The 240,276-nt window shown below is 39.8% G+C and overlaps 1 protein-coding gene and 1 pseudogene across 24 annotated transcripts; one reads left to right on the top strand and one right to left on the bottom strand.

Annotated features, from left to right (window-relative positions):
* Positions 1 to 28,507: 28,507 nt before the first annotated feature.
* On the bottom strand, positions 28,508 to 194,179 carry HUWE1 (HECT, UBA and WWE domain containing E3 ubiquitin protein ligase 1). 24 transcript variants are annotated; one of them, XM_045472018.1, is made up of 86 exons: positions 191,415 to 191,611; positions 187,897 to 188,036; positions 182,514 to 182,579; positions 182,164 to 182,297; positions 161,827 to 161,895; positions 155,708 to 155,806; positions 154,786 to 154,992; positions 153,273 to 153,425; positions 132,244 to 132,306; positions 129,670 to 129,747; positions 128,564 to 128,611; positions 128,413 to 128,481; positions 127,708 to 127,807; positions 126,299 to 126,420; positions 125,854 to 126,004; positions 125,591 to 125,718; positions 124,855 to 124,995; positions 124,539 to 124,644; positions 122,895 to 123,029; positions 122,289 to 122,390; positions 121,720 to 121,800; positions 112,857 to 112,963; positions 112,506 to 112,683; positions 104,802 to 104,893; positions 103,989 to 104,200; positions 100,940 to 100,997; positions 99,720 to 99,896; positions 96,450 to 96,695; positions 95,295 to 95,428; positions 94,359 to 94,453; positions 84,305 to 84,496; positions 81,963 to 82,179; positions 81,432 to 81,554; positions 80,255 to 80,492; positions 79,636 to 79,866; positions 78,231 to 78,353; positions 77,639 to 77,734; positions 76,781 to 77,050; positions 74,764 to 74,916; positions 73,076 to 73,203; positions 72,768 to 72,849; positions 71,936 to 72,112; positions 71,316 to 71,475; positions 70,669 to 71,027; positions 67,638 to 67,833; positions 66,252 to 66,419; positions 65,023 to 65,168; positions 64,539 to 64,605; positions 63,353 to 63,567; positions 59,332 to 59,543; positions 58,705 to 58,887; positions 55,943 to 56,115; positions 55,441 to 55,589; positions 54,609 to 54,684; positions 53,673 to 53,771; positions 52,951 to 53,084; positions 52,595 to 52,763; positions 51,011 to 51,239; positions 50,199 to 50,377; positions 49,825 to 49,914; positions 49,511 to 49,665; positions 48,310 to 48,355; positions 46,070 to 46,354; positions 44,977 to 45,232; positions 44,646 to 44,776; positions 43,904 to 44,118; positions 43,540 to 43,828; positions 43,299 to 43,401; positions 42,003 to 42,549; positions 40,709 to 41,312; positions 39,898 to 40,019; positions 39,629 to 39,785; positions 38,253 to 38,385; positions 37,774 to 37,976; positions 37,044 to 37,171; positions 35,657 to 35,753; positions 34,949 to 35,104; positions 34,048 to 34,293; positions 33,614 to 33,731; positions 32,899 to 33,039; positions 31,674 to 31,961; positions 31,453 to 31,558; positions 30,679 to 30,796; positions 30,199 to 30,380; positions 29,720 to 29,910; positions 28,508 to 29,132 (listed from the first exon to the last, which is right to left on the bottom strand). In XM_045472018.1, exons 5-86 carry the CDS (start codon positions 161,869 to 161,871, stop codon positions 29,030 to 29,032), a joined length of 13,281 nt encoding a protein of 4,426 aa, XP_045327974.1. In that variant the 5' UTR covers positions 161,872 to 161,895; positions 182,164 to 182,297; positions 182,514 to 182,579; positions 187,897 to 188,036; positions 191,415 to 191,611; the 3' UTR covers positions 28,508 to 29,029. The 24 variants fall into 24 exon arrangements, with proteins under 24 accessions (XP_045327974.1, XP_045327984.1, XP_045327988.1 ...); XM_045472028.1 differs by lacking the exons at positions 182,164 to 182,297; positions 191,415 to 191,611 and adding an exon at positions 194,055 to 194,179 and having other exon boundaries at positions 126,299 to 126,399; XM_045472032.1 differs by lacking the exons at positions 182,164 to 182,297; positions 182,514 to 182,579; positions 191,415 to 191,611 and adding exons at positions 193,755 to 193,853; positions 194,055 to 194,174 and having other exon boundaries at positions 94,386 to 94,453; positions 126,299 to 126,399.
* A 10,772-nt stretch (positions 194,180 to 204,951) lies between these two features.
* Positions 204,952 to 205,836, top strand: LOC123594361 (annotated as a pseudogene).
* Positions 205,837 to 240,276: the final 34,440 nt, after the last annotated feature.

Here is a 240,276-nt window from a genome sequence, read left to right on the forward strand (position 1 = left end):
ATGAGTTGGGCCCCTAAGGCTTTGGGCATCTGGCCCCCAGGCAGTTCTCTGCTAGGGCCCCATGGTTCACCTGGCTGGGGTCCTCAGCTTGCAGCTCTGCCTGGAGGCCTGATCCTTTGAAATCTAGGTGGAGGCACCATGTCCCCATGGTGCAGCCCGTGCCATCTTGGGCTGCCAGAGCTGCACCTGAGGTAGCTGGCGAGCTTGGTATTGAGTGCAGGAACAGAACCCACCACCATGTGAGGCAGTGTTGGGCAATATGCCAACACCTCCTCCTTTGAAACCGTTCTGTCCACAGAGCCCTTGTACTCTGGGCCTATGACTGGACAGGCAGCCCTGATGATCTCTGGATTGCAATCAGGGTCATTCTTCCCTGAAGTCATACCTGGCATGCACGGAAGACAACCACAGAGCTTCCAAGGATGCAGGTGTTCCTCTCACTAATGGATTTTTTTTTTCTTTAGAGAGAGAGAGCATGAGCAAGGGAGGGGCAGAGAGAGAGGGAGGGAGTGAGGTAGGGGAGGGAGAGAGAGAGAGAGAGAGAGAATGAATGAATCTCAAGCAGGCTCCATGCCCAGTGCAGAGCCCAAGGCAGGGCTCAATTTCATGACCCCAAGATCATGATCTGAGCTGAAATCAAGAACCTGACATTCAACTGACTAAGCCACCTACAGGCCCCATTAATGGATTGCTTAATGTCTTAGTGAATGAGGTGTCTTCTGAGCCTCTTCATGGAACATAGGGGTTGTATGCAGGCCATCCATGATAAATTCTGTCCAATATTCCTATCACCCTAAGCTTGTGGGTTCCCTCCTGTATATCATGCCAGGGCACCTCTGGCATCTCAACCTCATTAATGTGGGCCACAAAGAATCCCAGTTTCAGTTAATCAACGAAGTAAGCTCTTAGAGCCACCTTCAGCTGCATGTGCTGACACATTAAATCCAGAATCTCTAGTAAGTGTACCAATATCAATGAATTATGCCCTCATTCATCTAACATCCTTTAGAATCTGCTTCTGCACTGATATCCCAGGCTTTGGCCAATATACACCATCAAAGTCTTACAATTCTTTTGGTGTATAAGCTGTTTTCTCCTTGGTCATAGCATGCACTTGTTCCCCTGGAACGTGCTGACCTTAGTTATGGTTCTATCAGCAATAGGGGGTGGTTGTTATTGGTCTTGAGGAGAATCATCATCCCCTTTCAAGGCATTTGGACCAAGTTTTTTACAGTATTTTCAAGGAGAGAAAGGCTAGGCTCAGACACTGAAGGGCAAGCTACTTCCATTAGTAAGGGAGGCTCAGAGTAACTTGGTAGTTCAAGATTGTCAGTTTCATCTGGAACCAAACTGATGTTACCATTCCAATTTCAGGATCCCATTTTTTGCCAGTCAGTGCCCTAACTTTCACATGAGAAGCTTGCCGAGACTGTGAATTCAATTGTCATTGCAATTCAACAACCCCTACAGTTAAATATTGTATTTTATTTTCAGCAATATTAGCCCTGTAGCTACAATAACTAAGAGCATCTTTTTAGGCATCATGAAAGCTCTCTGGTTCTTAGACTGTGGCTTGAGCTGAGAAATTAATGGGCCTAAGCTTGTCATTTCTCTTTTTAAGTGCTCAGTGCACTCAGAATAATCCATCCCACATCTGAGTCTTTATTGCCAGCCATTATTATTGCCATAATGGTCAAATGCAGCAGCCATTTAGGCTTCCAAGGATGTGCTTCAGTTGACATTTCATCATAATTAACCATAGATTGATTAATCATGATGCTACTGTATGCCATGGATTACTAGCATCCATTTCTCATTGGTAGGCACTGTGCTCAAGCCCAGAGGTGTGAAAAAACCAAACCCAAAGTCTCATCTCTGCAGGTCTGTTTCCTGGGACCACTCCTGGTGACAGACAGACACTATTGGTATCAGCCTGAGTCCTATCTGTAAAGAGGAATGACACAGTAATTTGAACAGGGTAAGTTAATAAAAGGAATTACTTATAACAGGGATAAGAATAATGAGAGGTTGGCTAGGAGGATGTAAAGAGAACTCTAAGGAATACAGGAATAGCAGATATAAGAAGTAGTCACTAGGGCGCCTGGGTGGCTCAGTCTGTTGAGTGTCCAACTCTTGATTTCAATTCATGTCATGATCCCAGAGTCATGGGATTAAGCCCCACATTGGGCTCCACGCTCAGTGTGAGCCTGCTAAAGATTCTCTCTCTCTCTCCCTCTGCCCCTCTCCCCAGCTTGCCTTCTCCCCCCTCAAAAAAACAAGTAATCACTACCTCTAGGGTGAAGTACAATGCCCTGGGACTGAGATCCAGATTTTGTTGGAGAGGCATGACTATAGCTCATTGAATGGCAGAGAAGTCACTGTGGTGCTGCACTGGTGGAACTTGCTGGAAATCTATCCTCTGGAACTTGCCATAAATCTGCCTGCCATGGGATTCACGGAGTGCTGCTGGCCTCTGTGCACCTAAGGAGCCAGGCCCTGGGGAAGCTGCAGAATCCAGAAGCACTCAGCTTGCTACCAAAATGCCTGAGAGTTAAGTGCTAGGGGGAGCAAAAAGCTGCTGATCACTGGGTGCTACTGGCAATCATGTACTGTGAGGACCAAGCACTAGAAAAGTTGTGAGCATTGCAGGAGTCTGATGCTAGAAAAAGTGATGTAGAAGGAGCCTGCCAAGCAAGCACACAGGAATCAGGAAGGAAACCTCTTTTTCTCTTGCAATATCTCTCTAGCACCCTGTACTGAGAAACCTTCAGTGCTAGCTGGCAGGAAAAATAGGTAAAATATGCTCCATTATCACAGAGCAGGAAGAAAGGGTGAATTTGAAGTTGAGAGGCAATAAATTGACAAATAACACACCAGGGGTCAAAGAAGAAATCATAAGGAAAATTAGAAAGTATTCTGAATGGAATTAAAATGAAAATATAATTTATCAAAATTTATGGAATCCAGCAAAATCAGTGCTTAGAAAGAAATTTGTAGCATTAAACGCTTATATTAAAAAAGAATAGTCTCAAACCAATGACCTCAGCTCAAGAAATTATGATAAAAAGAGGAAATTAAACCCAAAATAAGCAGAAAAAGGAAATAACAAAGATAAGAGCAGGAATCACAAGTAGAAAACAGAAAAACAATAGAGAAAATCAAAGAAACCAATAGCTGGCTTTTTGGGAAGATTAATAAAATTTACAAACCTCTAGCCAGAATGAGGAGGGAAAAGAGAGAGAAGACCCAAATAACTAATATCAGGAGCAAGATATGGGACAACACTATAAATCCTACAGAAATTGAGATAATAATAACGGGATGTTATAAAGAGTTTTATACTCACAAATTTGACAATTTAGATAAAATAGACACATTCCTTAAAAGACACAAGCTACCAAGCTCACTCCAGAAAAAATACAGCCTGAATAGCCATATGTCTTTAAAGAAATTTATTTCATAGTTAAAGACGTTTCCATAAAGAAAATCCCATGCCAGATAGCCTCACTGGGCATTCTATTTGACCAAACAGTTAAGGAAGAAATAATAGTAGTTGTATACAAACTGTTCAAGATATAGAAAAGAAATATATTAATTTTCTATTGCTGCATAACAGACTACTATAAACTTAATGGCTTCAATCAATATTCATTTATTATCTCGGTTTCTGTAGGTCAGAAGTCCAGCACAACATGACGGGGCTCTCTGCTCAGGGTATAACTAGGCTGCAATCAAGATGCTGGCCACACTAAGTTCTTGTCTGGAGGCTCTGGGGAAAAATGCTTCCAAGCTCATTCTTGTTGGCAAAATTGAGTTCCTTGCAGTTGTAGGATGCAGGATCCCACTTTCTTGTGGGCAATCAGCTGAGGCTACTCTTTTCTCCCAGAGGCCACTGTATTCTTTGCCATGTGACCCCCACCCCCAGGTCTTCGAGCCAGCAACAGTGTCAAATGTTTCTAGTGCTTTTGATTTTGGACAGTTACATCTTCAAACTCCCTTAACAGCAGTAACTAGATTCATGTTTAACTAAATAACTAAGAGAAGGTATGTGTATACCAGAGACTGGGAATCTTGGGGGCCATCATAGCAATTTGCCTAACACAGGGTGGGAACACTTCCCAACATATTCTATGAGTTCAGCATTACTCTAATCGTGATACCTAATCAGACAAAGAAATCCCAGCAAGTTATTTCATGGATATCAACACACTGATTGTAAAATGTATAATAGAGAGACAAAAGACCACAGTGGCCAACATTCAATATTGATTGAAGGAGAACAGAGTAGGAGGACTGATACTACCCAACTTTAAGACTTACTATAAAGCTACAGTATATAAGCCAGCATGGTATTACCAAAAGAATAGACCTAGATCAATGGAATAGAAGAGAGAGCTCAGAAATAGATCCACATAAACATAATCAACTGATCTTTGACAAAGGAGCAAATGTAATACAAGGGGGCAAAAATAATCTTTCAACAGGTGCTGGCACCTGTCAGGATAGCTATTATTTAAAAAGGGGGAGGGCACCTGGCGGGCTCAGTTGGAGCATGTGACTCTTGATCTCAGGGCCATGAGTTCAAGCCCCATATTGAGTGTGGAGATTACTTTAAAAACAAAGGAACTAGAGAGTGTGATGCTAAGTGAAATAAGCCATACAGAGAAAGACAGATACCATATGGTTTCACTCTTATGTGGATCCTGAGAAACTTAACAGAAACCCATGGGGGAGGGGAAGGAAAAAAAAAAAAGAGGTTAGAGTGGGAGAGAGCCAAAGCATAAAAACTGAGAACAAACTGAGGGTTGATGGGGGGTGGGAGGAAGGGGAGGGTGGGTGATGGGTATTGAGGAGGGCACCTTTTGGGATGAGCACTGGGTGTTGTATGGAAACCAATTTGACAATAAATTTCATATATTAAAAAAAAAAAAAAAGAAAAAAAACCCTGAGAACAAACTGAGGGTTGATGGGGGGTGGGAGGGAGGGGAGGGTGGGTGATGGGTATTGAGGAGGGCACCTTTTGGGATGAGCACTGGGTGTTGTATGGAAACCAATTTGACAATAAATTTCATATATTAAAAAAAATAAAAGAATAAAAACAAACAAACAAACAAACAAAGTATTGGCAAAGATATGGAGAAATTAGAACCCTTACACACTGATGGTGGGAATACAAAATGGTGCAGCCACTATGGAACAGTATTGGGGTTCCTCAAAAAATGAAAAATAGTTGGGGCGCCTGGGTGGCGCAGTCGGTTAAGCGTCCGACTTCAGCCAGGTCACGATCTCGCGGTCCGTGAGTTCGAGCCCCGCGTCGGGCTCTGGGCTGATGGCTCAGAGCCTGGAGCCTGTTTCCGATTCTGTGTCTCCCTCTCTCTCTGCCCCTCCCCCGTTCATGCTCTGTCTCTCTCTGTCCCAAAAATAAATAAACGTTGAAAAAAAAAAATTAAAAAAAAAAAAAATGAAAAATAGAATTATCATATGATCCAGCAATTCCACTTCTGGTTATATCTCCAAAAAAATTGAAATCAGGATCTCAAAGGGATATAAGCACCCCTGGGTTAATTGCAGCAGTATTCACAATAGCCAAGATACAGAAACAACATAAGCATCCATTAATTAATGAATAGGTAAAGAAAATGTAAATATATACAATGGAATACTATTTATTCAGCCTTAAAAAAGAAGGAAAATATGCAATATGCAACAACATGGATGAAACTTGATGACAATATGCTAAGTGAAATAAGTCAGTCACAGAAAGACAAATACTACATGATTCTACTCATATGAGGTATCCAAAATAGTCAAATTCATAGAATCACAGAATGGAATGGTAGTTGTCAAGGGTTGGAGTAAGAGGGAAATGGGGAGTTACTGATCAATTGGCATAAAGATTCAGTCAAATAAGATGGATAAGCTCTAGAGAGCTGCTGTACAATGCTGTACCTATATAGTCAACAATAATGCATTGTACTTTTAAAAATTTGTTAACAGGGTAGATCTCATACTAAGTGTTCTTACTACCAAAAAAATGGTGCTGGAACAACTTGACACCCACATGCCAAAAAAGGAATCCAGATACCAACCTTATACCCTTCACAAATATTAATTCAAAATGGATCACAATCCCAAACATAAAATGCAAAACTATAAATCTCCTAAAAGATACCACAGGAGAAAATCAAGATAATCTTGGGATTGGCAATAACTCTTTAGATATAATGCCAAAGACATGATCCATGAAAGGAAGAATTGATAAGCTGGACTTTGTTAAAATTTAAAAATTTCTGTTCTGTAGAAGACAGGAGAATGAAAAGATCAGCCACAAACTGAGAGAAAATATTTGAAACGACCTATCTGATAGAGGACTGTTATCCAAAATATATAAAGAATTCTTAAAACTCAGGGTACCTGGGTGGCTCAGTTGAGTGTCCGACTTCAGCTCAGGTCATGATCTCAAGGTTCACGAGTTTGGACCCCACATCAGGCTCACTGCTATCAGGGCAAAGCCTGCTTCAGATCCTCTGTCCCCCTTTCTCTGTGCCCCCACCCCTGCTCGCGTTCTCTCTCTCTCTCTCTCAAAAATAAATAAAAACATTAAAAAATTTACTTAAAAAAAGAATTCTTAAAACTCCATAGTAAGAAAAGTAACAACTCAATATAAAAATGGGCCAAAAACCTCAACAGGCACCTCACCAAAAAAGATATCAGGTGGCAAATGAGCATATGAAAAGATGCTCCATATCCTATGTCATTAGAGAAATACAAATGTAAACAACAAGGAGATACTACTACATACCTATCAGAGTGGCCAAAATTCTGAATGCTGACACCACCAAATGCTGGTTAGGATACAAAGCAAAAGGAATTTTCGTGCAATGCAAAATGGTACAGCCACTTTGAAAGTTTGGCAGTTTCTTACAAAACTAAACATACTCTCACCATATCATCTAGCAGTCATGTTCCTTGGTATGTTTACCTAAAGGAATTTGAAAACTGTGTCCACACAAAAATCTGCACATGGAGGGGCGCCTGGGTGGCTCAGTTGGTTAAGCATCCGACTTTGACTTAGGTCATGATCTCACGGTTCGTGAGTTCGAGCCCCACGTCGGGCCCTCTGCTGCAGGCTTGAAGCCTGGAGCCTGCTTCACATTCTGTGTCTCCCTCTTTCTGTGCCCCTCCCTCACTCACACTCTGCCTTTGTCTCTCTCAAAAATAAAATAAAACATAAAAAATTTTTTTTTTAAATCTGCACATGGATATTTGTAGCAGCTTTATTTATAATTGCCCAAACTTGAAAGCAACGAAGAAGTCCTTCAGTAGGTGAATGGATAAACAAACTGTGGTACATCCAGACAATGGAATAGAATTCAATGCTAAGTAGAAAAGAGCTATCAAGCCATGAAAAGACATGGAAGAACCTTAAATACATATGACTAAGTAAAAGCAGCTGATTTGAAAAGGCTGTATATTATATGGTTCCAACTATATGACATTCTGGAAAAGACAAAACTGGACACAGACAAAACTGGAGATCAGTGGTTGCCAGGGGTTAGGGAAAGGGAGGGAGGAAAGAATAGGCAGAGCACAGAGGATTTTTAGGGTAGTGAAACTATCCATTATAATGGATATATGTCATTACATATTTTTCAAACCTATAGAATATACAACACCACAAGTAGACTCTAATGTAAACTATGGACTTTGGGTGATTAGGATGTGTTAATGTAGGTTCATCAGTTATAACAAATGTACCACCTAGTACAAGATTTTGATAATGAGGGAATCTATTCATGTGTAGGGGTGGAAGGTTATATGGGAAATATCCATACTTTCTGCTCAATTTTGCTATGAGTCTAAAACTGGTAAGGGAGCCTGGTGGCTCAGTTGGTTGAGCGTCTGACTCTTGATTTTGGCTCAGGTCATGATCTTGCAGTTGTGGGATCGAGCCCCACATTAGGCTCCATGCTGAGTGTGGAGCCTGCTTAGGATTCTCTCTCTTTCTTCCTCTGCCCCTCTCCCCTGCTTGGGTACTCTTTCTCTCTAAAATAAAAACATAAATAAATAAAACTGCTGTAAAAGTAAAATCTTTGTTACAGAAAGGATATTATGAGAAAAGAAAGACTACAGATCAAATATCCCTCGTAAACATAGATATGCAAGTTTTAAACAAAATTTGAGTAAATCAAATCCAACATAATATATAAAAAGGATTGCATATCATGACCAAGTAGGGTTTAATCCTAAGAATACAAGGTTGGTTTAACACTTGAAATCCAATCAGTGTAACTCATCATATTAATGGACTAATAAAGCAAAAATATATGATCATCTCAACTGACACAAGTAAAAACATTGACAAAACCTAACATCCATCTGTGACTTAAAAAAAGAAGAAACAAAAAACAATCTCTTACAAAATTAGGAATTTGGGGGTTTCTTCAACCTGATACAGAGTATCTACATACAACCTACGTCTAATTTCATTCTTCTTTTAAATCTAATTTCATTCGTAAAGGTAAAACGTAGAGTGTTTTCACCCTAAGATCAGAAAAAGTCAAGGAATGGGGCGCCTGGGTGGCTCAGTCGATTGAGCGTCCGACTTTGACTTAGGTCATGATCTCACCGTTTGTGAGTTCGAGCCCCGCATCAAGCTCTGTGCTGACAGCTCAGAGCCTGGAACCTGCTTCAGATTCTGTGTCTCCCTCTCTCTCTGCCCCTCTCCCACTCATGCTCTGTCTCTGTCTCAGAAATAAATAAACATTAAAAGAAAAAAGAAAAAGTCAAGGAAGGATGCCTACTCCCACCATTTCTGTTTAACATTGTGCTGGAGGGTCTAGCCAGGGCAATAAGGCAAGAAAAATAAATAAAAGTCAGACTGACTGGAAAAGAAGTAAAACTGTTTTTACTTGCACACAACATGATTACCTATGCAGAAAATCCTGTAGAATCTACAAAAAAACCTACTGGAACTAATAAGTGAGTTTAGCTAGATTGCAGGATACATGTTTAATAGAAAAAAAATTGTATTTCTATATACTATCAATGAATGGTCAGAAATTGAAGTACAAAATACAATACCATAAAAAGGTGAAATACTTGGGGGAAAATTTAGCAAAAGACTTGCAAATGCTTTACACTGGGAAGCACTGGAAATTACAGAAGAGCAACATAGATGGAGAGATATACCATGTTCATGGACTGAAATACTCAATATTGCTGCAATGTCAGTTCTCCACAAATTAATCTATAGATACAATGACATCCTAATCAAAATACCAGGAGATGTTTTTTGGAGGGGTGGGTAAAAATTGACAAGCTTTTTATAAAATTCCTATGCAAAGTATCTAGAATAGCCAAAACAACATTATAAGAGAGGAACAAAATTGGAGGGCCTAACACTACCTGATTTCAAGGATTCTTACAAAGTTACAGCAGTCAGGGGTGCCTGGGTAGCTCAGTCAGTAGAGCGGACTCTTAGTCCGAAGTCTTTTACATGTCTAGATATGGTTCTGCACTTCCCTAGCCGCTCTTTCTCTTCCCTTTGTCTCTCCGCAGAAGGGGGTCCCTCCCCTCTGTGCCCATGTGGCCTTTTTTTTTTTTATCTCCCCCAGTTCGCAGTTACCTACCTATCTTTTTTCCAGCTTTCTCATTTTCTTCCTAGTAGATTCAGTCTCTTTTCCTCCCAGGCTCTTGTGTTCAAAGCTCTTTGGCTTCTACACTTCTTTGTTTGAGAGACGTGGGACGTAAGGATCCCCCTATTTCTCTGCCATGTTGGAACTCCTCATTACCAGAGCATACGACTCTTGATCTTAGGGTCATGAGTTCAAGCCCCACACTGGGTGTGGAGCCTACTTAAAAAAAATAAAATAAAGTTACAGTAATCAAAACAGCATGGTATTGGAATCAAGAGAGACAAATAGATCAATGGAACAGAATAGAGTCAAGAAATAGAAGAGGCCTAAATAGCATCATGAGGATGGACTACAATAGGTGTAACTAGTCACCACTGATTTGGATAATCTTTCCTGCAATATATTTGTGCCCACACAATTTTGTACATCAATAAGTAAGTGTATCTGTAGTGTTAAAAGTGGTCAGTGTGCTCAGATCCCGAAGGTGGTAGTTGACTGAAGGCAGGGGCTTATGACTGTTTTTTTTTTTTTCATAACTGCATATGCAGTGTCTAGTGCCTGGTGTCTAGGAGGTGCCAAATTAATATTTCTTAAACTGATGAAACCCATAAGAGTCATGCATAAATGCATGATCTCTGAAATGCCGGCAGAATCACAAGTGCACACTCCTGCAGGTACAGTCACATGTTAATATGAGCAAATGTTTACCCAATGCTTCTTATGGGCCAGGCACTGTGTTGAGCACCAGATAAGTATTGTTTCGTCTTATGCTCCACCAAATAGAAATGATTAGGATTCGTGTTTTGCAGATGAGGAAACTGAGGAACAGGGAGGTTCAATATTTTGTTCAAGGTTACTTAGCCAGTGTCAGAGCCAGGATCTGTACCCAGGCTAGTTTGTCTAATTCCAGAACCTATGGCCTGACTACTATGCAAGTACACACAAGCCCAGAGAGACCCAGGGATACACAGAGAAAATTTTTGGCTATAAGAAAGCTAGTTCCAAACTCAGAGGCAATTCCATGCAGACATGTGCTCACACAGTCTCTCTCTCTCTCTCTCTCTCTCACACACACACACACACACACACACACACAGAAACACAAACACACTCACTGATGGCCACTCTTTCATGTCAAATACTGACTGACACACTGTTAAAAAGGAAATCACAGGCGCAAAATGGAGTCACTTACTCTAGGCCAAGTCACCAAACTGGGGCTTAATACCTAACCTGGTTGTAGTTTCAACCTCTCCCAGACATGTAGTCTTAACCAGTTAGCCAGGAATTTTCTGGTCAGCCCCGATAAGGTAACCTGTCACATGGGCCTTCTCTATCCCCAAAAGGAAAATGAGGTAATCTACCTAATACGACCCCTTTTCCCCCAAAGGAGGTCACCGCACCCCAAACAATCCCCTTTTCTGTTTCTGACTTCCTTGTCTTGCCTTTAAAAACCTTTCCCTTTCTGTGGCCCTTTGGAGCTCCCCTCTACTTGCTAGATGAGATGCTATATGATTCATGAATGGATTAATATGGCCAATTAGATCTTTAAAATTTACTTGATTGAGTTTTTGTTATTGAACAGATTTGGTGGCAGCATCAGGATCCAAAGTGAACTTCTGACAGCATTTGGGGACAATGAGAAACATAGGTGTGGTGCCTGTGAGCTCTTGAGTTCTGTTTCTCCCTGTTTCCAAGGGCCTTTGGTAAGTTTCTTTCAGTTCTGAGCTCCATTTTCTTTATGTTGAGCTCCCAATATTAATTTGCTTTCCACAGTTCCCTATTTTGACTGAAAAACCTCAATCCTGTCCCCAGTCCCCAGATTCTACATTCGGAACTGTTGTAGGTTACTGGACTGAGTTGGACTGGGTCTGGCTTAAAAACTAGATGGGGTCCAGGATCAGACTGGGTCTGATTTAAGCTGGGCTGGGTACAGTACAAGGCCTCAGGTCAGTAAAATTGTATTTTAAATAAAGTCTAGTTGCTAACGGGAATCTTGGAATTAAAAAAAAAAAAGTCTCAAACATTGGTGGGCATGGGTCAAACATTTAAAGGTTGTTTAAGCACTTGGCACCTCAAGTAAACTGCCCTGATAGGATAAGTTAGTCACAGAATGGGTTAGAGTGATACTCGCCAACCTTAAGAAAACTTCTTTGCAACAAGGTACACTGTAAAACATCCCACAATTCCAAACCTCATGTCATGTCCTTCTTAGGCATTGGTTTGGCTCTGAGAAACCCAAAGGTCTAGCTAATTGAAGTGAGATCCTTTAAATTTTGAGAGTTGAGTGTGCTACCTTCAGGCACACCTGCTTATGTCTAAAAACTATAGTCCCTGAAGCGGCAGATATCTAGTAAAATGGCAAAATCTTTCTAAAAGCAACCTAGAATTACAATGGGCATTACAGGGAATGTTCCAATTAGACAAGATTGTTCATATACAAAGTGCACTTGAAGGCAAGAGATCCCAAATTAAACAAACAGAATGAGATACCTGTTTTAACTGGTATGCAGAAGTCTCCAAAAGACTTCAATATTCCAAAATAGCTTCATTAAGAGATTCATCACAGAAGGCTAATGAAAAATTAAAGACACAAGGGGTTATGTAAAACAAAACACAGGCTGCCAGCTCTTCATCAGCTTGTACACATGCTGGTAGGACCTGGTAAAGCCCAGAAATGGATGCAGGAAGCAAGATGGTAAAACCCCGAGGATGATATTCAATATCCTGGACCTTCAACATCTCAGAGACTGGAAAAATCTCGCAAAATGGCACCTGAACCCTTACAAGCCATTCCTAGGGTCTTCCTTGCCCACACTGATTGGTTATTATACAAACTTGCAAACAAAAAGAAGGTGAATCAGTGGCAGATTAAAAGCCTGTTTAGAAGCCTTCTTTCTACAGCATTTGGGGTTCCATACAATAAATAAGGTCACCCAGCCTGCTCTATTTGTAAGTGGATTAATTGTAAGACTGGAAAAATCTCGCAAAATGGCACCTGAACCCTTACAAGCCATTCCTAGGGTCTTCCTTGCCCACACTGATTGGTTATTATACAAACTTGCAAACAAAAAGAAGGTGAATCAGTGGCAGATTTAAAGCCTGTTTAGAAGCCTTCTTTCTACAGCATTTGGGGTTCCATACAATAAATAAGGTCACCCAGCCTGCTCTATTTGTAAGTGGATTATCTCCTGAAATTAGTGGATTGGTAAAAAGACAGAAAACAGGATGGGAGGCCACTGGCCTGACTGAACTCATGACCATAGCTGAGCATTTTAGAAGAGCCCTGGAGCAAGACCACAAACAATAATCTGCCAAGCTATTAGCCTTATAGTTACAGCGGCCCCAAGGCCAGAGACATAAAATAACATGTGGGCCTCTCAAATTGCACCCTCCTAGGGGTACAGTATCAAGACACTGGCTCAAGGATCCATGTCTCAGCTGTAATCACCTGGGACACTGGAAAAGAGATTGTCATCAAAGGTCCTATGCAAATTTTTCCTGAAGGCCCTTATATGTACCTCCAAAGGAGGGCCCCCACATGGTGTCCGCCCACAGCTGATGGGACTTCGAGGGGTTCTCTGGTAAAGTATTAACAATAATTCCCTTAAACAGCCAAGAGGAAACTAAAATTAAAATTAATGGGAAACTGTGCCAAATTCTAGTTGATAGCAGAGTTATGCTTTTCTACCTTAAACTCCACAATCACAGGACAAATCCCTTGGAGTAATAAGGAGGTTTCCATAGTGAGGGTATCTAATAAAATTCAGAGAGAGTTTATATCTCAACCAATACAAATAACTCTGGGACACTTCACTGAGAAACATTCTTTTTTGCTGAGATGCAGCCTTAGTCAACCTATTAGGTAGAGATCTCTGTAAATTAAAAGGGCTAATATGTTTTGCCTCCAATGGAGACCTCCTCTTGGAATTTACTCACCAACTTAAGCCGATCTTTTTAAAAAAATGTTTATTTATTTTGAAGGAGAGAGAGAGAGTGTGTGTGTGTGAGCAGGGGAGGGGAGGGACAGAGAGAGAGAGGGAGAGAGAGAATCCCAAGCAGGCTCCACACCATCAGTGCAGAGCCCGACGTGGGACTCGATCTCACGAACTGTGAGATCATGACCTGAGCTGAAATAAAGAATTGGATGCTTAACCAGTTCAGCCATCCAGTTACCTGCAAGCCCGATCCTTTATATTTCTTACAATTTGTCCTTGACATAGAAGAGGAAGACTTCTAACAAAAGTACCCTGATTTTAATCGAAGTGCCCCCAAATCTGTGGGCTACTTCTAATACAGACACTGAAAGAATAAAAAGTGCAGAGCCTATAAAAATTCAAATAGACATAACTAAACCTCTTTCTAAATCACCTCAACATCCATTAAAGTCCGAGGCCAAACTTCACACCCATAGTGTAAGACCTGATCCCCCAGGGGCTAATCATTCTCTGTACTAGCCTCTGTAACACACCCATAGGTCCTAAACCTAATGGGTGGGGATGGTGATTTGTCCAGGATTTGAGAGCTATTAACAAGATAGTTATTCCCCATTTCCCAGTTGTCCCAAACCTGAACACCTTTCTGTTACAAGTCCCACTAGACTCAAATGGTTCATTGCTGTAGACCTTTGTTCAGCATCTGTTAGCTTCCCTGTAGACCCCAACAGCCAATATCTGTTTGCCTTTACTTGGGACGATTGACAATATACCTGGACAGTTATGCCTCAAGAGCTCACTGAGGCCCCTTCTTATTTCTCCCAAGTGCTACACCAGGATTTAAGTACCCTCCAATTCCCCAGGAAATTGAGCCTTTTACAATATGTAGATGATTTCTTGCTGTGCTCAATTACCAAAGAAGCATCCATAAAGGATTCCATTTACTTGCTACAACAGTTAGCTGAAAAGGGACATAAAATCTCTAAGGAAAAATTGCAAATTGTCTTTAAGTTCTGTTCATTACCTAGGTCATAATCTAAGCGCTGAAGGAAGTCAGCTATTTCCAAAAAGAATTAAACTAATGCAGGGATTTCCTAGGCCTACAAGCAACAACTTCATGGGTTTCTGGGCTTGACTGGCAATTGCAGATTATGGCTCCTAATTTTTCTCTGTTAGCTTCTCCACTGTATGAACTTACTCAAATTTCAGTCCTTGAGCCCCTTCCTTGGGAAGATAAACATGAGCAGGCCTTCAAGAGCCTAAAACAAGTGCTACAAGAACTGTTTGCCTTAGGGCTACCTGACCTTCTCAAAACCTTTCACCTTATTTGTGCAAGAAAGGGATAGTGAAGCCCTTGGAAATGCTCACGCAAGAACTGGGTAATGAACATATGCCTATTGCCTATTATAGCACACAACTCACTTCACTTGTTTGCACCTGTTCCAGCAGTCTTAAGGCTATAGACACAGATGTGAAGTTAATAGAAGCCTCAGAGGATCTAACTCTAAAAAATCATGTCTATTTACAAACTCCTCATTCTGTACAAAGTTTTCTTAATTCTGAATTGACTAAACCATTTTCTCTACAAGCAGATTAACCTCCTATGGGATCTTCCTGCTTCTATCACCTCATCTACATCTTAAACATTGCAACACCCTTAATCCTGCTACACTACTACGCCTGCCCAATGAAGACAAGCCCCGTGACTGCGAGGTGATAACATCCCATTTCATTGCATTGCATCCTGATTTATGAGACACCCTTTTAACTCATCCTGATTTAATCTTGTTTGTGGACAGGTCATACTGTAGACATGAAAAAGGGAATTTCCAGGCTGGTTATACTATTACTATTCGATATGAGCTACTCAAAAGGGGAAACTTCCCCAAGCTAAATCAGCCCAACGAGCAGAGCTCTGTGCCCTTACCAGAGCATGTCAGTTATCAGGACAAACTGTTAATATTTATACTGATAACCAGCATGTCTTTGGGGTTATCCATGATTTGGGGATGTTATGGAAACAAAGGAGTTTTCTTACATCCTCTGGGAGCCCAGTGAAAAGTGGGCAAGTAAATGGCCTTCTCACTGCTATTCTCTACCTTCTGTAATTGCTGTCGTTAAACTTGAGGCTCAGGGCACCTGGGTGGCTGAGTCGGTTAAACATATGACTCTTGGTTTTGGCTCAGGTTGTGATCTCATGGTTCGTGGGATCAAACCCCACATTGCGTTCTGCACTGACAGCGCGGAGCCTGCTTGGGATTCTCTCTCTCTCTCTCTCTCTCTCTCTCTCAAAATAAATAAATAAATAAACTTAAAAAAAATAAAATTGAGGCTCACACTGAAAGGACTGAACCTGAGTATCAGGGAAATGCCCTGGCTGACTCTCATGCAAAGTCAGCCACAACAGAATCTGTAAAGGTTGTGGCACAAGTGGATGAAGTCCATTCTGCTTCTGCTAGACTTTTACTGGGATGCCCTCAATGCCAGAATTTTGCCATCCTGATGTCCTTACAACATGGCCACAGTCAGAATCAGAGAAATTAAGATGGGCAAACAATGTGAATTAAATGGTCAGGGCTATGGGAAACCCCAGATGGCTACTTAGTTCCTCCCAGCTCCCTGGCAAACCCCGTTTTTCGGTTTTTACATTCCTTCACCTACTCTGGTGCATTTAAAATGACTTAAATTGGAAATAGACATTGGTGGGGAGACTTCTATAAAATTGCAAAAACAGTTTACCACCAATGTCTGACTTGTTAGGTCTATCGTCTTGGAAAAAGAGTTTTTGTTCCCTGAGGCCTCAGACCTTCCTCTGGACCCTTTGAACACCTGCAGTTGTACTTCATTCAGCAGCCACTTAATATGAAGGTATAAATATGTTCTTGTTACTGTATGTGTGTTTTACTGGATGGATTGAAGCATTCCCCTGCCACAGGGCTGATCCCCTCACAGTGGCAAAGACACTGTTAAATGAGTTTTCCACTTGGGTTATACCTTCCATGATCTCCGGGGATGGAGGAACCCACTTCATTGGGCAAATCATACAAGCTTTAACAAAAAACCTTGCAAACTTCTTGGAATTATCACTGTCCTATCACCCTCAGTCATCAGGCAAGGTCAAGCGAACTAAAGAGATCCTCAAACTTAAAATATCTAAATTTGTGGAAACTACCAGACTCCCTTGGCCTAAGGTACCGTCTTTGGTCTTGCTGACTATTTGTAGCACCCCCTTTGGAAATCATAATCTCACTCCATACAAGATAGTCACTAGCAGACCAGTGTTTATTGCCATAAACCTTCTGCTGATCCCTTATCTCAAGCTAGTATGGCCAGCTACTGTAAGTCCTTAATGTCTTATGCTCAAGCCTATCAACAGGTTAAAGAAGTTTTCCCATATCCCAATTCAAAGGTCCCAGCCTAGAGCCTGGTGATTGGGTATTCTGGAAATGTCATCAGAGGAAGACAGCCCTCCAGCCCCATTGGGAGGGGCCTTACCAAGTGCTCCTGACCACTGATATTACTGCAGAACTAGAAGGCATTGAGCCTGGGGTACATACACACCTCACACTAAAGAAGGTTTCACCTGAAAGCTGATCCTGTGCAGTCTGGAGGCCTCCAAAGCAAATTGTCAAGGAAGAAAAAACAAAAAACAAACCCCCCCCCACAAACTGACAAGGAAGAGAAGTAGCTGACATTGGGGTAGATTGCTTCTGCTCAAGACATCAGACCAAAAAGTAAGGAAAAACAAGCAAACAAACAAGCAAAAAAAAAAAAAAAAAAAAAAGAAAGAAAGAAAAAAAGACATCAAATCAAGACTTCCTACTTTAAACATGAAGCCCTTTCTCCTTTTTTCCCTTTCCTTTACTGGCATTGGCCAGGAAACATAATGCCCTCATCTGTATTTCCTAGGTCATTGCTAAGAGGAGCAGTAACCTTTCAGATTGCTGGATTTGTCATCCAAGATAGCAGTCTACCCATGATGCTAGAGACCCCCTGGTCCTCCCTGTGGCCAATTTCTATTCCTATGTCACTTCAAACTACAGTCAACCACACCCCACCCTTAGAAGTCTTTTACTGAGCTCAACTTCTAAAAAAAGTTTTTTAATGTTTATTTATTTATTTTATTATATTTTAAAATATAATTTATTGTCAAATTGGTTTCCATAAAACACCCAGTGCTCATCCCAACAAGTGCCCTCCTCCATGCCCATCACCCACTTTCCCCTCTCCCCCACCCCCCATCAACCCTTATTTATTTTTGAGAAAGAGGGAGACACAGAATTCGAAGCAGGCTCCAGGCTCCAAGCTGTCAGCGCAGAGCCTGATGCGGGGCTCGAACTTACAAACTGTGAGATCATGACTTGAGCCGAAGTTGAACACTTAACCAACTGAACCACCCAGGAGCCCCTTTTATGGCCAGAACATCCAGTGCCTTGTTTTAACCTTTCTCTAATTATAACTGTACACACCCAATTTGACACAACTACCTCCATAAATCTTAGTACACTTGCACCCCCACATTCCCATGATTATCTAGATCAGATCTACTCTACTCCCCACTCACTGAGATCTCCCCAGCAGCACCCATCTTTGCAAAGCATTTAGAACGACTATTTCAGGCTCAGGGATTCTCTTCCCCATAAGAACTGAAAACCTGACTGACCGCTGGCATGAGTGAGTAAATGCAGCAATCCCTGTGGGTGAGTCTGTTAACAGTATCACCCTAATGGGAATGCTCTGTGCAAAGACAGGGTTTGTCTTTGTCTTTCATTCTCTATGGGTTTATGAATGCCTAGATGGCTGGCATGTAACCTATCAATGCCTTTTAGGTTTTCTAACTGTGCCCCTAACTTTCCACAACTGAACTAAGACACATCATTGGTCAACTCTCCTGTATTTACATCATTGAGTTAGAAAGGACTTACCAGGAGGTTTTCAATGACTCAGAATTCACTGAATCAGGGCCCTACTTCTCTGGCTAGGAACAAATGTAAATGAGGCTATGATCAGGACCCCCTCCTTAACTCTTGAAGATATTGTAGATTCTGTTGCTAAGACAATAGTTGCCCTAAAAAGATCCTTAGACTCTCTAGCCAAAGTAGTTCCTGATAGTAAGGATAGCCCTTGACTATCTTTTAGCTGAGTAAGGAGGTGTCTGTGCTGTGGCCAACACCACCTGCCGAATTTGGATTAACGCTTCTTTTTTTTTTCAATGTTTACTTATTTATTTCAAGAGAAAGAGAGAGAGCAAGTGGGGGAGGGGCAGAGAGAGAGGAGGAGAGAGAGAGAATCCTGAGCAGGTTCCTCTCTGTCAGCACAGAGCCGGGGGTGGGGCTTACTCATGAACCATGAGATCAAGACCTGAGCCAAAGTCACCAGTGGGACACTTAACCAACTGAGCCACCCAGGTGTCCCTGGGGAAGTTGAAACAATTGCATAAGATCCTGGAGCAAGCCACTTGGCTTAAAAAGGAGATTCCTTCAGCAGGGTCTTTCTTTCACTTATTTAATTTTGAGTGGTTTGGGTCTTGGGGACCATCACTCCAAAGTGCATTCCAAACACTGGAAATTCTCCTGCTCGTTATAATCATAATAATCTCCCCAATGCATTGTATTCTCTCAAGAGCTTGAAATGCGTGTTTGTAGCTGCTCATGCCAAGCAAATTATCTTCCTGAGACTGGGGTGTCAGAAAAGGGACTAAGAGAATGACCAACTTAAAGACTGTGACCCCAAAACCATGACTTGTGAACATCACAAAGGTTAAGACCTGTGGATACCACACAAAAGGAGAAACAACTGCAAGAACTTCAGAGTGAAAGCTGGGAGTAGTTCTAATTCCTTAAATTTTGATCACATCTCTAAATTAAGCTGACAGTCTGATCAAAAGGGGGAAACTATTAAAAAGGAAACCACAGGCCCCAAATGGAGTCATTTATGCTAGGCCAAGTCACCAAATTGGGGCTTAATACCTAACCTAATTGTAGTTTCAACCTCCCCCAGACATGTAGTCTTTTAAAAATCTTTTTTAACATTTATTTATTTTTGAGACAGAGAGAGACAGAGCATGAACGGAGGAGGGTCAGAGAGAGAGGGAGACACAACGAAGCAGGCTCCAGGCTCTGAGCTGTCAGCACAGAGCCCGACTGGGGGCTGGAACTCACGGACCCTTGAGGTCATGACCTGAGCCTGAGGTCAGACGCTTAACCGACTGAGCCACCCAGGCGCCCCCGCCCCAGACATGTAGTCTTAACCAACCACTCAGGAATTTTCTGGTCAGCACCAAAAAAGTAATCTGCCACATGGGACTTCCTTCTCAGTCTCCAAAAGGAAAATGAGGTCATCCACCTAATAAGACCCCTTTTCCCCCAAAGGAAGTGACTTCATCCCAAATAATCCTTTTTTCTGTTTATGACTTCCTTGTCCTGCCTTTAAAAACCTTTCTCTTTCTGTAAGCCTTTGGAGCTTCCCTCTACTTGGTTAGATGGGATGCTGCCCGATTCATGAATGGATTAATAAAGCCAATTAGATCATTAAAATTTACTCGGTTAAATTTTTGTTATTTAACAACCCAAGCACCACAACTCAAGGCACCAAACCAGGGCCACGCGCGGTCACACCGTCACACATCCACTTTTGGAACGACAGTGCACAGTTAGCCCCCACGAGCCCATTCGGTTACAGCAGTGCACACGCAGTGTCACACGATCACTTGCAGTTAGACCACACGCAATCTCCCCAACACAGTAACAATGTCCCCTCCCGTAAGTCGTCCTGTCACACAAACCCAGAGTCACACCCACTAATTTTCCAGGAGGAGGGGCTAGGGGAAGGCGGTCTAGGCGTGGGGCCTCCGGCTGAGCTGCTTCTGGTAGGCGCTGGGGTTGCCGGGCAGAGAGCGCCTGGGCTCCACATCCCGCTCCGCCATTGGCTGGAAGTCGCGCTGGGGCGGGGCTTGACGCCCGGCTTCCGTCCTCAGTGGCCGAGGAGCAAGTTTGCTTGGAGAGGGTGATCAACTGTCCTGGATCGCCCGGGAGGTGGGATTTTCAGTGTTTAAACCAGGCAAGCCCCCGGCAAACTCAGAAGAGTTGGGCGAGACTTTCCTGCAGTGGCGCGCAAGGCTGGGTGGGGCGCTTCTAGATCCTAGAGATTTCGTCTGAGAGGGGAGTGGGCAGGGCGTGCCCACTGGAACTAGGCTATTTATTTTCAATTGTAGAAACACATGCTCACGGTGAAAAATAGACAAGGAAATCATCATCATCATCATCATCACCATCATCATTATTCAGAGGCGGCTCTGGCTTACCTTAGGCCCTCAGTCTCCTTTCCCGTTAACAATGCTTTGTTTCACCTAAGCCTGCGTAATTACGCCTATTAATGACTTTTTCAGAGTCCTCGCCGGTGACTTGTGTCCCGCCTGGAAGAGGGCAGCAGCAGCCTCCTCAGACTTCCCCGGCCTCCACGCTGGCCCCTCCCACCTACTCTTCACCTGCAGTAGAGGTCTGCGTCACATCTCTTCTATGCAATATATTCCCTTTGGTAGTTCCCACCTAACTCAGAGTTAAAGCCTGGGATTTGGCCCCTGTCTCTCTGACCTCAACTCTTAGGACACTTCCCATCACTCACCTCTCTAGAACCCCACTGGTCTTCCTTCTAGATGCCATGCAAATTCCCACTTCGGAGCATTTACACTGGCTGTTCCCTCTGCCTGGAACACTATTCCTTGAGATACTCCGATGGCTTATACTCTTGCTCCTTTCAGGCAGGTCTTCTGAGCTTAAATATCATCTCTTCAGAGACGCCTTCCTCTGAACACCTCAGCTAAAATAGCCTCCCCCCCCCAACTCTCTTTTTACATCTGTATTTGTCTTCAGAAAAGAAAATACGTCACTCACTCCCTGATATATGTGTTTATTGTCTGCCTTCCCCATTAGAATGGCAGCTTCATGTTAGCACGAATTTATGTCTCAAGTGTTCACTGCTTGCATCCCTAGCCTGACACACAGCACATGCTCAATAAATGTTTGTTCAATGAACAAAGCAGGAGGATAGAAGTGTAATGAGTGGTGGAGGCTGTGGGGCCTCAATGTTGTGGTCCACCCAAACCATTCACATTAACATCCCCCCCTCCACCCCCCCCCCACACACACACTCACCATGTTGTCAGCAAGCCAAAGAGTTTGGGCTGACAATTTCCATTTGAATTTATAAATATTAAAAAGCATTAACAGGAGTATAGGATACATATCATTTGGCACCTTATTGTGCATATTTTGAGGTTCTTCATTGTGTCAGTGCCCCTGTAGCTAAAGTTCAGGAGCATGAACCTGCCCTGAGTCAAGAAAGTTGGTAGTGAGGGAGAACACACAACATGGGGTCTGTGGGGTATCTCAGAGGAAAGATGTATCATAGGATTTGGGCAGGTGATTTGGGGACAATTCAAAAAAGTGAAAATTTGGTCTAGATTGAATAGTATCCAGAAGTGGGGGTAATTTTATGATTGGGTATGCTACTACATCTTCTCTATAGAGAGGACTAGAAAGAGGCTAAAACTGTAATTGGCTAAAAAAAAAAAAAAAAAGAAAAGAAAAGAAAGCAGCCACTCATTAATCAGGATAGGGGATTTTGGGTGATTTCTGTGGTTTAGACAATGTCTCTGACGTTTTGTCTGTGTTCAGACATGATTTTGAAGTGGTTTCAATTTTGTCTTTTTTTTAAAGTTTATTTTTATTTATTTTGAGAGAGAGAGAGCAAGCAGAAGAGGGACAGAGAGAGAGAGAGAGAGAGAGAGAGAATCCAAAGCAGGCTCTGCACTGTCAGTACACAGCTCAATGTGGGGCTCGAACTCATGAACAGTGAGGTCATGACCTGAGCTGAAATCAAGAGTTGGATGCTCAACCGACTGAACCACTCAGGCGCCCCTCAATTTTGTCTTAATCCAATGGTTACAGAATGGCCTTCTCTGATGTGATATTCTGTGAAACTGTTTATGTTCAATGGGAAAACATTAAAGCCTAACTGTGAATGTCAATCAGGCCAGACTGCTCCCAGAAGTCAGGGGCTGCTTTTCTCTTTCTCGGTAGACATTACAAAACTACACATCAGAAAGGTGGTGCCAGTTTCTCCGTACTATACAACAGTACCCGTTTCTTCACATTCTCTCCCACCTGTGTTAACTGGAATTAACGTAAAAACTTTATATGAGTGTGTGTGTGTATATGTGTGTTATATACAATGTTACATTAGTTTCAGGTGTACAATATAGTGATTCAACACTTCCATACAACATCTGGTGCTCATCATGAACTTGCACTCCTTAATTTCCATCACCTGCTTAACTCATTCCACGTGCGCACCCCACCCCCGCCCTGCCGCGCCCCACCCCAACCCCACATCCCTTCTGGTAACCATCTTATATTTTAATTTGGTAAGTGGTTTCCATTGCGCTTTTAATGCATCTTTGATTATTACAGAGGTGGTAATAATTATCACAGAGGTAAGCATTTTTATATGCTTATTGCTCATTTATATTTCTTCTTTTGTGAATCACCTTTCATGTACTTGTATGTGTTTCTGTTGGGAGTTTGTTTCTTAGTGATTTGTAAGTTTTATATATATATATTTTAACTTTTCTAATGTTTATTTTTGAGAGAGAGAGAGGAGAGAGAGACAGAATGAACAGAGGGAGGGGCAGAGAGAGAGGGAGACACAGAATCTGAAGTAGGCTCACAAACCACGAGATCATGACCCGAGCCAAAGTTGGATGTTCAACCAACTGAGCCACCCAGGTACCCCATAATATATATATTTTAATATATTTAAATATATAAACACATAATACACTATATATACACACACACACACTATATATATATATATATATATATATATATATATATATATATATGATTAACCCATTGTCTGTTAGAGACATATTTTTTCCTAGATTGTCATTGCTTTTTTTATTTTTTAATTTTTTTTTTAGTTTATTTTTTGAGAGAGAGAAAGAGAGGGCAGGGGAGGGGCAGAGAGAATCCCAAGCAGGCTCTGCAATGCCAGTGCAGAGCCCAATGTGGGGCTTGAACTCACAAACCATGAGATAGTGACCTAAGCTGAGATCAAGAGTCAGACACTCAACTGACTGAGCCACCCAGGCGCCCCATAAATTGTTATTGCTTTTTAATTCTGTTCACAGTGTTGCCAACATTTTAGTAGTCAAATATATCAGTCTTTTCCATTATGATGTCTCTTATAGATTTTAGCCTTAGATTTTCCATATCCTGTATCGGTTATTATTTGCTCATATTTTCATTGTGTGCTTTAAAGAATAAGTTCATATTTTTCATGCTTGACTCTTCCATTTGGAACTTATTTATGTGAAGTGTAGAGCAAAATTTGTATTTTTTTAAATTTAAATTTAAGTTAACATACTGTGAAATACTGGTTTCAGGAGTAGAATTCAATGATTCATCACTTACATACAACACCCAGTGCTCATCACAAGTGTTCTTTTTAATATCCATCGCCCATCTGGCTCATCCCCACCCACCTCCCTCCATCAACCCTCAGTTTGTTCTCTATCATCAAAAGTCTCTTGTGGTTTGTTTCCGTCTCTTCTCTTCACCCCCCTTCCCATGTGCTCATCTGTTTTGTTTCTTAAATTCCACATGAGTGAAATCATATGGTGTCTTTCTCTGATTGACTTATTTTGCTTAGCATAACACATTCTAGCTCCATCCATGTCGTTGCAAATGGCAAGATTTCATTCTTTTTGATGGCTAATATTCCATTATATGTATGTATATGTATATATATGTGCACACACACACACACACACCCCATCTTCTTTATCCATTCATCAGTCGATGGACATTTGGGCTCTCTCCATAGTTTTGGCTATTGTTGATAATGCTGCTATAAACTTCGGGGTGCATCTACCCCTTTGAATATGTATTTTTGTATCCTTTGGGTAAATACCTAATAGTATAATTGCTGGGTCATAGGGTAGTTCTATTTTTAGTTTCTTGAGGAACCTCCATACTCTTCTCCAGAGTGGGTGCACCAGTTTGCATTCCCACCAACAGTGCAAGAAGGTTCCTCTTTCTCTGCATCCTCGCCAACACCTGTTGTTTCTTGTTAATGTTAACCATTGAGGTGGTTTCTCACTGTGGGTTTGATTTGTATTTCCCTGATTATGAGTGATGTTGAGCATCTTTTCATGTGTCTGTTAGCCATCTGGATGTCTTCTTTGGAAGTGTCTATCATGTCTTTTTCCCATTTCTTACCTGAGTTTGGTCTTTGGATGTCAGAATCCCAGAGAACACAGGCAGCAACCTCTTTGACCTTGGCCAATGACAACTTCTTACTAGCCATGTCGCTGAAGGCAAGGGAAACAAAAGCAAACCTGAACTATTGGGACCTCATCAAGATAAAAAGCTTCTGCACAGTGAAGGAAACAAACAACAAAACTAAAAGGCAAAATTTTATCTTTTACCTTCCCAATACTTAGGCAAGTTTCCTAACTTTGACAAAGCTATTCCTCTGTAACTGGCTCTTGGCACTTTTTTTTTTTTTTTTTCAGCCCACAGCATGCTGAATATTCATGGCTGAAGCCATTCTGCCAGGTCTATTTCAACTCCCATCTTGCTTAGCATGTCAGTTTGTCCCCCAAAGTCTCAAAGCCAGCTATACTTGCATTTTTATGCAAATTGATAGTCTTCATTTGCCTTTTTATGCTTGTGAGTTTTGCCATTTTTTTTCATGAGTCCTAAACACTCCTTCTTAAGGTTATTCTTGGGTATTTTGTTATCATTGTGAAGATAATCTATTTCTTGTTATGTTCTCTGGTTATTGCTTGTACTTGAGAAAATGTTTAATCTTGCTACCCCTGCCTGTTAAGTCTCTGTGTGCCCACTGCCCCCTGTACTTTCCTAACACCTGCCTCCTTCCCTTCAGTAAGTTTTTGGAAAGCACGGCCTTCTCAGTATTGTCAGCACATGGTAAGTGCTCAATATTTTATGTTTATTATGGGTAATAATTCTCTCCCCAGCCAAGGCAGATACACATCCTAAACATAGAACCATATGTTCCAGTTTATCTGGTTTGCGCCTGTGGCCCAGCATAATTATTGATAGCATCCTTTTTATTCTTAAAATTGTCTAACTTTGGATGACAAAGTACATGGTCACCCTATAATTAAAAGAGGACTATTTTAATAAGGAAACAACCCATGGTAATCATAATGCACAGGCAGATCAGTGGGAATTACTAGGGGGCAAAAAGAGACCTGTTTAATTGTATCAAGAAAGCAGCTATTAATTAGCCTTCATGTAGAATTAGGCCTGTTACAGACTCCCCTGCTGCCTAACTCAAACTCATCGTGAAATATAATAAATTGTCTATCTCAAAAACTACGAAATATTTCAGATGTTATAAAGTATTATAACAGATAGCATTGTAAGGAACACCCACGTTGTCTAGCACCATCCAGCCTAAGAAATAAAACATCACCAACATAGTTGAGGCTGTGTAATTATCCGTCCCAAACTGCATCTCCTTGTCCCCTATAACTTATCCTGAACACTGTGCAGTACTTTGTCATACTTCTGCATGGATTTTCATACTCTTTACGTATACAGATGTAGTTTTTCACGCTCTTGGTATGTATGCCATGTAGTTTTGTGACTTTTAAACAGGTCTCATACTTGTCAAGATTGTGCATGTTGTTGGGGCGCCTGGGTGGCGCAGTCGGTTAAGCGTCCGACTTCAGCCAGGTCACGATCTCGCGGTCCGTGAGTTCGAGCCCCGCGTCGGGCTCTGGGCTGATGGCTCAGAGCCTGGAGCCTGTTTCCGATTCTGTGTCTCCCTCTCTCTCTGCCCCTCCCCCGTTCATGCTCTGTCTCTCTCTGTCCCAAAAATAAATAAACGTTGAAAAAAAAAATTAAAAAAAAAAAAAGATTGTGCATGTTGATAGATTCAATGGATATTTTTACTGCTACACAGAATTCCACTGTATGAATTTATTACCTACTCATGCGTGTTGGACAATAAATGTTTACACAGGTGAATGCTTTGTTCATTGTTAAGTAGTCCTCTTGTTGGGAATCAATTTTAAGTTCTAACAACTTGTGGTTCTCTTTGTTTAGTGAAGTTTCTCAAGTTATACCTCATTTTCTGCTTTATTGAACTGGTTAGAACTGGTGTTAAGTGTTGATAGTGGTGATTGGCCACATTATGCTTCCAGCGTGATGTTGGCTGTTGGTCTAAGGCAACCTCATCAAGGTACTGTCTTTAAGTTACCAGTAATAATTTTTAGCAAATGCCTTGCATCGATTGACAGGATTTTTTTATTTGACTGATATTGAGGTGATAAATATTACACCACACACATATCCCAAAGGCAAATCATACTTGGGGTCCCATTAGGTTTCTGTAGTATGCCACTGAATTAGATGTTTTTGTTTTTCAGGGTTATTCCATCTGTACTCCCAGCCTCCATACCCAACTCCCAAATCTTGTACCTCTCCAATTTAAATGTTAGAGGTTTATTCTTTGATTTTTTCCAAGAATCAGTTTTTAACAAAATTTTTTAATGTTTATTTTTGAGAGAGACAGAGTGAGAGTGGGGGTGTGGCAGAGAGAGAGAGGGAGACACAGAATCCGAAGCAGCTCCAGGCTCCAAGCTATCGGCACAGAGCCTGGCACAGGGCTCGAACTCAAGAACTGTGAGATCATGACCTGAGCTGAAGTCGGACACTTAAACTGACTGAGCCACCCAGGTGCTCCAAGAATCAGTTCTTAAGCTTGTTTATCAATTCTACCATATTTCTGCTTATTCTTTTCATTTCAAAGCCCTGCTGGACTCCCAGCCTCATCTTAGGCCACCACCATCCTTTGCTTAAGTTGTGTCAATTGGACTCCTACTGCCTTGACCTAGATTAATATCGCCTTCTTAATCTTGACTCCCAGCCTTGGGATTCAAGTCGAGTGGCTGACAATGGAAAGCCTTCCCTGATCTTCCAGGCTAGGTCAGGTACTTCTCTGGGAACCTGGGGACCCCTTCCTACATCTGTCACAGAACTACTCAGTCTCCTTCTCCTTGGACTAGAATCTCAGTAGCAGGGACAGGGCCAATTCATCTGTCTTCTCAGGTGTCAGCCAAATGAGGCAAAGGTTAAGTGTCAATTTAAAAAAGGGAGAAAATATCTAGCAGCCATTTGCATCAGGGCCAAGAGGGATCAGCTTAAGGGGAAAATCTTTATGAAATAGGACCTCCAGAGAATGAGAAAAACCACACAAAGCAAGCATTACTCGGGGTTGTTTTTCTAACTAAACCTTTATTATTTTCTTCTTTGAAGGCTGGAACCAAAGTCCTTCGATCAGCTGTAACTGCTGGATGAAGTAAAAACCACAAGAGACTATTGGGTGATCTGTGAACAGACTGGCAGATGACGAAACAAAACCAAAAAGGATGGGAAGACTGTTCTTCTGGAAAGCTAGTCAAATTACTTGCTTATTGAAATTTGTTAGAAATAAACTAAAATATTAAATGAAATCAAAATTTTAAACTGAGCTCTAGACTTGAGGCTGTTATAAAGGCTCACCAAACAGAACTGTCAGTTGGGTTGAGTTCTCAGAATGTTTCTTAAAACCTCGTTTGTTCCCCTCAAGCAAGGTGATGCTTTGTCCTTGGCTGCAATCTGTAACACCATCACCGCCCTCAAGTGCAGGTCCCATTCTAAAAAACATGCTTCCCTCAATTCCTGGTGGCTGCTGATCTCTCCTGACAACTGGGAAACCGCCTTTGAAGAAGGAAGATGCACCAGTAGTGGTGGCAGAGATGGTTTTCTGGAGTCCATTTGCATCTTTTCTCCAGATGTCTAGCATGTGCTCAAGAGTTGTTTCTTTTAAGTTTGAAAAAAACTCCATTGTGAAAAGTGAGTTATGAAGAGTGCTCTTTATTTGAAACCTCCACAACACAGACGCCAATCTTGTCTCGCATTGAATCATTAGCTGTGCACATCAACACATTCCAAGCACAAATTAAGAAATGCAAACAGAACAAAAAAATATATATATATATAATTTTTTCCCCTATCCAAAGGTTTCAAGTCTCAATGCAGCAAATCCTTCTGAACACAGAATCTGAGGAGCACACTGTTCAAACAGTTGGGACAAACAGGTCCCTGCAAAGGCTAATGCCTTTTTAACACATGGGCTGGGGATCATGGACGGCATGGAACAGGGAGGAGGAGGTGAGGAAAAGGGAGAGGGAGAGAAAATGAGCAGGAGAGGGGCAATGGGTATGTGCTGGGGAAGCTGGGACACACACATGGTGAGTTGATGGATTTCATTTATTGGTTTTTGACATTTTCTTTCAGGTTCTTTTTTGTTTTCATTTCCCCCCATTCCCAGGTCCAACAATGATAGAAAAACCCCACAGTGGTGGGCAGAGCCTTATTAGGCCAGCCCAAAGCCTTCAGAGCACTCCTGGATGGCCAATAGTAGCATGTGGCGGAGCTTCTCAAAGCTCTCATAGGCAGGCAGGTCCAGCTGATTAAAACTAGGGAAAGAAGAAAAATCAGTTTGTGACAAAAGATTATAACCAAATCCCTGTGTTCCCATGGTGCCCACTGACCTGTCCTCCCTAAGGGAACCTACTCCTCACTTCTTGAAGACTTGCAGTCTTATCCTAGCCTGCTCTGCCCTTTTCTAATCTGGCCCCAATACTGGCCATGAGGCACCTAAAATGTAAATCTGACCCTGTCATTCCTTAAACACCACAGCCTTGCCTATGGGCTAATGTGCAAGCTCCAAGGATGCCTTTGGGGTCACTGGTGATCCAACCTCTGCTGAGTTATTCAGCCTTCTGTTGCCTGCAACCTCTTGCTCCAACTGAGCCCTGGAGTACACTGTGCTCTCATGTGGCAGTGTTGACCTGCAATGTCTCCCCAACCTACTGTGAATCTGGGCCAGCTTCTCATCTCAAACATCACCTTTTCCACAAAACTACCAAACTGTGAGCTACCCCAAGGTCTAACATTGCTGGGGCCAGATTTGGGTTCCTGCCCTTGGGTAGGGGCCTAGAAGCAGCAAATATGCAAGCTCAATCATGAATGCTTAAAACAGGGAACAAATCCTTCCTCTTACCATGTGTGAGCTGAAGGCAGGCGATCTGTGGACCTGTCATCTCGATGGATCTGAAACTTCTGAATGCCATTCATACCTTCAAGGGCAGCAAAGCCTTGCAAGGGCACTTTGGAAGTACCCGTGACAAACTGGAGGAACTTGGCACGGTCAGCTTGGTCGAAAGAACGCAATGCTCTCCAGAACCACTGGATCTGTGGGAAAGGACACAAGAAGCCAGTGTTAGGTAGAGAGCTCTTGGAAAGAGGGGGGATAGGATTTGAAATCTTAGGCAAGTCCCTTCCGTGAAATGGGCTTCAGTCCCTCCATTCATAAGATGAGCAAAAACATCACCTGAAAACATGTTCTAGAAGGATGAAGAGTTAGGTGTAAGTAAGCTGTCACCTATACCCCCTTCATGCCCCCAAAGAGTACTGGTTTATGTGGTGTCATACAAACTAGCACTGCTTAGGGATAGGAGAAAGATGCCAGTAGCAGCTCACCTGAATAGAGTTGGACTGGTACTTGTGGTATTCAGTGTTGGATTTCAAATCATCAATGTCAATTGTGGGCAGTCCTGATATGAGTAGCTCTAACTCCTGCTCAGTGAAGATAGAAATGAGGCGCTTTGGAATGATCTCATAGAAGCCTTCTAAGAAAGCTGCCAGCTGTTTACGGATGGCTCCTGGGGAGAGAACCAACAAGCCATGCGGCATCTAAACTCACACAACTGTTAGAGGTCAGAGGTCCTCAATCTGGCTCCAGCTGCAACTAGGATTGTGAATGGTATACCTGCCTCACCTAACACTGTTTCTGGGCCCCTGTATAGGGTGAATTAAGGGAAATATTTTTTGGTCAGGTGTTTGGACTCTGGCTGGGATTTGTGGCTGGCACAGGGGAAGAGAAAAAACAGTATCTGTGAAATGAGTGAGGCCTGACCTCTTCCCATGAGCAACAAGGAGTATAAGGGACATTTCCCCTACCTGTCATTCTCATCTGGCACACCAGGTGTACATACTCCTTCTTATTCTCTTCTGTTACCAAGATGTTGGCCCCATTAGGTTTGAGGTCACGAACTTCACAGACTCCAAACTCTTGGACCTGGAACACCCAAAACACCAATCATTCATACCAGGCTTGATCCAGGATGGGATTTATATAGCTACCTGGGAATATGTAAAATCTTTGCCATATCCTGGGCAGAGAGATGAAGCAAGGTCATAAAAAAGTATCTTTTCTCAGGAGCTCATAACTTTGTAATAGAGAAAAGCCAAGGGTTTGGCCTCAAAACACATAGAGGCTGAAAATAAGGAAATTGTCAATGGTAAAATGGAAAAGGCATGATTAACATGTGTAATATGATACGGTACAATCTGTATGAAAAACAATTTGCGGGAAGACTAACTTTGATATTTATTTATACAATTTTTCTACAACGAACTACTTCTGGAAATGAAGCATATGGAATTGGAGGCTTCAAATACATATATACATATATACATATGTATATAAATAAAGAGGAAACTAGGAACTTGAATTGTTTTACAAATCCTGGTTTTTCTGTTTGTGATGTCTCATATAAATACCCACTGCTCACTGCACTGCTCACTGCTGGATGGGGAATGGAGCATGGGACTTAAAAGTTGAGATGCTTCCTTAGAAGCATAAGAGATTATCCAATCCCAGTTCAAGGGTGGCCCCATAATGGGTTTCCTGGACTAGCTAGAATGTGCTGTGGTGACAATTTCTTGACCTACCTCAGTGCTGAAGGTGAGGTCATAACCTAGTGTGGAGACATCATTTTCCAGCAGATAAACCAGGCCCTGGTAGAAGTGGTAATCTTCACTCTCCATATCCGTATATCTAGAAAAACATGATCAGGGTCACCATGGGTTAGGGTGCAGGAGAGAAGCATGGGGGTGGGACACAAGAAAAGAACCTGTCAAAAGAGAATGTGGATCCTTTGCCACATCCTCACCTGACAGACTTGCCCAAGATGTGTTTGTAGAAGGACCGAGTAAAATAGCACTCCAGGAGGCGGTTGTCATATACAGCTTTGGCCACAATGCGTCCAACAAACTTGAAGTAGCTGAGGTGGTTGGGGTTGCAGTGGGAAGATGGGTTGATGGTGTAGGTGACCCGGTCACCGGGTGAGGTACGGAACAAGGCATACATAGGATTAAACATCTCCCGAGAGATGATCATATACCACTCCCGTAGGAGCCCTCCAGCATCCTGCCCTTCTTCTCCTTCAAACACTATATACCTGTGTAAGAGACCAGAAACAGATGTGCAGAAAGCCCAGGACAAATCCATTCATTTATGTAGTATGACCCGAGTGAGTGAGTGAAGCAATGGCTGGGGAGTACGGGATCAGAGAACAGAAGTGAATACAGAGTGCCAGGAAAGCCCAAGGGTAGGGATCTGGGACAAAAAAAAAAAATGCATCGACAGAAAAGAAGTCCTGAATTATCAGTAAAGGTTCATCAACAGGAAAGGTATAGAGGCTGAATGAGGGCCTCACTTAGGGAAAGCAGGGAGAGGAGGAATCCAGCGGTGTCAGAGAGGGCTGATCAGGCTGATATCTGTTAAGGATTTGGTGGTGGAGGAGCAGGGCCCAGTCTGTCTCAGAAGTGTCTCTGACTTCCTATATGATTACATGGATGGGGAACCCATGCCACGAGGGAGAGGAGGAATCAAGTTCCTGAGCTCAGGAGCGTCAAACTACTCCCAACAGGTCTTTCATCTCGCTGGCATTAAACTGCTGATCTCTTCTAGGTGGCTTCAGAATCACCAGTGAACAATTACCAATTTGGTGAGGAGCCACTCATGCAAGTGTGGTCTCCCTGAAGCCAGGATACCATCTGCTCAGCAGTCTTCCCATTCCTAATGTAACAACAGAGAAAGCTCTCTGTGAAGCCATCAGGTTTATCCTTATAAATGCCAAAGACTCTTCGCTCTGGGATTTGTTGCGTAGCTCATCCCAAAGGCCAGCCTAGCCAGCATTAGACCAGTCTTCTGAGACCAGACCGAGAAGACAGCTCAGTGAGACTATCTACACCAGGTTCCTATTTGGAATTCCTGCTGGGGAGGGCAGCACTTCCCTCAGTTCCTGGGCACATCTGGTGCTTAAGTAAGCCTTCACTACCATGTAGGAAGTTGCTCCACCCTCCCATCCTCTTTTCTCTCTTATGGGCTCTTACAATCGATTCTTCATTTCTTCAGGGGATTTCCGGTGCAGTTCACGATAGGAATCTTCAAACACATGATCACGGCGGACGTGCACAGCCATGTCTTCTTTCCGAAGCCCCTCATCCAAACGTTCTAGCTCTTGGCGGAAATATCTTGGGAGGTAGAAAAGGAAAATAGGATTGGGGGTGGCAGAGCAAACTTCTGTTTGCTTGATCTTGATTAGGATGAAGACCCACAGTGATGGTCCTCCCATCCTCCCAACACTTCGATCCTTGCTCCCCACATGTTCCCCTGGGGAAGTGCCCAGTAGTTCGGAGAGGCAGGTTATTCATTACCAACTCTAAATTTTTCCCATCTCCACCGAATAAAGGCCCACAGAGTCTGTGGCAGAGAATTTCTGCTGAACCATGCTGTAAGTATACTATGGCTACCTGCACCTCCTGTATTACCCCAAAGGATGGAATGGAACTTTAGGAGTCATGTGATTAAATAAAGGTTTTGCACTTCTCTGAGGAAGGATGGAGAAGACCAGGGAGTATTTAGGTATAATGACTGTCAGAGACACAGATGAATCTCTTCCCTCCCACCCAGCACCATTTCCAAGGGCTGCCACCAATGGAAACTTCTTTCTCTGAAAACACTCCTTCGGGAGGAATTTTGGCTCCTTTCTCGGAGAGAAGATAGCATTTGAAATGTTCCCATCCCCACAGCCTCCAGGGCACATACTTGCGCTTGACATCAAAGTCGAGGACACGAATGTAGTCTACCAAGACAGCAAAAGGTCCATCAGCGAGGTGGGTGGTGGACTGCCGTAGGATCTGGTTTAACACAGTGCGGTGAGTCTCTGTGGGGAGAAAGGGACAGCAGGAATCAGCACGTGCTGGTTCCCAGAAGACTACATGATAGCCAACCAACCAGCAACTTTCTTATTTCAGAGAAAAAAGTGTGGCACAAAAGGGCTTTCAGATCCGGTCCCTACCCTCACTAGCTTCATTCTCTTTCTCCCCCTACCCACCCAGCCACCCCCCCCCCCCAACACTCTCTCTCTCTCACTCAGTCCCATCCCTCTCCCCCATGAAACAGCTAAGAATAAAATGTATGAAATGACCCTGTAAAAAAAATGAATCCTTCTATGCTGGAGGCCTAAGGGTTCCCTGTACCTGCAAAGCGAAGGAACTTCTGCGTGTCAGGGGGCAGGCTTGAGGAGATGTGCATAGACGAGGGCTCCCTGGAGAAGAATGGGTCAAGGGAGGAAGGAGTGGCTGGGGTTAAGGGGGCAGGGGAGAGTGGAGGAGGCTCGTCCTTGATGTGTGCCAGCTGGCTCTCACGGGTGTCTCGGACAGGAGGCTTGCTCTCTCGCTCTGTGGCATGGACCAGGAAGAAGGCCTCGACGGCTGGCTGTAGCACTGGGGATAGGAATGATAGGGAAGTTTTGAAACTTCAACATACAAACCTCTTTTCCTTCATGATCAAATTACAGAAGTACAGTATGGAAGAAATACTGAAAACCTGCAGGAGAAATACAATGGTAACAAAGAAAAATGAAGCCACGGAGGAAGTCTGAGCCTCCTTGAAACTAAAGAAAAATGGAGGGGCGCCTGGGTGGCTCAGTTGGTTACGTGTCCGACTTCGGCTCAGGTCATGATCTCGTGGTCCGTGAGTTCGAGCCCCGCGTCGGGCTCTGTGCTGACAGCTCAGAGCCTGGAGCCTGTTACAGATTCTGTGTCTCCCTCTCTCTCTGACCCTCCCCTGTTTGTCCTGTGTCTCTCTCTGTCTCAAAAATAAATAAATGTTAAAAAAAAAATAAAAAAAAAATAAATAAAATGGAATAGGCTACCAGTTATAAAGATTCCCCTGGTCTAAAAAGTGAAAGGTACCAGCTACTAAAAGAGAAGGCAAATCTTTTTTTTCTGATACTAAAGTGACAGAATTTGAATTCTCCTTTGAATTCTCATTTCAGAGACAGTGAGGGGGTGATCTGGAAGGAAGAAAGTTAAGCTGGCAGAAAGGGCCCAGAGCAGATCAGTGGGTTGGGACCTTGGCCCAAAGGCCACAACTCACCTAGCACCGCATGCTGGTCATGGGATTCCTCCAGTTCCTTTAGACACTCTCCCAGCATGTCCCATAGCTCGTCCAAGCTCAGCTGCTCACTGAGCAGGGGTAACTCAGGTGGCCTCTCCTCCTTCTCCTTCTCCCCTTGTGAGGTTCCATCTGAGCCTATAGGCCACACAGAAGAGAGACAGAAAGCCTTTGAGGTATTTCCTCCATTTAGCTTTTTCCCAGACCAGCTGTGCAGGCCATTAGATCAAGTAGACTGGCTCACTGGCTACTAAGTAATACTGAGTGACATCTGGAAGTAAGCTCTAATCCTACACTGGATGAAATTTAAATTTAAATAAAATTAATACAATAAAAAATTTGGTTTCTCACTTGCAAGAGCCACATTCAAGGAAACTGAAGCCAAGAGTGATTTGCTTCAGGTACCAGTCACTAAATGGGGAGCCACAACCGAAACACGTGCTGTCTCCATATCTAACATCACATCACAGTTTCTTAACTCCAGGAATTGTAGTGTATGCTACGAATCTCTAATAAGGGCGTGAGATGGTGATATTGATCTTCGTTGGTAAAAGCTTATTAACGTTTACAAAAACCAGCGTTCAGTGGAACTGGAAAACAGAGCTTATATATGTAGAGAGCAGGGGACCCAGCAGACACTTCATGAAGACTGGCTCCTTTGGTGCACTGGCAACAGGAAGTAGTACTGACCGATGGACGGAGTATCCTGAGCACCGGGAGATGGCTGGTCCACATCCATGGGTGACTCCTCCCTCCGGACAGAGGCCTCTGACTGGCTTGACTCCGACTGGATAAAAGGGAGACAAAGTCACATAAAGGGTGCAATGCAACTCTGCTTTCCTCAGGGAGAGGCTAGAGGCTGTTTCTGCCCATTCTCACACATACTAAGTTTGGAAAGAGGTTTCCTATATATTTGGTCAGAAAACCCTGTGGCTTTCCAGAACAAAAGAATGGCCTTCCCACCTCCTTTGCTGTCCTCCACCCTGAGCTAGCAAGCTTTTCCGAAAAGCTCCTTAGATTCCTGCATTGCCTCCACTCTACTCTTGACCTATATCTAGTCAGACACCAGCCTTCTGGATACAGACTTGGAAGACTTCTTATGGGGACAGATTACATATATGCGCATCTACATATAAAACTCAAGTAAACAGACTGTAGGTTTGGCTCTCTGTTTCTGTTTGCTCAGAAAAGGGGAAATAATAAGGGAAAGCCTTTGATGGGTGGCATTATTCACAAAGCCGACATCTACCCTATTGGGTGTGGGAAAGACGGGGCAGAAAAAAGTACTTCAGAATAATAGCTGTTTTCCCTTTCTCCCTTGTTGGGAGTCAGAGCCCGCAAATTCTAGGACGTTCCCAGCATGCTCAATGAAATCATACTGTAGAATAGTAATTATACGTAAAGAAAAACCAAGCCTCAGGATACCTTTATTTCCTGGATCTTGGGAAGGTGACTTGCATGTTTCAAGAACAGGAAAACAATGAGAGTGCCACAGCATACATACATGATGCCAGGCTTTTCCCGCAGCCACTCTGTGCTGGGATCCCAACAATGAGTTGGCTATCTAGAAACCTGAGGGTTTCTTCCTAAAAGTGACTGAGTGCCTAGGTGCCAAGGTACCAAGAGAGTATGGAAAACAGAAGCAGAGGCCAGGGTAGATGGACCAGCCATAGCCTAGAAGAGGCTGTGGGACGTAGACCAAGCTTGGGAGAATTTCAAGGGCTGGATTCCTGATGTATTTGCATTATTCCAGGAGACTGAAAAATCTTTATTCCACAGCCCCTCAGAACCCAGACACTTAGCATTATGCAGTATGCAAAAGCGCCACTATTGACTGGATAGCTGGGAGTGGGATATGATGGCCAAGCTTTAAATCATATCAATCCAAACCAAACCAACAAAACAATGAACAAACAGTAGAGAAAACACCAACAGAAAGTAACCCTGTTGTCCAGAAGCATTCATACAGCAAACTTAATGCAAAAGCATACAAGGTAAGGGTAGTGAAACCCCACTGACGATGTGGTGGGGAGGGGAGAGAGACAAATGAATGAGGGGCCACAGGCATCATGCTAACCGTTGCTGCTTGTTGCTGTCTCCGCGCCCTTTGACCCTCACGTACCATTTGTATAATGGCATCAGCCTCAGCCTCCAGCTGCCGAACAGCTGCCTGGATGCTGCTAGCTGAGCCTAAACCGGAGGAACCTGGGAGAAAGAAAAAGAAAGGCAAGATATAAAATGTAGAAAGAGAGAATGCCCAATATTCTCTCTCCCATCACCTGGGCTGCCACAGGGCATCCTGCTGAAGTCTCTGAGCTTTATTTAGCTCAGGCAGCTACACAGTGCTCATCACCAGGCACTAAGAGCTATCATTACAAGTAAGGGCAGGGGACATGGTGGTACACAGATGGACAGTAGCAGGTAGAGAAGGTTCTGTGGGACAGGAAGAAAGGTAGAATTTGGCAGGCCATGGCTGAGGCAACATGGCTGCAAAGTTTTAGTCAGGAGTGAGCCAAGAAGCAGAACGGAGACACGGTGACTTAAACCTTATTCAGCGAAAGATCTGCCCCCAATTTCTTTGCCAGATTTCCACTCCCCTTTAATTCTCACTTGCCCTAATGAATTTCCTATGCAGACAGCTTGAGTGAGATACAGAATGCAGCCATCAACATTCTAGCAAAGTATCATCGTTTCCTTTTTTGGAAAGTTCAAGCAGGATGGAGACATGACATTAGGTCCTGCCCTCCAGGGACTCTGAGTTCACCACCACCAACCCTGACCCTCAACTGGACACTCCAGTTCCATACCTAGCCTGCCTGTCTGCTTGGCTTTCTTGTTAGCTCGGCGTGTGTCGTCCCGGAGCTGGATGATGACCTGCAGTACCCTCAAGAAGAACTTCTGGGTAGATGTCTTGGATGTCAACATGGACATAGAAGGCAGCTGGAGCTCCCGGCCACCCAGAGGTCGCTTCTGAGATGCCACAATTACCACATTCTCAGCCATGTCAAACCTGGACAGTGTAGAGGTGGCTTGCGTATATTGACAGCATCAAAGCACAAACATCCAGAGTGAGCAGGGCTTTTTGGTGTTGACTAGAGGGCTAAAGAATCTCCAAAGGAAATCCCACAGTGGGGAAAAAATAGGGTCAGGTATGTATAGGACAGATAAAGAAATCTGTCCAGAGAGGGGGGAGAAAAAGACCAAACAAACCAGGAAACCAGCAAGAGCCACCTTTTAGAATATCCCAGATTTTGGCCCCATAGCCAAATGAGTGGCTACCACCCACCTGCTCTGCATTTTGCCTTTCAGCTTGGTGGTCTGTGGCTGCTCCTCAGGTAGGCCATCAGGAGAGAGGGTCTCACACTGGGCTCGCCGTTGCTGTTCTAGGTTATATTCCCGTAACTCAGCCAGAAGGGTACCTGGGTCAAGTAGAGGAGCCAGCAAGTGTTCAGACTTCCCTAGTGAAGCAGCTGAAAGCCAAACCTTTGCAAGAAACCTACCAGGCTATTGTCTTTGCTCAGCTGCAGAGAATCTGGAGTGAGCAGAATTTTGCTGTTCACCTATGTGTGTTCATGGATCAACCATCCAGAGACTACCGATTTACCCTGCCTCAAGAATCTGTACAATCTACATGAAATGCAGATCAGTACAGAGAACAAAAAGTATCGGTTTGGGAGCCTGTATACATTTTGAACTTCTGAGGTTTTTGTGGTGATCTCAGGCAAACTGCTTAGCTCCTTCTCCCAGTTTACTTATCCATCTTAATAATGAGACTAATCTCACAAGGCTATTTTGAGGATAAGGAAAGAACTGCAGGAGAGTGCCTAGGACACTACCTGGCCCATGGGTGTTGAATGGTAGCAGTCAAGAAAGGTCAGACTGTGGCCAAATTCCTCTCGAAAGAACCTTATAGTTCTCATGTAGCAAAGAACATAACGTCCTGGGTCATAACAGTTTAATTAACACCCATATCACCTAAGCCCCAGGCACATTTGTGAGGAGAGAACTAACCAGGTAACCAAAATCTAGGGAGAGCCATGATTGGGATGGGAGTGGGAGAGAGTAAACAGGCTCTCTATGCTGAAAGAAAACCTGGCTCTACTCGTCAATTCAATTGCTTCATCAACCTGGGTTTTAGTTTTCTCTTGGTAACAACAGGAAGGAAGATTGAAACGAGACAATTTCCAAGTGTTCTTAGAACTTTTGTACCCTCACAAGTACACAAAGGCAGAGGGTACCATTTGGACTCTCAATTCTTGAGCCTAACCTATGTGCAGGTGCATCTCTGAGGTGGTGAAGTTGCCTAGGCAGGTTCATCATAGGACTCCTACAAGTGCCCAGAATGTAGAAGTGGAAGAAAGAGCACTGCTGGTCCTATACATGATTGTTTTCCTTTACTAATAAGCATGGATTACATGCCACGTGCCGGGCACTGGCAATATAGAGAAAAGCCCAGCCTTGCTCTCCATGAACAACTGAGCAGAGGAAAACAGATGACAACCCAGTATTATCAGTGTTGCGATAGATGAAGAGTACAGGGGGCTATGCTACACAAGCGGAAGGAGTTTGATTCAACCTGGGGATTCGGGGAAGGCTTCCATAAAGAGGGGACACCTCAGTGGAAGGTTTCAGAAAGACAAGACGTTTTACTCCTGTTATTACCTATCTGTTTACAAAGAGTATAGCCCAGATGGCGAGCTCCATTCAGTAGCAGCTTGAGAACAGTGTCCCGGGTTGCAGGGTCCCCCCGAGAGAGCTGTAGTAACACATTTGCTGCATCTTCCAGACCTTCTTCAGAACAAGAGTGTGACGTCAACACCTGGGAAAAAGAAAAGAGAAGGGGTGAGCCTCAACTTAAGAATTAAAACTTTATCTACTCCCATTTACCTTTTCTCCCCCAGTCTTAGGAATTCAGAAGAGCCTGGACTCACCTCCACAGAGAGCTGTAGCTGGTTTTCCGTGAGGCCAGAGGATACCATCTTAAAGTCTGCACTGCTGCTGCCCCCATCACCCACCTTTGCTGGAGATTTGCTGGCCTTAGTAGTTGTAGAAGCTTTGAGGAAACAGATGAAATACTGTAAGCCTCTAAAACTCACAGTCCAGAACCAAGAAATCACTAAATCATCCAGGGCTTCAATTCGGGAAAGTAGTGAAAAAGAAAAGCCACCCACCAAAGCCAAATCCCAATGACTCAGTTTGTCAAGGAGTCTCAGGACTGTACCTTCTAAAGTGATAATCCCAAACATTTCTCAACTGTTTCCCTACCATTGAGCCCCTTCCTCAAAATCTTCTTCAAATAATTCTTACTAGTCTGCTGTAGGGCTCATTCCCTTTACTTCCTAGGACAGCTTGGCTAGTCTACCCTGATTCACATGGTGTCCTGCCTGTTCTTGAACTCTTTCCTGAGAACTGGCTCCTTCAACCAGGATGGAAAGGTTGGGAGTTCTTTGAAAATAGGGACTTTCTCTCTCTACCCTCCTTTTGGTGCTTAGCCTAGGGAAGCCACATTCAGTGAATGCCTGCTGGTCTTTATGAGTGTCTGTGTGGGTGGATGGATGGGTGTGGGGAGGAAAAGGATGGAGAGAGTGAATTGGGACTGATGAGGTCAAGAATGAACGCCTCTGGCTCTCACAAACACAAACCAAGCTGACTGCTATCATTTAGGGAGTAATACCTGGATGGGGGAGTGAGGGGTGAGGTGGGTGTACACACCCCAGGCTTCCAGCCTACATCCACACTTACTTGAAACAGTAGTGGTAGCAGTCGTGGGGGTAGTCACCGTGGTCGAAGCAGCTACGGCAATGGTGGATATAGCTGTGGCAATAACCAGAGCTGGAGCAGAAGTGACAGGGGTGGTTGCAGCAGGGGGAGTGGGCGTGCTGGAGGCGGCAGTGGTAGTGGTGGTAGATGTGGTTGAGGTGGCAACAGTGGTGGAGGAAGCACTGCTGCCAGAATTAGCCTGTGCTTCCGATACTTTGTTTTCTGGGAGAGCAATTGAGATGAGAGAAAGGAGTCTGAGGAGTTTCTCAGTTAAGAGAGAGCTCCGGCGGATGACTGGGTGTGACAACATGTTCATGAGCTGCCCCAGGGGAGAGGCCTCGAGGCTGTATGGGGAGGTTTCCCCCTCACCACCAGCGCTCACTGGCACTGACTTCACGGAGTTCTTGCCTTTCCGGCTGACATTCATGTTGTCCAGTTTTACCAATAAGTCCCAGAAGTCTGTGCAAATGCCACTGCTGGTGGACTGTGAAGAGCATGGGCTGCAGGCCTGCTTACTGCCCCTCTCCCGATCGCTCTCACAGTTTGTTTCTTTGGTCCGCTGCTGTGTAAAGTGGCTGGGAAATACCTGCCGGCAAGAGAAGGACATGCTTGATCTAGGGGGTGCACAGAGAAAATATGTCTTCTTGACAAGGAAAGACAACTGGTTCCTAGACTCTCTACTTCTTTGGATAGCTTTGGTGACATGGGAGAGATGTCATACAGGAGTTTTATCTAACTGATGGTGAAGTGGCCCAGAGAAACAAACAAGGGCTTTGAAGGGAGATGATTAGCTAACTTCTGAGCGTCAGTCTGTGTATTTATGAAATGGGGAGCACACCTATGCTGCATTGAAAAATTGTTGAGATAAAAGGAGATAATGCATTTCTGCACAGTGCCTGGCACAAGGCAGGCCTTCAACAAATGGCATCAATGATTATTAAAAAGAAAACTGAACTAAGTTCTAGGTCCAGCTCCATCACTTACTAGTCACGTGACAAAGCCACTAAAAATTTCTGTACCCCAGCTTTTTCATGTGTAAAATGGGAATCATACAGATTACCGAAAGTTGTTTTGATAACGAAATAATGCACAAAAATTGCAAAAAGTAAAAAGAACCCCACAAAATTATTCACTTGACAACTCTCAGAAACAATACAGGCCTCAGCACTAACGGTGAAGAAAGACCTACTTGCTCTCTCAGAGTTCAGATTTCATCTAGGCTGTGACTGCCATCCCTCTTCCATCCCCAAGAGTTGGTTGGGTTCAAGCTCCTCACCTTGGCCAACTGAATGAGCGTGTCCAGAACATGTCTGCAGACAACAGGAGCAGCCTGGGGGTGGATGTGGACAGTGGAGCCACTGCTTGCATGTTTCTCGGTATGTTTGCGACCCCCTGAACGTTGAATCTGGAATATATTAGTCCTGCAGCCTAGGGCTGCGTCCATAGATACTGAGAGCCAGGAAAGCTGGTTGGAGCTCTTAGACTCCATCTTGTGTAGGAGGTCCAGGGGCCGGTGTTCATGGCTGCTTGACCCACAGCTCTTGCTTGACTTTTTGCCCTTCTCCTCACTTGAGGAGAGCTTGGGTGTTTCAATGCACAGCTCACTCTCACTGCTACGCTGCAAAATGGACAGCAGGCTGCGGATGACCCAGTGGCGAGTCTGGGCATGGTAGCAGAGATTTCTCAGTACTCGGTGTAGACGGCTTGTATTAAGCTTTGGCTCATCCACGAAAAGTAGGACCAGGAGACAGGATAGGGCTTCATGGTCCAGGAGGAGTCGTCCTCGGAGGCGGAGGAGAGTGTCTACATTACTGCCAGAAGGCCTGGAACAGAGCATAGTTTCTGGGTAACATGTAGCTAGAATGCTGGGATTAGGTAAAAGGCCTGGGTAAGGGGGATGAGCTGCATACCTCCAAGGAGGCATAAGAAGGAGAAGTGCCTAAGTCTAAGGGCTCTTAATAATAAGAGCTGCCCTCTTGTGTGCCCACTGGGTACCAAGCACTCTACAATGTCCATACCAGCTGGTATGGGGCTGCTGAGAAGACTAAAGAATTGCCCATTTTTGAGGTGATGAACAAGAGGCTCAAATAGGTTAAGTGACTTGCCTTACATCACACGATGTCTGTATCATTAATTGGTAAAATTGGATTGCACTTGAAGTCTTAAAAATAACGTTTATTTCTGCCTTCTCTAGACTACTAGTGGGTTGCCTGCCTGCCTCATAGAGACTGATCACTCCCTTTACATTTTGGCATGTTGGGTACAGTCTGCTTCAGCCTGGGTAGTAATGAACTCCTCTTCTTCTGTGGCCTAGATATTATAATCTCTAGGCAAATGGCTTTCCTTATACCACAACCTGCTGCCAGCCTGCCTTACTTTGTGATTATGGTTTACAGTAGCTACACCAACCCCAAAGTGTGGCTTTCTGAAGGTGAGTCCAAAGATTTGGCTCCCCACTCATTCAAGGCAACAGCTAGAGAGGTCACCGAGTCTCTCTACCTGTAAATTAAGGACGTTGGACTGGCAGTATATGGGAGAGATGATATGGCAAGGTGAAAAAAGACAAAGGTACCTGTTATGGCTGCTGCTACCCCCCATTTGAAAGGTGCCGCCCCTCTGCACAGCAAGGCGAGTGTACTGAACTCCACGGTTGCCACTGAGGCGACTGGTGAAAGCTGGAAGAAAAGAAATAGGAAACTGAAACTAGGGAGACGGGTAGTATGCCGGGTCCGAGTAACACAAAGGGCAACAACAGAGCCTTGTGTATACGAATTCAAACATTTCAGAGCCCTCCCACTTGCCTCCCTCTGTACCCGGGCTTCGGAGAATGGCAGAGAGTGCAGAGGTGCTACTGTGGCCAAAGAGCCGCTCATGCATGAGTTGTCGCTGCCGGGCTTCTTGTTCTCGCCTCAGGGCTTGAGCCTCAGCTGCAATGTCAGGTGGCATCACAGCCAACACGCTATCCTCCATGTCCTCTAGGACACTACGGCGCAGGTCTGAGGGTAGGGTCTGGATGAAGGTCACAGGGTCCATGGGGGTGTCTGAGCTAGCATTCTGTGCCAGTTCCCGTCGCTGTTGCTCAGCTCTTTGCTGTGCCAGCACCTATAGAGCAGAAGATGTCAATGGGGCACACCCACAACCAGGCAGCCTGGTCCCACCAGCTCCCTGCTCACATACTTCCTCTTGAATAGCTGGAGGCAGGGCGGCCAAGAACTCAGGGCTCACTTCAGTCACACCAGGATTCCCCACCACTGCAGGAGCTGAGTTATTTGCTGAAGGGGCAGTCCGAGTTGGTGGACGAATGCCCAGCTGGTTCTGCAGGACTTCCCGGCGAATGTCATCAGGCAGAGCAGCCAGGAAAGAGGGGTCCACACCTTCGGGTAGACTGATACCTGAGGGGAGGTGCAAGATGTGAAGGAACTCGCACCTCTACCGATGCTTAAGATGCACTTGAGTAAAGAAACTCAGGGCCTTGCTTGTGGGAAATGAGCTTTGTTTGTCCTCACTGCACACAAAAGACAGAGGACACACAGAAGGCCCACTCACCTTCCCTAGGCTCAGAATAGCACTTGTTATATGCCAGATTCTGTGTGTACACTGTCACTTAATCTTTATAAAGACCCTACAATGTAACTATTATTACTGCCTCATTATCAATGAGAATCAGAGAAGTTAAGTGATGCCCCCAGGTTCTGAAGGCAGGTCGCTGCAGAGGGAGGAACCTGAGCTAAGATCTGTTTGACTCCAAAGCCTGGGCTCAGCCTATCATGCAGCATTAACACACCCTTACCGCTAAGTCCTCCTCCCATGTGTATGCCGCCTTCCAAATGGAACCGTTTGACTGGTGGGCCATTTCCATGCCAAAGGCTAAAAGAAGCCTAAACAACCCCTGGGTGGCCTGAGCACACATGGAGCTCACCTGCAAGGGGATCTTCTTCTTCACTGCTTGTTGAAGGCAGTGGCTCTTCTAGGATTCCCCGGGAATCTGCTCCAGAAATGGCCACAGCAGAATCTCTGGTGGAAGAACTCTCAGAGGATGCAGGGGGAGAGCTGAAAAAAATAAATTTCAGGTTGTTTTTTGTATTAATGCTTTCCTATTTAGAAAACACTCCTACAATATCCCTTTCTCATAGAAGCTATGTTGACCTCCCTAGTGCACCAAGTGTATGCAGTAGCTAACAAGTCTACATGTGGCTTGAAAGACCCGCCATCACATCCTGCCCTCTTCTTGCTCTGTACACAATACTTACCTGTCCTCAGGGGGTGGGGCAGGTTCCCCTGACCCATCACCCCTGCCTTGCACTTCTGTGACAACTGGTGGGGCATCCCCAGGAGTGGAGCTGCCTACTGTGGGCTGCTCAGAACTGCCAGCTGCTGAGGTGTCACCCACAGCTTCCTCTAGGGTACAGGAAGCCAGGCTACTGGTGTCCATGGGAGAGCCTTCCAGTTGACTGCTGACAGCTGTCAGTGCATCAGAATCTTCAGCTCTCTCTGGGGAAAGAGAGGCTAGGAGGAAGTCACATGGAGAGGTTAGATCTCTGCCTAGAAGAGGGGGCTGAATTAAGATGCAGCCAGATTAAGGGAGCCTGTCACTTTCAGATTCCCTGCAGGCAACATTTATACATGCGTGTTGGTACTGTTTATCTAAATAAACAATGTTCCTTGAAGGAAAAAACTCCTACACCTTAAGACTTTTCCAGAGCACATCATAGGCAGCATGGTATACAGCAGGAATAGTAATTAGGTTTCAATTCATCCTGTTGGAACACTGCTGAGAAGAATTTTGAGGCCCCATTTTAAACCAGTGGGAAACAGTGCCATGATATAAATGGTGTCTGCCAGGATGGGAGAGCTATATGTGTGTGGGGTCAGATGCTTGCCATCCCTGAAGGATACTGAAGCAGAGCAAGCTTTAAAATCACCCAGATCTGGATTTTAATCTCAGCTCAACCACTTACTGAGTGATCTTGGGCTAATATTTCATGTGAGTTTCAGTTTATTCATGGAGATAACACTGCCTACTTTAGAGGGTTGTTTCTGCATGCTCTTCTGACTGAGCCACCCAGGTATCCCAGGAGGGTTGTTTGATTACCTCAATAAACTGCTGGCATCATCACTTGTATCATTAGACACTCAGATATATTATCACTTAAAGACACAGAAAAGAAACCTCAACTTTAGGAAAGCTAATGTGCAAGGTGAGAACATACTCTTTGAGAATTTGAGCTTCTATTATTTCTCTAAGAAAAGTAAAGAGAAACTACAAAGATGTCCATTCTCCACCCCTATACCCTCCTGCCCCCCCCCCCCCCCCCCCCGGCAAAACCTTGAAATTCTACTCACTTATAGTGGGAGCTGGGGACAACTCCATCTGAGTCGTTTCTGCTTCTCCACTTGGCCTTGTGGGACCTAGTTCCTCTGGCTCTACGGGCATCAATAGCTGTGTAGAGCTTGCCCCTTCACCAGCTGGGGACTGCAGCTCCTGAGGAATGTCTCCCAAGGCTGGTGGGGGTGGGAGTGTTTGTTGTTGTGAGGGCTGCAGAGCGACAAGGGTCTCCTTGGACTCAGATGTTGCTGCATCGGTTGAAGATGGGGTTGTTGGGTAGCTGTCAGGCATAGGAGTCCCATCTTTCTCGGAAAGAATGACAATGGGGGTGTTAAGGGGCAATCAGCCAAGAACCCAGGGAACCACTTAATCAGCACAAGTGGCCTGACAAGTACCCCTGCCCACCCCCGGGCTATGACCGTTCCTAGGAACAGCTTGTGGCTGGTCTGGTATACCCAGGATGAGGGCTAAGGCACAGTGCTATCTTAGTCTCAAGAAATAGAGATCTGAATCTTTGTAGATCCTAAGAATTAAATCTTTCTGTGTCCTGGGTGGAAGGGGAAAGAGTTCAAGTCACTTTATAATGATATTTGCCTCACCCTAAATATCACCTATTCCCTTCCACCTCCCTTTTTTTCCCCCGATCCTGATTATCCAAGGAATATCTACAACTCTGATGGAGGCAACAGTGCCAAGACTAAGTATGAATATGCCACACACCAGGGAAAGTAGTAAGTTGTATAGTTATCTTCTAATTGGGGCCTAAAATCCCTACCCCACAACAATACAACTTACTACCTCACCCCGGCATGAGCAGAATCCTCTAGCAAGGGCAGCAGGCAAAAGGCCATTTTTCCTGATGACAGACCTTTTCAGAGACCTTTCTTTCATTAAAGGGACCAGGACACCTACCACACTTTCACTGCTTTAAAAAAAATACAATAGTCTTTAGTATAATCATTTTGCAACTCAAATGCCAAAGGAGACAGAAGGTATAGGAAAGCAGAGGAAAATTCTGAGGAGATGGGGTGGGGGAGAGACCTAATACCACACGGACCAGTTACTAAAATCATGAAATAGCTACTGACATTAAGATTAGAAGGAGGAATACGAAACATACAGCAGTAATACCATTTAACCCACAGAGCTACCTTCCCCAAAAGCAGATTGCTCAAGATAATATCTGTATTAGACTTTTAGATTCCAGACCCACAAAGTTTATACAAAAAGGAAAAAATAAGAAGAGACTAACATAGGATTACCAACTTTTAGTTTAGCCAAATAAAAAAGAATCCCGTCAATATCACTTAATAAAAATCTTTTGATACCAAAGACCTAGAAAGGACATAATTTCTTTAAATCGAATAAATTTAGCTTTCTGAAAAACTCATTAATTCCTCTTTAGTTTTTTTTTCAACAAAGCTTCCTTTTTAAATTTAAAAAATTTTTTAAAAATATTTATTTATTTTTGAGACAGAGAGAGACAGAAAGCGAGCAGGGAAGGGGCAGAGAGAGAGAGAGAGAGAGAGAGAGAGAGAGAGAGAAAGAATTGGAAGCTGACTCCAGGCTCTGAGCTGTCAGCACAGAGCCTGATGTATGGCTTGAACTCGTGAACTTCAAGATCATGACCTGAGCCAAAGTCAGACGCTTAACTGACTGAGCCACCTAGGCACCCCTAAATTTTTTTTAATGTTTATTTTTGAGAGAGAGAAAGAGAGAGCATGAGTTAAGGGAGGATCAAAGAGAGAGGGAGACACAGAATCCGAAGCACGCTCCAGGCTATCAGCACAGAGCCCGACATAGGGCTCGAACCCACAGACCATGAGATCACGACCTGAGCAGAAGTTGGACACTTAACCGACTGAGGCGCCCCGATCCCTCTTTACTTTGTTCATTTCCACTAAGGACTGGCATTTGGGAACTACCGCCATCAGGTATTCTCATGAAGCACCACACCATGGTGGTCACCAAAGGGGGCAGGACACATGGCCTTGCTATACATGCCAGAATGCAGCACAGCAAGATCAGAGCGAGAACCTGAACAGAGCACGTCGGAGGGGAAGTGTACCGCCGTGGGAAAGACAGTAGACTGTATAGTTATCTCCAAGATGGGGTATGACCCTAAAACTATACAATCTACTACCTCATCCCACAGAGCACCAGTGTTCATTCATCTTCAGCCCACCTGGGCCAGCTACTTGGGTCAGGAAAAAGAGCCAACCAATTAGCAAGAAGGTAAAAAGGCGGGTAGAGTTACCTGAGAGGTTCTGTTCGGTGGAGTCACTGGTCTTAGATGCAGTACACTGGAAAGAGAAGAGACAGACCCATGTGGGACTTTGCAAGCACATTAAGATAGGGGTCAACTATAATAGCCACCAGTTCCAACATAAGCCACCTAGGAGTTCAATGACCTGGATGAAGATGAGCACTTTAGTGAGCAAATGTATCTCCAATTTCTCTAATACATACTTGTGTTCAAGGATGGCTTGGGGACAGGGGGGACTTCCAGAGGGCTGACTGAAGAGTGAGCTGGGCTTGGCATAGGACATGACCTAAACACAATTGTGAGGCCAGCAAGAATTTCTTAAAGTTTCACCTCTCTTTATTTCCCTTCCTTGGGCTCATTTTGTCTACTCCAGCTTCTTAAATCATATACCAGGCTTACTGATTTTCTATCCCTTTTCACATGTTTGAAACAATTGTTATTGTTTATATCAAGCAAAACTTCCATACAAAGTTATTTGTTAGGTCAAGCTTGTTATCCTAACTGAACATTTTGATATCCTTAACCTAATACCTTAACTGCTGAATGGGACATAATAGTCTTTCAACTCAAGTCTTTTAATTTCTTTGTATTTCTGTTAGCTTTTACTTCATATATTTTAAAGCTAATATTGTTTAAAGTCCCCAAAACTTCTAAACCAGTAGCTTCTTTCTAAATCAAAATGAAAAATCAAGCCTTAGAAATGACATGTGGTTATGGGGTTCAGGGAAGGAACATTTCCTGATCTGAAGCCGAAACCTAAGCCTAACTTATTTAAATGATAGAACGGGGCCATCTTGGTAAGGTTGCCCCCACACTTGTTAAGTCAATCCTCAGAGAGTGAAGTGGAATTGAACCCCCAAGAGCATGGGCATAATCAAATTCATTCTTCTAATCTAGCTGCAGTCACTGAAGGTAGAGATTACACAGTGTGACTGGTAAGTCAGGAGCCACTCTGGTTCTTTCTCCAGTTTTCCCCAGTGAGAGACAATGGAGAAATAATTTTCCCTCTGGGTTTGAAATCTTTTTCCTAAAAAACATGTGAATGTATGGTGAATTTGGAATGAATCATTTCTCAAGTTCAATGTGAACATCCCAGGATTCTTCAATGACTGGTGCTATGTGTATGCCAAAACCACATGAAAGTAAAGGCAGACATAGCCAAAGATGAATCCTCCCAGCCCTTGCAAATCACCTGTGCACTCTGATCTCTGTTCTCCTTATCTTCTTTGCCTTTGTCAGTTATCTTTGTTTCTTCCTCAGCCAACTGTTTCCTCCGTTTCTCCCGCCTTTCTTCCAGCTCCTCATCCCTCAGGAATTCCAGGTGATTGACAATGGGCACTTTAACAACTGGATCACAGAAACAAAGATCAGAGGTTGCTCAGGGGAGGTGAGGAAGGAAGCCAAGAGGCAGAGCTTGTGGCCAGAGAATGAGGGCAACATTCTCCCATGCACTCATCCTAGCTGTGGAAGGCTCACTACTGCTCAGATAACCAAGCTACCACATACCTGAAACACAGTCATGCATGCTCTCAGCATCAAGAACTTTGCATTCCTCTGTCCAGCGGGTTAGGGCTGTGGGGATGCTGGACAGGGTCCCTGTGAGGGAACAAAAGAGAATGAGATTCCTGGCCTGGTCACATGTCATCTGATGCAAAAACTGCCATATTTTTCTAACAAGACCCAATGTCTTATCACAAGGTTTGGCATATCACAGGTATCCAGAGATAGTAAAAGTTTTGAACTTGGCTAAATTATCAAGTGGTTCTGCCCCTATAATATGTGGTTTCTCTAGGCAGGGCAGATAATGTTCTCCTTTCCCTCAGCAGGGAAAAAGTGGAAGGCGAAAAGCTCTATGTATCCTCCCTTTTCACCAAACTTGCCTGCTTGACTGGTAGCTGTGCTCTGGTCATGGAAAAAGTCATCCAGCAGCTCATCATCAGATCTGGCAATAATGTGGACATCATCGTTGCCCACGAGGAGGCGGGCTCGGCCTCGGCTTTGTAGGGGAAGGCTGCTGCTCAGCTGAAGGATGTCAGCAGCAGCAGAAGGACCAAGCAACCTGTAGGGTGATGGTGGAGTGCCATGGTCACTGTAATCCATAGGGGTCTTGCAACTGTTGTTGTGATCCTTTCTGTAACCTCTAGGAAATGCTTAATGCTATTATAGACTTGATCATACTTAAGCATAAATCTTTTTTTTTTTTAAAGTCTTATTTATTTAGGTAAATCTCCACACCCAATGCAGGGCTCTAACTCAAGACCCTGAGATCAAGAGTCGAATGCTCCTCCTCCTGAGCCAGGAGGTGCCCCACTAAGCATAAATCTTAGTTATCTTTCTAACCATTCCATCTGTCTGTGAACTTTATTTGGGTTGAGGTCACATATTATTCCATAGTTCCTTGTACAGTGAGTGTCACTGATAACTCCAGGAATTGTGTTAGGATATAATATCTCTCTTGTATACCCACTGTTGCCTGTACATGGATTATTATGTCCTTTCTTCTCACTACACTCTAAGCCTGAAGGCAGAAATCCCATCATGTCTATATTTAAAGTGTTAAGTGCTTGGCATATGAAATGATTCACTGACTGTTGAATGCATACATAGGACACTGAAGCAAAAAGATACAATCTGGTATTCTCCAGAAGGCTGCACATATAACCCAAAAAGAAATGGGACAAATGTAACTCACCTCTGGAGTATAAGAGGAGGGTTGGGCTGGCGATTCCCAGGGTAATGAACATGAATGGTGTGGCCTGTATTGGCTGTCAGCTGCCTTAGGGTTCTCTGACTGCGCCCGATGCCCTGGGTGAGACGTGTTGTGGAGGAGCCACTGCCCAGCGTCAGAGAACTGTGGTCTGCATGGCGTACCATCAGTGGGTGAGTGGTAGGGATATTTCCTGGGGATGGGGGGATGTCTGCTGCAAGGACAATATGTAAAGGGGTCAGTGTCAAAAAGAAATTTCTTCCAAGGTTGTTCAACCAGAGCCATGTCTCCTGGGCCTTACTTCCTCACACGGAAACCTGAGCTTTGTCCTTTCTCCCTCATTCCCATGCCTCATGTATAATCACTGACACTACCATAGCTTACGCCACCATCTCTTACCTAGATATTGCAACAGTCTCCTAACTAGTACCTTCTCCCAATCCATTTTCCACACTACAGCCACAGTGATGCTTTTAGACCCCTCAGAAACATGCTACTCCCTCCACCTTGAAGACTCCAATCCTCTCCCCCTTCTTTATACTTGCTCTTTTGTTTTTGGCCCAGATGTCACTTGCTCAGATTCTACAGATTGGCTTAATAACCCTTTACTCTGGGCTTTCTTACCATACTACAGTGTAATGCCTGCTTACTTATGATTCCTAATAGACCATAAGCTCCTTTGAGGGAAAGGGACCGTTTTCTTTTTCACTGCTGTATTCTTAGTACCTAGGAAATAGTAGGCATCCTCAAACATTTGTTCAATTTGATTTACTAAATGAAGGGAGGCTCAACGTAAGGAAGACTGACAGAAATCACAAAAATGTAAAAAAAAAAAAAAAATCACAGAATAGAAGGCACCTTGAAAATTATGTAATACAACCCATTTTCAAAAAAAAACTTTTCATTTACAGGTGACAAACTGAGGCTCAAAGAGGTAAGAGACTACTTGGCCAAGACAACAGACCAGCACAGTTCAGTATTTTCTGCTATACCATGCTTGTGATTTGGGGTCAAGACCTGCCTTCTCAAGACAGCTTGATTTTAAGAACTAGATGCTAAAAGTGAACTTTGACGTTGATAGAGGAGAAGGAAAGAGATTCACTCTCTCCTCCGAAAAGATGCGTCCTTGATGAACAGAGTGAATGTGCTCAAATCTACTCCCCAATGCCAAGCTCAAAGGTGTTCATTCAAACTCTCAAGATCCAGTGTTACAGACATAAGAATTGATTGCCCTGTCACTGTAGTGTGCACATGGGTGCGTGATGCAGTCAGCCTTGGTCTCACTTAAAAAAAAAAAATTCAAGCAAATCATCAAGTTGTCCAGGCTCTAAAATGGCTGCCTGTTTACTGAGGTGGAGAGAACAAAAAGCAGCCTCTCACAATTCTTTCTTCTAAGTATACATTTATTGAGAGAGATGGATTCAGATATCCCTTGCCCCAGGAAGTCAGCATAGGAAAAGAAGTGCTGTCTGTATCAGATTGATAGCTGCTCTGGTTCACTGCTTGGTTTACCCTAAAGAAGGGTATAAGAATCAAGAGATAAAACCCAGCTGAGCCCCTGTATCTTACTAGCACTGGAGAACATGTTGTCAAACTCAATGATGAGATCATCCTCCCGGTCAAAGCGCTCAAATCGGACCAAGGGAGAAGCGTTCATATCAGGGTAATCCTCATCCAATTCCATTTCAGAGCCATCGTCGTCATCGTCTTCATCTCCCTCTTCACCTTCATCATCCTCCTTAAGGGGAAAATAGGAGATGGAGAATTGCTGGAGGTAAGGGTTTTCTGAAGTCTGATGTCATGGCCACATTTGCACATGAGGGAGGGAGGCGCTGAGGCTAGCAACCCAGACTGTTGGTTTTCTCCAGCTCTGTGTTCCCATGGAAGAGGTTGTCTGAACCAACCCAAACACAGTCCCCCCTCACCTGATCATCTTCCTCATCTTCCTCCTCCTCCTCCTCTTCATCCTGACTATCATCCTCATCCTCGTTACTGCCACTGCTGTCCTCTTCCTGAGTGTGCTCCTCCTCATCCTCAGGGTCCAGGATATTCATGGAATCTAAAACAAAGGGAGCACATTGGAGGACTATACTGAGCAGCTAGCAAACAGGCTACTGTGGCAGGCCGGCAGATTGAGTGGGAAGGCGATGGGGTATCTGACTCTAGGAGAGGAAGAACCAGATCTGGGGTGATGTACAGACTTAGTGAGCCAGCCCTGATTTCCTGAGAGTGCCAATCAATGCATCAACACGCTGAGCAGAGTGGCTGAATGTGGAGGCTGGCTATAGGGTGGTGCTTCAGGAGCCATGGTCTAGGACTTGGCCAAGTCTGCTGGTGCCCCCTTGCCTTTCCAGCTCTACTTTGCTATTGACTGCATCCTGTTGGTAAGAGGGAATCTGGAGCGATGATAGCAGGTGGGTGAGAAGAAAGCGAACCAAGTAAGAAGTGACAAACTTTTGGGTAAGCAGTAGTAACATGTTATTTGAAAAACTGGCTGAGTATAAAGTGGATGATATATGTCAGCGCATGCAGACAGATGCTTCCTTATTCTGCACATGTGGGCAGCTGCCTCCAGGAAAACCCTAGTGTAGTGTCTGTCAGACGTGCAGGGCAAGAAGGGAGGCCTTTCTGGCCTCGGCACTCTCACCTTCTCGGTTGGCCTGCAAGGTGGAAGCTTGGCTGAGGTTGGAAGGAGCTTCATCCATCAGCACGTCCTCTTGTGATTCATCCTCTCCACTTCTGCTCACTGAAGGTTACAGAGCAGAGCCTTCACTGAACAACAGAGGACTTCCCTTTCCAGATTGGGTGCGTCTAAAGTAGCTATGTACACCCAGCAGATATCCACTTTTTTTTTTTTTTTTTGGATGAGGGAGAAGACCTAGGTTCTCTGCTGTCGACTAGCTAGGTGAGCTTGGCCAGTCACTTTACCTGTCTGAGTCTCAGTTTCCTCATCTGTAAAATGGGATGATCACATCTGCTCTGCCAATCCCACTAATTGTGAAACCACAGAGGATAATGGGTGTGAAAAGTCTTGTCAAATTTAAGAATACATGTCTACTTCCGTTTATCCTTTGATTTCCTTCATCAATAAAATAAAAACAAGTAACACATAGACCCTTGGAGCCAGGTGACACTAGGGTACCTTTGCCGTTTTCCGTTTGAGTTGTAAAAATGGGCCACCCTTAGGGAATGATCACACTTTTTACACTACTGAGACTCAGAGGCGGAAAGCCCCTGGATTTTGCTAAAGAACTGCAAGGAAAGCACTTTCTCACCCTACAGGCTCTACAGCCTCCTCTAGGATTCCATGAATAAAAAACACTCTTGATGTGCCTGATGTATCATTTATACTGATGGCCACCCCCTCCACCTCCCCCACATAGGCAACACTTCAGATCCGCCACAGGTCTGTAGATGGTTTGTGAATTTCTCATCTGTAAGATCGTCAACATCAAGACAAGCAGCAATCTAGGCTGGCTATGAGCCCTTAGGCAGAGCTGAGCAAGCAGATGATGAGAAAAAGGGTCCTCCCAAGAGAGACTGAGGCAAAGGTAAAGGCTATACTCAGTTCTGGGGCTCTCACCTATAATTGTACTGTTCCCAGATCCGCCATCCCTCTCAAGCAACTCATCTATCAGGTCCTCCAGCTCATTCTCAACCTGGAGAGAAATAGAACATATATATGGATGCACACAAGTCTATCATTGTGCTAGCACGGAAACCCTAAAAAAAGCCAGCAAGGGAGTACATATTTCCAGGATAACGTGTGACAGAGAATGTTGCATAAACACCACACATTTGGTGCTAAGAGCACAGAAACTACCATGTGCTGTCAATCCACACTCAGACTGTCCTTCAAATGGGTTCATCCCAGTTATCTCAGACCAGGCCAGTCTTTATACTATCCAGAAATACATGCAGATCTCCTCAGAGCTAGCAGCTTAGGACTGTACGCCCCATTTCTTACAACTGCTACCAGCTCCAGAAATTACAATGCTTTCTTTAGGGTCTTTAGAAAATAGTTGTTTGAATGCTCCAGTGAGACCTGGTGCTATAGGCACAACAGTGATATTAAGGAGTTTCCATTAATGACCAGCGCCAAATAAATCAAAGACCTTGGGCCCAAAGGGCTCAGGCCAGTTTTCTACATCCACATTTCACCTGTGCCTAAGTCTGGGATTCCTGCTGGGATCCATTCCATTTCATAGTACATGGATGGCATCCTGGCCTTATCCCCACCTCTCATTTAATACAATTCAAACACATTTACTGAACATCTACTAAGCATATCATCTGTGCTCCTGTGCAAAGCAGATAGCACTGAGGCAAGGATCTAAGGTACTCACCCACCCACACCACTTGGGGATTCTGTTTAGCGCCGCAAAAGGGGTATGCTGGGTGATCTGCCTCCCTACCTGCATCTCTTGTGAACTGAGCACCTCAGGCTGCCCAGCAATCACCACTGAGTCGGTTTCAGCCTCCCCATCCATGATATCCCCATCTGCCACCTCTGTCTGAGTGACATCATGATCCTCCTCCTGCACTTCTGCTTCCCCAGGCTCGCCTGAAACAATCAACCAACCAGCAAAATAATCAAAGGGTGCCTATATGCAGGGCACCACGAGGCAAGCATGGAAGACAATAAGGTCCCTTCCCTGGGCAAGTTTACAAGTTCTCAGAGAAAAAATGAATGGGTGACAAAGGAAAAGACAAGGCTACGTGTGAGGATAGCCAAATAAGGCTGCAATTTTAAGGAATTCTTTGTGGGGCAGATTCCCACGCCACTATGACAGATCTCTATAAGGCCAGCAATTTCCCAGGGAAACAATACCAAGCCAGAAGAGTTGTGATGCCATGCCCATAAAGTAACTATGCCCACCCAGCCTGCTCTCCAGTCCATTGGCTCTAATTCCCTACCTGGGTCCTGCTGGTTGCTATTAGAGTCCTGAGCAGCTCCTTGGGCATCCTGCTCAGACTTGCTCTTGCTAGAAGCACTCTTGCTGCCAAAAAGGCTACTAGGCTGGTTCACAATCCGGGAAAGTGTTTCCAAAGGCTTCAAAGCAGCATTGACTGTGTTGGCCATGTTTGGACTGAGGTAAAGATACAGAGACGGACTTAGCACAGAAACCTGCACTAAAGGGAACCAAGGCTCATCAGAGTAACAACTGATTCCAGGGGATGGGGCATGGAGGGTGCAAGGTGAGCCTGGAACATCTTGTTGTGCCAGAGGCTTTAAAAAATTGATGGGGTCATTACCACAGGCCAAATCTGAGAATAAAAAATAATGACGGTAGTGGATTATACCATATTAAATATAAAAAGAAACTGCAGCCACAGGGATACAAACATAAGCAGAAGGAAATCTTCATTATAAAAGAATGCCTGCTAATAAATAGGAATGAGAAAATCAGAAATCCTCACTTTTTGAACAGCAATGTAAGCGATCCAGGCAGGGATCACCAATAAATGCTAACCTACTGAGTTAAAAATCTTCAGGGCATAAGATATTCATGTAATCTTCATATGAACTCAAAGCATCACCCATAAAACATTTATTAAGTACAAAAGGGAAAGCTAATGTTTATGTGATCAAACTTAGCATCACCAATAATGGGACAAATTAGCATTATGTGTCTCCTGATGTGATGCACCAAGGGCAAATATCACCCATGTAGTATTCATGCCAGAAGTTTAACCTGAACCTAGCCATAAGGAAGCAATTAGACAAATCCACGTTATGGAATATTCTATGAGACATTTGGCGCCTTCCAGATTCTTCAAAATAGTCAACTGTCATAAAAAAACAAGATACAGATGACATCAGATGCAATTAGTGATGCTCACTGGATACTGGATTAAAACGCTCTCTCCCAAGCTATAAAGACATACTTGGAATAACTGGGGATATTGGAATATGAACTACATGTTGAATCCTATTATATCAATGGTAAAATTTCTTAGATGTGACGATATTCTAGCCACGTATAGGAATGTTTATTCTTAGGAGACACATGCTAAAGTATTCAGAGGTTAAGCATCATGTTGTCTGCAACGAACTTCAAATGACTCTGCTCCTAAAAGGGGGAAGGAGAGGAGGAACTAAAGCAAATAGGACAGAATGATAACCACTGGTTAATCTACATGAAACATATGGTGCTCATTACACTGTGAGTCTAAAATTTTTAAATGTTTTAAAAAAATTAATGAGCTTGTATCAAGAGGACAAAAATCAACTTGAAGAGGCCCCATGGGCCAGCCAAAGGTGTAATGGAAAAGAATAATGACTGCAGAGATCCAAAGAACTCAATCACTGGCTTAAAAAAAAAAAAAAATCAATAAAAATAGAAAAACCAGAGAAAAGTTGCATTTGAGGTGGTGATTAAATCTATTTTGACTTTACTCTAAAAATTAGTGACTTAAGAAAAAAAATTAAGTTTTTATCCTGCCTCTTAAGTAGGAACTGTATTTCAGGGTAACCAGACTCTCCCCCTTGAACTGGGGCTGTCACAGAAAAATGCCAGCTAATAATGTCGAAGGAATGACAGAAATTAGAAAAGTCATTGATAATCCCCAAAAAAACTGACACAGGAAAGGATTATCAGTTGGTGTTAAGATCATTAATTAGGTATACGGCTGATAGGAAACCAGACATTTATATAGCACCAAAACAGTAATATAGGCTACTTTCTAATAAGAAGGGGGAAATTTAACAGTACTCTACTCTAGAGTAAGTCAATTTTATCATGATTATTAATGACAGTTCAAAGAGATGTGTCTCCCCATGATGGAATATAAGATACACCTCATTTATGATATATCCTAACCAATAATTTCAAATTGCTCCATTAAGCCTCTAGCTCTAATTAGAAGTTAACAGAAAACAGGGAGTAAAGGAACAAGTTAAATGACACTGCAAGGAACAAATGGACCAAATCTAGAAGGCAAAACATTCAGCATGACAGCAGGCCTGGTCACCTTAACAAGTTAGTGTCATTAGCAGAAATAAAATGAAAATTAAAAAATTAATTAAGATTCTGTGTTAGAATAACAGATTCAGAGGATATAGCTAGATGTAATGCAAGGTCTGTAACTAGATTCTGGTTCAGACAAAAATTCCTGAATATGGATTTGGGTGTTATATATGATGAAAATTTACTTACAAAAGCAAGGTAGAGATTTATAACTGGAAAAACAAAAAACCCTAATCCAACCTAGGTTATACAACAGCATATATAATATCATTTTAGTAAAAAATACATTTTGTACGTATATGAAAAAACCATCGAAGAATGTAGTAAAGTAACAGTGATATCTGGTGGTAGAAACCCAGTATTTACTTTTGCTCATCTGCATTTTTCATGATATACATATAATCTTATAATAAAAGGTTACTTTTAATTAAGATGGGGGAATCTTGGGGAAAAAACTACTGATACAGTCCAACTCTTGAGTTTGAAGCAAATGAGAAAACTAAGGTCTAAAGAAAGGCAAGTGCCTTGCTTAAAAACCACAATACTAAGAACTCAGGTTCCCACCTATACCCAAACTTTTCCTATCACACCAGTGGCTCACTACTGATTCTGGTGAGGATACATGAAACACAAGCAAATGAAGAAATAAAAGCAGCATGATCAAAGAGAGGGCAAAAGCCTGCAGCTGGAGTTCAGGAATAATTTTACCTGGACAGGTCCAGGCTATGAGGCACTCTTGCCAGGTCATTAACCAGTCCTTTCTTCAGGAAGAGTCGAATAATGTTGTTCATGCCATTGTGCTGGGTCTTGGCTGTGGCACTGCTGTAGAAGCTGGACGTTGAGGGGCAGGACTCCATGATAGTACTGATGATACACATCACTGCTTGAAGCCTGGGAGAGAAGTTTGACACCTCTATCATATGAATACTGCCCATTCTTAGGAGTCTTAAACTAACCGGCCTCAGATAACCCTCCTGGTGCCCTGTGTTTCCTTCTGGAAGTAACATTTAAACAGGTGAGAGCTCACTCCCTGAGTGGTAGCATTCTTAATTTTCTTTACACATAATTTAAAAAATAAGACTGAATAATCTGCTCAATTTCTTGAAGATATCAGAACTATAATGACAACATCCCTTTGTTCTAAGCTGTTTACCCTCCTCCAAATGTAATCAGTTCTCTAGGTATTTTGAGGCACTAGAACTATTTGAGAGGACCAGAGAATATACAGTGCCAGTGTGACCAGAACTCTTGTTCAAGTGCCAGGAATCCCACAGGCCAAGAATGGAGTAAGGAGATGCTACTGATTATCAGCACTAGGTCAGGCATGGGTTTTACCTGGCATGTTTCTCTGTACTCTCAGCCATAGCCAGTGCCCGTCCCAGAGCTGCTTTTACTTCATTCACAAGGGCTACTTGGGCATCTGTGCCACTCCCTGCAGCAGCTAGGCTTGCGAGGAATAGGCGGGCCAGGGCAGGTGTGTCCTTGTCTTCTGCATTCTGGGTATGTGGGAGGAGGTGGTCCAGAACAAAGGCTAGCACACTGCAGTCCTGAAAAATCATTAATTATGACATTTACTCACAAGCATAATTATGCCATATTGTTTGCACATCAACAAGGTACACATACACAAAGTTGATCCTTCAAGTCACCCAGTCAGTGATTATCAGGTCCACTTTATAGATGAGAAAACCAAGGTTTGAAAGTACAAACTAAATGAGCAAATCCAGATTTTATGCTTTTAAACTCCACTCATTTCTCACTAGCTTACACATTTTCATTTACAGGTCACTTGATATTTCTCAAAACATTTTTATGTGTGGTATTTAAAAGAACTGTTCACAGTAAACCTATAGAACAGTTAAGGCAAGTTCAGTATTTTCCCATTCTGACAAATGGGTAATATGAGGCCCAAAGAAACAGGGCCTGTGCAAAGAACTTAACCAATGGCAAGGATTCAAATCTTGTTCATAATTAAGTGCTATAATGCCTTCACGTATTCAATTAAGTTGTAATGTTTACTGATACCTATAATGTGCTAAGGACCCTAGGCTAAAAATAGGCATTTAAAAGAGAAACAGCACAGCCACAGATATGCAAAAATATTTAATGCAAAGTAAATAGCAAAAAAAGGCCCAACAAGGGAAAGAAATTACGTGAGACTTGTTCCTTCTAACAAGGACTTCTGTCCTGATAATTCTTTATATTAGAAAGAAACTTAGTTCTATTGTCATTTAAGCAGATATTGGATCAAAATTTTGGAGTTAATTAGAAAGGATGGCTGTATAACCCTGAATGTACCAAATGCCACTCAACGGTACACTTTAAAATGCTTGATTTTATGTAAATTTTGCCTCAATAAAAACTGCATTGAAGAATTCTAGAGTCTGGAAAATTAGATACGGTGGCTAGGTTAAGATGGAACTATTAGAAATAAAAATTCCCCAGTACTGAATAAAATACAAAATTGTGTAAATATGTTATGTAACATTATTAGTAAAAACTGGAAAAAAAGCTTTGCAATTTGGGAAAGCAGGGTGATGTAGTAAAAGACTTGGATTTATAACCAGAGACCTGGATTCCAATTCTAATCCTGTTACTCTGCAGTTTGGCCTTGAACAAGTTACTAACCTTTCTGAGCCTTCTCTACTTCTCTATTAAGGGGAGCAATACCAACAACCTTCTAGTGCTGAGGTAAGGATTAATCAACAGTATTTGTAAATCACCTAGGAGTACCCAGTACCACAAGGTCTGGGTGGTACACATAATAGATACTTAATAAATTTGCAATTAAATGTCTTATTCCACAAGGAATGCTTATATTAACTACAACTGGCATAATGAGTAAAAACTTTGAAATAAAAGCCTAATGTATATTTAGTATACATAACTCCACAAAGGACTTGTATCTAGAATATGTAAAAAATTCAGTAGAGAACAAGAATATAAGACTTGGACACCTCACAGGAGAATATCCAAATAGCCAATACAGAAAAGGATATTTTTTTTTTTAATTTTTTTTTTTTTTCAACGTTTATTTATTTTTGGGACAGAGAGAGACAGAGCATGAACGGGGGAGGGGCAGAGAGAGAGGGAGACACAGAATCGGAAACAGGCTCCAGGCTCTGAGCCATCAGCCCAGAGCCCGACGCGGGGCTCGAACTCACGGACCGCGAGATCGTGACCTGGCTGAAGTCGGACGCTTAACCGACTGCGCCACCCAGGCGCCCCAGAAAAGGATATTTTAACCATAATGCAAAATCTAGTGGCTTTGTAGTAATCCACTAGAACAGCTAAAATGAAAAATAAGAAAATACCAAGTGTTGGCAAGGAGGTATGGCAAGCATACCATATGCTGTGCTTGGTAATAATATAAGTGGACACAACCACTCTGGAAAACTTTTGGTGCCATTTGCTAAAGCTGAAGAGACCAGCAATTCTACTCCTTAGGCATGTTAACACCTAATAGAAACACTTAATCCAGTTTATCCTTGAATAACACGGATTTGAACTGTGTGGGTCCACTTTTATGCAGATTTTTTTTCAATATATTGGTGCCATACTGTAAATACATTTTCTCTACCTTACAATTTTTTTTTACTGAAACCATTAGCAAGTCTTTATTTCCCTTATTGCCTTTTCATTTGAAATTAAATAGTTTTGATTAAATTGTTTTTTTCTATTTAATTAAAAAAAATTGTGAACAAGCAAATTTGTATTTAAGAGTTTCAGCTCAAAGTTGCAACAATCTAAGAATTAGTGATCCAAGCAGAAATTACAATTTTATTTTTTCTCAGGGGTAATAACATTTTTCTCCCTCTAATATATGTAACTATACAAAATATGTGTTAATGGAGTGTTTATGATATTGGTAAAGTTTCTGGTCAACAGGAGGATATTAGTAAAATATTTGGGGGAGTCAACAGTTTATGCAGATTTTCAACTACATACGTGAGGAGAGGGGAAGGAGGTGTCAGCACCCTTAATATCCCTGCGTTGTTCGAGAGTCAACTGTATACGTTCACCAAGACATATATAAGAATGGACTGTAGCAACACTACTTTCAATACCTGTAAAATGGAAAACTACCCAATTGTCTATTAGCACTAGAATGGACAAGACTGTGTTACATTCACACAATGGAATCCTATACAGCAAATAAACTACTACCACACACAAAAATGGATATTGCAAACAAAGGAATATAAACTGTATGATTCTATTTATATAAAGTGCAAAACCAATCTATGACAACAGAACTCAAGATAATGGTTGACATTATGGAAGTTTAAAAGGGAGGGGGAGCTGTAGAAAGGCATGAAGCGGTAAGCTTTTGTGGAGTTTTTAATGTTTTAATTTGAGTAATAGTCATCCAAGAAAAACTAACGACTCATTCAGGAATTGCATATTTTTGTATGTATTTTAAAAAACTCAGATTAAATCTAAGTAAAACTAGCTTAAAAATGGCAGCTGATTTCATATTCTTTGCCTGCAACATTAATGCCCCTACTCTACTCTCAGACCATTTACTGCTTACTAACCACGAAATTAAGATATAACCTCCCAAACAAGGTTCCCTTTTTGAAAAAAATCTCCTTGGGCACCCCTTTTATGTATATGGGAACATGATCTAGTTTCTTAAAGTGCCCTCTCATTTGAAATATCTAACCTGAAGATAATTCCATATCAAGACATTTCTTTCCCACAGCTCTGATAAACATTTAGGCTTTCCTTATGTTCTATGTTACCAATACTATTACCATATCAGGTGTCTTTGCACAGGTGTGAGTATATCTGGAAGATAAACAGCCATTTTGTCTATTTGGCTTATTCTACTGTCCCCTAGACACCCTTATGTAGACAAACCACAGATACCTTTCAAATTACACATTTTCTCTTCAAGCCATTTCTTCTAACATAAAAGGAATAGAAAAACATAAAACAAGAAACATCAGAATCCTTGATTTTGTTTTTATTTTCCAAAGATCCATTTCTACCTTTAAAACATCTCTTCAACTCACCCATTTTTTCCCCAACAACTTCACCAAGATCCTGTATTACCTAGATTGCTATCTACATCAGATTCCTAATTGGTCTGACTCCAAATCTTGCGTTTTGCAGTCTTTACACTGCAGAACAAGTGATTTTCTGCAAACAAATTAACAAATGGCACAAACTCACTCCCTGTAATGAGCCCGATAGCTCTGCATCATGGGGAAAAGCCTAGCTTCTTTAACGTGTCTAAGAGGCCTCTGCCTCTCAACATTGGGCTAACATGTGCAGGTTCCTAGCAAACTGTCTGACACATTTGTATCCAAATGATGACAGTATCAAATCTTAAACAGACTAGAAATATTACCTCTTTAATCAGCTCAGACTGGCCCACAGTGTAGCTGTAGTTGGCAATCAGGGTAGCGATACCAACATAGGACCTCACCAACTCTGCCAGAAGACGAAGAATAGTGGAGGTGGGCATTAAAGGTTTGCTGCCCTTGCCCTTCTGCTTGCCTTCCTCAGAGGCTCGGTCCCCTTCTTTATCTTTCTTCCCATCACGAGACTCTTCTGGAGTTGATGCTGTTGAGAAAGAGTCAAACACTGGTTCAATTTCACACTGAAATACTGGCAAACATCAAGCCTTATGTGGAAAGAGAATACTACTTCTATTCCACTTTAGGTCACTGATACAAATGGAATGTCCTCCTCATAATGCAGTGGAAGGACACATAGGATGACAGGTCTCAGATATAATCTGTGGATATGGTGCAGCAGGGAGGCTTTGCCCAACTGTTCACATATCTTCTGCCATTTCCCTCCTTTTATACATAATTTTGCACTCCAGAAATACTGTACTAAGAGTTCTCCAAAGACGCCTTATGTACCCCCTTTTACCTTTCCTTCCCACATGTCTCCCCGGCACACATTTACTTATCTAACTTAATTCAAATTCTGATCTCCATAAATACTTTCCTGTCTCATCCAGGAATACAGAGACATAGCGGGTACATGTGCCCACTGTACCTTATCCCAGCATGCCTCCATTCCAGCAGTTATATTAAGTATGGTATCTCCTTGGTTAGATCTCAAAGATCTTTCCTATTCAAGAAGCAGCAGCTCTTGGAAGGTATCCTTAGAATTGTTTCCATGTGACATTTCTCTAATTGTTGACTAAGTAGCCAATGGGCTCTGGTAACACTGCTAGAATCCACCATGCAAGGTTTATGGCTAGAATTGTGTCACTGGCACCAAAGCTCTATATGCCAGCATAAAACCCACCATAAGAAATATATGTGGTGGTTTAAAGAGTAGATCTAACAGATCTCACCACAGCAACCATTACTTTGTTAGGTAAGTCACAGTTCTACTAATTTTAGCATAGAGAAATCCTTTACTTACAGAACATGGAGCTCACCCTTGAGAAAAGTTCACTTAGACAAGTAAATGTGACAATTATGCCTGTATTCCCATATCCCCTGCCCAGGACACCCACAGTTTCTTTGTTCTCTCAAGAAAGTAACAACAAAAGAGGGAGAAAAGTAAACCATTACCTTCTCCTTGGGATGTCCCAGATGTGGAAGTCTCAGTGGAGGTACCATCTGCAGCAAAGACCTGACTCTATGGAGGAAGAATACCGCTGAGCCATTATTAATTTCAGAGACAGTTGTCTCTAAATGGTAGGAACCCTTCCCAGGGTACTCATTACGAATGCTACAGACTCTCTTTGGCTGATCTTTTAACCATCTTCACTCTGTACATACTATAATCTGTGGGAAGCTATCATTATAAACAGTGACTGGAAGATTGGGGGCACGTACAAGGGACAATGAGAATGAAAAATGAATTTAATATTTCCAATCCAAAGAGAGAAAAATCCCAGGGATACCCCAAATTTATCTTCATTCTTAGGCAACAGATAATTTACAGATACATCAAAATTAATACCTTTGAAATTTCCCTGGCATAACCTTAAATATAGAGAACACATAGGTATCAGAAAGCGAGAAGGAAGACAGGAGGTTGGAATTGACTTACATTAATGGAAAAACCTGACTGTGCATCAAAGTCACTGCCCTGACGAGTAAGTGACCGGTACTGCTGGTATACATCATCACCCATGTCTTGCAGGAGCTGGCCAACCTCTTGCGTCATACCCCCAGGTTTAGGATCAGATTTCTCTGCTAGAGAAACAAAAACAAAACAAAACTCATTAATAACTATGCAATGCTAATGCCTATTTGGCAACTTGGTCAATTTCACTTCACTTACTATGACTATTTACATAGTGATGTGGCTAGACTTTCACTTAAGAGGAGAAACGTAGTTATGACCAAGAGAGCATGGTTGAAAGCCTCATTCTTTTACTAACTAGTTTTGTGACCACAAGCAATTTACTTATTTTTCTCACTTTCCTGAGCTTCACAACTAAGCTTAAATGAATATACTTGGTATTATACCTAGTGCAACAGAGATCAATAAATGGTTACCCTAGCTATATAAGCTAAATTATTTTGGGGGGTGGGGCTGATATGTGAGGTAGAATAAAGGTTCTATGGTTGTAGAAGCAAGAAGCTCTATATGGATCAAAGTGCTCAATAGATGAAAAGCACCAAAGACTCATATTTTGACTTAATTAAAGATTATATTCACCAATTTTTGGCAATTCTGTGGGACCTATCAATTAAGTATGTCCTAAATAAAATCCTGAAGGATATGACTGCAATGCAATCTTAAGTTCCAATTAATTCACTCATGACTTTACCAGTACTTACAAGCAGCACCTTAACTAGGAATAAAGGTAGATTGGGATGGTGGTCTCAAAGGTCAGGAAGCCTAATCACACCTTCTAATACTGATCCCAGTTTTTTTGGAAACAAAGATGTTTTAGCAACAAAGAGAATGAAAACATTAGAGACTTTTTGGTATAAATTTTCCTGCCCACAAGATGCCATTATCTCCTCTTTAATCTTTGTTCATTCTTTCCTCTGTATGGGATAGACTCTCATATGTCAGCATTCTCATTCTTATCATTCAAGACTTATTTCAGAAACCACTTGTTCTAAGAAACCTTCCTATAGGTCACCCCCACAAGGTCAGATGCCTTGCTTTAAGACTCACCACTACCTTGCCATCTGTCATAATGTATGACCATTGGTTTTTTCAGAGAAGTGCACATGGGCACACAAGGAGTGCTCACTATGCCATAAGTTGGTTGAGAGATCCAGGCAAAGTGCCCGGCCTCCTGAGGTAGACTAGATACATACCTTCCTCTGGAGCATGGTATGCAGCCAGGGCATTCAGCATATCATAGATCACTTCCTTGATGGTATCAGGAATGACAGGCAGAGGTGAGGGCTTCAAAGGGGTCGTCTTCACTAGCTGTACAGCATTAGGACCTTTAATTCTAAGATTCTCAAATTCATCATCTGAAGCTAAGCCAAAGTCAGACAGAGAAAAATCAGTCAACAGTGAACCAGTACCTATACTTGATTACTGATAAAGACTCATAACCAGTACCTATACTTGATTACTAATAAAGACTCAGAAGGGGGTCTGTATAAACACACATGCTTGGGACAAAAGGCCATTTCCAAACAACGTTCAAGTAGCCTACTAGGAAATCTAGCTTTTACTTTCCCTAAATACCACAGAATTTATTACAGCAGTACCAAATAGTAAAAACAGTATAGGCTTTGCAGTTGGGGGAGACTTGGTTTTGAAATCCAGTTCTGTTACAGGATCACTGGCCAGATTACTTCAACAAACCTTAATTTTCTCACTCCTAAAATTATTCTTTTTTCATTCCTAAAATTTGAGGATTAAATGAGATCATACAGGAGACATGCCCAGCACAGGAGGTCAGGCACATATCTGGGGGCTTCCAAAAATAATTAGCTCCCTTCCCAACATTTTATTAAAAAACAAAACAAAACAAAACTCTCCCTCCACAACCCTACAGAAAAGTTGAAAGGTTAGTATAGCACCCATATGCTTTTCATCTAGATCCTAAGATCAAAGATATTTTTCTACATAACCATACCACCATCATTAACACCCAAGGCATTTAACACAGATATAATCATCTAATATACAGTATTCAAATTTCTCCAAATCTCTTTACCTGGGTCCAGAGTCCCATCATGGTTGGTAGTTCTTTCTAGTTTCATCATCTAGGAGAACCTTGCATTTTTTTCCCTTTATGACATTAATATTTTTGTAGAGTGCAGGTGAGCTATCTTATAGAATGTCTCAAAATTTGCATTTAATTGCTTCCTCATAATTAAATATGGGCCAAACATTTTGGGCAAGAACACACTGATGATACAGTGTACTTCCTACTGTACCATGTGAGTCACATGTCCACTTGTCCCTCAATTACCACTTTATCTGTAAACCATTCACACTCTGTTGTCACACTAAGACAAATTCTTTGAGGGCAAGGACTAGACCAAACGAGTCCTTGGTGTCTCTGGCAGGGATTACCACAGGGCAAGTAAGATAGACAGATAGACATAAGAAATATTGAAGTACCTCTGAACTGGCCCACATGTCCCAACACTTGCTTAAGGAAGCTTTCCAAGTTATCTCTGGGATTATACTAGGCCATAGACTTCAATGTCTCAAAGGCCAGGAGAAGGGGAGAAACTCACCAGTTCCTGAGCCTCGAGGGGCTGGAAGGGCAATGCGGATACAGCAGTTGGCTACTTCAGTGAAAATGTCTGGATTGCGGCATGCAGCTGGCCCCAGGACACGAAGGATATAATTGATCTCCCGAGAACCAAGGCTGCCAGATACAACACCAGAGGTAGTGCTACCAGCTCCACTTGTAGCTGCTGAGCGAACCACCTAGTAAAGAAAGGAAGAAGCAATGTGGATTAATGACCACTTTCTAAAACTCCAATTGCATTCAAGGAAGAGTTACCAAGGATTAAAATACTATCCAAACTCTGCCTCAAGACACTGGATGATAGTTTTAGGTTTTTGGGAAAAGATGCACTTGGGTCTTTTAAGTCCCATTCCTCCCTGATTCAAAATATGTGGCTTATAAAAAGTTACAGGATTCAGCACATCCCAAAACTATCAATTATTATAACAGATGGCATGTTATCTTTATAGAAATTGGGAAATGTATCTAGACCACTGATCATCTAAATTATAGCCCTCACATGTAAGTGCCAGCTCCTAGCCTTCCCAAATGCTGTCCCAATTTTAAACCAGAATGGTTCAAACTCTAAAAATATGCAATACCAATATCCACTCAGTGTTTAAGAACGAAATTAAATGTTTCTTTATGCCTCAAAGTCAATCATCAGTCTTAGACACAGGAAATACTGAACTATTTATAGATGGCTTGCTCTGAAACTATAGGGCTTACACATTATGCTTTTGGTCTTCACAAAAGGACTCATTAATCAACAGAAAATACAAGAAGGTATAAAGAAAATAACTACCGTATTTTCCATTATCATTCCTTTGTGAACTATGTTCACAAACATCTTTTGGAACCTTAATGCTTTCCTTACCAAATCAGTCAAAAGCTATAATCCTAAACTCTCATTTTTTAAATACTGAAAAGTCTAATTTCACTATAAAGAATGTGCTGTAATTTAGTTATCCAGTCCTCTGCTGGACATTAGATCTCCAGTTTCTTCTATAGTGAACATTCTTGTATATGTACCTTGGCATACTTGACTTTAAATTATCAAATAAATTCCTAGTCACAGAATTTCTAGGTCAAAGAATATCTCAAACTGACAGTACCAAATTGCCCTCCAATGTGGCTGCACCAATTTCCACTCCTACCAAAAAAGTAAGAGTATGCCTGGTTGTCCATACCCATACCTTCAATGGATATTATCAAGCATTTACATTTTGCCAACTTGATACATTAAAACTGCCACTGATCTTCCTTTGCTCCTCATAATCCTAAATACAATTAAGCTTAGAAAGCTCTTATCCAACAAGAACCTGTATTTTCCAGGCATTAAACTTTTTTTAAATGTTTATTAATTTATTGCGAGAGCAAGTGAGCAGGGGAGGGGCAGAGAGAGACAGACAGACAGACAGAATCCCAAGCAGGCTCCACAACTGCTAGCACAGAGCCTGACGTGGCGCCTAAACCCACAAACCATGAGATCATGACCTGCGCTGAAATCAAGAGTTAGACGCTTAACCGACTTAGTCACCTAGGCGCCCCCTTAGCATTTAAAAAAAATTGAAGTTTTATTTATTTTGAGAGAGAGAGACTGAGCAGGGGAGGGGCAAAGAGAGGGAGAAAGAGAGAACCCCAAGCAGGCTCCACACTGTCAGGACAGAGCCCAATGCAGGGCTTTAAATCACAAACCATAAGATCATGACCTGAGCGGAAATCAAGAGTCAGATGCGAGCCAACCCCAGTGCCCCTTCCTAGCATTTTTTAAGTTGTATAAACGTTAAACGTTTTCAGTATTTTGTTTTTAAGTCAGAATTCTATCTGTGTGTAGCTGTTTCTTCCCTGTTGGGCTGTCTCTTGCCCTGGATCAGTATATATGCTGTTTTTAATAGTGCTCCTTCTTTTGATTTTGCTCCTGTCAGACGAAATCAAATAGGCTGGGTGAATGAATGCGAGATGTATACTCATACACACAGAAGTATAAAGTGGTTCCACCTTTTTGGCAAGCAAGTTAAAAAATACTCATACGTTTTCATCCAATTTCTAGGAATCTCTGAGAAAAACAAATCTTAAATGTGACAAAACCATGCACAAAAATGCAAATTGCAACACTAATTATAAATGTAGGAAACAGTGTCCCAAGAGAGGAAAATGGAAGTCCAATAACATTCACATGATGACTGTTGACAAAGAATTAATAGGAGGAAATAAGACATTTGTCCTCCCTACTTCTCCCCTTTGAGGTCTTATGTTGATGTTACAAAATTTTTTTCATGTTTTTAAAAATTTATTTTTGAGAGAGAATGTGCGTGAGTGGGGAAGGGGAAGAGAGAAAAGGGGACAGAGGATGTGAAGCAGGCTCTGTGCTGACAGCAGGCAGCCTGATGCAGGGCTGGAACTTATGAACTGCGAGATCATGACCTGAGCAACCCATGTGCCCCATAAACATTTTTCTCTTTTCTAATTACTTTGTCATTTTTTTCCACTGCTTTGTGTTTCCTAAAATAAACATATAAACGTCTTAATTTTCCAATCTGCACAACGGGTATCTGCAAATGCTTATTAAAGTGTCTGGCCTATTATAATATTCCCAAAACTTTACTACTTTTACAACTCCAAAATACAATGTTTGGAAAATGTGCTCACAGGTGAATACATGAGAAATACTCCTATAAGGGAATCAACCTTAAGACATATACTTGGTGAAAGGTATCCCAGTTCCTCATTAACAGTTTTTGGTTCAAAAAACCTATACTGCCAAAGAGGACTTTATAGGTAAGATTTATTACTGTAGTAAATATTAAGGACAGAAAATGTTATTCTCTAGTTAAAAAAAAAATCATTCAATGGGACAATCTTTCATATGTAAGCAAGCACTTGAGCACACAGCTGGGAAAGTTTGCTGGACAAAACATATAGTCTATGTAGCTAGTTATATACCCTATGAAAAACCAGAAGTGTATCTGAGATCAAGGAGAACAAAGGTATGATATAAAGCTAAACCAGCTTCTGACATCAAAAAGACTCACCTTTTCCATGGTATGACGGAGGGTGCAGGGATCCTCAATGATATGTCTTAAAAGAAGGGTGACCAGGGGGGTAAACCCATTGAAGCCTGAACTCTGGGTCAAATTCAAGATCATGCGGGTACTCTTTAGCTCTGCAAACATCATGGCGTATTTGTGGTCTCGGGTGAGCCTCAGGCAGAGACGAAGGGTGGCATGCAAAGTGTCTGGGTCTACAGGGACTCCTAGCATGCTCACACAGGCCCGGATTAAAACAGTCACCATATCCTCTGTCAGGCCCTGGATCAGGATCTCCCCAATTTTTGTTTCTTCCAGGCTCGTCTCCTTTTCAGTATTTGTACTCTCTAGGGCCAAAGGAGTATCTACAAATGAGAAAGTAAGAGTTCAGAAGTTTAATTTGACATTTCCTTCCATATCTCTCCCGCATAGCTAGGTCAAGCACTTAGGTTTGTTTCTATTAAAAAATATACCAAACACCAATTCTAGGGCCAGATAAAAGGACATATAAAAGGGACTGTGTATCTTTAAGTCACCAAGCAATATGATGGGTAAGAAATCACTCATGATAAAATTGGCCAAAACTGAAGCCATAAAGGCACATGAAGCTTTATGTAACACTCCTTGAAAGATTCAAAACTGAAGGTCCATACCACTGAGTTTATTTTCTTTACGTTTGATATCCATTTCTTTGCTTTCTTCCAGCGTCTTCTCTAGTTCCTGTCCATTGCTATTTTTTGAGTTTTTATTCAGCCGTGGTACCCTCAGGAGAGTCAGCATCACAGGGCGCCGATTCCCTGTTTCCTCATTAACCTAGAAATTCAAGAAGACAAAGAACAGCTCTACAAAAGAAAAGGAAACTATAAGAGGGGCTGGAACTCCCAGGTAAAATGCTGCAATAGGAAGGAACCCTGGCAACTTTTCCCATCCTTATCACCTACAGAGAGAAAGCCTGAAGGTCCCCAAAAGTAAAGCAGCATACACAAGGCCCTATAACAAACTGGAAACTTTCAAATAGAGTATATACCATCCCTAACACTTAAAATCATTTCTGGTTGGAACAGTATCAAATTGCCATAAACAACAGACTCACAGTCTAACTAATGACTTTAGGAAGACTCCATTCTCTGTCAGCTATACCGAATTTAGTAGTGGTAATAGCGCTTCTTATAACACATGTCAGGACGTCTGGTTCAGGAAGAAGCAAACCACAAGGCATACTCAGCATCTTCCCTCTTTTCAAAGAAGTTTACAGCACCGAGTGAGCACGTACCTGCACCATTGTAGTGAACTGGACAGTGTATCTTCTTCGGCCTGCAGTGAAACGCACACTCGTCTCTCCAGATTTCCAGGCAGAATCAATAGTGCTGTTGTTGCTTGCACTGTAACTACACCAACGCCCAGAGCGGTCATCAAACCAGCGCCAGTTGTTGTTGTTGGACTGTAGATACTAAATACAAAAACAAAAAATTTCTTTGTATTTCCTACAAGTTTGGTTGTTAGAAGAAACAGTAACTGTTCACTACTAAAGCTAACCAGGAAAAAGAAAGAATACTGTGAACATTTAGTAGAATTTTGAGAACCAAGAGAAGTTTTTTGTATACATTAATTCTCACATTCCTGATCCCTTCCATAAGCATAAAGACCTCTACACCCTTGTCCTGCAATCCTCTGCTTTTCTTTTGTTTCCAACTGTTTTCCACAAATGGGAAACATTAGTTCAAATGTGCAGGAACCAAATTTCTGTTTCTGAGAAGGCACTGAGATAATGTGGCCTATATAATTTTTGTATAAAAAGCACTTGGCTTTTGTAGGAATTGCTGCACACTCAGTCCTTCATATAGAAGCCACTCTCTCCTCTGGAGATAGCACACTCCTTTAACATTTTCTTCCAGGTAAGTTCTAGGGTCCTTCACCCAGAAGCTCCATAAAAAAATAATTCTAACTCGCCATTCAGAAGAAAAATATAGCTACTGAGATCCCTCAAGAGATTTAGGTCTTGATCAGGCAGCTTTCCATTCATTCTTTACTACTCTACCATATTCTCTTCTGGTCTATTCTTACCTCAAGAGGCTAAGCAGTTTTGTCAACTATGTATTATATACCTTAGTCATTTGGGCTCTCCTTTTTGAAGAGATGGCTGTCTTCTCATAGAAATCTATCAGGAGCAACACGGGGGTGATCCACCTAAAAAAGAAAGAAATGATTTACTTTGGGCAAGCCAGAAAACCTGTACAATATGGGAAAACTTATCGTGATTTTATTAGGCACCTCATCTATTTTCAAACCACAAAAGGTACACAAGATTTGCCCCATACATGCTCTAGAAAAGTGCTTGATTTAGGGCCTGAGCTATAGGGCCCAAGTCTGAGAGGAACAGAAATGAAACCAGGTGAGATACAAGATCACTCACTTCGGGGTCTGGACCTCTTTTTGCTCCTTGGCGGCCTGTAGGCAGGGTTGAACCACTTCCAAGAGTTTGATTAGGACATTAAGGATGCCACTAGATTCAACGACCCAGGCACAAGGTAGCTTCAACTCCTAATTGGCCAAAGAAAAATAAATAAATACAACTTCTATTCACCATTAAGGATTGGCACAGTATAGGAAAACACAAAGCTGAATACTAAGAGAACTGCTGAATTAAACTTCCACCTCTACCACTTACTAGCTGTGTGATCTGAGTTACTTAAATTCTCTGGGCCTTCAGTGTTTAGACCCTCATGGGTCATAGGAAGTAATAATTTCTACTTTGAATGTTAATTGTGGGGATTAAATGAAGTGTGTGTGTGTGTGTGTGTGTGTATACTCGTTCACTCTAATGCCCAACGCATTGCCTGGCACATTAGTATGTACTTATACAGAAGCTGTTATTAGGATCATTAATATCATTATCATTAAGGATTACCATCTAGGAAATATAACCTTAATTATGTTGAAGTTGAAAAGCTTCTGATTTACAGAGAACCTTTATATTCTTTCCAGGAAGATGGAATAATTAAACATAGCAACAGTTAGTTAGTAGTTCCCCTACAGGTGCTACACTATAAAGTAGTTCCTTTATAGGGGCTGCACTGGAAGTAATTTAAATGTCCAATAGGCAATTACTTAAACTAGGGGACATCCAAAAGATGGAATGTATACATGACATGGAAAATATTCATAATACTGAGAGAACAAAATACAAAATTTTCTTTTTTAAAATGGTCTGATCCTAATTATTTTAAATGCATAAAAAAGGACTAGAAAAAAATTAAAGACTGTTACTTGTGATTTTTAAAAAAGGGGGGGAGATTCATGAGTGATTTACGTCTGTATTATAATGTTATTGGGGACCCTGCATTCAGTACTTTGCAATCCTTCCCAAAAGTTATTTATTCACAAGTGCTATAGTAAGAATTACCACTTCCATCAAAAAAGGAAAACCCCAAGACTGTAAACACACAATTTGACACATACACGGGACTTAATCTCCTGAGTTCTTGTAAAGGGTTTACTCCGTTAAGTTCAGGTTTTACTGTTAAGCCTGACCTACAAATGAAGAGTCACTTGTTCAAGGTCAGTTGCCTCCTAATTCCTATGTAGGATGAAACAAGAACATGTCCTGGCCATTCTCTTGCTTAAAATAATCTGTTGATTGACCAAGTATGAAGGAAGAATCAGATTCTATCTGATGCCCATCATCCAATTTCCACATCTGACCCCACCTTTTGTCTACCAGTTAGGTTTCCTCAGAGAGGCCAAATTATCCCACAACTGCACTGGGATAGTCATTCTAAAAACCTTATAACTACCACCCCCCAAATCCTCTAAGACATGATTCAATTAATTAACACTTGTTCTGAGAAGCTCTTCCCTCATTAGCCAGAAGTGATACATTTGCCCTCCTCCTGAACTCAGAGAAAATTCTTTATACTATTCATGTGGCACAGAACACTGCATACTGTACTTAATTATATGTCTTATAGCCTATCGGACACTGTGGGCTCATGAAATGAAGAGATCATGTCTTACAATTCTACCTTCTTGAAGGTCTCAAATGGTAGGTGTTTTATAGTTCTTTAATGATGAATTACAGGAACCAAAAGATCTAAATCTTACCTCAAAAAGCAGTGTTAAAAGCAAGATTCTAGTAGCTAAATTGGAGGCTTGGGGCAGGGTGGCCATCTGACTGATCCACTCTGACACAGTTTTTGTGTCACTCGTTGTCAGGGGAAGAGCAGCTTTGATCAACACATCAGCAGCTTCCCACACCTAGAAAAGCAGAGAAGTGCCAAGTCAGGTAACTGTAGATAGGGTATGATAAGGTTTGTCAAAACATCCTTAACCTTATAAAACACTCCCTCCACTCCCAACACATTTGCTGAAGAAGGATGAGTGAATAATAAAACGTTAACTAAAGGGATTTAGTGTATCAAAAGATGCATGCTACGAAAGGAATGCCTCTAAAAAGAGGAGTTTCTTAGGCTAGATTACAAGAAGCCTCAATTTTAACTTAAAGGAAATGAATATTTAAAAAATTTCTGGGTGCCTGGGTGGCTCACTAAGTTAAGTGTCCAACTTTGGCTCAAGTCATGATCTCATGGTCCCTGAGTTAGAGCCCTGCGTCAGGCTCTGTGTGAATATCTCAGAGCCTGGAGCCTGTTTCAGATTCTTTGTCTCCCTCTCTCTCTCTGCCCCTTCCCCGCTCGCACTCTGTCTCTCTCAAAAATAAACATTAAAAAAAAAATCTAGGGGTGCCTGGGTGACTCAGTTGGTTAAGCATCTGACTTCAGCTCAGGTCCTGATCTCATGGTTCACTGAGTTCGAGTCCCGTGTTGGGCTTTGCATTGACAGCATGGAGTCTGCAGCCTGGAGCCTGCTTTGGATTCTGTGTCTCCCTCCCTCTCTGTCCTTCCCCACTCAGGCATAGTCTCTTTCTCAAAAATAAACAAAAAAAATTAAAAACATTTTTAATTTCTAGTGCATGTAAGTCAACCCCAAAGGTTCTCCAACTTACATTTCCATCAACAATCTTTTACTACAATTGCCCCAGAATTACCATTAAAAACAAAAATAAACCAGAATGTTAGAAATGTTGGTCTTTAGTCTGCATGTTCAATTTCTTACAAATTTGACATAATTGCTGTTTTCTAGGTTTTAGTTTTCTTAAAACCATTTCTATAAGCTCTTAATATAAAAGATAACTAAACCTAGATCCTATCTTGGGAAAAAAGGTTTACCCAGTTCTCCTTTTACTTTTGTGCTATCTCCATACACTAAAATTATTATGTTTACATATATCACTTAAAAAAACTTTTTTTTAAGGTTTATTCATTTTTCAGAGACAGACAGAGACAGAACATGAGGCGGGGAGGGACAGAGAAAGAGGGAGACACAGAATCTGAAGCAGGCTACAGGCTCTGAGCTGTCAGCACAGAGCCCGACACGGGGCTTGAACTCACACACCATGAGATCATGACCTGAGCTGAAATCAGATGCCTAACTGACTGAACCACCCAGGCGCCCCACATAAATCACTTTTTGATTTCTTCCTCTGCTCTCTTAAAAAAAAAAAAAGGTAAATAGGACTAAAATATTAACTATCTTTTTGTGTGGGGATTCAGGGTTATTTCTTATTCTTTTCATGTAACTAGTACATGTTAATTTCATAATAAAGAAAAACACTTTAAAAGAAGACAAATATCAGGTCACAACTATTAATTAGGATGGGGACTTGTCAAAGTGGTTGCATAGGAGAGGGAAAATAAAACATTTATTCACAGTTAGTCCAAGGGGACTAACTTGGCTCAAGAGTGAGACACATTTGGGACGTTTTGGATGAATTTCAGAGGAGATGCCTAGAAAAAGAAAGCTTTGTTTTTTCCTTGAAAAGGTATTTTTTTTGCTAAGTAATTTATTCACTTTTTGCAGGGAACACTCAAGAAAGAGCAAGATTACCAGATCTAAAGAATTCAAAGAGAATATATCCGTATCAGGCAAAATGCAAAAACAAAACAAAACCCTCCAAGCCCCAAGCCAACAGTTTTATTTAAAAAAATAATAATAAATCAGATTTTGATGGATGGCAGAAAAACCACTTCACACACTCCTTTCTTCTGGCTCCTGGAGAGCTCACCTGATTGACTACTTGCTTCAGAATCATGTCTCGATAGTCAGCTCCATTACGTTTGATTGCGGTCATGATCAGATCACACACCCGGTATACTGTGTCCGGCAGCTCATCAAGAAGGTGAAAGCAGCCTGGCAACATGGTATCTGTGAAAGTGTGGAGCTCATCTTGTTCCAATGGATCAGCATCCTGGAACTTCTCTAGACATTTAGCTTCTTCCTCCTCCTGCTTTTCCCGAGCTTTCCGTTCCTCCTCCTCCTTCCGACAAGCAACTTCCTGGAGGCGGGGAAGGAAGAATGATAGCATATGGGAGAGGCGAAGACAGAGAATACTCTAAAAATGTACTGGCCCTACCATACTGAATACCTACTACCTTTCTCCTCAAGCAGGAGATATGTTCTTAGGCGTGGCAATTATTCATGAGGGCAGCCACAAAGGCTAAGGCAAGACAGGAAAAGCAGAGAAAGACACTTCTAACTCCCAAAGCATTGCAAATTTATTTGCAGCATCCTGTATCACACCCTCCCAAGAAAATCACCTGGAGAAATGGTCCTGCATTCTCTGCCAGTCTAAGTAAACTGAAGCAATTGTTATTTAAGAACAGACAAGCCAAGATTGGCCTAATTACCAGGTATATTTTGGGTCTCTTATTTGACAGTAAAGGTTAACATTTCATCTGCCTCACTTAGCTTCAGGTCAGTACAATGTAGATCAGTGATGGCAAGGTTGGGATGAATGAATACTCTCATGACTTTTCTTTAGACATTAATTCCACCAATTACATTGCAGTAGTAGCAGAATGTTCATAAAAACAATAAAGATTAATGTTGTCAGACCCTTTTGGATGTCCTATGTCCTAGTTACCTCAGGTGATTCTGCTCTTTGATCCATTGGGATATCTTGTCCTAGAGACATGGCAATTGCTCTCATCATCTGGTCCTCTTCCGACATACTCAGATCCTACAGAGAAGCAACAGAAAATCCAGCAACAAAACACATAACAACTCACAAGAAATCAGACATCCTGTGCTCAAGCTTTAGAGAAAAAGAGAAGGTGCCCTGAATGCTGCTCTCTAAATTCAAATCCTAGGCTTACCTGGTTGCTACAAAAACAAAGAGGGGAAATCACAATGAAATTAAGCATAGGAAGGGGACTTCAATGTGACTACCTAGTCTGCATTTCAGAAAAGCATTTCTTCTATTGCTTCCTGATTGTGGATACTAAGAGTTCTTCTGCAAAAAAAGTCCAGTAATTTGCATGGCTGGGAGATAGGAAGCTTCTGCTTATTACATTCTAGAACAGTGTTATCACAAAACAAAAATACTGGCATGCAGAAGTCTGAAAATGACAAGTAGTTTATAGAAGGGAAGACCAATGATGGAAACACAACAGAAGAAAAGCATAGCAGCAGCCAAACCAATGCCCTAGAAAATTACAACTGCTAAGCCAACTTACTCGAACAACTCCTCCCATGATTGGGGGAGGGTGGGTTAGAAGGTACTCTGTGGCCTGCTCCATGGTGCTGGTGTTCAAGAGGGCCTCCATGGCATGTTCCCTTGTGAAGCCCATGTCCATGAGCTACAAAAAGAATGCAGGATCTCAGAACCACAATAAAAGAGAAATTCAAATACATTTTTAAAAGGTAGAGACCCTTCCAAGATGAAAACAAGGTTTTCTAACTTCATATGAACTGAGAATAGTAATAAGCTAAGGCAGTTAAGTAAATAAACAATCCTTTCCATTTGGTGCTTCCACAGCATTCAAACATCAGAGCTACACATTGGGGCAGGGAGCCAAGGTGATTCTCAATTCTATCCTCTAAGAAAACGGGGCTAGATGTTTATCACCATGAACAGGATCATTCTGATTCACAGATTGAGATTCATATACAGAAGCAAAAATGGATCCCCACTCTTCTGGAAAACAAACTGGCAACAGAACAAGAGCCTGAGAAACTGACCCAGACATTTTATTACTAGGAAATAATCATGAGATGTACAGAAAGGTATGTACAAAAAGAAACTATACACCACTGATTTACAACATCAAATAAGAGGATTAACATCCAGTAATAAAAGAATGACAGGAAGCTAAAAAATCACCCATTTTCTTAATGACAGCAGTACAATTCTACATACTGTATGATGTTAATTAGACATAAAATCAAGTGATGAAAACCCATCTTTTCTGTTGACATTATGAATGCCTTTAAAAATATTTTGCTATATTTCCAAATTTTCTTAAAGTGAGCATTTAATAGTTATATATGTGTATTTAAAAGACATATTTGTATTTAAAAAGGCCTCTAGACATAAAGAGAGCACACATACACACATAAATTCCCAGAGGAATATGCTAAATGCTCTGTGATACTGAATTGTCAGGATTGTAGAGCCTCCTCAGTCTGCTTCTAGCCTCCAATTTTCAAAATGTGGTTTATATATTTACTTAAAGACAACAAACAAAAGTTTTGTAGATAAGGTTTCAGAGAGCTCTGTTGGAGAATAAATTTGGGTCACGATACCCCTACCCTTTCCCTCTACAGATTAATGAGAAAGTAGCTGAGAACAGTTTGTGTCCAAAGAACATGGCAGCCACAGCCTATTGAGAATACTGTAAATAAGTTTTAATACTTAACAACATGCTTGGGAGGACACAAATCTTTTACCTGTTAGGAGCATGAAAATTACACTCCAGCTTTCTCAGGAGAAAAAAGAAATGCTAAGAGGGAACAAATGTAAACGTATCTCCTAGCTAAGAGGACCAGGCACTCAGTGGCATGTAAACTTAGAAAACCCACAAGCAGTATACTCTATCAGGTGCAAAGCCTAGGCCCTGGAGTGGGAGGCTAGGACCCTACCTGTTGCAGTTGCTGCTGGTTGACTTGAGGTTCCCGGCGAGAGCCACCTTCTTCTTGCCCTGTGTCCTCTTCTCCTCGAGACCCCTCCTTCTCTTTGCTTAGTCTCTCTCGAATCACAGGTTCTCCTCGGAGAATGTGGCATAGGATGGCCAGCATGGACTCAGCCATTCGCCCACCATATACCTTCAGGGGTTTCCGGTTCCAAAGGTTCTTGATGCAAGTAAAGGCTGCCTAGAAATCATTTGAAAAGCTGCGTAATCATTCTATCTCAATTCAAAGCTACTGGAGGAGTAAGTCAAGGACTTACGGTAAAGTCTTTCCACAAAAGGTCAGTGCCAACAACAAAATCCTTGGTTAGTACTGAGGGGGCATGAAGAAGCACACAGAAGGAGCATTGAACCCAATCTAAAGAACCAATCTCAAGTTTACGGTTCAAATATTACACCACAGCATATTCTCCAATGGTCTCTATCCCCCTCTTCTGTAAGGCAGCCCTTATCTGGGAGTAGGATCCAATGGTTCTCCAACAATCAAGTTATTTCATTAAGGACCAAAAAGAAGGAGAGCTACCTAATCAGCATGAGAAATTTGTCTTGGTTTCAGAATGCTCAATACTCACTTTCTGAGTTACCACAAGGAAGCGGAGGGCACTGAATTGTGGAAAGTTCTGGACGCCTCCAGGCAATTTGGCAGGCAGTGAATGTGGAGATTCAAGCACCGTGGTGGGATTCACCATCTTCTCCACTAGCATTAGCCAGGCATCTAGGAATTCTCCTGTGCCATCAGGTAAATCTGAATGTTCTAATCCCTCAGCAACAGGAACTTTGCCTCCCATGGACAGAGCCCAGTTGAAAGTTCTAAATTCAAAAAAGAAAAAGTATATACAGAGAATATTAGTATTGTAAATGGCGGGGGGGGGGGGGCATTCAGAAGGTTCCCAGTATCTACACTGGCACTACACGTCCCTCCTCTTAGAGCTACAGCTGCTAATCTATCCAATATTTATTAGCTTTATCTTTTTGGGGAGAAGGGTTTACTCCAGATTTATTGGGGTATTACTGACATATAACATATGTAAGTTCAAGGTATACAATGTGATGATTTGATACACATACAGACTGCAAAATGATTACCACTTTTAGCTTTACTTTTCAAAGCCAAACTGAACAAACAAAAAAACAAAAGTGGTTACCAGAAGGGAAGGGAGTAGGGGAATGGGTAAGATAGGTGAAGGGGATTAAGAAGTACAAACTTAGTTATAAAACACAAGCACTTCACAGAAATGAAAACTGCGGCATAGGGAATGAAGCTAATAACATTATAATAACTTTGTATGGTGACAGATGGTAACTACACTTATTGGGATGAAAACTGCATAATGCACAAAACCGTCAAATCATAATGTTGTACACCTGAAACAAACAGAAAACTGTATGTCAACTATACTTCGATAAAAAAGTGAAATTCAGCTTAGAATCTTCAGACTAAGAGAAGGAGAAAAATTATCAGAGAAACAATAGAAAAAGACAAGTCTATTAGAAAAATATGTACCAAGCACTAAAAACCAAATGAGAAAAAGCAGAGACCCTTATGAACACCTCTAAGACAGGGTGAATCCCAACCTCCAAGAAGACAGACAAATATGTCTAGTTCCCAGAATGTAAAAGGGTGTAACTAATGGCTGTCTCTATGTATCTCATGGTCACAGGACAGGTGATGTAGAAAGTTGCGTGCTAAGGCACACAGAAAGACCAAACTCCAAAAAATGCTTCTCTGTGAAACAACTCGATTCTTACTCAAAAAGAGCATTGTGGCCTCCAGAGCAGAGAAATTTCTGCAGCATGAGGTGGTAAGGATATTTCCTCTCATCAAATAGCATTGGAGATGTAAAACCAACGGAACAGATGAAGAATGTCAGCCTGAAAGAGGGGAAAAAAATTTTAGACTTCTCTGAAGCATTCACAGAAGCAGTAGGAAAATTCATGTAGAAGCCTAGAGTAAAATTTAACATTGTACTGAAGTGACTGAGAGACTGACTGGAATTCAGGTGGGTGGCTAGTCTGGTTGTTAAAATTTCTAAAGCAAAAAAGGTGATGATTTTTACACCTAGGAAAAAATACAAGGCTACTGAAATATAGTTTGATTATAAATACTTGAAAAATCTCTATATTCTAGACTAAGAAAAACCAAGACAGTACATTAAACTGCATGTAGGCTACGCATCTATAGTTAACAGGGGACCTTTCAAGTCCTCTAGTTCAGTGGTTCACTCTCCATTTAAGTAGAAAAGCAATGAATTTGATTCTGTATCTCAAGCAGAATCTCACCTGAAGCGGGGAGTAGGTGTATATGGTGGAGGTTGCCAAGATAAGCCCTTTGTGAGGAGCTTAGTGAGGGCTGAAGCTGTGGATCGAGCAGCAGGTGTCGGTGCTGTGGTGGTGCTGGCAGCATGATGGCTCCTTCTCTGGCGGACAGGAGACCCCACGCAAAGTTTAACAAGGAGTCCAAATAGTTCAGCAAGTGCTCGGCCTAATCTGGAGGAAGCTGGAACCCAAAAGTCAAAATAAGGCATGAGAGTACTCTCAGAATGGTTTCATTATAACTGACATTACTGACGATATATTTTTATGATCGACCACTTCCTCCCACACAAACACCTGGATTTGTTTCTACATCTGACAATCCAAAAAGGAAGTTCCAGAGAATAAATGCCTCTTTTGAAGGCAACAGAGAAGTATGTTGGCACTCATTATATATGTGAAAGACAAGATAAACACATTGTTGAAGTAGGTATTAATGGAAACCGTCTTTGTAGAAAAAGCAACACAGCAATATGAACCAGTTAAGTAAATGAATACATCTACTGGGTTATGGAATCACTTAAAATGCCTACAGAACTTTAAACATAGCAAAACCGTTAACAATTTGGACAAGGAAAGAACATCAGATATACTATATACTGTCTGATCACAACATTAAATATATGATCCCCAAAGGAAAAAAGATTGCTATGAAAAGCTTAACAATTTTATAAATGCCTTTCTTAAGGTGTTAGGTAGATTGTAAGGATTTCAAATTTTCATCCTTGTAGGATGCTTTTTGGTATACGTTGTTGAACCAAAGAGTAGAATCCAAACTCATGTTTGAAAATAGAAAAAGGGAAAGGAAACATGGCCAAACATATTCTATTTGGGTGTTTCTTTGCTTTTCTTAAACCATTTCTCTGTATTTTTGTTCTACAATATTACTCAAAATCATAAATGAAAACACTGCTATAGAATTTCTAAAACAAACATTTCATCATGATCCAGAGTTAAGAAAGGTTAGATCTGAGTCAAAGTAAAATCTCTTGTGTACAACAATGCACTGTGAAAAATAGGCTCTACTAGAGCTGGCAGTACATATCATACCCAAAACTTAGTAAGCTGAGTTAAACAGCCTAAGAAAAAAGGAATATACCTTTCTTCTTCTTAATCCATCCAAATTAGGATTTCCTAATATTAAGCGGTACAGATACTTGCACTGCTTGGCTGGATGCTGGGTATGCCCAGACTCTGAAAAACCAATGCATTCAAACCTAAGACTGCACTTTGTTTCACCTTCAGGTGAACAAACAGCAAAGTGGCTCAAAGGTTGTTAGCAAGGATAAGAAAAGAAGATAAAAGGCCAGTAGCCACAGATAAATAGACATTAAAAGCATGGGCCGGGCCCACAAATAAACCCCAGATTTTTCTAAGGTCAGAGTTGTCCAAAAGGTCTAGCAAAGAAAGTAGAGGTAAACCATGAGCACCTTCTTGGTCAATTTACCTTCAATATAGGGTTTGTGGTGGTAGATTTTCAAATTAAAACGAGTAGAAGTAAACAAATTAGAACAGAATGTAAAATTCAAGGGAGTTAAAAATAATAAACAGAATAACCAAAGTCCATTTTCTGCTTGTTTTGGGGCACAGCTCCAGATTCCCAGGAGTTATGTCTTCACTTTCCTCTACATTAAGGTGTCAGAAAGAGGTAAATATTGAGGAACATACAAAATAGGTTCCTTAAACACTGACATTAAGAGGCAAAAGAAGACAAAGATCCGTGCACATCTTTAATGCAGTCTTGTATCATGTTGTGGTCTCCACAGAGCTGCCAAATTTACATTATTAAAACATGAATCAACCATGTCACTTGCCAGCTATGTTTAAGGGACAGAGAAAGGAAAAGGAGACTGGGTGGAGTAGCCACACAAGTAACAGGAAAACAGGACAGTTTCATAACACAGAAGCCAAGAAAAAGAGTATTTTGAGGTGGTGGGCCAACTATCATCCTGCAAAAAAGTGAGAAAGGAGCTGAAGAGTATCCAATGGACTTAGCAATAGGTTACTAATGAGACATTTCAGTGGAATGGTAGGAGTAGAAGCCATTTGCAATAGTTGATGAATAGGTAGGAAGGAATGAAAGACAAGGAGGGGTAGACATAGCTTTCAAGAAGCGAGTCTCTTATGCCTGTATCCCTAGCACTTAGTACAAAGCCTATCACATAGCAGATATTGTATTAAGTACACCTGAAAATAAGTCACCAAAGTTGAAAAGTTCCTTAAAGGAAACAACGCAGCCATATCAACTGAATTTGAGAACTGGTTAAAGCTCTGAAACCCAGAAAAGGGAGAAGAAAAAAATCACTCACCTGACAATAAAGGCTTGATTTGCTTGATTCTGGCAGCCATAGCAGGTGTGATTTTAGATTTGCCCTTAGAATCTGAAGCAGTAGGTTCATCTGTCTCCATGGGAGCCAATGTATCACCATCAAGCCCAATGCCTTCTAATAAGCCCTGGGTAGAAGCATCCATACTTGCAGCTGTTCCATCCTGTTCCCCATCTGTAGACACAGAGGAAAGCAGTAAGACCATGTTGAGTTGTCACTTACCTGGTTCCTTGTTCTGAAGTCACAAGAAATAGCTACCCATGGTGCTTGTTACACTTTAAGTTTCCATAACTTCCTAAATCTGAAATAGAAAAAGAAAAAACAAAACTGTACTATAACATGCTCCTCTCCTTGAAGCCCTTCTAAGTAGCTAATACTGACATTTTCCAGTGAGAGCATATGAACTGTCTTAAAACAGGGCTACCTTCTAAGACTAGGTACTGCATGACACAGGGGCACCATTCACACAGACTACAATATGAGTGGTGCACCCTCCCCGCCCCAACCAATGCTGTCAAGGTGAATACCCTGTTTGAATTTCATGGCTTGCTAATAAACTCAAATTAAATATCATAAATTACCACTGGAGAAATACATTTTCTAGCATATAAGATTTTTGCATATGAATGTGAGGTGTAATCTTTTTCTTTTTTGGTGGGGATATGTGTGCTCTTAGATCTAATAATCAGCTTTAGACAAACGTTAGTAAAACACATCACCAAGTTTTTTTTTGTAATGTTCTAAGAAACCCTGTGGAAATGGGAGTCATCTTTGTTAAATATGTAAAAGAAATTGTTAGAAAAAAAATATATCCAGATTGTTAGGTGAACCAATTCTTTGACAGAGTCTAATTTTGTTCATATAGCCTTCCTAGTAAATTATTTTATAGTTTCTTTGAGTCAAAATTTGGTGTATTTGACTAAATTCGAGGTTCTAATTTTTGGTTTGGTCCTCTTTCTCCGAATTTATTAATACTTTATTATTTTTTTATTTTAGAGAGTCAGCGAGTAGGGGAGAGGGGCAGAAAGAGAGGGAGATTATCCTAAGCATTTTCAACATGGAGCCCAAAGCGGGGCTCAATCTAACTGTGAGATCATGACCTGAGCCAAAATCAAGAGTTGGATGCTTCACCTACTGAGCCACCCAGGCGTCCCTCTCCAAATTTAAATGGGCCAAAGGTTTGTGTTTGTTTTATTAGTGCTCTCCCCTCCCCCATAATAACTAGCTATCATGTAACTCCTTATTTGGTTAAGTTATGCCTTTATTCCTTAAGCATTTTCCCTACGTTTAGTTAAACTCAGTACAATTTGTAAGCATATCTTATGGGTTTTTATATATGGAACTGTCTTCACTGTTTTCTTAATAGTCCACCAAATTAATTTCTTCCCTGTTGCAGAATATAGGGGAAAAAAGTTTCCAGGGGCACCTGAGTGGCTCAGTCGGTTAAGCGTCCGACTTCAGCTCAGGTCATAATCTCGCAGTCCATGAGTTCGAGTTCCACGAACTCACACTCTGTCTCTATCTCAAAAGTAAATAAACATTAAAAAAATTAAAAAAAAAAACTTTCTGGAAAGTTGCCTTTATTTTTTTTAATTAAAAAATTTTAAGGTTTCTTGATCTTTGAGAGACCGAGCACGAGTGGGGGAGGGGCAGAGAGAGGGAGAGACAGAATCTGAAGCAGGCTCCAGGCTCTGAGCTGTCAGTACGGAGCCCAACACGGGGCTGGAACCCACAAACTGAGAGATCACGACCCAAGCTGAAGCCGGATGCTTAACCAACTGAGCCATCCAGGTGCCCCAAAAGTTGCTTTTATTAATTTTAGGTTTGTTGCATTAGAATCTGAAAATTGTGTATAATTTATGCTTATTGCAATTTAGAACTTTTATTGTGATATAACATAAAAGCTATTCTCTAAAATACCATTGTACAGGGGTGCTTGGTTGGCTGGCTTGGTTGGAAGTGCATGCAACTCTTGATCTCGGGGTTGTGAGTTCAAGCCCCACACTGGATGTAGAGATTACTTAAATAAAAATACCACTGTACAAAGGAGCCTAAAAGATGGCAGAGTAGGATGGCCCTGAAATCATCTACTCCCACGTTTACAACTAGATATCATCCACATCCAAGTCAATAAACTGAAGAGCAATTCGAAGACCAGCAGAACAAACTCCACAACTAAATATAGAGAAGCAGCTGCATCTGAGAGGTTAGGAAGGTCAGAAAGGCCGAGGGAGGCTGCCCACAGAAGGGAGGGAGTAGGGTGCAGAGAGGGTAGGGAAACAGGCACTCGCACCAGGAAACTCACAAGAGGAGATTAATTCCCATAACGTTTGGCTTTAAAAACCAGAGGGGCTGTGGGCACCTAATGTGGCTCAGTCAGCTGAGTGTTCAACTCTTGATTTCAGCTCAGGTCATGATACCAGGCTCATAGGATCGAGCCCTGCATTGGGCTCCTCGCTGAGCAAGAGTCTGCTTAAGATTCTCTTTCCCTCTTCCCCTCTCCCAGCTAGCGCATGCGAGCTGGGAAATATGCACATGAAAATAGACCCATCGAACTCACTGAGTCCACAAAACATAGCATTCATTACTACAAGGAGACCCAGAAGAGAGAGAAAGGGGGGTAGAAAATTTATTTGAAGAAATAATAGCTGGAAACTTCCCTAATCTGGGGAAGGAAACAGATATGCAGATTCATGAGGCACAGAGAACCCCCAACAGAATCAACAAAAGCAGATGAACACAAAGACACTGTGATTAATTTTGCAAAATACAATGATAAAGAAAAAAACTGAAAAGCAGGAAGAAAAAAAGAAATGTGCAAAATATAGTGATAAAGAGAAGAATCAAAAAGCAGCAAGACAAAAAAAGTTGGTAACCTATGAGGGAAAACCCAGAAGGCAAGCAGATTTTTCAGCAGAAACTTGGTAAGCCAGAAGGGCATGGCATAAAATATTCAAAGTGTTGAATGGGAAAAAAATCTGTGGCCAGGAATAGTTTATTCAGCAAGGTTATAATTCAGAACAGAAGTAGAGATAAAGAGTTTCCCAGACAAAAACTAAAGGAGTTCACAAACACTAAAGCAGCCTTGTAAGAAATAGTAAAGAGGATTCTAAGTAGAAAGGAGAGATCAAAAGTGACAATATCGGGGTGCCTGGGTGGCTCAGTCAGTTAAGTGTCTGACTTTGGCTCAGGTCATGATCTTGTGGTTTGTGAGTTCAAGCCCTGCATTAGGCTTTGCAATGAGAGCTCAGAGCCTGGAGCCTGCATCAGATTCTGTGTCTCCCTCTCTCTCTCTCTCTCTGCCCCTCCCCTGCTCGCTCTGTCTCTCTCTCAAAAAACAAACATTAAAAAAATTTTAATTAAAAAAAGTGACAATATCAAGGAACTCACAAAAAAAGATATAAAATGTAACAACAAATACCTAAAACATGGGGAGAGAAGAATGGGTTCAAACTTAAACCACAACCAACTAATATAGACTGCTATATGCAAAAGAAGTTATATACGAACATCATGGTAACCATCTATCAAAAACCACTAAAAATATTCAAAGAATAAAGAGAAAGAAATCCAAATAGATCACTAAAGAAAATAGCAAACCATGAAAGATAAGAAAGGATCAGAAAATTTCAGAAACAACCACAAAACAAATAACAAAATGGCATTACATATCTATCAATAATTACTTTGAATGTAAATGGACTAAACACTGCAATCAAAAGACACACAGTGACAATATGGATAAAAAAGCAAGACCCATCCTGCCTAAAAGAGACTCATGTTAGACCTAAAGACACCTGCAAGTGGAATTCGAGGGGCTGGAGAATCATCTATCATGCAAATGGTTGTCAAAAGAAAGTCAGAATAGCAACACTTATACTGGACAAAATGGGCTTTAAAACAAAGACTGTGAGACAAAGGAGGACACTATATAATAATAAAAGGGACAATCCAACAAAAAACTGTAACAATTGTGAATATGCACTCACAAAGGAGCACCCAAATACACAATACAGTTGATAACAAACATAAAGGAACTAATTGATAGTAATACAATAATAGTAGGGGACTTTAACACACCCACTTACATTAATGGACTGATCATCTAAACAGGGAATCAACAAGGTAACAAGGACTTTGAATGACACACTGGACCACATGGATTTAACAGATATATTCAAAACATTCCATCCTGAAACAAAATAGCAAAATAACACATACACATTCTTTTCAATTATACATGGAACAGTCTACAGAACAGATCACACATTAGTCCAGAAAACTAGCTTCAACAAATTCAAGAAGATTGAAGTCATACCATGCATCTTTTCTGACCACAATGCTATGACAACATAAGTCAACCACAAGAAAAAATCTGAGGGGCGCCTGAGTGGGTCAGTTGGTTTAAGTGTCCAACTCTTGATTTCAGCTCAGGTCATGATCTCAGGGTTTGTGAGATGGAGCCCCCACATCTGTGCTGACAGCACGGAGCCTGCTTGGGATTCTGTCTATCCCTCCCTCGCTTGCATGTGCTGTCTCAAAATAAGTAAACATTTTTTAAAAATCTGAGGTTATATGTGGAGGTTAAACAACATGCTACTAAACAATGAATGGGTCAACCATGAAATCAAAGAAGAAATTTGAAAAGTACATGGAAACAAATGAAAAGCACAATGGTCCAAAATCTCTGGGATGCAGCAAAGACAGTTCTAAGAGGGAAATATTTAGCAATATAGGCCTAACTCAACAAGCAAGAAATCTCAAACAACCTACACCAAAAAGAGCTGGAAAAACAACCAAAACCTAAAGCCAGCAGAAGGAAGGAAATAATAAAGATTAGAGTAGAAATGATCTAGAACTAAAAAAAACACAACAGAACAGATGAATGATAACTGCAGCTGGTTCTTTAATCCTCAGTAAAGAGAAAGGACAAAAATAAAATCACCAATGAGAGAGGAGAAATAACAACCAACACCACAGAAATACAAAAAATCATGAGAATGTTATGAAAAACCATATGCTAACAAACTGGACAACCCAGAAGAAATGGACAAATACTTAGAAACATATAAACTACCAAAACTGAAACAGGAGGAAATAGAAAATTTGAACAGACTGATAACCAGCAAAGAAACGGAGTCAGTAATCAATAAACTCCCAGCAAACAGAAGTCCAGAACTGGATGGCTTCACAGGCGAATTCTACCAAACATTAAATCAAAGAAGACTTAATTCCTATTCATCTCAAACTATTCCAAAAAATATAAAGGGAAAGAAAACTTCTAAATTCTTTTTATGAGGCCAGCATTACCCTGATACCAATACCAGATAAAGACACCACTGAACGAGAGAACTACAGGTCACTATCCCTGATGAACACAGATGCAAAAGCCCTCAATAAACTCCTAGCAAACCAAATTCAACAGTATATTAAAAAAACATTCACCATGATCAAGTAGGATTTATTCCCGGGTTGTAAGGTGGTTCAATATTTGCAAATCGATCAGTGTGATGTATCAAATCAGTAAGAGAAAGGATAAGAATCATAAGATAATTTCAAGAAGATGCAGAAAAAGTACGACAAAGAACAGTATCTATTCATGATAAAAAAAAAAAAAACCCAACAAAGTAGGTTTAGAGGAAATATACCTAAACATAATAAAGGCCACATATGAAAAACAAAGCTCACATCATCCTGAATGGGGAAAACTGAGAGCTTTTCTTTTAAGATCAAGAATAAGACAAGGATGCCCACTCTTATCACTTTTATTCATCACATCACTCGAAGTCCTAGCCACAGGAATCAGACAAGAAAAAGAAATAAAAGACATCCAAAAGTAAGGAAGAAGTGAAATTTTCCCTATTTCTAGGTGACATAATACTATATATAGAAAACCCTAAAGACTCCACTAAAAAATGCTAGAACGGATATACATATTCAGTAAAGTCACAGGACACAAAATCAACATACAGAAATCTGGTGCATTTCTATACACCAATAATGAAGAGAAGGAGAAATTAAGAACAATCCCATTCACAAATGCACCAAAAATAACATACTCTAGGAATAAACTGAACCACAGCGGTACTCTAAAACACTGATGAAAGAAATTGAAGAGAACACAAAGAAATGGAAAGACATTCCGTGCTCATGGATTGGAAGAACAAATATTGTTAAAATGTCTATACTTCCCAAAGCAACCTACACACTTAATGCAATCCTATCAAAATACCAGCAGGAATTTTTACAGAACCACAACAAACAATCCTAAAATTTGTATGGAAACACAAAAGACCCCCAATAGCCAAAGAAACCTTGAAAAAAAAAAAAAAAAACAAAGCTGGAGGCATCACATTTTCAGACTTCAAGTTATAATATAAAGCTGCAGTTATCGAAAACTGTATGGTACTGGCAAAAAATACCCAGACACACAGATCAATGGAACAGAAAAGAAAACCCAGAAATAGACACAACTATATGGTCAACTCATTTTGTCAAAGCAGGAAAGAATATACAACAGGAATAAGATGGTCTCTTCAACAAATGCTGTAAGGAAAAATGGACAAGATGTAAAAGAATGAAACTGGACCACTTTCTTACACCATACACAAAAATAAATTCAAAATGGGTCAAAGACCTAAATGTGAGACCTGTATCTATAAAAGCCCTAGAAGAGAACACACGCTGTAACCTCTATGACATCAGCCATAGTAACATTTTCTAGATATGTCTCCTAAGGCAAGGGAAACAAAAGCAAAAATATACTATTGGGACTACATCAAAATAAAAATCTTCTGCACAGTAAAGGAAAACAACAAAATTAAAAAGTAGCCTACAGCACGTGAGAAAGTATTTGCAAATGACATATCTGATAAAGCGTTACTATCCAAAATACACAAACAACTTACTTCTACAACTCAACACCCAAAAAACATATAATCCAACCAAAAAAATGGGCAGAAGACATGAACAGATATTTTTCCAAAGAAAGTATAGAGATGGCAAAAAAACACAGGATGTTCATCATCACTCACCATCAGGGAAACGCAAATCAAAACTACATTGAGCTATCATCTCACACCTGTCAGAATGGCTAAAATCAAAGCCACAAGAAACAAAAGGTGCTGGTGAGGATGTAGAAAAAAGGAACCCATTTTCACTGCTGGTGGGAATGGAAATTGGTGCAGTCACTTTGGAAAATAGTATGGAGGTTCCTCAGAAAGTTAAAAATAGAACTACCCTACAATTCAGCAATTGCACTACTAGGTAGTTATCCAAAGAATGCAAAAACACTAATTCAAAGGGATACATGCACCCCTATGTTTATACTAGCATTATTTACAATAGCCAAGATATGGAAACAGACCAAGTGTTCACTGACTGATAAATGGATAAAGAAAAAGTGGCACATATGAAAATGGAATGTTCTTCAACCATAAAAAAGAATGAAATCTTGCCATTTGCAAGGATGTGGATGGACTTAGTATAATGCTAAGCAAAACAAGTCAAAGACAAACACTGTATGATTTCACTCCTATGTGGAATTTAAGGAACAGAACAAATGAGCAAAAGGGGAAAAAAGAGAGCGAGACAAACCAAGAAACAATTATACAGAACTGATCATTACCAGAGGGGAGGGGTTGGGGAAGGGGTTATATAGGCAATGGGGATTAAGGAGTGTACTTGTCCTGATGAGCTTGTCCAGGTGATGTATGGAATTGTTGAATCACTATACTATAGAACTGAAGCTAATACAACACTTCATGTTAACCTACTGGAATTAAAATAAAAACTTTTAACAAATATAAAAGAAAAATTTTAAATATATAACATGGAATCAGAAAAACAAAATAGCCCTGTCCATATATGTGTGAGCCACATATAATTTTAAATTTTCTAGTAGCCACATTAAAAATTAAAAACATAATTTTTAAAAAGTTTTTTAATGTTGGGGCGCCTGGGTGGCTCAGTCGGTTAAGCATCCATCTTCAGCTCAGGTCATGATCTCACGGTCCGTGGCTTCGAGCACTGCATCGGGCTCTGTGTTGACAGCTCAGAGCCTGGAGCCTGCTTCAAATTCCGTGTCTCCCTCTCTCTCTGCCCCTCCCCTGCTCATGCTCTGTCTCTCTCGGTCTCAAAAATAAATAAAAACATTAAAAAAAATTTAAAAATTTTTTAATATTCATTTTTGAGAGAGAGAGAGAGAAAGAGAGAGAAAAGCAGAGAGAGAGGGAGACACAGAATCTGAAGCAGGCTCCAGGTTCTGAGCTGTCAGCACAGAACCCAGTGCAAGGCTCAAACTCACGAATTGTAAGATCATGACCTGAGCCGAAGTCGGATGCTTACCTGACTGAGCCATCCAGGCGCCCCAAACAGATAATTTTAAATATACTGTTTAACCCAATTTATTCAATTTTTATTTTTCAACATATAATCATATATAAAAATTGTTAAGTTTTTATACTCAGTAATTTTTAAAAACCAGGTATCTATAAATACGTTTAGAGTACATCTCAATTTGGACATTATATTTTCATAGAAATAGCTGATCTACGTTTATTTCATACATTTTATGCATGTATGAATATATGTGTATGTGTATGTATATATATATACATACACACACACACACACACACACACACACACACACACACACACACACACAGGATGCATGCCCAGCGTGGAGCCCACCCTGGGGCTTAAAGTCATGACCCTGAGATCAAGAGCTGAGCTGAGCAAGAGTCGGACACTTAACTGACTGAACCACCCAGGTACAGCTTTCACAGAATTTAGTTGAAAAAAAAAAAATACATTCACATACCAAAGTTGTTCTAAACATACTTAGAAGCCTTCTAACAACTGAACACAGTAATAGTTGTTATATTGAAACTAACAAAAATTAAGAATTCAGTTTTCTCCATCCAATCTATATAATCTCAACCACATGTTTAGCAACCCTATTTCCAAATAAAGTCACATTTTGAGGTGCTAGGGGTTTAGTGCTTCAACATAAGTTTTTTTGTGTAGGTGGGGTGGGGAGACACAATTCAAAACATAATACCCTCCCCTTGTAAGAGGAAATAAAGAAAAAAAAAGAGCAAGAGGGAAGATAGAGAGAAAGGGGAAGAAGAAAGATTGGGGGGTGGGGGGACACCTGGGTGGCTCAGGTCAACATCTCATGGTTTGCTGAGCTTGAGCCCTGCATCAGGCTCCCTGTGGTCAATACGGAGCCTGCTTCAGATCCTCTGTCCTCCCCTCATGCTCTCTCTTTCAAAAATAAACATTTAAAAAAACAGGGAGGGAGAGCAAAAGAGGAAGAAAAAAATTCAATTTTTTAGCTGTACTGGCTACCTTATGAGTGTTCAACATTCCACACATGGCTAGTGGCTACCATATTGAGCAGTGTGGTTCTAAAGTGTTCCACAGTCACTTAAGACAATCATTTGCCATCTTTAAGCAGGGAAATTAAGCTTCTGATAAGTATGCATACACAAATTAGAGTCCCACCATACGCTTTGATACAGTAACTTCTAGGAATTAATCTTCCCTTTACAGAAAACTATATAAAAAGATACTCATTTTTAAAAATAGTCCATTAGAAACTTAACAGGGAATGGTTACTTCACAAACCCTTTCTTTACATGGCACTTAATGTCAAGTGAAAAAGAGATCTAAAATATTACCTCTAAGATAATCTCAACTATGTTAATAAAATGTATCCCCAAGGGGAAAGATCAGGTAGATACTTCCAAAATATTTGTGATACAAGTATGAGTAATTGTTCTTTCTACTACATCCCATAATTTTTACCATTATGTGTATATACATTTTATAGAGAAAATGAGTGAAAATAATTTCAAAATAAAAATGAAAGGAAAAAAAATTGAGGACTAAGGAAAACAGAGGTAACTAAATTTTCACACACACACACACACACACACACACACACACACACACACACACACAGTCACCTATAAAGACACAGAGACAGAATTCAGGAGAATTAATGGCTAAGATTTTGGTTTCTTGGTTACCTGATCTTTTTCCGCCCTGGGTCGTACCTGCCTTCTCATCCTTTGGAACCAGTTTCTGCATGTCCGCCTGGCCAAATTCACACCCAGATGGTAGGCTGCAGCAAGACAAACCATGAGCAAAAAGAACTGTCATAGCTCATTTTTAAAGTTATGCTTGGTTCCTAATCTGCTTGACTGACACTATCCTCCCTGTAACAGGTAAGTTAACCTAATAGGGTATCTGCAATGATCAAGTTCCTGAGGTAGCACTCAACAAGGTTTTGAAATCAACTCTTTGGATTTGGGTAACAAATTTAAAATACCTATCATGCTGACACTGCATAATAAGGACATAAGATCAAAGATGTAGAAGATAATACATTTATAAGCAAGCCCCCAGGCTGGTAAATGGGAAGGACAATACTATGGACTAAACATTTGTGTCCCCTCAAAATTGTATGTTAAAACCCTAATGCCCAATGTGATGGTATTAGTCCGTAAGGCCTTTGGGAAGTTCTTACATCTTGAGGGAGAACCCTCATGAATGGGACTAAGCATAAAATGAATAAATAAATAAATAAGCAAGCATAAAATTAATGGGACCAAGAATAAAAAACGCTCTAGAAAGATTCCTAGTCCCTTCCACCATGTGAAGATAAAAACAATTAAAAGTCTACAACCCAGAAAAGGACCCTCACTCAACCATGCCAGCACCACAGCCTCAGACTTCCAGTTTCCAGAACTATGAACAAACAATAAAATTCTGCTGTTTATAAGGATCCAGTCTGTGGCATTATGTTACAGCAGCCTGAATGCACTAAGACAGATAAGGAACCCTCTGAACTCTTTACTAATAAATAGCCTTCTATCCTTGACCAAAACAATCCTCCAGGATAACTGAACTTAGTTTCTCTGTTAGGAAAGACAAAAATAATAAAGAGATGACCATTCCCTTACCTGTTTGGGGTACACAGGGAGAGAAGAACAGTGCTTTCCCACACCAAGGAACAGTATAACTGGCTCAGCTTGCTCAGAACACTCAGACCCAACTGAGAACCCCACTGGTTTACGGAGATGGAACGAATTTCACTCTGCAATCAAAGTAAACAGAAGCTGATCTTTGGGATGCCCTCCTCAACATTTGTCTGTGTCTAACATCCCTTCTCATTTTCTTCTCATTGCTTTCTTGGAAAGTGAAAGACAACAGTCATGTGCAACTTTCTAAAGAAACAGTTCTGTAGATTCATTGACAGCCTTCTAATTTTTTTAGGTGGTAGGGAGCTTGTTATTTTCCTCTTATTTCTTAATTTCAATAAACGTTTGATTTAATTTCTTGAAGGGAACATTTCACATGAATTTTATTTAATTTAATAAAAAGTCATGAAAATAAATCCCTAAGCTTTGTAATGCAACTGAATTGTTTTCTAAATAGTTTATACCTGTGCTTTTCATTTGATTTGATCCAAAGAATATACTCCTGCTCAAAGGCATAGAACAGGGGTGCTGAAACATTACATCATTAATCTTTAGAACTGAATACTTGAGAACTAAAGGCTGTAAAACTGTGAGCACACAAAAACACCCTGTGTTTCTGGAACCACAAGAGGAACCTCACACAGATGGCAGGCATAGGGTTTGATATTTAAGTAATCTTTATTAATCTGTTAATGACCACTGACTTAAATGTTCTGTGGTCAAATTTCTTTCTTGCCATCCCATTATTAGGCCTACATGCATTTGTAGAAAGATTGGGAAACAATAAGGCCAGATAAGCACCCAATTGAGGCTTGCCTACTAAAAGAGGTGACTATATATTCCAGTTGGCCTATATAGCTGCCCATTATTTATAGCAACCTCTTTTCCTCTCAACAAAGTCCAATTCAGAAAACAAATTATATGGTAACCCAAATTCTAATGAAAAAAAAAAAAATACTAAGGCAAAGCGAAACTAGACAGCAACCTGAAACATAAACCTATATTACTCACTGAAAAAAAATCTGTTCTTTTAGCAGCTAGCCCAGGTAGAACTGCTTCTAAGCACAGTAAGATGCCCAGTATATGCCACAGGTATTTTACCAGCTTTAAACCAACTTGCTCACCCCTAGTTCTTACCTGTCCAACTCTGCAAGTATGAACAAACATCATGATGTAGGCGTGGGCAGCAGTAAGTGCATGCAGTAGAGGTGTGGCCTGAGCTGAGAGGGTAGCATCAGCAACATTGCCAGCACAAGCCAGTTCTCGCAATAACACTGAGCCCCCAGGGGATTCAATTGGGCGGTGTAACGGCTCCAAGGATGAAAGGATGGAGTCCAACTGAAGGAGACCCTCCTGAAGAACTTTGGGTTCATGTGACAGTGTCTGAAACAAGAATAATAATTAAATAATTAATGTACAATGAATTTCATATGCATCATGTCTTTAATAGTCACAATGGAAGAAGTGCAAGACAAGTCTCACAAATTTCAAACCTGGCCATGGTCTCCCATCTGGGTAAATGGCAGAGCCAAAATATGAATGCAGGTAGGACATACCTAAATGCCTCCTAAAGAAACATTTTACTTCTCTCAAATGAGAGGCTTTCAAATGTGGTAAGCCAATCATATTTAAAAGCTTGTGATGGCCAAACTGAAATACTGTTACAGGAAGGACTTCACACTATGTGATTAATTACAAATTTTTCTCAATAGGGAGCAATATTAGGCAAGGTTCCAAAGCATGGAAGTAAACCGGTATTACAACTGTTCTTTTCCTAAAATAAGAGGTGATTCTAGAATAGGTATCAGCTAGGCAATCTCCTTTTTTATGAGACGACTCAAGATTATATGGCCCTTGTAATTTGCTTTTTGAGTCCACAGAAAATTCTGTCATCCAAAGACAGGAGAACTTAAGTGTCTTTCCTGTGGCTTTAAACACATCTATCCATTCTCACACAGTATCTTAGAGGTAGGATAAAGATGGATCACAGCCCCTTTTCCTCTCTCTCTTATGAACAGCACTTAATTAAATATTGCAAAGAGTAAAGCAAAATAAAACATTAATTACAGCTATGTCACAATTATGGACCCTTCCAAGTCCATAAGCAACTGGATTACTGATTTTTAGCAGCAATTACTTGCCATTGCACAATCCAGATAATAAAGGAACTTCATAGATTTAATGCAGTCCCTATGAAAAGGTCAATGGCCTTTGGGTGGGGGTAAGAAATAGAAATCTCTCTCTTAAAATCCTTAAGAAGAATCTCAAGGGACCCCAAATAGATATAACTATCTTGAAAAAGAACAAAGTTGTAGATCTCAAACTGCCTGATTTCCAAACTTATCACAAAGCTACAGTAATAAAAATGTGGTTCTGGCATAAAGACAGACTTTAAGACCAACAGAATAGAATAACGCCCGAAAATAAACCCTTACATCTACAGTCAAATGATTTTTGATAAGGGTGTCAAGACAAAGGTGCAAGAGAAAGAACAGGCTTTTCAACAAATAGTGGTGGGAAAACTGGGTATCTACATGCAAAAGAATGAAGTTGGGCCTTACTTTACACCATATGAAAAAATTACTCAAAATAGATCAAAGACCTGAAGGTAGCAGCTAAAAATATAAAAACACCTAAAAGGAGCCATAGTGTAAAAGCTGTGTGACACTGGATTTGGCAATGGTTTTTTAGATTTGACATCAAAAGCACAGCAATGGCAGGAAAAAAAGATAAAATGGATTTCATCAGAATTGAAAGCTTTTGTGCATCAAAGTACACTATTAACAGAGGTAAAAGGCAACCCATAGAGTGGGAGAAAATATTGCGAATCATTTATCTGATAAGGAGTAACCAGAATATATAAAGAACTCCTACAACTCAACAACAAGAATCAAACCCCACTAAAAAATGGGCAAAGGACTTGAGTAGACATCTCTCCAAAGATACACAAATGGCCAATAAGCACATAAAAAGATACTCAACATCACTAATCATCAGAAAGATGCACACTGAAACCATGAGGTTGCACTTATACCTACTAGGTTGGCTACTATCAAGGAAAAACAAAGAAAAAGAAAATTAACAAGTGTTGGTGAGGATGCAGAGAAATTGGAACCCCTGTGCATTGTTGGTCAGAATGTGAAATGGTGGAGCTATGAAAAACAGTATGGTAGTTCCTTGAAAAATTAAAAATTGAACTACCATATAGTCCACCAATCCTACTTCTGAGTGTATAACCAAAAGAACTGAAAGGAGTCTTGAGTATGATCACACTTTTATGTGGGATCTAAACAAGTTAAATTCAAAGAACCAGAGAGCAGAATGATGGTTGCCAGGGGCTGGGGGGAAATGTGGAGATGTTGGTCAAAGGGCAAATTTTCAGTTATGAATAAGTTCTGGAGATTTAATATAAGCATGGTGTCTATAGTTAATACTATATTATATACTTGAAATTTGCTGAGAATAGATCTTAAGTGTTCTCACCACACACACACACACACACACACACACACAGTCTTGAAGAAATACAGGCACACCCGTGTTCATTTCAGCAGTATTCAAAATAGCCAAAAGGTGGAAGTAGCCCAAATGTTTATCAGTGAATGAATGGATAAACAAAATGTGGCTTACACATATAATAGAGCCATAAAAAGAAAGGAAATTCTGACATATGCTACAACATGGGTGAATCTTGAAGACATTATGCTATGCAAAATAAGCCAACCACAGAAAGACAAACAGCTTATGAATTCCATGAGGTACCTAGAACAGTCAAATTCAGAGTGACAGAAAGTAGAACAAATTTACCATGGGCTGGGAGGGCAAGGGGAATGCAGAGTTGTAATTTAATGAGTACAGAATTTCAGTTTTGCAAGATAAAAAACTTCTGGAGATTGGTTTGCAACAATGTGAATGTACTTAACACTACTGAACCATACAGTTAAAAATGGTTAAAGTGGTAAATATCATGTGCTGTGTATTTTACCACTATTTAAAAAAAATAAAGCACTTAATTTCTTGGCAAAACTTGAACAATCTTGAAAAAGGAAAAAAAACTACATTAACTAAACAATACCAGATTGTGTTAAAAGCATCTATGAGAAAGGATGACATAATAAAACCCAGCTCCAAAACATTCTTGAAGATATACTTTCTCTTCCAATAAACTCAAATGTTAGAACTATGTACCAAACCTAGGAACTATAATAAACAACTTCAACTTTTCAATGAGAAATGATGTGACACACTATTTATTAGGCACAAAATTCACCTGTAGCACATAACCACAAATTTCTTCATTATTTTTTGGTTGTAGGTAAAGGGAGACCACAATAAAAACATGTATACAGAAGTACTGCAAAACTGATTTCTAAAAAGAAATGAAAATATTTAGCCAGATGCTCTTACCAATATGGATTTGCAGACACCTGCAACAGCCTGACAGGCCGCAGATGTAGGAAAATCAATGGGCAGATTGGGAAGACCCAAAATGGTGACCAAAGGCAAGAGTCCTTTCTGATTCACAAATTCCTGGCAGTGGTCATCTGTTGTATTGTTGCTCAGAATAGATTCCACAAATTTCATCTAGGTAATGAAAATGAAAAAGAAAATGTTAGAGACTAACACCTGGAACTAAAAGGCCAGCTTGGAGTAAGAACAGGGGTAGCCTTGTATTCATGTAATCAGTATTTTCTAAGATACCAAAACCTCAGGTAAGTAAGTATAGAGATGATATGGACCCTAAACATCTGCCAAAAACACCCACAAAAAACAAAAAACAAACACCACAAATACGAATAATTACCTCTCCCCAATCTACCTTTTTGGCTACCTAAAGTTATATAATTTGAGAGCATAGAGAGGATAAATGACTTGCTCAGAGCCACACTCATGAATTAGTGGCAAAATCAGATCTAATTCTCTTAATTTGCTCCTAGTGTGACAGTGCATTACCTCTCCCCTGGAAGTAAAAATGGATACTTTCCCTCAATGTGCCCATAATACAAATGAAAACTAGAACTCTGGAAGAGTGGTTTGGACCAAACAAAGCATTTTTTAAGGGTAACAAAGTAAAATGTGGGCAACAAACACACAGGCACATCTCTTCCAAAGATACCATCTCTGGAAGTCTTGGAAGTGCTTAGTGGGCTAGAATAATTGCTAAGTGGGCTTCCCCTTATAGAGAAGTAATTCTGGGAAAATTCAAACTCTTTACTTTTTTCTTGAGACACACGGGAAGCTAAAACGAAACGTCACATTACTATTTTTTTATACAAAAGAGAAATTAATGGGAAATCTAGCAAATAATGGGAAAAAAATATATGTTGGATATATTCATAGAACATAATACTGGACTGGCCTAACAAATCCCACTCTTCTGCTTGGATTCCAATTGGGAATAGTAGCAATGAACAGAAAATTAGGAGTATCTAAAAAAGGGGAAGAATGTTGTCCATTTTTGGCAAACCAGTCTCACAGAACAAGGGTTTGCACATCTTTGCCCACTGTTCTGCACTGTAAAGGCTCCAGTGAAAATAAATGCAAAAATCACTGGACTATTTGGTAATCCCACACGTTTTCCAGAATAACACACACCTTTACTCAGTTTGCCCTACCATGAATCTTACCACATTAAGGATGTAATCCATGAGGGGAATAGGAATACGTTCTTCTGTACCAACAACCCTGTTAAGGGAGAAAAGAGTGAGTTACACAAATTCGCAATACTAGTGCAAGAAAACAAAGGAAAGGGAAACAGCACGAAATTCTAGGTTCTTTCTTTAAGTTAGTCTTTAGTACAGCACAAGGAAAAAGAAAAAACTGAAATCAAATCTGAAGCTAGCTTTTCAAGCCTGCCTAGGTTGAGAGCACAAAAGAAAAAACCAGGCCTTAACAAACTCAGCATTTGCACATATCTCAAAAGAAACTATCCTATCTTAGGCAAAATATCATAGGAGGAATTCATCGGTATGAAAACAGTAAGTTCGATTGAGACTACTGACACATTTGCTTAAAGATAGGAGCTAGGCAAAGAAACAAATACAACATCTTACCATGTTCTTGCATCAGGTTTAAAGTTACAATAGACGGCAGGAAATGGAATTTAATTTTGTTCAAAATTCCATGCTTAGATCAACAAACCATTCAAAACAGTTAATCAAAGATGAAGCCAACACCCAAGCCCTCCTTCCCTAACTATTTATACTTGTATCACAACAGTCCCTGAAATATCCAAAACCTGTGATCAGGTCTTTTGCTTCAAATACTTAAATGCTGCACCACAGACAAGGCGGCTGGCAGTAATGCCATAGCTGCAAGAAATGAAGCCTTTAAGCACAATCTTGGCTTTTGCAAGAAACAAAAGGGGGGAACCCACAATATCTATTAAAATGAAACACAATTTACCTCAAAGATGAACCCTAGGAAGGGTCAAAACTTCAGTCGAATAGGGAGCATTCTGGATATAGGCCCTTGAAGACATTTGGGTAAAGGGCAGAAATAAAAGAAGGGAGAGGTGGGGGGAGAGAGAGGGCAAGAAAACTGGCAAGAAGTTAATAGTCCTCAAGATGTAAATAAAGATTTACCAGGCATCAAAATGCAGACTAGACAGTGGCTTCAGTGATGACATACCTAGAGCTAGAGTTTGACAAGGATATTTGAAGAATACAGGGAAGAACTTACTACAAAGGGCGGGGGGGGAGGGGGTTGGGGGGAGGTGTCTATAAGCCAGGAGTGAAATGATTCCATGGGAAGACTGCAACTTTTCCTTGACTATAAAGTTCCTCCTTAACCACTACAGCAATCCCTACTTACAGTAATCATCCACCCCAGCCTGACTGTACCTCCTGGGAAAGAACCTAGAGATCCATCTCTACAGCTAAGGAGTGCAGGTGTGGTTCTAGCCCAGATGAAACACCTGTCCCTTTGTAAAAAAAACAACGGTAATGGCAAAGAGCCAAAGTAATATTATGAAATGGGACCCAGGTACTTCCCTTATTTGCTAGATGGAAGTTAGGGAGGAGAATGAGAGAGAAAACAAACCAATAATGGTTCTTAATCCACATCTAGGAGCAAACTGGTAACCACTTTTTTTCACTATCTTCATCTTTTGGCTTCCAGGCTGAAAACGTCATGCAAGAATAGTAAACATGATCAACTCCCCCTTTGGAGGTAAAAAAAGGAAAAGCTCCTTTAAGAATGAGACATCTGAGCTGGCTTTGCAGGAATTTGGTAGATAGAAAAGAAGGAGATAAGATAATCTGCGGATGGGGATAAATATGGCTGTAACACGGTGACACATACCCTAAGAAAAGCATGGAGTGAAAAAACATGAGGCCATGAGAAAATGTCAATTTACTATGAGAGCTTGAAATCTGGGCATGTTAGATCTAAGGTGTAAGATGTCCAGGCAGAGAAAACATTATATGCAGATGAACATGCCCAGCTTCACTCAAAACCACCCTCCCACCTCTCAAGTTTAAGAAATCCTTCTCTTGTTTTGTAGCCAGGAAAGGAAATCATATCCCAGCAGGGTGGCAGACAATCAAGGATGTGGCAAGGAAGCACTGATTCTGACTCCTTTGCATGTGAAGTCTTGCTTTCTTTCAGGTGTCCTCCTCTTCCAGAAAGAGAACATTTTAATCAAAATAGAAGATGCTGTTAGAATGAAGTAGAGTTGCCTTCTCAGACAAGGGTAAGACATCTGCTCAACAAAGCAATGTACAATACTTAGTGGTTAATGCCTCTCCTCAAAAAGAAAACAAAAACTCATACCAACAGGCTCATTACTTCCTAGAGTTGTAAAAAGGCACTGATTTTGGAGTCTAGGCCTTCACTCCTTCTATCTACTCGACCATAATTTTCTCTTAAGTTCCCAGCAATCCTTCAACACTAGCCTAAACCCATTCATATCCACACCTAAAACATTCCTGCTTTTCTCAGAACTAGTTATTTATAAACCAAAAGAGCACTTATTAAATGAATAAATGCAGGACAGTCCAGAGGGATCACACCCCTAAGAGTTATACCTACAATAGTTACATTTCATTTCTAGCATGTGAACAATATAAGCTTCAAAGAGCCACTTTCAGCCAGCAGTCTTTAAACCCACCCCCATCCCCATTTCACCATCTAGGTAGTCAATTTTAATATAAAACAAACCTTAAATAGAAATAAGAAGGAAAATCTACTGTGCCTGGTTACAACCATACAGTACATTCCAAAGACTTCTGATTTATCTGGAATGAACAGATAGTAATCAAACAAAAAACAAAGACCCACAACAAATCCCTGTAATTCTTAAGGACTTCTTAGGAGACAGGCTTCAAAAGTAGGATGTTTCATATGTGCTCACTTATGCAAACAATTAAGCAATGATACGAATACTATACCAACAATGGGAACATAAGTTCTCTGAGAGAAGCCCATCAACTTGATATAGTGAACTGATTCAATTTCATGAACTTTTTAAGAAGGACACCTTCCTAAGGCAACCAATACAATTAAATATGAAAGGATATGAAAGGATAAATGATACACAATGGTCAAAGAAAGAAAAACAAGACTCCTAGGGCTGGAAGAACCTTATAATGATCTAATCCAACTCCCTAGCTTTTATGGATGAAAATGACATGCCCAAGGTCACAAAGCTAGGGGACCTGTCTTGCAAACACTTACTGCTGATTAGGCTCAGTTTCATTCTGTTGGGCAGAATTAAAGCTCTGCATGGCCTGTACTTCTTCCTCCTCCTCATCCTCACTAGAGGCCTCTTCTGCAGCATGATTAGACCTTGGAGGAGGAGCAGTGGCAGTGCCATCTGCCTTCTGGATTGATGGCTTCTGACAGATGTATTTAGGGTCTCTTCCAAGGTTACAAATTTCTTCAAGTAACTGAAAGACACAGGAAATATTATTTATTAGTAAATAAGAAATGGGACAACTAACACATTTTTGGAGCATTTTCTACGTGTTGTACACAGAAGTGCTGACACAAAACACTTTATCTTGACATATGTATGTAACATACATCACTCCTGGAATATAGTCATCAATCCTATTTTACACACAAGGTAACTGAAGTTTCGTGAAGTTAAGTAACTTGTTCAGGATGACATAGCTGTTAAGTGACTAACCTGACTCCATGTCCTAATTCATAAGCACCAGGCATATACTATACTGTAACTGGCAGGGCTACTAAATGTGAAAAAGAATATCAAGAAACAAAGGTTAGAAAAACTAATATGCTTTTACAAATAGAAGCTAAATCCTGGCAACTTATTAATACCCTATAGAAGAAAATAATACTTAAGTGACTTTCTGGGGGCGGGGGGGGGCAAGGACCAACCCAAGGATAAGGAGAAAATAAGGTAGACATAATCATCTTCTAGGCATAGGCCAAGAATCCCAATGACCTCCAGTAGGCCAAGCTTTTTCTTAAAAACTCCCCCTTAACTGCTCTCTCATGCCCACGGTCAGCCTTATCACTTCATACCTTAATGATTGCAGTTGTTGCATCTGTTTTGAGGGTGGGCTGATGTCTCATGAGCTCATCAACAGCACTCCCCAGGTTAGATGCGGTATCCCCTTAAAGGAAAAAATGAACTGTTAGAAAGACTGAAGAAAATAGAGCTTGAGCTATTTTCTCTGCCAATACGAGGAGGAAAGAAGAAACTGAGAAGGTTGTTGTGATTTTCTAATGCCATGCTTTCTCAAATGAATTCACACCAACCTCTGAAAGCAAATCACTGGGGAGGAAAAAGGAACTTTATCAGTCTAGCGAAAACATTAAAAAAAATTTTTTTAACTTATTTTGCGAGACAGAGCGAGCACACAAGTGGGGGAGGGACAGAGAGAAGCAGAGACAGAATCCCAAGCAGGTTCCACACCATCAGTGTAGAGCCCATTGTGAGGCTTGAACCCACAAACCATGAGATCATGACCCGAGCTGAGATCAAGAGTGGGATATCCAACCGACTGTGCCACCCAGGTGGTCCTAGTGAAAACATTCTAAAATAACCACATATTCTACATTCTACTCTGGCAATCTCTAATGCCAAGGTCTGAACTAGGAGGGAGGGAGAGAGAGGAGCATAAAATCATTAACATACTGGCTGCCCCAATTAAGAATGATATTGGCTAGAATGCTACAGTGGTGGCTGAAAGCACAAAGCACATTTGTGAAAACTAGATTCTGGAGCCCTACTTTCTCATTATTCTGTAATAATCTGGCCTCAAATACACTGAGAAGAAAATCTATTAATTTCTTACTATCGTAGGGATTTGAACATTAGAATAGAAGATCACGGAGAGCAACATCTTGGGACTTTGTATCTCCTGTTGCAACAGATTAGATGGTGGGCCTGGAAATCTACTGCCCCTAATACCCATTTCTCACTAGCACCATAACCGTACATTTAATAACGAATGGTTGATAGTCTGAGGAACACCACTCCTTTGTTGCTGACATCTAAAAGATCACCGGAAAAGAGTCGTCAGCATCTTTCAAGCTCTGGTCACTGAGGTGTCTCAGTGGCACAGAGTGATGACAGGTGGAAATGTGGACTCCCAAGGAGACCCTCCTTCTCTCTGTTTTGCTGCCTCTGTCAGACCCCATGCCCTAAGTGACCTCGCCCCCAAGATCTTCACTGGATAATTCTTGTTCCCCCAGGTTCTCCCATTGTGGTAGAAGCACAGTATAGGCCTTGCTACCTGGGAGCCCATAGGGGAATCTGGGACTGCCTCTCCTGCCCTGACCCAAAAGGAGGGGGTGTAGTCTCTGCAAGTCACTCTACTACAGTTTAGCTTCTGACCAGCCCAAACCCTGCAGCCAATTGGAGCTTGAGGATATGGCCTGGAGGCACCACCCAGAGATCTGGAGCCACTCAGGGGCACCTGGGGACATGATCTGGTCCCCTTGGTGGCCTAGGAAGGAAAAAGTTTCTATGGCCAAAGTTTGGTTTTCCCAACACTTGTCCCAATTCAGATTAAAACCCTGAACTTACACACACACACACACTGAACTGTTGAGAAGCATGAAAATATGAGCAGAGGATAAGGATGAAGTCTTCTTTTCTACCTGCAATACAACGTAAATAGTGATACAACGATAATTACAGTGATAATTCCCATTAAGCTTAGCAAATCTAGCCAGAGAAACGACGTGAATTCAAGAAAGGACTTCCTTGCCAATTGGTGGCTTGATAACCATCTAACATCTAAAATCTTGGCACCAGGGGAAGATGGTGACATAGGAGGATGCTGGGCTCACCGCGTCCTGCGGATCATTTAGACTCCACCCACACCTGTCTAAATAACCCAGAAAATCGCCAGAAGATTAGCAGAACGGATTCTCCAGAGCCAAGCGTAGACAAGAGATCCATGGAAGAGGGTAGGAAGGGCGGAGAGGCGGTGCACGCTACACAGAATGGCGGGAGGGAGCCAGGGTGGCGGGCAGCCTGCCGGCAAAGCAGAGACCCCCAGTCTGGCTTGCAGAAGTGGAGGGGCAGGATGGAGTGTGCTCTGACGGCAAGGGGGACTTAAAATCTGGATGGTTATAAGTTAACAGATCTGCTCAGAGAATGGGAGGGCTGGAGGACAACGGGAGGGAGAGTTGTTGAGCACCGGACAACAGAGCGCAGCTTGGTGGGGAACAAAGGCGCTTGCCAGGGCCATCTCCCTCACCCTTCCCCAGCCAAAATCCCAAAGGGAACCAGTTCCTGTCAGGGAACTTCCTTGCACCACGCAAATACCCAACGCTGTGCTTCTGCGGATCCATCCCTCCGGTGGGTCTGACTCCCTCCTGGTGCCACAGGGCCCCTCCCGAAGCAAAGGAAGAGTGAGCTGAGCCTGCCCCTCCCGCCCCTGTGCACCTTGCCAATCCACCCTACCTAATACGCCAGATCCCCAGCACCACAAGCCTGTCAGTGTGCAAGTAGCCTGGGCTGGCCATACCACCCAACAGTGAATCCCGCCCCTAGGAGAAGGGGAAAGAAGGTACACACCAGTCTGACTGTGGCCCCAGCGGTGGGCTGGGGGCAGACATCAGGTCTGAATGCGGCCCTGCCCACCAACGCAAGTTATTCAAGACAGCACAGGGGAAGTGCCCTGCAGTTCCGCACCACTCCAGGGACTATCCAAAATGATGAAATGGAAGAATTCCCCTAAAAAAAACCTCCAGGAAATAACGACAACTAACGAACTGATAAAAAACGATTTAAACAATATAACAGAAAGTGAATTTAGAATAAGTCAAAATTAATCGCTGGGCTTGAAAACAATATAAAGGACGGCAGAGAATCTATTGCTACAGAGATCAAGGGACTAACGAACAGCCAGAGGGGGTAAAAAATGCTATTAATGTGCTGCAAAATAAAATGGAGATGAACACAGCTCAGAATGAAGAGGCAGAGGCGAGAATAGGTGAACTAGAAGATAAAATTATGGAAAAAGAAGAAGCTGAGAAAAAGAGATAAAAAAAATCCAGGAGTATGAGGGGAAAATGAGAGAACTAAGTGATGCACTAAAGAGAAATAATCTACGCATAATACGTATTTCAAAGGAGGAAGAGAGAGGGAAAGGTGCGAAGGGGTACTTGAAGAAATAATAGCTGAGAACTTCCCTGATCTGGGGAAGGAAAAAGGCACTGAAATCCAAGAGGCACAGAAAACTCCCTTCAGACATAACTTGAATCGATCTTCTGCACGACATATCATAGTGAAACTGGCAAAATACAAGGATAAAGAGAAAATTCTGAAAGCAGCAAGGGATAAATATGCTCTAACATATAAAGGGAGACCTATAAGAATCGTAACCGATCTCTCTACTGAAACTTGGTAGGCCAGAAAGGAATGGCAGGAGATCTTCAATGTGATGAACAGAAAATATGCGGCCGAGAATCCTTTATCCAGCAAGTCTGTCATTTAGAATAGAAGGAGAGTTAAAGGTCTTCCCAAAAAACAAAATCTGAAGGAATTCGTTACCACTAAACCAGCCCTACAAGAGATCCTAAGGGGAATCCTGTGAGACAAAGTACCAGAGACATGGCTACAAGCATAAAACATACAGACATCACAATGACTCTAAACCCGTATCTTTCTATAATAACACTGAATGTAAATGGATTAAATGCGCCAACCAAAAGACATAGGGTATCAGAATGGATAAAAAAACAAGACGCATCTATTTGCTGTCTACAAGAGACTCATTTTAGACCTGAGGACACCTTCAGATCAAAAGTGAGGGGATGGAGAACTATCTATCATGCTACTGGAACTCAAAAGAAAGCTGGAGTAGCCATACTTATATCAGACAAACTAGACTTCAAGTTAAAGGCTGTAACAAGAGATGAAGAAGGGCATTATATAATAATTACAGGGACTATCCATCAGGAAGAGCTAACAATTATAAATATCTATGCGCCGAATATGGGAGCCCCCAGATATATAAAAGATTTACTCACAAAAATAAGCAACCTTATTGATAAGAATGGGGTAATTGCAGGGGAATTTAACACTCCACTTACAAAATGAAAAGATCATCTAGACAACACGGTCAATAAAGAAACAAGGGCCCTGAATGATACATTGGATCAGATCGACTTGACAGATCTATTTAGAACTCTGCATCCCAAAGCAACAGAATATACTTTCTTCTCGAGTGCACATGGAACATTCTCCAAAATAAATCACATACTGGGTCACAAAACAGCCCTTCATAAGTATACAAGAATTGAGATCATACCATGCATACTTTCAGACCATAATGCTATGAAGCTTGAAATCAACCACAGGAAAAAGTCTGGAAAACCTCCAAAAGCATGGAGGTTAAAGAACACCCTACTAAAGAATGAGTGGGTCAACCAAGCAATTAGAGGAGAAATTAAAAAAATATATGGAAACAAACGAAAATGCAAATACAACAATCCAAACACTTTGGGATGCAGCGAAGGCAGTCCTGAGAGGAAAATACACTGCAATCCAGGCCTATCTCAAGAAACAAGGAAAATCCCAAATACAAAATCTAACAGCACACCTAAAGGAAATAGAAGCTGAGCAGCAAAGACACCCCTAACTCAGCAGAAGAAGAGAGATAATAAAGATCAGAGCAGAAACAAACAATAGAGAATCTAAAAAAACTGTAGAGCAGATTAACGAAACCAAGAGTTGGTTTTTTGAAAAAATAAACAAAATTGATAAACCTCTAGCCAGGCTTCTCAAAAAGAAATGGGAGATGACCCAACTAGATAAAATCATGAATGAAAATGGAATTATTACAACCAATCGCAGAGATACAAGCAATTATCAGGGAATACGATGAAAAATCATATGCCAACAAACTGGACAACCTGGAAGAAATGGACAAATTTCTAAACACCCACACACTTCCAAAACTCAAACAAGAGGAAATAGAAAGCTTGAACAGACCCATAACCAGCAAAGAAACTGAATCGGTTATCAAAAATCTCCCAACAAATAAGAGTCCAGGACCACATGGCTTCCCTGGGGAATTCTACCCAACATTTAAAGCAGAGATAATACCTATCCTACTCAACCTATTCCAAAAAATAGAAAGGGAAGGAAAACTTCCAGACTCATTCTATGAAGCCAGTATTACTCTGATTGCTAAACCAGACAGAGACCCAGTAAAAAAAGAGAACTACAGGCCAATTATCCCTGATGAATATGGATGCAAAAATTCTCAGTAAGATACTAGCAAATCGAATTCAACAGCTTATAACAAGAATTATTCACCATGATCAAGTGGGATTCATTCCTGGGATGCAGGGCTGGTTCAACATTCGCAAATCAATCAACGTGATACATCACATTAATAAAAGAAAAGAACCGTATGATCCTGTCAACTGATGCAGAAAAGCATTAGACAAAATTCAGCACCCTTTCTTAATAAAAACCCTCATGAACTTCGGGATAGAAGGAACATACTTAAACATCAAAAAAGCCATTTATGAAAAGCCCACAGCTAATATCATCCTCAATGGGGAAAAACTGAGAGCTTTCCCCCTGAGATCAGGAACACAACAGGGATGTCCACTCTCACCGCTGTTGTTTCACATAGTGTTGGAAGTGCTAGCATCAGCAATCAGACAACAAAAGGAAATCAAAGGCATCAAAGTTGGCCAAGATGAAATCAAGCTTTCACTTTTTGCAGATGACATGATATTATACGTGGAAAATCCGATCGACTCCACCAAAAGTCTGCTAGAACTGATCCATGAATTCAGCAAAGTTGCAGGATACAAAATCAACGTACAGAAATCAGTTGCATTCTTATACACTAATAATGAAGCAACAGAAAGACAAATAAAGAAACTGATCCCATTCACAATTGCACCAAGAAGCATAAAATACCTAGGAATAAATCTAACCAAAAATGTACAAGATCCGTATGCTGAAAACTATAGAAAGCTTATGAAGGAAATTGAAGAAGATATAAAGAAATGGAAAGACATTCCTGCTCATGGATTGGAAAAATAAATATTGTCAAAATGTCAATACTACCCAAAGCTATCTACACATTCAATGCAATCCCAATCAAAATTGCACCAGCATTCTTCTCGGAGCTAGAATAAGCAATCCTAAAATTCATATGGAACCACAAAAAGCCCCGAATAGCCAAAGTAATTTTGAAGAAGACCAAAGCAGGAGGCATCACAGTCCCAGAATTTAGCCTCTACCACAAAGCTGTAATCATCAAGACAGCATGGTATTGGCACAAAAACAGACACACAGACCAATGGAATAGAGTAGAGACTCCAGAATTAGACCCACAAAAGTATGGCCAGCTAATCTTTGACAAAGCAGGAAAGAATAGCCAATGGAAAAAAGACAGTCTCTTTAACACATGGTGTTGGGAGAACTGGACAGCAACATGCAGAAGAATGAAACTAGACCACTTTCTTACACCATTCACAAAAACAAACTCAAAATGGATAAAGGACCTGAATGTGAGACAGGAAACCACTAGAACCCTAGAGGAGCAAGCAGGGAAAAACCTCTCTGACCTCAGCTGCAGCAATTTCTTACTTGACACATCCCCAAAGGCAAGGGAATTAAAAGCAAAAATGAACTATTGGGACCTCATGAAGATAAAAAGCTTCTGCACAGTAAACAATCCACAAAACTAAAAGGCAACCAACAGAATGGGAAAAGATATTTGCAAATGACATATCGGACAAACGGCTGGTATCCAAAATCTATAAAGAGCTCACCAAACTCCACACCCGAAAAACAAATAATCCAGTGAAGAAATGGGCAGAACACATGAATAGACACTTCTCTAAAGAAGACATCCAGATGGCCAACAGGCACATGAAAAGATGCTCAATGTCGCTCCTCATCAGGGAAATACAAATCAAAACCACACTCAGATATCACCTCACGCCAGTCAGAGTGGCCAAAATGAACAAATCAGGAGACTACAGATGCTGGAGAGGATGTGGAGAAACGGGAACCCTCTTGCACTGTTGGTGGGAATGCAAACTGGTACAGCTGCTCTGGAAAACAGTGTGGAGGTTCCTGAAAAAATTAACAATAGACCTACCCTATGACCCAGCAGTAGCACTGCTAAGAATTTACCCAAGGGATACAGGAATACTGATGCATAGGGGCACTTATACCCCAATGTTTATAGCAGCACTCTCAACAATAGCCAAATTGTGGAAAAAGCCTAAATGTCCATCAACTGATGAATGGATAAAGAAATTGTGGTTTATATACACAATGGAATACTATGTGGCAATGAGAAAGAATGAAACATGGCCCTTTGTAGCAACGTGGATGGAACTGGAGAGTGTGATGCTAAGTGAAATAAGCCATACAGAGAAAGACAGATACCATATGTTTTCATTCTTATGTGGATCCTGAGAAACTTAACAGAAACCCATGGGGGAGGGGAAGGAAAAAAAAAAAAAGAGGTTAGAGTGGGAGAGAGCCCAAGCAGAAGAGACTCTTAAAAACTAAGAACAAACTGAGGGTTGATGGGGGGTGGGAGGGAGGGGAGGGTATGTGATGGGTATTGAAGAGGGCACCTTTTGGGATGAGCACTGGGTGTTGTATGGAAACCAATTTGACGATAAATTTCATATATTAAAAAAAATAACAATAAATAAATAAATAACTAAAAAAAAAAAAGAATTAAAATATTGGCACCAATTATGAGATAAATCCTGGTGACTTACCAAGAGGATCAGAGCTCCTCCTCCTTCGCATGGCTGGGAGGTAATCTGGAGACAGAAGAACTTTGAAAAGACGTTCAAAAGGCTGACACTGTACAAATGACTGAAGACCTCGGGCATTCAAGCAGAGTGCACTAAATACATTTGGGAGGGAGCCAAGGACTTCACGGGTAGCAGGAACCTAGAGAGAAGGTAAAGTGAGTTTGAAGACATCTAAAATAATTCAGATGTAGATGCCAGGAAACTTTGACCAGGGTACTGCACAGAGATAGTAGGGTGTATGTCTCTGTATCATCCTCTGTGGGGAGGGGTATGTACAGAGCAATCTTCACACAAAAGCAGAAAAGGACTCACATCTTTGATAAGTAGTGCATGAAGCATGACATCTGTTAATCCATTGTCCTGGAGTGAGGAGAGCAGTGATGGTTCTTGAAATACAAACACAGTCACCACTTCAGTAGCTAAAAAAGACAAGAAATATGAGAAAGTGGGAGATTCTTTACAGGTATTAACAAAACCCCAAAGGCTTAAAAAAACCAACTCAATATATACAACAAATGAAATGCCTCTGAAACGAAACTTCACTGCTCATCAAAAGATCACTATTAAGAATTTGGTGACCAACCTTCAAGATTTTTATGGGCAATGTACAGGCATAAAAATAATTATGAATACCATACTGAATACTGAAAAATATACCAAGAGAGATTTCAGGTACTCTCATAACATAAAAAAAAAAAAAAAAAAGGTTAACTATGTGGATGCCTTGTTAATTAGGTTGATTATAGAAATCACTTTGCTATGTATACCACCAGATCATGCTCTTCATCTTAAAAGTATGTAGTTTTATTAAATATATAAATGAAAAACAAAAACATTAAGATTTAATGAGCATATTTTTATAACGATGAGGTTATACTGCTATATAACCTTTTTCTTCTAAATTATAATACGTATCATACATACTCCTTTATTTTTCCCAGTCACTGTACTTCATTCAATTTGACTGGCTGCATACCATTCCCCTAAATACATGAACCTCTGTGGATATAAACTAGTCCACAGCTGTGAGAACTGATAAACCTAAAAGCATATCCTTTTCTGTTTGTTTAAGCAGAAAAAATGTCTAAAATTGGGGAGAGGGGTTTGCTGGGTTGAGGTAAATATAAACGTAACTGATGGAATAGACAAAATGTCTTCTAAAAAGCCTTTCACAAATTTTAAAATACCATTAGCATTATTAAGAGTTCTTAGGTATGATTCTGACCAATTTTTGACAATACATTTTAAATGTGCTGTCGGGGCACTTGGGTGGCTCAGTCAGTTAAGTGTCCGACTTCGGCTCAGGTCATGATCTCATGGTTCATGAGTTTGAGCCCTGCCTTGGGCTCTCTGCTGTCAGCCCAGGGCCCACTCTGGACCCTCTGTCCCTACTGTCTCTCTGTCCCTCCCTTGCTTGTGCTCAGTCTCTCTTAAAATAAATAAATGTTAAAAAAAGCGCTATAAAGACGAATATCAATGCTCAAGAAAAAATTAACATTAAAAGGTAATCAAAAGTGAAGCTAGAAATAATTGAAAAAACACAAAATTTAGTGAAACTGCAAGCAAATAACATGAATAATTAAAACCAATATCTAGCCCTTTGAAAAGACTGAAAAAGCTTACAGACTTATGGGTAATCTAAGAAAAGCAAACAATATGTCAGTAATGAAACAAAGGATCTAACCGGGTTCAGAACAATACAGTTCTTTTACAAACTGTATGTTAATAACGAGTGAAATGTAATGCTTTCTTTTGTAAGAAAATGTCATAAAAATTGATTCCCAAGAAATGATAGCAAAAGAGACTATACCAATAGCCACAAGAATTTTTAGAAGTAAAAATACCAAGTAACAGAAAGGCACTGAACCAAAAGTTTTAGATGGGAGTGTTATTAAACCTTCTAAGAGCCATTAAGACAAGGCTTGCCAGCTCATTTTACGAGATTTAAAATTTTTTATTTTAAAACCTGACAAAGAGGTGGACATGCATACAATATTAATAAACCATGTGTAAAACAAACTTGTAATGCTGATACCTGAGATCTAAATGATACCAAAGGATTGTTTAAGATGGTGAATAGAGCACCTCTCATCTATTCCAAATGTCATTGAAATGGCAACTACATGACAATTACTGGGGACCAACAGCTGTCAATGGTCTTTGGGATTTGTGATGGGCTATAAACTTATGGAAAAGTTAAGTCCTTTTGCGGGTTCCTACTGGTATATAATACACCCTTCCGTAGATCTTTTTTTTTTTTTTTTTTTACAAATGTCTTAATTCCAAGGGGTCACTAAAATTTAGTATTCATAAACTAAAACTAATGTTCTACTAGAGGTTACTAGGACATCAAATTTTTATTTTCCAGAGGTCTAACTAAAAGGCTATGTCATAATGATACTAATGCAATCTGACAGTTTAAACCCTCTTTTAAAATTAACAGATGACCAAATATTAGAATTTAAAAAAGGAAACACACAAAATCCAACTGGCTCCATATGGGACCTAGCAACTGACTCCTAAGAGTTAAATAATGAAAGACAACTCTCAAAAAATTAATGATTAAATTGAAACTAGAATCTACAAAACCCATAAAACAGCAATGGTGTGTTAAGACAAAGGGTCCCTTAAGAATAAGGAAACAGAGGGGCGCCTGGCTAGCTCAGTTGGTAAAGTGTCCAACTTTGGCTCAGGTCATGATCTTGCGGTTCGTGGGTTCGAGCCCCATGTCAGGCTCTGTGTTGACAGCTCAGATCCTGGAGCCTGCTTCAGATTCTGTGTCTCCCTCTCTTTCTGCCCCTTCCCCAATCCTGCTAGTTCTCTCGCTCAAAAATAAACATTATAAAAATTTAAAAGAATAAGGAAATAGAAATTTTAAAAGTTTGTAACAAATAAGAAGTTTGATAATTCAGTAGGCGTCTTGAAAAATTATAGAGAGAAATTCTCTCAGGAAGTGACATGAGATTAATGTGGTAGGCTTACTAGCTGTATAATAGGGCTTCCTGGAGAGAATAAGTAAGAGGAACCAAATTCAGGAATTTTCCTGAAGCAAAAAAAATATTCAGATATTATAAAGGGCCTAACCAAGTGCTATGAGAGAATACTGAAAAGAAACAGAATGAAATACATCCTGGTGAAATTTGTGAACTCTAAGAATAGAGAAAATGAAGTTACCTACAAAGGAACAAGAACCAGTTTAACATCATGGTTATCTACACTATGTAACATTAGAAGACAATGGAGAAAGGTCTAAAAAATTCTGAAAGTAAAAGAAGTATAACACTTTAAAAATTACCCAAAGATGCACTCCAACAAAATTAAAATGAATCAGAAAGGAAAAATCAAGAGTTACTAAAAAAAGAAGACAAAGAAAATGATGAGAAAGGGGTGAAGGCAGGTTGAAGGTCTTATTTTATTCAGCTTGGCAGAAGACAAACTGAGAAATTTTTAAAGTTTAGATGTCAATAAAATATAGGAATAACTATTACAAAAAAAGGAGCAAGAAAATTAAGACTCAGAATATGAAAAAAAAAATTAACAGAAGACACAAGACTTGAGAAAAAAGAAAAACACTGGCAGTCACAAAAAATTCGTCAACATATAAAATTCTTCAAGATAAAAAAGGCACAACAGTTGTATGAATAAATCATTCTGCCGAAAACAACTAAAGGGTGGACTGAATACTTGAAACATCTTTTAAAATGTGAAGAGCAGACAAAGTAAATTACAGTTAAAAGGTCCAAAATAAGTCAAAGTGTGAACTTACAGCCTCAGGCTTTTGTCTTAAACGCACAGGGACATAACCTTTATTGAGTAGGAAATCCAGTAGAAAGGGAGTCTATTTATGTTACAGATGGCAATAACACCAATTACGTGTGATGGAGCCTGCTGGAAAAGTTGTCGTTTTCTAACTCATGACCAGGTCACTTCTGATAAAGGATGGGGCTCAAGAGTCAGCCCAACTAGACAGCTGACTGCAGTCATTCTAGTACTGGAGGACACACCTCAATAAAGGTATGACCATTGTTCACATTTTTATAGACACCTGGATGATAGCTAATGGCCTTATTGGTTTTTTGGTCAATAGGCTCAAAAGTTACCACATTCAGGATGGTGCCCAAAGGGCTTTCTACACTGGGAATATATTGCTGCTCAAACTTTGCATATTAGAATTGAAGTCTGATGTCTCCACTCATGCCAAGACTGCCACAGAGGAAGCTCATACTTATGCCATAGCTGACTGACTTGTTCATACTTTTCAAGTAAGTTCAGATATTGTTCCTTGCCCATGGCTCAACAGGCCCTATGAGACCTCCAGCCATCGCAGTCCTGGAACGTTTAAAATTTGGGCTAAATGCCACAGCATCCAATGCTACTGGCCTTGGCCCAAGCTCCAGCCTCCCAATGTGATCTTTGCACAACGTCCTGCCATTGGTGTCATAGTCAACGGGAATACATACAAAGGGGTAAACACCCCTTCTCTGACTGGGAAATTCATTTTATCGAGCCACTGTCCCTATCTGCTGGTTCAAGTACTATGCCCTCACAAAGATTCAGTGTTATACAAGCCTGTTCTTGGTTTACCCTTCCTGCCATGCTACTACCAACACTTAATATAGGCCGCATTAAATGTTAGTTTCCTTTTAGCATCCAGATAACACTGACTCTGATGTGGGTACACATTTTATCCATTCAGTCTGAGCATGGGCAGTACAAACAAGGCACCACCTGGGACTTCCAACTTATCACCTGCAGACAGCAGACCTAATACAAAAACCTAATAATCTACTTACAGACATGCTCTTGAATTTATGAAATGGACAATGGTCTACTGAATTGGTCTCTATTTGCCCACTTTTTTCTTATCCTAAACTGTCAACATTTTAAGTCATAGGACATCCTAACAAAATCCTCAACAAGGACCTCTCTATTCCTTCTCTAGCCACAAAAGGGACAATTTCCACGTATGAATCTATAATACCTAAATAGAATCAATCCCTCCTCACTTAAAGACTTTTTTATCCTGGTGCAACCTATGCTAGATTGGTGCCTGTATTGAGAGTTAGGTAACAAAGGAATCCACTGAAAACTGAAGGCCTTCACTCTCTAAGACTACTCTGTATGCCACAAAAAGAAGGTCTTTGCTGAAGACCTTTCCCAATATAATAGTTTCAAAGGTTGGTTAACTGGAGGTCCCTCTTGGTAGGAAATGTAGGTCTTGGTGCCTGCCTGTTCCCACACCTATAATTTTATGGTTCTTCTAAAGAGGAAAGGAAGATCTTAGATTAGTTCCCAGTACTAACCTTCTCAAACAGGACTAGCTCTTGATCCACCCTATTAGAGAGATAACGAACAGCAAACCACTATAGAATCTGGGTTAACAATACCTGTGACTTCCATAATAAATGGGCACCGCCACCACACCAAGACCTATAGACCACAACAGATCTGAAAATATTATGGAACATTCTGGTTCTGGTTGGCCTGGCAATGCCTGATTTAGCTCATGGCCTGGGTCTAGGAATCTACCATTCCAACTCAATCAATGCCACATTCTTTGGTCTCCTCTATGCCCATGCTATGACCTCAATTATTTGGGGATATTCAATCAGTCCACAGTTCCCTGTAAGAAATTACTCTGTAACTCCTAGACACAATGTCATACTGACATTCAGTCACTTTTGTAATTATTTCTCAAATGTATAAAGCCTTCCGTTAAAGGTTTTGGGCTAGGCCAGGACTCCTATCAACCCAGCATCCTAGATGATGATTTCAGTACAACTGGTAGTCCCAGGCTCAGTGGTGACACCCCCAAATATTAACTGCACCTGTAATGGGTGGCCACATCACTTGTCACCATTCCAAGAGCCCCATTATCTGACAGTCCCACACTTCACTTTCCATTACTCCACCATAACTGTGCCAACATTTCCCATCTTCCTCAACCTGACAGACAATATTTACGTAATATTAACAGAGAACGTAACCTGAACACTAAAACTCTAGCAATGTTAACAGGTGCCCAAGCCCAGGCAATCAGTTATATAAGTAACTCTTGTCCCCTTGAAGGTCTTCAGTATTGATATTGACTACCTACCACCCTCTCCGGTTAAGCAGTCCATAATAACCATCATAGTGTTGGCATCAGCTAAGCTAGGAATAGAGCACAAGCAGACATGAACACGTTAAAATGTGGCAGCACTAAGACAGACGGTGAGAGAGAAGAAAAGGCAGTTAGAAAAGTTAAAAGGGATACAGTTGGGTATAAAAGTGGGGTAAAAGGGCCAGAGGCTGAATTTGGGAGGAGTCAGAATCCTTACTTGGTTGGTTTCAGCACACAGTTGTTAAACAAGACTTCACAACCTCACCAGATGCTTCCTCACTGACTTCCTTCATGCCCTTCCAGCTTCCCCCACCAATCCAGTCTACACAATGATACCCTCCACCACGTTGAGACTATTTTGCCCTTGCATGTCTTCCCTGATATAATTTGGCCACTAGAAACTCCACCCTCCAACCACCTTAGGCTACTGGATCTATGACACAACTCCTGTTCAGCAAAGTCATACATTCTACTCCATCAACTGCTCCCTTCTAACCCATACGATGACCTGTGTCCTATGAACATTTAGCACCCAGGTACCCTAGTTTCAACCAGAATGTCTAGCACTTTCATCGAGTTTTGCCACAAAAGGGAGCACTGGGCCATCTTTTTATTATATTGAGCTGCACCTTAGGTGTTTTTAATTCTGTAACACAGATACCTTTTATAGAGACTATCTCAACAATGGCACAACTGGCCGACCATATAAACCAAACACCTCAAGCCTTAGAAGCCCTTAATGAGGGAAAAAGGAGTCTAGCTGCTATGATAGTCGGTAAAAAGATTGGCATTTAACTATCTACTGTTATTTTAAGGTGGTGTTTGTGCCTTAAATGGGACTTCCTGCTGCATGTGGGCTAATATACAGGTTCAAGTATCCAGAATACTTCAACAAAATAAAAGAACTAAACATCCAACTATATTATAAAAATGTGCCAAGAGATTCTCAAAACCCGATTAATTTTGTTTCCTGGCTCTCTCCTTCTGCCTGGGGTGAAAGGCTGTAGTATCACTTATGGAGCTAAAACAGTAATTGTTGGACTAATTATTTTAAATTGGCTTTGCAAATCTGGTCCCTCTCAAGTACAAGTTTATTTATAGAAATCCAGGAAGGTTGCTATGTTAATTCAAACATCAGGGATGAATCAGGACTCTAGAGAAGGAATTCTGCCCTCCACTAATGTTTGCTTTAGTGTTCTAAGTCTCATTTCTGGCTTCCTGCGTCATTCTGAGAGGCCTCACTTGCTCCCCGCCCACACCCCACGTGTGTCCTCTTGCTGTCTCCTTTAAACTTCCTCTTTATAAGATGCCTGTGCACCTGGCTTTTCTCTGTTCTGGGGTTTCCTCCCAGAAAGAGCCATCCTTCTCTGCATCTTGACTTGGGACTTCTCTACCTGTGTAACAAATCTTCAATCATACCAAAAGGCTGCTGTCATGAATTCTGTCATATGAACCTAACCTTGGGAGGGAGTCTATGTCAAGATAGAGTTGCTATAATACAAAGAAACACTTCCTCAACCTGACAAAGAGGAACAAAACCTTCTGCTAACCTCAAACTTAATGGTGAAATACTGAATGCTTTTCCCTTGAGTTCATGAACAAAGCAAAAAGGCCCATTCTCACCACCTCTATTTAGCACTGTATTGGAATCTTTGCCAATGCACGAAGACATAAAAAGCAAAAAAAAAAAAAAAAAAAAAAATTAAAAAAAGAACTATTTGTAGATGACAAAACTGTATAGAATAGCTTAAGAAATTAACAAAGCAATTATGGGGGTGTGCCTGCGTGGCTCGGTTAAGTGTCCAACTCTTGATTTCAGCTCAAGTCATGATCCCAGGGTGTGGGCTCTGTGCTGAGCATGGAGCCTGCTTCGGATTCTCTCCCTCCCTCTCTCTGCCCCTCCCCCAATCACCCATGTGCTCTCTTCTCAAAATAAATAAACTTGAAAAAAATCTTTAAAAATAAAAACAAAGCAACTATAAACTACAAAGTGAATCTAGCAAGGTCATAGGACATAAACTTTAAATTTAAAAATCCTAATTTGCTTCAGCAGGGGAGTAAGTACCAAGTTGAAGTAGCCAAAACTACTCCCTCCAGACATCCCAAAGTATCAAAAAAACATGTTACTGGTACAAGGAGGTTTCCTCTATTTCTACACTTCCCATTACATTCCTTTAGTTTCTTTCATTTATATTTTAGAGAAAGACTGCGGATGAGCAGAGAGGGGCAGAAGGGGAGAGAAAGGAGGAGGAGGAAAAGGGGGAGAGAGGGAGGGAGGGAGGGAGGGAGGGAGACAGAGAGAGAGAGAGAAAGAGAGAGAGAGAGAGAGAGACGAGATGAGAGGGTGGGGGGGGGAGAGAGAATATGAGAATCCTAAGCGGGCTCCATACTTAGCACAGAGCCCGACATGGGGCTTGTTCCCAGGACCCTGGGGTCATGACCTGTATGGAAATCAAGAGTCGGATGCTTACATGACTGAGGCACCCAGGCGTCCCCATTCCTTTAGTTTTAAGGAGAATTCTAGAAGCTAAATATCTCAAACACTGTCCTAAATATGTGGCACTCAATAAATGCCAGTTAACAAAAATGAGGTTTTAACAACAGCAATAGTCAAAGTATTGCCAACATAAAATTGCAAAGATGTTTTTACAAATACAAAGTATCCACAGCTTCTGAAATTGCATTTTCTACAGTAAGAAATGATTTTCTATACTGTAGTTTGTGGGGTCTGACATTCAATTCTAAGAATGGAAACCATGCTGACTGAATTTTCTGGACCAAGATTAAGGACTAACCATTGAAAAAGTCACACTTGCAGCAGTAAGTATGGCACAAATGTACAATAGTACTTATCACACATGGTTTATAACGTATTGCTTATATACTGTATGTTTGGCATTCCAGAAATGGATATTTGAAACCGAATTCTGATCTTTATTTCATCACTAACTAGAAAGATACATAATCACACAGTGGACAAATGTGGACAATAAAACCCTGTAAGAATGTAAAATATACAGAGAACTGGCAGGTCATTCCAGCTTGGTATAACCAATTATTAACACCACTTACCTAGGAGGAAGAGTGATGGGCCATAGTATTCTGCATTGCTGATGATGTGCTTCAGGGAGGTAGGGAGAGAACCATCCATCACTAAGGGAAAAGAAAAGTGAACATCAAGGAGAATATGATTAGTCCAGGAGTAGTTTGATGGGTAGGGTTGATGGAGCAATATATTATGTGTACCACCACTGTGGTAAACAAACTCTTGTGCTGATTCCAGTCTAATGGTTTCTACTTGTCTCCTCCTCACATTCTATTATTTATTCCTTGTCCATGAAATAGCCTCTTAACAGTGGATCAAAGAATAAAAGAATACAGACACAGACAAAGTGAAGTAGCAGGCCAGAAGTGAGCACAGAGTCAAAAGCTGAAAAAGGAAAAACATAGATGAATCATTATGAAAATGGCTAGAATCCTTAGGTCTAGGAAAAGTGACACTAAATGACTAAAGGCTATTCAAAATGGCAGGCCTTTTCTTAAGCCTGTCTTACAAAAAAAGAGTAACATCAGAAAGTATCAAAATCACTAATCTCTGAGAAAGTCAAACATCCTTCAAGAAAGTATCTAAAATCAAATACCATGTCGTATGCCGTCTGAGAAAGCAGGGTCTTGAATGGCCTTCTTGAGGAAATTTAACATGGATTTGAGAAGTGCTGCTCTTTGTGGAATACACTGAACTCCTGGCAAGGGAGAAAGATGGAGGATTATGTTGAGTTCACCATGAGACCAGATTGAACAGGCACATAGAACAAATTTTTAAGAGATGCATATACACTATATGAACACTAGCATTCAAAGTGACATCTCTGAATGGTGGGAAGAATACTTACTAAGCTTTGAAATTGGGAAAGTAAATCACTGAGGCCTACACAAAACTAATGCTAAAATTAAAAGCCTGAAGTAAAACCACAAAGTAAAAAGATTAACTTTTTGATCCTCAGTTCCTGTTTTAGATATTATCTGTGTTCTGATATGGCTGCTTTGATAAAATAATCAATGTGTGAATAGTTGGAGAAGTATGAAATACATGTTAATATAAGAAAATGAACACCAGAATGGCACAGTAACATGCACAGTCCTAAGAAGCAATCCTCAAAATATACCACTAAAGCTATTCCCAAAGCACCTTCTTTACTAGTTTAGTAATTCAGTGTGAAAGACTATGTATCTACTTGTCTACACACCAGGACGGGGGCCAGGTCCAGAGCCAGAGGAGATGCTAGTGCTGCTGCTGGAACTTGATGCCCTTAAGTCAACATCTAGCCGGTGCTCCATAGAGATGGATAAGCCCGGACTACTTTCCATAGTCACATCTGCAACTAGAGTAAAAGTTATGATAAAGAAACTAGTTAGAATAAAGGCACCACCAAAAGAACGATTGTTTGAGAAATTTTTTCCCATTAAGGTGAGATGAATGATATAAAAATGGAGACTAGATTAGAATATTGAGACCCAAAATAAAAATGTAAACTTTTCACAAACAGAAAAGTATTTAACGTCATGGGTTAAGATATGCAAATTAAAAACAATCCTTCAAAAGAAATCCCTTTCAATATTTCTTACCCACCAAATGTGGTGGGAGGAAAAAGAGTGGTAAGTAAAACATGGAATTTCATATACTACTGGTGGGTAGCAGACAGCAGGCAGAGCTTTTTGGAATTTTAATGAAGTACATGATACAAAATTACTTCTTACAACTTGTACAATATAATAAAGCTCCACTAGCAATAAATCAGTTTACATTTTTAAATACTCTTCCAATCTTTTTATTTTTTTTTTTAATTTTTAACATTTAGTTTTGAGACAGAGAGAGACAGAGCATGAATGGGAGAGGGTCAGAGAGAGAGGGAGACACAGAATCTGAAGCAGGCTCCAGGCTCCGAGCTGTCAGCACAGAGCCCGACGCGGGGCTCGAACTCACGGACTGTGAGATCATGACCTGAGCCGAAGTCGGATGCTTAACCGACTGAGCCACCCAGGCGCCCCTCTTCCAATCTTTTTATACATAAACATTCCCATTTGTGCCTACTTATATACATGGAAGCACAACTAATGATTTTGTAACCCTTTTTTTGTTGAATAGGAAATTTTCTCTACAAACACATCAGAATCACCTGGATTGGTTGATAACAATTTAAATTCTAAGAAAGCTGTTTTGGAGAAGTTTTTTGTTTTTATTACTATTATCATTAACTATGCATGGAGAGGGTAGGGAGGTTTAAAAAAAAAAAGCACACACGATGATGAACCCAAAGATTAAGACTATTGGGCCACCTATCTTTTTTGACTTTATGATTTAAAACATGTTCCCTATTCAACAAATTTTTCACCTCTCCTCATCCTTCTCAAAATAGCCTGATAGTTTCAAAAGAGCCCATTTTAGAGTCTACGTTCTCCTTATTTTCCCCAAACACATATTTAAACACCTACGATGTATCAGGCACTGCTGAAGAATAGAGCAGTGAACAAAACAGTACCCTGATCTCATGGAACTTACATTTTAGCAGGAATAGGAAGATAATGAATCACTACTTAGAAGACACCTATTAAAGTCTTGAAATAAAACAGAGGGGATCTACTGCTGCTCTACCATCTGCTTCACCTTCCATCTCTATTCCCAACAACTTGTGCCTCCCCCATTTACAATTATCCTCATGAAAAACAACATACAAATCACTTATATAGACAAATACTGTTTTGTATTTATACAAATACATAATCAAATCAGTTGTGCACTTTAGAATTTATAAGAAGGAAGAATGAAAATTAGGGTTGGATGATAGGAAAATGCCAAGCACAAATATACTGACTTAATAAGTGTTCATTACCATCCATATCTGTTTCCATTTCTTCTCCTTCTTGTGTAGTACTAGGTCTCTGGATCTTTGGCTTGATCACAAATGGACATTCTTTTCGGCACAAATCTACTTCATGCTACAATCAAGGGAAAAGTAGTAAGAAAATCCTACATATATATCAGAGATTAAAAATAATTATAATGAAAGAATGCCAAAGGCAGATTACAAAATTGGTTTCTAAAAACAGAAAAGGGCTAAGATGGCTCTTTGGAGGTTATTAGGATACTTCCTAGGCTCAAATCTTACTGGGTAGGGTCTATGTTAAGTGCTCCTTATATAATAATACCTCAAGTCTATAAATGAAGATAGAAAGTCCACTATGGGATTGAAAAGCTGCCATGTCCAGGTTGGTGATGAGGTCAACCACTCTGACAGCTCTGGTGACAAACGTTATCTGATCCTGTTCATCGCCAAGAAACTTTATGACCTATCGAGGAGAAAAGGAGGCAAAGCTAATCAACTGAAAAAAAACACAAAACTGTGAATATACTTTTAGAAACATGCAGTCTAGGGTCTCGGGGAGGTGTGGGAGAAAAAACAGGTGTTCGTCAAGTCTATCACTTCTGGGACTCATCCTTCAGAGATAATGCGGACCTAAATTACCTTTCAGGATTAAATAAAATACTCAGGGAGAAAAAAAAACTGGTGTCTAGTGCCCAGCACACACTAAAGCCTATTACCTTAATAGCACAATTTACAAAGTACCTGTACATACATTTTCTTTAGGGTGACAGCCTAAGGTCATCAGAAGATGTAGCTAGTCTTGACTCGTACCTGGGGTCTTCTGACTATCACACCATGCTGGACTTTGATCAATTCTTAATAATGGAAATGGCTGCTCTTAGATGTTATTAATGAGACAGATAACTAGAATGCCAAACTAGAAAAATTAAGGATAACGTTTTCTGGGTAAGCTTTCTTATGCTGTTTGCTCTCACTGTGAACCATTCCAAACTTGTAATTCTATACTTGCTCTTAGTTCATTTCCCCACAAATGTTATTTTTTAAAAAAAGTAGAGCACCTTCAATAAGGCTTCCATCATTCCACAGGAGACCAAGGCTTCACCACCTGCATCATAGCTGGCCAGATGGTATAAAAAAGAGAAGAGAGCAGTGGCAAACTGGTGAGGGTATGGATCCATGGAAGGATCTATAAGGGAAGTTGGGAGAGACAGAAAAAGAGCAAGCTGAGAATGTGATGTTAAGCTGGCAAGATGTTAAACAAAGACTCACGAGCAAAAGGGTAAAGTTCTTGCTGCCTAAAATAACAATCATCAAAACTTACCAATCATGGCCTGGATGCAGTTCCGCACAAGTACAGGCAAAAATCCATGGTAAGAGGCAGTTCCAGTACAGTCAATAATACTGCTGAGTTTGGGAGTTCTCTCCAAATGGACAATTGATGTTAATGTTCGTAAAGACGCGGCTTTAATCTCCTAAGAAAGTAGAAGGCAAACATAGGATGTGTTAAACACTGGATGTGAGCCAAGTTGCTAATACACAATATTCCAAAACTTAACTCATTCTACTGTTGACTGTTTAGGGGAGATGGAGGTCTGTTGAGAACACTGAAAATCCAGCATTTGTTAACTCTGTAGGTAAATATCCAAAGAAGAAGAAGTAAAAGAGCCAAGCTTCCCTCTTGGGGTTCATTCTCAACCCCTGGGAAAAACCAAAAGGAAAATAAATACACACAAGCCTGACACACACAGGAGAATATTAATACTTACCATAAGCTGCTTATCTGTTATCTGAAGGACATCTACCAACTCCTCTATCAACCCATTATACAAGATACTGTTTGCAGACTCCTGCAAGGCATTGGAATACACTGCAAAAGGAGAAATAAACACTTTAGGCAAGAAGGCAGTGGTCAAGCCACTGCCCAATGACAAACCTTTTGGCACCTACTGGTTCTAAGAAAAGATTCCCTTCCAACCAGCACTGGAGGACAGAATCACTGAATTCTAGAGGACTGATCAAATATAGTGATAAGCCCTAAATACCCTCCAAAGTGACAGATTCTCCTATTATTAGCATCGGTTGTCATGAGCAAGGATTTTGGGGAAATGGAAGTATGAAAAGAATGTGAAGAGTTAATGTTTTTTAGAATATCACTACTTGATATAACAACTATTGTACACTGGAGATAGACTTCCATTTTAGTCTCTTCATGTGCTTCTGTTTTTCACTGGCAACACTTTATAGGCTGTAAAGAAAAGAATTTTGGACAACTACAGACTAAGTCAGAAACTTGTATGTCACTGTGGAATAAAAGCTGAGAATATCTATAATCCACTTTCAAAGAATCCCTCACAGAAGTAACAGTAGACATAGTCTCCTAAAGTGGAAACTAATGGGATTAGAACATAATTCATTTAGTTTACCAAAAACATACCCACCAATGTGCCAGAAGTTATGCTAGGTGTTGAATACAAAGTGAAAAGCATGAATTTCACTTCAAGGAACTCATAGTTTAAAAGAGCAGACAATAACATACTAAGGCTGGTAATATTAACAGCAGCTATCATTTTATACCTTCTATGTGTCTGGCATGCTAGGTGCTTTATAGGTTTTCATTTAATCCTTATATCAGCCTATAAGGGAAGTGTTGTCCCAGTATTAAATGAAGAAACTGAGGCCAAAAGCATAACCCATAAGCTAATCATTTGCAGAATCTGGATGAGAGCCCAGGACTGATTCCAAAACCAGTGTCCTTTCCACTCTACCACTCTACAGTAAAAGTAAAATGCACAGTATTGACTTCTTAACTTCTTAACCTTCTGACTTAAAATTATACCACTGAAGGGACAGAAGAGGAAGATGAAATGGCAAGAGGAAGACTAGGGGCCAGGGGAGAGGGCTACCTGAACACCCATCAAAACAAGAAAAGGGCAAAAATCAAGACTAAACCCATGTGATATGTCTGTAAGTATTATCTCCTTTTTCTAATACAACATTAAGGAGCTGAAGAATGATGAATATGGTGAACATTAGAAATGCTGGCAATTTTACAATTTAACTTGCCACTTAAAGTAACTACAATAAGCCTCACAGCATCAAGGACAGATGAAGCTCAAAGGAATTTATCTCTAAATTGCCAAATCAGGGCCTATTAATTACAGTGCTATTCTCTTACCTAATATAGATATAGCATGCAACCTGGCTTGAACAGCTTGTAATCGCTTCCTGTGATTAGAAAAACCATGGGCCAGCCGTATGTGTGTAAATAACAGCATCTGTAAAGATACAAGACCTAAATTAGCAATCAATGAAAAAGGGGACTATACTTTCTGAAGGTTAAATCTTACCTCTTGGGATATTTGTTAAATGGTTTATTGTTGCTGTTTGTTAAGGTGTCAAACAGAACAATTCCACTCTGAGGCTAGCTGACAAAATGAGTGCCACAAAACACAGGCTCAGAGACTCCTAATATCCTAACATAAGCCAAGAACTATCACTATACTGACAGGAAACAAACTGAAGACATTTGGCAAGAGTTCAGATTGTAATTAATCAAATCAAATATTTTATTACTATAACAATGAACAGAAAAAAATAACACAACTAAATGTTTTCTTCTTTGGCATGCAAAGTGTTAAGCTACTAACACTTATTAGATTCACATGGTGGGTAAGGCAGCTTATGTTTTACCCAAACTCTCTTCAGGACCTAGGAAGTTAGTAGGTGTCGGCCTCATAAAAGATGAGGAAAGTAAGGCTCACTGAAGCTAACTAATTTACCCATGATCCTTTCTGATATGCTGTCTCTCAGCCCAGCACACATCATTAACCTATATGGATAACAACCACACCCTTTAGATAATTATTAGGACCTACCATACCTGTTTATCCTTAGGAATGCTGTACATTTTGGTAAGAGATTCCATGATTTCAGAAGGGCTTTCTGAAATCTACATTAGAAAAAAAAATGGTTAGGAACAAAAAGTAAACTGAATGTTAGGAAACTAGCCAATAGTAAAAAATTCCTCTTACCTTGTCAAGTTGTTCTATGTGAATATAATGTAGTGTGTTACTAGTCGTCTGAAATTTAAGATAGGAGAGTTATTAGGAGTCACTGTAATACCTCAGCTTGCCCTGCCATAAGACTGCAAGAGAGTGGTCTGAAAACCAAGATGCCACCCTAGGCTGAAGCCTAACTGAATGCTCTTAAAGTCAAAGCAATTTTAGAATGCCCCAAAATATCCATTTTATATACAGAATATTTTCAAGAAAGCTTCTTTGAAGATAATAGTATCAAAATATAATGCACAGACACATTTCATATTCTTCCTCATTCCTTAAAAAAAAGTTTGTCACTTTTAAATTGAAGTATAATTTACATACAGTGTTTCAAGTGTACAGTATAAGGATTTAGCATTTCTACACATTACTTAGTGCTGATCACAGTACTCTTTATCTCCTTTATTTACTTCACCTACCCTTCCACCCACCTCCACTCTGGCAACCACCAGTGTTTTCTGTATTTGTATTTTTTTTTGTCTTTTTCTCTTCCTTATCCTACAGATCATGTATTCATAGCAAAGACAAAATCCATGAAAATGGCTTCACTCTCCAAATATGCATTACAACTGTTTTCAAGGAGTCATTAATCTATAAGGATTATTCATTATGCTATAGATCAAAAAGAAGATCTTATTCACTAAGCTACTTCTAAACAAAAATAATTTTAGTATTTCCTCAAAGAATATGGAATGATCACATAATTGAAGCAGTACCCTGTAAGCAATATATAGACTTCTTGCAAACTGGCTTAAGTAGAGAAAGTTGAGTGATAACTATCCAGACTTAAACTGCATGTTGGAATTCCCAACTGAAATGAAGAAAAATGCACGTCATGGCAACACACCATAGAGGAGTCCTATCTTTCGGCAGCTCCAACATAAGTAAGATCCAAACCTACCAGAGCAGGGCATACAATGAACACTTATTCCTGAGAAACTGGTAGATGTATTTAAATTGGGAGGGCAGCAATGTAGCTCAAAACCATTCCCTCATTTAACTGAGGAGTCCTAGAAAAAGTCAACCCCAGTTACAGTACATGATAGACTCTATCAGAACAAGTCTATCATGAGACTTACCCTTTTCTCGATTTTGACCTCGGCCCCAGGGTCTGCATAGAATTCAAAGTGTAGTGTAGTTGCACTGGGTGGGTATTTCTGTTTATAAAGCACATGAAAGAATTAGATACCATCTTCTCCCCCACTCTTCCAAGTCCTAACCACTTGTCCAAATCATCGTAGCAGCAGAATAAGCAGTATAGTCACAGCAGCTACACTGCCTTTACTCCTTTCTTAGCAGAGTTCAGATGTCTTATAAGACACAGAATCAGGGGCGCCTGGGTGGATCAACTGGTTAAGTGACTCTTGAGTTTGGCGCAAGTCATGATCTCAGTTTGTGAGATCGAGCCACACATTGGGCTCTATGCTAATAGCAAGAAGACTGCTTGGGATTCTCTCTCTCCTTCCCCCCACAGCTCATGTGCACACTCTCTCTCAAAATAAATAAACAAACATTAAACACACGCACACACACACACATACACACAATCAGAAGGATGAACCCCAAGGCTCCAAATGCCTTCATATTTCTTACTTATAAGTTATCAGTTGCCCTTTCTTTCAAGAGATCAATTCTGGCTGCAGCTATTCTTAAGAGGGAAAAGAGAGGCAAGTCCACCAACCAATAATGAATAAGAATCCAAGAAAGGATGGAGAACAAATATAAGAGTCTAGGTATCAGCTCGAGAAGGGAAAAGAACATTCTCTTGGAAATTTTAGTGTACATCATCACCTCTGGAAATATTTTATTCAAACTATGCCTCACTGGTGTACCTTCTTAATTCTTCAAATAGTCCCTTTCATATCATTCTACACCACTTCCTATGATATCAAAATGCTTTCTGCACAGGTAAATACCAAGTCACTATGAACCAGACCCTGGCAACAAATCCTCTTTAACTCTAAAAAAGCAAAAACAAAATTAAGACCACAACAGAATGTACATTAGAATGAATCCTTAAAAGAAACCAGTAGCAGTATGGGACACCTGGGTGGCTCAGTTGGTTAAGCGTCTGACTTTAGCTCAGGTCATGATCTTGCAGTTCATGAATTCAAACCCTGCATCAGGCTCTGTGCTGAAAGCTCAGAGCCTGGAGCCTGCTTTGGATTCTGTGTCTTGTTCTCTCTCTGCCCCTCCCCTGCTTGTGCTCTCTTAAAACATGAATAAATGTTAAAAAAAAAAAAAAAACAATCGCAGTGGTTGTCTCTGGAAATGGAGAATTATTGTATACAATAATTCTTAGAAGTTTTTAAAACATGTATATATATGTTAATTCCTTTGAAAGTATACATCATACTTTTCAAAGTCTCACTGATACACCAAATATCAATAAATAGAAGGATGTGTGTGATTTCTTAACAAAGGCTGGGCCCAAAACAGGCATCATACAAACCTAGTAGAGTATATCATACTGTTTTGCCCAAGGGGTAAAGAACAAGCTTGATACACAAATGGAGGCTCAGAATTAACCAACTTAAAGATAAAATGTTATTTTCTCAGAATTAGAATTCCAAACTGAATACTCTTTAAGATTTATGTAGCTTTGCTCATTAGGTAACACTTATTTCCCATACTACCCAATATTCATTCCTATAATGCACACTAAAGAAAATATACCAACTAAGATGGGAAAGTAATTTATTCTAATTTGTAGTTTTCTTTGATCAGAAAAAGAACCATTCCTCCAGGGGAAAAAGGCTTGCTAAAATAAAATCACTACATTTCATCACAGCTATTTGTCCTACACACGACAATCTGACAAAGGCAGCAACATCTGCTAAAAAATATAGTTGCTTCCTAACATAGAATTGTTTGCACACACCCAATTGTGATCCCAAATTGGGATCACAAAGCAACATATCAAAGCAGAAAGGAGGATGGCCTAAGCTTGTAATCTAAGCACAGATAAAAAGGTAGGACAGGGCATGAGTGGTAAACTTGGAAAGCACATGTAACATTGTAAAGGTCCCAATAACTCTCATGGCAGAACTGTTCCCAGTGTCCATTCTTTTTTTTTGTCTGTGTGTTTAAAAAATTTTAAAGTTTATTTTATTTTGAGAGAGAGTGAGAGAGCAAGAGAGCGTGTGAGCAACGGGAGGGGCAGAGAAAGAGGGACAGAGGATCCAAAGCAGGCTCTATGCTGAAAACAGATAGCCTGATGCAGGGCACGGACTCCAAACCATGATATCATGACCTGAGCTGAAGTCAGATGTTTAACTGACTGAGCCATCCAGGCGCCCCTCAAGCATCCATTCTTAAAAACTGCACCACACTGCCCAGAGTTCCAACAGTTACAGTGAAAGAATGCAAGCAAATGCACTTTCTAGGATTTCTCATCACTTTCAAACTGATTCACCAAATGCAGCGTTCTACTTAAGACCTGGGTATGAACATACACCGTGTTTCTGAAATTCTTCCAAATGCCAACACAATGAGGGCCCGAACACCTAGATAAGGTGTGTTCTGTCTTAACTGATGTCAGGTTCCTCAAAGATCTTGATCTGAAGTGGCAACTTAATATTCCATATATTCATTGTAAAGTAAGGCTCAAAATAATAGCTCTGCCAAGATACCCATATCCAAGAATTACTTACCATCATATGCAAGTCTCTGCAACATTCTGCAAGTCCAAAGCCATTCTCCTTTCCACCCCAGCTCTTAACAAAGGAAAAAGACAGTGTTAAAATAGTGTTTAAGTTAGCCTTGTATATAAAATACTTAAAAAGAGTATGTGGCTGCTTGAAACACAGCGTCAAGGAGACAGCCAATGTGAAAGTCCAACAAAGAGAAGGAAGAAATAGAAGCAAGGACTAAAGGACTCAAGGCAAGGGGCGCCTGGGTGGCTCAGTCAGGTTAAGGTCTGACTGACCTTAGCTCAGGTCTTAATCTCAGTTTCTGAGTTTGAGCCCTGCGTCGGGCTCTGTGCTGACAGCTCAGAGCCTGGAGCCTGCTTCGGATTCTGTGTCTCTCCTTTCTCTCTCTGCCCCTCCCCTGCTTGTGCTCTTTTTCTCAAAAATAAACAAACATTAAAAAAAAAGACTCAAGGCAAGATGATCTGCCTAAAGGTAATTTCTCCAATGAGATCAAATAGCGACTGGGAAGAACATAAGCAACTATTGCAAATAACCGAACTGTGCATGTTTGCAGTCATACTTGCTGACAGGTAAGTCTTATCTCATCAGGCCTTCAGTATTCTGCTTTCCAAATACATTTTCACCTCCCTCACTAGACTGAGGAATCACATGCTCTGTATCTCCTTTTTTTTTTAAAGTTTATTTATTTTGAGCTGGGGGTGCGGTGGTGCAGAAAGAGAATCCCAAGGAGGCTCCAGGATGGGACTCGATCTTGCAAACCATGAGATCATGACCTGAGCTGAAATCAAGAGTCGAACACTCAATCTACTGAGCCACCCAGGAGCCCCTCTATAGTTCCTTTTTGACATGGTTGCCAAGTTGCAAAGCAGAAGACTGTATGTTGCTTACTCCAAATATACTCTGCCTCCACAAAGTCTAAAAACTCATCAAGTACTAGCCCCTAAGGTACTGGGGGAGAATGACTAAATTGTACACTATTATTGGCTTTCAAATCCAAACCTCTGACCATATAGTCTTGCTTAATAAACTAGCTTGCATTTTCAATGTGTTTGATATCAAACATTTTTATTTTAGTCTGATTCGGATGCTATCAAGGGTGGGGTGAGCATTTATTGAAATCCTTCAAAGGCAAATGCATTAGTCCTCACTTCCTGGGACAAGGCATACAATACAATTGGATTAGACAACAGACAAAGTGAAAAGCTTGGGGAAAAGGGCTGGGGAATGAGATGCTTTGGAGAATAAGGACTTGGAAAAGTTCCACAGATTCCTGGGAATCTAGAAGGCCATGTGTGTGCCTGAGGCTAACTAAGCACATTCGTAGAAAATACCTGAGAAGGCCCTAAGTTCCACACCTCTGGATGAGCATCAGGCTCTGTGCAAGTCAGAAGTAAAGGCTAAGGCAGAGTTATAAACATCCTGGTTAAGTACTGAAGATATTGAGTATTGCCACTAAAGATACCAACGTACCCACAGAACCCACCTACAAAGACTGGGAAAAATATTATTTTTTTGTTCCAGGAGTCTAAGGCAAACCACTAGCTGACCACTAAACTAAGAGAACAGACTTCAATGACCACACAAAAACAGTTATGAAATCACTTCAGAAAAGTCTAACTAAACAACAACAAACCATAACAAGCCCTAGGAAAGAGTGAGAATTTGATTTCCAGAGCAGTCACATTATAATATTAAAAATATCTTTAAAATATTAAAACAATTTAAAAATATTAACATTAAAAATATTAATATATTAAAAATATTAAAATATTTTAAAAATTATATATAAAAAATATAAAAAATTATAAATATTAAAAAATAATATCCATTATTCAACAAAAAAACTATGAGGTGTGCAAAGAAATGAGACACTGTGAAACACATAAAGGGGAAAAAAAAGTTACAGCAACATGAACATGAGCAGTGATGTCAGCATCCAAATAAGGCCAAATAAGACCTCACTGCCACCATGCAACAACAATTTGGCATCCATCCATGGACATAAGTGCCTCTGTTGGAGTTGGGAAACCTAGCCCCATAAGCCAAGGGATGGGGGAAGAGTCTCACCCACCTGTTGGGTAATAGACCTACAGACCTTGGTCTCAGTTATAGACCCTGCAGTAGCCTGTGAACCAGCTGCAGCTGGTCTAAGGAGCCCCAGAAGAACACGGTCTTAAAGAATCATCCACAGATGATAAAAGTTAAAGGATAAAAGTATTAAAAATATTAAAAGCTAAAATAATTTCTTAAAGAATATACACTACAAAAAGAGGTAAACTGAACATTAAAAACATAAAATGAATTTGGAGGAAGTAAAAGGGTGGAATATTTGTATACAATCAAAGTTGTTATCAGCTTAAAATACACTTTTATATCTATAAGATGTTTACATAAGACTCATTGTAGCCAGAAACAAAAACCTAGTTAGATACAAAAAAGATCAACAGAAAGAATCAAAGGATATTATTATGGAAAACCAATTCACAAAGGAAGTTAGCAAGAGAGGAAGAAAGGACGAGGAAAATACAAAACAGCCTGAAAACATTAATATGGCATTGCCTTTGCCCATTAATAATTACTCTAAATGTAGGTGTACTGATTTTCCAATCAAAAGGCACAGATGGAATACTTAGATGGATAAAAAAAAAAAAAAAACAAGACCCAGCAGCTTCCAAAAGACTCACTTCACCTTTAAGGGTACATGCAGACTCAAAGTGAAGGGTTGGAAAAAGATATTCTATGCAATAGAAACCAAAGGAGAGCCAATGGGTAAGCTATACTTATTTCAGACAAAATAGACTTTTACTCAAAACCTGTAACAAGAGACAAAGAAGGTCATTATTTATAAAGTGGTCAATTCAAAGAGCATATAACAATTGTAAATTATATACACACAATACTCGAACACCTAAATATATTAAGCAAATACTAACATCTAAAGGGAGAAACAGATAACAATACATAATGGTAGACTGGTACTTTCAACAATGGTACACGCTACTTTCAATGAGGGATAGATTACCCTGACAGAATATAAGGAAATGTTAGACTTCAACTGTACATTTTTTTAAGTTTTTATTTAAATTCAAGTAAATATACAGTATGATATTAATTTCAGGTGTATGATATAGTGACTCAACACTTCCATACAACACCTGGTGGCTCATCACAACAAGTACACTCCTTAATCCATATCACCTATTTAACCCACCCCGAACTCACCTCCCCTCTGGGAGTTTTTCTCTATAGTTAGGAGTCTGTTTCTTGGTTTGCCTATTTTTCCCATTTGCTTGTTTGTTTGTTTCTTAAATTCTACATATAAGTGAAATCATATGGTATTTGTCTTTCTCTGACTTATTTCGCTTAGCATAATACTCTCTAGCTCTATCCATGTTGTTGCAAATGGCAAGACTTCCTCTTTTATATGGCTGGGTAATATTCCTGTGTGTGTGTGTGTGTGTGTGTGTGTGTGTGTGTGTGTGTGTGTGTGTACACACACGTACATCTTTATTCATTCATCAGTTGATGGACACTTGACTGTTGCCAATAATCTGGCTATTGTAAATAATGCTGCTATAAACATTGGGGAACATTGGGTGCATGTATCCCTTTGAGCTACTGAACTATACTTTTTAGATCAATGGACCTACCAGGACTATACAGAACATTTCACTGAACAGCAGCAGAATATACACTTTTCTCAAACACACATAGAACATTCTCCCAGATAGATTATATGACAGGTCACGAAACAAGTCTTAGCAAATTTAAGAAGACTGAAATTATACCAAGTATCTTTCCTAACCACAATGGTACGAAACTAGAAATCAATAGGAGGAAAACTGAAAAATTCACAGTATGTGGAAATTAAACAATACACTCCTGAAAAATCAAGGAGTCAAAAAAAGAAATCAAAAGGGAAATTAAAAAATATCTTGAGACAAAAATAAAATGCAAACACAACATATCAAAACTTATGGGATGAACCAAAAAAAGCTACAAGAGGAAATTTACAGGGATAAATGACTACAGTAAGAAACGAGAAAGATCTCAAATACAACCTAACTTTATAACTAGAAAAAGAACAAACTAAGCCTAAAGTTAGTAGAAGGAAGGAAATAACAATGATCACAGCAGATATAAATGAAATAGAGACAAAAAAAAGAGCCAACAATACAAAAGCTCAATAAAAATAAGAGGTGTGTTTTTTGGAGTGGGGGGAAGATAAACAAAATAGACAAAACTTTAGCTAGACTAAGAAAATAAGAGTGAAGATTTAAATAAAATCAGAAATGAAAGACACATTACAATGGATACCACAGAGATAGAAAGGATTATTAAGAGACTAACTATGATTTCTCTAATATATGGAATTTAAGAAACAAAACAAAAAAGAAAAGGAAAAATACAAAGAGAGAGAAAAACCAACAAACAGACTCTTCACTACAGGGAACAGATGGTTACCAGAGGGGAGGTGGGTGGGGAGATGGGTGAAATAGGTGGTGGGGGTTAAGAGTACACTGATAATGAGCACGGTGAATGTAAAGAATTGTTGAATCACTATACTGTACACATTAAACTAATAGAACATTGTATGTTAACTATACTGGAATATTTAAAAACATAATAAAAATAGAGACTACTTATGAACACATTGCCAAATTGGATAACCTCTAAGAACTGGGTAAATTCCTAGAAACAGAGAACTTACCAAGGGTAAATAATGAAGAAACAGAAAATCTAAGCAGACTAATAATGAGCAGGAATATTAAATCAGTAATCAAAACACAGAAAAGCCTACGATCAGATGGGTTTCCCTAATACATTCATCAAACATTTAAAAGAATTAATACCAATTCTTCTCAAATTCTTACCAAAAATTTGCAGAGGCCAGACTTCCAACTCATTTTAAGAGGCCAGAATTACCCTAACAGGACACTAGAAGAAAACTACAGGCCACCATCTCTGATGGACAAAGACACAAAACTGTCATCAAAATACTAGCAAACCAAATTGCACAGCACATCAAAACGATCATACACCATTTTCAAGTAGGATTTATCCTTGGGATGCAAGGGTAGTTCAACAAAAACAAGTCAACAAATATGATACACCATAATAACAGAATAAAAGACAAAAATCATATGATTATGTCAACAGATGCTGAAAAAAACATTTGACAAAAATTCAATGCCCTTTCATGATAAAAACTAAAAAAAAAGGGATATAAAAGGAACACAGCTCAACATAATAAAGGCCATATGTGACAAGCCCATAGCTACTATCAAAATCAAATGGTAAAAGGATGAAAGCTCTCCAAGATCCTGAACCCGATAAGGATCCCCACTCTTAACACTCCTATTCAATACAGTACTAAAAGTCCTAGCAGAGCAATTAGGCAATTAAAGAAATAAAAGGCAACCAATTTGGAAAGCAAGAAATAAAATGGTCTCCATTTGCAAATGATATGATCTTATGTATACAAAAAGCCAAAAAATCCCACCAAAAAACTGTTAGAATTCAGTAAAGCTGCAGAATATAAAATAAACATATAGAAATCAGTCACATTTCTAAACATTAATGAACTATATGAAAAAGAAGTAAAGAAAACAGGCAGCACCAGAAACAGTAAAATATTTAGAAATAGATTTAATGAGGGCGTCTGAGTGGCTCAGTTGGTTGGGTGTCCAACTTCGGCTCAGGTCATGATCTTGTGGTTAGTGAGTTCCAGCCCCATGTCGGGCTCTGTGGGGACAGCTAGCTTGGAGTCTGGAGCTGGCTTCAGATTCTGTGTCTCTGCCCCCCTCTCTCTGCCCCTCCCCCTCCACCGCTCACTCTCTCTCTCAAAAATAAACATTAAAAAAAATAAACTTAAGGAAGATGAAAGACCTGTACACTGAAAACTAAAACGCTAACGAAAGAAATTAAAGACACAAATAGAAAGATATCCTGTGTTCATGAATCCCAAGAACACTGTTAAAACATCCATACAATCCAGGGCGCCTGGGTGGCTCAGTTGGTTAAGCGTCTTGACTTTTTAGCTCAGGTCATGATCTCACGGTTCCTGAGTTTGAGCCCCATGTCAAGCTCTGTGCTGATAGCTTAGAGCCTGGAGCTTGCTTCAGAGTCTGTGTCTTCCTCTGTCTGCCCCTCCCCCACTTGCACTCTGTCTCTTGCTCTGTGTCTCAAAAATAAACACTAAAAAAATAATTGAAAAAAAAAAAACATCCATACAATCCAAAGCCACCTGTAGATTCAATGTAATTGCTATCAAAAGTCCAATGACATTTTTCAGAGAAATAGAAAAAAAAATCCTCAAATTTATATTATAGGAACCACAAAAGACCCCAAATAGCTAAGCAATCGTTAGAAAGAACTGTAAAGCTAGAGGTATCATACTTCCTGATTTCAAACATTATTACAAAGCTATAGCAATAAAGAAGACCCAGTATGATATTGACATAAACACAGACAAATACACCAACAAAACAGAATCAAGAGCCCAGAAATAAACCCTCACATATATGGTCAACTAATATTTGAAAGGGAGCCAAGAATAATCAATGGGGAAAAATAGACTCTTTGATAAGTGGTGCTGGGAAAACTGGGTAACAAAATGCAGAAAAAAGAAAATAGATTCCTTTCTTATACTACTCAAAAAAATGAACTTGAAATGGATTAAAGACTTCAACATGAGACCTGAAACCATGAAACTCCTAAAAGAAAACATACAGGAGGGGCGCCTGGGTGGCTCAGTCAGTTAGGCATCTGACGTCGGCTCTGGTCATGATCTCACCGTTTGTGAGTTTGAGCCCCACATTGGGCTCTGTGCGGACAGCTCAGAGCCTGGAGCCTGGTTCAGATTCTGTGTCTCCCTATCTCTCTCTGCCCCTCCCCTACTTGTGCTCTGTCTCTCTCTCTGTATATCAAAAATAAACAAAATGTAAAAAAAAAAAATTAGGAAAAAAAAAGAAAACATAGAGGAAAAGCTCCTTGACACTGGTCTTGGTAATAATTATTAGTTTTTTTGGATAGGATACCAAAAAGCAAAATGAAGTGACACAACACTAAAATAATTCATACAACTCAGTAACACACACAAAAAAGATTTTAAAATGGGCACAGGAGTTAAATAGACATTTTCTCAAAGAAGACATACAAATGGCCAACAGGTATTTGAAATGGTGCTCAATACTGCTAATCATCAGGGAAATGCAAATCACAACCATAACGAAATACTGCTTCATGCCTGTTAGAATCAAAATACAGTTAAGAAATAAGTATTGGCTAAGATTTGGAGAAAAGGAGACCCTCATGCACTGTTGGTACAGTTCCTAGTGAAATGCTATCCTCAAAAAATTAAAAATAGAACTACTATATGATCCAGCAATCCCAATTCTGGGCATATACCCAAAAGAGATGGTATTAGGACATCAAAGAGATATCTTCCCTCTCATATTAACTGCAACATTCACACCAGCCAACCTATGGTGACAAACTAAGTGTTCATCTATGGATGAATGGATAAAGATGTCACACACACACACAGACAAACACAGGACTAATATTCAGCCAGGAGAAAGAAGGAAATCCTGCCTTTTGTGACAACATGGATGGACCTTGAGGGTATTTTAGTAATTGAAATAAGACAGAGAAAGATAATTACTGTATCCTATCACTTATATGTGGAATCTAAAAAAGCTGAACTCCTAGAAACAGAATGGTAGTTGCCAGGGGCTGGGGCTTGGGGCAAATGGGAAGATGTTGGTCAAAGAGTATAAACTTCCAGTTATATATGATAAGAAGATCTGGGGATCTAATGTACAGCATGGTAACTATAGTTAACAATACCGAAAATATACTTGTCAATATAGTTGACAATATACTTGTCAGTTGCTGAGAGTAAATATTAAATGTTCTCACCACAAAAAATGGTAACTACAGCAGGTGACAGAGGCTGAGCACAGGAGGAGGTACCGGCCAAGCAGACATAGAAGGGCAGTTATGGAAAACTCAAGAGGACAAGGAGGGCAGTTTAGAAGACTAATGTCCAGTCAAATACTGAAATGAAATTAACTTTATTATTTTTTTAATCTTTAAGCCAACACATATTTTATTTATGCATTTTTATTTTACTTCTAGTATAGTTGACATACATAATTGCTAAATTACTTTCAAGTACACAATACAGATTCAATAATTCCATATATTACTCTGTGCTCATCAAGGAGTGTAATCTCCTTCAGCTATTTCACCCATCCCTTCGCCCCCACCCCAGCAACCATCTGTTCTTTGGTTTCCCCTTTGCTCATCTGTTTTGTTTCTTAAATTCCAAATGAGTGAAATCATATGGTTTCACTTAGCATTTATTTCACTTAGCATTATACGCTGTAGCTCCATCCATGTTGTTGCAAATGGCAAGATTTCATTTTTTTACGGCTGAGTATTATTCCATTATACACACACACACACACACCTTTATTTATTCATCTATTGATGGACACATGCTACTTTCATCATTAGGCTGTTGTAAATAATGCTGCAATAAGCATAAAGGTGTATATATATCCTTTCAAATTAAGTGTTTTCATATTCTTTCGATAAATACCCAATAGTGTGATTACTGGATCATATGGTAGTTCTATTTTAAAAATTACATTTTCAAAGAATATTTAATTCGTGTGGGAAAATACCATGGGTTATGTGGGGGAAAAGCAGCATATGAAACACAACGTTATCAGTTATTTTTTCTACATGATGGTGACTGAGGATTATTTGTTATTTTCTTCTTTACAATTTTGTGTTTTCTTAATTTTTAACACTAAACATGTATTACTTTTGTAAAAATTGAGACAAATAGATTTGAAAAATAAATTCTGGAAGGTGAAAAAAAATCAATAAATCTGAAGCTAGGTCAATTGCATTACCCAGTTGAAAGAGTGGAAAGAAAGAAAATTAAAAGTATAGTCTAAGAGTTATGTGGGAACTCCATCAAGTGTATCAACATATGCATAATGAGAGTCCCAGAATGAAAGGAGAAAGAGGAACAGAGAAATTAAAGAAATAATGGCCAAAATCATATCATATTTGACCAAAGACTTGACCTATAAATCCCAATTCAAGAGAATAAGGACTTGTCAAGTACCAGGCATCCTCAATAAGATCAATAGCTAATTTTTCATCAGAAACCACGGATGTCAGAGTACAGTGGGAAGACACAGTCAAAGTCCTAGAAGAGTAGAACTGCCAGTCAAGAATTCTGGACCTGGCACAATTATCCTTCAAAAATGTAGGAGAAATTAAGACATTCCCAGATAAAAGCTGAGGGAGCTTGTTGCTGGCACACGTGATTCAAGAAATGCTAACTGGAGTCCCTCAGGTTGAAATGAAAGGGTGTAAGACAGTAACTTGACTCCATATGAAGAAATAAAAGACACCAGTAAGGTAACTATATAGGTAAATTATAAAAGCACTGATGTATTTTTAGTTTTATAACTCCTCTTGTTTCATGTGCTTGAAAAGACAACTATATAAAAGAGTAATTATACATTTATGTTGATAGGCACACAACATATAGATGTAATTTGTGGCAACAACAATACAAAGTGGGGGAAACAGCTACACAGGAGCAAAGTTTTTGTGTGCTATTAAAACTAAGTATTTAAAAAAATGTTTATTTTGAGGGAAAGAGTGCAAGTGGGGAAGGGGCAGAGAGAGCGGGAGACAGAGGATCCCAAGCAGGTTCCAAGCTGTCAACACTGGGCTCGATCTCTCACACAGTGAGATCATAACCTGAGCCGAAACCAAGAGACACTTAACTGACTGAACCACCCAGGCTCCCCAAAACTAAGTTGGTATTAATTCAAACTAACTTCTCAAAAATCAAGATGTTAGTCTAACCCACAAGGCAAACATTTATAACTAGACAAAAGATAAACAAGAAAATAGAAGACGAACTAGACCTAACAGATATAATAATCCACCCAACAACAGAACACACATTTCTTCTGACGTACAAGTAAAACATTCTCCCGGATAGACCACAAAACAAGCTTCAAGAAATTTAGAAAGAATAAAATCATATAAAGGTATCTTCTCCAGAACAATGGAAAGAAATTAGAAAATTCCCCAAAATGAATGAAAATAAAAACATGACATACTAAAACTTATAGGATACACTGAAAGCAGTGCTTACAAGGAAATTCACAGCTATAATTGCCTACATTAAAAAAAAATATCTAAAATTACTAACCTTTCACCTTAAGGATCTAGGGAAAAAAAGAGTGAACTAGACCCACAGCCAACAGAAAGAATAGTAAAACTTAGAGCAGAGATAAATGAAACAGAAAATATAAGTAAACCAAATTTGGTTCTTTGAAAAAAAAATCAACAAAAATAGACATGCCTTTAGCTAGACTGACCCCCCCCCCACCCCCCCGGAAAATAGAAGTTCTTGCTTTCTCTTGCTTTCTTTTTCAAAGGTACATATAGATAGCAGGAACCAGTGAAAAGGGAAAGATTTAAGGCAGCTGGCTATTATGATGTTCATCTTCGACAGTCAGAACAAGTTACTAGATTTTTCTGATCTTTACCTCAATCTATGTATAAAATTGAGAAAATGATGCAGCACGCCTGGGTGGTTCAGTTGGTTGAGCATCTGACTTTGGCTGAGGTTGTGATCTTGCAGTTTGAGTTTGAGTCCTGCACCAGCCTCTCTGCTGTCAGCTCAGAGCCCACTTCAGATCATCTGTCTCCCTCTCTCTCTGCCCCTCCCCCCTCTCAAAAATAAACATTAAAATATACAGTAAAAAAAAATGAACCATTCCTGTTAAAAAGAATTGAGAAAATGATGCTTGTAGCATCTTTCTCAAGATTAAATGAGACAAGAATGTGTAAATTAGAAGGTCCAACATTAAGAACTTAATAAAAGCATCTGTTACCACATACTGATGCATTAAAGATATTCACTGTGGCATTATTTACAATAGAAAAATATTGAAAATAAGCCAAACAAATAAGAGCAATGTTACGTAAACAGAGAGAATCGTATGATGGCATAACTTCACAGTATTTAAAGTATTCACTTACAGAAGATATAAAACTGTACCTTAATATCAATTTTTTCTCTGATGGTATTAGTTTCATCCCCAAAAAGACCTTGCCCACCCAAACAACAAAAGAAGATGGAGTTATACTTTCTCTGAATGCTTTTACCTTCATACTTTCAACACTCAACTTTTTAATACATCTTCATTTGATGCCACATAGAAGAGACTGAGATTCAAGCCAAGGAATTATTGGCTTGAAGGAATTATTCTGCAAGGCAGAATAAGCTTGAAAAGCTGTACACCTTCACAATTATTTTCCTTTTGTTTCTTCTGTTGTCACAATTGTTTTAGTATTACTTCCACTATTCATGTCATCACAGAATCTTTCTTCCCATGTTTTGTAATTAATAAAAATCAAGCACCAATGACTTGCCCTAATAAGCTGGAATCCTTAAAAGACCATGTGCCAAGTCAAATCTGATTCATGAAAGTCTGTGATAATGTGACATTCATATTACCATTATATTAAACACAAAGAAACATTTCTTACAAAATTATGCAAAATTAACAAGGGAAAACACCAATGCTAGTATATTAAATGAAGTTATAAAATTATATATACCATGTGTTCAGCTATGTAAAGAAATATGTATAAAATAAAGTCCAAGAAAATCTACCAAAATACTAAGGATATATGATCATGATAAATTATCTTCTGTAGATTTCTGAATTTTTTAAAAATATCAAGCATATATATTTTATTATGAGGAAGTTTCTTGTGCAGCCAACAAGGTAAATCTATGGAATGTTTGAAATTCTAGGGTACTTATTAGTACTACTCAGAGCAACTAGTTCTTTGTCCTTTTTATTATACACATATACCTGCTTTTTCAACTACTACGTGACCTTTATAAAGAACAGAACATGTTTTATCCAGCACAGGGCTGGTTATATACTTCTTGAATGGTGTCAACTGGAAGGTTTGGGTGTGGATTCAAGAGCCAAGTCTCAGGCCAACACCCAGGTTTGGAATAAAAACCATGCTATAACAACCCCAAACACCTAAGACAGTAACAGCAAATAATGCATTTCACACTTTATCAGGGACTAAGAGCCTATAGGCTTTTCCCGAAAATAATATAACTTCCGAATGTCATTATCCTCATCTACCCTATAGTGTTATCATATGATCCTAGCAATTAAGCAGACACCCAATAAATAACTATTGTATCAACCATGCCATAAAGGCATATTTGACACCACGTCACTAGATGGGATTTGCTAAAGAATAAGTATTCAGGGGCGCCTGGGTGGCGCAGTCGGTTAAGCGTCCGACTTCAGCCAGGTCACGATCTCGCGGTCCGTGAGTTCGAGCCCCGCGTCAGGCGCTGGGCTGATGGCTCAGAGCCTGGAGCCTGTTTCCAATTCTGTGTCTCCCTCTCTCTCTGCCCCTCCCCCGTTCATGCTCTGTCTCTCTCTGTCCCAAAAATAAATAAACGTTGAAAAAAAATTAAAAAAAAAAAAACAAAAAAAACAACAAAAAAAAAAAAAGAATAAGTATTCAGACATCAGGAAAAAGCTTGATGTTCTTTGAGATGAAACTGTAAGAATTCAGTAAGATTTTGTAGCTTTACTCAATAGGACAGACTAGACCAGTGGTTTTCAAAGTGTGGTCCCTGGATCAGCAGCCTTAGTATCACCTAGAAATTTGTTAACAATGCACATTACCGGGCCCTGTCCTAGGTCTACTGAATCAAAAACTGGAGGGGGAAAGAGGTAAAGGAGTGTGAGCAGGGGACGGAGACCAATCTATGTTTTAACAAAGTGACTCTGCTACATGGTCAAGTTTGAGAACCAGTGTACTAGACCTTCACCAAACCAACTGGCTTTTAACAATTCAATAAGCCTTCTTGGAGAACTTCCCCTACATTTGCAGTTCACTAGCCACTGTTCATATTTACAACTGGCCCACATCATTGGATTAACTGAGTCACTAAAAACCTATCATGAGAAAAGATACCACATACACAGTCATTTTTCATACAGACCAAAACATGATATTCAACACTTTTCCTAAAAGCCATTCCACACTTTTTCTGAACCATTTCTGAAAACAAGTATGTACATAAACACAATAAACAAAACAACATGAAGATTTGGAAAAAAATTAACAGATGACAAAGGGCTATTATCTCCAACAGAGCTTTTATAGCAGAAAAACACTAAACTAAGAAAAAAATAGGCAAACGAACAGACAATTCACAAGAGCAAATCCTAATAGCCCAAAAAAGATGCTCAAATTCACTACTCATAAAGTAAGGGCCAATTAAAGTAACACGGATTATTACTGGGACTCTTTCACAGAATCATAACTGTCAGTAAGTAAGGGTAAAAGTACAAGATTGCTTAATGTACCAATCACTGTTAACAGGAAAAAAAAAAAAAGAGTATGCATTAATAGGGAAATAGTTGTATAAATTACAGAACATACAAACTATGGAATACTGTGTAACCTTTAAAAGAATGACATAGCTATACAGTGATTTAGCGAATTTTAACAAAATATTAAATAAGAAAATTTAGATGCAAAAGTGTCCTGCCTTTGTAATTCAATGACAAAAGTACCCTTAAAAATACCCTCTACGAGGTTAGAGAGGGAGAGAGCCAAAGCATAAGAGACTCTTAAAAACTGAGAACTGAGGGTTGATGGGGGGTGGGAGGGAGGGGAGGGTGGGTGATAGGTATTGAGGAGAGCACCTTTTGGGATGAGCACTGGGTGTTGTATAGAAACCAATTTGATAATAAATTTCATATTAAAAAAATACCCCCAATGTGTCAATATAATATGAAGATAAAATACATACAGGATTGTAGGAAGACTGTAGGAAGATGACCCAAGAGAAAGAAGAATGCACAAAAGAACTGTGTGACAATATATATATGTTTGTGCAAAATAATGTATATATGGTCTTAAAAGAAAGCAAATATAAAAGGGAATATCATGTAGTTATGTGCTGACAACCATCTTCAAAAATAGCTTCCATTACGTACTTGCAACATGATCAGCATTAAACCTAAATGTTTCATGACCTGTTAGTTTATACCTGAAATCTAGGAGGTAGATGATCATAATCCCCAATTTACAGATCCATAAACTGAGATTAATTTGATCTGTTAAGAGCTCTAGGTCCTCTAAATCCAGGTTCTTAACCACATGCAAGTGAATACATGTATTTGTTGCACAAGCGTGGATAACAAAAGAATTGATTCAAAAGCAGTCTAAAAACTGAAGAGACATGAACCAAAATGTCTATGAAGACCACTGTTATAAAAACTGTTACATTTCAAAAGGAAGATGTAGGAGAAAGCAAACCATGTCAACAAGTTACATTTTTAGAGAATTTTACATTTGAGAAAAATGAAGTTTTAAAATTTTAATAGGGAGTGTTAAATAATGATAGTTATTATTAACACCTAGCATATTATGTCTAACCCCTCAAAAACCTGCAAGATTCTCTTATTTGTAATAACAAAGCATCACACACTATGTATTAACAAAAGCTGCAATGTATTGCACCCATCAAGATTCTGAATTGTTTGGGACTTAAAAATCAGCCTTCAATCTACAGTCTCTATGTTATCCCAATTCAGAGGAAAAAGGAAGCATATCTGTCAAAGGTAAAAGGAGTCCAAAACACAAAAGGACATACAGCAGTCCCCTAGTATCTGCAGTTTCATTCTCCATGGTTTTTGGTACCCACAGACAAGAGCAATCTGAAAGATGATCCTTCTTCTGAGGTACTGTCAGATAGTCAACAGTAGCCTAAGGCTACATTATGATGACTATGTCACATTGCCTAGTCATTCACCTCACTTCATCTCATCACATAGGCATTTTATCATCTCATATCATGACAAGATGAAGACTGAATACAGTACAGTAAGTTATTTTCAGAGAAACCATATTCATGTAACTTTTATTACAGTATATTCTTATAATTATTCTATTTTATTATTAATTATTGTTAATCTCTTACTGTGCCTAATTTATAAACTAAGCTTTATCACAGGTATGTACAGGAAAAAAAAAAAACAGTATATATGGGGTCAATACTGTCTGCAGTTTCAGGCATCCAGTGCGAGTCTTGGAATATATCCCCCATGGATAAGGTGAGGGGGCAGGGAGAATACTGTAATAGCAATCATTTAAGCAATCCTTCCTGGTAATAGAATGGTCCAAGGGAAGAAATGAACCTGATAATCCTGAACTATCCAAAAACAACAGCAAAAAAAAAAAAAAAAAAGAAAAAAAGAAAATCCTACACTTCCACACTTTGCATATGCGTGCCATGTAAGAGTACAGTATACATCTTAATTTTTACTTTCTAAATTAATATCTGGCAAGATATTAACTCTGGTAGGTGTGTTATGGCTCTACACAAAATACCAAATTAACTAGAATGTTCTTCCATCTTTAAATGTAAAGCTTGTTTTGAAATTTGAAAACCATTCAACATAGTATAGCTCTTGGAAAGGGGATAGCACATATAAGCAAATAGATCAGGTTTCAAACCCCAGTTCCATCAATGCCTGGTTGTGGGAATTATAAGCAATCACTTCACCTTGCTTAACACCTCATACTCTTCATCTGTAAAATGAGGATAAGAATTCCTAGCTTCAGAGTATTAAGAGGATTACATATAATAGGTACTAAGTCAGGTTAACAACTGTAGCACAATGGAATATAATAGCCATTAAAAATATATCTACAAAGTCATTACAAATTCTCAATTATAAAAATAATACATAATACACAATGGCTATAAAACATTCAAAGTAGAGAATATAAAAAGTGAAACTCACCCACCATCGTTCCCCCCAATTCCCTTTCAGAGCTTACAATTAGATATGTAACTTTCTGGACTTTACTAATACAGTTTTACTTTTGGACTTTTAAAAAACCATAGACGGGATCTTGAACTAAGTTTTTTTTGCTAAGAGATCCTTTCATTGAGGAGCTTTTTTAGTGTCATACATCGGTTGATGCCATGTTAATTATGACATTTCAAAAATTTTTCTCAAACAATGGTGCAATAAGAATACTTCAATATAACTTTTGCACACATCTGAGTATGTTTCTAACATTTCTTTAAAATAGAACTATTGGATGAAATAAAATATATACATTTTTGTTTTCTTAGAGAGAGAGAGAGAGACAGAGAATCTTAAGCAAGCTCCACACTCAGAGTGGAGACCAATAGAGAGCTCAATCCTACAATCCTAGCATCATGACCTGAGCTGAAATCAAGAGTCGGACGCTCAACTAACTGGGACACCCAGGCACCCCTAAAACGTATACATTTTTAAATGAAAGATGTGGCCAAACCCTACAAAAGGACATTTTGACACCAACGGTTTATATGTACCTGTAAGTACTGTTTCCCTACAACCTAGTCAATACTATATACTATTGCCAATCTAGTGGTTAAAAATGACCTCACATAATATGCATTTCCCCATTATTCCTAGTGTAAACTTTTCATGTTTTCTTGACCAATTCTTTAAAAATATTTAATATTCCTCTGTGAACTGTCTGTTCATATACTTTTGCATGTTTTTCTACTGGATTACTTACTACATTTTTAATAATTTATAGATGTTATTTATATAACATTATTCTTTTGTTGTATACAGTACAAATATTTTTTCCCAGCTTAAGAAGTCATCTGCCTTTTAATTCTTACACACAAGTTTTAATATTTTCACATAAAATCTGTCAACTTTAAAAAAGGGCTTATAGGTTTCTTGACTTAGGAAATCCTTCCTCATGAAAGATGTTCAAGAGTTGCCTATATTTACTCCTAAATATGTTTCTAGGATTTATGTGGATAGGGTGAAGAAACGACCTACAACACATTTTTCCCTCAAACAGCCAACTGTACTTTTCTTTATAAATGAGGCTTACTATTTTATTCTGCAGATATGTCTATTTCTATGCCAATTAAAAAAATTAAAACTACTATGGCTTTATATTTTGTTATCTGTTACAGCAACTGACCCTGATTCTTTATCAGTATTTTCTTAGATATTTTTGTGCCTTCTGCTTTCCAGTAAATGCTATTAACAGGGCCTCTACTTAACCAATTTGACAGATTAACTGTATTCTCCATGCCTTCTGTAAAATATATTGACTAATGCAATCTTGCTGCAGTCACTCTTTTGCTCCCACCAGTTATCGGTAAGTGTACCAAGCCAGGTGTTGGTCTTCAAACTCATTTATGTCAGCTGTCTGTAGAGCAATTAATGGTGTCAAGATTTTAGTTTCGAAAGGAACCTGAATATAGAAGGATGTTAAAATACTAGGGGCGCCTGGGTGGCTCAGTCGGTTAAGCGTCCGACTTCGGCTCAGGTCATGATCTCACAGTCCGTGAGTTCGAGCCCCGCGTCGGGCTCTCTGCTGACACCTCAGAGCCTGGAGCCTGTTTCCGATTCTGTGTCTCCCTCTCTCTCTGACCCTCTCCCGTTCATGCTCTGTCTCAAAAATAAATAAACATTAAAAAAAAAATACTATACAAGGCCACCTGGGTGGCTCAGTCAGTTAAGCATGTGACTTGATTTTGGCTCAGGTCATGATCTCACAGTCATGAGATGGAACCCCATGTTGGGCTTTGCACTGAGCATGGAGCCTGCTTAAGATTCTCTCTCTTTTTGTGCCCCTCCCCCACTCATGCACATGTGCATGCTCTCTCTCAAAAAATATTTATATAAATAAAATACCATATAAAACAATGATTTAAACTGAAAAAGGAACTATCTTCTTAAAATAAAAACTAATCTGAATATTTGGCAAAGACTAAAAGGCAAGATGCTAAAAGTAGTGTCAGGGCGCCTGGGTGACTCAGTTGAGTGTCTGACTTCAGGTCATGATCTTGCAGTTTGTGGGTTTACGCCCTGCATTGGGCTCTGTGCTGACAGCTCGGAGCCTGGAGCCTACTTTGTACTGTGTCTACCTCTCTCTCTGCCCACCCCCTCTGCTTGTGCTGTCTCTCAAAAATAAATAAACATTAAAAAAAAAAATAAAAAAATATAAAAATAGTGTCAAGTTAGGGGAAAGAGATTCAGGGGTAAATTATAGAAATTTCTAATTCTGTATTCAAGTTCCTTTACAAACCATGCTACTGGTGCAGAGCTCACTTGGGATTCTCTCTTTTCCTGCCACTCCCCTGCTCGTGTGCATGCACGTTTTCTCTCAAAATAAATAAACTTAAAAAAAAGTTCTGCTTTAACAACATTGTAACAATAATTAACCTACCAACTATTAACCCTAATTTGATCTAAGAGGGCTTCTACTATATTGAGTCTTCTCATGCAAAAAATGGCATCATCTGTCTTTGCTAACAAATTTAGATCATTTTTTAAATCTGTAAGTAAGGGTTGTTTTGTTCTAACAGATCTTAAATACTGCTGGTTAGGTTTATTTTCTTTTACTTATTTATATACACCATCTGTCCATCCAATTACTGCCCATACACATTACTTTCTCCTTGCCAAAGACAACACTTTTCACCACTTCCTATATCCTTTAATTTCTGTTTTTTCAAAACTGTATGTTGCTTTGGGTGCACATCTTTAAGTTTCAGAAATGGTACTACCAATAAACATTTTTAACTCCCTCTCACTCAGCATTATTTTCAAAACCTACTGATGTTGCTACGTGCATTATTTGGTCCCCTGCTTCTAACTGCTACACAGTCCATAATATGCATAAACTCCATTTTGCTTATCCAATCTACTGCCACAATGATGCAATATTCTCCCACATGTTACCTGATGGAATAATGTGATATCTTTGGGATATATACCAGGAGTACCAGTCAAGGGTTCCTATAGCCTCACATGCCTATTAGCACTTACCATTACACAGTTTTCTAATTTTTGCTGATCTGACAGTTTAAAAGGCTGTATCTTGCTTTAGTTGTATTTCTCTAATAACTAATGAGTCTGGAGCATCATTAATGTACTGAGTTTTCTGTGAATTATCTATCCATACTTTTGTTTATCCACGTTAATTTGGAGGAGTTCCTTAAATATACTACAGGGACAGTCCCTTGACAGTTTTAAAACATGGCTAAACACTTCTCAATCTATCACTACTAAGTTTTATCTTTGGCAGTGCTGCTTAATATTGTCCACAGACCAGCTGTTATTCCACCAACTGTTTGAATGTGGTATTGATTGGTCCATGACAAAATGAATTGGCACCGGAATGTTGTTAGCCACATCAGTAGGTGCACTGTTTAGGTCAACTAGTGTTTTTCTCATTCAAGGAAGCAGTGTGCTGATTTACACTCCAGTTAAGTGCTAGCATAGCAGTGAATTATGATGTTTTCCATTGAAAAGGAAGTCTTAATTTTGTATTATAAAATTCAAATTTTTACAGTAAGATTTACGCTTTAAAGTTTTTAAGAGTTCCTTCCCTACCAGTATATCACAATATAACCTTCTACATTATCTTCTCTTAAATGTATGGTTTTGCCCAATACGGTTTAACTATACTTGTTGATCCTGTGAATGAGGTCTTTATTCTAATCATCTAGTTGTTTATTACTACTGTACAGAGGAGATATTTGTTTCTATACACTGATTGTTGACTTGGTTGTCTCACTGTACTTTTATTAGTTCTAGTAATTTTATGCTATCTCCCCAAAAAACCCAAAAGCCTCAAACCTATCATATAGTAACTTCATATAGTAACAAGTTTTCTCTTTTAGTATGTATCGTTCATTTCTTTCTTTTCTCTTGTATTTGTTAGGACCTCTACTACAAATTCCAGTGGCAAAAGTAGTAGGTAGCATCTTGTCTGACTTTAGAATTCAATGGAAATGCTTCAGCTTTCCCATTATGACTTCTGGTAGATGATTCATAAAGTTTGTTTTCCTATTTCTAAGAGTTTATATTAGTTTTTATTAATGTGCTGAATTTTATCAAATGCTTTTGAAGCATCATCTACTTGAGATATGGCTTCTTTTCCCTTTTACTGTTATTTGGGTAGCCAATGTTGAACTGTCTTACATTTTTTTAATAAAAGAAAATTACTTATGTTAAAGAAAACAGGTTGCATGTCTCTATATGCATATTTGCAAATGTAAGAAAATATGCTCAAATTTTGAAGGAAGCTGCATCTGGGTAAGTTATATACAGGTGATTAATATTCTCTTTACACTTTTCTATATGTCCTAGAATTTTCACAATACGTGTTGCATTCACTATCCTACAAAAATGATTTTTAAGGAATCATGTACCTAAAAATAGCCTGAAACTTGAGTTACATTATTTGAGTTAACCATTCAATTGGCTTTTAAAAAGTCAGACTTACCAATTTCTTCTAACAAAACGTTCTAGCAATGGCTACCTCTTTCAAACCTAAGTACGTATCATCCTTGTGTCTAGAAACATTGGACAACAGTTTGGTGGAGTTGAACTTTTACATGAGAGTTCTTTTTGCCTTCAATTACAATTACTACCATCACAAGCCAATTACTGAGCACAGTGCAAAATACCTTGTATTTTATTCTGAAACTACTCTGAAGGTAGATATACTAAATTCCCAAATGAAAAAACTGGTATCAGAGCTAATAAGCAGGGACAAGACAAGACTCCAATCCAGATCTTTCATTGCACTATACCTCCCTCGTGAGTAGAATCTGATTCTGAACTTTCCAGAACGAAGTTGTCATTTTTGAAAAAAGGGAGATTCTACTTTGTGAGTAGAGATTCATGAAATCTCTCACGATTACTTCATAACAATTGAGAATACTTCTTAGGTTTAGGGGGAACTTCGCTAATGGGGCCCCCATAATTCCATTTAATTAGGCCAGTAAACTTAGGGATTACTATCCATTTTGACAATGCAAAAAACACCTGTGGAAAGGAACTATATGGTCCAATTTTGTGCCCTTCCACTCTTTACCCATGACTCACCTCTGCCAAGTGTTGCAGCCGGGTTAGCAGTGGGGTTCTCTTGTCAGATCCAAGGCGTGTGATATAGTTTGATCTTTTGCTAAATACATACAGAAGATTAAGGACTGCCAGCACCACTTGCATATCAGAGGAAGCCAATAAAGTTGTCAAATGCTACGGGGAACAAAAAAGGGCAAGTTCATGGTATTAGGCACACTAGGCCTTGAAAACTTAAAATACCAATGTAGTAATAGATTTGTCAATATATACAAAGCTATTAAGAAGTTTAACAATACAAAAAAAATTATAAATATTTGAGCACCTACAACATGCAACCTTGTTCCCAAGCAATTTATAATCTGGCAGCAAGCCACAAAGTCCAATAAAAGTAAAACAAAAACAAAAACAAAAACACGTGAGCAGCAGCTCAAAACTGCACAGGTGTCCCCACAAGAAAAAGAAATTACAAAAGAGACAAATGTGATATTTTAATACATAGTGGAACTCAAGAACATTAAGTCTCCAGCTAGACTAAAAGAACTGTGAAAGAAAGATAATTTTATGCTCCTGTATTCTTTGAGATATAGAATGAATTAAAATGTAGGGTTCTCCATATGGAAGCTAAAGATATCAACAACAGCTGGTGATGGGGCACCTGGGTGGCTCAGTCGGTTGAGTGTCTAACTTCAGCTCAGGTCATGATCTTGCAGTTCGTGGGTTTGAGACCTGCATCGGGCTCTGTGCTGACAGCTCAGAGCCTGGAGCCTGCTTCGGATTCTGTGTCTCCCTCTCTCTCTGCCCCTCCCCCGCTCATGCTCTGTCTCTGTCTCTGTCTCTCTCTCTGTCAAAAGTAAACATTAAAAAAAATTAAACAAAAACAAAAAAACAACAGCTGGTGGCACTTATGACTGTTACAGTATAGTGTATGCAACATTAACCCAAGAGTGACTGCTTTGATTTTTTAATAAAATCGAAGTCTATCAATATATTTAAGCATCTAGTCAGTGTTAAAATCAGTATGTCATTTAGATGGCAATAAACCTAGGTATTTCTGGTTGCTGATAATCCTGAAGGCCATGGTCTTCCTTTTGCAACTAATGTATTTTATCTTTAACAGACTGCTTATCTGTTCCTCACTTAAAACTCTGGGTGCTATACTTTAGTTCAGTTATTCCACTTCTTTTGCCAAACCATTTCCTTTCAATTCTGTTTACCAAAGAATTAGAAAAATTAACACTAACAACAGGGCACTTAGGCAATGAGTAATGTGTCAAGGAAATCAAACTATTTCCAATAGTTTAAGTGGTTTGGGGCTGCTCTAATAATGAATGCGGAACAAAGATCAATTCCCACAAATTCCCAGGAATACTTCAATATATGTATTACATTCTCAATTTTATCATTGTCTTTGACACTGAAAACCCCAGAGCTCCAAAATGAAAAGGAAAGAATTATCAGAGAGAAATAGCAATTTATTTCTAGATATGAGCGATTCTAGTTAAGAACAGATCACATAGGCTTGAACCTCTCATACCTCTATGGAACTGTACAGATGCCGGGAAAAGCTGTACTCAATGAGCAAGGCAGTGAAGTTCAACACAGCCAAGAGAAGCATTTTTAGTTGTTCTCTCTCCGGCCTATCACACACGAGCATCCATGACATATTCTCCACTGTTTGTCCAGCATCTGCCAGAATTCCATCAAAGCGGTCCAACAGATCCACCCAGTGATATAACTCACACTGGAGAGAGGAAGAGAAAGAGGAACATGTAAGAATAAGGTCGAAGTACTATGTGGGTACTTTGCTACAATGGATTGCTGAGCAGGACACCTAGATAAGTTCACTTCCCACCTTTGCTTCTCTTCAATCCCCCTACCAGTACAGAAATCCATATGACAAAGATCATACTCTGAGCCACATAAACCTGTGATCATTGTTATATCCATCAAAGTACATTATGTACAAACACCAGTAGACACCCTAACTAGGTCTTTAAAGGGAGAATTCTGGCTACCTTCTGAGGTCTACAAAACAATGACTCTCCCTGCCAGAATCCATTTTATCAAAAATGTTCACTTTTAGAGTTATCTAAAGAAGATTCTTTTAACTATCTCAAACTCATACTGTCAGTCAAACTAAAGGAATTCTTTAGTTTGGTTGAGATTCTTTATCATCACCCGTATAAATGTTCCTCACCCTCAGCTAGCAAACTTTTCCTTTCACATTTTCTTTCAAAATTTCCTTGGTAACTATTCATAAGCTAAAAGCTACTGACCTAGAGCTATACTAGACATACAGCTTAGATAATACAGCTTATAACTGTAGACATACAGCTTATCAGATACTAATTGATGAATGATGCTACCTCATTGTGGTTTCTCTTTCCATATCAGAACATACAAAATGATGTACTAGTCCAGGGAGCCCTGCCTTTTGGGAGTGTGGGTTCACATACCTTTCCAATGTTCCATGTTTTGATTTGCTGCAGTTCCAAGAGTAGTTGCTCATCATTACAAACTTTGAGTTTGTCTATTAAGGCTCTGCAGTCTGCAGGCTGAGAAAAACAGGTATTCACAAAAGGTTTTTTGGAGTAAAGGAATCTTTAAGCCAACACACTCAGCAATTTAGAAAACTGGAAATTTGCCAGACAATCACTTGGGATTAAATGGAAATCTTATAATAAAACCATCCATCTGTTCATTTTCATTTTTTTAATGTTTATTTTTTTTGAGAGAGATACAGAGCATGAGTGGGGGACGGGCAGAGAGAAAGGAAGACAGAATCTGAAGCAGGCTCCAGGCTCTGAGCTGTCAGCACAGAGCATGACACGGGGCTCAAACTCACAGACCATGAGATCATGACCTGAACTGAAGTCAGACGCTTAACTGACTGAGCCACCTAGGTGCCCCCATCTGTGCATTTTTAACTTGGATAAACTTATACAACAGAAATAAAGGAAACAAGCTAGACATAAAAAAAATGAAGGAATCTGTACCACAGTCTGAAAGTTAACTAGAATACCTGATAAGAAATCTTGAAATCAGAGGAACACTGAAAAGCCCTAGTGAATTCACAGTTAAAGGTGAAGTTAAAGGTGGCTATATTTTCCTACAACTATTAAATCCTCTTAACTGTAGGAGGGCCAAGAGCTTCTGAACACCGGGACTTCATTCTTATGGGGTTCCCATTGCCATACATTCCTGCTCTCTTTAACTGATGAAAGGCCTGTTTGTCAGGTAAAAAGGTGTGGATTGACAGTTTATAGTAAAGTTTCTTAAAGCAGAGGAGGAAGGATAGGGAATGGGACACAGAAGTCTTCTATTATGGATGGCAGCTGGAAATGACTACACTTGCATGGCATCCTGAAAATGGGCCTAGATTTGCAACCAAACAAACCTGGGTTCAGTTCTTAGCTTGATGTTTACTAAGCTGTTTGATCATGAGCTACTCCAATCTCTCAGCCACAGTTTTCTTACCAGGAAAACACACTTAATAACTACCTTGGTAATATGAAGCTCAAATGTTTGCAACATACATAAAGCACTTATTTCACATAATAGGAGTTTAAATATTGAGACACAGCATAGTACTTCAAAGAGTATGAGCTTTGGAATTAGACAGTTGGTAAGCTACCTCTTTGAATCTCCGTATCCTCTTCTGCAAAATAAACTAACATCACCTATTTACCCAGCAATGTCGTCATTGGTACCTTCAGTACCCAAAACAAACATGGAGTAACAGGGGTTTCTCCCTCTGAAGTAAGCGTTATTAAGAGCTACCTCAAATTTTTGTGGTGATTAAATGCATGTAAAATTCTTGGCATAAAATCCTTCCATAAACCAGGCCTGCACTTTTCTCTCCTCTCCTTGAAGTCATATAGGTTGAGGGAGAGGTGATGAAGCAGGATAAACATAACATGGGAGTCTAAACCATCTACTCATGTAGTTCACTTGTGCTTTCTGAACCTACTGAAGTTTAGTATCAAATATACCACTTCAATTCTAATCTGCAGCTATGCAGAACCAATTTTATGATTTTGTGGGTTAGATTACACCCAATTCATGATGAACATCTGAATACTATAGTCACTTGGTATCTCATAATCAGGCATTCAGTTTTTATCAAGTTCCAGTAGCAAGCCTGAAACTGCTTTTCTGAATGTCAGAATACTTGTTGGCAGGTAATAGTATTGCCAAATTCTAGGAATCTTAGCTGCACTTCCCCTATCAGGGCTTGCCAGAGGCATCTTTGGCTGACACCTAAATCAGACATCTGGATCTACTAGGTCAAAATGTCCGCATAGTAGGGCAGCTTGCATCATAGCCTGAACCTTTTGCAGAATCTTTTCTAGATCCAGACCTCACTATCACTTTAGTGGTTATCCAGCAAATGAATCAAAACACCAAGCCCGGGGCGCCTGGGTGGCGCAGTCGGTTAAGCGTCCGACTTCAGCCAGGTCACGATCTCACGGTCCGTGAGTTTGAGCCCCGCGTCGGGCTCTGGGCTGATGGCTCAGAGCCTGGAGCCTGTTTCCGATTCTGTGTCTCCCTCTCTCTCTGCCCCTCCCCCGTTCATGCTCTGTCTCTCTCTGTCCTAAAAATAAATAAACGTTGAAAAAAAAAAAAAATTAAAAAAAAAAAAAAAAAAAAAAACACCAAGCCCATATTTGATACATGGTGTTTCCAAAATCCAAAGAGAACCTCATACGTTGTTCCTCTGTCTTCGTGGTGCATGGTACAAGGTGCAGCAATTTATCTCTACTTTAGAAGGGAAATCTTGACATTTCCCAGACCTCTGGACCCCTAGAAACTTTCCTGATGTGGGAGGCCCTCAAGCTTCAAAGGGCACTCTCTGGTACACAAATGCCTAAGGCATCTAAGGTACTTGTGTTTTCTGCTCACAAGATTCAGTCAGCCTAATGGCATCAATGTAATGTGCCAGCACAATGTTCTGTTTTATCAGCTGTATCAAGGCCCATAGTTTGCAGAATGCACCAGGGACAAAAGCGTATCTTTACCATCTTGTTCCTGCTGCATAAATGCAATAATACAAACTGATTATTATTTTCCTTCTGGCAATACAAAAGAAAGCATTTGCCAATTCAATGGCTGTGTACTAATTGCCAAGGTTCACTTTGATTTGCTCCAATAAAGATATCAAATCTAGGGGGAAAATCCTTTGCACAGCTGCTAATATACAGTGATTAATAAATGTCTTTCATGTGCAGACACTATGGAAAACAGTGTGGAGATTCCTCAAAAAAATTAAAAATAGAACTACCATAAGATCTAGCAGTTCCACTTCTGGGTATTTATCTCAAGAAAATAAAACAATAATTTGAAAGGATATATGCAGCCCCAGGTTGACTGCAACATTATTTACAATAGCCAAGATAAGAAACAATCTAAGTGTCCATCTTAAATGAATGAAGATGTAGTATACATATACAGTGGAATACTATTCATCCATAAAAAAGAACAGAATCTTGCCATTTGTGACAACATGGATGGACCCTGAGGGCATTAAGCTAAGTGAAATAAGTTAAAGACGATCTCACTTATACACAGAATTCAAAAAACAAAAAAACAAAATAAAAACCCAAGCTCAATAGACAGGTGGTTGCCAGAGGTGGCCAGGAGAGGAAAATGGGTAAAGGGATCAAAAGGCATGCATGCATGCACAAATAAATAAATATCCTTCTTAAAAATAATATCTAGTATTAACCACAGTACAGAGAATTGAGTATGTTGCTCAAGGAAACTAGGCATCTTTAAGCCTTAAAAATGTATGGTCTATGATCTAAACATTCCAATTCCAGGAGTTCGTCCTAAGTAATTAATTAGTAGCTATCAAATGTTGTGAGCCAGAAATTTGTATATAGGTGTCACCCCAAGAACAAATCCCTAACAATCCATTAGGTAATAAAAGAAAAAAAAATTTTTAATTTGCGTTTCTTTGATTATCTACAACGTTAAATTATTGTAGAAGTTTACTGAATCTGTTCTTTTCTGAAATGATCTATGCCCATTTTGTCATTGGGATATTCATCTCTCCTACTGATGTAGCTACTAAAGATATTAACTACAGTTCACTGAACAACATGGGAGTTAAGGGTGCTGACAAACCCCCATGCAGTAGAAAATCCACAGGTAACTTTTGACTCCCCAAAACCTTAACTACCAATAGCCTACTGTTGACTAGAAGCCTTACTGATAACATACACAATTAACACATATTTCTTTTGGTGTGTATATTATATACTATATTCCTACAATAAAGCTAGAAAAAATAAAGTGCTATAATTTTTAAGAAAATCATAAGAAATATACATTTACAGTACTGTATTTATAGGAAAAAGTCCACATATCAGTAGACCTATGCAGTTCAAAACCGGGTTGCTCAAGGGTCAACTGTATACTGGGTTACAAATATTTCCCCCAGCTTGTCATGTGCCTTTTTACTTTGGATATACTACTTTATGCTTCCATTATTTTTTCTCCTTTGCTTTAATGCTTGGAAAGGACATCTCCATCCAAGACTAGGTAAATATCCATCTATATTTTACACCTATAATCTAGGTGTGAATTTCTTTTAAAAATATTTGACTTTTATCTAGAATTTATTTCAGTATAATAGTCCCCACCCCTCAAAAGTCAAACAATTGTCCTGAAACCATTTCTTGACTGATATTGCCTTTCCCTAACAATCAATAATTCCTACAATTATCATATGTTACGTTCTTATGCACATGAATACTAGGATCCTTTTCTAGGTTATTTTCTTACACTGATGTTACTGTTTTAATTTGTGTCACTTCTTAAGACAAGGTTTCTATTTGCTCTTTAGTTTCCAAAATAATTGGAGTACATAAATGTCAAAAATTCAAGATGCCCATTAAAAAATATATTTAAAAGTGGGGGAGCCTGAGTGACTCAGTCAGTTGAGCATCTAACTCTTGATTTTGGCTCAGGTCATGGTCTTGCAGTTCATGGGTTCGAGTCCCACATCGGGCTCTCTGCTGACAGTGTGGACCCTGCTTGGGATTCTTTCTCCCTCTTTGTCCCTCTCCTCCTTGCACTCTCACTCAAAATAAACATTAAAAATATACTTAAAAATCCAAGATGCCAAAACACATCAAAACCAAAATCAAATGTATCTGCAACAGCTATGAAAGTGAATATACTCATTATGTATGGCATTCAAGAAGAAACAACCTGACATTTCAAGGGCAAACACAAAAATGTACAGCATGTGCAGACAACCAATATAAGGTCAATAAACTTGAAAATATATTTAATTAAGGCATGCAGATTATAACCATGTAATATTTTCCCCCCTTATTAACAAAAATTTAAAAGATAATCTGTAATGCTAGAGAGGGTATGGGAAGACAGCATTTCTCGCACTCATCAGTGTAATACTTAACAAAAAAGGGCAGAGAATGTCCATGCAATAATCTTTTAAAGACTAGAAGAAATATAGCAAACTGTTAATAGTGATATCCACAGTGATACTTGCCAGGTAGTTAGTTTTTAAAAACCAAGTGACCTGTATTTAGCAAATAAACTGATTATGTGTCAAATCCTTTGCTAAGCATCTGCCTCATACCAAGGAGGGAAGAATTATCAACCCTGTTTTACCACTGTGAAAACCAGGTGAGCAAATAAATACTTAGCCACAAAAACTAGTAAGATTCAAACTCATGTCTAATTCCAAAGCTTGTGCTCCTTGAACAACGGGGTCTACAGGAGAGTCGTAACAAGGCAATACTTTCTTAACCTCAAAACGCAGTTTAAGACAGCTGATAGAATACTGGACTGAAGCTAGGATTTCTGCTGCTAGGACATGGTCACCCAACACACAGATTAATACAGGTTAAACTAAACTGTATGATTAAGAATCCATGATTTAAAAAAGCTACACCACTGGCCCCACAAGAAATCTAGTTAAGAAACATGTTACTACTTTAATTTTCTCGAAAACAAAATTGAGAAAGACCACACAAGTACAGACAGAATTTGAATCCACACCTGCTCTTTCCATTATACCATACTGCCTTTCAGTGCATAAGAAAAGCAGCCAGAGAGCCTACTTCAGGTACATACAGCTACAACAGTTTAGTGCTTACTTTCCACTGGCGACTAGCTTATTCACTTTTTTCCAAAGTTTTATTTAAATTCTAGTTAGTTATCATACAATGTAATATAGGTTTCAGGAGTAGAATTTAGTGATTCACTACTTACATATAACACCCAGTGCTCAACATGCCAGTCGCCCTCCTTAAAGCCCATCACGCATTTATAGCCCACCCCCCACCCACCTCCCCTCCATAAATCCTCAGTTTATTCTCTATAGTTAAAGAGTCTTTTAATGGTTTATTTCCCTCTCTTTTGCTTATTTGCCTTTTTAAACAAGGGAAGTTCAAAAGCAAATTTGACTTTTTCAAGACAACTTGCTGTTTTATTGCACTTTGTATATATAAATGATGATGTATTTGGAAGGTCAGTATGGTGAACTGTCTACAAGAACTTTTTCTAAAATGAAAAAAATAAGACCATACTTTTGGATACTTACAGCCTCAGTAGGTGTCTTTTTCAGTTTAGTCCTGTCTACTTTCATGTTTTCGATTTTCTGTTTTATGATCTGAAAAGAAATTCCCCAAAAAAGTGAGAATTTAAAGTTGCAATCTTGAGCTCTACATGCTCGACATAAGATAGAATGAAGAGCATGCAAAATGCTTAAAGCAAAAACTCTGGAGTTATGATGCTACGCGAACTCACAGGCACAGCTATGAGGTAGGGAAGGATAAGGAATATCTCCAGATAAAACTGGCCCACATCCATATGTTGCATAAGACTAATCAATTTAAGCCAAAATTAAAGCGCTTTTTTTTTAAATTTTTTTTTTCAACGTTTATTTATTTTTTTTGGGACAGAGAGAGACAGAGCATGAACGGGGGAGGGGCAGAGAGAGAGGGAGACACAGAATCGGAAACAGGCTCCAGGCTCTGAGCCATCAGCCCAGAGCCTGACGCGGGGCTCGAACTCACGGACCGCGAGATCGTGACCTGGCTGAAGTCGGATAAAGCGCTTTTTAAAAACAAACTTCTCAAACTCATAATTGAAAATAAAAGATCACAATGTTTTTAACACACCTCAGGATGGAAAAATTCACCATATCCTTGCAGTTTTCTGGAAAACTTAGCAATTCTACTTCTGGGAATTTAGCCAAAGAAAATCATAAGGATGCACAAAATATTTAACCATAAAAACCTATACTCCATGACCATATGTAATAGTGAAAAATTGGAAAAGAACACACGCCCAAAAAGGATTGGTTTAAAATGAAATATTTCACAATTGTTATAAACACTGCACACAATTATATAACAGAAAGATGTTCATGGTAAAATAAAAATTACAAAACAAATAGTATAAACCTATCTAAACCACTTAGAAGGGGTATGCATCAAAATGTTAACTCACTGCTGACCAAAAGGATTATGTAGATGCATCTTTGTATCTTTTACTGTTTTAACCAATAAAAATGTATTAGTTGTGTTATAAGAACAAAGGCAGCATAATACTTTAATTTTTAATTAGAAAATGAGATAGAAGACTCCCACTAGAAATTTCCTGAGCACAGAACACAATCATTTTACTAAGATCTTTCAGTTTGGAAGGCACAAAAGTGGGTAACCCCTAGTATAAACCTAGGTGATCTTTCATGGTAGACAGGTCCCTCAAGATGCTCTGACCAAGGCACAAGAAGAAATAAAGGATTCTCCCATTAGCAACCAGGACACATGGACAGAGGTAGAGGTGAACTGAAAGCTCTTTATATACCAAAGATTCTCCTGATAATAATGTATTTGCTACATAGCAGTAACTGAAGGTGAGTGTCCCTTCCCCAAGAAGGCTGTCATAATATAAAGCTGACCAAGCACAGGTATAAAATTCAGGCAGCTTCTGGCCTAGATTTAGTCCAACATACTCAGTAGTGTGGAAATAAAGTGTTATTTGCCTACATGGTCGGTATCTCTTCAACCAATGGACATTCAGGAAGAACTGATCAAACATCCAGAGTATATTCTAAAATGCATTCCTGGAAGAAAAAAAATGTTTTCCCTCTAAGGTTCACATTTTAAGATATGGGATTCCAAGTTACTTTTTAAAAAATTACCTCAGCATCTAAAAAAAAAAATGAACCAAGTGCCAGCTGCCAACAACTTCCAAAATATCTAAAACGAGGCCAATAGGATTCTGGCAACAATCCGATCCATGTAGTAAAAACTGTAAGTGAGCTACTTATACTCAGTTTTGATTTTTCTCACAAAACTTCTCATACTCATTACCTAAAGCAAGTGGCTATCACATTATTGTGGCTGCAGTCATTTGCTGGGAGGCTATAAGACTAACTCTGCTGCAGGAAGTAGCAGCCAGCCCCAACACCATACAACCCAAATCACTGAATGCCTTCCCTTCAAAATTAGGAACAAAGTAAAGATGTCCATTCTCACCACTTTTATTCAACACAGTGTTGGAAGTTCTAGCCACTGCAATAAGAAAAGGAAATTAGAGGTACACAGATCAGAAAGGAGGAAACAAAACTCCCTATGTGCAGATAACAAAGGATTATTTAAGTATAAAATCCCCCAAACGTACAAAAACACCTCTCCCAGAATAAATGATCTCAGTAAAGTTGCAGTATATAAGATAAACATCCACAAATCAACCTATTTCTATATACTGGCAATAGACACATACACTCCAAACCTAAAAGTACACTACCACTCACAATTGCTCAAAACAAAACTTGAAATACTTAGGTGTAAATCTAACGAAGCATGTACAGGACTTGTATGTTGCAAACCATAAAATGTTGATTTAAAAAAAATCAAAGAAGGGGGCGCCTGGGTGGCTCAGTCGGTTGAGCATCTGACTTCAGCTCAGGCCATGATCTCGCCATTTGTGGGTTCGAGCCCCACGTCGGGCTCTGTGCTGACAGCTCAGAGCCTGGAGCCTGCTTCGGATTCTGTGTCTCCCTCTCTCTCTGCCCCTCCCATGCTCACACTCTGTCTCTTGATAATAAGTAAACGTTAAAAAAAATTTTTTTTAAATCAAAGAAGATCTATATATATGGAGAGATATACCATCCTCATAGATTAAGATGGGTCAACATAGTAAAGATGGCAATTCCCCTCAAATTGACATGCAGGTTTAACGCAGATCCTATCTAAATCCCAGCAAGATTCTTTTTTTTTTAAATAAACTGAGATTATTATAAAATATATATGGAAAGACAAAGGAACTACAATAGCTGAAAGGAACTACGATAGCTAAAATAATTTTGAAAAAGTAGGAATCCCTCTCTCTGATTTTATGACATTCATATGTATACCACCCTGTAATAATCAAGACAATATATGTAGTACTGGAGGTGGACAGACACATATACCAGTAAGAATAGAAATAGACTCATACAAATATGCCCAACTGATTTTTGACGCTTAAAAAGGCAATTCAATCAAAGGATAGTTTCATCACCAAATGGTACCAGAGCAAATAGCCATCTATAGGCAAAAAGATGAACTTTGACCTAAGTCACATACTTTACATAAAAATTAACTCAAAATGAAACATGTGATGATTGTGGAGAAAAGCAAACCCTTGTGTACTGTTGGTGGGAATGTAAACTGGTGCAGCCAATATGGGAAAACAGTATGGAGGGTCCTCAAAACATTAAAAATATCCATCAATCCACTTCTGAGTATTTAGCCAAAGGAAATGAAAACACTAACTTAAAAAGACATATGCATCCCCATGTTTACTGCATTATTCACAACAGCCAAGACATGGAAACAACCTAACTGTCCATTGATGGATGAGTGGATACACACGAATATTATTCAGCCATAAAAAAGAAGGAAATCTTGACATTTGTGACAAATGGCTAGACCTTGAAGGCATTATGCTAAGTGAAATAAGTCAGAGGAGACAAATATGGTATGGTCTCACTTACATGCAGGGTATCAAGAAACAAAAAACTCCCAAAACACTAAACTCACAGAGAACAGACTGTTAGATGCCAGAGGCAGGAGTGAGTGAAATGAGTGAAAGTGGTCAAAAGGTATGAACTTCTGGTTATAAAACAAATAGGTCATGAAAATGTAATGTATAGCATGGTGACTATAGTTAATACTGTATTATATATTTGAAAACTGATGAGAGCAGATCTTAAAACTTTTCAATGCAAGAAAAAATTATAACTAGACTTACTGTGATCATTACACTATATATACATATACAATCAAATCACTATGTTGTATACCTGAAACCATTATAATGTTGTATGTTGATTATCTCAATTTAAGACTGCAAAGTAAAAAAACGGATCAGACTTAAACTATAGAACTCACTGGGAGAAAATATTTTCAAAACTATATATAATATCTAGAATACACAAAGAACTCTCAAAATTCAACAAAAACCCAAACAACCCTCCAAAACAAAAGCAGGATTAGCTTGTAGCTGCCAACTATTTTTTTTTTTTAAGCTCCAAGTATTTTAATGGCTTAAGAAAATGTAGATGAGGTCATGGGCAAATCTTCACACACATATCTCACTTTAACTACAGCTGTTTTGACTTAGGATTCTGTACCAGTCAAGGGCCTGGGTTGAGAATAGACTCTGGCTAACTAAAGCAGAAAACTGATTTAATGGAAGGAAGGATAACAGACAGCTCAGGGAATCATCAGGAAGGCTTACTGATCCACATTCAGAAAATGGGGAGGAACCAAGGAAGCTATGCAGTCTACGACTACAGCCAAGGGACCTCCCACAGGCACAGCTTAGCTGGGGGTGCCTCTACTGTCAACACCAGACTCTGGATGCCTAGAAGCTACCCCTGGTGGCAGAATGATTTCTGAACAGTCTCAGGTTATTTGCATCAATGGCTCTAGACACCAAAAGTTCCAAGTGTGAGCATCTGATTGGTAAAGTACAGGGGTAAGTCCAGGCCATAATTGTCAAGGTTCAGGGAGAGCAAGTATTTTTTCAGTTTCCAGTGTTTGGGCTCCAAACTTTTCATAAACAGATTCAGATGATAGGCACCCAATTAAATAACCAGTCCAAAACGAATGAACACACATGTTCCCTCAAACAAGTGCAATGTTAACCTGTTTATATAATTTTGTTGCAAGAAACACCTATAGTTTGAAAAAGAAAAGTATCACGGTCCATGAGACATCAATTAAGAAAATTTCAAAAGTTTTTTCCCCCTAGTTATTCTAAGCTAGTTTCACAGTGGGAAGGGAAAGTATTTTTTGAGCACTCACTATAAGCCAGACAATACTCAGGTTGGTGTTTCCTAAAGCATTTTAGATGATTTTGCTCCATGAAGGAAGACAAGGTTTCAGTAACTTGCGAAATGTTACAAATGGAAGTACAAAAGGAATTTTCCTTTAGAATAGTTAGGTGGCTGACTTACGTTACTAATGGCTCCAAGAAACCTTGGGTAAAGGAAACTTATTAGGCCACAGAACAATTTTTTCAAGTGTTATCTACTCGAAGTCCATGAATGTAAGTATCCCAAAGAACAAACTTTGAGACATGCTGCTTAGAGTCTTCATATAATAATCCTCACCACTCAAACCAAGTTTTGTCCCATTTACAGATAGAAAAATGAAGGCTCAGAGAAATTAAGTGGTTTGTCTAGCTAGTTGGCACCAAGATTTAAATCTAGGCCTTTTTGGCTCCCAAGTCCATGCTTTAATAACATCCTGTTCGCTTTAGTTTTATTTATTTTTTTAATGTTTATTTATTTAATAAAGAGAGAGAGCAGGGGAGGGGCAGAGAGAAGGAGAGAGACAGAATCCGAAGCAGGCTCCAGGCTCTGAGCGCTCAGTGGAGAGCCCAATGCGGGGCTCGAACTCACAGACAGTGAGATCATGATCTGAACCAAAGTCGGATACTTAACCAACTGAGCCGCCCAGGCGCCCCACTTTACTAGTTTCATTACAATAAATTCCTGCAGATGAAAACATGCATTTGTGACAGATTCTTCTACACTGTTAGATCCTATTCAGAAAATTACTGCAAGACAGGAAGCTGGGGCACAATGTGAGAAGCTGAGATACCGTCAAATCATGCTAATGACCAGGGAATGAGTTCTACCTAATGCTTAGAAGTTAAACAAGTTAAAATCCTATTACATAAAAAAGCCTCTAACAAAAAGAAATTAGTACTAAACAAATCTCTGGAAATGGCCTATTGCCTTTGTTGGTTCAGACCAGAACTCTGAGCACCAAGCAATCTTTACAGGTAATAAAGATTTCTTCCTAAAATAAGGTTTAAAGATCAACTTTAAGGAAATTAATGAATTATGAACCACCATCCACAGCTATACATTACTTAACACTTCTATTTAATTAACCATTTCTTTTTTCCCTTCCTCCTTTCCCCCAAACTTCATTTACCTTTGAGGTTTCTAATCTTGGTTTTACAGGGTTTGTTTACATCAAGGCAAGGGTGTTCACTTAATATATACTGAGGAGAAGTCACTCTTTAAAGGGCAACTCACTCTGTGTAACCACCTCCAGGTGATAAAATTTAGAATGACTTTCAATACTGAATTAGCTTAAAGGCAGAGGAGTAATTTCCAAGCTGGCTCAATAGCAGCTGAGTATAGTGGCAGGTTAGCCTTACAATTCAAAGTATGGCTGAAGGATCAGCAGCACTGACATCATCTGAGAATTATTGAAAATGCAGAATCTCACCCAGAGCTGAAGAATCAACCTGTATTTTAATGAGATCTTCAGGTGATTAATATATTTAAAGTTTGAGAAGCACCAGATCAGAAAACAGGCTAAAAATCAGGAAACCCAGGTTAGAATCCCTGCTGTATCACTTACTCACTGTGGACAATCAGCCTCTGTGCACTTCTGTTTCCTCAACTGTGAAATAGAGATAACTGATCTCACTTCCATACTCACTTTCATCCAATCCATTCTCCAGAGAGCAGCAAAAATAATCTTAAAACATAAGTCAGCTCATGTTACTTCCTTGCTTAAAACCTTTCAACAGTTTCCCTAAAATTATATCCCAACTCTAACCATGAGTCTCAGGGCTCTGGCATGATTTAGTTCCTGCAACTCTCTCCAATCTCCTCTTTGCACTACCACTTTAGTCTTTCCATTTAGTTTCTTTTTTTTCAACGTTTTATTTTTATTTTTGGGACAGAGAGAGACAGAGCATGAACGGGGGAGGGGCAGAGAGAGAGGCAGACACAGAATCGGAAACAGGCTCCAGGCTCTGAGCCATCAGCCCAGAGCCCGACGCGGGGCTCGAACTCACAGACCGCGAGATCGTGACCTGGCTGAAGTCGGACGCTTAACCGACTGCGCCACCCAGGCGCCCCTTTCCATTTAGTTTCTAGAATGCTTTAAATTCCTTCTGGCCTCTAGACCTTTACAACTGCTATTCCACTGGAATGCTTCTGCCCCAACACACCTATTCTTCCCTCAGCTAGTTCCCTTTAAGGAGTGACTTTAAGACCCAAAGTGGCTTCCCATGGCAACCCACCTAAAGCTGGTCTGTTATTTTTCAATTACACTACCTTGCTTGTTTCTCTCATAGCAAGTATCAATATAACTAGTCTGACTTTCTACAGTATTAAGCTCTTGGCATGTAGCACATCATCTTCCACGTGATAGGTAGACAAATATTTACAGAATGAAGTTCATGAAAGAAGTACACACTGAGAATAAAAATCTGTGACTGTCAGCATATAGACAGTATTTGAAGTCATGGGTCTGGAGATGATGACTTAAAAAGAAGGAAGGAAAGAGGCCCAGAACTAAGTTCCTACTCGATACAACATTGTTTTTTTTTTAATGTTTATTTTGAGAGAGAGAGAGAGAGAGAGCTCACGTACAAGCAGGGAAGGGGGAAAGCAGAGAGGGAGAGAGAATCCCAAGCAGGCTCCACACTTTTAGTGTGGAGCCTGGCGCGAGGCTCGATCTCACGAATGGCAAGACCTGAGCCGAGATCAAGAGTCAGACGCTTAACTGACTGAGCTACCCAGGCACCCCAATCTACCAGAAAAGGCGAGGTTGGTGAGGTAGAAGCAAAACTAGTTCATTATGCTATCATGAAAGACAAAAGATGGCCAGACTGATCTATTGTGTCCAATGTCGAAATGAGGTATGTCCCGAAAAATGTATGTTGAAATTGGGGGTAGAGATAACTTGACCAACAATAGTTTCAGGGGGATGGTGGGAAGGGAAGCCAGACTGGAGTGAGTCAGGGAACCAATGGAAAGCGAGGCAATACAGATGGAACGTGTAGAAAACTCTTCTGAAAAGGTGGCTGTAAATGCAAGCAGAGAATTATGGGGTCACTGAAAGGTAGAGGGCAAGAGGAGGTAACAGAAAGAAAATCCCTAAGAAAGTTGAGGGTAGGGGACCCTTAAACCTCTATTTCACCTTAACATAATGAACACTTATCTGGATTTTGAAAGCACAAGTACTAACGAGAATTATGACAATCCTCTCCCCAATCTCTTAATACTTGACTATCTCTGTATGTGCTTACATTGTACCCTGTACCTATCACGTCCCTATTAATGACAAAATGTTTGCCACAAGGGTGAGGAAGTTTAAAACAAGCATACACACAAAACCCCACAAACCTGGGAGCAAAAAAAAAAAAAACATTATCAGTGGTTGCCTCTAGGTGGCATGATAACACGGTTTTTATTTATTTATGCTTCACGCTTTCCAGGTCCTTCCAACCTTTCTATAATCATGCATCCATTTATAGTAAGAATTTTCCTTTTGTACAATTTTTCTTAAGGTTGAAAAGAGTGGCCCCTATTCCAAATGGCATGAATCAAATTAAGAACAGTATCATCTAAACAAATGCCCTGGAGTGGCTGCTGCCTGCTCTTGGAGCTTCTTTCCTATACACTCTGCTGTTTAATCTTGGAGTTTAGCACACAGCAAGCACTCAATATTTATTGATTTAGTATTGGTAGGTTAAGAAATGCTTCAAACATGTATGGGAGTATGGTTGAATCTGAGTCAGCCTAAAATTCCCCTTGAAATCATGGAAAAGCATTATGGCCGTTTGTAAACAAAAAATGCTTTAGAGAACCCTAACCTCCAATGTACCACAAAGCAAAAGCCTTTGCCTCTAAGAGTCTCTGAAAGAAAATTCAGGTGAGAACTGCCTGGACCATCCATTATCTCAGGAAGCAGTGAAGTGAATCTTGAAATCCAGCCTGCTATACACTGTTTGATTAGGAAGGCACAGACAGCACATTAACTGATTTCTTAAAGGGGGCACATTTCCATCCAGTCTAGTTTCTGATTATTTATATTAATATCCATCCAACAAATAATCACAGAACCCATGTGTCATCATAATAACATCAGCTAATATTTACTGACCACCTAACTATGCGTTATCTCTAATCCTTATATGAAGCTGTAACAACTTGGAGACTATTCCCAGTTTACTAAGGCCAAGAGTAGCCACATACTCAGTAAGTGGTAGAGCTGGATTAAAACCAAATCTGCTCCACAACTCTATAGTACACAAAATGTCTATATACATAGTCCATCCTGCCAAACCCCTCCTATAGACTCCAATAACCCTATCCTTGGCCATATAAATAAAACATGACCCTGATTGCTGACCTAGATTTTATTGGACACTGATAGTAAAATGTAGTAATAAAGCAACCAAAAAATAGCTTTTATTCACTCAAGACAAATCTGGAAATTACCCTGGTTGATTCTCCTTCAAAATCTGTAAACACTATATACCTCAAGTAAGTGTATATCTTTGCTCTGCAGTATACTCAAAAAAATCTCTTGCAGGGATACCAAGGATGAGGAATCTGAAACCTCCAATACCGACTCTGGAGGTAAGAATGGTGTGTGAGAGGGTCACCTGGGTTGGCTCAGTCAGTGAAGGGTCCAACTTCAGCTCAGGTCATGATCTCATGGTTTGTGGGTTCAAGCCTCACATTGGGCTCTGTGCTGATAGCTCAGAGCCTAGAGCCTGCTTTGGATTCTGTGTCTCCCTCTCTCTCTGCCCCTTCCCCCATTCATGCTCTGTCTCTCTCAAAAATAAGTAAACATTTTAAAAAACTAAAAAGAAAAGAATGGTCTCTGAGAATGCATCCCCTACATTTGCTCTACCCTACAGCCCTGGGAAGCTGCAGATCTAAGAGTTATCCTTTTGGTCATTACTCCCAATTACTTAATAGAGACAAACTGGCATCAGAAAAATCAGGCAACAAAACAGGGCTCACCAAAGTCACAGATCAGTTTCGCCAGAAGAAAGGAAATGGCAGCATGCCAAGCAGCCCCTTCTTAGCATTCCCAACAATGACCAAAAAAAAAAACAAAAACAAAAAAACAAAAAAACAAAGAGTAATGCCAGCATGAAAATTATGTAAATTAAGGAAGACAGGAAGAGATTCCTTGTCTATGCATTTTCAACTAGTGCTCTGGAATAATCCTAGTACACTCTCTAAGACTGATCTGTCTCACATCCCCTTCCTTACTTGTGGCTGGATTTGGTGTAAGAGATCAATTGTAACAATAGTTATTTCCTTTTCATCATATCCAATTTCAAAGATGCAAATGCGTTTTCTTTCAGTCTTGCCCACATCTACCGAAAATTAAGACATCAGCCTTTAACTAATACTCTCTATTCAAACTAATATTAAGAACTTAACCGTAAAAAAAGCGTGCCACTTTCTAATAGGTGAACTTCACCCAGAAGGGCCACAGGCAACATTCAGTTGAGTTCAGAAAAAACATCTGCCAGAAATCAAGCTGCTTAAAAATTATCTTAAAAACAATTTACTTAAAAATTAAATCCAGAGTTCTCAACCCTGGCTGTACAAAATCATCTGAGACTCATTTTAAGAACTAAAAATGTCAGGCCACACAAGTATCTGACTCAGTAAATAGGAGGTGGGAACCTTTTTCTCAAGCTACATAGGTGATCTAGTTGCACAGCCAGATGTAAGAGCTGCTTTGTTAGATAGTATTAATTGTGCTTTGCCTATTTGTAACTCACTTAGGAATTTTCTTTAAAAGAATGGGGTATAAATAAAGCAAGAATAGCCATGTGTTGATAACTGCTGAAGCTGGGTAACAGGTACACCCAGGTTCATTCTGTTATTCTCTTTTGTACATGTTTGAAAATCTCATAAATTAAATTTAAATTAAGACTTTATCCTGCCAGGTCCCTCCATTCTATCTTCCACATCACTACGAGAGCAATCTCCTCAAACTCAAAATCTACCTACATCATCAAGTGCTAACTCCTTACCTAACCCAGCATCCAAGACCTGGTCCCTGCTCACCTCTTACCAGGGCCACAACATTACATATTACTACCCTTGGCTCCCCAGTGCTTTAACCATGCGAGGCTTTTTATAGTTCCCCTAACATTCAAGACTTTTAATACCTTGATTCAGATTGTGCTTTCTGCTAAAATGGCTGCTCTCTGCATATCCCCTAGAGCTCAGCTTAAATGATACTTCTATGAAGCCTTTTCAGATACCCTCTTCCCCAGAGTAAAATTGATCACTCCCTCCTTTGTGCCCCCACTGTGTACTGCATATATCCTCAATCAACACACCTCTTTATTTACATGTCAGTCTCCCCACTAGGGTAGGTTCTGCATGAGTGGGACTGTGTCTATTTATCTTTACTGTCACCAGAATAGGAACCGTCACTTATTAGAATAATACATGAAGGACTATCCAGTAAATGTTTAAGGAAGCTAAAAATCCAAGTCATACTCTTGGTGAAATTTTCAACGGAGGAAACCAATTTATGATTCATTTATTCTGCATATATTCTATTCAACATATAGGTATGAATGCACTACACACAGGGCATTGCAATAGGTGCTAGGAGATAGCCAGGTGTTCAGAAATGTAAATCAGAGAAAAAGGAAAACTAGAAGCAATGATCACATAAAAGCAACAAAAAGTACATGAAAATGCACAATGAAATTACAACTTCCTGGTGGCCAAAGCAAAGCCAGAAACACAATTACAAGAGAGCAACAGAATACATAAAATAAATCCTTATATAACACCAACCACAATTCTCTTGATTTTTTAAAAATTTGGATTTTTAGAGATTCACGTTGCATAAAGCAGAGTACAGCTTCGGCAAAAGTGAAACAATTAGCCCAGTATCACTTTGCAGGCATAGTGCTTTATATCTGGATCAACATATACATGAAAATATAAAAACAAACAACACAGCAATTTGGACATAAAACATTTTCTCTTGTCCTATACCAAGGGATCCCCACAATAATTCTGACGTTCTATGGAAAGTTTCTGCATATGTTGGTATTTTTCTGAGAACACAGTTTATAGCTTTCACTGGCTTCTTAAAGAGATCTATGACCTGAAACATTAGGAACCATCACCCCACAGAAAAGATCTCCAAGACATAGCCTGCTTAATGACTACATTGTTTTCACTTTCACTTAATGAAACACAGGCATATGTTTTTTGCCTCTAAAGCCACGATAGGCTACTGTCAAATACAAAAAGTACAGGAAACTGAAGAACAGAATTCCAACCCTTTTGCATTATTCAGCTCGAACTGTCTCATATCCCTGGATTTACAAAGAAATATACAGCATCTCTCAAGATTAAACCTCCTCTGTGTAAGAGGGAATTCTGTATTCCTGGATAAAATCCTCTAGTCCCATATCCTGAAGAAAGGTAGAAGAGGCACAAACCTCCTATTAAAAGGCTAGATTAGGGGCGCCTGGGTGGCTCAGTCAGTTGAGCATCCGACTTTGGCTCAGGTCACGATCTCGCAGTTCATGAGTTTGAGCCCCGCGTCGGGCTCTGTGCTGACAGCTCAGAGCCTGGAGCCTGCTTCAGATTCTGTGTCCCCCTCTCTCTCTGCCCCACCCCTGCTTGTGCTGTGTCTCTATCTTTCAAAAATAAATAAACATAAAAAATTTAAAAAATAAAAGGCTAGATTAAGTATATTTCTAAATAAAAGCTAAGTTTAATGCCTAAAAATAGTCTAACAAAAGATGTATCTGTATGGGGAGAGAAGAGACCTCAGTAACATATTTACTTGCTACCGTACATTGTGGATTATTTAAGTTTAAAGGTAGAAATTGAGGAATACTACTGGAAGAAAAGTCAAAATGAAGTAGAGGACAACAGCACAGTACAAAGGCCTGGGAGTTGAATGGGACTGGGCTTAAATTCCATTTACTAGCTGTATGATCTTACACAAGTTCCTATACCTCTATGAATGGGTAACCTCTGCAAAATAAACAACACAGTCCATCTCAAAGGACTGTATCTGGCAATGAATAAGCCATATTATTTTTTGCTCTGTTCTTTTATTTGTATTTAAAAAATTTTTAAATTTATTTTGAGAGAGAGACAGAGCAGGGGAGGGGCAGAGAGAGGAGAGAGAGAATCCCAGGCACGCTGCACACTGTCAGCACAGTGCCTGATGCAGGGCTCAAACTCATGAAACTGTGAGATCATGACCTGAGCTGAAACCAAGAGTCAGACGCTTAACCAACTGAGCCACCCAGGCGCCCCTGTTCTAGTTCTTGTAGTTCCAGATTAATCTCAGGGCAACAATCTTTTCTTTAATGTTTATTTTTGAGAGAGCGAGCGACAGAGATCAAGCGGGGGAGGGGCAGAGAGAGGGAGACACAAAATCTGAAACAAGCTCCAGGCTCTGAGCTGTCAGCACAGAGCCTGATGCAGGGCTTGAACCCACAAACTGCGAGATAATGACCTGAGCCAAAGCCAGGCGCTTAACCAACTAAGCCACCCAGGCGCCCCTAAGGGTAACAATCTTATGACAGATATTACAAACAGAAAGAATCAAAAGCAAGGAAGAGCTGGTCTTTTCAACCTTTCTACATGTTATCTGAATATGAAAGAGAATATTACGCATATATCAATCTCTAGAATATTAAAGTACTGACATGAACCAAAAAATTAAACTCAACTTTGATGAGACCGAGCAGCTCTGGATCTCGTTCTCAAGTTAGTTATAAGTTCTCCAAAGATTAAACAGTCTACTAACTACTGTCTGGGCCATACAACTTAAGAATCAGAGATCTTAAGTGTATCTCAACTATTTTGAGCTGGTTCAAATGAATTTAGAAGGAAGAGAGACCAAGATTCTTTTATATGATTTAAAAGAACAATAATTAGAGCAATTATCAACAGGGCAGCAAACTCCTCTCAGTATAAAATAACTCCAACCTCATAGGATTTTTATGAGGCTGAAATTAGTTCATTGACAAGAAAACTTAAAACAATGCTTTTAGAAAAAAAAATTATATCCCAGCATATAGACAAAACTGGCTGAGTAAATTTAGTGGCACGACACACAGACTGGCATACACTCATTTCCAATGTCCTTTAATTAAGCCAAATAATGTGAACAATCTGCTGCTTTAAAACATTTATGTCTATAACATGAAAGATGTTTGCTGAAAATGAATGAATAATATGCAAAGGTACTCTAATTCCCTGCCACCAACTAACTTTGTGACCTTAGGATAATCTGGGCCTCAAACATATAAAATGAAAATAAAGTAATTACAATCTCTTAAAGCACTATTTCCAGTTCAAGACAAATGTTAAATATTAAACATGAACAATTTGAATTATTCTCAAAAACTAAAGACCAAAAAGTAACCAAGCCAGTTTTCTATTTGGCACAAGTTCCAACTTTTATGTTTTAACAAACTACACTTTCCCAAATAATTCAGTTTTAAGCTGAACATATATTCAAAAACCAAATAGTCTTTCTCAAGATAAAATAGGAACTACCCGTTAACCATTTGGACAAAAATAAAAGCACACACCTACTTCACATGATACTTAAACACAAAAAGCTAAACTGTAAATGTATTAGAAGATAATGCATGTAAATATTCTTTTAACCTTGGCAAAAAATTTATTTCTAATATACAAAGAACTCCCAAAACACAGTAAGATAATCTGACTGAAAGTAAAAGGGCACAAACTTGGGGCACCTGGGTGGCTCAGTTGGTTAAGCATCTGACTCTTGATTTTGGCTCAGGTCATGATCTCATGGTTCACGGGATGGAGCCCTGCATTAGGCTCTTTGCTGACAGAGTGGAGCCTGCTTGGGATTCTCTCTCCCCTTCTCTGCCCCCCCCCACTTGTACTCTTGCTCTCTCTCAAAATACATAAAACATTAAAATAAGATAAAAAGGGCAAAAACTTGCAATTTACAGAGGATGTAACATTTGCTCATCCTAATCCTTACAAAAATTCTAACCAAAGCAAGAAGGTGCTATTTCTCATTTATCAGACTGGTTAAAATTAAAAATAAAAAGATCAACAGTATCTTGTTTTGGCAGATATATGTGGAGAAAAGGGCACTGAAAGACATTGCTGCTCAGAATGGTAATTCAGTATAGCCTTTCTGGAGGTCATTTTGGCAGTACTGATCAAAAATTTAAATGGTACCACTCTGACCCAGAATGAATTCTACTTCTAAGGCTCAGCAGTAGGGAGTGATTAAATTATACTAGATCCATGCTTTGAAATTCAACGCAACCATTAAAAAGAATGGAGTTGAGCTGTATGTTTTGACATAAAAATACACATAGCACATAAATAGATAAGCACAGTATGTAGATGCTAAAAGGTATAAAAGAATATACACCAATTGTCAGAAGATTTTTGAAATGTGGTATGAATAAAACAAGGCTATCATTTGGGGAAGGACAGGGACACTAATTTTTAAATAAAATATTTTGTTGGAATCTTTTAACAGTAAACACGTTACTTTTATAATTTAAAACGTTTGAAAAGGGAAAAAAGATGAGCTTAGAAAACATTAATTTGAAAGTTTTACAAATAGGAAATCCAGTCCTATCTACAGGCTTATGGCATCCATAAATACGCATGGTAACACACATAGCCAAATTGAATTGTCCCATGAAAGAGCTCAAAATTGATCCCCGTGTTGAAAAGTAGCCACCATAGTCAAAAGGACAAAGAAACTGAGCTTTCTTTGCTTTTTCTCATTTACCTTTCTACTTCCCTAAAATTTCCCGATTATGAGGGGTAACTTTCTTATAGGAAGGGGCCACTTATTCTGCACTTCTATGGATGATATCTGCTGGCATATTTAGAAACTGATTCAGTTCAGTTTCAAGAAAAGATAGAGCACAGTGAAAATAGGTTCACCTGGGTTTGACACCCAACTCCACCACTAATCAGCAACATTTGCTATCTTGGACAAATCACTTCCCCTAACCTGAGCCTAAAAAATAAGGAGTCTGATGAGGCGCCAGTCAGTTAAGCATCCTACTCTTGGTTTTGGCTCAGATCATGATTTCACGGTTTCATGAGTTCAAGCCCTGCATCAGGCTGTGTGCTGACAATGCAGAGAGAGCCTGCTTGGGATTCTCTGTTTCCCTCTCTCTCTGCCCCTCCCCCACTTGTGCTGTCTCTCTCTCTCAATATTAAATAAACTTTAAAAAAGTGAGTTTGATATGGATAATATCAAATACAGGTTCTTTCTCAGCTCTTCTGTTAGACCTGGAGAAGACTACCATTTAAAATTTTTTTTTAATGTTTTATTTATTTTTGAGACAGAGCATAAGCAGGGGAGGGGCAGAGAGAGAGGGAGACACAGAATCCGAAGCAGGCTCCAAGCTCTGAGCTGTCAGCACAGAGCCTGACGCGGGGCTCAAACTCACAAACTGTGAGATCATGACCCGAGCCGAAGTTGGACACTTAACCGACTGAACCACCCAGGTACCCCAGAAGACTACCATTTTAAAGTCACTGGTGGGGCACCTGGGTGGCTCAGTTGGTTAAGCGTCCCGACTTTGGCTCAGGTCATGATCTCACGGTTGTGAGACACAGCCCTATATCAGGCTCCACACTGAGCACAGTCTGCTTGAGATTCTCTCTCTCTGCCCCTCATCCCCGCTCCCACTCTAAAATTAAAAAATAAAAATATAAAAAACCAAAATGCTCCATGTGAAAGGTTGTCAAGTGATACCTGCATCTCTCCAGACTATACTGCCTCTTAAGGATGGCCTTGCAAAGACCGTTAGGAAATTTGAGGAGCCTGGAAATGGATACCCAGATTAGGTCAAAGGACTGCAAGGTACTCTAGGCTGGAGGAGTCAAGCTAGCCCCCACAAAACATGGCAGTAGGTATAGATGTAAGGAAAGAGCCACCTATAGCAAGGATACTGAATCTATCCGGATTTATGCTCTTCTCTAATACTAATGTATCAGGGCTTACCCTGAGGTGCTGTCATACTCTAAGTCAACATGGATTATATGCTAAACATACCACAGTGAATAATGCAGGATAATATTTCTGAAGGGCAATTTGAGAAGTATCAAAAGTCTTACAGTTTTGCATTCCAGTTCTAGAAATTTCTTAAGGAAATAAACATAATGTCACAAAGACTTCTCATTTGGATGCTCTTGAGTTTCTTTCCTTTACTCAGCACTTATTTACCAAATGGACTACTGTGTGCTAGGAAGCATTGTTAAAGATCATGGAAGACTAGGACTTAAAAAGGTTTGAACACAGGGAGTTGGTTAATAAACTATAAATCATGTACACAATATAATCCAGCCATTAAAAATGTTATAGAAGTATATATTATGACAGAACAGAGATCAATATATTAAGTGGGAACAACAAATTTCAAAACACCATTTCTATATTGGTTTGGGGAACAGCTAAAAAAAAAAAAAAAAAAAAGACAATTTGGGGACAACCAAGGAAATGTAAATATGGACAGGATACTAGATAATATTAACAAAAAGAACGAATTTCCTAGGTGTGATAAATGGCATTGTAGGTCCTGATTAAGACATGCCTGCCAAAGGATTTAAGGATGAAATGTCACTCTAACTTCATATGCTTCAGAAAAATTAAATGCCCATGTGTACATATAAATCAAATATGGCAAATTTTAACAACTGTTGGTGATATAGATGCTCATTGTGCTAGTCTTTCAACATTTTTATGTTTGAAAATTTTCACAATAAAAAGTTGGAGGGAAGGTTATGAATTACATTTTTGCAAAGAATAAATTTTTGAAAAAAAGTGTGCTTATGCTACTCAAACATAAAGAAAAGCATTGGAAGAATATATTACGTACCAACATACTAATAGTATTCATCTGAATGGCAAGAAATTTCTGTGCTTATCTGTATTATTTCAATAGTAAGCCATGTATACTTCTATAATCATGGGGAACATTACTTAAAATCAGGAAAGCATTTTCAAACAAGAATTACAATAAAATGAACAAATGACTCAATAATATCCCATTCCCAAAGTACTCTTATTAAAGGGTTGTATAAACTTTTAACAAGTATGCAAACAATATTACATAAGTAATAGTGTGAACATCACATAGTTTTTAAATTTCTACTTACATGAGTAATTTATACCATTCTCACAATATAATAATTCAAGCAATTCATGGTAAAGATAGCAGTAGGGAGGGGAATGCTGGGATAAAGTTCTTAAATATTTCCCCTTATATCAAACCTCCCCATTAAAAGATCTAAGGTAAAAATAAATGTTAAAGATGATCATCAGCTCAGGAGAGGGGGGTAGGGAAAGGGTTTTTGTTATATTATTCTCTGTATTCTTCAGTATATTTTGAATTTCTCAGAAAAAGAAATGCAATAATTACAGAATAATTACAGAAAAAGCTAAAGTTTGCCTTGGCTACTCCTTCCAAATAATCAGTTTACCCTAGTTTTTAAAAAATATATAAATAGCGCCATATAGTACATGCTATCTTGCAACTTGCCAAAATTATCTCCGTATAAATAGCTGTATTAATTTATACCACTTGTGGCAGTATTCTAAGACCATACTCTCACCTGTATTTTTGCCATGACCTGGCAGTATCTAACTATTTTTTGCCAATCTAATGGTTAAAAAGTATCTCATTTTAGTTTGCAATTCTGGTATTTGAGTATCTTTTCTTGTTACCAGACCGTTTTAGTTCCTATTCTGGGTAAAGTCTGTCCCTAATTTTCTGCTCCTCTTACTTTTAAACCGTTACTCTTATTAAGATGGGAACACACCAAACAAAATGTTAATGATGACTGAATATTTTTGTGGGAGTAGGAATCTTTTCCCAAAATAACACATTTCCTAGTTTTTCCTAAATTAATTCAGTAACAGAAAGTAGAAAATGATATAAGTGAATGAAAAAGATCCTTTTAGATGCAAGTACAGTAAAACCTTGGATTTCGACTAACTTTTTCTGTGAGTGTTCCGCAAGACGAGCACACCTTTCCAATAAATTTTAACTTAATAACAAGCGATGTCTTGCAATGTAAGTGACACCAAATGTCACATGATCCCAACTGAGTCAATGGTTCTTGAAATTCGCTTTGATATATGAGTGCTTTGGATTACAAGCATGTTTCCAGAACGAATTATGCTCGCAAACCAACGTTTTACTTAGTACTTTCAGGATACCTATTATAGGAGCACACACCACCACCCTAGAGGAGCTCATAAAATCCAGCTTAAGGAAATAAACACAACTAAAGCACAAGTCTTGTGAAGAAATCAAATAATGGTTGTGGCTACTGATTCATTTGGGATACATTTAACTAACTTCATTTTTGTACAGCATTTCTTTGAGTTCATGATGTACTTTTCACAAATCTTGTTTAACTCGAATAAATTTTTTTGTGACATTTTCTGATGCCCTCCCATAAACTGCTATAGCACATTTTGTTCACTCCTCCTCATTGTAATGATCATTTTGACTGTGATTTACAAGTCTCTCTCCCCTGGTACACCATGCTGCCCTCCCTCCTCCAGTTGCTTGCCTCTATATCCCCAGTATCTAGCATTATTGGGTATGTCCTCAAATATTTGTTGAGTGACTGAGATATCATCACCCTCATTTAAAGGATGAGGAAACTGTTTCAGTGATGAAGTAATTTGCCCCAAGTAACATAGCTATTAAGTATTTATTTTACATAAATTACTATGGCCTTACCTTTGTAGTATACTGTACAATTTAAACATTTGAAATAATACATCATCTCACTTTAATGCTCATAGCAACTTATGAAGTAGGCTTTTTGATTACCATTTCATAATTGAGAATGAAACCTGAGGCACACTCCAATTCTAGTTTATATGAAGCACAGTGGTCTCTTTACATACTTTATAGGTCACTAATTGGGTATAGGAGCCAATACCCAATACCTCTAAAAATAGATACCTTTATGCAGCAAACATCTTGCGGAATGATGGGAGAGGGGAGGGGAGAGGAGGGAGAGAGCAGAAGACAGTCAAAGCAATAGGATGGAGACTGGAAACCAGTTAAAGGTCCACCTGAAGACTATAAACTGGTATCACAGTGTTAATCACATGTGCCATTTTGAAACCCAAAGGTTTTTCTTGGTATTACCCAGTATTCATAGAAGACAACTGCAGGCTTTCTCACATATCAGCAGTCTCAAAGGCTGGGGATAAAGAGTTAAGGAGAGCTTTAAAAAATAACAGGTTATATCATGCATGGACAAAGCAGGGAAAAAATGTTAACATAAAGGAAAAGGCTAAGGACCTTTAAACATCATCCCAGTCCTTAAATGAACTGAGTTTCTTCAGTGAAGAGAACAACTACCATTCATTTTATGTCCCTAGATCCTTGTACTTAAAAACACTCAGTAAATGCTTACTGAACTAAAAAGAGGTTAAGACATGAAGAAAAAACATACATTAATTTAAAAAACAATGGCTTCCAATTTACTGAACACTTACTATATGCCATGTGCTGTACTTCAGAGAATATATAAAATGTTAAAAGGGATAATATTTACCTCTTTTCTAATCTGTGTATGGTGCTACTGAAGTATGTTAACAGTGGTGATACTGATGACCATTACGAAGACTCATTATGGGTTACTAAGGTTACAGCAGAATCATGAACAGAACAAAGTTGAGCCACAGGGGGCTGTGTAGATATAGGGAGATAAAGACAACCAATGTATTATTACACATCACCACAGAACTGGATAAGACCCTTCAGAGGATATGAATGTGATTCCTAATGCGTGGCAAAGTGAAAAAACTACTCTGGTTAACACCCAGTTATCACTGGCCAGAGTCAGCCCAAAAATGACCAAAGAACAACCCTTTCCTCCCCACCACTGATGATCCCAACACAGACCTGAAGGGTCCAGACAGGCTTTGCTAACTGGCCATCACTTCACCACCGTGACTGCCCATCTCTGAGCTGTTGGAGGGGTTAAGTGAAATAGTATGTTAAAGAAATAACCATCTACTGACCACACAGAGTGTACTAACAACTTACATTTTCCCATTTAAGCCCAATAACACCACAAATAATGTATTTTCCCCAGATGAGGCAACAGATACGTTAATGTGTCCAACATGACAAAACTAATACGTGGCCAGAAAAAAAATTTTTTTAATTCATCATTAATCCTATCCTTCTCCTACAAACTGTATCACTGAGTAACCTTATAATTATTCCACTTAATATATGAAAACAAAATGACAGAGTTAGAACATCAGCATTTTGACATTCCCAATGACTAATGTTCAGAAATCGCTGTTAATATAAAAAAAAAACACAAGACATCATTACAACTTAATGAATGCTGTGAACACACCACCAATATTCTTGCCAAAGGGAATGAACCTAAATTTATAAAATCCTCTGGATCCACTGTCAATTTGCATGAAATATAGAGGACAGAGGAATATGTAAGAACTGTACTGAGTAGGCAATAAGCAAAATCCAGTCTGTGGGAAACTCCACAGGTCAAATGGCCTGAGTTCTTCAACAGATATAGCATAAGGAAAAGAAAGAAAGGAAAGTTACAAGTATTTAAAATACATCAAGTTTTAAATGGACAAAGCAAATTAACTGTCCAGGGATATACACTTGGATAATAAAGACAGAACAGAATGCAAGTGATTACTATAAACTCAAAACAGTAGATACTTTCCAGAGAGATACTTTCTGGATTCTGTGGTTGGGATGGGCAGGTGGATGGACTTAACAGGGTAACAGGCAAGGTTCTATTTCTTGAGTTATGGTTACAAAAGTGTTTGCCCTAAAATAATTTATTACACTACAAATTTGTTTTGGGGTGGTTTTTCCTATTTGTATATTATTAGTTACAATAAAAGAAAAACACTTCAATCACATTAATGCTGCTTACATATGATATGATTCTATTTCTATGATACGCCTAGACTAGGCAAATTATAGAAACATAAAATAATGAGTGGTGGTACTGGGTTTCCTCTAGGGATGAAAATGTTTTAAAATTGGTGTGTAGTGGCTCTACAACCATGAAAACACTGAAGACCACCGTACGCTTTAAATGGGCAAGTTGTATGGTATGGGAATTATGTCTCAACAAAACTGTTTTAAAAAAAAGTCTAAGACACCCCAGTTAAGCCAAGACACACTTTTAAAATAAAGACTGTGGGGGCGCCTGGGTGGCGCAGTCGGTTAAGCGTCCGACTTCAGCCAGGTCACGATCTTGCGGTCCGTCAGTTCGAGCCCCGCGTCAGGCTCTGGGCTGATGGCTCGGAGCCTGGAGCCTGTTTCCGATTCTGTGTCTCCCTCTCTCTCTGCCCCTCCCCCGTTCATGCTCTGTCTCTCTCTGTCCCAAAAATAAATAAACGTTGAAAAAAAAAATTAAAAAAAAAAAAATAAATAAAATAAAGACTGGGATAGAGCCCAAAAATTTCCATTTCTGACAAGCTCCCAGATGCTGCTGCTGTTGCACACATTTTGAATGACCACATTTTGAGAACCACTGCAACAGAGGATTTTAAAAACGCTTCCAGCTCAGAGCAGTACTAAACAGCACTGGAAAGTAAAGTGTTTTACTCAGGGACTGAGAAATCAGTCCAGAAAAAAGTTAACACTATGCCAAGCATTGTTCTATTCCCTTGATTCCATGACCATAAACATCAGCAACTCCTGGGAACTTGCTGGAAATGCAAAGTCTCAGGCCCCTCCCAGACCTACAGGATCAGAACCTCTGGAGTTGGAGCCCAGCCATCTACTTCAGCAAGCCCTCTAGGTGAATCTGATGTTCCTTGAAATTTCAAAACTACTATTCTAAGCATTTTAAATGCATTAACTCAGCTAAACTTTTCCAAAACCTTATGAAATAGGTAACATTATCAGCATTTTACAGATTAAGAACTGTGGCACAGAGGTTAAATAATTTGCACAAGGGGCGCCTGGGTGGCTCAGTCGGTTGGGCGTCCGACTTCGGCTCAGGTCAGGATCTCGCAGTCCGTGAGTTTGAGCCCCACGTCAGGCTCTGTGCTGACAGCTCAGAGCCTGGAGCCTGTTTCAGATTCTGTGTCTCCCTCTCTCTCTGACCTTCCCCTATTCATGCTCTGTCTCTCTCTCTGTCTCAAAAATGAATAAACCTTAAAAAAAAATTAAAAAAAAAATAATTTGCACAAGATGACAACTAGTAAAAAATGGAGCCAGAACTTGAACCCAGGGAATCTGGCTCCAAAGTCCATGTTTTTAATCACTATGCTGAAAGATCTTTCCACCTATAAGAACTCAATTGGCAGAATGCAATAATAAAGAATTAGCAGATAAAAAAAATGCAAAGACCAGGAGAAATACACTTCACTATAAAGACAGGTGAATAAGGAAATCATCAGGCAAATAATGTTATCATTAAAAAAGCAATCTTCCAAAAGCATTCCAGAACATAAGCAGCCACCAAATGTTAATATATCCCAGTATTTCCAAAGCAATTATCTCTGATATCTAATTATAAGGACTTAAAATCTGGGTTATGCTAAAGATGGTACATAAATTCATGGCAGTATGTTCACATTTACCAATCTTTAAAATCTAAATGATTATACTAAAAGATCATTCCAGAGTAATTTGAACCTCCCTACTCCTTGTCCCTTTTAGTCACTATACAATCAGAATCTAGGGTTTGAAAAAGAACTTTCACACTTCTCGAGTCCAATGCGCAACCCAGACTGAATCCATGTATAATACCAATTTCCATTCAATATTCATAAGAAGCTAAAAGAAATTCCAACTTTTGTAAAATCACATTCTGGGATCAATCCATGTCACCACTGTAATTTTTAAAGCCAAACAATTAAAAACTTTTTAAGGGCACTAAAATGTGAAAATCCTCAGTATTAACAGTCCAAATGAAACCCAGAGTTGTTCTACTCATAGAGAGCCACTCTTTCACTACTTGAAAACATTTCTATAACCAGAAGACCAAGCTGATCAACAAGTACATCAAGTTTTAGGAACTCAACCCCTATGACACATCAAATGAGAAGGCTTCCAAAGAATCTTCAGAGCTGAATTATCCCTGACATTAACATATAAACATCTGGTAACCAGTCATTGAGGAAACAAGTTGGAGAACAATACAGCAAACACCCAGAGCCCAAGTACTTTGACTATCAACCTTATAGATGGTGAGATCATTGTAAAGCAGCTTAATATGGTTACAGCTACACATGAGATTTTAACAACTTAATCTAACTGCAGGAAAGATAACATGGAACATGAAGGGCAAATATTTTCAAAGCAACCAAGTTTGGCATTTCAATACTCTGAGCCCATGGTTGAAAACACGCAACAAAAGAGAAAAAACCAACAGCTCTTCCATTAAAGACTTGTAGCTGTTAAGAACTCTGGAAACAATTCAAACATTGCAATGCCTACTGTGTAAAGTTCTGTTCCAAAAATCTAGTTATCCCAGTTTCAAAACTCTGGATTAGAAGGTTTAAGTGACCTTGTTCAAACTTCCTAGTAACTACAGAAAACTCAAGACATGAGTAAATACCTAACCACTACATCCAACATGCTCAAAATTTTTTTGCCGAATAAATGGACTTCGCTGTAATTCCCAAGAAATTACCTCTTTACGTGGTCACTTTTCAACTAGTGATCTGATTTCTCCATTAATGAACGAAGAACTGAAAAGCCTGAACTCCTGATCCGTAGCACTGGTGATTCAAAATCATATTTCATCTAAGTACCTCAAAAACTTTCATTCATGACCTCTATCCTCTCTGCCTCTACAACTTGGAATGACTGTCATTTCAAAAGTAGGCACAAGTGGCCTTGTTCTGCCCACATTTGTGCTTAAGTCAAAGGCTGGCTGGAGCCTTTATGTGCCAACTTCCATTCCCAGGTTTGACCATGGAAGGGACATACAGTAGATCCCAAGATAACCAATTCTGCACAAGGAAAGAAATGAACAGTTTAAACGACTTTATGCTGTAGAACATTATTTCCAAAAGAAATAAAATGAAAAATAACAGAAAAACCATGGTTGTATATTAATAGCTGAAAATCAAGAGGAAAGTGAAAGTTCTCAAAAATTGTTTAGTAGTGCCATTTCAAAAACTTTATTCTAGCCAGAAGAACTCACCACTAAGTCTTAATAGCTTAGAAGTTATGAGTCAGAGCAGCTGAGATACCAACATCAAAAGAATAAAAAGCAACATTTTAAGATAGTATAAAAATAACTAAGCCACCTAGGAAATTGAAACCATGAAAAATCCCAAAGGCACAGTCAGGTCATTATCTAGAAAACATTAGCTTCTTCCATAAGGAGGCCTACTATTCATGTGGGCAGCAAGCAGGGCCAAGACATGGAACTGAGATCAGGTATCAGTTAAATCAGACTCTACCACAGTAAGGGGAATCCATGACTAGTTATTTCAGGATAGTGCCTAGGCCAGCACTATCAACTCCAACTGGGATACAGGAGATTACTGCCATTGTCCCATTATAATGGGGGTCCTCCAAGGTCTTTAACTTAGTAAGAATGAGCTAGATACCACTGCTGGGATGTAATCACCAAATGTGAGGGAAACTGCAGAACAATTTCTTCAACACATAAATCAGAAAAAGAGAGAGGGAACCTGCAGATTAAAACAGATTTAAGAAATAAACATCAATCCACCTTTGTGACAAATGGACTTTCTTTGGACCCTAATACAAACTAAAATTTGAACATTAGTTTCATATTTGATATCTTCAAAAATCATTGTTAATGTTTTGAGTTGTGATAATGGTTTTGAGATTATGTTTAAAGAGCCCTTTTCTTTTAGAGATACAAATATTTTACAAATAAAAATATGACAGCAGGGGTTTATTTCAAAATAATGGGTGGGGATAGTAGGTAGAAGTACAGATGAAGAAGAACCGCTACAAGTTGGCAACTGTTAAGCTGGTTATGGGTACACAGGGGGATTATTACACTATCCAGTTTCTGTATGTTTGATATTTTTCATAACTCTTTGAGAAATAACTAATTAGACACAGTATCTTGTAATTTTATTTTCTGAATGGTGCTTAGGGTGATTTAAAAATCATGTGCACACAGAATTCATTTAAACAATAACATGATATGCAACCAATGCCACATCAGATCCAAATAATGAAAAAAACCAAAGTAGCTCAATTACAGAATGGAAATACATACACTCCCCACCACCACCTCCATTCCAGGAAGTAAAATACAAATACTACCCAAAGATCTACAAAAACTAACCTAAAATCACAGCCAATCATACTCATCCTGGTGGGAAATCCCAACACTTCTACAGCCTCCTGAACCTTCCTGACCAAGTTGGTCTTGGTCTGCTGGTTCCTCCGGAGTGCTAACCCACTCAGCTCAGACTACTGGAGGACCTACAAAAAAAAAAAAAAAAAAAAAAAAAAAAGGGTGGGGAGAGAGAGATACACATTTATTAGGGTGTGGGGGAGTTAACCATTATATAAATGTTCAAACATACTCAAATTATTATTTAAGTAATAGCCCTCACATATCAATTTGCATTTTTAAGGACCTGCTTTCGACAGTAATAAGAATTCAAAACCAAAAGCCAAGCCAATTCTTCCATTCTGACATTCAGACAACACCCCCTGAAAATTCAACTCAGTCCTCAACCCAAATGAAATTATAGGGGACAGTAATTACTTTATAGAAAACTTTATATACTCACTGTAAACTGATACTAAGGCAATATTAAATTTATTATTTTTTTTGTGAAAAGAACCACACACTACTTTACAACTTCACACATCTTTTTGGGCATACTGGGAGACAACTGATAAACACCTGGGAAACTCAGGTTGAACTGTGCCACTGAACCTTACACAAAGCTTTTAACTGGTATTGCCACTCCTTCCTCACTTCTCTGAGATCTACCTAGAATAAATTAAACCTTTTAGGTCACACCTAGATTATCATTCCCAGATTTATTCTAGTTCTGAACAAGAATCAAATTGAGGTTTAGTTAATTTCTGATTCATTACTTGACCCACTGTAAAAAAACACCAAGGCAATATCACAAAACAGAAAGTGATCTCCTGTCCTCCAATGAATAGGGGTAAAACTCTATTACCTCCAAAGCACTTTAAACTGAACAAAGCAAACCCAAAAGCTCAAAACTAGTGCCCACGTAGTTAATTACCAGATGGTTACCTATGGTATCTTTACTCCTAGGTAAACTTTTCACCTCATCATATTCCTATTTCAAACCTCATCACCCGGCCAAGGTAATAGACAAAAGTGTTGACTTTAATATTGGTCTAATCAAAATATTAACAGTAGGAAAAACTACCTTCAAATTGAATACATTCACTTCTATTTAATAAGAATGCTGGAAAATATAACATGGTAAAATACAACAAGGAGTAGTATATTAAAAAAAACTAGCAGTAACTCACTATGGGAAAGTATCTTGGTATTCCAAACAACTTTCCTAAATTCTCTCAGATAGGAATTGCCTTGTGCAGGTAAAGCCAAATAGCAGATCCCCACACTAATCTGAGGAACCAAAGAAAGGAGGTGGGAGAAAAGCAGTATGAACACTTGAAAACTAACTGGCAGAAGTTCCCTTGCTTACTGTGTAAAGCATGGTAACAAATTTCATCTTTGGGCGAACAACAGGACAGGCTCTCTTTGAAGCAGTGGAAGGGAGTAGGCAAGGGATGAGGCATCCCTTCTAAAAGGCAAACACCTGGATGTGGTTCTTGACAGGAATCTCATGGCCAGTGGTCATTTCAAGATAGTGATTTTGCACTAAAATTCCTAGACTAGTAGGTTAACACAGGTGGGAATTCCAATCAAACATCATGAACCAAAGGAGATAAAATAGTGTGATCCAAAAGGAGGAAAAAACTACAAAAACGATAGGACAAGCCTAGAAATATACTAAAAACTTAGAGGAATAAAAATCTCTTCTTTCTCAGGTCATAAAACTACCCTATGACACAGATACATCTTCCAATCTATTCTTACACCAATAAAAACTAACTACAATTTATTGTGTGTCTACCATAAGCCAGACACTTTACAAACTAATTCTAGCACCTATAAAGCGCTACTATCCCTATTACACAGATGAAAAAACTGAGAATCTGAAGTCATATGCCCAAGGTCACAAACTCCCATGTGAATCCAAAGCATACAGTTATTTCCACCATACCAGTGCCTCCCTTGACTGGAGAATGTTGGTGTCTCCTCAATCTATGCAAGGCTAAGGGAGCCTAAGAGAAAACAATGGTGAATATGTAATCTATAAAGAAAACAAATGATAGGGAATTGTCTACAGTAATGGTGGAATGGTGGAAAGGCAGAGAAAAAAGTAGAACAGGGCAATGATTGAGGGTCAGAGGATAATCAAAGCTATTTTATTTTCTAGCACATGGAGGAGAGGAAAATGTAGTGGAGCCTGACAGGAGGGTATCTTCTCTCTAAGGGATGGAAGTCCTGAAAAAAGAACACGGGGAGGGGTATAAAAGAATTGAGAAGCATGTTAGGAGGTGATCAGAAGCAAAGATAGAGGTGCACCGACCAAGAGGACTCAGGAACTCAGAGGAAGGCAGGGAAAAGGGGCAGTTCCCAAGCTTGCAAAGAAAGACTGCAGGGGATAGAGAAGGACAAAAAGTTGGTTTATTGGAGGATTATCCTCCACAGCTTTTCCTTTAGGGTTCTGGCGGGGGGCCGGGGGTGTCGGGGAGCGTAATGAGGAAGGAAAGGCTAACAGCCCCAAGAACAGATGATCTGCAATCATCCAACCACCAATCCATTCATTGTTCCATCTAAGAGTTAAAAGTGGTCGAGCAGCCTGCAAAGTTGCAGAAATCAGTGTCGTGTACTCGAATCAGGGTCATACAAATCTGAAGACCTGAGGAAACGGAAGGCTACTGTACAGTTCCATCCACAAAGATGGAGTAAATGCAAGAAAGGGGAAAGGCTCTACTCAACGCTTGCATCAAGAGGACCAATGGAAGAGGGAGACAGGACAGGTTAGAGAACTTGGCTAAGCTTTTCCTTAATAGGGCTGGGGTGGGGGTGACAGGGAAAAGCTCCTCTTAAATACAATCCTCAAATATCCATGTGGATGTAGACAGAATTAGGGGAAAAGGAGGAGGAGTACATCAGAGACACCAAAACTAGACCCCTAAATCTTAGTTCAAACACCAAGGCAGTTGGGGAAGTAGAACCCACCTCAACTCAAGAAAAACCAGGGGATTCATCTGGGCCGCTGAAGGGGCGGAGAACAGAGGCAGGCCCGAAAAAAGGTAGTGGAAAGGGAACCAGCCGTCGTAGGTTGGTCCCCTTCCCCCCACCGCCCAATCTAACCCCCAACCCCAGTCCCTAACTAACTCCAGGTATCCCGCCCCCCACCCTTCCCAACCCGCCCACTGCAGTGGCGACAACCGATTGGTGGGGCAAAGGCGGGCCCACACGCGACTGAGGCCCGGGAAATGGTGTCGCCTCAACCGAACAGAGACGGCGTGGTTTTCGCCTCAGGTTTGGCTTACCGGCACCTCACTGTTTCCCCAACCTTCACCTCCTTAACGTCGGGTGCCTGAGAAGCGTCATAAACGCAGACAGCCAACACTTCAGTCTCGGGTCCTGGCCGGACAGACATCATCTCCCGCCGCCATCTTAACAGCAAGCGGACCGACCCTAGTCACTGCCCCCCTCCCCCAAGCTACCTCCGCCACCGCCAACGGATCCCACGAGGACGTAACCCCGCTCGCGCGAGAACTCACCGGACAAGAACAGCACGAGCCGAAGACGCTACCGCCGCCTCCGCGGCTGCCGCAGTCCGTACGCTAACCGCGGCCGCCTCCGCGCGATCCCGCGAGAACCTCCTACCGGACGGGAAAAGCCTGAGCCCAGCCCTTCCCAGACCCCTCCTCCCACCAAAGCCGAAGTCTTTACGGTTCCGCTCTCACCCTACGCGAAGCGAAGAGCAAATGACGCACAACCTCACTAAGCACCGAGGGGCGGAGCCAATCTGCCGCTGCCGCCGGCTCCCGCATGCGCCGAGAGAACTATCGCGATATTACGTTTTAGTTTCTGCGAGACCTTCGAATTCACTGCAGGATGCCGCCCGCGCCTCGCCTTTAGGAAACACGAGATCTCGCGAGACCTAATGCACGCTCCTAAAAAGGAGAGAGGCGGAGCTTCATGAAAATGACTGGGAGTTTTTCGGGGGGAAGGGAGGAACCTCCCGTCCTGCAGGGATCTCGCCTACCACGAGGTTTCCGACCCACTGCGGAGCTGGCTGCCAAACCTCGCGATGACACAGCTCAGCGCCAAATCTCGGCCATGTCCTGAAAACTGCCTCCGCCCCCGATCTAAGGTGTCTAGAGCCTAGTGCTTAAGGAAAATTTAAAAAGTCAACCTGTTTATTCTCACGCTCCCGGACAGAGCTGTACCAATTAACCAAACTGCGTTCTGGAAGAGGAGCAATGGGTCCCCCATTGTTACCTGCCTCCAGTAGTCACATATTATCCTGGACTAACACATGAAAGACGTTCAGTCTCACAATAAGCTCACAAATGCAAATGAAAACAATGACATAACATTTTTTGCCCATTAGATCGGGGAAAAAATTTTAAGACCTAATAACCACACTCCTTCCATCGCCGCACTGCAGGCTAACCTGAATCCATCTTAATGTAACGAAAGGCTCATATCGTTAGTTCTAGCTCTAAAGCCACTAATTTTTAACTCCTGACGCTTTACCTTGGCATAACCAAAAGATCCAATAAAGTGGTTTTCTCCAAACAAAGGAGTCTGCCCTCAAAGGAAAATTCAAGCGGGGGATGGGGGGTGCGTGCTTGCAGTTTTTAATATGGCAGTTTTTCCACGTCTAGCCAACAATGTTTCTCCAATAAATCTTGGATCCAATCTGGCTCGATTTGTGGGCTTTTCTATTCTAATGCATTGTTCTGTCCATTCTAATTTAAATACTGTTCCTTTAGAGTACATTTTAATAGCTGGTAGTACAAATACCCCCATCTTTACTTATCTTTTAAAATATTTTCTCGGTTTTTCTTAGCCATCTTTTTTTCTGGATGAACTTTAGAATCATATTAAGTTCCAAAAACTTGGCATATTTATTGAAATTCCATCAATTGTATAACTCAACATAGGAAAAATTACCATCACTACAAAATTGAGCTTTCCTACCGAGAAGCATGGTATCCCTTCTCCATGTATGCAAACGTTCTTTTATTATATACCTCAATAAAGTTTTGTAGTTTACTTCTAGGTATTTTTTTCGTTTTTCTTGCTACTGCGAATGGGGTTTTTAATATTAAATTTTCGAAATGCTTATTGCTTATAGATATTTTATATTTGCCTACTTACTTTTATAATCGGGCAAATAAAAAATATGTTCAATTTCACTGGTAATCAGAGAAATGCAAATGAAAACAATGACATACCATTTTTTGCGCTTCAAATTGGCCCAAATTACAAAGATTGATAATAATTCATGTTGGCACAACTGTGGAAAAAAGGGCAATATTGCACAACATTGGAAGAGTGTAAATCAGTATAGCCTTTTGGTAAGGCAATTTGGACAAATCTATCAAAATTCAAAATGCATATACACTGAGTAGCGATTACTCTTCTAAGAATTTCTCCTACGGAAATACTCATACATGTGCATGAAACGTATATATACAAACCCATTCATTATAGCATTGCTTGTAATAGCCCCCTTCCCCCCGCCAAAGGGAAACCAGCTAATGTACACCAATCGGGAAATGGTTAAATAAACTGTAGTACAATCATACAATGCAGCTGTTTATAAATGAGATAAATTTAGAGTCCCTGATATATGAAGATCTACAAGATATATTAAGTTTTTAAAAAGCAATTAACCAAAACGAATGTTTTTGCGTGTGTGTGTGTAGTACCATTTAGATACCAAAACATACATATACAACGCCTAGTAGTTACCCGCGAAGCCTGCCTATCGGCCCCTCACCTTCCCCCTCCTCTGAGGCCGCCTTCCGAGAACCCGTGAGATAAACGCTGAAGGCCTGGCCTCTACTCCCTCTCTAGGGCCACTTGGCCACAGCTAATGCCGGTACCTCGCATCCCCACTGTCAGCCGCTCTCCCGCCGCGCTGCCTGCCGCTGCCCCGCTGCCCCAGAAGATGCGGCTAGCTTTGGGCTGGCGCTTGCCAAGGCCTGGGGGAGGGGAGAGAAGGCGGGGTTGAGGGAGGGCTGGGGCAGGCCGCCGGGCCCCTTCACCAGCCTCCCCTGCTGGCTCCCCAAGGCCGCCACCTCCGCGACTCTGCGCAGGGTCCCGTGGGAACAACCCTCCGCGAGGAGCCGAGGACGGCCTCGCGAGCAAAAGCCGCCCCCCCGACCCGGGGAAAAGACGCTTACCTCGGTGACAGTAGCTCCGCGGGGCCCGCGAGAGCGTGCCCGGTCCGCGGCCCTGCTTCGGCCCTGCTCCCTTCGCTCGCCCTCCGCGGAAAACCTACCCCTCTGGCTCTCCTCACACCCGATCTGAGGCTCCACCCCCCCGCTTGAGAAGCCCCGCCCCTGCCCCTCTAGAGGGCACTCCCTCCGCGGTGGAGTAGAGTCCCCTATAGCGGACTGCGCCTGAACTATTTATTCCCTGTCCAGCATATCCAACATTAGAGGATAGTAGGGTCGCTAAGGAATTGGGATCTGATTCGAGGCACGATGTGAGCCGCTGAAGGGTGACGTGATTTGATTTGATTTGATTTACGTTTAAAAATTAACAATCTCTCCGGCCGCCTTGTGAAGAATGGGGGCAAGAGGGCAAGCGGGGACACGGTGTGGAGGGCTGGAGACGACGGGGACGCTGACCACAGTGAATCCCTCCCCCCCCACCCCCCGCGGCAAACCCTTAGAACACGTACTTCAGGCACGTAGTAAGCTCTCAATAAACATCCTCTTTATTGTTCTCCTTGGTATTATTTGGGGTGGTAGTGCGATTGGCAGAATTTATAGAGGATCTGCACCTGTGAATGCATAGGAATAAAAAGGATCTGGTAGGAGATACCCCTATTAATCGCGCTTCATCTGGGTTGCAGAATGAGATTAGAAGGTGAAAAGAGAGGGGAATTTTGAATCGCAACTTTAAATACTTCGATAAGGTTTGAGTTTTTTTAAAGCATGTATTAACTTAGTATTTTAAAGCATAAAGACAAAACGCACTATCCAAAGTACTCTTGAGACATAGAGGAAATAAAAACTATAATTATACCTTCCAGTTCTAATTCTAGCCCTCCAGAACAGTGGTTCATGCCTCGAATTGAGAATCTGATGAATGGATCCACTGCCTGCCAAATAAATATTTATACATAAAATTTTGTGTATGATCTCTGCTTTATGGAGGCCCTTTTTCAGAGAGATTGATCCATTAAATATTTAATGGGTGAATGTTATTCCATTGTAATGTTAATTATTTAACCAGGATTCTATTTTTAGGTTTTTTTAATTAAAAGAAATACAGACATGAACTTTGATATAACTAAATATGTGCATATTTCTAAGATTTTTCTCGAGGAGAAATTTGTAGAAGTGGAATAGATAGGGTCAAAAGGTCACTCCTCCCAAAAGCACATGACAGGCTTTTCAGAACAATTTTAACAATATACGGTCCCACCAGAAATATGTGAGAATTCCAATTTATTTGGATATTCCAATATCCTCATCAATAGTGCTTATAGTCTTCAAAAAACCTTTTAATTTAGTAAGGCTTTTGACTCTAATTCCAATCTCTCACAGCAACTGCATTAATTCTAATAATCCATGGGCTCTATGCCTAATTCTAACCCCTACATTTCTACTGTTAATTCCTAGGCCCCATAAAGTCTAGTTTTCCAACTCCTAATTCTAAAATCCCACTTACCTCCACAATCCTCGTTATCATTTCAATCTGTAGCATCCTTTAGTTCTCTTGGCAATTGCACTCCTTTTATAGTCTTAATTCCAACCAGCATCCCCTTACACACACACACACACACACACACACACACACACACACACTTCTATTTTCTTATTGTAGAATATTCAGAAAATATATGAAAGCATAAAGAAAATACCAAAAGATAAAAAACTTGTAATCTCACCACCTAGAGAGGACCACTATTAATGCTTTAGTTTTGTCCTCCTTGCCTTTTACTATGCATTATATATGTATTTATAGTTTTTTTTAATGTTTATTTATTTCTGAGACAGAGAGAGACAGAGCATGAGTAGGGGAGGGGCAGAAAGAGAGGGAGACACAGAATCAGAAGCAGGCTCCAGGCTCTGAGCTGTCAGCACAGAGCCTGACGCGGGGCTCAAACTCACAGACTGCGAGATCATGACCTGGGCTGAAGTTGGATGCTTAACCGACTGAGCCACCCAGGCGCCCCTATAGTTTTAAACAAAAGTATGGCATGCTGTTATTTAATAACCTAGTAAATATTTTCCATATAATTAAATATTTGTCTATAACATTTTATTTTATAACATCATTTTAATGACATGAAACATTCTTTAGCTTTTTGTCCTTTTTTCATTTTACAAGGTTTTCCTAATTACACATGAATGAATACATTATTGCAAAACACTTAACACAGATAAATTTAAAGTTCCTCTTAGATTCATATACACATATAGAAATACATAGCTTTGTTTTGTGTTTTTTCCTTTTTGAAGATATAAATGACATCCTATTTTATGTATTGTTCTGTTCATTGCTGTATTCACTTTCTGTGGCTTGAAGATCTTTCCATGTCAGTGTATATAAATCTACCTCAATTATTTTATGTACTGCATAGTATTCCATTGAGTGAGTGTACTATAGTTAACTATTGATATAGTCACCCATTGATAAATATATATTGTTTTCAATTTTTTACTATTAGAGTGTTATTTTTTCTTACTATTGACAGTGCTGCAGTGAAAATCCTTGTACATTTTTTGTGCATATGCTAAAATATTTCTGTAAGACAAATATGGAAAAGTGAAATAGATAGCTCAAAGACAGCACATTTTGAAATTTTAATATTTAATGCCAAATTGCCATGCAGAATGACTCAGTTTATACCTCCACCAGCAGTGAATAAGAATAACCATTCCCCTAAATTTTTATCCACACTCAATATTAACCAATTGTTTGAATATTTTGCCAATGTGATGGGTGAAAAATGTCTTATTATTTGCATTTTGCTGATTGTTAGTGAGGTTAAGGGATAGTTTCATATGTTGGTGGGCTACTTGCTTGTGTTGGTTTGTGACTTGCCTGTTCATATCTTTTATCTGTTTTCCAGTTGCATTATTTGGCTTCTTGTTATTGAATTATGTAGTCTGGATATAAATCTTTGTTACATGTGTAGGAAATGTTTCGCAGACCTCTGCTTATTTTTAAACTTTGCTCGTGGGGTCTTTTTGGGCATAGATGTTTTTAAAGTTGGTGTATTCAGATTTATCAGTCATTTCTTTTATGGCTTTTGCATTTTGAATCTTGCGTAAGAAGGCCTTTCTACTCCAAGGTTAGAAATATTGTTCTGTATTTCCTTGTAATATTTTAGATTTTTTTATGTTTAGCTCTTTAATTATCTGGAATTTTTCTGGTAAACATTTTTCTAAGTCATTAAACATTCTAACAATATTATGCTTAATACGTGACTATTATTCCCTTGTAATACTAATTACTTATTAGTATTTTTCATTAGGCCCTAAACATTTATTGAACAGATCATTCTTTTCCCCTTATCAAAAACCAAATTCCTAAGTATAGACATAGGTTTTAATGTAAATCATCAGTTCAATAGTCCTAAAATCTATATGAGCATCAATACCACACATTTTTTAAGCACTTGAGCTTTAAATTATTATTTCATATCTGCTAGGGCAAGCCCCTCTCTTTTTTTCCCACGAATTTCTTGACTTTTCTTGTGTATTTTCTTTCCCAGATGAATTCTAAAATTAGCTTGTAGAGTTCTATAAGAATTCCTATCGGCCTTCTATTCGCATAAGTTTACTTCATCAAATGGTTGTAGGATATTACATTTGACAAACCAGTCTTCTATTGCTGTATAATCATATTTTCTTTTTTTTTAATGTTTATTTATTTTTGAGAAAGTGAGAGATAGAGTGTGAGTGGGGGAGGAGCAGAGAGAGAGGGAGACACAGAATCTGAGGCAGGCTCCAGGCTCAGAGCTGTCAACACAGAGCCCAATGCTGGGCTAGAACCCACAACCTTTGAGATCATGACCTGAGCTGAAGTCGAACACTTAACCAACTGAGCCACCCACGCAGGTGCCCGTTTCTTTTTTTTTTTTTTTTTAATGTTTATTCATTTATTTTGAGAGAGAGAGAGAGAAAGCGAGAGCGAGCAGGGGAGGGGCAGAGAGAGAGGGGCAGAGAGAGAGGGAGAACAGGGAATCCCAAGCAGGCTCCGAATGACCAGCACAGAGCCTGACATGGGGCTCGAACCCACGAACCGTGAAATTATAACCTGAGCCAAAACCAAGAGTCAGAGGCTCAACCAAGTGAGCCACCCAGGTGCCCCACTCATGTTGTTTGTAATTGTCCACTGTTATAGGTAGTTCTGTAAAGGATATTCAGAAAAATCTTTGCTCACCACTATGTTTATTCAACTACAATAAATTTCAACAAAGCAAAACATATCCACATTTTAGGGGCCCAGTGTACTTTGGGAAAGATTTTACCAATTTACATTCCCTTGGGCGCATGTAGGTGAGTCATTTCCCCATCCTGCTTGCATGACTGGGTCATTAAAGGGTTTTAAACCTTTGAAAATTTGATAGGCTACATATTTCATTGTTTTGCACATGTAAAGTATTTTGTATTTGTTTTCTATTTTTGCATAACAAATCACTACATATTTAGCAGTTTAAAATAATACCTTATTGTCTCACAGTTCTGTATGTGAGAAGTCTTGGTGAGCTTGTCTTGAGTTTTTTGTTTTGGATCAAACAATTGCCAAAATCAAGGTTTCTCCAGACTTAGCTTTTATCTGGAGGCTCTGGGGAAGAATCCATTTCCAACTTCATTCAAGCTGTTGTCAATATTTAGTTCCTTGCCATTGTAGGACTGAGATCCCCGTGCTCCCACCTTCTAGAGGTCACCCACACTTTCTTCTCCTTACTTACCTCTTTCCATCTTCAAGCCAGCAGTGGCATGCTGAATCCTTCTTTTGCTTAGGATCTCTCTGCCTTTCTCTTCTGCCACTAACCTGAGAAAGCTTTCTGCTTTTAAAAGGCTTATGCAATTAGATTAAGGCCATTGGGATAATCCAGAATAATTTCCCCATTTTAAGGGGAACTTTAATTACATCTGCAAAATCCCTTTTGGCAGGTAATATAACATAATCACAGGTATTATCATATTCACAGTCTGAAAATCTGAGGAAGGGAGCATTTTAGGATTCTGCCTACCATAGATTTATTTTCCCTTTTTCAAACAACTACGTGAATCATTCTGGTTATAAAAGATTCAAATATCACAGAAGTACTGAACATGGAGCAAAACACGAAAGACACCTTTCACACATCTCTTCGCGCTACAACCTCTATTTGGAAGTAGCCTTTATATTTTTTGTGCATAATGGGACATCTTTTTGTAACTGGTCACCCTACCTACCTTCTTTATCAGTTCTAATGGTTTTTATATTCACTCTCTTTAGTTTTAGAGGTAGATCATGATATCATCTGCAAATAATGATTTCCCCTCTGTTTCATGGTTATAATTCCTATGTGCAATGACTTGGCATATTACATTTTATTGAATTTCTAGAAAAATGTTAAATATAGAGGTAACAGTGGGCATCTTTGTCTCTTCCCTGGTTTTGATGAAACTTCTAATGCAATGTTCCCAAAACTTATGTTCTGGATGATAATAGATTTTCATATATTTTATTATGAAATATATATTTCATATATATGAATATATATATATCATATATATATTTCATATATATTTCTATATTTCAAACATATAGAAAAGTTGAAAGAATCTTATAGTAAATACCTGCATACCCACAAACATACATTTTACCATTAATGTTTTAATACACTTGCTTTATCACATAGCTATCATCTATCCATGAATTAAACAGTCTTATTTTTTGATGCATTTCTTTCTTTCTAACTAGACCGTAGAGGTTTTTCTGCTTTGTTGATATTTACAAAGGACCATTTCTTGGATTTATTTTCCTATTCTACCATTTTCCCCACTCTCTCCTCGAGAAATAATTATTTTCAGCTTTTATACTTATTAATATATTCCTCTAGTTCTCTCAAGTGTATTTTGCTGCTTTCTTTGTAATGGCTTACATGAAACATGTGGTTTATTCATTTTCAGTCATTTATTTCTAAAAGCATCTAAAGTTATAACCTTTTTCTGTGTTTGACCTTAATATGTAGTGCTTTCATTCTTATTAATTTCTAGTCTATAATTTTGGTTTTGATTTATTCTTTGACCATGAGTTATTTAGAAGTGTTATTTGATATTTGAAGTGACTCAACTTTTTTTTTCTGTTTTTGTGGTTATAAGTTAGTTGTATTGCACTGTGGTCCAATAATGTGACTTTTATGGTTTCTACTATTGGAAATGTATTGTGCTTTCTTTTGTGACTCAGTATATGATCAATTTTTTGCAAGTGTTGTATAGGCATTGTTTAAAAAATACACATTATAAGGTATAACTTATCTGATTTTCTGTTTTAATATATTTTTATGTAATATTGTTCAGTATGTATGTTTATGATAGAAGATATTCTTGGTAGATAGTTTCTTTTATCCGTATCTCTCTTTACCCTTTTTAAAACATTTTGCCTTGAATACTAATATTTCTAATGTTGATGCTATCACTCCTCATATATAACTCTATTGGTTTTTCTGATTACAGAATGTCAAACTCATAAACTATTCAAATAGAGTTAACAACCTTTAGTATGGTTTATATTCTTCCAGATTGTATTCTATCTATATATTGATACATATGTGTATTATAATATAGGACTTTTTAAACCATAAAAAGGGGAGAATCATGCCATATATGCTTTACAACCTGCTTTATTGACTTAATGTATTTTTTAAGTTCTAATTTAAATTCCAGTTAGTTAACATAAAGTGTAATGTTAGTTTCAGGTGTACATTTAGAGATTCAACACTTAACATACAATACCTGGTGCTCATCACAAGTGCGCTCCTTAATTCCCATTATATATTTAACCCATCCTCCCACCTACCTCCCCTCTGTTACATTGTTGGTGGGAATGAAAACTGGTGCAGTCACTCTAGAAAACAGTATGGAGGTTCCTCAGAAAGTTAAAATTAGAACTACCCTATGGTCCAGCAATTGCACTACCAGGTAGTTACCAAAGATCACAAAAGGACTAATTCCAAGGGACACATGCACCCCAATGTTTACAGCAGCATTGTCAGCAATAGCCAAATTATGGAAGGAGCCCAAATGTCCATTGACTGATGAATGGCTTGGTGTATTCTTGACATTCTTTCTATGTCAGTGTGTGTGTGCGTGTGTGTGTATTATTTTAAACTAATCTCTGGAGCTGGCATTTATACAAGTGCTTGGCCTATCACTATCTTTCTTTTTAATTCAAATACCACTTCAGAGAAGCCTTCCTTGACCCCCCAAAACTGGATCAGGGCACCCTGTAATACTTTCATAATATTCTGCTATTTGCCTTCCTAGGCACCCAAGACAACTGTACAGTTGTGTGATTAAGGTCTGTTCCTTCTCCCTGCCCACACACACACACACCCCACATACACCCTACACTAAACAGTGATCTTCTTGAGAGCAGGGTCCATGTCATTTTTGTTTATATTTGTACCCTAGCACCTATCATAGTGCCTGACAATTGTATCTTTTCAATAAATATTTTTTGAAAGATTGAATGAATAAAAAACCCTGTAAGGCAAGCATTATGATTATGCCCATTTTAGTCACCCTATATGAAATCCCTTGAGAATCCTCAGAAATAAATAGATAACACTCAGTTATGAGTTTCTTAATATGTCAATATTTAAAGGTATACACTGGTTTTTAATTATTTGCATAGGGTAGATGCTTCTTTGGACTGTTACTGAGCTTTCATCATTATAGAGTGCTAAAATGAACATCCTTGTAAATAGCTTTGTACATGTATGTACTTCTGTAAGACAAATGCCTGGAAATGAAATCGCTGCAATGGGTATGCACATTTTGCAACTGGATAGATATTGCCAGTTCTCCCTCCCAAAGATATTATACACATTTATATTCCTAGTACCAGAGTATGAGAATGTTTTTTTCCCCATACCCTTACCAAAGCTGTGTATTTTCCCTTATTTTATCATTGCTAATCTGATACAAGGTGATATGTCATTGCTTTCATTTTCATGTTTTTGATGTTTTGGTGAAATTGAACACCTCTTAATTTGTTTCTTAGCCATTTGTATTCTTCTTTTTTCAAATATGTAGCCTGTTTGTGTTGCTTGCCCAGGTTTTTATTGAATTTAGTATTTTCTTATTGATTTGGAAGAGTTCTGTTTATATTGTGGATAATAACACTTTGGCTTCCTGTCACAGATACTTTCCTCAGTTTGTCTTTTAACTTGTAAATTTCTTAGAATATACAAATTTAAAATATTTTATATAATCAAATTACTGATTATTTCTTTTTTTTAATGTTTATTTCTTTTTAAGAGAGAGAGAGAACGCAAGTGGGGAAGGGGCAGAGAGAGAGGGAGACACAGAATCTGAAGCAGGCTCCAGGATCTGAGCTGTTCACTTAACCGACTGAGCCACCCAGGCACCCCTGATTATTTCATGTATAATAGATGGCTTATGTGCTGTACTTTGAAAACCTTTCCCCACCTTAAGATTATAAAATTCTTTCTCTATGTTTTCTTTTAGCACCTTTATGGTTTTAATTTTCACCTTTAAATGCATGTTCCATATGGGTTTTATTTTGATGTGTAGTATAAATGTAGGTTTCCAACTTTAATTTTTCCCAATAGCTATCCAGTTATTTCTATATAATTCTTGAATAGTCAATGTTTTACTCATTTGAAATCATACTAATATCTCAGATATTGTAGAGTCCATTTCTAGAAACTTCTGTTCCAATGGGTAATGATTAAGGGTGTAAGCAATGGAGCCAGACTACCTGGGTTTGTGCCCACCTCTGCCATTTATAGTTTACACATCTGTAAGATGGGGATAATAGTACCTACATCATAGGGTTGTGATTACAAAAGTTTGTTTATGTACAATAATTGGAACAGTCTCTGGCACATAAGTACTGGTATTTTTGTAATATTTATTATTGTAAAATTTTTATTATTGCTTTACCATTTTTCATAGTACATGATCACATCATTTGCATGTAATATTTTTGTCACCTTGCTGTAGAATGACTTCAAAGCAACTTGAATAATTTGCAGATGACCTATAACAACTCTATTTATCCTCCACTCTTATATTTCATCTGAATTAGGCAGCTCAACTGTAGACAGTTAGGGATGGAGAGGAGAAGAAAGGAGAGGGGATGAATAAAACCATCCCTATTTACAGATGACAACCCAAAATAACACACACACATACACACACACACACACACACACACACACACACACACACACACACCTAGAACTAATAAGTAAATTTAGCAAGGTTGCAGAATACAAGATCAACACACAGATATCAATCACATTTCTGTATACTAGCAATAAACAGTACTATTTATAGTAGCTCTAGAAAATGAAATACTTAGGGAAAAATCTAACATGTATAGGATCTTGGGGCGCCTAGGTGGCTCAATCGGTTAAGTATCCGACTTTGGCTCAGGTCATGATCTCATGGCTCGTAGGTTCAAGCCCCACATTGGGCTCTGTGCTGATAGCTCAGAGCCTGTAGCCTGCTTCATATTCGGTGTCTCCCTCTCTCTCTCTCTGCCCCTCCTCTGCTTGTGTTCTGTCTCTCTCTCTCAAAAATAAAAAAAAAATTTAAAAAAGAAAAAAACATATACAGGATCTATATGCTTAAACCTATAAAATTCTGATGAAAGAAATTTCCAAAGACCTAAATAACTGGAGAAACATACCATTTTTATGGACTGGAACACTCAAAATATTAAAGATGTCAGTTCTCCCTAAGTTGGTCTATAGATTTAATGCAGTTCCTATAAAAATCTCAAGATATTTTGTAAAATAGAGTTGGGTTGAGTCTAAAATTCATATAGAATGGTAAAGGAAGTAGAATAACCAAAATGATCTTGAAAAGATTAATAAACTTGGAGGAATCACACCACCTGAATTTAAGACTTACCAAATAGCTACAGCAATCAAGACAGTGTGGTGTTGGTGAAGGGACAGACATATAGAACAATGCAACAGAATAGGGAATTCAGAAATAGACCCACACAAATATGGTCAATTGATTTGTGACAAAGGTACAAAGAATTCAATGGGGGAAATGACAGTCTTTTCAACAAATGATATTAGAACAATTGGACATCCATATATAAGAAATGAACTTTGACTAAAACCTCATACTTAATACAAAAATTACCTCAGAATGGATCACAGATCTGAATGTAAATCATAAAACTATAAGATTTTTAAAGGAAAATATAGGGAAACATCTGGAACTTTCTTATATTGCTGGTGAGGATGCAAAATGCTATAGACACCCTGGAAAACAGGCAGCTTATAAAGTTAAATATATACTTACTGTATAACCCAGCAATGCCAAGCCTAGTTATTTGCCCTAGAGAAATAAAAACCTGTGTTCACACAAAACCTGTACATAAAATCTTTAGAAGTGTTCTATTCATAATCACCAAAAGTTGGAAACAACCCAAATACCCTTTAAGTGATGAATGGATAAACTGTGATATGTCCATCCAATGGAATACTACTTATCAATAAAAAGGAGTGAATATGCAAGAACTTGAATGAATCTCAGAAGCATTGTACTGAGTGAAAGAAGATGACTTCAAAATGTTATGTACTGTTTGCTTCCATTTATATGACATTTTTGAAAGGACAAAAATATAGCGATGGAGAACAGATCAGTGGTTAGGAGTGGAGAGAGGGTGTGACTTCAAAGCAATGGCATGATGGAGTTTTATGGGATGATGGAACTATTCGGTATCCTGATTATGTTGGTGGTTACATGAATCTCTGTATGTATTAAAATTCATGGAACTGTACACACAAAAAATCAAATTTACTGTATATTAATTTAAAATTAAAATACAGTTGCTTCTCTGGGAAAACACCAAATGGTGGATGACGCCGGTCCTGCTGGAGGGCCGGGAGGGCCCCGAGGCCCTGGAGGGCCCCGAGGCCCTGGAATGGGAGGCTTTGGCGGCTTCCGCGGAGGCTTCGGCAAGCAGCGGCATCCTGGGCCGGGGCCGGGGCAGCGGAGCTCATGGAGGCAAGGCTGAGAACGAGGAGTGGATCCCCATCACCAAGCTGGGCCACCTGGTCAAGGACATGAAGATCAAATACCTGGAGGAGATCTATCTCTTCTCCCTGCCCATCAAGGAATCTGAGATCATTGACTTTTTCCTGGGGGTGTCCCTCAAGGACGAGGTTTCAAAGATTATACCTTTGCGAAAGCAGATCCACGCTGGCCAGCGAACCAGGTTCAAGGCATTTGTTGCCATCGGAGATTACAATGGACACGTCGGTCTGGGTGTTAAGTGCTCCAAAGAGGTAGCCACTGCCATCTGTGGGGCCATCATCCTGTCCAAGCTTTCCATGGTTCCCGTGTGGCGAGGCTACTGGAGGAACAAGATCTGCAAGCCCCACACTGTCCCATGCAAAGTGACAGGTTGCTGTGGCTCTGTGCTGGTGCACCTCATCCCTGCCCCCGAGAGGCACTGGCATTGTCTCAGTCCCTGTGCCCAAGAAGCTGCTGCTGCTGGCTGGTATTGACTACTACACCTCAGCCAGGGGGTGCACTGCCACCCTGGGCAACTTCACCAAGGCTACTTTTGATGCCATTTCCAAGACCTACAGCTATCTCATGCCTGACCTTTGGAAAGAGACTGTGTTCACCAAGTCTCCCTATCAGGAATTCACTGGGTCTTGTAAAGACCCAACCCAGAGTCTCTGTGCAGAGGACCCAGGCTCTGGCTGTGGTCACCTCACAAGAAAAATAAAGTGAATGGAAGCTTGAAAAAAAATTAAAATACAAAAAAATGAAGCTAGATTTAGAATGACACCTGGTATGTCTGGTGAATCAGTACACAATTGCAGCTTTGTTCAACCATTTTTCATCCTTGCCATCTTGTTCCACTATCCTCTGCCTGTTGGTCCTTCACCTTATGACGCCAGGATAGCTGTAGCTACTCAGGCATCACATGGTCATACATTAACATCAAAAGGCTGGAAGAAAGCTTATAAATGTCATGTGTCCCTTATTAAGACCAAGAGAAATTTTCCTAGGCATCCCCAGTAAACATACCCTCTTGTCCCTGTTTTTTGTCCATGCCCAAACCAATCATTTGGTGAGGGAATTAGAATTACCATAATTAGTTAGCTCAGACCAGTGCCACTCATAGTCTGGCCCCTGGGCTGGTGCTAATCTACAAACTGTTGGTTACTAGTCCAAGACAAACTAAGTGCAGAAATTGAGATTACACATGTAGAAACTTTTATAACAAGCTGACTAAGTAATTGTGATGTCTTTTGAATGTAATAAAAATTGGGGGCTGACATTTTGTGGGTCTTCATTTGAGATCCCAGCTCCCGTGAAGTCTAGGATTTCCCTAAATATCAACAGAAATGGGGGTGTATCAGGGAGGGAGAAACTGAAGGATGGCCATTGGGTAGGGTACCAACAATGTGGGACATGAAAAATCAATGATGCGAATGATGTGACTCCTAAAAACCCTGGAAAATTCCATAGTATATTGCAATACAGACCTACCTCAAGAAGAAAGAACAATCTCAAATAAATAATCTAATCTTACATCTAAAGGAGCTAGGAATAGAACAACAAATGAAGCCTAAGCCAGCAGAAGAAGGGAAATGATAAAGATAAGAGCAGAAATAAATGATACTGAAACTAAAAAAAAATTAGAACAGATCAATGGAACCAGGAGCTGGTCTTTGAAAAAATTAATAAAATTGATAAACCCCTAGTCAGACTTATCAAAAACAAAAAAGAAGGGACCCAAATAAATAAAATCACAAAAGAAAGAGGAGAAATAAGAACTAACACCACAGAAATACAAACAGTTATAATATTATGAAATTCTATATGCCAACAAATCAGACAGCCTGTGAGAAATGGACAAATTCCTAGACACATACAAACTACCAAAACTGAAACAGGAAAAAATAGAAAACTTGAACAGACTGATAACCAGCAAAGAAATTGAATTGGTAATCAAAAATCTCCCAAAAAAACAAAAGTCCAAGGCCAGATGGCTTCACAGGGAAATTCTACCAAACATTTAAAGAAGAGTTAATACCTATTCTCAAACTATTGCAAAAAATGGAAAAGGAAGGAAAAATTCCAAACTCATTCTATGAGGCCAGCATTACCCTGATTCCAAAATCAGACAAAGATCCCACTAAAAATGAGAACTACAGGCCAATATCCCTGAAGAACGTAGATGCAAAAATTCTCAACAAAACAATAGCAAATCAAATCCAAGAGTACATTAAAAGAATCATTCACCACGACCAAGTGGGCTGCAGGGGTGGTTCAATATTCACAAATCAGTCAATGTGATACACCACCTTAATAAAAGAAAGGATAAGAACCATATGATCCTTTCAATAGATGCAGAAAAAGCATTTGAAAAACTACAACGTTCATTCATGATAGAAAACCTCAACAAAGTAGTGATAGAGGGAGGCCATATATGAATAATAATGGCCATATAAGAAAATGGACATATATAATATGGCCATAATGGCCATATATGAAATATGCATATTTCATATATGCATAAAGGCCATATATGAAATAATGCCATATATGGCCATATATGAAATAAAGGCCATATATGAAAGGCCTTATAAAGGCCATATATGAAAAATGCACAGCTAATATCATCCTCAGTGGGGGGAAAACAGAGCTTTTCCTCTAAAGTTAGGAACAAGACAGGGATGTCCACTGTCACCATTGTTATTTAACATGGTTCTGGAAAGTCCTCGCCACAGCAGACAACACAAAGAAATGAAAGTCATCCAAATCAGACAGGAAGAGGTCAAACTTCTACTGCTTACAGATGACATGATACTCTATATAGAAAACCCCAAAGACTGCACCAAAAAATTGCTAAAACTGATGCACGAATTCAGTAAAGTTGCAGAATACAAAATCAAGGTACAGAAATCTGTTGCATTTCTATACACCAATAATTAACTAGCAGAAAGAGAAATTAAGGAATCAGTCCCACTTACAATTGCACCAAAAACCAAAGCGTATGTTGGAATAAACCTAATCAAAGAAGTGAAAGACCTGTAGTCTGAAAACTATAAAGCACTGATGAAAGAAATTGAAGTTGACAAAAAGAAATGGAAAGACATTCCGTGCTTATGGATTGAAATAAAGAATATTGTTAAAATGTCTGTATTACCCAAAGCAATCTTCACGTTTAATGTAATCCCTACTAATCACCGGCATTTTTCACAGAGCTAAAACAAACAGTCCTAACATTTGTATGGAACCACAAAAGACCCTGAATAGTCGAAGCAATCTTGAAAAAGAAAAGAAAAGCTGGAGGCATCATGATTTCAGATTTCAAGTTATATTACAAAGTTGTAGTGATCAAGACTATATGGTACTGGCACAAAAACAGACATATAGGTCAGTGGAACAGAATAAAAAACCCAGAAATGAACCCACAACTATATGGTCAATTAATCTTCAACAAAGTAGAAAAGAATATGCAATGGGAGAAAGTCTCTTCAACAAATGGTGTTGGGAAAACTGGACAGCAATATGCAAAAGAATGAAACTGGACCACTTTCTTACACCATACAGAAAAATAAATTCAAAATGGATGAAAATCCTTAATGTGAGATTGGAAACCATCAGAATTCTAGAGAACATAGCAACCTCTTTTACGTCAGTTGTAGCAACTTCTTACTTCTAGCAACTTCTTACTTCTTGTCTCTGGAGGCAAGGGAAACAAAAGCAAAAATAAATCATTTGGACTTCATCAAGATAAAAAGCTTCTGCACAGCAAAGGAAACAATCAATAAAACTAAAAGGCAACCCAGAGAATGGGAGAAAATATTTGCAAATGACATACCTGATAAAGGGTTAGAATACAAAATATATAAAGAACTTACACAACTCAACACCCAAAAAACAAATAATCCATTCAAAAAATGGGCAGAAGACATAAATAGACATTTTTCCAAAGAAGACATATAGATGGCTAACAGACACGTGAAAAGATGTTCAACATCACTCATCATCAAGGAAACACAAATGAAAACTACAATGAAATATCACCTCACACCAGTCAGAATGGCTAAAATTAACACAGGAAACAACAGGTGTTGGCAAGGATATGGAGAAAGGGGAACGCTTTTACACAGTTAGTGGGAATGCAAACTGGTACAGCTACTCTGGAAAACAGTATGGAGGTTCCTCAAAAAGTTAACAATAGAACTACTCTGTGATCCAGCAATAGCACTACTGAGTAGTTACCCCAAAACCGCAAAAATACTAATTTGAAGGGATACGTGCACCCTGATGTTTACAGCATTATCTATAGTAGCCAAATTATGGAAAGAACCCAAATGTCCATTGACTGATGAATGGATAAAGAAGATGTGGTATGTATATATACACACACACACGCACACACACACACACACACACACACGCACAATAGAATATTACTCACCCATAAAAAAGAATGGAATCTTGCCATTTGCAATGACGTGGGTGGAGCTACAGAGTATTATGCTAAGTGAAATAAGTCAGTCAGAGAAAGACAAATATATGGTTTCACTCATATGTGGAATTTAAGAAACAAAACAAACGAACATGGTGGGGGGAAGAGAGGAAAACCAAGAAACAGACTCTCAACTATAGAGAATAAACTGATGGTTACCAGAAGGGAGGTGGGTGGGGGATGGGTGAAATAGGTGATGGACATTAAGGAGGGGACTTGTTGTGATGAGCACCGGGTGTTGTATGGAAGTATTGAATCACTAAATTCTACACCTGAAACTAATATTACACTATATATTAACTAACTGGAATTTAAATAAAAATTTGAGGCAAAAAACCTGGAAAATTCCCGACAAAAGCATAATTTGGGTCCACTACTGTGGAGCAGGCTCTCCTTTTGGCTTCACCTGCACAATCACCTGCAGTGCTCCCACTCCTAGTGGGTAGAGTCTCGAGCAGTCAGGTGGAGTTGCACTTCTTCTGAGAAGCCACACCTCAAAACCTGTTTCCCAGCTGGCCCAACATAACCTGTATTTTTTCTGATACCAGAGAGTCCTCCTTAGAAGGTTATAATTGGCCTACATCTGCCATTCTTGCTCACAACAACAAAAACAAAAGAGCAAAAAGCTCCACTAGACATGCCAAATGAGGCACATCCAATCAGCTGGCCACGGTGACTGACTGTAGCCTGTGACAGAGGCTTTCAAACTTCTTTGTGCTCAATTTACAGAATAAGAAACATATTTGACGTCACAATTCAGTACATGCATGCACACGTACACTCAGAGACATCTGAAACCACTGTTTCACAAAACAGTATTTACTGTGTGTAATGCACTCTGTTGTTTAAATTTTGTATTTAGGGGTGCCTGGGTGGCTCAGTCAGTTAAGCGTGGGACTTCAGCTCAGATCACGATCTCACGATTCTTGAGTTCGAGCCCCGCATCAGGCTCTCTGCTGTCAGCCAAGAGCCTGCTTCAGATCCTCTGTCCCCCTCGCTCTCTGCCCCTCCCCCACTTGCTCTCTCTCTCTCTCTCTCTCTCTCTCAAAAATAAACATTTTATATGGAGAACAGAGGGTTACTGGAGGGGTTGTGGGAGGGAGGATGGGCTAAATAGGTAAGGGGCATTAAGGAATCTACCCCTGAAATTATTATTACACTATATGCTAACTAACTTGGATGTAAATTATAAATAAACAAACAAATAGAATTTAAGTATTTTTAAGCAAAAAAAAATTTAGAAAATTATAAAATAGTTGTATTCATTTGTTTTGTTTTTAAAAATGCTGATCGGGGGCGCCTGGGTGGCTCAGTTGGTTAAGCGTCAACTTCGACTCAGGTCATGATCTCGTGATTCATGGGTTCCAGCCCTGCGTCGGGCTCTGTGCTGACAGCTCAGCTCGAACCTGGGGCCTGCTTTAGATTCTGTCTCTCTCTCTCTCTCTCTCTCTCTGCCCCTCCCCTGCTCGCACTCTCTCTCTCTCTCTCAAAAATAAACATTAAAAACATTTTAAATGCTGATCTTGTCCCACGAAATTAATTGCATAGCCCACCAATGAGTTACAACCTGCAGTTTGGAAAGAAGTGGCCTGAAGGGTGGAGACGTAATGGTTCTAAATTCCAGAGGCCTTTAGAGTAGCCACCAGTAACTCTTGTGTGGGATGTTGTGGCTCCCCCTGTACCTGTTACCAAGACTGGAGCCCTAACCCAGGACAATGCTTCAGCAGCCTTATCTTTTCCCCCATAAGCTTCCCTGACCTCAGAGCTCTAGCCTCCTAAATCAGCTGCCTTAGCAGTGAGAGGGCCAGAGGCCCTCCAGGCTGTTCATGGAGACTGAGTTGCCCTAGCAACACTTGGCTGTAATTGACTCCTGCTGTCACCTGCTCCAGCCTAGCCTGCTTCTCCACACTGCGGGCTGTGGCCCCCTTTTCTCCTGCCTCTCATAATAATTTCTTCATCCTCGTTACATAGACAGATGTCTTCTCATCCCTCCCCTTGCTGATGGATGGTCAGATTCTTGGCACACACCTCCTTGGCACTCTCTACATTGCCAAATACTCACTCTGACATGATTAAACACTCCCAGAGATGGGTGATTTGCATTTCTTTCAGATCACAAACAATCGCTAATGCTGGTCAATTTAAATCAGAGATCACAAACCCAAATGTAGGCAAGTCACACAAAAGCCTAGGTGGGGACTGTGCCCCTTCCTAAAAGAAGCAGTGGCTACTCTGTCCAGCTGATTTTGCCATACAGAAATGCACATTGGCATGGCCAGAATCTTCCAACTTTTCCAGAGAGGCCATAAAATCTGGGTTTTTATATGAGCTCTACCAATTTTTAGGTGCTGACAATTAATTTGAATAATATCTTTTTAGGGGTGCCTGGGTGGCTCAGTCAGTTAAGCATCCGACTCTTGATTTCAGTTTAGGGCTTGATCTCACAGTTTGTGAGTTTGAACCCTGCATTGGGCTCTGCACTGTCAGTGTGGAGTCTGCTTGGGATTCCCTCTCTCCTTCTCTCTCTGCCCCTCACCCGCTCATGCGCGTGTGCACACACGCTCTCTCTCAAAATAAATAAATAAACTTAAAAAGATCTTTAAAATCTTACAGGCCAATTCAAGCACATCTGTGGACTGGATCTGTTCAGCAGGCTACCATTTTGCAAGCTCTGTTTTAAGCTCTCTTTTATTCTCTGTCTTGCATTTGGACTTGATTGTCTTCTGCCATCTGGGGCAAAAAAACAAAAAAAAAAAAAAACAAAAAAAAAAAAAACACAAACCACCAATAACTGGGCTTAAATTAGCTCTAAAGTTCTCTCCCTCCCATATGGCCACAGTAATCAGGCAAGACTCTTAAGAGATGTTCATGGAGCGAAACCAGAATGTTCCAGTGTTTCTACTGGGCACTGGAGTACCCATTTCTACATATTACTGCATTCTGGTTTGTTCCAGTCATGCAGTGAGTATGTAAGGCTGGCCACTGGAGAAAGCCCTGGCCTTGTGGGGAAGGAGCCCTTCTCTTGCTTCTTCCCCTTTGACCATATTTATTAGTTATGTGATGTTTCCCTTTCTAGTATTTCCATCTGTACATGAACTAGAAATTTCTGCCCTTTCAGAAGTGTTGGGATGAGAGCTTTCCAGTCCCCACTATGTGTCACGCCACCTCTTTCACTCACCACCTCCTCCCCACAGTGACTGATTGGTGAGATTCCAAAATTTAATTGAGGGCTTATTGCTCAGCCCCTGCTGAGCTCCCTGCCATGTTTTTCAGAGCTCCCTTGCCTATATAGCATGCTATGTCCTCCTATCTGCCCCTCCATGTGGCCAAGCCTTACTAAGGCCAGCTTAGTGGGGTAAGGCTCCGCTGCACAGACACATCTATTCCCTCAGGAAGGCACAAAAATCTAGGTTTGGGATAAAAAAGTTGAAAACCCGATTCAGGCTGCAGGCCACGGATCCATTCTCCAAATCAGTCTTATCATAATAAATCTCAATATTCAGATCCCTCTTTGACCCTTGTGTCTGTTTATTTTTTTAATGTTCTATTTATTTTTGAGAGAGAGAAAGAGAGAGAGAGAGAGTGAGCAGGGGAGGGGCAGAGAGATAGGGAGACATAGAATCTGAAGCAGGCTCCAGGTTCCGAGCTGTCAGCACAGAGCCCAATGTGGGGTTCCGAACTCTCCGAATGGCGAGATCATGACCTGAGCCGAAGTTGAACACTTAACCGACTGAGCCACCGAGGCACCCCTCTTGTGTCTATTTCATAACTAGTTTGGAATTCAGGGGAGAAAGTGATATGATTATAGATAGGACCTTTAGAGGTACCCCCATGGTGTCTGGGTTGAGAAACCTCAAGAAACAAATGCAATGACTGGCATTTGAGATCTAGAATAACATTTGAGGGAAGCAGTTCTCTTTGTGGGAGTGTGGTGGCCGGTGTGCACATGTGTTGCAGCTGGTTTTCTTTCTTTTCTTTTTCTTTCTTTCTTTCTTTCTTTCTTTCTTTCTTTCTTTCTTTCTTTCTTTCTTTTTTGTTTGTTTTTGCCAATAAGGTCAAGCCTTGGAAAGCACTGGCCATGCTCATCATTGACTTTGGGAGTTTGTAGCAGTTTACATTATGATTGGTGTCTGCAGACGTGCCACTGCTTTTAATAGACAGCAGCTTTAGAAATCACAGGCCCTAGAGGTCTTTGACCTTACAACTGTGGCAAGTGTCTAAAAGCAGGTGGAACCAAGTGAACCCTAGTAAGAACAGACTGTGCATGCTTTTGTGGCTGAGAAAGGGATTAGAGTATCAGGAAAAGAATATTTTGGCCTTGGTTAGGTTCACCTCAAAACAGTTTTTTGAAGTATAATTGACACACAATGTTACATTAATTACAGTGTTGAAAACAGCTTTAACAATCAGAGGGCTGAAACATTTTTGCTCCTTTTTTTCCCTACTTCTCAGAACTATAGGCTGAGGCTTTTAACTGCAAAAGTAGCTAAATTCCATGTGAACCACAAAGTACTAAAGAGTGACATTATATATTTTGCATTTAGTAGGTGACATTCTATCAGTACCATCCCTCTATCTTGATTTGAATTGCATCTTGTTACAGAGGCAAGGAAAAAATATGGAGGAGCTGCCTTTTTGAATTTTTGTGGCATGTCCACAGACTCCTAGACTCATCCCCTTTCCCCCCAACACCACCACCACCTCCGCCTGGTGTCAGGTTGGCACTGGACTTATTAATTACATGAAACATGATTATGACTTTGGATTTTAAAGACCCAGATTCTGATTTTAACCTAGGAAGGCAGGTGATTTTTATCAAGGTATAGATAGAGAAATGGGAGCCCCTACCATATAAAGTATATATATGCTGTGCTATAACATCTTCTTGTATTGAGGTGAAGAAACAAGTCTTAAAATTATTAAAGTTCCAAAGACTAAACCAAAAAATGTAAAGACCACCATCTCTAGGAATAGGGTTTGCTTGCGAAATCAAGGAGGCACTGGATTTCCTTCAAAATAATGCTTTATTCTAATTTATGTGTGAGTGATATGACATTTCTGAGATTTGCTTTGAAATATTCCAGAAAAACAGTATGAATAGATGAATTAAAAATGGCAAAGTGCCAGGGTGCCTGTGTGGCTCAGTTGGTTAAACGTCTGACTCTTGATGTCCACTCCGGTCATTATCTCACAGTTTGTGCGTTCGAGTCCTGCTGACAGAGCCTGCTTGGGATTCTGTCTCTCCCTTTCTCTGCCCCTCCCCTGCTTGCGCTCTCTCTGTCTCTTTCTCTCAAAATAAATAAATAAACTTTTAAAAACTTAAAAAAAATAAAATTGGTAAAGCGTCGATAATTATTGAAGCTGAGTGATTCATTATACTATTCTTAGGGGTTCATTATAGTATCTCTCTAATTTTGTGTATGTTTGAAATTTCCCATAATAAAACGTTAGAAAAATAAAAATAAGCATTACTGTCAGAACAAGAGCAGTAGGAGAATGAAAGAAAAAGATACAAAATGTTATGCTATTTAAGCTGAAGAAAGAGAGGGATTGTCTTGAAAAATGTGATCTTAGGAAAACTGGATAATGAGCTAAACAGAGATGAAAGGGAAAAAGAGATACTCAGATCTAAAAGCTTTTAAAGATGTAACTAGACAACAGGGAGATATTTTAATTGTTACTAGGTCAGAGAGCTTTTCTGAGTCCCAAAGAAACCAAAAAGAGATAGGTAGAGAAGAAAAACACACTGGAATTACTCTACCAGTGAGAGTCCAGATCTACAATGCTATGGGCAAGTATTTGCATATAAAGGTGTTCTCTGAAAGCTGACCTTAGAGACCTCAGCTTAGTAGGCAAAATGCCCCCTCCCCCAAGATGTTTACACTCTAATCCTGAGAAACTGTGAATATGATGTATTACATGACAAAAGGGATTTTACAGACATAATTAAGGATACAGACTTTAAGACAGGGAGATTATCCTGGATTTTCCAGGTAGACCCAATATGATAGCCCTTAAAATCAAAGAACCTACTGCTGGCAGCAAGAGAGATATGGCAGAAGGAGAAATCAGAAAGATTCCAAGTGTAAGATGTAAGGATCAACGCGCAAGGACTGGAAATAGGCCTTTAAACTAAGGGCCACTCCCATCTGCCAACAAGAAAACTCGGTCCTCAGGTCTGTCAGTGCAAAAAACTAGATTTTGACAACAGCCTGAATGAGCTTTGGAAGCAGATTACTTCCAGAGCCTCTCAGTAAGAGCCCAGCTGGCCGATACGTTGATTCTGGCCTTGTGAAATCTGGAGCAGAGAAACCAGTTGGGCCAATCTGGATTGCTGATCTACAGAATAATGAGATAATAAATTTGTATTGTTAAGCCTGGAAGTTTGTGGTAATAGAAAACTACTATAAACTGTAACATTAAGTGAGTATAAAAATTTGGACAGATTTATGAAAGAGAGACTAAGGATCATTGTAAAATACTTCAAGCATTTTAGATGAGTTTCAAGGCAACACAAATATGGGTGGGAGAACAAGTATGACATGTCCTTGTGGGCACAAGCTTAGAACCTGTGTAGGGTTAGGACTCCAAGAGAAAGAAATGGGGAAGATGACATACAACAGGGAAATCAGGCAAGAAAATAATGGATTAAGTCTGGAATAGATGTTGATTTTAATGGGAGAATATCTTCTGGTGGAATTATCCAATTCTGGAAGGTGAAGGTAAACAAGAATTGTTGAACTGTAGATACTTTTGCCAGCTCCAGAATTTCTCCCCCTCCAAGTTTTATTGAGATATAATGGACATATAACATCTTATTACTTTAAGGCATACATGATAATAATTTGATATATGTATATATTGTAAAATGATTGCCACAATAGGTTTAGTTAACCACAATTTCTCGAGTACTTGTTTTTCACTATGATGAATTTCACAAGACAAAAGATAGAGGATTTTTTAGGAAAACCAAGTGGCTGAGTCTGAATCCAAAATTAAAGAAAAAGGAAGGAATGCACTGTGATTCAAAAAGTAGTAACTAATGCGTCAGATATTGCTAATTGTCCTTCAGTATCTGTTCTCACCTTCTTTCAAGGTAATTATCTTTTTAGGTATGCACATACCTGTCCAGCTAAAGATTGCATTTCCTATTCTCCATTGCAGCTAGGTGTGGCTAAATATTAGCGGATGGGATGTGACTGGAAATGATGTGTACAACTTTCGGATAGAGACCTTAATGTAAGAGCTCTTCCCTTCTTCATCCTACTGGCTGAAATGTGAGCCATTTTGTATCATATGGTTAGGAGCACGATTCTGGTGATTGAATCTCTGAAAAATCTTATAGAACAGCTACCACACTAGTCCTGAACTGTCTTCTTCTGGTCTGTTACATCCAAGGGAAATAAATTTCTGCTTTATTTATGCCTCTGTCAATTTGTATGTCTGTTACAAGAACCTGAACCTATACCTTAGTGAATATAGCCATGTACACTTTAGAGAAGGAGAGGTAACCAACCTAAGAAGCAGATTAAAATATGAAAAATTTAGCTGAGCTTCTGGATCAAGATGGTGACTTGGGCATTTGCTAAAACCTCCCCTCAGCCCTGTTTCAAATACCTAGAAAGCTACTGTAAAATGTTCCCAGTTTTTAATTGTGAAAAATCTCAAATGCATAGAAAAATCCAAATTAATACAGTGAATATCATTATGCTCACCACTCAGTTTCAGTTGTTAACATTATGTCATATTTGCTTTATCTATCATCATATATCTAATTTTTTGAAACATCTGAAAGTGAGTTGACTTACATTATTCCTAAAAACTTCAGTGTGCATCTTGAAGGAATATTCTCCTATATAATCACAAAACCTTTGTCATAGCGAAGGAAATTAACAATAGTATTCTCATAATAATATTTTAATATCTAATAATATCATCTAGGCCATATTGAGATTTCCCTGGTTGTCCCCAAAATGTCTTTAATAGCTTCTGTTTTTATTTATAATTGAAATACTTTATTTCTAAAAAACCCCTCTTACTTACACACTAAACATAATTAAATGGATATTCACTTACATGGTTATTTCTCATTCCAACTCTACCAAAAATACAATTAAGGAGGGGTGCCTGGGTGGTTCCATTGGCTGAGCATCCAACTCTTGATATTGGCTCAGGTCCTGATCCCAGGGTGGTGGGATTGAACTCTGAATCCGGCTCTGTGCTTAGCGTGGAGCCTGCTTAGGATTCATTCTCTCTCTCTCTCTCTCTCTCTCTCTCTCTCTCTCTCTCTCCCCCTCTCTCTCTTTCTCCCTCTGCCCCTCTCCTGTTAATTCTCTTTCTCTCTCAAATAAAAAAATTACAATTAAGGAAAAAGAGAAGTAAATAAGGTCAATAGTAGACATCAACAAAAATTTTAAAGGTGGAAAGCAGCTGAACAATTGTAACTGAGAAAGTTGAAATCTAAGTGACTATATAAATAAAGACAAAATGAGGGCACTTGTTAGGATGAGCACTGGGTGTTGTATGGAAGCCAATTTGACAATAAATTACATAAATAAATAAATAGTTTTATAAATAAATAAATAAAGATAAAATGAAACAAACCCATTTATACTGGGGAATGTTTCTAAAATTTACCACTTTGTGTATTGTAGGAAGAAAACAAAATAAATATATTACCACTTCACCATAATGTCTATTTAAACTTCCTCATGTAAGAAAGATGTTGTATTGGTTTTACAACTTAAAACACTGCAAATTTATCATTTGAGTGATTTGCCCCACATATTTACAGTGAGAATTGGGCATATAGGATTATTTCTAGTACAATTTATATTTGGGTGTTCTTTAAAGCATCATACTTTATTACTTTACACACACCAAAGTAGATGCACTTAGCTTTCATTATCATTTCTTTTTGGATGCTCAAATTGTCACTATATCAGTTCTCTGTAGATGATGGCCATATTGTTGTTTTTAAGGATATCTTGCTACCTCTCAGTGTGTCCTTGATTTCTGATAATAGCAAGAGATCACATGATCATCTTGAAGTCTTCTGTACTATATAAAGTATCAAGGACTCTCGAATCCTTTTAGTTAGAAAGCCATTTTCTTTTTATTTATTTATTTATTTATTTATTTATTTATTTTTTAGGGATTTAGGTTTATTCACAGTAGTATTTTTTTTTTCATGTGGCCAAGTTTATTATAAGACAGAGAAAATACTATTTGACTACAATGAGACACAGATGCATTATATATTATGTTAACATTGTTCTAACTGTTCTAAGATAACTATAAATTATTTAATTTACCATACCTATAAGTTTAGTCTTTTTTTTTCTCTTTTTTTTTATAATATTTGAAATTTATTGTCAAATTGGTTTCCATAAAACACCCAGTGCTCATCCCAAAAGGTGCCCTCCTCAATACCCATCACCCACCCTCTCCTCCCTCCCACCCCCCATCAACCCTCAGTTTGTTCTCAGTTTTTAACAGTCTCTTATGCTTTGGCTCTCTCCCACTCTAACCTTTTTTTTTTTTTTTTCTTTTTTCCTCCCCCTCCCCCATGGGTTCCTGTTACGTTTCTCAGGATCCACATAAGAGTGAAACCATATGGTATCTGTCTTTCTCTGTATGGCTTATTTCACTTAGCATCACACTCTCCAGTTCCATCCACGTTGCTACAAAAGGCCATATTTCATTTTTTCTCATTGCCACGTAGTATTCCATTGTGTATATAAACCACAATTTCTTTATCCATTCATCAGTTGATGGACATTTAGGCTCTTTCCATAATTTTGCTATTGTTGAGAGTGCTGCTATGAACATTGGGGTACAAGTGCCCCTATGCATCAGTACTCCTGTATCCCTTGGATAAATTCCTAGCAGTGCTATTGCTGGGTCATAAGGTAGGTCTATTTTTAATTTTCTGAGGAACCTCCACACTGTAGAAAGCCATTTTCAATATCATATCAGGATTATTGTTGGAGCAGAGTATACAGCTTCTCATTACTACTGAATTCATGGGTAATAACATTAGGAAAGAAGCTAATTAAGCGTATAACAAGAGTCATCTCAAAAAATAACATAAGAAGATAAGAATAAGGCATGTGTTCAAGCAGATAGTTCCAATCCCATAAAATTATTACCTGGTTTTCATGAGATCTTATTAATATACTTAACCTATTTTCTCTAACCCTGATACACTATTCTAAATGCTGTCATAAAAACAGTGAATTAAAGTTATATTCCGCACCCCCCCCAATTTAACAATCTCCATTAATGTTGAACTTTCTGACTCTTATCAAGCACCCAGAACATTCTGAAATATTCAGGGCCTCATGATACCAAGTGTCAGTATCACTTGGTCACTTACTGATTGAAGGAGAAAAAGAAAGCAAGCTTCTCTCCAAATGAACACTAAATAATACACAAGCCTAAAAACACACAGCATCTTATAAAATCTCTATACTGTTAGTCGGCAAGGACAATGAGGTAGTCCAGAGACATATATAGCTGTTGGGACTTATTTGAAACTGTCCTTTAGCTTTCCATTTGGGAAATTCTTTATCCTCTATCACAAATATCTTATAATTTTCATAGCTTTCTTAAAAACCAGTATCCAGTCGAGTTTCATGCATTGCATCTTATGTCTCTTTAGTTTAAATTTGAAACAGTTGTCCCACAGTTTTATAAAATATTTTTAAAGTTAAAAAAATGGATGGCTGAGCTTGAAAACTATAAAAAAGGAGCTCTCCAGGGGTCAGAAACAGAGATAGCCCAGTCTAAACACACCAGTCTTTAAAAGTGGAGGAAGAGTGGGTCTGAGAGATTCAGTGTTGCTGAGTTTGAAGGTGGAGGAGGGGCTGCAAACCAAGGAATGTAGTCAGCTTTAGTTTGTAGCTAGCAAGAAAATGGGAACCTCTGTTCAACAACTTCAAAAAAAAACCCTGAACTCTGGGGCACCCGGGTGGCTCAGTCAGTTAATCGTCCAACTTTGGCTTAGATCACGATCTCACGGTTTGTGGGTTTGAGCCCTGTGTCAGGTTCTGTGCTGGCAGCTTGGAGCCTGCTTCAGATTCTGTGTCTCACTCTCTCTCTGCCCTCCCTTGCTCAGCTCTGTCTCTCTCTCTCAAAAATAAAATAAACATTGAAAAAATTTTTAAAAAACCTGAATTCTGCTAACAGTTCAAATGAGCACAAAATGGATCCTCCTCTGGAGCCTGCAGACAGGGAATGGGGCCGGTAACACTTGATTTTCAGCCAGTGAGACTTATGTGGGATGTCTGACCACTGGAACTGTAAGAGAATGCATGTGTGTTTTAAGCCACTAAGTTTGTGGTAATTTGTTTCCGCAGCAACAGAAAATTCCTGCAGTAAGGTTCTGAACCATGCTCAGAGCCATGCTTACTACTTGTAACTGCTCACAGTGTGGAGGCTGGGTCACCACACAAAGCCCATCCTTAGGGGAATGCGGGATGCCAGGAGCACAGGGTTCAAAATGGGGAATTAAGTGGTTTCAAATAGAGTAGAGGTTGAGGAAAGGAGCCACAAAGATGACCTAAGGACTAGGGTGCCACCGCAAAATATCTTTTAACTTTTCAAGAAGACAGGATTGTCTCAAATGCCACTCTCTGAGAGAGGTAACAGCAAACATGCATGGAACTTCATCCTCTACCATAGGGTAAACTGAGTGCTACTGTTAATCTCTTGATAAATCCCAGCAGAGTTCAAAGTGAAAGGTTGTGGACCCTAGACAAATAGCACGATGTAAGTTGCCTCCTGTTGAGACTGAAAGCAAGACAATTTCCTCTTTCTCTCACGTTTTCTGTGGTTACTCTTCTTTCCTCCAGATATTGCTGTCTCTGATAGACATACGCTCTGCTTTCTGACGGCGGTGTGGGTCTGGACTGTATTATATACTACTTTCTAGCATCATAATTTTGCTTGGGACAACTGCTTCAGTGGCTGAGATTTGCTTGTGACTAAGAATTTTTTAAATAATATTTTATTAATACAGAAGCAGTCCCAATGCATTATAGGAAATGAGACTATATAGACAAGCAGAAATATGATAATTACATAAGTAAAATTTCTACTACCCAGCAATCACCACTGTAAGACCCTGGTGCATTGCTTTCAGGATCTCTCCTTTCTCTCTCTCTCTCTCTCTCTCTCTCTCTCTCTCTCTTTCTCTGTGTGTGTGCGCGCATGAGCATGTGTGTGTCTATACGTGCTTTTGTTTTATCAACAAACTGAGATCTTACTACATATACTGTTGTATTACCCTGTTCTTTTTTTAGTTATCAACCTCTGTTTTGCTATTTCAGTAAAATTTCAACTGACTTAACACCAAGATCATATTTATATTTCCCCAAATGACCTAAAAATGTCCCTTGCAGTTGCTTCATCCAAAGCAGTACCCAATCCAGACCATGCATTACATTTTGCTCTTATGTCCCTTAAGTCTCTAATCTATCACAGACCATCTTTAATAATACTGATTTGCTGAGGATACCAGGCTGATGGTTCTGCAGAATTTTTTTGTCTGGTTGCTTCTTTGCATTATGTTCTTCCGAAGTTGTACATGTGGCATCGGAGATGGGAAAATCTTATGTGTCTAAGTAATTTTTTTAACTCTTACAAAATGGGATTTATGAGAATCTTGGAGTTGGATTAATTCTTTTTAGGGGATCCTGAGTGAACTTCACCTATTCCAGTGGATGGCAGCCCAGGTTTAAGTTGTCAAAGGAACCTCCATTCTCTTCCCACTGCAGAGTGAGACCCTTCTAGCTGAGAGTGAGCAGAAATAGTAAAAGGGAAGGAAATAATTTTGGACCTAAATTTCCTCGGAATCTTGAAATTTACTTTCCTCCTAAGAATTTCAGGAGAGGAGAAATTTCACATTGTTCAGAATTTGGACATTGATACATTATTTGTGACATTTTAATACTACCATTTGGGCTGAACATGTAACTTCTGGTGAACTGTTTTAGACAATGTGGGTATAATCTGGTAGGGAGTTATGACAGGGATAGACTTTACAGCTTAGGGTGCAGCAGGGAATTTGAAGTTAATTTTAAAAAAAAATTTTTTTTTTCCAACGTTTATTTATTTTTGGGACAGAGAGAGACAGAGCATGAACGGGGGAGGGGCAGAGAGAGAGGGAGACACAGAATCGGAAACAGGCTCCAGGCTCTGAGCCATCAGCCCAGAGCCTGACGCGGGGCTCGAACTCACGGACCGCGAGACTGTGACCTGGCTGAAGTCGGACGCTTAACAGACTGCGCCACCCAGGCGCCCCAGAATTTGAAGTTAATTTGATTAATGTCCTATGCTTATCCACCTCAGAGACTTCTGGAGACAAAGCAGAAGTGCCCAACATTGGTCCTAAGAGAAACAGTGGTTGGTATTGAGAGAATTGTCTTGTGAAGATAGAAACTGGACTGGCCTGTTTTGAATTCTAGTCTCCTACCCTTGATTCAGGCAACCACACTCTCAAAGGACCATGAGTTTGTCTATTAAACCCAACAGGTTAAGCTAAAAAAGTTAAGGAGTATTACCAGGAACCATGATCTCCTTTGTTATAGGCTGAATTATGTCCCCCATCCCCATCTCATATAAAGCCCTAACCTTCAGTACCTCAGAACATTACTGTATTTGGAGATAGAGCCTTTAATTTTTTTAATGTTTATTTGTATTTGACAGAGAGAAAGAGAGAGAGAGAGAGAGAGAGAGAGAGCATGAGTGAGGAAAGGGCAGAGAGAGGGAGACCCAGAATTCGAAGCAGGCTCCAAGCTCCGAGCTGTCAGCACAGAGCCTGATGAGGGGCCCAAACTCACGGAGTGTGAGATCATGACCTGAGCCGTAGTGGGACACTTAACCTACTGAGCCACACAGTGCCTCAAAAAGGAAATTAAGTTAAAATGAGGCCACTAGGGGGGACGCCTCTCTGCCCCTCCCCCGCTCGCGCTCTGTCTCTCTCTTGCTCTCAAAAATAAACATTAAAATAAAAAAACAAAAACAAATTTTTAAATGAGGCCATTAGGGTGGACTCTAATCTAATCTGACTGGTGTCCTTATAAGTAGAGGAGATGAGGACACACAAAGAGATGCCAGGGCGCATGACACAGAGAGATCACTTTGTGAAGAGGCAGCAAGAGGGTGTCCATGTACAAGCCAAAAAGAGAGCTCAGGGGAAACCAACCTTGCTGGCACCTTGATCTTGGACTTCTAGCCTCTAGAACTGTGAGAAAATAAATTTCTGTGGTGTAAGCCACCCAGTCTGAGATATTTTGTTATGGTGGCCTGAGCAGACTAATACATTCCTTTTCCTGTGTTTCTACCAGTCCATGAAATGGAAGGATGCCCCCTTTCCATTTTCATCTATTTATTTTGAGAGAGAGAGACAGAGCACAAGCAGGGGAGGGGCAGACAGAGACGGTGTGAGAGAAGTCCAAGCAGGCTCCATGCCGTCAGCACTGAGCCTGACGCCGGGCTCAAACACAAGAACTGTGAGATCATGACCTGAGCCGAAATCAAGAGTCAGATGCTCAACTGACTGAGCCACCCAGGCACCACTAGCATGTCCCCTTTCCAAAGTAGAGACATCACCTGAGGTATTTTTAAAAAATAGCACTGATGTTACGTCCCACACCCCAGAGATTCTTACCTAACTGCTCTGAGTGGTAGTCTGGGTATCAAGTGATTCTAAACTGCAGCCAAGGCTGAGAACTACTGGGATAGGAGGTCAACCAAGAGTTGTGTGACACAGCACCTGAAGGTGATTGGGACCAGGGCTTTACCAACTAAGTAGCAGAATAGTGGGAATCCAGCCACTCCATAAAACTTTTAGGGAAAGTTGGTCCTATTACTGGGAATTTGGGTCTTATGGGCTGTTCAGTGAAAATTGCTTTCTCAGCATTAGGTGATCCTACAAAGCCTTTCATTATGCACATAGGTGTTAGCTTTTTGGGTCTAGGAATAAATAGTTCTATATCAAGACAAAGATTCTTTCAGCTTCCAGCAGGAGCCTGAAAGAAAGATGCCCAATACCCTCCTCACAAATTTGAATTCCTTTCCCTAAATTGTGCAGTCAGTCACAAGTGTTAGAAGTTCATGTTTGAGGTGGCTATTTAAGTGTGAACTGACAGTCACATAGTGCTTTCAGATTAGCTGGAGGCACTGTCCTTTATGGTGGTCATGTGCCTGCTTGCTGTGCTACTGCACAGCCACAATTTACATATGGAAAATAGATGTTCCAGCACTCTTATTCTTTAAAGAAAAGAAAACCCTGAATTTCTCTATAACTTATATACAATAAAATTTACTCTTATTAGTGTATAGTTCTACAAGTTTAGACAGAGCCTAGAGTCAGTCATACAACCACCACCATAATCAAGATATATAACAGTTCTATCATTCCCCCAAATTCCTGTACCAGCTCATATATTCTTGACTTGCAGAAACCTTGCATCCATCCCCTCAAGCCCCAGGTGCTTAGTGCCTGTAGGGACAGCTTTGGTACAACATCCAATGCAGCCACATTTGACCCTCCTAAAGTGGGCACAGCAGGTGGAAATAAATGGGAAAGGTGGATCCTGGCAGTCATGACAGAAGGGCTGGCCCCACTGTCTTCCCAGACAGACTGACATGGCTAAAATTCCAATTTCCAGCAAGGTGTGGCCCTATTTTGGTCAGGTTTGAGGCCATTGTTAGTGCCTTATCATTTAGGGCTAGATTCTGCCCCGGAGCTTAGAAAGGGAACTAGTCGCTTACTAGGTTTCAAAGGTACCAAGGTAAACTTTGAAAACCTTCCTGCCAGCACACACTGGAGAAGCAGGCTCAATACCAGGCAGCTATTGCGTCATCTCAAAAGAAACACAATCAATTTTACTCATTACATTTGAATATTTATTTCCTGCCAAAGTACATTTTAAATCCCCATTTCAAAATAATGTGTTCACAAAGATCAGGTCTACTATGTACAGGACATCATGAAACTAATTATTTCAAGAAGCATTATAAGGTCTTTTGCCAGGACAAAATCTCTTTAAAAGGGGCTTTCTGGCATTGCTCAGAACATATGTGTTCACTGGTAGTAAACTAGATACCATGGGACAATAGTGGGTAGCTTTACTGTTTATAATTTTAGTATGTATAACAAAATGGAAATCTATGAAGAATCCCCTTCAACTCTCCCTGGGGACAAAGAAAGCCTTTGGGGCCTTCTTGGAACTAGGACAAATTCCTGAAGGACAGGCAGCTGTGTAACAGCACAGATCCTTGATTGCAAACAACAGAATTGGACTCTGGCTGATTTAGGTAGAAAAAGAATTCATTAAAAAGATATTGACTATAGATGCTGGAGAGGATGTGGAGAAACAGGAACCCTCTTGTACTGTTGGTGGGAATGCAAACTGGTGCAGCCACTCTGGAAAGCAGTGTGGAGGTTCCTCAAAAAATTAAAAATAGACCTACCCTATGACCCAGCAATAGCACTGCTAGGAATTTACCCAAGGGATACAGGAGTGCCGATGCATAGGGGCACTTGTACCCCAATGTTTATAGCAGCACTTTCAACAATAGCCAAATTATGGAAAGAGCCTAAATGTCCATCAATCGATGAATGGATAAAGAAGTTGTGGTTTATATATACAATGGAATACTACTTGGCAATGAGAAAGAATGAAATATGGCCTTTTGTAGCAACATGGATGGAACTGGAGAGTGTGATGCTAAGTGAAATAAGCCATACAGAGAAAGACATATACCATATGTTTTCACTCTTATGGGGATCCTGAGAAACTTAACAAAATACCATGGGGGAGGGGAAGAGGAAAAAAAAGTTACAGAGAGGGAAGGAGGCAAACCATAAGAGACTGTTAAAAACTGAGAGCAAACTGAGGGTTGATGGGGGGTGGGAGGGAGTGGTGGGTGGGTGATAGGTATTGAGGAGGGCACCTTTTGGGATGAGCACTGGGTGTTGTATGGAAACCGATTTGACAATAAATTTCATATTAAAAAAAAAGGATATTGGGCAGCTCCCAGAACGAGCAGGCAGGCTGGAGAAGTAGGTTTGCAGGCAGGAACAACACTCAAACCACATTGCAGAACTGGTCTGGTGAGGAGCTCACTGCAGCACCTCTGAGCACTCCAGTCTGTAGCTTTCACCACTGTTTCCCTGCAGGAAGCTCTGTGTGGCCGTGAATCCTAGTGCTGCCTGAGAGAGAGACTCAGTCTCCGAGTCTCTAACTTTTAAGACAAAGTCTAGGGTGATTGGTCTAGGTTATGTGCCAACACCCTAGCTGCAAGGGAGAGTAAATGTGGCATTCTTAAGTCTGTGGAGGCAGTCAGAGTCCGCCTCCTTCCAAGAATCATAAGATGGGGAAGTCCCTAACCAGAGGAAGTGGGTTCAAATGTACACGCAAAAAGAGTAGCAAGAGACAGAGTACAGGCTGATGGTTGGGGGGGGGGGGAGGCTGCCTGGTGTCACGTGGCACCAAGTTAGTCATCGCTACCTCTTTTGGGGTAGAGTAGAGGAAGGCAGAGTGGGCTGACCCTGAGCTGAGGAAAGTGATCAAAAAAAAAAAAAAAAAAAAAAAAAAAAAAAGAACAAGGGTTCTATTTCCCTCAGGGCCTTAATATTTTGCTGCCAGATTGGAGTGAATGAGAACTGCCTAATGGTTGGGAGCGGGGGCAGGACCAGGAGTTTCAGTCCCCTATACAAGGCAGAGAAAGCAATTAGTATTGGCCTTAGAATATAACTTCCTTGTTTAGAGGCCCTGGCATGATGACCTGGGTGATCTGGGAGCAAGTAGGTGGTGGTGGTGGGTGGAGGGAGAGAATTTAGAGTACTTTTCTCAGCAAGTCATTGCCTTTGATCCCTCAATGGGATGCACCCAAACACACCTGGGGACAAAATCAGGCACCAGAGTATATTTTCTGATAGCAGCCATTTGGTGCCAAAGATAAGAAATCTATGTATAACAACTTTAGGGAGTTTCTGTTCTAAAATTCTCAGTATAGGAGCTATCCTCTAAATTTACATTTGCCAACGACAATACTTTGAATAGCTAGGGTACAGAAGTTCAGGACTGAGCCCTACCATCCCTGGGGAGACCCATAACCAGAGGGGTTTAAATGACTTATATTAGATATATTTGGGATGCTCAGGTCTGATGAGAAAATGCAGTAGAACCAATATGAGGCATTCTTGGCACACATCTGAAATACACCAGGATGAATTAATGCCATAGGATTTGCCACTGCTTTTTTGTATTTGGATAACATACTTAGCTGCTCACTGATCTCTGATTTGGAATAGGTGAGGGAGGCAAGACTACAGGTAACTTCATTCAGTGTTCATCTACCCTTAATACCCTTAGTAGTGGTTGGTAAGCTAGCTACTACTGTCTCTCATCATAAGCAAGAAGAGGAAAAAGCAAGGGAAATGACAGGATAAGGGGCCTGAGTGCTGCTGTGAAATTTGGGGCTGCTCTGTGAGCCATCACTAGACAGCTACTTCCTAGCACGTGTTAAGGTAACTTGGGTACCATTACTGTGTACAAAGTGTAGTCAGAAATGTAGTCAAGTCCAGATAAAGTGATCTACCAAAATAGCTTATTGCTTATAAAGGAACTGATTAGAAAAACTACCTCCACATACCCCAATGTAGACAGGGAACAATCTTGCCACATCCGTAACAGAAGGTAGGAACAAATTCTTTGAGGGATTCAGCTGTGTACGAAATTGAGGGAAACAGAACCCAAAATATCAGGTGTGAGGGAGCTTGGTGGTGAATTCAAGTGGGAAGATGGAGACAGCCAGTTATCAAGATGCCCACCCATCTACACCTCTGGGGGATCCTGTGCAGCACCCTTTGGACCAATCCATATGAGGGAAATCTGAAGGTAGGTAGGTAAAGTAGATGACTAATTGCCTAAATTCATTTCTTTCTCTTCTTCCTTGCTGACATAGTCCTGAAGTGGTCATGTGCTTAGGGAAGGGGCCTTACCCCAGCCCTCTTTTGAGGTGATGGTGAAATCTTGAATAGTCAATGCCAATCATTAATGGGCTCATTCTCCCAGTCCATGATCGGTTTAGGTATGGGCATGTGATCTAGGATCTGAGGGGATCATGTCCTAGGATCTGAGGGGAAGTCTATTGGGGGACTTTTGGGAATGGGTTTCCTCACTAATAAAAGGAGATGTATAGAAGGAAACTCCCCTCTTCTTAACAGGACGTTTCTGTGTCTGCATGTAATGCTAGAACTGCTGCAGCCACCTTGCAACCAGGAAGAAAGATCTGCTGTCAGTAGAGGAAGACAGAAAGAAGAATGGAAGACCCTGTGCCTTTGATGGTGTTGGTTGTTAATTCAATCATCTCTGAAACCACCACACAGGAATTTTTGAATCAGTTTTAGAAAATGACACATTCCTTTTTCTCTTGGGATGGGGAATGAATTTTCCTTGTGGAGACACAAAGATTTTTACTGGGAGCATAGCATAGTAAATTGTGAGAGCTCCAATTGTGACACACACATTGTGGCAAGAAGTCCTTCTTGAGGCTAGGTTGAGATCTTGAAAAAATGAAAACATTTACTCATCCTTTAAGGTAATGGAAACCAGCCACTGGCTGTAGTTACATAGCCTGAGAAGGGCCTGTCAATGGGTGAGGAGTATTGTCCTGAGAAACACTGATTTGGACCAGGGAACCAAACCCAAACCATGGCCAAGGGCTAAGTCTCAAAGGTATCCATCCCATGAATGAAACATCACTTTGTTCTTTGAGATCTTGCCTCCTAGGCATCTTCATGACAAAACAGTTGTCCTGCCTATACCCCAGGACCTCATCTTCTTACTGCCCTCTTGTGACATGAATGGAAACAAGATCCTGTCTGTGCCTCAAGACCCTATATCACTATCATCTAGCTAATGTGTGAAGACCCTTAGCTCTAGCACTTGAAGGGGTGCTTTCAGGTTACCTTGGGCATCTACTGTACTGTGTCAAAGAGGAAGTCCTATATCTACACTTTGAGACAAGGAATGGGACATATGAGCACATCACTAGCTAGGGACAGAGGGCCACAGACACTGTTATACACCTGACAACTGAAATAATATGCCTGGGTACCAACTTTATAACAAAATCAGTGGTAACATGGCTACCAAAATTATATAGCCGGACTTTACTATGAGGCGATCATCCAAATCTAGAATTATAATTGTTGCATTTAGATTATCATCAAAAGAAAAATTTTTTAAATGAAGTATTTATGAACGACTGAGAATACACTTTTGAACCCCTGGGAAGGGGGGACTCCACGCCACGGACCCTAGTTTGAGAAGCCATGTTAGGACACTCTCAGAAGGGATTATCAATATGAGAATAAATAATATTGAAACCCAAATTAAACTTTCCTTTGTATGAAATGAGAATGACAATTCAAGGCTTGAACCAATGTTTTTAAACTACAGTATACCTAAGAATCACCTAGAATGATCGATAAAATGTAGATTTCTAGGCCATACTCCCAGTGATTATGATTCAGTAGGTCAGAGGTGAGACCCAGGTCAGCCTGCATTTTAAACAGGGGATTCTAGTGCAGGTGGATAAGGTATCATACTTTCAGAAACACTGAATCTGCCAACAAAAAGTGTGCCATTAAAGTGATACAGCCTCAAGAAGAGGATTTCTTCCCAATAATCCCAAACGGGACAAAGGGGGTTAATAAGCCAGGGTAATTCTCCCAAGACAGACCCAGAGGTAGGAACAGACAGATTGGTGGATCAAGGAATGTACTGTACCGAGGGAATGGAATCCTTGTTACCCCCACTAGAGTCTGGACTTTGGCCAAGTAGTAACTGCTGTGTGCTATTTCCTTTTCTCTGCTTCAAATGCGAATTTTAATTTTAGCTACTTAGTTTTTCTTCTACCACTGTGCAACTGGGTGCATTGAAGTTTGGTTAAATGTATCATTTAGACATAGTTTGCTTAACTATGATGATTGTATCAGGCAAAAATTTTAGTTAAAAAGCAGGGCACCTCGGTGGCTCAGTTGGTTAAGTGTCTGACTTCAGCTCAGGTAATGACCTCATGGCTCGTCAGTTTGAGCCCTGCCTCCGGCTCTGTGCTGATATCTCAGAGACTAGAGCCTGCTTTGGATTCTGTGTCTTACTCTCTCTGCCCTTCCCCTGTTTGTGCTCTCTCTCTCTCTCTGTCTCTCCAAAACATTAAAAAATTTAAAAATCGTTGGGGTGCCTGAGTGGCTCAGTTGGTTGAGGGCCCTACTTCGGCTCAGGTCATGACCTCACAGATCGTGGGTTGGAGCCCCGCATCAGGCTCTGTGCTGATAGCTCAGAGCCTGGATCGTGCTTTGGATTCTGTGTCTCCCTCTCTCTCTGCCCCCCCGCCACTTGCTCGCACTCTCTCTCAAAAATAAATACAACATTTAAAATAAATTTTAAAAATTGTTAAAAGCAATAGAAAACCCATCTTAACTTGTGTAAGCCAAGAGTTTTTTTAAGAGTTTTATTGAGAACTAATGGATTTAATAAACTGCACATATTTAGAGTGCACAATTTGATAAGTTTTGACATATGTGTATGCCAATGAAACCATCAACACAATCTATATAATGAGTATATCCATCACCACCAAAATTTCCCTAGCCCCTTTGTAATCACTCCTACCTACCCTGGCTCCCTCTACCCCTACTCCTAGCAACCACTGCTCTGTTTCTGTCACTATAGATTAGCTTGAACTTTCTCTTTTTTTAAAGTAAATTAATAAACTTTATTTTTTAGAGCAGTTTTATGTATGCACAAACATTGTGCAGAAAATACAGTTTCCATATACCCCCTCTCCTCTATGTCCCCATTCTCCCCTATTCATAACATTTGGCATTAGCATAGTACATTTGTTACAATTGAACTGATATTGATAACATTACTATTAGCTAAAACCGTAGTTTACATTTGGGTTCACTCTGTGTTGTGTAGTTCTCTTGGTTTTGACAAATGTGTAATGTCATCCACCATTACAGTATCATACAGAATGGTTCCTCTGCCCTAAGAATCCCTGGTTTTCTACCTATTCATCCCTCACTTCCTCTCCCCAAACCCTTGGCAACCACTGATCTTTTTACTGTTCACTCCATAGTTCCACTTTTTCAGGGTTGTCATATATTTGGAATCATACATTCTGTGGCCTGGCTTCTTTTACTCAGCAGAGTGAATTTAAGATTCCTCCATGTCCTTTTATGGCTTGATTAGCTTTCATATTCTAGCCCTTTATAGGAATGGAGTCATGCAGTATGTAGTCTTTTTTGTCTGGCTTCTTTTACTCAGTGCACTTTATTTTGGGATTCATCCATGCTGTTGTATCAGTAGTTCATTCATTTTTTTTAAAATTTTTTTTAACGTTTATTTATTTTTGAGACAGAGAGAGACAGAGCATGAATGGGGGAGGGACAGAGAGAGAGGGAGACACAGAATCGGAAGCAGGCTCCAGGCTCTGAGCCATCAGCCCAGAGCCCGACGCGGGGCTCGAACTCACGGACCGCGAGATCGTGACCTGAGCTGAAGTCGGACACTTAACCGACTGAGCCACCCAGGCGCCCCAGTTCATTCATTTTTATTGCTGAGTAGAATTCCATTGTATAGTTGTACCACAATTAGTTCATCCATTTACCTGTTGATGGACCTTTGGACTATTTCTAGTTGGTGACTGTTAAAAATAAAGTGGCTATAAGCACTCTTCTACATGTCCGTGTGTGAAAATACTTTTTTTTTTGAGGGTAAATTCCTAGGAGAAGAATGATTGAATCATATGGCAGATGTATATTTAACATTTCAAAAGACTACTGAACTGTTTTCCAAAGAGGCTGTACCACTTTACATTCTGCTAGCATTGTGTGAGAGTTCCAGTTCCTCCACATATTCCACAATTGGTTTTAGTAGTCTTTTTAACTTTAGCCATTCTAATAAGAGACTAGTGGTATCACATTGTAATTTTAATTTGCACTTCCCTAGTGGCTAATGATCTTAAGTCTCTTTTTTTAAAGTTTATTTATTGATTTTGAGAGAGAGGAAGAGAGCGTACACTAGCGGGGTGAGGGCAGAGAGAGAGAGAGGGAGAGAAAGAATTCCTAGCAGGCTCCATGCTGTCAGCATGGAGGCTGCCAAGGGGCCTGATCCCATGAACTACAGTTTTATAATCTGACCCAAAATCAATAGTTGGACGCTCAATTAACTGACCCACCCAGGTGCCCCTTGAGTATCTTTTTATTTGCTTATTGACATCTATATATCTTCTGTGGTAAAGTGTCTGGTCAAATCATTTGCCTGTTTTTTATTTAATTGCTTTTTTTATTATTGAGTTTTTTAAAAGATTATTTATTTATTGAGAGAGAGAGAGAGCACTCTCAAGAGGTGGAGGGGAAGACAGAGAGGGAGAGAGAGAGAGAGAGAGAGAGAGAGAGAGAGAGAGAGAGAGAGAGAGAATTCCAAGCAGGCTCGATTCTGTCAGCACAGAGCCTGATGTGGGACTCAAACCCACAGACTATGAGATCATGACCTGAACCAAAGCCATTCTTACAGGTGTAAGGTCGTATCTCATTGTGGTTTTGATTTGTATTTCCCTGATGATGAGTGATGTTGAGCATTTTTTTATGTATCAGTTGGCTATCTGGATGTTTTCTTTGGAGAAGTGTCTATTCATGTCTTTTGCCCATTTCTTCATTGGATTATTTGTTTTTTGGGTGTTGAGTTTGATAACTTCTTTATTATCTTTTCTTTTATTAATGTGGCACATCATGTTGATTGATTTGTGAATATTTAACCACTCCTGAAGCCCAGGAATAAATCCTACTTAATCATGGTGAATGTTTTTTTTAATGTACTGTTGGATTTGATTAGCTAGTATTTTCTTGAGAATTTTTGCATACATGTTCATCAGGGATATTGGCTTGTAGTTCTCTTTTTTGTTTGTTTAGATGTTATATATTTTGACAGAGAGAGAGATAGACAGAGAGAGTGAGGGAGAGAGAGAATCCCAAGCAGGCTCCTTGCTGTCAGTGCAGAGCCTGATGCAGGGCTTGATCCCACAAACCGTGAGAGCATGACCTGAGTCAAAATCAAGAGTTGAATGCTTAACCAACTGAGACAGCCGGGCACCCCTGTAGTTCTCTGTCTTAGTGGCGTCTTTGGTTTTGGAATGATAGTAATGCTGGCCTCATAGAATGAATTTGGAAGCTTTCCTTCCATTTCTAATTTTTGCAATAGTTTGAGAAGAGTAGGTGTTAACACTTCTTTAAAAGTTTGGTAGAATTCCCCTGGAAAGCCACCTGGCCCTAGACTTTTGTTTTTTGGGTAAGTTTTGATTACTGATTCAATTTCTTTGCTGGCTATTGGCCTGTTCTAGTTTTCTATTTCTTCCTGATTCAGTTTTGGTAGTTATATGTTTCTAGGAATTTATCCATTTCTCCTCTCTCATATGCGATAAACCTCCAAGCAGATTTATCAAGGAAAAAAGAGAAAGGACTCAAATAAATAAAATGACAAATGAGACAGAAGAAATAACCAACACCACAGAAATATAAATAATCTTAAAAAAATTTTTTTACATTTATTTATTTTTGATAGATAAAAAGAGACAGAGCACAAGTGGGGGAGGGGCAGAGAGAGAAGGAGACACAGAATCCGAAGCAGGCTCCAGGCTCCAAACTGTCAGCACAGAGCCCGACGCGGGTCTCAAACTCACAAACCGCAAGATCAGGACCTGAGCCGAAGTCAGACACTTAACCGACTGAGCCACCAGGCGCCCCAGAAATACAAATAATCTTAAGAGAATATTATGAAAAACTATATGCTAACAAATTGGATAGCATAGAAGAAACGGATGCATTTTTAGAAACATTTTAAACTACCAAAACTGAAACTGGAGGAAATAGAACATTTGAACATACTGATAACCAGCAAAGAATTTGAGTCAGTAATCAAAAAACTCCCAACAAACAAAAGTCCAGGACCAGGTGGCTTCACAGGCAAATTCTACCAAACTTTTAAACAAGAGTTAATATTTGTTCTTCTTAAAGTATTCGAAAATATAGAAAAAAGGGAAAATTTCCAAATTTATTCTATGAAGCCAGTACCCTAATACCAAAACCAGATAAAGACACCAGTAAAAAAGAGAACTACAGGCCAATATCCCTGATGAAAATAGATGCAAAATTCTTTTTTAAAAATATTTTTTCACATTTATTCATTTTTGAGAATGAGAGACAGAGCATGAGTGGGGGAGGGGCAGAGAGAGAGAGAGAGGGAGACACAGAATCTGAAGCAGGGTCCAGGCTCCAAGTTGTCAGCACAGAGCCCAACGCAGGGCTCAAACTCATGGACCACGAGATCATGACCTGAACTGAAGTCAGATCTCCACCTGAGCTCCACCTGAGCCACCCAGGCGCCCCATGATGCAAAAATCCTTAATAAGATACTATCAAACCAAATTCAACAATACATTTAAAAAAATCGTTCACCACGATCAAGTAGAATTTATTCCTGGGTTCAATATAGGCAAGTCAATCAAAGTCATATATCACCTCAATAAGAGAAAGGATAGGCACCATAGGATCATTTCAATAGACTCAAAAAAAAGCATTTGACAAAGTACAACATCCATTCATGATAAAAACACTCAACAAAATAGGTTTATATGGAACATACCTCAACATAATAAAGTTCATATATGAAAACCCCACAATTAACATCATCCTTAATGGAGAAAAACTGAAAGCTTTTCCCCTAAGGTCACAATCAAGACATGGATGTCTACTCTTACCACGTTTTTTTAAGGTTTTGTTTTGTTTTGTTTTGTTTTGTTTTTTAGGGAGGGAGAGCACAGGAGGGGCAGAGAGAGGGAGAGAGAGAATCCCAAGCAGGCTCCACACTGTCAGCACAAACTCATGAACCGTGAGATCTTGACCTGAGCCAAAATCAAGAGTCAAACGCTTAACCAACTGAGCCACCCAGTCACCCCTACTCTCACCACTTTTATTCAACATAATACTGGAAGTCCTAGCCACAGCAATCAGACAACCAAAAGAAATACAAGGCATTCAATCAGTAAGGAAGAAGCATTTGGCAATGACATGATACTCTATATAGAAAACCCAAAAGACTCCACCAAAAAACTGCTAGAACTGATCTACAAATTCAGTAGTCACAGGATACAAAATCAATGTACAGAAATCTCTTGCATTTCTATACACCAATAATGAACCATCAGAAAGAAAAATGAAGACAACAATCCTATTTACAATTACACCAAAAAATAATGATTCCTAGGAATACACATAACCAAAGAGGTGAAAGACCTGTACTCTGTAAACTATAAAACACTGATGAAAGAAATTGAAGATGACACAAAGAAATGGAAATGCTCATGGCTTGGTAGAACAAATGTTGTTTATTTTTATTTATTTATTTTTTTTAATATATGAAATTTATTGTCAAATTGGTTTCCATACAACACCCAGTGCTCATCCCAAAAGGTGCCCTCCTCAATACCCATTACCCACCCTCTCCTCCCTCCCACCCCCCATCAACCCTCAGTTTGCTCTCAGTTTTTAACAGTCTCTTATGCTTTGGCTCTCTCCCACTCTAACCTCTTTTTTTTTTTTTTCCTTTTTTCCTCCCCCTCCCCCATGGGTTCCTGTTAAGTTTCTCAGGATCCACATAAGAGTGAAACCATTTGGTATCTGTCTTTCTCTGTATGGCTTATTTCACTTAGCATCACACTCTCCAGTTCCATCCACGTTGCTACAAAAGGCCATATTTCATTTTTTCTCATTGCCACATAGTATTCCATTGTGTATATAAACCACAATTTCTTTATCCATTCATCAGTTGATGGACATTTAGGCTCTTTCCATAATTTGGCTATTGTTGAGAGTGCTGCTATGAACATTGGGGTACAAGTGCCCCTATGCATCAGTACTCCTGTATCCCTTGGATAAATTCCTAGCAGTGCTATTGCTGGGTCATAGGGTAGGTCTATTTTTAATTTTCTGAGGAACCTCCACACTGCTTTCCAGAGCGGCTGCACCAATTTGCATTCCCACCAACAGTACAAGAGGGTTCCCGTTTCTCCACATCCTCGCCAGCATCTATAGTCTCCTGATTTGTTCATTTTGGCCACTCTGACTGGCGTGAGGTGATACCTGAGTGTGGTTTTGATTTGTATTTCCCTGATAAGGAGCGACACTGAACATCTTTTCATGTGCCTGTTGGCCATCCGGAAGTCTTCTTTAGAGAAGTGTCTATTCATGTTTTCTGCCCATTTCTTCACTGGGTTATTTGTTTTTCGGGTGTGGAGTTTGGTGAGCTCTTTATAGATTTTGGATACTAGCCCTTTGTCCGATATGTCATTTGCAAATATCTTTTCCCATTCTGTTGGTTGCCTTTTAGTTTTGTTGGTTGTTTCCTTTGCTGTGCAGAAGCTTTTGATCTTCATAAGGTCCCAGTAATTCACTTTTGCTTTTAATTCCCTTGCCTTTGGGGATGTGTCGAGTAAGAGATTGCTACGGCTGAGGTCAGAGAGGTCTTTTCCTGCTTTCTCCTCTAAGGTTTTGATGGTTTCCTGTCTCACATTCAGGTCCTTTATCCATTTTGAGTTTATTTTTGTGAATGGTGTCAGAAAGTGGTCTAGTTTCAACCTTCTGCATGTTGCTGTCCAGTTCTCCCAGCACCATTTGTTAAAGAGGCTGTCTTTTTTCCATTGGATGTTCTTTCCTGCTTTGTCAAAGATGAGTTGGCCATACGTTTGTGGGTCTAGTTCTGGGGTTTCTATTCTATTCCATTGGTCTATGTGTCTGTTTTTGTGCCAATACCATGCTGTCTTGATGATGAGAGCTTTGTAGTAGAGGCTAAAGTCTGGGATTGTGATGCCTCCTGCTTTGGTCTTCTTCTTCAAAATTCCTTTGGCTCTTCGGGGCCTTTTGTGGTTCCATATGAATTTTAGGATTGCTTGTTCTAGTTTCGAGAAGAATGCTGGTGCAATTTTGATTGGGATTGCATTGAATGTGTAGATAGCTTTGGGTAGTATTGACATTTTGACAATATTTATTTTTCCAATCCATGAGCAGGGAATGTCTTTCCATATCTTTAAATCTTCTTCAATTACCTTCATAAGCTTTCTATAGTTTTCAGCATACAGATCTTTTACATCTTTGGTTAGATTTATTCCTAGGTATTTTATGCTTCTTGGTGCAATTGTGAATGGGATCAGTTTCTTTATTTGTCTTTCTGTTGCTTCATTGTTAGTGTTTAAGAATGCATCTGATTTCTGTACATTGATTTTGTATCCTGCAACTTTGCTGAATTCATGGATCAATTCTAGCTGACTTTTGGTGGAGTCTATCGGATTTTCCATGTATAATATCATGTCATCTGCAAAAAGCGAAAGCTTGACTTCATCTTTGCCAATTTGGATGCCTTTGATTTTCTTTTGTTGTCTGATTGCTGATGCTAGAACTTCCAGCACTATGTTAAACAACAGCGGTGAGAGTGGGCATCCCTGTCGTGTTCCTGATCTCAGGGAAAAAGCTCTCAGTTTTTCCCCGTTGAGGATGATGTTAGCTGTGGGCTTTTCATAAATGGCTTTTATGATCTTTAAGTATGTTCCTTCTATCCCGACTCTCTCAAGGGTTTTTATTAAGAAAGGGTGCTGGATTTTGTCAAAGGCCTTTTCTGCATCGATTGACAGGATCATATGGTTCTTCTCTTTTTTTTTTGTTAATGTGATGTATCACATTGATTGATTTGCGAATGTTGAACCACCCCTGCATCCCAGGAATGAATCCCACTTGATCATGGTGGATAATTCTTTTTATATGCCGTTGAATTCGATTTGCTAGTATCTTATTGAGAATTTTTGCATCCATATTCATCAGGGATATTGGCCGGTAGTTCTCTTTTTTTACTGGGTCTCTGTCTGGTTTAGGAATCAAAGTAATACTGGCTTCATAGAATGAGTGTGGAAATTTTCCTTCCCTTTCTATTTCTTGGAATAGCTTGAGAAGGATAGGTATTATCTCTGCTTTAAACGTCTGGTAGAACTCCCCTGGGAAGCCATCTGGTCCTGGACTCTTATTTGTTGGGAGATTTTTGATAACCGATTCAATTTCTTTGCTGGTTATGGGTCTGTTCAAGCTTTCTATTTCCTCCTGATTGAGTTTTGGAAGAGTGTGGGTGTTCAGAAATTTGTCCATTTCTTCCAGGTTGTCCAATTTGTTGGCATATAATTTTTCATAGTATTCCCTGATAATTGTTTGTATCTCTGAGGGATTGGTTGTAATAATTCCATTTTCATTCATGATTTTATCTATTTGGGTCATCTCCCTTTTCTTTTTGAGAAGCCTGGCTACAGGTTTGTCAATTTTGTTTATTTTTTCAAAAAACCAACTCTTGGTTTCGTTGATCTGCTCTACAGTTTTTTTAGACTCTATATTGTTTATTTCTGCTCTGATCTTTATTATTTCTCTTCTTCTGCTGGGTTTAGGCTGCCTTTGCTGTTCTGCTTCCGTTTCCTTTAGGTGTGCTGTTAGATTTTGTATTTGGGATTTTTCTTGTTTCTTGAGATAGGCCTGGATTGCAATGCATTTTCCTCTCAGGACTGCCTTCGCTGCGTCCCAAAGCGTTTGGATTGTTGTATTTTCATTTTCGTTTGTTTCCATATATTTTTTAATTTCTTCTCTAATTGCCTGGTTGACCCACTCATTCGTTAGTAGGGTGTTCTTTAACCTCCATGCTTTTGGAGGTTTTCCAGACTTTTTTCTGTGGTTGATTTCAAGCTTCATAGCATTGTGGTCTGAAAGTATGCATGGTATAATTTCAATTCTGGTAAACTTATGGAGGGCTGTTTTGTGACCCAATATATGATCTATCTTGGAGAATGTTCCATGTGCACTCGAGAAGAAAGTATATTCTGTTGCTTTGGGATGCAGAGTTCTAAATAGATATGTCAAGTCCATCTGATCCAATGTCTCATTCAGGGCCCTTGTTTCTTTATTGATCGTGTGTCTAGAAGATTTATCCATTTCTGTAAGTGGGGTGTTAAAGTCCCCTGCAATTACCACATTCTTATCAATAAGGTTGCTTATGTTTATGAGTAGTTGTTTTATATATTTGGGGGCTCCAGTATTCGGCGCATAGACATTTATAATTGTTAGCTCTTCCTGATGGATAGACCCTGTAACTATTATATAATGTCCTTCTTCATCTCTTGTTACAGCCTTTAACTTAAAGTCTAGTTTGTCTGATATAAGTATGGCTACTCCAGCTTTCTTTTGGCTTCCAGTAGCATGATAAATAGTTCTCCATCCCCTCACTCTCAATCTAAAGGTGTCCTCAGGTCTAAAATGAGCTCTTGTAGACAGCAAATAGATGGGTCTTGTTTTTTTATCCATTCTGATACCCTATGTCTTTTGGTTGGCGCATTTAATCCATTTACATTCAGTGTTATTATAGAAAGATACGGGTTTAGAGTCATTGTGATGTCTGTATGTTTTATGCTTGTAGTGTTGTCTCTGGTACTTTGTCTCACAGGGTCCCCATTAGGATCTCTTGTAGGGCTGGTTTAGTGGTGACAAATTCCTTCAGTTTTTGTTTGTTT

The sequence above is a fragment of the Leopardus geoffroyi genome, chromosome X (assembly GCF_018350155.1).
Source record: "Leopardus geoffroyi isolate Oge1 chromosome X, O.geoffroyi_Oge1_pat1.0, whole genome shotgun sequence".
NCBI classification, from domain to species: domain Eukaryota; kingdom Metazoa; phylum Chordata; class Mammalia; order Carnivora; family Felidae; genus Leopardus; species Leopardus geoffroyi.

Excerpts from the sequence above, each read along its gene's own strand:
- HUWE1 (XM_045472015.1), bottom strand. The coding sequence starts at position 161,871 with ATGAAAGTAGACAGGACTAAACTGAAAAAGACACCTACTGAGGCT. Across the intron at positions 100,998-103,988 it reads GAAACTGAGCCTAATCAGCA|GGTTGTTGGTACAGAAGAAC; the intron begins GTAAGTGTTTGC and ends CTCCCTTAACAG. Across the intron at positions 53,085-53,672 it reads CTTGCAGGCCAACCGAGAAG|ATTCCATGAATATCCTGGAC; the intron begins GTGAGAGTGCCG and ends CCTTTGTTTTAG.